The sequence below is a fragment of the Pogoniulus pusillus genome, chromosome 13 (assembly GCF_015220805.1).
Source record: "Pogoniulus pusillus isolate bPogPus1 chromosome 13, bPogPus1.pri, whole genome shotgun sequence".
NCBI classification, from domain to species: Eukaryota; Metazoa; Chordata; class Aves; order Piciformes; family Lybiidae; genus Pogoniulus; species Pogoniulus pusillus.
The window spans coordinates 10,561,823-10,850,180 of record NC_087276.1 but is presented as its reverse complement, the minus strand read 5'-3'; the positions used below and the strand labels follow the sequence as shown (position 1 = coordinate 10,850,180).

Below are 288,358 nucleotides of genomic sequence, written 5' to 3'. Positions count from 1 at the left end.
TCGAGGGAGCCCAAACCCATCAGCTCATTCTGCACTGGCCACTAACAACATACAAGGATTTAAGAGCTATTAGTCAGTAGCAAAGAACATCAGATTTGCACAAATACTGTAACTACGTGCATGGAAATTAGGTGACAGAATAAACTGATCAAATCAGTCAATTGCTGGAATTATTGTTACACTTAAGTGGTATTTTATAAGAGCAATATGGCATTTTTCATACCAGCTGGTCAACCTTCTTCAACAGCCTTTGCTGATTCTGGTAACTAAACAGAAATGGTGTTCATGATAGATACAGTTCTCTCAAAGACAGGGCATTTTAGAATGACTTGAGATGATAAAACTTTGTGTATTCATATCGCTAGGCATCCCTTTGGAGTCATGCAAGGACCTCACTGATCTTCAAAATAATCAGGTGTCTGAAGTGGTTATCTTGAGAAGGAAGGCTTTAATAATTTTCTGGGATTCTAGAGGAACCACAGATAAGCTTTTAAATGGATTAGTAATGCACTCAGTATGTTATCTTGTATCACAAAGTGAACATTGTTTGCATCGTTTGTAATCTTAGGAGCCGATACAGAACGCAGCTAACGCTAACATCGCTTTGTTGTCAGTAAACAAGTTTAGTATTTTTGTGTGAACTACATACCTTAAAAATTACAAGATAATCAGGAATGAAATCATTGTAAGAGCCAAATGTAGATACAAAAAAAAATCCTTCTAAGCAACTACAAAAAAAAAATTAAAATTTAGTCTGTGCTAAGTAAGATTTCTTACCATTTCCAACTTTCTGCTTAAGGAGTACTTTAACTTGTGAATTACTTCCAGAAAATGAATGCACCTTCACAGATACATCACAAAGATTTCCACACGGTGTTTCCTGTCCATTTACCTGGAATTCAGTGTTAATAGATGCAAGTCATATTTCTATCAACTAAGCCTCCATTTTCTGAAAAACTAACTTAGAACTTTTTCAAAGTGGGACCACCATTACAGCTACCTTTCAACAAACTAAGCTATCAGCAGCGTATCACAGTCTGCAGAAGCATGAACCAACAAGCCACTCACTTCCCTTTTTCTTAGAGAAACGTTCCACTGTAGTTCACACCACCAGTAAGACTGAATTCCATTCTGCTATTCAGTGCAATCTGCAAGCTACACATTGCAATGGTACGAATCCAGCTCTGGGACTCATACTCAGGAACAGGTCCACTGATACCAGTCTCTGTGGGTAACAAACCCCTCTCACTCCACAAGAGTCAATGAAAATGACTGGACCACCTACCTGACTAAACAATACATGATGGTCATAGGTTTGCAGAACAGAAGCTCCAGTTTGCTAGAACTTCAGAAAAGCACCATTGTGAAAAAAAAAATCTATTATTAATCATCAGCTTGTTTTTTTTCTGCAGGGTAATAGTAGATTTCAATATCAACTGACGTGAGAATTTAATATAATGAATGGATAATAAAATGACAAGATACATCAATTTAAGTAACATTATCCAAAAAAACTTCTGAGGAGAAAGATGTTCTCACACAAAGGAAAACCAGAATACAATTGATAGAAAATGTGAATGTGCACTGCTTCAACTTAATGAAGAGAAGAAGATAGCTAACATATAATTAACTGCCTACGGCAGTGCAGCTAATGGGTACTGAACTGGATTCCAGTTAATCCATGTCAGGACTTCCATCACTTGTAATAATTCTTGTCATTTTTTTTTAGTTGCTCTTACAGTAGTAGTGCAATTACAAACTACTTTTCAATAAGAGGTGATGGGTAACAGGCACTTTCATTACAGGCAATTTTTAAGTATCGCCATGTGAAGAGTTTCACAAAACCAGAGGAAGAATTCTACATTCCCTTTTAACAATGGACTGTTCTGTAATCTCAGCAACAAATTAATAACAAAATGTGACCCAAGACTTGAAAACACTATTTTGAACCATGCTAATTTTGTGTATCCTTCTGGTGGCTTGTAAAAATCAATACTACTGCACCCAACCTTAGAGCAAGGCTGAAATGTCACTAAAGAGTTATTACATTCTCTGATTTTTAATAACTACTTCCCACAGATGAAAGCTATTAAGAGTATCTAACTAGAAATGTACAAAAGATATTTTTCCACCTGTAATGTTTTTCCCTTGTCAGCTACTTTGTCAAGTTTTTAAAAAACCTTTATGAGTGTCAGAGATTGACAATTAAAAAAAAAAAACAACCCAGTCTTTCTATTTACAAAAGGTAATAAATTAGTGAGGTTCTTTTAACCACAGCCTTCTGACATATTGAGCAGTGATAATCATAACTATCCTTCTAAGGAAAATTCATAATTGTCTTGACATGATACCCACATCTCTCTGAAACAGAAAAATGTACATGTAGAAAGAAAATGCAGTACAAACATGGAATTCATAGTAACAGGAAAACTTCAGAATAACAAAGGAAAATATGTGCAATGCAGCTTTACAAAACAAAGAAAATGCCTCTCAGTTTGCCGAGCTCTCATGAAGAGCTCTCATATTCTTTTGAGAAAGTGATTACTGCCTTCCAAAGTAGTTAATCAGGATATGACCCTTAGTAATAAATGTTTCCTTTCAGGTTTTAAGTTGATGCAGCTGTAGTCTCTTCAGGAGCTTAAATTATAAATATAGGCTAGGAAGGAATCGTAGAACAACTTAAAGTACATGGTGCCTGTATTTACAGTTCTGAAAGAGGGTCAGAGATCACCACTCTGAGGTTCCAAGTTTCGTGGCTCCCTTTGATGGCTGCGAGATAGTCTGGGGAAGCGTGTGGCCACTCTTGAGCGGTTGCTTTTGCTTACTGCTTCTCCAGAAGGTGGAATATCACTAGGAAGACAAGAAATAAAGACAGAAGTAGCTACTTTATGTTACATGTAAATTACGCTGTAGTTATTCCAAACATGAAAAAAGCAGATGTTATGAGAGCCTGGCATATGACTGTGAAGTACAGCACACGTCTTCAACGACACAGAACTGCATTCTTTCCACTGGTGTCTCAAGTGTGAACTACAAAATGGGCTCTTGCAAAAATGAGAGCTAGTAGAACTTTTGATACTTTCTGGAAGACTGCAAATTACAGGATAAGAGCACATCTCTATGAGTTGCATTTCAGAAATGGTGGAAAATGCATTTTGAAGTGATAAAAATACAGGCAAAATACACAAGAGCATGGATGATGCTCTACTCAACAATCCTCTAATTATGGATGGATGTATCATTACATGATGAAGTACACTGGCAATACATCCCTGCTGGGAATTCTTCAATCTCTTCTGACCCACAACAGACTGTAGTCTTACGTGAACGAGCCTTTTGGAAAAGACTCCAAGAAGTACATTAAGTTCCAAAAGAAACAGTAACAAAAAAATCCAGCTTACCTAGGTGATATTCAGAGACTACAGACTCCTCGGAAAACTACAGTATAAAGGGATAGCATTGTACTTGTGCCATTCTTTTAGAGGACTCCACGTGGTTCTTAATTACACTGCTTACATACAGGTCAATAAATAAAACTAAGTTCTGCATTTTGCAACTCAGCTAAGCAATATAATTACACAGTGTACACAGCCAAACCTGTTCTTATAAGTTTTTTAAAACTTGTTTTACAGTATCTACCTTCAGAGTGTGTTAACAAGTCCATAAGGGAGGAAATGCTCACCTACAGTTCTTGTCAGAATAAATACACATATATTTTAAGACAACGGCACAACTTTATGTTGTTCCTGTTCTCATGCAGAATGACCTTCCTCACAGGTCAGCAACCCTGCAAAAACCATAGGCACATGCAGGTTCAACTCCAGCATTTTGAGCAACCACATGGGAGAGATTTTAGCAAAACAAAGGCCTTTAACAAGCTCTGGGATTGAGTGGAAAATGCACTTGCAGAAAGCAGAGTAGTTGTTATGGCAGCTGCATCACTGGTAGCCATCAGCTTTGTACCTATAAGGCACACATTGGCCATTAGTCACTAAAATAATTTTTACAATGCAGTATAGAGAAAAAAATCAGCTCAGATGCTAAACATTAATGAAATAATGGGGTTTAATGACAATGTACTGTCTAAATTTCTAAGCAGAATGGTCTAACATAGCCTTATTTAAAACAGTGAAGGATTCATCCACTCCTATTACAACATTTAGTTTTCCTAGGTAACTAGGAAGTCCTCTTCTTTAATAACAAGATTAACTAGTTACATCTTTCATTCCTTACTTTTCTTGTCAGTAGAATAAAACCTCCAAAAATTAATTTCACATACATAATTAATTCTTGGTAGCCAAGGGTAATTGGACTTCCAACTCTGGTCCTATAATTTCTAATTTTGAAACTCAGCAATGCTATCTAAGTTGCTGTAGAAAATTCTGATCGTGTGAATCCAATTTCAGCTGTGCTCATTAGCATGGATTTCTTTTAGCAACATGAATATTATTACTCATTATTTTTACACTATTTATACATTTGCAGCTAAGCAGTTGATATTCTTAATGCTTGTAAAATACAGCATGGAATACTGGCTTCAGAGGGTTCTGATTTTGTCGTAAAATACGTGTTTTTCCAAACATGTAAATATAAAAGCATCTAAATATCAAATATATAATTGAATAAATTTTCATTCTAGTGAGATTTTCTCAATCTAAAATAGGTTCATTTGCCAGCACAATGGCCTCCACTGATAGTACTTCAGCTTTATCTGACAGACAGAAAACTAATTCAGGGCTATGTGGTAGTTTACATTGCAGAAGAAAGCAGTGTTATGTGCAATTACTCTAATTTGGTGATTGCTTTAATGAAAGCACATTTTAATACACAAGCTCCTCCTGCTGGCTTGTCCACAAAATGACATTACTGTCACCCCAGTGGGAAGTCCCTTACTTCCCTCTCCTGAAGGAAAACTGTAATTCAAAGAAAAAAAGGGGAAAGGTGCAAAGTCTGCCCTCATAGGCAAGGCTGAGGTAACAAGATCCTGTTAGAATAATGACATGAACACCAATGTCTCTGAACGAAGGACAAAAATTGTAAGCAATTAATTTAAATGATGCTAACTCCAAAACAAAAATCTATCCAACAACCAGATTACAGATCACTTCTTAAATATCTTAGTTAATTTTTACAATTACAACCCAAATTCTAAGACAAATTATTATGTTATGTAGGTTTACAGAACCCAGTTTTTATCTGATGAATTAGCCTTTGTGCATCCAGCATGGAAAAGAAAACTAGAGCTTAAATTGAATTTATCAACTTCCATGCAAACAGATGTTGGATAGCAAAAAAAGCTTAGGGTATTTTTAAGTCATACATTTAATATCCTAAGCCCCTTTCTACCATCTCTCCTCCAAAACCTGGAGAAGCCATCTTCAGCTCTCACTTTTTAGTCTACAATTAAAATGCTGACTTTCATATAATGCCCAAAAAATTATCTACTAAATCTGGGACTGAGATTACCAACCACCTCCAAATGCATGGTAATCAAGTAGGAAGACTAATCTTCCATGTCTTCTGTTTCCTTTTACTAGATTTAATAGTTTAGTTCTGGCCTTGAGGTCAAAGCATACTTCAGAGCATGTGGCACTAAACAAGACACTTTTTTAAACTTATGGCCAGTTTGACAGGTCAGATATTCCATGAACTCTTGGACAGAGGCATGAAGACATTAAAACTATTCTGTCAGTATTTCTGGCAAACACACATGAAAATGAAATTGAGGCGCATGTTATGAACCTATTTTCTCAATCTGTGTTTGGGATAGAGGAGGAAGGAACAAGCATACCTACACACAATGCTTGCAAATCCTCACATTCATCTCATTCAGCAAAACCAGTCTCCAGGCTACGTTTCCAGGACTGAGTTAGGGTTCACCTTCAGCTGATGATTTAACTCAGATTAAAATACAAATTTAAAATACATAAATCTAGCCCAGGAAGTAGCTATTCTGGAGTAACTTTTACAGAACAACTACCCCAAGTCCCTGTGGACTTTAAAGTCCACATCTGTTTGAGTTACACTTGTTCAGCTTTAATAAAATATTCTTCTTTCATCCTATTACCTTCTTAGCCACTCAAGTCTTAACAGGGTTTAATTTTCTAGGCTGAGTCTGGCAGGCAGCCAGGTGCTTGCCAGGCATTACCCTGTTCAGCAGTGGAATGTCCAAGTATTAAAGGCTCAAGTCCTTTTCTACATTCTGGCCTTGTCCCATTCTGAAGAAAATAGCAACCTGCTGAGGCAATCAATTCCTTCTTCCCACCAGGTCACTGTTTAGCTTTTAAGCATTCCTGATTGATCTGCCCAGCATTTGTTTGGATACCAATTCAGTTTCATCGATTTTGTCTTGGTGTCAAGTTCTGCCTGAGGTGCATCTATAGGAAACAGCTTAAAATAACTGTCCTTTAAATCAGTATCTAGTTTAGTCATACCTTACATTTCTTGCTGTGTATCAAAATGTAAACTGCATTTTCTGTGTTTCACATACATGTAAACGGCAGTGTTCCATTAGCTGATGTTGTGAACATTTACATGAAGGTATTTATTGCCTATCTCACGGTCTACCCTTCAGGATAGAATTGGAAAGAGAAATTAGCCAGAAAAAAAAGTTGGTAATTAGAAATACTTTCATACCAGCCAGAGTTCAAAAAGCTGAAGTAATAAGCACATCTTGGGAGTGTAACAAGGCTCAGGATCAGATATTTCATTATATCTGTATCTCACATGTAGTTGTATCTCTGGAGATATTAATGATTCTAGTTTTCCTTGAGTAATATTAAACTTAATAAACTTAATTAAATATTAAACATAGTTCATGAAGAAAAGAACTAGCAGGCAGATAAATATGGGGACTTTTTTTTTGCGATTTTCTTCAATTTCTGTCATGATAATAATCTAATTTTTGGTTGTAACCTTAACATTAACATGGTAAACATGCTTCAGGAAGGCAGTTCCCTCAGAAAGTTAGGACACAATGCCTCTATTATACTGAGACCCTTATTAGACAAATGAGAACCAATTCTGGCTTGCCAACACAACATTATCTCAGCACCTTCTGCCAATTACAATCAACTAAACTACCTTTTCAGTGGCATTATTAAGAAAGACCCTGACTCCATCAAATCATTTTATATGCTCCAGCAACTCCTGCTTTGCAGTGGTCTGAGTCAAATCCTTGTTTCTAGTTGCTGAAGCGTTAATTGAAGCTACATTCCTGTCATTAATCCCAATTTTGAAGAAATGAAATATAATTATTAATGAGAAATGGTGACCATAATATAGTTATATAAAAAGGCTGAGTTGAGATGTTTAAATAATCAGCTATTAACAGAAGAAATAGAAAGATATGGTAAGATAATCTCTCTGTAGTGCCTTTTGATACTGAAAATCCTGAAAACACTATTAGAGCAAAGCTGTCAGGTTAAAACCTGAATCATTTCCTGTCAAGGTCAGAGCTGAACTGACCAAGAATTGGCAAGCATTAATTCTAATATTTTCTCTAACTGTTTGATTAATACACAGCTCCTAATTCCATATACATACTTCTACATCATAACTCACGAGTTTGTAATAACACATTCAATCTCTTCTTGCTGTGAAATAATTACACATAATCATGCTTCCATTTGTTAGAATTTGAATGATCCTGACTTGAATGTTCTCATGCTACAAATCAGTTTCCTGACCAGCATGAAAATTTTCTCCAAAAATTTCATCTGCATTGATACTTGATTTTTTCTGTAAACTGTGACACTGTACATAATTCTGATGATCTAATCTCTTTTTTCTTCCACTAACTTTACTTTGAAGTTGACAGAACAAGATGGTTACTGTACTATAGATGTTTATTAACCATTGAAAAATGTCCTATAGAATGAATAATAGCTGTGATTAATTTTGGATGAGATACATACACTCATCAGGGAATGCTCAGAACCCTGTAAAAAATACCTTTCATTAGTTTATATCTGAGCAACAATCATACTTGAGTTTAGTTCCTTGCAGAACCACTTGCAAGCCACTGGCACTTGGGCACAGTTACTTTCAATCTTCTGTGGTGCCCTAGCTAGGATAACATAATGCACAAATGCCCACACAGTGTACAACAAATACTCACATGGATGACCCTCTCATGACTAACTAGAAAACACACCCACACAAGAAAAGGTTCACCATAACACACAATTTCTTTATAATTGATATCATTGTATCTCAATTAGTTGAGAGGCAGTGACTGGCTATTTTATTCACTCCCATCTAGAAATCACCAACATTCTACTCTGCTGGAGGTCAGCTGAATTTGCTATGATCTACCACTTCTCAGTGATAGGTAATTTAATGAACAAATAGTTTAGAAGCAGAACATGTTCAAAGGTTGTTTATATAATAACAAAATGTAGGATTTGCTTTCAGAAGAACAATGTTGGGTAAATACCTGGATTTACTTTTTCCTGTTAGCACTGTAATTATCATCTTCAAGGAAAGCAAAGACAGATCTAGGATATGTTTTTACTGAAAATACTAAGGTAACTAAGCCCAGAAGACATGCATCAGAATTCACAATGCATCATATATGTGAAAATAAAAGGAGAAAAACTCTTGTTTGACAAGTAGCAATTTCAATGTGCTGAGACAGCAGTGCATTACAGTGACTAGCCAGGCACTTCCTCCTCCATAGTCACAAGCTGTTTGCATGCAACAATGACACGGAATGGAGACAACCTTAATTACCAAATTAGCTTTTAAACAACCCATAATCAATACGATTGGCAGTGGAAGTAACAACAGAAGGAGTTTACAGTAAGCTTGTTCTCAGACACCAGCATATGAGAAGCCAGTGAAAGGAGTTAAGTACTAACACCTGTGTGCTACCTATCTCAAAATTACACAGAACAAAACCTGTAAAAAGTCAATCACCTTTTCATACCAAGTGGCAGAAAAAAATTATCATCTCATCTAACTTGCCTAATTTTGCCAATATCACAGAGAAGGTAAATCTGAAGGCTTAAAGAATTTCTTCCTTCCTGTTCATCCCTATTACTTACCTGATACTGAGTTCATAAAGATACTTAGACTAATTTTTGTTGAAAAAAGAAATATTCCAGTCTTACTTCACCATGTCTGACTGTTAACCTTCAATACCACTTAATTCAGCTTCATGGGTAACAGCACACAGTTACCAGTCTCCTATTCTGGACACCTGCCACCCACATTTCTAGTTGCTTTAGGAGCAAACAGCTGCTAGTGCTTTAGTTCTGAGCTGTGGTGATGGCCCTGGTGTATATACTCAGCTGCTGTTTCCCTGTTGAGAAGCTTAGTCCCCTCCTCCATGCTCCTTGAATATTCTTTGCTCCAAATTCAGCTAGGGAAAAATATTTGCCCACAAGCACTAGCATTTAGTGTAGTTTAAATAGTCTCTGTGGGAGTAATGCAACTTAAATGTCTTGGCTTTCAGTTTTGCAAGTAAACTGCCCATCATAAAAAAACAACCTGTAAAAATAATTACCATTTTTAAAGAATAAAAGTCTTCTTTTAAAATTACCATAAATGTAAATGGAATGATAAAGAAAAAGTTGTGATCAAAACATGTTGTTTTGATCTTCCAAGCAAGTGCTTGAGTTTTAATTGCCCCATTGAGTTAAGAGGTATCAGCTGTTTCTCTCGAGTGTCTTCATTTCTCATGAAGATTACAACATTATATTAACATATGCAACAAGACAGGAGAGAGCAGCCATGACCGTTCTCAGGGACAGATCCAGATTTGAACGGATGTCATGTTAACAATAGCAGCTGTGAATGTGAAAATGAACAAATGTAAAAGCCACTCACAGAATCCTAGAGAATCATAACTCTTTTCTGGGAAATGTGTTGGCAATAATAGAAGTGAAGAACAGTGCTTTATAGCAATCACTCTGGGTTTGGGAGTAATTTTTAAATACTAAGAGCACTTTGCTGCACTCCAACCAATAGTGATCCACAAATGAAACCCTCAGAAATACAGGTCTTAATCTCAATTTGTGGAAGTCTATATCATACAATCAACCAGGTTGGAAGAGACCTCAAGATTATCCAGTCCAACCCACCACCCAGCCTTATGCAATCAACTAGAGCATGGCACTAAGTGCCTCATACAGTCTTTTCTTGAACACCTCCAGGGACAGTGACTCCACCACCTCCCAGGGCAGCCCATTCCAATATATTGTTAAGCTATTATTTTTAGTTTCCCTAAGCTAAAAACAAAAACAGCTCACAGAAAATAATGCACCTGGAAACATAATCAGAGAGAGACGTGGCATAGTGGGATTAAACCTATACTCTCCAAATAAACAAAAGTAATCATGATGGGAAAATATGTAAATAAAGTACAGAATTGAGTACCATCAACAGAATAACAAGGGAAATGTTGACTTTGTTCTTGGTAACGAAGATGAGGACTAAAGTTTACATTTAATCCACCACAGAAAGGGAAGCTAATCACAGAAGGTATGACACTGCCCAGTAAATGACTGTGGGAGCCAGCCTGGGCTGCAACATTCTTGATGGATTAAAAAGAAACTAAACAAGCATCAGGCTGTCCAGCAAAAAGAAGATTACAGTAATTGGCAAACAAAATCCCATTTTCTGTTTAGTCAGATTCGAATTGTTTTCTCTGTAAGAAAGAAAATAACAATGATAAATTCAGCCTCATCCTTTTTAAAATTAGAACTCCAAATTAGGCTAACAGGAAGCAAAATCTGCTACTGATGCCAGCAGGAGTTAAATATGCAGTAAACTGCTGGCCATGAGCTCCTGAAATTTGGGCTCAGGTCTCTGGGTACTATCAGATTCAGAATATTTACAATGTTTATTATCTTGGTCCCCCTCTAATGCAGATGCAACTGTGCCAATGAGTTCCAAATAAAACTAAATACAATTCACAACAAACTTGCCCCTTGACAGAATATTAAAGAAAAGCCAATCCAGGACAACAGTGATCACTTGTAACTCTCACACTGCTGCCAGTGATTTAAGTGCGACTCCAGCACTGGAATTGCATGCCTAGCAAATGGGCAGTAGCAACTTGTGAGTTTTCAGCTGCACAGAAAAGCTGGTAAATAAATGCTACTATCTGCTAAGTGTCTGCTTCAGCAGAGTTTTATCTCAGAAGGATCACAAAAGGCACTTAGATCTTTTTCTTGTTAATTCCCCATTAAGTTCTTCCTTTCATCATCATTGAAAGTTTCGTGACTTTCAGCCACATGAAGGTTTTAGTATGAGGAAGACTAGGCATCCTTGATTTAGGACATTTTATAGCTCTGAATAAATTTTGAACTAAATGATGACTGGAAAAGCTGCTGAACCACCCTCTCTGGTTCAGAGATAGATCAATGAAGCATCTGTAGTTAGAGGTCAATATTACACATGAATGTACACAGTACCAGAAGACAGTAAGATAATGAGGCATTTTATCCTTGTTAGGATGGTCTTGTTTGCAAGCAGCAGGAGAAAAGTCTTAGAAGACACTGTAAACTCTACAGCATGTACCTGCAGAGCAAAGGACTATGCTGATGTGATGTGAAGACTTTTTATGTCCTACACAGGTGAGCAGGTGATACCTGTCAATTTGACTGCACTAACAACAGCTCTACAGTTAGACATGAAACTTTTTTAATCTTACACAGATAGCTGCCCTCTGCTTAGAAAACACTGCCCACTGGGTTTTTGTTGGAATCTTTAGGATTTATATGCATTTGACAGTAAAAATATGACAAAATATCTAGTCTGCCTGACAAAGCAAACCAGCCCTGCTTTATTTCCCTTTGTAAACACCTAGCACATCTCAATAGCTAGAGCTTTAGGATTTATCTCTTTTAATATGTAGGAGTCTTCCACTGAAAGATTTTTAAAGGAGCCAGATATTCAGAAGTGTTCAGTATTATTTACCCAGAAACTGGTTTAAGACTAATAAACAAAATCTCTTATAAGAAATAATTTATGAGTTCTTAGAGGTTAGAATAAAATTTCAGGCACAGGATTTCAGAATAAAAGTGGACACATAATAGTAAGAAACAGACTCCTTGGCTCATTTTGCAGTTGCAAAATTAAGGAGGAGTTAACAAAGCACAGATTCCTAACTCCAGCAAACTGCAGTCCCTGCAGACCCTCATGTTACTGGTTCTCCTTCTTACTACATATCATGCATTTTACAAGACTCTTCAGTGTAATTCTGCTATAGTACAATGGTTGAAAACAAACCTTTGTACTGCTGTTGGTGTCATCACACTCTGGGACACTGTGTAGTTCATATGCAAAGATCTGAAGGAAAATTACTCAGGTGTGCCCTTGAAGACAGTTAATATCATCCTTCTCAGTGCAAATCTTTCCTGCAATTTGTTTAAATTGCATTGTTTTAGCAGAAGTAAGATGAAGAAGCCTCTTCCTATACAAAGCAGCTCTGCATTAGGAACTCTGCAGCTATTCTGACTACATACTCACAGAAAGGAGCAGCCCAAAGTGACATCTAGACCGATGTTGTAAATACACAAACTACTTCAGTCACCTTGTCCACGGTTTAGGGTCATTCTGAAACAGTAACTGAAACAAGTGTGGAGAGGGTATTAGTGCAGTTCCTGCATGTTGCAGGTGAACTAGAGCTGCGTGATGAAGCTACTTCTATTATTTCTGCATAGACCTCAACATTTCAGGTAATTTTGTATTTTTGAACCAGCATTTGGCCTAATTTGAACCTACAGGGAATGTATTTGGAGACCTCTGGAGCAGTTTAAAGCACACTCCTAAAAAACTAGAAGCAAACACTCTTCACTCATTTGTTAATGGTGTGAAGTGATATGACAGGGAACTATGCATACATATAATTATTTTTTGTTATTAACAGATGAATGCCCGTAATTACAACAAGTTATTCTAGAATCCTTCAGCTCACTGTTCATAGATTCTGCTACCATCACAGAAGTGCCAAACATATTAAAAATGCACCACAAAAATAGCAGCTGAATTACAACAGAATTGAATGGACTATGTTTATAGCTGGCAGACTAACAAAAGCAAGGAACAAAGCTTCTGTAGGATGTTTTGAATTTCAGTGATGGCGTGTAGCTAATTCATGCTGTTTTCACACGAGAAACCGAAGGCTGCTGAAATATTTTTCAATGCAAGTTCAAATGAGGAAAAGAAATAACCCACCTCCTTTTGAAAAAACTGTGCAGTTAGGCATAAACAAACTTGTTATGGTCTGGATTAAAGCCAAGAACATGAACAAGTACAAAGATACCTTCCTTACAAAGATTATTTGCTTCCTGTATTTGAATGGATGCATCCATTTATCCATTACTGACAGTGCTGCACAGAAAAAAAGTACAAATACGTACTAGAAGACTGCAATATAAGATGTATAAACAGAGTTTTCTAAACCACATTGTCATCAGTATTCCTTAGTGCTTCACATGCTAAAAGAAAGAAATAAAGCTTATAGATCCATCCCTCAGCAAAGCCTCTTTTACCTCTCAAAATCTTTTCCACTGTGGAAAAGTAATTAAACTTATTCTTTGGGTTTATTCCCAGTGAAATATGCATTACAGAATAGGCTTTTCTTGCAATACTCCATATCTAACGAATCCATTAGGAGAAAAATGTTGAAGTTATGTTGTTTCATTAGCAAATTATGTTTTCCTAAAACTTGCCATTTTTGCACTTATGGCAAACTTACATATGTGAGTCTATTTACACATGTGCTCTGATTTAAACAGTGTCTTTCAACACTTACTCTTTTTTTTTCTCCTCCTAACAGATTTCTCAAGGGCAACTGAACTGAGACATCGACATTTCAGAAGATCTGTAGCAAACATCATAAATTCATGTTTGAGAGCTTAGCTTGTGTATTTCTGATAATGGATTACATAAATACACTGTGCCAAAACTGTTTGCAAATGCCATCGCGTGCCAAAATTGTTTGCAAATGTCACAGAGAAGCACCGAATATGAAAGGGGTCCTTTCCTTAATCTGGAGTGATTACTTCTGAACAAAGGCCTGATCTAACAGAACACAAACACTGCCTGACTGATGCTTGCTGTGCCCCACTGTGACTCTCATCAGTAGGATATGAAAGCATGCAGTGACTTACAGGAATTGGTCCTTGTTTTTCTGCATCAGATATCTTGAAAAAAATACCATTTTCAATTTCACAGAGTGTCAGAAAGACAATTTGGTGATAAGACAATAGATGTTTGAGAACTGAAAAGAGAACATAAGTCTATTGCACTGACTAAAAGGAGATATAGCTAACCTGCTAGGTCATGTCACCCAGACCCTGGTCCTAACCAATAAATCCACTAAATGATGCTCTCACTGGAAAGTGCTGCCTTTGTATATCAAATACACACTTACTGCTAGGCTTTTTCTCCCACTCTTCCACGTTTTAGAAAGTCTTGGAATAAAACTGAGTTTTTAGATCACCTGAATGGTCAGGAAAGATCTTAACCAAACTGCGCTTTTAATAGACTTCAGACTGAAAATGGTGAGTCTTATAAGACTTTCTCTTGAACATACACTCTCAGTTTAGGTCCCTGTTGTTCGAATCTGTAGTCACCTGTTAAAAGCTGCATCTATTACTTTCATGACTTTTCCAAGTAGAAATTTGAACTTCTCATGGATGTCCAGACTGAGGCTTTTCTAGTTCTCTGGCATTAAAAAAAAAAAAAAAAAGGAGATCAAATTTTGCTGCATTTGAACAATTACTGTACACAGCGGAATGACAAATACATCAGAAAAAAGGGTCTCCTCTAAGACATTGTTTTGAAGATCCTGAATGGTAACTAAGGCTTATGGATCCCAGAGCTCTCATATCCATCTGCACTTGCACACAGACTGCTCTGACTGACCAGATGGCTTCTTACAAAACAACATGTTTATATTTTCCAAAACACTTTCTGCTGGTACACTTATTTTCTGTAAGAGACCTGCAGATGGTTCCCTTCCCCTATCTATAAATTCTCCAAAATATATCCTCCTGAACTAGTTGTTATGCAATCTTCAGCTACATATGCTGATATCTGACTGTGAATATCTGAAGCTGGCAATTTTCTTAAAATAATCTCCATAAAGAGAAACTTAACAAGCAATTATATATCAGCTAGTTTAAGTGCAGCTGTAGAATAAATATTGCAAATCATTTTTCAAATTTCAGTAGGCCAAAAATGAATCTTTGAAAGCCACAATTTCATAACAAGGAAGTCAGGTAGAGTTGGCCAAGTGTGGGCTTGTTTAACTTGAATTCTTTTACAGTATTACTGCTACAGGAAACAAGGGACTTCACTTTCTTTACATATCACAGAAACATCACAGAATCATGGAAACACTCATTCAGGTTGGAAAAGACCAAGTCCAACCATTATCCCTACTCTACAAGGTTCACCCTAAACCATATCCTCAAGCACCACACCCACACAACTTTTAAGCACATCCAGGGGTAGTGACTTAACCACTTTCCTGAGCAGTCCATTCCAATGCCTCACCACTCTCCCTATGAAAAAGTTTTTCCTAATGTCCAGTCTAATCCTATCCGGTCAACGCTTAGGGTCATTCCCTCTTATTCTATCACTAATTACCTCTCTCAGACACCAGCAATAGCCTCTCCACAACATCCTTTCAGATAGCTGTAGATAGTGATGAGATCTCCCTTCAGCCTATCAGGTATACTTGTTCATGAACACAGAAAGATCTGAAACTTTCATAATTACTGCTCTCTCAATCTAAGGAAGAAACAAAAGCCTGTAAGATCGCTTAACTATACAAGTAAAAATATGTTCTGCATGCTTACAAGAAAAGTTTTTATCAATCCTGTGGAGAGGTCAATCTCTTTTAAATGTAAAGATGTCTAGTATCATCTGTTACAACTGCTAGTAATCAAATGCAGACTAGGAGGTTAATGGAAAGCAGTCCTGTATACACTGATATGTATATTACTGTTTTCATGGTTACACTTTGCAACTCGTGAGTATCATTTTGTATGAGACCTTAATCATGCATTTGTTTTTATACCAGATTTAACACTGGCATTCCATCTGGAGATAAACACAATTCAAATGGCACATAAACCCACTCCAGAGCCTGTTGAACTGAGAAAACACCTATCTCAAGCTCTCAATGAGACTTAATTTAACAAGGAAAGACTGGCAAACCGAGTTGACAGGCAGACTTTGAGGCAAGCCTGGCTGAGCTATGCACCGTGCACAGACTGAGCAGCGCACACAATGAAATGACTAACAGAATGCCACAATGAATCAGATACACAAATATGGTCAGAATCAACCATAATATTGCATCTGGAAAAGCTGCTAGTTAGCTTACCTTGCCAAGTGTTTCCATTTCCTTTATTTTTCCATTGAGTTCATACCTTAGGCCTAGAGAATGAGCACAGTAGCCTTATACAGAAGGTATCACAGATGTCTGTATTTTAAACAATATTAAAAGTCACCTAGACTTCATTTTGTGAGGATGCACATATGCCCCACACATGCACATTTCATGCTTTAGGTATCATATCCACTTACAGTATATTGATAGCAATGAAGAGAGACAATGGAGTTATAGAACTAGGCAAAGAACATGTTTCTTACTGAGGAAACAGAAATACAGATTCTAACGTTTCAGGACGAGTACTGTACATATATATGTATTGTGGTGGGGGAGGAATCAACATAAAAATTCCCTTAAAATCTACTGAATGCTTTCCATGAACAAAAATTGATTTAACAGTATGCAGTATCCTACTGTTCTACCTTCCAAAATACATTTGGTGAAAACTACCAGTTTAAGGCATTTTCAGCACACTCCTCCAAGCCGAAAATCTCACGCAGAAGTTCACACTGCACAAGTCACTCCAGTTAAAAGAACGACTCCAGTGAACAACTGCCCAGTGTCACAATCTGGACTTTTCTTGGTTTAGGCAGTGTTGTTAAATTAATTTAAATTAGAATCAGACACTGCCCTCTGCCCCCTATCAACATATTCTGTTCCTATGTGCAATTAACAAAATATATTAACCGGTGCTGACAGACAGTAAAGAGAAGGTAGAGTGAGCACATTGGTATAAAATGACAATGCTTACAAGAAACATACATTAGTTCAGTACTTGAATGGCAAGTGAAGCTATCGTATGTCTAGCTTGGCATGAACAACTTTGTTCTTTTATTCACTTAGGAAATCACACCACATTACAAATAAAAAGTTTCAAGATGGTCAATGTTGCTGAAAGTTAAAAATAGGTAAACTGATTGCTTGACACCTTATTCCACCATAAAATGCTTCGATGCTATCAAGAATGAGGATGGTACTTTGAAGTACTGCACACTTAATTATATTAGCATTTCTTGTACTCCACTTTTCACAGCTAGGATGCAAAAATTTGTCACAGATTCAAAACTAGCATAAGAAGCTTTAAGGAATATTGGAGCTATTGTTTATGAATTAGGTATGGACAAAACTGAAGTAGGATGTGTGTGTGTTTATAATTAGGAACAATTTATGATTTAGTTAACCAAATACATCTTGACAAATACTTGCCTGTTAGGGGATTATGCAGTAAGTACCCTGAAAGGCATGAGGAGTTTTTGTTGATGAGCAATGGAAAATGAGTTGATTCACACTTAGACCTTAAACTACATAACTCTGCAAAGGGTATTACATATTCTCTTAGAGCAATGGCTGGATGTCTAAAACCTTATTAGCTGTGATCTCCACATTTATTTTAAATACCTGTCCTGCTCTACTTCACGCTGACTTCATATCTAAGGTACATGTGGGAATAGATGGTAGCTATATCTTTTATTTTGCAATTTATAGCCTTAAGTAGCAGCATTCTCAGTTACCAGGCTAATGTTTGCTGTAAAAATCCCAGCAAAGGACAGCTAATTCAGATTTTTATGACTGGACTTCAAATGAGTGGTGCTCATTTATCACTGCTGCCACTAGAAACGAGAGGAAAAAAAACCCAACCACACGACCTTCATGGAAGGACTAAACTTTCCAACCACATGAAGCAGAAAGAAACCGCTTACTCAATAATGACACAAACCACAGAAGTAAGAATTTTCAAAGACAGGGAAAGTGGTGGAGAGTCTTAATGAGTCACAGTCACTTGAAGGAGACACAAACAAATCATTTCCTACTCCACAACATTACTCCTAACTATGACTACTCAATTCTGGATATCAATAACTGGTGCTCAAGTGCATCAATCTTCCAACTAACTTGTTTTTATTCAAGATAATTTACAATCTCAGCTGGTTTGACTTCATTCCGAAACAGAATAAATATTTTACTTCATTGCTGTAAGTTAACCTGTACTTTTGAGTACTCAGCATTGCAATTTGTTGATATATTGCTACCTCATTGAGAGGAATGTAAAAAATTTAAGATAGCAAAACAGGGGTGGCATAGGTTAAGACTGTGTTTCTGCAAGTCTCTTTCTGAGTTTAATTTTATGAAAGTAAAGAACAGAATTACAAATACGTTCTCCCTATTTTACCCAGCCTTAAAATGGAAACTTTCTTTACTGGCTCTAGAACCCACTCTTTGCTACCAATTCCATAAACACCTGCTGCAGTACAGAATACGTATTAAGAATTCTCTTTGTAACAAGCAGTGCATACAACTTGCTTGTTACCAAGGAAACAAGGATCACTGCTGTAATGACATAAAACTTAACTGTGTGCTTTTATGAGAAAATCTTAACCTCTTCTTGTACTGCTACATAAAACAGCACAGTTTAGAAAAAAAAATCTCTTGCTAAAGACTTGATGAGTTTATCAGCAAGCAGTAAAAAAGCAGGACAAAAAAAGAAACAGTAAATGCCACTGAGAACGACAACTCTTCTCTCAGATCGGTCTTGTTAATTGGGAGGGATAATGACAAAAAGTGATAATACAATTCCTGGGGTGGGAGGAGAGGGGAAAATAAATATATCTATATCTCTGAAGATAACTTGATCTGACCAGTTCCTTCCCACCCAAGCTACCTGAAGTAAGAAAAGTGGTTATGACTTGTACAAAATGAGAACCAAGCATACCAAGAGCAAGAACAGGGATTCAAAGTGATGTTAAACTACTTCTGCATGTTATAAAGTTATGGAAAGAAAAAATACTAAGTAAATTGATGATTTTCTATTTACAGGGAGGGCTATCTAGCATTTTCACTAACTCTAATGGCAAATCTCCCTTAACATGACCAACTGCTGGGGAAAGAAATAGAACCTATAGAAATGCTGCTGAGAGGAATATCAGAACTAAGAAAATCCAACATTTTCTAGTCCTTTCTACTTTTACAACTGAGAAAAGTATTGACAACTACAATCGAACAATAAAAGTCAAAACATATATTCTGACTCCAGATTTTCACTTGGCTTAAATTTTGATCCAAAATACAAAGGACAGCATTTTCTTCATACTCCCTTGCCATATTCAAGCTATCTTCCTTTTAACATTAAACATTTTGTGTATCTCTCTCCCTACTTACTCTTACCCTCTTTATCACTGTTCCTCCTCCTTGTAACCTCTGATACTTTTTTCCTGCCTCACTTTCCTCTAACATCCATATACCCTCTCAACTACTCATAGCTGGGAGAAGAGAATATATTACATTTGTAGAATGCCATGTAATACAGATCTTCAATGTTGATATCTGCCAAAATCCAAAGACAGTGTAACATCATAATACAAGTCTTGCAGAAAGAAAAGAGATGAAAGTATGAATTCTCATATGCTTTGAGCAAACAATTTTTTGTCCTACTTCTTCACATTTCAGTCAGATCAAAACAGGCATGATACTTTTTTAAGTTTGATGTCAAGCCTCATAAGTTATGAGAGACTAAAAACAAAGCTGTCAGTGACAAAGCGAGGAATGCAGAAACCCAGAATAACAGTGAGACAACAATATGCTTGTTAAGAACAATCCACTCCAAGTAAGATATTTTCATTCTATCATGAGCAAAAATTCCACCGAATAGTACATTTCTGCATTGGAAGTTCCTGCATTATCTGAACATGCTAATCAAATTTAGATATGTAGGATATTTTTACTTCAACAATCATCAGTGCTTGGCAACACATTCTATTGAAAGCTAAATATTGTGAAACATCTCTATATAGTTTTGTAAGTAGATCAATCAATCAATATAGCAATAAATTAGTTTCATTAGCCTGTGTCAGGCATTAGGAGGTGCTTTGCTAATTAAAAGTCACACATTTAAGCAAATGCTATTCCCAGTTTGTTAATGTAAATTATATTTCTCTTTATCAGAGTGCTTGCTTACTGTTACAGAACACTACCCAGATCTGTTAAAGTGATACTGAAGTCACTCAGTGCCAAGTTTGTAACACAAGCTACAGCTTCAAGGGATGCAGTTTGGTAAAACTCTAGCCACCAGCCACAGAACTTAAGAATGCATTAGCTGGATACTGTCATTTATTCTATTATAAAGCACAGATACATACACTAATAACTTTAACAACTGTCATGCCATCACCAGCTCACGGTTTTAAAAATTAGCACATTAAAACTTCCTTATTTTGTACTGAAAATTTTAGGCAGTACTTCAGGGGTACCTTGCTTCTTTGCTTTTCATCTTACTATTTGATAATGCACTAAGAGTGGAATAGTGGCACCACACAGACTGCAAACTGAATGGACAGGAAAATATTGCTGTCTCATTTCCAACTGCCCCAAGAATTTCCAGGCTGCAACTGTAGACCCAGCATGTGTTCTAGAATGTGAAAAACGAAAATTCTGTGTAAAAATCATGGTGACAATATTTCTAAAACACCACATCAAAATGTTGGAATGATTAACAAACTGAATATATAACTATACCCTAACTACATCCCAGTGAGTATTCAGCACTCGTGTATAAAAATTATCATATTGATACCTGCAAGTATTCCAACCCAAATTTTCTGCAGAATAATATTGTAACAAAAACACTGACTGATGAGTTGATACAGATGCACTTGTGTGCAGGCCTTTGCTTACTTATGTTATATATAGATAGGATAAAATTCAAACATGAGGAGGATACAGAAATTCTGTATCATTTATGCTAGAGAAATACACTTCAGAATTATTTTGCCTTTTCATAGAGTCATATTTTGCAGCTTTTTATCCAGAATGACCAGTTGAGTTGTACTGCTACTATAAATACACTACTATCAGTCCAGCTAAGCAAGTTGTAAAGGAAGGAACTAATTAGAATATTTTATAAACTCCTCTGTGGCTATAAAAACTGATTTCTTGCAAATTATAAGTTGGTGCAGTGCACGTTACAACACAATGCAAGCAGATTAAGTTTGCAAAAAAACATTTTTCATCTTGAGATTGACACCGAAATTCCTGCAAATGGAGACATTATAAACCTAAATTCCTTTGATTTTTCTATAAATTCATGAAAATCTCATCTTAATACTGTCACTGGCCTCAGGAGAGGCATTGTTTTAAAAAGTCTTTCTCCTTTACCTTTATACATAAATATATCAATGTCTATGTATTCATAATACTTCACAAATGGTTCCGGGAAGAAATTTTAGTTCATGCCCTTATCTGCTCTACACTATCCTGTGTTGAGAGATAAACCTATTGAATGAAATACAATGGATAGAGTAGTTTGCAATTCATTTTAAGCTTGAGCAAATGCTTTTATCCCTCAAAAATATTTTGAATATAACTTTGAAACAGTCAATTTCCAATTTCTTTAAAAGGAACTCAGGGATACAACATCCATGGGAGCTTTGCAGTCATTTTCTTATAAGACTTATTTCATTTATGCTCAAGAACAACATTTTAATACTAGCAATGGTAACGTGCCAAAGTTAATGTTTTTATACCTCTCACACCTTCAATATACATATGTACATATGTACATGTTCTCAGTGACATACTGACAATTGCATCTGACAGTTGCATACTGACAACTGCATTCTTCAACCTTCTAAGAACAAGTATTTATTCTAGCACATTTAAATCGACTTTTTGGTCTCTAAGACCAAAAGCAGACACGTGGCTTTGCATGCTGTTCAGTGCTAAAGAAATCTTAGGGGAGTATTTTTTCCAAGGCGATATTTCTTTTTGAGTGGCTGATTGAGAGGCACTGAAATTTGTCTGTCAGTTGGCACCTGTATCTCCCTACTGCACTTCTCATAAATACCTTGCAGGGAGCAAGAAGCATTTAGAAGAAGGGAGGTAGAAACAGTGACATTTTTTTACCACCTTTTACCATGGCGACTCAAAGACAACTGACACAAAAAAACCAAGAACACAACTTTTGCTCTCAAATATGTTGCCAAGAATGCTATCTGGTGAAAGGAAGACAACATTTTTTTGGACATTACAACTCTCTAATCACCACAGAGAACTGATGACTTCTCTGGTGCTCAAACACATCCCACAGACAACAGTTTTTCAGAACCTGGTCTAGCCTTTTTTTCTGACAATTTACTGAGCAGATTCTCTGCTTTCTTCAAAACATATGTTGGAGCAGCTACCACAGGAGAACAAATGTCCAGCTCTGCAGCTCAGCAGAACATATAATTAATCATTATCTAGAAACACATAGCTGTGGCCTGGAAAATGAGATGAAAAAAGCCTCAGCACAGTGATCTGTGAAAATATTCACAGAACTGTTTATATTCTTCATGCATATATTTTAATCCAAACATTTGCAGTGCAAAAGCAAAAGAGTCAATACGTGGCAGCACTCCTATTTGAATAGTATTGCATTTTGTTCACACATAAGATGTGTCTGACCAGCTGTATAATTAGCAAACACTGCTTTGTGTGAGGTTTACGTAAAACACAATTTGAGCTAAAGTTGCAGGTTGTGATCTTGGGCAATCATAAATTTATAGACTATTTTAAGTTGGAAGGCATCTATGGAGAGTGTTTAGCCAATCCCACAGGCACAAGGTTGCCCAGGATTGTGTCCTGTCAAGTCTTTAACATCTACAAGGACAGAGTGCTGGCAACCTGCTAGAATGTTCCATCACTCTTACAAGAAAAAGGAGACCTTTTTTACTGCATTTCAATTTACACCCATTATGAGGATGATGGGAAAAAATATTTCTCTTCTAAAAAATAAAGACATTTTACAGATAGACAATAGAGATAGAAAAATGGAACATCCCAAATTTTTAGTGTTTCATTTCACAATTTTTCATAGGTTTTAGCTTTTAACGTACATGAAATCATATAACATGTTCAGATAATTTATGTTGAACTCCACAACTATATGAACTGTTATTTTTTTGTCAAGGATCCCTCATTCTTGAATATGTATTTACAAAGCGCTAATGTGTGTGATATTTTTCTGATAGATCAGTATCTGATTAAAATAAAAGTGTACATCTTTTATTTATCTGTAATGTGCCAATCATGGATGCAAATCAGTGCTAATTTAATAAGTATTAAGAAAGAGGCCTTCACCAGCTAGCAGATGTAGTAATCTAATTCAGCAGTGTCAATTCTTGACTTAGGTTTTGTACTGAGTGGACTGGAAAATTTAGCTTGCAATGGCAATTTCATTATTACAAAGAATTTGTTATTTGGCATGTACACAGGCAAATGAGCAGAGACACAATCACTTCAAGACAGTGAATTACAAAAGAAACTATTTGACCAAACCTGTGACTGAGCTAAGGCAACATGAAAATTTTATATATATACATACACACACACACAAACTGAGATTACAAATGATAAAGACTGATAACAGACAGAATACAGCACTAATCACATTTCACAGCATAAGGTATCAACATAAATAACATTTCCATGATTAACCACTAGCATTTGTTAAAAAATTGAAGAGAAATGTTAGCAAACTGGTTCACTTTATTTTACTGCAAGCTGTTAACTGTATCTGAGTTTCAAAAGAAAATTATCTCTTTCCAACAGTGGCAGGATGTTTCATACAGATCAATTACAGTGTTTTATCTTATCAGATCTGTGCCTGACTGCATGAAATCACTTTACTGGGCAGGAAGAAATCCACAAAGGAATGACCTCACAACAAACATTTTAGGCAACATTCCTTCTAGCATTTAATATGCTGTGGATTCAGTCTTGAAGAGGTTAATCTTATTTTCTGTTCACAGTAGTCATATTCTAGAATTTAAACCAGATCTTAAAAGTGATTAATTAAAACTGACCCAGTAATTTCTATCTATACAATGCCTAATCAGATAAAACCTTTATTGGATTTTAATTTTTCAGACTGAAGTGTGTCCATTTAAGTTTGCACTGAGAAGAAATTCTTTAAGTCCAGATAATTATTTTTTTAACTAGGAAGCAATTGCTTCCTAAATCTAATGCCCCAGAGATTTTTTATGCACATTAAGATTGCAATTTTTTCTCCTAGACTTAGGTATCACTCTCTGCAGCACAACCCTGTGACTAAACTCTTAATGCTTTTTAACTGCTCTTTCATTAACAAAGATGTAATCAGCAGCTATTAACACATTAGTGCTATAAAGCACAAATTAAACAGATCAGAATTATTATATACATATTTGCAGAAGTTTATATTAAAATATTATTAAACTATCAGAAGAACTGTAGGTACAGTACAAAGTTACAACTGAATAATGTAATAAAGTTGTTAAAGATATCTTCATGAAGCTCAAAACCCATTAAGGAAGAACAATACTGGAGAAGCTGCCAATAGGAAGTAGAATTGAAATGCATTTTATTTCAGGTGATTTTTCTTACTCACCAAGAGTGCCAAGTCATGACACTCAGAAAATAAAGGACATTGAATTCAAATGATGATACTTCCTAAAATGTGCTCCTTCCATCATTGTCTGAAGGATTTTTGTATTAATTTGATACTGCTGCTCTAGCTGCAGAGGAAGAGTCGGATAGCTCAATAGAAAAACACATCAAAAACCCTCTTTGCCTGCTGTAGATGAGGTATATATTTACTCTGCTCAACAGCCAACCTTTTCCAGAATCCCACTAAAATTCCCATGGAGAACTATCTTCTCCTGCTAAGAGAGACAGTTGATACATTTATTATGTGAGAAAAAGCTTCAAGGGAATAATTCAGAGATTCACACACGAACAAAAAATTTTTGCCAGTGTTCAGATATCAAAGCATTCCTGAGTCAACTATAGTCCACTGCTTCATGCAACATGTTCAGAACCATGAGACTGATAAATTCAAAAACCCCCTAAAAATAGTCCTTTTCAACTCATTGCAGAGCTACACCCAAAGGTGGTCATCATCAATGCAGTGCATCAGAGTGGTGTTCACAAATTGTTGACAAACGGTGTCGGCAAAAACAAAACCATTTTGGTTTAAGCATATAAACAGTGCACTACAGCTCAAGTAAGAAACTGCTACTATGAACGTTTTCCATCAATTAGTATTTCTAACTAGAGCATCGACAGTACTTCCTAATCTACTAGCTTGTGGTTGAAGCTGCTGCCCATTTTTGTCGCATCTTAATATTAATTGCACTGCTATCTTTATGACCACTTGTACTGCAGAGGTAATGATAATTACAAAGCAACTCAGTGGAAAAGCTGAAAACCATAACCATAATTTATTAAAATATCTTACACCCTACAAAGCTTGAAATTGAATTTCTTTCATAAGCAAACTACTTGAGGAGTAGGAACTCACTAGCCTTGACTTACAGATGTTATTCTGCATTACTGCTTGTTGGTGTGGAACTCTGGATAATCGTTTAAACAAGCCAATGAAAAGATGGGACCTTAAATAGCACACTGTTCAGAATTTATTTTCCTACTCTACATTTAAAGCAGCAAGTTATGAAATGAAATTGACAAGAAATTATCAGTTCACTACTTCACAGAGCTATACTTAACCATCTTAAAATAAAATATAATTGGATAGGAAGAGCAAAAATTATTTTAGTTGAAATTCATTTGCAAATGTATTTTGTATTTATTCCTATCTTCTTAAAAACAAAATGAAGCACAACGTGAAGGACAAGTTCTTTAAAATGACTTAACGAAAAGGCATGTATGGGCCCCACAATTGGAAGTACTTGAAACCATTTCAATCTTTAGAGCCCTTAATCAAATTCTACAAAAGAGGTCCTTAGGGAGAAAAAGGTTAAGTCGCAGAAGATGTTTCTCCCTGAAAACATTATTTTACTATTTATAACATCATCAAGATGAATTTTTACTTTTTCAATTGCAGAAGAAAGAAACATGAAAGCCACAAAATACATCTTGGCATTCTTCCATTGCTCTATTACATATTCTAATAAATATAGCTTTCTTGAAAGAAAGTTTCTACTTGAAAATCAGAAACTTTGCATAAGGCCATGCAAATAGTACAGCTAAGTATGAATACTTCTACTGAAGCTTTAAATTAGTCTTGATTCTGCAAATTAATCCATTCATAGGCATTCATAGGTTTGTGGACAGCAAATTTAATACAATCCCTTACTCTAAATGTGTATTAAATCTATACATAATTTGTACAGGGGCAGTACTGAAAAAGAGCTACACTGAAAAATTATTAGTGAAAAGAAGTTAACCTTAAACCCCAAAATTTCATTGTTTCTCAAATAGTCCTAAATCTCACTTATAATCTGTAAAGAATGATGTGAACATCAAAATGGGAAGATTGTAAGAGATTATATTCTTTGTATGACTGTATATCAAAGCGTTTATTTTGAGATTCTTAACAGACGACTGGTTTATACTGATTCTGGACAAAAATTCAACTCTAACATCACTGAAATCAGAACATGTGTCAGTAGATGACAAAATTCAGTTAGATGGACTTCCAGAGCTTGACTTTTTAATTTGATTAGCAAGTACTACAGTAGTGTTCTACCCTCAGCCTACAAATGAAAAAATACAAACTCCAAGCAAACAAAAGTAAAACTAAACTGAAGACAACCAAATTACATTAATCAAAACCACATAATGTTTGAAAAAAAATCTCTGGCTGCAGGTATTGAGGTCACTTAGATATTTTTAAATGCTTCACAAAGTGGGTTTTTTTCCCAAAGACATTGAAATTAACAAAAATTACTCCATATGTAATCTATTCATTTAAATATAACAAAAGCACTTGGACTTTGAAGAGGACCCTTCTATTTAAAAATAAAACAAAAAATCCCACAGGATTTTGGAGATGCTGGCATTGTGACTAAAAAATTTAGTATTTTGTTGACTGCTTGACAGATACTTACACAAAAAAGGGTATCAGCTGAATAAGAGTCTCTTTTTTGGGGTTGGCTGTGAATTCTGGCACAGTCTGAATAATTTTGTTCATTACATTCCTTAGGTAATTTTGTAGCTGCTTGCGTCGTTCTTCTACAAACTTTGCATCCTAAAAATACAAAAGAAAACATAAACACAAAGAGAATATGTTTTCCAATTCTATAACTTAATTAACTAAACATTCTTAACAACTATAAAGGATAATGTTTTGATGATCTGTGCTTACTAAGTCTACAGAAATATGTTGGCAGTATGTAAAAAAGTCTTGACTCTGTCCTTCTTAAAGATATAGGATAAACCACACAATCTAATAAAAAAGTTGTTGCACAAAAATATCCATGGACAGGATGCTGAACTCTCTTCTTGGCAGAATATCTAAGGACCAGAATTATTTTCCTACCAACAGATCTCCATAAAATACTACAGTCTTAGAAAGGCAGTGTATTACAGTGGCATAGAGGCAGTGACATAACAATTTCTGCAATTCTTTTTGAGATCAAGAACCACCAGTCTTCACAGGACAAAATACAGATTTATCCCCACAAGTTATTCACAACAGATAGCTTTTGGAATGTCAGACATACAACCTCCAGAAGAGATTAATGCTTCTCCAACTTTTTTATTATGTTAACAGTGTACTGTTTAGTGGTGGAGTTTTCATATAGCAATATCAAAGGAGATTACCTTTTTCAAAGTTCCTATAGTATTTTAGATCTCAGGATTTTATAGTGTACTAGCTTCAATAAATAAAAATAATTCTACACTCCATACTCAGACTTTTAATTTGCAAGTCTCTCAGCCACCAGGCATCCTGTAATCTATTAATCAACTTATTCCTGTGAGAGATCACAATTACAGTGACCTGTAATATAAAGTCTAAGCACTTCACATGAACATCAGACTCTTTACAGGTTCACAGTGAAATCAGGTGCTGGCTGGTTTGTGCTACAGCCAGTCTGCTGTATCTCAAAAATGCGGGCATCCTGATCACCTGCTTCAAATGTCAGAGTATGTTCGTAAGGTATGGAAGCCAAAAGTATTATTAGACAATTACAGCTCTCAAGGGAAGAATATCTATCCAACCTATATTATTTCTGTAAGAAAAGCTGTTGAAACAAGTTCTTGCCGAAAAATTGACTACTAAAAAACACCATAAACACATCTGACAACACTGAACAAAGTAATTGTATTAAAAGGGTTTAAGCCATGCTGCCATGCATGGGATGCAAATCCTTAAGGTGAAACTGACTAATTTGTCATCAAAGCAGGGCTGCTCCTTCAAATTCAAGACAGCTGCAGAATTTCTAAAACCTTTACTGATATTTTGTTCAATTATTATCTCTCACTAGGAAGAGCTCCCAGGAACAACAAAGTTTTAGAAGATACAAGAAAATGAGGAGACTTTGAAAGACATTTCTTAAAAGAGCAACTTCAATTCACAGTATTTTTTTTTTAATTAATTAAAATTATCCAAAATTAAGTAAGGAACATGTGCAAATATTGGCAACTAATCATGTATACTAAAAATAGCCTCATGTTTTATAACTTAAGGAAGTCTTCTCTGCTTGTCTTCTATTTCCATGTGGTGACTTAATGACAGTTGTCATTATCATAGCATTTGTAATTTCTGAAGTCATTCATACCCTGAGGCTTCAAATCTTAGGCAAAGTTTGTGTGGTTTAAGTTCTCAAAATCCCCAAACACATAGAGACACATTTTTTTGTTTTCTAGAGATGATCTTGTACAGAAGTCCAGTTTTGTTTCATATTGATAAATGTAATAGTCAAAATCCATGTGAGAATTTAAACTTTGTATTATATGGTTTGCTTATATGTTTTGTTTGCAGTTTTCATCAGCCACATTGTTTTTCAGCAACATAAACCAACTCCACACACAAATTGTGTAGCAAGTGAATCTAGTATTAATTGATATACCGATAAATGAAGTCTGAAAACTCTATGCAACTGATACTTTATTAAAACACAAAGCTGCATTGCTAACACTTCATGCAATCCACTCTGCAGTCACTCACCCAGTACTCCACAACTGAGTACAGTTACTACTCAAAACAGAGCAACAGCTTGCTCCGTGCCCCGCTGCACTGATGGAAGTCTGGACATATGTGTGGCACAGAAGTCTACACAGGCTGTTGGGAAATGTTAAAGTAAAATTTTTAATACGTGGCAACACATAATATTAGAATAAAATGGAATGCAACTAATAATAATAGTGTAGTGCAATACTAATTCATTGACTAACATACATGTTATTACTTTTCTTTTTCTCATGGAGTTATTTCCTGCTGTTTTTTTTGACTAGCTCAAGGGAGAGCTCAAAGGAGAGCTTTATCTTCCCATGATTTAAAGCATCACATCAACACACTGGTAGGAACACTGATTTGCTAACCATGAACTGTGTAAGGCAGAAGAAAAGAAAGTGTAACACATTGGAGATCTTGGAGAAGAAGTTTTGTGTGGAACAACATTGGTTCTGAAAGCTTTAACCACATGAGTAGTGCTGGTGTTTAGCATGTGAGATCATTTCAGTTATGGAGTAGTGATAGTGTTTAACATGTGTGACCATTTCAATTACGGAGTAATGCTCTCCCTCAGTTTTAATTGACTGCATACAACAAAGGAAGGAGGAGCATTGCTTTCCTTTATAAGTCTGCCCCTCAGTGCATCCATAGTCTCAGCTTAGATCCATTCCATAGGATTTGCCCTACCCCATTACACTGCTTGATTCTACTTTCATCACTGCTATCAATCATGTTTTCAAAACTCCTAGAAAATACATATTTAAAGTACCACAACCATTAACATTTTTTTCAGTTCTTAAGGTTTTTGATCACAAATCTTCCACAACAGCAATTTTCTGTGAAATCATTTGAATTATGTTCCAATTTACTGTAAGAAGAAGTTTAATTTTTTTTAGTATGACTTCTGTACTGCACATGTATTTAAATAAACACATCTTCTTTCAGTGGCAACAAAACGCTGACTGTAGGTACTTTCTATCCCTGATGTTACTGCAAAGAGTCTCATTAACTACAGATAACAATGGCACAAAGGAATTTTCTAATTAAGGATGTGAGAACATGCTTTTTGTTGTTCACAGCTGATCGAATTAGTGTTTGTAATTTAGCTATTTTTCTTCATTTACTCAAGCAACATAGAGAAAATCTGGAAAACTAACCTCAGCATGAAAGAAGTTAATAAAATGCTTTTATAGCCTGATATAAATTTCATTTCTAAAACAACTCTGAAGGATCTACCACGAAACTATCTAGTATGTACCAAGGCCCACTGTCCTTACAGAAGTCATGTAAGCAAAAGTCACGATGATTCAGCTTAAGGTCTATACTGTATCATAAAATGTGCATTTTTGTAGCAGCAGGATGACCACATGGTTGGTAATGCCAATTTGCTGCAGTAATAAAGAGATTTGCCACAAAATACTAAATAATTGTTAATAGAAAAGCATGACCATTTCAAAGCCAGGCCAACTTTTTCAGTCTGGAATTATTAAAAAGTAACTCTTAGCCTCTTTTGGACACAAATATCTACAATTGCAATCTTGTCCATAGTTTTTATTCCAGCTCCTAAATTATACTTTTATTTACAAGAAAAAAATAAAGGGAAATATTTTGATTAAGAGCCCACAAAATTACAGTTAACATACAAAACTGATTCAGACTGCAGAAGCATCAAAACACATCTAGGAAAATATTTTTCACCTGAAATTACTGCCTCTCAAAATATTTTGTCAAATTCTTTTTGTCTGAGGACACATCATAGGAATCTCAACAGGTATTAGGTGATGAGGATAAGCCATAAAACTAAAAGGCAGAGTTTATTGTATCATTCATCTATTTGCTGTTTTGCAGGTTTTCATTACAAGTCTAAGTTCATTCCAACTTGCAGTTTAAACTGTTTCACATAACTCCTGGTCTTTCCTACGCACTGTTGGTATATAACAGATGGCAAAACACCTGATATTCTTCATTATTAATAGGACAGCTCACTTAAGATGTTTCAAATATTTTCCATGAGCTGCTGGAAATGGTAAGATTGCAATAGTTAACTACCATGATTTAGGACTTTTATATTCAGGGTTTGGTGCTGATATACACAATATAAAATGCACTGCATCTGATGTTCTAACCATTATTTATCGTTTAACTGACTTCCTATTACCGGTCCAAGGAGAGAGGAAAAACAAACAAACAAAAAACCAAAGCAGCTCAGGGCTCACTGCAACTCAGTTCAAATAAATGGAAATAGGGCTTTAGGAGTTCAACGTGAGCTGTATTATCCTCTGCTAGTACACAATGCATCCTACCCTAATCAAATATAGTAACATTGCATTCATTCAAAGACAAATGTTCAAATGAAGAAATTAACTCGGGTGATTCCAGTGTAGCCTAATATTTTTCACCATCCTGGTCACACAGTCTTAGCAAAATTCTATCATTTTTTGTCTGTTTACAAGACACCAAATCATTAATCTCAAAATGAAGATGGGAAGGAGAGGTTGAAATGGAACTAACTAACCTTTCAAACACTGAGGCAAGTATTAATTTTTACAGGTTAATTGATACCTTTGGAAAGGCCACAATAAAATGAGACTTGAAAACATCTGTCATTCAGTAACTACTGCATCAGGGTACAGTTTTACAGAGGCAGAGGTTCCAACACTAAATATATCAAACACTATTGTATTATACAGAAACACTTTTGAAATCAATGAACCTACACAAGTTTAAATTTTCTATCCCACTTGTATTGCCAGTTTCTGTATGGCAGAATCAGCTTAGCATTATGCAAAAGAACAAGGGCATGTAAGACATGACATTGCCCACTGTTACTCTGTAAATTTCTACATTTATTGTTCAGTGGAACAAGCAGGAATTAAGAGGATGAATTATAGAGAAGGAATCAAGGCATTGTCATGCCTTGAAATTAAATCTTTCTTTAAACAGGAATCTAATATGTAATGGGAATTATTGCTCTGTGTTTCTCTACTAAAATGGGTGATGCATTTCCATCATTTCAGTGATACTACAAAGTAATACTCTTAGATAAAGTAATTTAAAACAGGCATTGCTGGAAGCCATCCAGCAGAAGACATGCTAAGGATAAGCTATAGGCTTGTCAATGCCCTCATCTAGCACAAAATTATGTGGATAATTGCAACATTTTCATTAGCACTTCTAATTTTTTGAGACTTCAGTCATTTAATCTCCTGCAGAACCATGCAGAGTTGCACTTGGAACAGCCTACCTGCTCAGCAAGGAAATGGCAGCTCAGCAGCTGTGGCACCTCTCAGGGCACCAAGAGAGCTGTGAGCTCAGTCTATGCCTCACAAATATGTGTTTTATTCAAATGTTAATTTCTGAAGAAAGCCTTGCCTTTTATTTTGATTAAGAGTGTAGTTCATATACTGCAGTATAATAGCTACCAAGGTTTATAGTAATAGTAAGGTTTTGTCAGTGCCTTCTTAGAGTACAATGTTGTTGTATAGCATCCTCTAAACAAGTCCAGTGTACAAGCATCCTAACAGATACATAAATGTGTATAGCCCCCAGGCCAAATCAGAACAGGTAATGGCATTTTGAGAAATTCTTTACTCATGTAACAAATTTCAAACTATGTCTTTTACTTCCCTAAATTGATTCAGGCACTTACAGAATCCTGGAAGCAAGTATATTGCCTAACATATCTGGCATTTTCAAGCTAGCAATATCATCCATCCAAGAGGCTAAACTTTCTTTAACTTCTCTTTGAGAAAAAGTGCTAAAAATTACTAAATATCATCTGATTAGAAGAAATCCTGAGAACAAAACTAAAATTGATCTCTTTTGAGCGTTGTGTTTAATGCCAGTGTTAGAAACCACTCAATTTTTAATGTTATGCTAAAAAAATAAGAGTGCCATCTCAATAGTTTGTTATTTAAAGACATAAATGCCAACCATGTGTCAATTTATCAACTGGTCAGGGATCAATTGCTCATCAAAAAAAGTTATCAGGAGAGGACTTCAGCCTATGGAGAGACCCACCAGAGCAGGAAATTAGGGATTTTTTTCCTCCTCAGACCAAGTATTATCCTGTGTGACCTGGCATAGGTGATTATGCTCTGGCAGAGGAGTAGGACTGGATTCTTTTTCGAGGTCCCTTCCAGTCCCTGACATTCTGTAATTCTATCAGTCTACTCTATGTTTTTATTCAGGAGATTATGGAAACCACAGCAACAATTCATGAAACTGAGAAGCAATGTTTCAGTAGCCTATATTACAGCAATAACCATCAAAAATATTAGTTAAAATGTGTCTCAGTTCAGTGCTTCCCCCAATGCTGCAGTTTTCTATCTTATCAGGTTTGCAAAATGCCCTAAGGATAAAATAAAACAAACTAAATCTAAACCAACAATAAATCCAAGCCTTTAGAAACGTGACACACACAGTGCATACAGTGTACAGGCTCATCTAATATATAAGCTTGCAGTGATGCCTTCCCTAAAAAATAATAAATTTTCAGAAAACACTGGACCCATAGCAAAGAGCCAAACTCACAAACAGGTTAACTAAAAACTATAATTTCTCTTCTACCCTCTCAGCAAGTGAAAGAAATTGCTTTCAAAATGCCCTGCAAAGTTCAGTAATGGCAGCTTCCCTACTACATTTCAGTAAATATTCTCCCTTCCCAGTAAAATCCTTCAAGAACTTAAGTCACTTCTCTCCTGTTGAATAGTTTTGGCAAGTCAGGAGAGGGAGTTCTAAGAGAATACAGATGGGTGCAGACAGCCACAGAAGTGCTGAGAGCAAGGTTACAGGAAGCCACAGAATAACCCAGATACCACTCTCCTGGCTAAGCTCTCTCTGGACAGATCTGACTAAGATTACAGCAGTCTTACTTAGTCTTCTGATAAGCAGTAACATCTAAGACATCTAAAGGAGATACAACAATTCTGTTTTCTAAAATAAAAACTGAATGAATGAGGAATAGCAGTATCAAGTGCCTGTTATTTATAGTGCTTTCATGTAAAAATACTTCACACAGGACAATGAGGAAAATCAGCTTTTTCATGCAGGAAGTGTCTCCAACATTTCACATGATCTCAAGTATTCAATATTTAGTTTTCTCCACATTTTACAAAATTAACACCGAGCATGTTGAGTAATAGCAATTGCCAAGAAATCCTGGAGAGCAAATAAGGTTAGAATTTGCCAGTATCACTGACACAGGCTGGGATCAAGGCACCCTCTGCCAAGTTTGCAGATGACACCCAGGTGTGTGGTGTGGTTGACATGCTGGAGAGAAAGCATGCCAAGCCAGAGGAACCCGGACAAGCTTGGGAAGTGCACCCTTATGAACCTCATTAGGTTCAACAAGGCCAAGAGCAAGGTCTGGCACATGGACTGGGGCAAAACCCAGTATCAAGCACAGGCTGAGGGATGACAGGATGGAGAACAGTCCTGCAGAGAAGGACTTGGTGATACTGGAAGATGAAAAGTTGGACATGAGCTAGCTATGTGCACTCACAGCTCAGAAGGCCAACCATATTCTGGGCTGTCTCAAAAGAAGCACTGCAGCAGGTGAAGTGAGGCAATTTTGACCCTCTGCTCTAGTAAGACCACACCTGCAGAGCAACCCTGCATACAACTCTGGAGTCCCTCAACACATCAAAGATGTGGACCTGTTGGAATGGATAGTGGTTGGAGCACCTCTGCTATGAAGTCTTTTTGTCAAGGCCTTTTATGACAGGCCAAAGGGTGATGGGTTTAAACTAAGAGGAAAGACTTAACCTAGATATATATAAGGAATAATTTGTTTACAGTGAGGGTGGTGAAATACTGGCACCAGTTGCCTAGAGAGGTGAGAGATGCTCCATCCATGGAAACACCTTGAACCTGGTATAGTTAAAGATATTTCTGCTCACTGCAGTGGAGCTGGACTAGGTGATCTTTATGCATCCCTTCCAACAAACACATTGGTGTGTGTGGGGAAATCAACCCTATTGACAGGTACAGGAAAGGCAGAAGAATCTGAGTACATTTTAAATTTCAGAGAAATTACATTTTAGTATTATTTCTGTAATGAGGTGTCCCTGCTAAGATCTTTCTCAAGCGACATTTATTTATCCAAGTAATTTGGCAATTTAGTATCATCATCACAATAAGACATAAATTTAGAAAATTATTTTTATATTTTCTTTTTATACTGTGAGGCTACTAGAATACCTAAATGACGCATGAGTTGTTATAAAACTGTAATATTTTTATCTAGCAGTTGTCCAAGCAGCATGTAAATTACATTACTTTCCTTTTTTTCCCCCCTTGAATGTCATGATGTAAAGCAACACCATCTGAGCTGTTTTTATGGGCTCTAACTTCAATATCTTTTATGATAAACTCCTTTTCTTAATTATAGGATTACAGAACAGCAAAAGTAAAAATACCTCAACAGGCAAAGTTTTGTTTTGTAGGCCCTAGTCTGGGTTGCTTCTCCCTAAACTTCAACAGCTATTAACAGTAATTTTTTGTAACTTGTAAAGAAAAATACTCAAATCACTATTTTCACCAAAAACTACACTTAAACACCAAATGAACACCTTCATTCAGTGAGACATTCTGAAAGATGGAGAAGTAGGAGCTGGCAAACAGTTACCTTTTAAATTAAACCACCAAAAATGTGATATACTGCTCTGCACTCGGCTGCTTTAACCTTCATGCTGAGTTTCAGGTAACTCACAACATTTCATACCACAGAACTTGAAGATAAAGTGTTTGCTATAAAGTATCTGTCATATAAAGACCAACCATTTCCTACTGGCTTATTTCTCTTCTCTTAGATAGCAATATGACAAAAAAATGGAAATGAAGAGCTGAATGCTTTTTCAAGTGCTGTATACATAAAACATCAACTGCAGTCTTTTCCAGTAGAAAACCCAGAAGATCAGGATTCAAAATCTCAAATACTCTGTAGCTGTCCTTAATATGTAGGTGATAGTGTGACAGTGTCAGAAAAGAGGTGTGCTGTGACTAAAAATCCTAATAATTATGCCAAGTGTGAAATTTTTACTATAATCTATTTGTATTTATTTTATTCATTATTTCCTGTCTGTATGGTACTTCAGTTATGTGACCTATTTGCAAAGTAGTCAATGAAAATAATTCAATACACTAGTTAAGTACACTAAAAGCTGAAAATTACAATCTACTCACTTTGAAAATCAAGAGTATAGAATTAAAACATCTATATTGCATCATCCAAAATTGTTTCAGTTGGAAAAGACCTCTAAAACTATTGAGTCCAGGCATCAACCTAAGGCTACCAGGCCATTAAACCATGTTTCAAAGTGTCATGTCTACCCACTTCTTATATAAAGCAATTACTTAACTTTAGGTTTTTAATATAGAACTTAAGGATTTATATTTCCAAAGCTTTTCTCCTTTAATAATGTATTCCAGTTCTGAAACATCAGAGAGTCATAATTTTCTACTAATTCTACTTGAAGACATTGGTTATCAAAGCTTTGTACTAAGAAGTGTTATTTAGCTCACTGCCCCACAGAGATTAGCCAGAAGTTTTGCTTTCTTCTCTGCTTTCTAAGTCATAGCTCCCTGTAACGGTATGACTTTGACAAACTGTTCAGATAAAAGGATAGTTTCTATGAGTTACTGAAGCCCATAAGATACAAACCCACATATATCTGTACTTCTGACTTCTAAGCCTCCTTGACCTAAGCATGATGAAAAGCCTTGCAGCCTTTTCTGCTGAACTCAGAAGAGGGTTTCCTTAAAAGAAACTTACTCCTCTCATGCTCCTTCTCCTTTTATTTCTTTCCAAGGGAGTTTAGTTACTCCATCATTTGGTCTAAAGAGAAGCCATAAAGGGTACTTGTCTCTGAATAGACAAGTCCTGCTGACACAAAATGTAAGAAATTACATAACATCGATGGCATAATATGAAACCCTTAAGAGCAAAAATATTACAGTTCTAAGCCAAATGGCTTCAAATTACTTCACGTATATACACACAGCTAGACAAGTCTTTACTTAAACTATTAAAAAACAAGTACTATAATCATAAGACATAATTCACAATGAAATCTTTACCTTTTATATCTTTTAATCCTAAAAAAGTTATCCTGCAGACTGCCTTAAACTCTTCACTATCTTCAGCAACTGGCAAACAGACCAGATACTGATAAAAAATGCAGCTAAGACAGCAGGAAAAAAAAAGAAAAGGAAGTCATCTTAATGCAAAGGCAGCATTTCTGCTGGCATGTATGGGTGAAAGATAAAGTCCACAGTGAATAGAATGTGCAGAATTATAAGATACATTCCAGAAGCCACCTTCACATACATGCTAAATGCTGTCTTTGACAGCATCATATGAATACACATATATACATATAAATATATCTTTCATACATGCAGAGGTATCTTTTAAGACACACATAAAATTTACAGACTTTCAGAATAATTACATACACAAACCAGTTTACAACTTAGATTGGTCACTGATAGGTGAGATGGACACATTCCCTCTACTGAACTAATATTTGGGCATGAAACAAACTATGGCTAGAGAAATGGCTTACAAAGTTCAGTTCCACAGGCTAAAAAATGATGAATGACATTTCTCTCAACATTTTCTCCTAAAAGAATACTTATTTTAGACTTCTGTATAGTTCCTCCTATGCAGTGAAAGAGTCACTGCAAAGTCATCCTCTTCTAATCTCAGAAAGTGCTGTGCATTCCTTCCATATAGGTATCCAATGTTGTAAAGGAAAGCAGTCAAGTCAGTACTCAGTGAAAAGCTACCTTATTCAATTTCTATACACTTAGACAATCACTGAATTCACATCTTCAGTGGAAGCAAAGAACCACTTCTATTTTGATATGTCCTCTACTGGAACAATACCCTTGCAAGAGGATACTTAATTAGATATTTACTCAGTTACTAAAAATCCATTCTTTAACTGTTATAATCCACCCCATGTGGAAGTAGCAACTGAGATTGTAAGGACACTGCAACAGTTTAGAAGTTAGAATAAGTCCAGTAAATACCACTGTGCTATTGCTTAACTATTAGTCTGAAAGTAACATGTAAGAAGTGAAATGCCAACACAGCACCAGCAAATAATCAGGAGCTAACAACAAGGGCTCATCTTAAATTTGAAAAATTAAGCTAGTATTTTTATGCTAAAGCATACAGGAATCTCTTTCCCATCAGGTATTAAGATCATATGACACTTCTCTTCACAAGCTTCACATTAACTCAGCACACTCTTTGTCACAGAAAGAAACCAATCCTTTGGACATTAGGAACCTCACGGGAAGGCATCAGTCACAAAGACTGTGTTAATGGAAGTACAAATTCAAAAGACCCAAAAGTACCTGAAGGACATTGAAAAGGCAGAAATATACTTCATGCAAGAAAACCATATATGCACCTAGATTTATATGCACCTAGATTTAATCTGATCTCCCTGACTTCTACTGCAGCAGGAAGATTACACATGAAAATTGATGGTTCTCCATATTTTTTTTTTACTTTAATCCCTTCCAGTCAAGTTCCTCCTCAGAGCTCAAATATTTTGCACAGTAAAGCAGTGGATAACGTTTTATGGTTGCAGCATTGGTTCTAGATCATTCAGTAGAACAGTGTGCTCTTGTGTTGGAGGTTCCCTCACTCTGAGGCATATAACCAAACACCAAATTTATTGCTGGTATCAAGGGAGGAATCAATTACAACAAAACACTCTTTCAATGCCACTACATTTAGAATGCCACCTTCATTAGCCTCGCAGTAGCAAACAGTGTACTGAAGATACGCAACTAATAACACGATTCAGGTCTGCACCAGAAGATCAAATAATCATTTTCCAAGAGCTGGAAAATAGTCATTTTCAGTCACATGACGGACTACATTTAACCAACATGTCATCTTATCATCTCTTAACACTGAAGAATTGCAAAGGATATGAAACCATCAACAGAACAAGGCGACACAGTCTCAAAGTTGTGCCAGGGGAAGTATAGGCTGGATGTTAGGAGGAAGTTCTTCACAGACAGAGTGACTGGCATTGGAATGGGCTGCCCAGGGAGATAGTGGAGTCACACTCTCTGGAGGTGCTCAAGAAAAGACTGGCTGAGGCATTTAAGGCCATGGTCTAGTTGATTGGATAGGGCTGGGTGCTAGGTTGGACTGGATGATCTTGGAGGTCTCTTCCAACCTGGTTGTTTCTATTATGCCTTTGATTCTATTATTATTATTAAAATTATACAGTAATGTTAACTGAACAGAATTTAGCTACTGAAACTGCTCTTTAGACACTAAACTCAGATGGTTCTGTAGGTTAATCTTGAAATAGGAAGGCAGCTGCAATTATATTAAAAACAGTATAAAACTAGTATCAGAGAGAAAAATATGTTGCAATTTAACAGCATATCTAGAAAAAAAAAATTGGTAGTCAGTGAAGGTAGAAAAGCAGCATTAAAAAAGTACTATTTACAATAACTCTCCTATTGTTTTTACCAAACATTTGCATGTGTAACATCTTGCACGACTTCCTCATCTCAGACTGAAAGTTCTACAGAATTCCAAGACAGGCAAACTCACATGAATTAATTATTTTTTAACTGAATCTTTAAACTTGTCATTTAGTTCAATTTGCTCTGTCATAGAACAGAGATCCACCTCAAGGCCAGGCACCATCCTGCTCAGCCACAGTGCAATTCTACAGGGCTGCTACCCCTGATGGCCTTAAACAGTAATTCTTCCTGAAGCATGTTCCAACATAATGCACAAAATCATGTAATATTCTTGAATCAAATACATACTACAACATGGTACAAAAAAAAAAAGCACCATGAAGAGGACAAAAATTTGCCTACACAATGACCTGGATGGGCCGGAGAGGAGCCTAGTGAAGTTCCACAAGTGTAAGAGTCCTACAAATGAGAAGGAATAACTCCTCACCAGAAGTTACGAATTCACCTTCTAGAAAGCAGCTCCACAGAGGACCTGACAGTCCTCCTTGTGAATAAAAAGCTCTCCATCAGCCAGCAATGTGCATTCACGTCAAAGAAGGCTGATGGTATCCCAGGGTGCATTAAGAAGGGTGTAGCCAGCAGGCTCTTTCCCTCTACTCTGCGCTAATGAGGCCACAGTTTGAGTATTGTATCCAGTTCTGGACTCCTCAATTCAAAAGTTAAGGAACTACTGGAGAGCCCAGGTGAGAGATAGATCTGTAGAGATATAACATGTGATGTGGAAATAAGCTTGTGTAATAACTGAGGTAAGCTCTTGTAAATCTGATGCACAAGCACTGATTTACAAGCTATTTTCAGCAGGTAGCCAGAACTATAATCACTGGTTATTTCCAACTACACAACTGGCCTATGTCTTACTCTGGGATTCCTTCAGGAGTGCAACAGATGGCACCCATTTATTACCTAAAGAACAGATACTTTTTCTGAGATCTGATGTGACAGAAAGTGATTGTAGGTTTATACATGATCAAGGTAGAATTTTAGCCCAAAGCTAAAGCAGTGAAAGAATAAGTGATGCAAATTTTTTAATGAGTTGCACAACTGATAATTTTCTATGCATTAATTGTGCAACTGAAACTGTAATTCAATTAGTATTTAAAGTAATTAAAGATGAAAGACTACTCAAAAAAAAAAAAGCTTAAGAGTTTTGTAATTTCTTGAAGTGGTTGATACTCCACCACTTCAAAAAAGAGTTAGTTATGTAACAAAGAAGAAAATACATTGTTTCTCTTACAAAATTTTCCACTGAAAATTAAATTTAAGATGCATGATCTTCTAATATATGAAAAACAAAACCAGAAAAGCTCTCAGAAATACTTTCATTTACTAGGGTAGCAGGCATGAACAACTACATTATGTCTGCACTTTATGCCAAGCAAACAGGCCTACAGATTTCACTGATCATTTTATATGTATTTTTATCACCACCTGTCTAGCAGGTGTAAAAAGTATTTATGATAGTCACCTCTCTTTTCATGTATGTGGATATTGACACTATGAGTTAAGTACCTTGTTTCCAATGGCCTTTTTTGGTGGAAAGTTAAAAGTCCTCACTTGTTGGTATTTATTCTGCAATTTATGATGCAAACTTCTGAACTCTGCATATCTTCGATAAACATTCCATTCATCATCCTTTATCCTAATATAAACCTGCAAAACACAAACGTGGAAGGAAATTATTTAAAGACAAATCATTGAACTAATATATCTCCTTTACTCTTTAAAGCTTTATGGATTAACACCTTCACATGCATGATGTAATGGTACCATAAGTTCCAGTATCACTCATCCATAGATATGTCTCTGACTGTGCACTGGCTGCTTCTGATGTACAGAGCATTAATCTTATTCTCTCTCTTCTTCCCTCTTCCTATTTTATATTAATCAAGACAAACACAGTTCGCTCATTTTAACATGGTTCTGGGGCAATATTGGTAGCACTTTTTGTTACCATTGATTCCAGCTTATTCTATTACCCAGTGATGAGAGGAAAATATAATTTAATACCACAATAAAATTGATTTCTATGTACTGAACATGGGTTTTTAACTTTGCAAATCAGCTTTGTAGCATCAGAAGTGCAAAACACTATTTTATGCAAAGTACAAAACTTAATTTACTTTCTAAAAAAAAAAATTACACTGAAAACTAAACTAGAAATGTTATTGTTTGCAAAATAAGCAGAGTTCATTCTTTCTGCCTGTACAGGACATTAAGTGTAATTTAACACAGCTGTAGTTATTTGTGATGCTGGTTTTGTTTGCCACTTAATTATTTCATTAGCATATTACCAATTACATGCTAAGTACTCGTATTCTCTAGGAAAACTTCATGCAGAAGTGAAATGTACTTACAGAAAGCTGAGATTTCACTCATTACTAAGGAATAACCCTCCCTCTGCAGAAATCAACCAAGTGTTTTAAAAGAACATTGAAACAGCACAAGTCAGAAATTAGAAACCAAGCATCAAAACTCAAAGACACAGAGTGACCTATTCTATACCTACTTCTGTAGAACTTGTGGCTTGCTCATTCTCATGTGTGCGTTAATCACCTCAGTAATTTTGCATCACAAATGAAGCTGGAAGAGTACTGATGCTGCTGCACTGCCTTGCTTTTCCAACAAAAAACAGTAATTTCGTAAGTTGTAAGGCAATTATCAGAAAAATGCTTATGCAAAAAAGCAACACCAGCAACCATTCCACAAGGAATGGGCAAAACTGTATTTTTGTGAGTACTAGGAAAAAATTAAATTTGGGAGTTGATGTGACCAGTTCCAACACTGAATTGTAGCTTTTCCTGATGACCAAAATATCAGCATGATCTTTCTTTTTGCCAAGTCCTCAGAAAAGAAACAAAAAGTTTACTAACGACTCATAGTATTTCAGAGATTCAGTCAGGTTAAGTTAAATAGCTCCCACAAAGCATTTTCTACAGTCTTCCTTTGGTTTGGTCTTTAAAAATACCTATTCTATCTACAGACCCCTATCTTCTCAAATTTATAGGAGGATTCTCTCTTGAAAAAAAATATCATGCAGATACCCTACAACTTCTGACAAACTACAGTATTTCACAGGAGAAGATAGTAATACACTAATAGCATCAGACTCTACTGCAAAACAAGCATATTTTTCATCGCTATTGTACTTCTTGTTTTATAATGATGACAAAAATGATTGCATCTAAGAATACAAGAGATTCAAGGTATTACATGAATTACAAATCACAGAATATCTCTGGCTGCAAGAGACCTCCGAGATCATTCAGTTCAACCTTCAATCCCACACTGCAGAGTCAAAACTAGATCAAGTCCCTAAGCATCAGGTCCACATTCTGCTTGAACTCCCCCAGGGATAGTGACTCCACCACCAACCTAGGCAGATCATTCCAATGTTTGATAACCTTTTCAGTGGAGAAATATTTCCTGATATCCATCCTGAACCTCCCTAGCACAGCTTGTAACCATTTCCTCTAGTCCTGTCACTTGTCATCAAGGAGAAGAGGCTGGTCCCATCTGTGCAAATATAAACAAAAATTCAAATAGCTATGGTATCAAGAATTCAGACAGGATAACTGTAACAGGCTGCAAGAAGTATTCACATTTCTTTTTCATTTTGAAAATAAAGGCAGGATAAAGGTAATAAACACCTACGGGACCATCTGTTTTAGCAATTCAGTATACCTCTGAAGGAGAATTAAGGGAAACATGTAATGTAAGTATTTTGCATAACTTCAATTAAATTGATTTAATGCAGTAAAACTTGTATTAAACAGTCCTTATTCACCCACCTCTAACCTCTCTCTCTGCCTATTCTCACTTCACCCAGCATATTGTTTAAAATTCTGTATACTGTCCCAAGATTCAGATTTCAGCCTCCCTATGAGGGACAGGAATGACAAAAATGCTTAAATTATTTTTAACCACATTAATTTAACATGGAAATCTTAATATAACTAAGCATTTATCTTTGCATATGTGCTTTAATGAATCATACAGTTCAGTATTACCTGTTAAGCTCTAACCCACAGTAAACTAATTAAGGAATCCAGTACACTGTAATTTAAAATTTTAAGGATTGAAAATATATAGATTAATTTCTTAGCTAAAACAGCCAAAGAATTGCTTTCTGTTTCTCTATCTATATAGACATTGATTTCGTTTAGACAGCAAGAAATTAAAATGCAACATTTGGAGTCCCGTGCATTAATGAGTTTATTGACTATCATATAATAGAGCATGAAAAGCATATTAGAGTTCATGATGCAGTACACATCTAAAGCTGTATTATCTTGACAGGGAACACTATTCACAAGCCAAGACACTTAATGCAAATTCAGTTGGGAAATCAAGCAAAATAAATCCTAAATATAAAACTGCTTGGATAAATATGTTCTACTCTAGACCTGTAAGACATATAGTTCTCCTCATCAATCAAATACAGATCATACAAGAGGAATACCAGGGAATTATGATGTTTAGTATTATCTCAACATTTTGTCTACAAACCAAGCAGCTTGAGATGCATGGTATGAAACTGTCTTAAAAGTCATTAGGATTATTTCCATCACTTTCAATTTATCCATAATTTCATTCATAGTCTTTTAAGAGGAAAGCAATGAAATCTGTAGGTGCTGAATACAGTTTTGTGCATGTTCATCCCCGATCACCATGCTGCACCCTAAGCAACACTACTTTCTACCTTATCAGATGACATATAATCACAGAACAGTATTTTAAGATCATGTTACAGAAAGTTGGAAGGACTACTCTTAGTTTCATTCCCTGATGAAATTAAAAATCACCACATTCCCTTTCAAATGTCCATATTTATTCCCAACCTAATTAAGTAATTTTCAAGGAAATTAAAATATACAGACCAAAGAAAAACAATTGCCAGAATGGTTGTTTGATTATGGATAAAAATTTGTTCTTCAATAAGTAACAACAGTCATGCCTGATTATCATGTTCATCTTATTTGGAATAATCTAAAATGTAAGCATTTTGCATAATTTCAATTAAATTGATTCAATGCAGTAAAACCTGTATTAAACAGTCCTTATTCACCACCTCTAACTTCTCTTTCTGCCTATTCTCACTTCACCCAGAATATTGTTTAAAATAAAACAAGGCATATTTGCAAGTAGCCATTTAAATATTTGTGTCACTTTAAGAATCAAGAAATCTTGGTTTCATTATCTTAAGTGTCAGCCGCTGGTAATTATAGCAACAAAAGGCATGACTAATGGCATTTGCTGTACACTTCACAGGAATCCATATGTGTGCAGAAAATAAAAGGACAATCTACAGTTAAGAAATGTGATAAAATAATATTATTGCAATAACCATCTTGCTTCACAGGCACTAAAGAAACTGCAACTAACCACCACCATCTAGAGGCAAAACACAAATGCAGGATTTTTTTATTCTGATCTGGATCCTCTTTGTATCCCTGCAAATACACTAAACAAGAAAATATTTTCTAAGGTAAGCTGACTGAGCTACCCTTGTCTCACAAAAAATGTTTCCCCAAAAAGACTGGCACCAAACTGCACAGATCACAAATAGCAATCATCACACAGTAAGCAGTAAACAAGAGAAGACAGGATGTTTGTAAGAAAAGAGCAGACTTTTGCCAGTATGATTCTCATTTCATAAAGCTGCCTAATATTTCAATTGTATGCTTAAAGGACAGGGCTTTCTTAACTGTTACTTTGTGTAAAATATTTCTGTTTCTTCCTATGTGCCTAGGTCCTTTAATGCTTGATAACTAAATAGTTCACCACTTACTAACATCACAAACTTGGTAAAAGAATAAAATCTCTTAAGCTTCAAAGTGGACAGCTGTAACTGTTCAAAGGTTCTTGCTATGTTATGACAATCTAGTCTGAGATCCTGTCACAGCCCAGGTAATTTCATTCAGTAACATCTGATTAATCTCTATGATTTGTAGACTCGTAAGAAGGACATCAACTGGTCATATACTCAATCTTTCCACTCAGGTGCAAGATTAATTATATTAGTAACCTGTCAGCACAAATGAATAGCAAGACATAAACCTGAAGCACAACAAAGCTGAGCAAGCATAAAGAAAGGAGATGAGCTTCTGAAAAGGATAGAATGTACTTGTTATGCATGAAAGAGAAATAACAGTGGAAGCAAAGAGATTTCCTCATCGGGCTTCTTATTTCCATTTTAGGACTAAAATAGTAAAACTCAGCATAACATTACATTATTAATTATGAAATGGTGAATTATGAAATTTATCACTACACTTAAATATGAACAAAAGCTATAGTGATACTTATCCACAAAGACTGTTTATCTGCTGAAATACTGCAATCCAGAGATTTCCTGAGAAAGGGAATCTTCGTATTTGGATTTAGTTTCCTCCAATTTAGTTGGCCCAATTATTTTCTACATTCAGGTAAACCACATAATTTAAGCGAATCTGCTTTAGAGAGGTTGGGTGAGATCATCTCCAGAGAACCCTTCCAACTCCATTCTGTAAAAGATTCAATATTCACAAGTGCTGTAGCAAGATGTCCCTTACCCCCATTAGGATGGAGAAAACCACCATCATACACTTGTTTTGAAACTGCATACTAGTAGCTTCAATAGATGTTCCAGTCTGCATTCTGAAACAGTTAAAAATCTCTCCATGTCTTTCATGATTTGAAAGATTGCTATCATGTTCGCCTCTCATCTGTCTTTGTTGCAGGCTGAGAATTTCTAATATGCTCTCCAAATGAAAAAAGCTTCATTTTTCACCCACACTCTTTTCCATTCTGATACACTTCATTGGAGAGGACTTGAACTGCACACAGATAAAACAGAGATTATACAGGGCGTAATAGAGTTTTCTGGTTTTCTAACCCTTTCCTTATGACTTCTAGCTATTTGAGGTTTAGATCTCCTTAAACCCTTTTAATATTGTCACACTATCTACTTTAAAATCTCCTGGTACCCAAGCCAGAACCTATTTATTAGGCAGTTTTCAGCCATTTTGCCTTGAATTCCTGGTAAACTGCATGTGGAGATTTATCAATAAGGTCTTCTACTGGTACTTTCTCAAAGCAGATAATCTAATGTTTCTCCACAAGAAATACTCCAGAATGGGAAATCCCTGTACCAACTCCATGGTGAACAGATTTTAAACCACACATTTCTCTGTTACTGTTTCATATTCTGAGACCTTCCTCTTCAGCTTATTTGTCTCACTTTAACAAGTGGCTTCTTCCTGGCACATACAAAAGACACCATTAGATTTCATGGCTTCTGGAAGTTGCGAGAGGCTTGTAACACTATTTTTACTTTTTCTCCTCCAGAATGTGTACAATCCTCTATTTTTCTTTAGAGAGGCCTTAAATTATTTTTTAAAATGCATTTATTTACTTCTAATAACTTTCCTTATTCTACTACTTAGCCTGCAAACCATCTTAGCTATCCCTTTCTGGTGTTTTGGTTGTGTTTTTTTTTACCAGCTTCCTCATTTTCTAAACTCATTTACTTTTTATAGTTAAATATTACGGTCATTAATTTTTGCTTTCATTGTTCCTTTTACAAAAGAATTTACACTAATTTTACTTTATATAAGCTCCTATTCCCATCCCAAGTATCTTCTCTTCTTTACATGTAAATCTTCTTCTACTTTTCAGTTCATAAATTCTATAATCTTCAAGTGCCAGTAACTTGAAGATGAGTTTTGCATTTAAAATCACCCTTCATGTGAAAAATCCTTTTATTCCAGAAACGTATCTAAATTCTAGTGAATTTAAATCCTTCATTTTTCCAACATTTTTTTCATTCATGCAGGAAAACACCAGATCTCCAAAGTCTCCATATTCTATTACCGAAAATAATATGGACTCAGTAGCTTTATTCTTTATCACACCAAGTCCCATATGATATTTTAGGGCATAACAGAACTGAACTCCCTCTTTCTCCGCAGAGGACTACTCACAGTGTAAGAGAAAACAAAGACCTAAATGGCTATTTAATTTTAAAACCCCTGCACCAAAGCATTTATTTTTTATCTTCAACGTAGTCACCACTTATTTATTGCAGTTATCTGAAAATCTGTCAGTTATTGTGAAATGGTGAGACAGCAGAAAAAAGTAATTTTTTTTCATCAACTTAACTACACTTAAATGCACATCCAATTCTAAACGGCATTTTCACTAAAATTTATACACTAATTACTGTAACATCCACAGCTAAATAATCTACATTTATGACTCTGTTAATTTTTAAGGCAATATTAGCTAGTGCTACACCATGAAAACTGATTAATCTGCTGCACACAACTGTCACCTTGAACTGATTCAAACTGATTATAAAATTTGGCTGTCTCTAGACCCTGCTTTTAAATTCTTAAGATTCATAACCAGTCATTTCTGCCAGTTAAACATTACTGCAAGAGTGCAAAGTAACTCTACAAATACAGAGGTCTGATTGAAATTTTCACATCTAATGAGATTCCACAACCTTACTTCTGAGCTTGTCCAGAATTCTTAATCCTTAAAGAAACTATTGGATGGTTGAAACTATGTGATAAGTATGCTGGAGCTGGGAACTTTTCCTTCTATATTCAATGAAGAATATAACATCTGAGGTTTTTTAAGGATGGAAAATGTACTGATTTTGCACATGACATCTGAAACATCTTGCAATTTTAAAATGACACAAAAAGAAATGCTTTGAAATGCCCTTCAAAACAGCATTACACATTAAATTTAAAAAAAAGTATTAAAAGTAAGCACTATAACACAACTCCTGCCTGAGTCTATTCCTGTTCTGTACAGGTCAGGTTCCTCTGATATGCAAATCAAGATGTCTTTCACTACTTTTCCTGGTTTAAGAAGCACAAATGAAAATTTGCATTGATTTTTAAGAGACATAGCTACTCAGATTTATGTCTCCTAATTCATGTATTCTTAAGAAGCATTTGTAAGTCTGCAAAAAGATGACAGATACTGTGGACTCGATAGATTCATATTCTTCCATATTATTTTGAATGTTCTGCTGCTCTTTCCAACCTCTTTTGGTCATTTCCAAGGAATGTGATATGTATGTAATAGTTTATTATCTGCTAGAAAAAAATATATTATGAGCAAAAAGGGACAGAAAAGGGACAAGAATTCTAACGTGCTTCAACAACCAATGTGATATAGCAAGTCTTCACTGTCAAACTGTCTTCCTCTCTCTATCAAGTGGAATGCTGCAGAGATAGTCAATTTCAAATCTGCAAAGGTTCACAAGTTGGGGCATAACATCAGGAGCAAGGAGGCCAATCTTTCTAGCTTTCTACTAGCAGAGAACGCATAGGAAATCAAGCCATGTCAGAAATACATCTACATGAATTGCATTTGGAAAAGCAATGGTCAAGATCCGTGCCCTTTTGTAACATCTTCATTTGACAGCAACATCTTACCTTCAAAGTACTACTCATATGACCCATTTTTCATGCAAGATAAAATAAGCATCTTAAGGCTAATTTCTTATTAGTTTTAAATACAGTCAAAGTAATTAGCATATCTAAAAATTATGCTTACCCATACCTTCAAATTTGCCTGTTCCAATGTGCACACTTCAGCTTTCTCTAAAGCATGTTTGACAAACTTTTTGCTCAGTATGGATAAGCACAACCAGGGGCCAGTTTTTACGTGTCAAGTTACAGTTACTTAAGTACTTGCAGAGAAATCTGAATTCCAAAAGATGTTGGTAATGATCTCACTAACAGCAGCAACATTCAGCAACATTGCTAATTTCCTTTACATTGATATACAAGCAGTTTCTCATGTAGCTGATACAAAGTTATACATGCCTTCTAATTTCCTGCAATTGGAGAAGTAAATGATAAAGCAGCAAAAATTATGTTTATTATGAATAAGAGGACTCTCAGAAATGAGCTCAGGCATTTATCCTAATTGTCACTCCCACTCCTTGTCTGTTCATTAAATACTGGTAGCCTGGTAAATATCTCTCTTCCACAATTTCAACACTGAATCAAATTCCCTGTAATCAAGAGCACATGTTTTGGCAGAGATTTAACAAGATAAATGCACAGGGCTGTTAATGAGGCTATTCTACCGTTTTTATAAATCCATGCTTTCCTGGTAGTTGTAAAATGCAGAATATATATTCAGCAATCATATGACCTCATATTTAATCAGAGGTGTCAGGACCTCATATTTGATCAAAGGTATGGCAATCATTTCAAGTGTTTCATCACAGTGCTATGCCACTATGAGTGCAGGTCTATTTAGGAAAATTACTTTTTTCTACATACACAATGACAGAAAACAAAGTTATTTGCTAGACATTTATTCTTGCCAGTCACACTCCGTTAGTGGGATCAAAAACTGCCAGGAATTCCATTGATATATTCTTCCATAAAGAAAGATCTCAGCAGGTACCAAGATCAAAGTTTAAAACGAATTCTAGAAGTTTCAGTTCCCTTGTAAAGGTAATGTTTACTTGCTTTTAAAAAATATTAAAATATAAAGTTGAATTAACACACAACTGTTCACTAGAGGAATTCTATTGACACTGTGCTGTCCTAGAATTAAAGAGAAACTAGTCTGACCATAGACTCTCTATGTCAACTCGAAACAGACACTTCTAACCTTCCCCAATACATACGTGTCCCATATAATCTTTCTTTTCATTCAACCAAAGAGAATGCAATTGAAAAGAATAATTGTGGTTTTGAAAACAAAATATCCTTCCCACAAAGTAACAATGTTACTGCTGGACTTAAGAACCTTTAATAGTAGCTTATACGCTTGAATGTGTCCCCCCCACACTTTTTTCCCCCCTCTTTTTAGCCGAAAAAGGGCTCAGTCTCAAAAATGCCTATATCTGGTTCCAGATGCAGCAAGGAAAGCGCTAGCCCTGAACTCCATGCATCATTCTGATTGTTTCCAGGAACAATTTTCCTCCCATTCCTTCATCTGTCACAACATCTCTTACTAAAGAGCTGCCTATAGGCCATCCATAAGCAGTTGCAACAATAGTTTTGTTTCTACTTCTCATCAATCACATGTAAGCGAAATTCTGTGAGCAATAGACCACTAGCAAACATAACTGAAAAGGCCATAGCATAAGTTTACTTTTTATTTACAATTTATATGGAAAATTTCGGCATGTTTTCCTTTGCAGGAGGTCTCCCACTGCAACAATTCATGCTATGATTTCATAGTCAGAAATAATATTAACTTTTCACAACAGGATCAGAGTAATAGAGATGTGTTGGAGTGGGACGCTGATGTTTCTGAGAAACATCAATGTTTCTGTATGCATTTGCAGACTAGTGTCTGGGTTTGAGAACCTGTAGCCAGTGACAGCAGAGCACAGAAACATGCAAGAGCCAGAAAGGCAAAAAAATCCTGTTCTTGTCAGCAAGTTATGTTTTCACAAACGCTTATGTTCCTGAATTTGATTGATTACTTGATGCCTCTGAACAAATCAGTACTTGTTTGGTATTGTTAGATTTTCCTTCCATTAGTTGAAGTCCTATTTTTCATTGTCTTTTACTGGCCCAAAGGTGGGTGTTTCCTGAATTTTTCAACTATCTGCCAACACTTCATAAATTATTCAAAATTCTACAAAAATCACTCAGACTGAGAGGAATGTTAAAAAGCTTCAGAAATCTTGTTCAGAGCTAAGTATGTACAGCTGAAACAAAACTGGAAAATTTTTACAGCTGCTGATAGTCCACACATAAATACAAACAGCCTAGGACAGTGTATTAAAGAGTGTGTAACAATTACTATGTCATTCTATCCATGGAGCATATCATGGTTCTGAAAGCAAAAATCCAGGGATGAAGGAACAGTGTAGGATTTCAACACTTCAACTACAAGGCAGACTAGAGGGCAAATCCCTAAATTCAGATGTGGCTGAAGCAGAACACACCATGAACACTTCCAATGACACAGTGAAGTCTTACTGCACCATTCAAAATGTCTTGAACTCAGCTAGTACAGTAAGCTGCATCAGTCTCTGTCAAGCAGATTTTCTGGTCATTGATATCCCCCAAACTGAAATAGTGTATGCACATGCATACTGAAGCAGGCATTAGTGATTAACACTAAACTGTACTCCCTGCCCAACACAGTCATCTTACCAGCACGCTTCTAAAGAATTAAACTATGGAAAGCCAACTCTCAAAATACACTATTTGAATAATCAACACAATCCTATGGATGAATATATACAAAGTTGCTGCTGCTGTTTATTAACTGATCTCTACTGAAATTATACTTCAATCTTTAAATTATTCAAACAAACCATTTTAGTCAGAAACCTTTGCAGAGAATCTGTTGTCACTTACCTGATAAACATGGAATGCATTAGCAGCTTTTCCACGCAGAAAGACTGAGGGAATCCAAACATTAATAAGAGCACGGTTTGATCTGAGGAGAAGAAAAAACTTAAAATAGTCAATCATATTTATTTATAAGAACTGCAAATCAACTACCTCCAGTGATCTAGCTAATGATCAAAGTGATCGACAAAACAACTTCACATTTCAAACAGAGCAGCAGAAACATCGTAGTTCTGACAAACTTTTATACTTGCTGTATCTAAAAGTGTTCCCTAGAATTAACATAACTGAAAAAGAACACTAAAGCAAATCCTTTTGCTGAGTTTTATCAAGCTTGGGGTTCTTCTAAAGAGTGCACTTGACAACATTTGTTTATATACATGAAACAAAAGCTATTAGTTTCAATAAACTCAACATCTTGGTCCAAAAAAATGAGTTCATTATATAACAGAAGCGCTGCACAGTTATGGAGAAGTCATTTCCATCCACTCTTTATAATTAATCTCCAAACTGCTATGATTCAAAGAAATCACCCTCTCAAACACTAGATGCTACATTCATTAGTCTTACAAATAAAGGCAAAACTCCAAATCACAAGTTTAGGGTCACCCTAACTTGGTTGTTCATGGTTTTTTTTAAAAGTACTATTTGTATTAATTGATTAGGATTTAATACGAAAAAAATAAGTACATCACAAGCAGCATCTGTCAAACTCAGAGCAACAGAAAAGAGTGCTTCGTTAAAATACCAACTCCAGCTCACTGAAAGAGCACTCCCAAGGCAATCTCCAGCAATCTTAATTTCTTGCATCCAACATTATTAAAACCCACACCACGGCATGGGCTGTGCAGATCTCTGTGTTTTTTAACAACAAAACACCACAGCTGAGTATTCAGTTATTGGAAATAATCTAGGAAAAGCAAAGCTTTGAACCTGTTTCATTACTACTCTTTCCAAGGAAGGCAGTAAGGAGAGAAAAATATGAGTGTTACAAAACTTACATTTCAAAATCTGACAAACTCTGATCTTCAGATGTTTGACTCAAATCTCCAGGGACCTATATGTACAAGGCAGGGATCTATGTCAGAGAATATACATTTTTCAGTCTTGCTTACAACCTTTTTCCTCTCTTTGCCTACATCTAAACTGTCAAATCCTACCATTAGATATACACAGTTATTTTAATTAACTTCAGCACAATTTTTGCATAAGAAAAAGGATGCCATGAGTAAGTTCCAGTGCTTGCACATCTATATTGGAAGAGGTTGGTTACTGATCTAGAGATGATAATTGAAGTGTAATACAAAACACAGCGATGGCCACATTACATCAGTGTACTTCCTCATCTGCTTGAAAACCCAGACTTTTTGTTTTAATATTCCTCCCTTGGTTGCAGAATTTTTGAAAATCAATAACCAGATATTTGGGAACATCATTGTGAACAATTAATTTATAAATTGCAGCCATTAAAATAGATTATCAGCATTAGAAGGAGAAGATAATGGGAAAACATGAAAGCTATTATTATAACATATTGTAAATTATATACACTATTTTAATATTAAAATGTTAAAAATTTGGCTGATATTTTTCAACAAGTCAAAGTGGGATTAAATATTCATATCCTACAATATCTGACAGTGGGATTAAATATTCACATCCCACAACACTGACAATTACAAACTTTATCAACTTTGAAAGTTCTAATTAAAATCTACTAAGTAACAGACTATCAGCACAGAGGTTACTTTTACTAATGTAGAACTAACATTAATCCATTTCTTATGACAACACAAAAATCTTTAGGTCTGTATTCAATACACTGTTCCATTCTGGGCAGTATCAACTAGTAACAACTAAAAATTACCTAGTCCTTGAAAACATAGTATCTTCTCTTCTTCTGAGAAGCTTTAGGAATTAATTTTCTCTTTGTATCCAATACTAGTATCAGAAACTGATAGTAACAATATCTAACTACTGGATTAGGAAATGGAGTATGTGGGTAAAAACAAAATCTCTGACCAGGAACATATAGCCCAAAATCTCCTAGTATAGAAAGTACAGCTATAATATGCACATGATTTATCATTTGTCATCTCTTAATACAACAATGTGACTATTTCCATCTAAAAGGCTGAAAATAAGAGGTGAAATCCTGCTACACAGAACTGCCTTCAGCCACAAATCTTACAATAGGCATGAATGCTTCCAGCACAAACAAAAAGTAAGAAGCAACATCACATTATCACATGAACAAAACCTATCAAAATATGTCTCCCTCAGAAGATGGACAATTATTAGAAACACTCTTGGTTCCTGTTTCCTCACTGTTCATTTTCCCATTTCAATTCAATCTTTTCTTTCAGCACAAAAAGCCGAAGTGAAGCAACAGTTGGTAGAAAAACATTTTATTGTCTGAAGATCTACTTTAAATTCAATTCTGCTAAACAGAATCAAACCAAGTAAAAATAGCTAGTAAAGTGTTCTTGACAGATGTATTATGAGCTGTTATTTCTTACAAGCTAATTCATTCCGAGTAATGGTTTAAAGCTTATTCCAGAGCTGCATGCTACATTCTAACAAACACACACTTACTGGCCCTCTCAGATCAATTAGTTCCTGCCTCATCTGGGACACAAGAGCTTCTTTAGCCATCAGCGCACGATGCAGTCTCTCATTGAATTCAATCAGTTCCCCGTGCATTTCAGCTACCTGAAAATCAAAGCCAAGACATGCATCCTAAACTGAGAGTAGAGAAAATTAAAAAGAAATAAAAGGAGAAAAAAGGCAGCAGTATTTTATTTCTTACATGTATAACAACTTCCATTTATACTTTTTCTTCTACTATACACAGGTAGTGTGGCCTAGAGCATGGCCTCTTTGGGAACACACTCTAGCAACGTCTGTGCTCTCCATTTCTGAGCCAAAATGTCAAGAAAACAGCAACTGACACAGGATGTTTATGAAAGTGAACAGGGATAAATGAACAAGGATGAAAACTATACCAAATTACAGAGCAAAACATGTTTAAATTGGTTCCCTGCCAAGAGAAGCAAGAAAAAATAGGTTTCAAATCATGGTTAAAGATGATATTGAGCTCTTGAATTTTTCTTACACAGATGTGAAGTGAAAGCATAAAGAGGAAGAATTCCAAAAGGCAAAAAAAGGTCCCAAATAGCAAAAGTCTAAATTGTAGCAGTATCATCAACAGAACATGATGGGAAAACCAGCAGAAATAGGGAGCAAGACTAAAAGGAATTTGAGATGTGTATTCAGCAAGGCTTTTACCTACTTCTACTATAAAAACTGTAGAAGTTTTATCTACTTCTACAATACAACGGAATAAAAGTTTTGATTATGATGGATGATCCACCAGTACATCATCTATCTCAGTCTGGAACTGGTAACAATCACTCGTAGCCAAAACATGTTTAGAGAAAATTTGAGAGAATTTAGAAAATGTAGAGAAATTTGAGCCAAAATGGGTTTAGAGAATTATTCACAAGGGAAAAAAAAATACTCTTCAGAAAACCCCACTGTCAGAAATCTCCAAGTAAATCCTCTCTGTATGGCTCCTGTATTAAAGAAAAAGAATCCTGATGAGGGCCAATATCAGAGGTGGAGCATCAGATCAACAGTCCCAGGGCAGGGCAAGGAAAGATACAATTTTAACACTAGTTAGACCAAAACAGGAGCAAACATTTGATTGGTCTCCTCCAGTGGACATCACAGGGCTACAGTACTGTTGAACACATCTTCAGGTTACAGCAGCTGTTGAAACATCTCTTCACACAGCCAGCCAAAGCTAGGAGAGCAGTAGAGGCAATGGGGTAGAACTATGAAAGCACAGTTGAATAAGATGAGCATTGACCTTCAAGCACAGCACAGGAACTTGGACTACTGCCAAATCTCTAAAGAGTTGATAAGTATTCCTTCTGGAGGCAGTTCACTACAATCAATTAATTTTATGTTTTAGTTTTCTTGAATTACCATTCTGCCTTCTCCTTTTAAAATGAAGTTCCTCAAGATAGAGCAGTTTAATTCAATTTATTTTAGTGTCTACTTTTAATTTAGTGCTTTGTTCCAGACAACTTGCATCCTTCACATGGCCAAAGCAAACTGAAAAAACAGCTTCAGTTTGACAATGCAGGAGCCGATGCCATTGATTAGAACTCAAAAAATCCCACCCAAATCCAATTATAATCGAATTGAACTTCAAGTATTCTTCTCCAATTTCTTTTACCTTCAGAGGGAATCCTTCAAAATGCAGTAGTTCAGTGTGGCATATGTGCAAAAAGACTTAAACTAAGTCCAGATATGATGTGTCTGAACTGACCTGTCTCAGTTTCTGAGATTCTGAATTTGCAGCAAATTACAAGCTAAAACCACATAACAGTAATGTAACTAACACCAAATTTTCCTTGTAATAGGATTTTAAGGAAGTACAAACCCCAAAGATTTCAGAGTGATTAAACCCAAAAAGCAAGTTTTTATTTTTGCCTGATTAGATAAGCACTCTTACATTAATATTGATGCCTTATCTCCAACACCACAATACAAAAAATCTTGCAACACATCTGTGGTGTTCAGAAGGCACTGTGCCCCTCTACTGGGCATTGTGGAGGCTGCACCTCAAGTACCCAGTTTGGTTTTGGGGCCCTGACTACAAGAATGAAATTAAGTTGCTGAAGCATGTCTGGAGAAGGGCACAAAGATGGTGAAGGGTCCAGAGTACAAGTCTTAAGAGAAGCAGCTGAGGAAACTGGGATTTAGTCTGAAGAAGAAAAGGTTCAGGAGAGAATCACAGAATCAACCAGGTTGGAAGAAACCACCAAAATCATCCAGTCCATCTTATCACCCAGCTCTATCCAATCAACTAGACCATGGCACTAAGTGCCTCATCCAAGCTTTTCCTGAACACCTCCAGGGACAGCAACACCGCCACCTCCATGGGCAGCCCATTCCAATGGCAAATCACTCTCTCTGGGAAGAACTTCCTCCTAACATCCAGCCTATACCTACCCTGGCACAACTTGAGACTGTGTCCCCTTGTTCTGTTGCTGATTGCCTGGGAGAAGAGACCAACCCTCACCTGGCTAAAACCTCCCTTCAGGTAGTTGCAGACAACTATGAGGTCACCCCTGAGTCTCATCTTCTCCAGGCTAAACAACCCCAGCTCCCTCAGCCTCTACTCATAGGGCCTGTGCTCCAGGCCCCTCATCAGCTTCATCGCCCTCTTCTGGATATATTCCAGCACCTCAACACCTCTCTTGAATTGAGGGGCCCAGAACTGGACCCAGTACTCAAGGTGTGGCCTCACTGGTTTCTACAATTACCTGAAATGAGATTGTAGCAAGTGGGGGGTCAGTCTCTTCTCCTAGTATCCGGTGATAAAACAAGAGGAAATGGTTCAAATTGTGCCAGGGGAGATTTAGGTTTGGATACTCGGAAAAAAATATTTACAGACAGAATGGTCAGGCATTGAAAAAGTCTGCCCAGGGAGGTGGTGGAATCATCCCTGGAGATGTTCAAGAAATGTGTGGAAATGGCACTTCAGGACATGGTTTAATGGCCATAGTGGTCTTAGGTTGATGATCAGACTCAATCTTAGAGGTCTTTAGCAGCTGAAGCAATTCTGTGATTCTATAACCAACATTACCTTTCATAGATACTGTTTCAAAATTTTGAAACACTTCAGCTTTTCAGAAGAGCTGCATAATTTGTCAGCAATTTTAAAAAAATTAAACTTAACCTTTTTGACAGATGTCAGATCTCTTAAATATTTAATATTCAGAAATCAACTCTCAGCTGTAATCTACTGGGTGTACTTCTTTGAACAAAGTGTGTTCATGTGATCAGCATATGCACCTTCCCAGCCTCACACACCAAATGCTCAGAGATCAATCTGTCAGGCATAAAAATACCATGCTACACCTACCACATAGGAAGTTAAGTCTGTGAGCTTTAGGAAGATGCACAAGAGTATTTTCAAGTTCATTGAAAGGCAAACTGCAGGTTTCTGCAGAACTTTAAAAACTGCACAATTCCTGGTTCATTTACATAGCAAAATTTCAACTCCTATAAAAACGTTTCTTCTACAGGCTTCTCCAAGGAAAGCCTTAGAGAGGTGTGGCTTTTCTTTCCTTTTTTTTTTTAACTGTTTTGTTTGACTCCAACATTTCAGTAGGAATGAGTGTTTCTGCAGAACAATAAAGAATTAATAGATTGTGATACAAGCTTCAGTACATCACAAGCCAGTTATTCCCACAGAGGAGCTAGTCTCCTCACTTTCTAGTCTGAAAGGAATTGTCTGTGCCAGGTGAAATGAAAATTCAGTGTCATGTATTGAGCCTTTAACAAATATCTCATACCACTTAGCACATGGTGAGAATTTAACTGGGACAGAATGCAGTTTAAATCCACCACTAAAATTACTTTTCATTAGAGTACAAAATTATCTAAGGCTGAAACTGCAAAAAAAGTTGAGGTATTGTTGTCTGTAATGAGACATGTTTACTTGTTCACCAGCAGTAAAAGTTCCTCTAAGTTTCTTTACTCCTTCAGAAGTGTTAGTTGCAATTTTTCATTATCCACATGGTTAAACCCACCCATTCATGGATCCTAACATAAGAACTGTAACAAATACAATTTTTGTTTCATAAAATTGACAAGAAATGGAACATTTCTTCAATACATTATTATGAGCAGAATCCTTTCAGTGGAAAAAAAGAGGGGAGGGGGGGAATCTCCAATTATTCAGCAGAGTAATTTTTACCTTCTTGACAGCTAAGCACTTCTCTGTGGGGAGACCTCAATATCCTGATCAGCTACCAAGGAATTCAAGGGAATCTTTGTCTTAGCTGAAACAGCCTATTAGGCATAAAATAAGAGTTACTGAAACTGCTTAATATTGAAAATTTTTCAGACCCAACTCTAGTTGAATGGAACTGTCAGAACAGCCCACAAGAGTGTTTTTTTATCCTAGTCCTCAACTTGGAACTCAACATAGGCTAACTTTTGAAAATAAGAGTTCACAACTTCCATTTGTGGAGAGAAAAAGGAACAGTATCTTGATTGTCACAGGGGTTGCATCCTATTTTGAGCATACAAAGATGCTGTTACAGATTAGTAAGTGAGAGTCAGATCCAGAATTCCTCTTCTGCATGTGACTTATAATAAGGTTCTACAGTGGTTACATCCATGCTGCGCCCTGAGTGCTACCACTAACACAAACTTAGATGTGTTAGAAACAAACTCCTGAACATGCAGCACAAACTTAGCAGAACTAAGGAGGCTGCTTTTAAAGCTGAAGAAAATTTTACCTGAAGTTTTAATTAAGATATTCTTTTGACGGGTACAGAACAGAGGAAAGTACTAAGAATCCAACCAAAAGGAATGCATTAGAGAAAGAATTAGTTTCACATGGTCCTATGAGAAAGGGATAACCAAGCATAAATGTTTTAGAGGAACCATATTAATCTCTTTGATGCATGACCTGCATTTTTAGTCATCTTCAAGTTAATCAGTTAATATGAGTATCCAATTTCAGAGTATTCTGGGCAAGAGAAAGACATAGAGAATTGTTTTACTTTTTATAAAAATGTTCATTTAATATTTAATAGGAAATATAGGGGTTGGATATTAAATTTCATTACTTCTGTCTGGAAAATAATTCTATTTAAATTTAGGGTGAAACTCTGATCTTTTTTTTTTTTTTGTTAATGAATTTTTACATTACTCTTAAAAGTGAATCTTACATTAAGAACATTTTCTAACATGGTCATAACACAAAACTGGTAGGTTCCATCATCATTCCATACTGCAGTGTTCAGTGAGCTACAGGGTGAAGCAATTCAAAAATTAAACACAATTTGGCAATCAGAAAACAATAAGAAAGCACAGAAACATCTACAGGTTTCAGATTTTCATTTTAAAGCTCAACTGACAAAACAGCCATGTCTCTAAATAGGTACTGTAACTTACACAATACCTTAAAGCTGCTGTCTGTGATGCTTTCAACTTCATCATCATCAGTTATAACCTTAAGGAACTTGTTTACTTATTAAAACCTTCATTTTCAACATCGAAGTGTAAATGTGTACCCTTGTTAAGAAAATTATTTTTAATTATCAAATTGGTTTAAATATGCTTTGAACAAAGACGTTTGTATTTTAACCACAGAAGTAAATCTTCCCATTTTTTGCTTTCTAAAGGATAAATGACACTTTTTCTTACACTAATGGGGAAGAAAAAAACAACTAAGTAAAGAATCTACTCACAGCTTCAAGGGTTCTTTTATAACTACAAGTCTGCAAAACTCACGCAGTACAAACTTTACCTCTATCAATTTTCTTTCATAAGAGCTGGCCAGTTCCTCAGTGTTTTCCACTTGCTTTTGCTCTGGGATAGGAATTTCTCCATCACTGCTCCAAATATTTGGCAGAACTGAAAAAAGACATCTCAAATTAAAACACTAACTTTACATACATAAACTTACATAAACATACACAGGACAACCTGGTCAGAAGTAACAGCTCTAAAAGAAACAGCTACTACAAGTGTCAAAATAGGATGCAATATCAAACATTACTAAAATACGAATGCTGCAGGGAGCTTTTTTGTAAGCACTGTTAGACAGGGACTCTCAAATTGAACAAAAAAGCAAACTGAAAGCATTTGCTATTCTGTGACTTCAGCTATCTACTATCTGTAGGAAGTAACTGCAATTCCTCACCAAAGTACTTGAAAATTAAGCCCATGCTTCTCTTTTAAGTCTTTTCTCTATTTCTCTTCTACTTATATAACACACAAACTAGAGACAATAGGACTGAGAATGGACATTCCATACTTCATCTAGTATTTCCTGGGCTTGTGTAAAGCAGAAATAGCTGTAGGTATTTCATTCCTGACAGTTAATTGTCTAATTTATTCCTAGAAACCTCCAATAATTGAGATTTTATGCTTCCCTGCACAATCTATTTAAATTTAAATATTCTTCTCAGAAAGGTTTTCTTGATAGCTAATCAAACTTCCTTCACCTGCCATTTAAGCCCATTACTTCTTTTCTTACACACAGTGAATTAAAACTGCAGTTTATTCTATTCCTGCTCCTAGCTATACTTTATGTATCTGATGATTGCTTTAAGGCCTATTCTAAGTCTTCTTTTCTCCAAGTTCTAATTCAACTGTTCCTCACAGATCCTGAATTTCTAAAAAAAACCCTTAGATAATACAAAGTAAGCAAGCCCTAATAAAAGAGAAGTATAAAAAATCATTTCACCATTTTTCAAAATCTAAATTATATATATATACAACCACTATATGGTAGATAGAAGACATCATAATTCACCTGACTAAATACTCGAGTCTGGAAACTGATTTTTGCTTTGAGAAAAAATATATACCTTCAGAAAATTATTATCAACTGAATTCTGAAAGCTATTTTAATAGGTGTTTCTCACAAATCTTGCTTGAATTCTCCAGCCAGAACAGTTAAGGTCAGCATTTTCGTATACATAATATTATTACATCTAAGCCTGTTTGAAGGACAGTACACATTCAACATTCAACTTCTGCTGATGGCTGAGAAATCAGGATACTCATTTATTAAATATTTAAATATCAATATCAAACTGCTCAGTCTACAGAGTGGCTACTCATTTGGAAAGTTGGTATGGTATTCTGAACTTGACACGGTTCTGATTCCTGGGCAAGTTATTTATAATCACCTATGCTGAGTAGGATTTTTGTTGGTTTTTTTTTAAGTCACTACAAGGCAAAGTATTATACTGAGTTTCATTTCTTAATTTAGGAAATGATTTAAAAGCCATACTCAATAGCATCTGATCTGATTACTGTAGCAGACATGTAGATTCTTCTCTATTGATAGTCACAAAAATAACAGCAGAAGCTCAATTTATTTTGACTCTTTCAAACTACTTTCACAGGAAGTTTAAACACATAGTGATCTGACATCTACAATACATTGCAGGCTTTTGATACCATTTGGAACAAGATTAATCATCACTGAAATTACTCATTATTATAACACAGAGCAGTACTGAAATTAGGTTTATGAAAGAGTTTATCATCCCTGAAGATGACAATTTCCTAACATTACAACAAAAGGAGTGCTTGGGGTTCTCCAGGTTTTAATAGATCAGAGTTCTGTGTCCCTGTCTACATGGTAAGGTTTGTTAGAAGCTTTAATCTAAGAGAGTGTAAACTAATATCTAAGAAACCAAGAAGAATTTTGACTTAGTGACAAAAGCAAAGAAAACAGCAGTTTCTTCATCCTGCTTTCTTCACAAAATAGTCACAAACCACAGTAATAAAACAAGTCTTGTAAATACACTTCATAATCTCTTCAAGCAAGTGATCTTATTAAGAACAAAATCACTTCAGACCAATTGATATGGTCATTTATTAACTTACATCAGAATTGGAATAATTTGCTTTAAATTACACAGTGAGATATATATTGAGAAGTACAAATAGCTCTTTCTAGTAGTGTAAATACTCTTCATTATGAAGACTCACATCTGGAAAATATGAATGTTTACAATGATATACTGCAAATTATATGCATAAACCATGAGGGATACTGTTTCTATAAGTCTGATGAAAGGAAAAAAAACATTTCACTCTCTTTTTCTGAAGTATATCTAAACATATTAATTCTCAGGGATTATTTACATGCTGAAGTATTTTGAGTCAGAGGTTCCAATACTACTACAAATTTCACATAAATCTCCAGTGGCAACTAAGGGAAAATAAACACTGCATTTATTAAAAAGACAATGCATGAAATTAGAATATAAGAAAGATTACTATAAATAATGCATGTAGCTGAAATATATTCTGGTCATTTCTGATAAATATTACACAAAATGACAGTGAATTGATTAAATATCCTCTGAGCATAAACTGTACATGTATTCATTTTTAGAATTGTTGGTACTGTGCCAATCCTCTTTTTCATGTATAAAATCTGACCATCCTACTCAGTTTCTATTCTTATTACTCACTAATTTGCATAATTTTAACATGGCAGAATATAGCTAGCCTAGAAATATTTTTTTTCTTTTCCTATAATTACACTCAGCATGGAAACTGTCAGTATCTAATGAAGGATAATTTCTGCTATTATAAGAAGCTTAAGCGATGGTTTTCATGAATAATTCTTAATATGAATCGGTACACTCCAGCGAAGTCGGAAGTAAAAACATGTGGTCTCACTAACAAAACCACAGTAAGGATGAATGAAGTTTTTGAACTACAGATAAGTACAGTAACTAGCCTTTAAGAGCAGAATTAATGTAGTAATCATTCATACAGCCACTTATATGGGCACAATATTGACAATGAAAGTGGAAAAAGAAATAGAAGATAAAGACAGATGATGCCAGTTTCTGACAAGCCTCCTTGTCTATCCAAACACCTTCTGCAGCCTGGACCCTCCAGAAGATGATACAGAATCAAGACTCAAATTTATCCTGTCATGGACACGTCTACCATCACTGACCACTGAAGAACAGTTAGCACTGGTGACAGCACAACTTATCTCTCACACACAACATCAGCTCTTCAGAGTCAGAGCAACTCAGAAAAGAAAGTGACATGTCTGGTCATCAGACAGGTACTATTCCAAACGGTCTGCAAATATGGATCTCCAAAACAACATTGACAGTACCAGAGATAAGACATTTTCTCTTCTCAAAATAATTATTCTTAATGTGCCAATATCACATTAATTCACACATTATCTAATATCTTTTTCTGAGAAGTTCCTTACTGGAAAAAAAAAAAAAGTCAGACCACTTTATCTTCCAGAAAACACTCTTTAAAACTAAGTACAGAAATCTACATCATTATGTTTTTCAAAAGGAAAATGTATCAATTTTGTTATTTTCACTATTAGGAGATAACATTCCATGGTTGGAAGAGGTGAATAATTGCAATTCTCTCCTGCTAACCCCCACTTTCATAAAAACAATTTCATTTATTTTGGTGATGACTCAGTAAAGAAAGCAAAGACTTCTTGATTGTTTCTGCTCAGCAGTAATCTGAAAGTATGTCATCACATAACATTCTTTTTGCTTGATATCAATCTGCACCAAAAAAACTGTTCATACAACAGCAAACATCCCAGTCAGAGGTGAATCGGGTACAGTTCTTACAGAAACAGAACTGCCACCTTTTCAGATGCTGGTATTTTTCAACAGAGGGAAGGCTGATGGCATCCTGGTTGTAGGAGCATGTGGAAGCATGAACCATGTCCCCAAGAACACAAGGGCTGCTGTGTGGCTGAAATGTCAGCTATGGATCATGGCTTGCACAGGATTCCTGTAAACCAGAGACATATCTGTTCACTGGTTATTGTTTCATTGTCAATTTTCATATGAATCCAGGAGTTACTTCCATCATGTGGTTATTTTATCCCTCCCAAAAACTCTGTCTCTATGGCAGCATACAGCAGCATGCATGGATTTCTTTTTTTTAACCCACTTCATTTTATCATTACCTTCCACTGTTTGACCTTCTCTTCTGAGCATCTGGACAGCTCCTACATACTTCTTAAGCTGCACTTTTAGCACCTCATTTTCTCTGTTGACAAAAAAAACAGAATCTCAAAATAGATGAAAGCCCTTTTCAATGGAAATACACTATCTGTAGTAATAAGCTTTATCTATATATATGTTTATCAAAATAAAAATCAATTGCACATTGAACAAACATCAACAGCAGAGTACTAAGAAAACCAGTTTTGCAGGACCATATAAAGACATCGGCGGAACAGATTATCTCATAATCAGGAGCTTTACATTAATTGTGCAATTTAGATTTTCTATACTATGCTACATTAATGGAAGGAAAATAATACAGTCTGTCTAAATAAACTGGTGATTAATAAAAACAAAGATTAAATACTAGACAAGGAAATTCAGAATAGCCAGCACAAAATTAAATAATCAGTTTACATTTGGGGAGGACTCTAATAAATTGAGTATTTAAAAGAGATGCATAAGAAAAATGAGGACAGAGTTTGTGGCAGTACAAGGGTTGATGGTTTTAAATTAAGAGGGAAGACTCAGACTAGACATAAGGAAAAATTTTTTTCAAGTGGGAATGGTGAAACACTAGGCCAGATTGCCCAGAGAGGTGGCAGATGGCTCTGTCCATAGAAACATTTGAGATCAAGTTGGATGGTGCTCTGAGCACTCTTATATAGCTAAATGTTTTCTTGCTGACAACAGGGGGCTGGACTAGCTGACCATTAAAGATCCCTTCCAACCCAAACCATTCTATGATATCACATCTGATAAGCCCTACCTTGCTCCTATATTCATATTTCTATGGATTTCAAATCAGTTCTCTGAACTGTTAAACTCTTTCCTTTTGTAGGAGGTTTCTAAATAACTGAGAAGAAACTATTGACTACCAATCAAATTTTAACAGTCCTTGATGATTTAATGCATTTTATGACATTTTTTATTTCCTGGACTACAAAGAACAGGTCATTTTTTTCCAGAAATGGATGCTGATATTCAGGAAAACAAGTAACCAGAGAACACATTTTAATTCTATTTAATACATTGAAACAAGATTAAATAATTCATTCATGAAAAAACTATTTATGACAGCTAGACAAAAAGATTTCTCACCTGAAGTCTAAATATGTCTGCATGGAGCACAGTATCATAACCATTATGAAAAATCTATTCAAATACTTTACAAGGAATAAAGAGATCACCACTACTTGAAACTAAAATGACCCAAGAATTTTTCAATTTTTCAAAGAGAACCTAGGAAGGTCAGGAAAATTTATATAAGTAAGCTAGAATTTTGTCCAGGAGGCTCTCTTTTGAGAGTCTAAAAAAACAGCTAAATAAATCCGCTTTGCAGATATCCAAAAGTAGTAATTCCAGCAATTGAAAAAAAAAAAATTACTACTGCTAGTTTTGTAGCAGCAGCATCTACAAAGTGCACAACAGTGTACAAAGTGAACCAAGAGAAGAATTCAGAAGAAAAATCTATACTCCAAAATAACTATATGTGAAGTCTATGTGCTAGAAAATGAGCTGCAATGAATCGTTAAAGAAATGCATCCAATGATCAAAGTAACATGTAAAACAAGAATTTTCCATACATAAGCAGTTTCTAACACTTTATTTTCATGTGTCAAGGTAAATGGACTTTCAGAAGAACAATCAATCAACACAACATAGACAACAGAAGAACAATCAACACAACACAGAAATAAGAGAAATTAAATAAACCTGTTTAAAATTAACAAACTAGACTGAGTGTCTCTAGATCTTGTAATTAAAGCTCCTTATCTATTCTTTAAAGAGGTATGTGCATGACAAATATCTGATTCACCCACATGTCACTGCAAATTCTAAAACTGTGGGGGAAGCGAGTCAAAGAAATATGAATACAATTCCTAAAACCTGAAACGTTAATATTAAATGATGAAGTATTTGCATTGTCTCAATTGCTCCACATTATCTGAATGCCAAAGTCATTTATGCCTCTCTCCCTCCCTCCAAATGAGTAGTTTAGTTTGTGTCATGAAAAGCAGAGTTAGTAACATTCTGAATACTTACTTTTGTTGTTAAGATAGCTTTATATTTATCATTTTCAGATACTAGCTCTGTTATGCAATAAAAAGCTTATAGGAAGCTTGGCTGTGGTAGTCTACGACTGGCACAGACAGAAAGCAAAACCTTCTCTGTGTGATAAGGCACAGATTACTAATGTCATTTAACATATGAGACAGGTTTATTGTTTGCTACATGTGTGAATAACCCCCAAGAACTTAGGCAGCATAGGTTACTCTAGAGCTCTAGAATTGTTAGAATGTGCTAGTTTGAAGCAAGCTAGAATGTTTTGGTAACAGAACTAGATAACAGGCAGTGAAATGAAAAACAATTGTGTCTACTTCTCTCACAGTCACGCTGAGAACTTTGGGAAGAAGAAAGACTTTTTCTCCATTTTTTTCTCTCTCTTGCTTTTGCCTTAGACCTGGTCGCATCTCATTAACCCTGCTCCTACTAACCTTGCTCCCTAACCTCTTGGCTGCACCTCTTTTCTTCCTGAGAACTGGGGTAAGGTTGAGAGGGCTGGGGGGAGGTGTTGGGGTGGTTTGAGAGCCCCTCCTGGGGACTCAGGTTTCTGGGAGGGGAGTTGTGCTTTTGTATTGTTTATCCTTTGTATATTTCTGTATATAATTGTATATAACTGTATATATTGTAAATAGCTGCTTGTAAATTTTGCTAGCTGTAAATAAATTGCTTCATCTATATTCCCAGGGTCCGTCTGAGTTAGCTGGGGCAAATACAAAAGTGGGGGGGGGCGGGGTAACCCCCAAACCATCACATAGAAGAAAACCACACTATTTCAGCAGCATTTGCTGTCAGACCTCTGTTAAGCTAAACCACATTTAGACAAGGAGGGTTAAAATTATTTTCTTTCAAAACAGCTGTAGCACAAAGTCAAGCCGGAAACAAATCACTACTAGGACCAATACTATTTAACACCTTCATTGCTGACCTAAATGATGGGACAGAGTGCACCCTCAGCAAGTTAAAGGACAATATAAAACTGTGGAGCAGCTATCATACCCGGTGGTTTTGCTGCCATTCAGGGGAACCTGGGCAGGCTGGAGAACTGGAACCCCCTGAAATTCAACAAGGGAAAATGCAACAATCTTGCACCTAGGAAGGATTAGTGGTAGGCATCATACATGCTAGGGGCTCAGAACAGCTCTGTAGAGAAGGATTTGTGAGTGCGGTGGAGAAGCAGCTAATCAAAAGCCAGCTATGCATCCTCTGCAGCAAAGAAAGCCAACAGCATCTTGCACCATGTTAGGAAGTGCACTGCCAATGGGTCGCTGCCAGTAACACTGCTCAGAGACACTGTGGAGCCTCCCTCTATGGAGATACTCAAAACCTGACTGGAAATGGTTCTGAGCAACCCATTCCATCTCATGTGCCTAGAGCTAAGGGAAAGGAGTTGCACCACTTCAGAAATTGCTATTGTTTGGCAACAACTGTTGTTTGCAATAAAGCAAGTGGTATAGTGGCCAGCCACGCAAATCTGACAACAGGACACATCCAAAAAAAAAAAAAAAGTTAAGTTCAAGGAAAACAGAGTCATGCTTAAATAAACAGATTGAAGATAGGTTGGATGGAAACATCACTGAAGAGGACAGATTCTTTATCTACATTCCACACTCCTTACTTATATGAGAGTACATATATAAGAGCATCTGTGTCAGCAGCAGCTGACACTGACATTCTATGTAACTGAAAGCAATAAAGACATAACTATTCCTACTCAATTTAACTGACACCAAGTCCACTCAGCACAATTTCTATTGAAGTAAGAAATAGTTGGGAGCAGAGAGGTCCTCATACTAATCTCAGTGTGTAACTGTATATGATAACTACAAGAGGAAATACTGTGGGGTAAAACACACAAACACCAACAAGTTTTACACGTGCACCAAAGCACCCACTTCCATCTGCTCCAAGAGAATGAGCATTTCATTATTCCAGGGTAACAACGCCAGTCTGTTCACAAGAAACACCGACACAGTACTTTTGTATCACAACCCACCTGTTACATCCAAAAGCTGTATCAGTTTTGAGGTTTAGAAAATACTGTTTTCAGACAGTGCTAGATACTTTAACAACATGAAGAATATCATACATCCAATAAAAGCAAAAGCAAAAAAACCACAAATAAACAAACCCCCCCCCACAAACCAGGACCTTGATACTGCAATTTGTTCCAGACTGGGCAGAGAGCTATAAAAAGAATAATACCTAGCAAAACAAAAACAACAAACCCACTAATTTTGTCAGAAAATCTTACACCTTCTTTTTCCATCTTAAATTCAACTGAACTCCATGGGATTTTTAGTCCTAAATCATGTTTTTCTAAAAACTAAACTACTTGAAAGTATTTTTCACTTGTATGCAGAATATTTAATCTCCTTGTCCCACTGCTGTCACTTTTTATGACACATTTAGCCCTTCTTACCGTGCCAAGGCTTGAACTTTCATGGCATGTCGCTCTTCCTGTTCTGCTACTTTCCTTCTCCAGTTGTCCACTTCCTGTCTCAGGGCTGCACAATGTTCCATCTCTCCATCAAGCAGATTTCTCAGAGATCTGGAAGAAAGCACCAGCCTCTGTTAGAACACTGCAAATGATACCTGGTAATTAGACAACACTGTACAAATCACAGACTAGGTTGCCTGAATTATACCATTAATGTTATACTAAAATTTCATTATTTAATGTAATAAATTCACCTGATGAAGAAAATTATGGAAAGCTCCAAGGAAAAACTATCAAACAGAAACAGTTCTAAGTGCTTAGTATTAGTTTCTAGTACAATATCATCAACATGCCCAAAAGACAACATATGGTACATATGGTACCACCAAGTAGAATGAACTGAGTGCTGCAGTGCAAGTCCATACATCTCAGGAACAACCTATTGCCAATATATTTACTACCAAGAGAAGGAAAAAGGGAGGAGTCTTGCCTCTACTGGGCACTACCATACACCTCTTCATAAAACCTTTGGTGAGATAGCAAAGGTCAGCATGATACCTAATGGTAAATCACAAAGCATCCTGGTTCTTCAGTCAAAAACTGAATAGTTGAATGGGGCAATAACTTGCAATGATGGGAGCTGGGAGGACAAGAGGCAGAAAAATGGAATCTGTTGGTGGCCTCAACATTCAAAAAATAAACTAAATACAATTATAAGAAAAACATAAATTCCCAAGATAGCGCTACTACAGCATAACAACAGCACATCTTGAATACATTTGCATTCTTATTCAACCAACAATGTGCTGCAGCAGACTAAATAAAAAGTAGCCTTGATAAGCATTTTACATGAGCGACAGCTTTTTTACATTGGCATTTTTCACCAAGTGGGCGTAAAGACCCTCATGGGCAACAACCACTTCAGAGAACATCGTTAACCATCCTACATCACTTCTGCACTGGAAGGGGAAAAAAGGAAATTTTCTGAACATTTGTAGAAGGACAAACTTTTACTCATCTTGAAAGCTGCCTTAGTAGACCTTAACCTTTTGGCTGTAAGCTCTGATTTTCAACAAACAACAACTAGCAAAAGCTCGCAGCACACTGAATCAGAATCACCTGTACCTCTAAGGAAAAAGTTGAACTGCAAACACTAGTCTTCAGGATCAACCACTGAATATTTAAGTATTAAGCTTACCTTTCACAGAAAAATAATATATAAACAAGTATAAAAAGATTATACAAAAATTACATATAGTTTTATACAAAGGCCAGTTTGTATTAGAGAACAGATATTTTTATAGTGTCCTCTTGAGTAGAAAAACAAAACTACCTATTCTGTTCTTCCAGCTCATCCTTCCTATTCATCATGGCCATAATAGCTTGACGAAGTTCATCTAAGGAGAAAGGACAAAAAAGATTAACTTCTGTGTGCGTTTTGCTCATTTCAGATCCAGAAGTCACATATATAGTAGCACTAATTCAGTAGACAATTCGAACTTCATCTGCTATTCAGCAAAACACTCAAAAAGCAGTCACTTTCTCATCACTAATTTGAGCTGTCTTTCAAAATGGTATTATTTAACACCGTATCATAAGTATTGATCAAATCAGATTAGCCTGCATCTGGCTTCAAGACAAAAGTTTACAAGTTTGCCTGTGGCTGCAGCTGGTTTGTGTTCATCGTACATGTACAGGACATGCAGCTTTTCATTATGTGCATGTTAATGAGATACATTGTCAGTTGTTTAACTTCTTAAGTTGGCTTCATTTCCTCGCTATAGACTCCAATGCAAGAATACAACTGTTACAGTGACACTAGAGCAGAGATAATGTCATTGCTTCTTCACAGTATTTCTTCTCAAGCTCAGCCTTAAACACTGTCTCAAAGACAATGGATTTTCTGAAACTCACCATTTCCTACAAAAATCTTTTCATTTCCTCAAATACTTTTAAAAAATTACTTTGGCTTTACATTAAGAACAGCATATTTTCCAAAAAAAAACCTTCTGGCAGAACTTTAGAATTTTAAAGGCTTCTTTAGGATTAGGTTTAACAGATACCTAAGTAGTCATATACCATATAGAAAAACGTTAGCTTAAAGCACTGCATCACCTGGAGTCCTTCTGCTACTATAAAGGTTTTACCATACACCTGCATAGCTGTACTATTTACTGTAATTTACAGGGAAAAAAAGGGTACCAAATCATATTATTAATATTAGGGCTTAATTATCTAGGCTAAACCAGATTTTGACTTCCAGATCTTGCAGGAATCAAACTTTGTAATAAAATAAAGAAGGTCTTTGAATATTTGAATGGTTTCTAGAAAACACCAGGATATATGTCCTAAAATAGATCTTTTAAAAACTAATGTATCCTAATAATTCAATGAGTGCTTCTGCAGGAACACAATAATAAGACATGTCTCCCAACAGTTAAATAAAAAGCACAACTATTCAAAGAAGATGTCAGCAACTATTTCATGCTTTTCCTGAAATCATACAAACAGAACTGGCATTACTTTTTTTTTTTTTTGAAGGAAGCAAAGACATTAGACAACTTTTTTTCTCTCTTACTGTCAGTTCAGTGATTTACCCATATCTTTCTCAGCATTTTCTAAGAGGTACAGAATTTCTTGCCAGTTCAAGAAAACTTAGCATTATCCTATGGATCAGGTCAAATCAGTCAAACTCCAGTTATGGCCAAAATATCAAAGGTTTTACTGTATCCATCAAATGTATCAGTGCAGACACCACAAACCCATCCTGGCATAAGTCATCTACTGGTAAATACCCCTGTCAGCAAGGCTCTCATATCACTTGAAATCAGCCAATCCAATTCCTTCAGTTTAGATCTGTTTTGTTTTTTTTTTTAATTATTCTTCTTTGGACACAGACAAAGCAGACAATTATTTTAATACCCATTCCACACTACTGCTTGTGAATTAATCATTATAGTGTCTCTATACGAGTTTTCTGTACAGCTATCAGGAAAAACAACAACAACAACAACAACAACAAAACAGCAAAGCCAAACCTTGTAGGAAAGCCAAAAAGGGAATTAGTGACTGTTAAATAAGAACACACTTTAAAAAAAAATGCAGATTGTGAAGACTTCTGCTTTCTCCCTTGATAATATTGCTCACAATTAAAACTAAAGCTTTGATTACATGGCTGCTTTAACCACTCTTCCTAAGGCTGTGCTTTCAGCAAACAGAACATTCCAGCTTGCCTTACCTATCATTGCTACCACCTCCCTTGTTCTGGAACTAGTGTTTACAGACACACTATACAAGCAGGAACTGATCCTGTTCAAAAATTAATTTGTTTGGGTTTTCCCCTTCTGCTGGGATAATTTTTAGACAAGCAATTACCAAACGATTTTACTGTTGAGCTTAATAATACTGCTGGCACAAGTCACATAGCATAAAGCTGTCAGAGCAGAACAGAACAATCAGTTGAGATGTATGAGGAATTAAAGGTGGAATACCCTTTTTGGCAAGAGTAAAGTTCACACTGCAGTGAAGTTACCAGGTAACTGATGTAGCAACTGTAGAAAAAGACTGGAAAGATTATATAGGACAAAATACGCTGTGCTCCATTATTTCCATGACCATTTTTCCAGAAATGGCCTTCCACTGAGTAATATTTATTTTGGGAAGGAAAAAAAAACACCAACCAAACAACCTAACACCAAACCCTAGAGATGGAGGTTTAAGTATTACATCTAGCTATAAAATATGAAACTTGGTTATCAGGGAACTCAACACGCAATTAGTATTCTTTTGGTCACGACGAGATAGTGTCCCTTTGAGGGCAGACTGGAAAGGTTGGGGGAATAGAGGGGCTTTTGTCCAGGTCATTTTGTTGTTGTTTTGGGTTTAACAATTGAAAATCATGGGATTATGACAGTCCTGAAATAAAATAATATGCAGTCTTGGGAAAATTGATCACAGTCCATCAGCTAAGGATGAGGAAAACAGAATAATCCAGTAAGTGTTCAAGCCTTGCACAAGTGAACAATACAATCAAAAAACATTCATAATAAGCTCTCAGTATAGTAATACTCTTAACAAAATAAAGATCTTTAACTGCAAAAGCTGAATTCAGAATCCTAAAGAAAGCATCAAGCCAATGGCATTTTAAATATTTCGAGAGTGTCATTAAAATGACAGTGTGCATTCTGAGTTAGTTGCTATTATTTCTCAGTCTCTCAAGATATTTAAGCCACTGCTACTCAAACAAGTTATTGTACTGCTGGCTCTGACCCTTATGCTAAGGTGACTGCTCTACAGTAACTGCCTGTATGTGTACTCAGGCTGTTTAAATGTCTACTGAAATATTAACATTTAAATAGCAAAGCTGTTACAAATAGTCTCATTTTTTTCCTTTTTTACCAGTCTATTCAAACTGTAACCTTAACTTGCCTAACAGCCTAATATTCTTTCCCTTATTCCACCCAGAGTCTTCTGTATGAGTGCTGAAATCTCCTCTCCTCTTGTTCCTTTCTCCAACACTAAGTACAAAGAGCATGAAATCAAGAACCTGTTGAAGACTATGGTTTGCATAAAAATGAGAAGAAAAAAAGTGTCTTGAAATAAAAGATGTTAAAAAGCTTTTTATTTCCATTTGTGTCTTTTTTTTTTCCTGAGAATTAAGCAGAAACTCTAAATTTCATTGTCACATACAGGACAAAAGTCAGTGCTTCATTTAGTATCACAAAAGCAAACACAGTTCATACTCAGTATTTCTTGGTAATTTAGGTCAACTACGGATGGCAGTGGAGATGTGGAAAAAAAATTATTAACACAATGAGTCTTGGCTAAGAGCCCAGGATTCCAAGAAGGCTTGCATGGCCTGTGCTTACTCTACCAGCAGTACTGCTTCTCTGTTATACCTATGCTATTTATTCTTGAAGTGATGAGTATTAAGGAAATATATTTTCTGTCAACTACTTAAACACTATGTGGTTTATCATCAACACTTATTTAACCTCTCCATCCACAGTAAATATAATGAAGATAAATGTTCATTAGTGTAATTAAATAAACAGCAAGTTACCCAGAACAATCAGAAAATTTAACTTTGTGATCTTTTGATGTAACTGAACAGAACTAAAAGGTCACCATCCTATTTAATTCAAGCATAACATTCAAAACTTTAAATATCCTGATTTCATACTCTCACTTATGCTTCTTGAAATATTTTAGCAGCATGTCAGAACAGTCAGGTGAAAGTAAACAAAGTAAATCCAGTATCATCAACTGCAGTAGGTTCACTTCAAATCTGCCAGAATTTCTGCAGTTCATAAGCTTTTGTTTCTGTGTCCTGGTTGTCTGTGAGACCAGTATATGATAGTAGTGTATGTTTTTCTGCCTACTTATGCCTCATTCATTTGGTGGGTTAGAAAAAGGAATACATTTCATTTTTATTTTTTTTTAAATCAGGGTGGCAGCAGTTACCATAAATTTGGCATTTTGATTTGGCATTTTGTGACTTCTGGACTTCACACTCTCAATCTTTCCCCATCTCTGTTTGGATTTTTTTTTGTTGTTGTTTGTTTGTTTTTTAAATAAAACAGTGGGAGGATGGCCAAGTATATCCACATGAGAAAACTCTTCAAGAATTTGTCCTACTTCTGAACTGCTTTGTGCATTCTTTTAAGTAACATTAACGGGAAAAGATATGCCGCTGTTATTAAAGATCAGCATTCAACAACAACATATCTAAAATTCAAGTGATAACTCAGTTTCATACAGATAAGTTAACTTTTGAAGTCTTCCAAATTATGTAACCTTACAAGATATTTCTGAAACTTCTTTAAAAAACAACTCCCATTGCTAACCAACAATTCCAAACCAAGTCTGTCTTTGTTATGTTATTTTTTATTGGTAGTCAAGAAAAGTACTAGTTTTTTTCATATTAAACCTCACTATTTAAAAGATCAAAAATTATCATTGATTGTTCAAAGTAATGTGTAGTGCCTAAGTCCTAATAAATATTTGTCCTAAAATCTTTCATTCATTTGCATACTACATGCAAAAATCTAGCTTCCATAAAGTTTTTGTAAGGTCATATTCAGAGCATGAAATATATAAAAAAGCACCATGCTTTAAGAAACACCTGTCAATTTTTCAGCAACCTCCAGAAAAGTCCTAAGTTTCACAACTCTTCTGCTGTTTAGCCAAAGATTGGGTAAGTATGATTTGCAGTCACCTGTTATGAAGTATGAGCTGTGAGTGAAACCATCTCTCAGTACACAAGGTCATGCAGCACTCCTCTGCAATCCTGCAGATAGAACACCAGGGTGGGCTGGGAGCAGTCTACAGGAATGGGTTTTCTATTTTCCCAAGTGCAAATTTACACAGATATTTTCAGAGACAAATAAAACTTCCAGCAGATTAGTTACATCTTAAATCAGAAGTCTGACCTTTAAAGACATGCTCCCTAAGCTGCCTGCATGAACATTGGCTATTACGGCTTTATTTAGTGCTCCACAGCTTGTAAATACTACCCAGTTATGTCACTGTTAATAGGGTAAATTTCAGTAGGGAACAAATTAGACAATACAGCATTCACCTTCTGCTGTATAGAAACGTGCTGACTAAAAAGATGTCCATAACACTAACTGCATCTTTTCTCTCTGTGATGAATTTTATACACCCTTTTTCCACAACTGTGCTTTCAGAGAAGTTACAAGAATGTAGTATGTGGCAGTGACCAGTGGCAACCAAGTTACAGAACAGGTCAGAAAGTAGAGGATAGACAAAGTACAAAAACACTTATACAGCTACCATGAAGTTCTTCAGTCATCATGAAAAACTGGAGACTATTGCAAGAATGTATGAAAAATATGGAATCGTGTACAATGCTACAACTCTTGCTAACCTTTGTGGTTAAGCCCAACTTTTAAAACTGAAGTAAATTACAGTGCAAAGACTAAGTTCCAAATTATTTACTAAAAATAGTACTATAATCAAAGAACATTCTTAAGAAGAACAACAGTAGAATCTCTCTAAAATGAAAGTTTTGAAGGTTCCTTTTTTTTTCCACAGCAAAAAGAAAAGGAGATTTGCGTTAGTAGAACAGATCTTTCTCCTGTAAAACAATGCTTAAAATATGATCTTTTTTTTCAAACTGGCAAATACCAAAATGGAGTAGGCACACAAATACAGAACTTTTGACCAACTTAGTTCTTTGGTTATAAAACAACAATCTATGAAGTACGGCAATTTCCCAAATGATGTCTAACACACAGAGTGAAATTAAGGATTAGGATTTCTCTTCCACAGTATTAGCAGTTTTTTGAGATGTACCTGCTGGGACATAAATTCAGGAAAATAATTCAAAAGGGCAAAAATACTATTTTATATCTTCCTATAAAAGCTTTCTAGCCCGCATATCAAAAGAACTTAGAAAATATTTGAACTATACTAATAAATTGGAAAGAAAGCAGGAAAATAAAAGACTTATCTCTTTTTAATTTTTAAAAACCATTCAGTTCAAGCTTTGTCTTTGGAAATAAGGAGCCCAAAAATCCAGTCACTGGAGACCTCACAGCTTTTCTCACTGCACCACTGTATTCCATTTTTCTTGTCTGATGTGTTAGAATTAGTTGCTATGCAACCAAGCTATAAGCCTCACCATTTAATAACTCTTCTAATTGCAATAGAGAAAAAGAGTTTCAGTGTCTGCCTTTGTCATAGCACTGAATTCTTCCTGTATGGAGAATCTACAGCCAGTAACAACAAACCTGAGAAAACCACTTTTATTTAATGTATTCAGGACCAGCTATTATAAAGGTATTAACTTATATGTATAGTCAGGTGAATTTTTATTACAATGACAACGAGATTATTTACTAAGCATTCCACTGGCTTTATAGATGTTTTGACATGCTTCTCTTTCTACTGAAACCTTCTCTGCAGCAGAAAACTAACGATAGCATGGATGCTTCCGTTGATCCTGTGGTTCATTTAATTTACAATTTGTTAGTATCAAGAATTGAAAACCACAAGATATTCTTTGTATTGTGTATCTGTCTTAACTACACATAGGAACGGCATGCGCAACTGGAAGAGATCAATTGCGCCCCCTGCTGGTACCTAAGTCACCTACAAACAACAAAATCAAGAGTGCAATAAAATCGGAGTGTTTCCCATTAAAACTCTGTTGCTGAAATACAAAATTAAATTGTAAGAACAAAAGGATACTGGAGTAATAACATGAACAGAGAATTCCAGAGACTGAAGTATTACAGTAACTACCAACACTGACTCTGTCTACACCTTCAATTATGTCACTTAAAAATTTCAGCTTTGTAAAGCTTAGTCAGCAGACTCCTGCCACAGCCTGAAACAGTACCCAAGTCTATCTCCTTTAGCCTATGTTGACACAGATACTGTTTGAACATGGCATTAGAGCATGAAATGAGAATATTTAAGGTTTCATTTATTTTGATCATTCTATAAATCAATCTCTGAAAAAGAATTTAAATTACACACACCCCAGACTTTAAGGAATCAGTTCAGTTACAGCCTTATCCACCAGTTCAGTTACAAAACTCTATGCACAGTGAGAAAAACAAAGCCATACGGGTTTATGTGTTTAGACAGCTAGTTTATTTAATAACTAAGTCTTTGTTTCATACATTTATGCGAGTTAAAAATATTAAAGGTGGGGTAAACAAACTGCCTGTGCTTCTATTAATCTCTTTCCACAGCAAAAGCTATTTTATCCTGTGCAGTTTAACTCAACACCACTGGAAATATGCCTGTCCTTCACTTTAATCTTAACTGAAGTTTTTGCTTATGAAAGCCCATATTTGTGTTTGGAGCAGATGTCCATATCAAAACCACACACTTAATGTATACAGAAAGAGCTCCAGGCTTATTTGTACTTTTTTCCAGGTAAGCATTATTGAAAGAAGGCAAAATAATTAAGATCACATCAGAACCAACAATTAGTGTTTTCAGAGATTGTAGAGATTTCAAGATGTTAATTAAATGAAGTCATTAGTGTCTATTTTACTACTCAATCCACATCTATTCTAAGACTGACAGTTTCTCTGTAAAAGAGAAGCTCATGTCATACCAGCTGCAACAAACCATAACCTGAGATGTGCCAATTTTTTAACCATTTTAGAGAACTCATTTCTAAAGTGGCCAGCATACCAGAAATGAAGGGCTATATGCCACTCTAAACAGATTTCACTGAAATAAAAATGAAAATTAAGAGTTTCAAGGTTTATTACATCAAGCTAGATACATCAAGGAAATACTTACTAATTGTCATGGATTCTGGCACCGTGGCTGAAGGCAACATACTGCTTAAAGTATTCACTTGAGCTGGAGGACTGACTTCCACTCTAGTCATAAAAATACAATGCCATCAGTAAATAAAAACAAAATCCTGAATTCAAAACTTAAGAAAAAAAAAAACATTACAGAACCACTACTGTCATCATATTCACCCATGTCAAATCAACTCACATTTAATTATTCTTTAGTGTTATCTGTTGTAAATCTCATTTAAGAATACACACAAAAAGATCCAAATCAACAGGCCATGGAAAATACAGAAAAAGGAACATAAAACCCAACATAAAGCAGAAAACTGAGTCTGTTATCTGACATGGCTACAGGACTCCACCAAGATAATTAGAAAATGTTCAATATAAGAAACTAAGTAAAGTGCAGGCTTTTACATTTTTTTCCAAATATCTGCAAAAGTACCCTGATGAATAATTTGCTCTCCAGCACTGAGTAGCTCTGTATTGGGTACTAAGTTGGCAGCTATAAGGTGAAGCTTCCAGACACATACCTGTAAGGAAGATCAGATCCTCTTGGAGCCAGTTCTACCGCATGAACATGTTCATTCACCTCTCCATTCTCCAAGTTATCTAAAGTAGAATGCACAAGCATTAGTTTTCTTCATATCACAATACTTAAAAAATAAAACAAACCCAAAACCATAGGAACTGAAACACTCATCTTTACTAAAGCTTTTAAACACTTTATTTCTCCAAGGTCAGCTTCTGCACATTCACCCTGAATGTAAGCAAGATCTGTCAAGCCCCTTAGGAACATAGGCATCACTTTATAAAACAAAATCTAGTACTGCACAATTCCTAAATTATAAATTAGTTGTACATTTTACATTGATAACAACGTTGCAAAGCTATGAAAGGAGTTCTTACTGAAGTTGTTTTTTCAAGCCCCAGGGCTGAACCACCACAAAGTCACTGCTACTTGTTACAAATCAATTTGTGAATTTCAGGACAAGAATTTGTGGTTGGTCCCCAGCACGTGAAACCTCGCAAAGACACCAGTCCTTTATACACTCCCAACACAGCACCACAGCTCTCCTCTGGCTCCTCAAGTCTATGTACTGAACATCAGGAATCAGACAGATGAGATTTGGTTTTTTTTTTAAAGGCATAGACAATATGGCATCTGCCCACAGACACACAGCTCTCAGATTCAGAACACAGACATCACTGGAGCCTGTTACTGAAAAGGAAAGAAACAAAAAATCCCCCTTTGTTGACGTTTTCTGCATCTCATGGTGTAATGGTTACAATAAAACAATCTTAAAATCATGACCTAAAATAGCACAGATTTAAAAAAAAACAGGAATTCTAGTGAAAAATAGTCAGTAAGAGCTAGAGTTATGTCAGAAGAACTATGGAAGAGAAAGCTTATTTTTGAAGTTGTAGATTATTAAAGTTCAGTTCCTAAAATGCATACTCTATTTTTTTGTTCCAAGCAACTGAATTTTGACTCAGGCTTTCTCATTTCTGAGTACACAGAGATATGATATGCCCTGACATGTCCCTGAAGTAACAGACTAAAACTGAAAACACAGATATTAACATACAACACTACAGATTATGCTGCAATCTGTTTCAAATATATGTCTTGTTAGTTATCTGTATTAAGACCTATAAACAAAAATATTTGGCTCAACTGCATATTTAAAAGAGCTCATTAAGCATGTTTTAACACAGATATTGTCATAATAATAATGAGCTTGCTAGTTACTGGATTGGGAAAAAAAGCTAACCCATGTTAACTCTGGTACCATGCATCTAGCAGAAGTGTGACTTCCAAAGTCGAGCAAACAACTGCCTAGGGCAGCTTTCAATCTCATGAAATTGCTATTCTGGCTGGCAAGAGACTGACTATACTCATGTGTATCACTCTCCCTGAGTGACGTTTGGGTTGCAATGATGGGCCTTTTAGTGAAGGCTGCCTGCACACTCTCAGTCTAGACTGCTCAGAAGGGGCCAGTGACAGCATGGAAAGCTGAAATTAGACAGCAAATCTGTATGGCTGTTTCCTATAACTGATGAAGATACTTTCATTAGCCCAGCGCCATCTCATTCTGGTTACATGCTGGACCACAGTGTTTACCAGAAAAGGGGCAGAGAACTGAAGATATCCAAATGCTGTGCCAGAACAGATCTGCACGAGCCTATTGTTGCTCATGTCTAATAGTCTGAGCATTGTCTTCAAAACAGCAGAGAGATGAAGCAGGATTAAACAAGGGTGTTTTTTATCTCCTTGATAATAGTAAGCCTTAGTTACAATTACCGTTGCTGTTTCCAGCTCTAAGTCTTGTCTTGGTCTCCTGATTTTTGAGTTCAGTTACAAACTCCCAGCTCAAGTCTCTGATACCTTATAACATCCACCTCCCATAAACAACATTTACTTGCACTCAAGTTTTCCATCTGTTGCAGTCAGCAAATACTTAAAAATCTTTGGACTTTTTCTAACAGTTGTTGTATAAAGTATTTATGAAGTCATTCCTTCATAAGCTGAAGAATGTGGGAACACAAGAGGAAAAATGTACCTTTTTTTTTCCTACTACTGGCATTTCTTAAGAGGTACAGGTCTTAAAATACAGCAGAGGGCAGTACAGCATTATCTTATGATTCACATTATTTTTACAGCCAAACTCGCAGAACTTAATTCCACTTTTTCACGATGGCCTTCAATTAAGTTGTTATTAAGAGATGACACTTAACTCTTGGCACATACAATGTATGTATGCAAATGTATGACATATCTTATAATTAAAACAGTATTTGAATGCCACTGAGAAGTTTTTAAGCGGTCACTTCACTGAAAATATCTAATATAAGTTTTATGAAAGCCATGTTTTGTAAACAGCTAACAAAATGTCAACTCAGGGAGGTTGGATGGAGCTTTGAGAAACCTGGCCATGGGAGGTGCACATGATCTTTGAAGATTCCTTCCCATCCAAATCATTCTATGATTTTGTGACTCTACGATTCCTTTATCCTTTTCTGATTAAATATTTCTTAGCCAATAATTTCTTAACCTGTGTATAAACAAATAACAGCTTCTATTCAACTGTATCAAATATTGTATACTTTTCTGGAGATTTCACTTGAATTCAAGTTCTCACACATACTTCCAACTAAGTCATATGTAGAAAACAAAAGAGGATACTTCTTATTCAACCACTAATGAAATACCATACAAGACCACAGCTTAATCCAAATAAATGTTTGGTTTATTCTGACATGGACAAATCCTCTTCAAGTAAGTATCTACTCAAATGGAGAATGGATACATTTTAACTGAACTTCCTATCTCGATTGCTAACTATCTTTTATATCCTTGCAATCCTACTATTTCTTAAAGTCATCCCATGTTATAAATTCAGTTCTCAAGTTTGCATTAATTCAGTAAATTAAAATACCTACCTGTTTGGGAGTAAGAGCCAATGGCACTGACAGGAAACAGAACATCTGAGTCATCATTCAGGACTTGTAGAGGACTCCAACTGCAGATCTGAGAACTGCATGTGCCTATTACATGAGGCCTAAATTTAAACCAAATAAACAACACAGCCTATTTATACAGTTAATATTCATGTTCACAATGCTTGTATTTCTTTCAGAGTTATCACTGCAAAAGAAAAATCTTCATTTTAATCTACCTGCCAACTTTTTTGGTTCAGAAATACATAAATTCATTCAAGATCAGACCATTCCAAAGCAGATGAGACTGGCAGTGCTTGCCTATTTTCCTCAAAAAGACTTCTGTGTCAGAAAATAAGAAGGCATACTGGTATCTAAGATGATTCTTTTTCTCTCAGTTTTGTCTTAACTGACTACTCTCAGGATAACAGGCTTACTCTATTAAAACATACAAGTTTACCATTAAGAGCTAAAGAAGACAAACAGACTAGAATTACAGTCTGGCAATATGTAGCAACAATTTCAACTGAGAACTTCAAGGAGAGTAAGTACCGAAATACTGAAACATTGACTTTCAGTGGAACTTAAAAACAAAATATCATCACCATAGTGACTCAAATGGTCTAAAGAAGTTTTTTTTTAAAGAGAAAAAAAAGAATTTAAAAAAATTATACTTCAGTTAGATAAATTTGATAGTACCCATAAAGGAACAGGAGTAGAAGCATGGAAAATTCACTACTGGCTTCTGCAAAATTACTCACTTCTCAGAAGCTTCAGTTTCACCTTCTGTGCCTTTCTTTCCTAATGTCTTTCCATATAGCTCATCCTCATCTGCATCTTCATCATCAATGCTCTTCACATCTAGTTTCTGGTACTCATACTCGCCATTCATGAACACTGAATTGCTCTTCCATGAATGGTTACTTTCACTCCCATTCAATTTTTTTCCAAGGGTGCTTTCAGATGAAGGTAATGCAAAACCTGAAGAACGGTCAACACTCTCCTCTGAGCTTTCTCCTGTAATCAGTGCCTTTGTGGCATCCCCCAAATTTTGCTCATCATCTTCTTCATCAAATGAGATAATATTTGTCACTCTCTTCTTTTTTTTTCGATCTTTTTTGTATTTCAAATCTAGTAGAGACATAAAAATTATACACAGTTTAGAGAAGAGAAACAATATACTAAGTATTTTTCTTAAAAGGACTCATACTAAATGAGACACTTAGATCTACAAGGCATTTCATTATCTTTTTTACATACATAAGCTATTAAATCTGTAACTACCATCTTCATTTTACATGTTTTACATAATCCAGATTTTGGAAGTTATTTTGGAGGTGCATTCATAAGAGCATTCAACTGGAACTGAAAAAAAAAGAGTTCAACAACCCTATGAAATATAATTTAAAATATAAGTTGCTTTCCCGTCACTTTCCTCCACGGAATATGTCTAGTGTACACTGCAGAGGACATTATGAAACAGAGAAAACATGAAACACTTCTGGGGATTAAAAATTTAAACAAAAATCCACAACTTGCAATCAAATAAGAGTTTGTTTTATCCATATTCTAGAAACTGAGCAATCAGTTTTCAGAAAGAGAAGTTAAAACTTGCTCTCTCACTCACCTAATTAGCTGTTGGTGTGGAAATACACTGAAATCCTCTCCAACTGCATCACATCTATGCTATAAGAGCACTTTTAAATTATTATCTATTCTTATTCACTCTTGATGTTCACAGGAGGCTAATTAATCTTGCAAAGTTGAAGCACACAAAGAAATAACAAAAATTTAGGCTACCACTACAACTCACACTGGGACTAAAATGCTCTGTCTTAATTCAAGTCCAGTGTTAGATATCCATATGAAACATTAACATATTTTGACAGAAAGAGAATGTCAAGACCCATTCTGGATGCAAACATAATTCCAGCAAAGAATATAGACTTTAATGAAAACATCTGACATGCTCTAACATTCAACTTATAACAGCATTTGAGCAAACCCATTTCTTTTAAAGTGACATTTTAATGCAAATTGTTCATTATATGTACTGTGTACACATGTACTGAACACATAATGTACATTATGCTGTACTCATGTACAGCACATGGTTAATTATCCAGTTATTTCATCTTGCAAGTCTATTCCATGCTAACCAAATCATCTTAAGTTCAGTATCACCTACTATTTTAATTTAATTTGACATGCTAAACAACAAAAGCTTTACAAGTTTGTTCTGTAAATTGTGTTTCAAGACAAAGACTATTTTAAATGCCAATAAAAAATAGACTTTATCTCAGCTTCTATTCCTACTTTGTAGCATTCGCATGTGGGATTTTTTCCTTTTTCTTATAACCAAACCAATATAAAGTCTAAACTCAAACCTTGCTTCTTATCTGAAAAATACATTAAACCCAGAATATTCCTGGAGTTTTTTACCTTAACAAAACAAAACTCTCAGCTCAACTTCTGGAAATGAAGAGGATAATATATCCTTTGCTATTTTCGGAACTGAAAATGTATAACGAACATCACACTTTGCTCAGTTAATTCCAAATTTTAAGAGATTTAAGACCTTTGGTCTTTGTCAGTAACTAACATCCTACAGACTGGTTGCAACACTAAAACATGTAAAGGTAAAACGAATATATGAGTAAATTTTCATTTGTGCCTATTACCTACTTCAGACTGTAAATGAGTGCTGCCTGAAGAAGACTACAGGCTAAGATTTTTATCTTACATATAATGACAGATATATGGCAGTGTATTTCTAATAAAATATCCAAAAAAAACACATTAAATACGAAAAATTACGACAAGGCATGACCTTACAAGAAATTGAAATTCAGGTTGTAAGCAAAGCACTTTACCAATAAGATATTTTATTTTCCCTCTCACAGTGATGCAAGAAAACTAATATACACATTTGTTAATCAGCATTAACACCAGTATTGCTAAAAAATTCACACTTTTTATTTTGCACTCAGTGGGTTTTGTTCCATAATCGTGCATTAAATTTAACTGGAAAAGTTATTTAAATACACCTGAATATTTTATACGTTTCTGAATGACACTAACAGCACAAGACTGCTTACCAGCATTTACATTCCTTGAAAGAACAGGAAGTGGGTCAGTGTCTTGATCAGGTTTTATTAGAATCGAGACAGGAGACGATGCAGTTATCTCTCTAAGAAGGCTGCTAACACCCTGGGTGGATTCTTTCAATAATGAAGTTACATTTTGTGTTGATTCCTTTAACAAATCAGACACAGTAGGTGTGCACTTGCTTTGCCCATTTAAATCCTTGTTATCAATGTTGATGGCAAAAAGAATGGAGTTCAGACCTTCAGATAAAAGAAAGCGGGGAAAAAAGATCAAGTTTCCACTACATGCTTCGTACAAATGTTACAAAGACAGAAGGATTTACAAAAATATGACATGTGGGATTTTAAAAAAAAAAAAATCCCACAGTCCTTTCTGCAGAAAGTCTTATTTCTTTCATGGACTATTCATTCTTTTTCAGATGCTATTCAAGATGATGCAAACCATTCTGAATTTATCTTGGTGGCTGTTGAGCTGTAAGCACTGCAAACTAATTCATTACCTTTTATTTAAAACTATTTCACTACAACTTAAATATTTGTTGGTTTCTATTTTCTCTTTTAAAAAAACCTCCCATAACTCTAACTTGTAGAAGGAGGCATTTAACTATGTATCTGAGAAAAGGTAAAGGTATGAACACAGAACTTTTTAGGCTATCAGGACCAGGGGGAACGGAGCGAAGCTGGAGATGGGGAGGTTCAGACTGGACATGAGGAGGAAGTGGACGTGAGGAGGAAGTTCTTCACCATGAGAGTAGTGAGAGCCTGGAATGGGAGGCGGTTGAGGCCCCTTCCATGGAGGTGTTTAAGGCCAGGCTGGATGAGGCTGTGGCCAGCCTGATCTAGGGTAGGGTGTCCCTGCCCATGGCAGGGGTTTGGAACTAGGTGATCCTTGTGGTCCCTTCCAACCCTGACTGATTCTATGATTCTAACTTCTGCATTCAAACTCTAGGAAAGCAAATTAGCTGTTATCATTCCTTGCTGTTACTCTCCTTCCATGTATTTACTTAAAATTTAGATCTTACTGTTTAAGTCTATCATTGCTCTTTTCTAGTAATGAATAATCCACTTTGTTTCCTCTAAATTCTGCTACATTTTAGAAAAAAAGTTTGCCTGGACTAATAGTTAGAAAATTTATGTGAATGACTTCTGATCTGCAGGAAGGCGAGATCAAATATTTTAACAGGTCATCAATTTATAGCATAAATTGGCATAATACCTTGACTACTGCACCCTCGATATGCATCTGACACACATTCTCCACATAAGCAAAGAGAGTGTTAGAGAAACTTTCCAGAAACAGATATGACATCCCAAAACATTATAGTGTTTGCCAAGAACAGCAGCATTTAAGAGAAAGTCTTACCAGCTGCCATCGTAGGGATCATACTAGAGCGTTCTTCATCCATCATAAAAGACCAGTCTTCATAGAAGACACTATAATTGAAAAGGAAAAAAAAATAGAGAATACTGATAATCCTGACACTGTGCAAGTATTGCAACGAGCATAAGCATTATTACTGATATACCAATCCAATGATTTTCAGATTATGTTTTCCCTTTGTTGTTTCATTCATCTTCATTTGATTTGATATCAAAATCTATCTTGCAAGGAAGCTACAGGACTGAAACAGACTAAAAAATGAAAAGGAAGTACTAATGAGCATAGTTCTGGCAAAAACTTTATCCAATACATCAACTAATTGAAGCAAATGAAAAAAAATAAACCAAAACTGGCTGAGGTAGGGCTCAAGTAGGAACTTAAGCACTTTTTTCATATCCAATGTTCCTTAGGATTTCACAATGCATAGCCAGTTATTCTCAGTAACTCTGTAACAAGAAGGTTGACAAAGTGTAACAAAATCAGTTTCAAGTGATTTGCAGTGGTAGATACCTGTTGCTTGACTGCTGGGAAGCTTTTCAAATACAGTATGGGTATCTCCAAAGGATAACAGGCAATTACCATGGATGAACTGATAAGATCAAGACTGCTATTCTGTATTATCTTAACGCAATGAGAGGGCCACCTCAAAGCATGGTGTCAGTGACTCCATGTGGAAACTTGAAAGAATAAGGAAGGGTGTTAGGAAAGAGGATGGAAATTAAGTTGAGTGTAGAAGCATATTTTCTCGTGTGCCACAGTGAAATTGGTTTCAAGGTCACATGCTGATACAGACACAAGCCACTATCCTGATAGCTACCAAATTTCAAAAGGGAACAACATGAAAGCATGAGGTTAAGTGGCTTCACTAGCACAGTAACTCGTACGGTGTCTTACTAGAATGTGTGTTTTTGTTAGGGGTTTTTTTATCTCAGTACTTTGTTTGTCAATGCATTGCAATGATATCAGCTACAGTACCTGAGACGAGCCTTATCTGCAAGCAGCATATGAACATATCTTTCCAGGGAATGCTCATTTAACGCACAGCGCAACCAAGCCCGGCCTCTACCAATATCTGTAGTAATTGTCTTCAGAGAGTAAAAGCGCTGCAGTTCATGTTTATTCAGGACTTCTTTCACATAATACCAAAACACAGGCTCTGGAATAATAATCATCATCATCATCATCACCATCCCACATAAAAAGGCTAGACTCATATTTTAATGCATTTATACGTTATTCTAGAAAAGAAGCAGGCAATTATACATAACTTTGAACAAAGGTGAATCATTTACCATCTTTGTATAATTCCCCAGTTAAATGAGTTATTTATTTCCACAGAACTCCAGCTGTTCAAGCACTGAGAACCTTTCAATTAATTGAAAAAGCCAAACACATGCCTTAAAGGATTCTATCTTACATTTTAAAATCAAACTCATATTTTTAAGCATGTTTGAGCTAGTATTTCATAGAATAGCTTCATACATTCAGCTGGGAATATATTATTAAAGAAAAAAAAATCTTTAGGACTCTGTCTTAGTGCTGATTCTGAAATGACAGAAGCTGGATCAAAAGGAATGAGTAGCTCCAGAGCTTTAAGACATGCAAATGACAAATTCATCTTACTTTACAAACCAAAAGTGTCACATTTAAAAGTCAACAAGATCCCTTTCCACTAAAATACTTTCCTTGCCCTGACCCAAAATATTGATAAAGGCTTTTTGGCAGTTGTCTCAAATTTCTCAATTGGGAGAAAAAAAAATCCATAAACTTCCTTATATTATGTCTATCCTGTTTAAGAAAACAGATACTATATGTCAAACTTGACAAAGCTGATGAAGATGAACAACTTCACAAGGGCACATCAAGGTGAAGAGAAAGCAACAAAAATAAAGCAATCTTTTCTTGAAATGTAGAGAAAGTAATCAAAAAAAACCCTACCAATGTGAATGATAGAAGGTTTCAGTTTAAAAATTCCATCAATTCTTTGAATTTAACTATATCTGGTGTAACAGAACATAGCAATTAAGTACGGAGTAAAATAAGGTTAAGGATGAAAATGCTGTAGTAAAAACTTAACAGCACAGTTACACAGTGTTGACCCCTAGCAGAATTTGAAAGAATTTTGCCAGTTATACTATCCTCAATGAAACTCTAAGGATTTCAGGTTTCTAAACAGAAGTTGTAGAGAAACTTCATATGAAAATTTAACTACATTAAGGAAGCAATAACCATTTTCCAAGTATTAAGTGTGCTACCAGCAGTCTGCAGTTCAGTGCATTGCTTAAAATTTCCATTAGAAACTCTCACTTGTACTGATCAACTATTTAAAATAGAGTAGTTATGATTAATGAATTACCTGTCTCAGTTTTACTGGAGAAACCTGCTGCCTGTTTGATCGCTGCCGCTGTTAATGCCAACCCCCTACTCCTTCTCAGACCATGCTGTAATACAGCTTCAAACTGAGCACACAAACAAGTGACTCTGCAACAGAATTTTTAAAGAAATCACATGAAAAGAACAATTAACTATGTTTCTATAAGGCAGGTTTATAACAGTTCTCTGAATAGAGAATGTAAAGGTGAACCATTACCTTATATATAGTAAAAGATTCCTTGTATACACTGATGTCATTACTTACAAACAGTATAACCAACAGAATTGGCATTAATTTGAGCAATCATCTTCATCTGCTACAGTGGTCGTTCATCGTGTTTCAGCTCCAGCTCACTTATTTCTCATATGTAATGCAATTACATTTTCATAAATACAGTTTGTACTACACAAGCAATGAATGTTTTTTTGAAAATATACTATAACTTCCTAAAAGAGAAAGAGCTATTAACATACAAAGTTCTCCAGTACATCTCTGTTAGGGAAAATATACTTTGTTTGGAAAACTTTACTAATAAAGCAGAATATAACTCAAACTATACCCAAGATGATTGTGAAGCTGCTGCTGTTAAAAACAGACATTACAGCAGACACATGATCTCCCAGACAAAAAAAAAGTATATACATATATTCATACTAGACTTCTCCAATTCAGAAAAGGCAGATCAGATGCACAAGAGCTGTGTTACAAGCTGCTCCTGAAAGGCGATGAGCTTCTGCACTTCCCCTCTCTTCCCTTGTTGTTTCTTCCTCTTCTGCACTTCCTGTGGCTTATAACTGCATGATTTCCTCCATCTCTCATCAAGTCTAGCACTCATCAGATAAGCTAAGCATGTTAGAAATTTCTTAGATTATTTTACCTGCTATCAGAGTCTGAAGCAATTTCTTTTCTTCCTCCAAACCGTATCTGGCACTGCAATAAACAGATTTTAGTATCAATATTTTGATATCAACATTTAAGCCATAACAAAAAGCGGCATAAAACAAACCTCTGGCAAATATAGCCTGCAATAAAAAAGTGCTTCACAGCATTATGTTTCACTAAAGGACTACTCCCACAGCTCAAATATATTCTTGCTAGCCAGAAGAGAACACCTCCAGGTCCTTCAAGAAATTTGAGTAAAAATTACTACTTTTGAGTTTTAAGCGTATATCCACAAGAACAAACACTGCTGCTATTCAGCTCAGTGCTACAATTACAAAAAAAATCATTCTTTACAAAATATATCATTGGCTCCCCAAGCTCTCCTGAATTGAATCCTGTCTTCAAAGGTCTACTCACCGAACCTCATGGTGATGCAAGATAAATAGATACAGTAACAAATCCCATAATTACATGTATTTAAACCATTCACTAAAATTCTAGTGAAAAAAAGAAGCTGCTACTGTGAAATGTTAATCAGTTTAGCCTTTGAAATACACCACAGTTTGGTTGTCATATATTACAAATACTAATACAATTAATCATATATATGTTCTATATTACTGTATAGATTAAGAAACACTACTAATATAATCTCTCATAAACAAGCATTTAAACAAATACTGCCTGATAGTTATTTCTCAGCAGAAACAAAAATTCAAGCAGTACTGTGCGAGAGGCAAAATTTCTTCTTCAGCTGGTAAAGAGAAAAAAGGGTAAGGACTGTACCTGCAATTACTGACAACTCAGAATAAATATATTATAGAAATAGGATTTCTCACCTGTTTAACTGCATCCAGTAGCCGTTCTAGAAGAAACTGCCTTTTAGTGTCATTGCTCTGTGAACCTGAAATTCAACAACATAATATTGCTTTAAAATAAATAGTTCTCTAAGAAAAACACATTCAGGCCAACACTAGGGCCCTGAAAACTTTCTTCTCATGGCAAATATTCCAGTAAATTTATTAATGTCTTTTCTCTAAGTAAGATGATGCAGATTGTGTTTTGAGGTTTCAAGTTACCTTTCTCTAATATGCAGGAATACTGTTTGAAGTATCTAGAATCTTATTTTAGTAAGGCTTTGGGTTCACGATATAAAGCATACTGCAATAATGCCAAATACCACAAAATCATAGAGTGGCAGGGGTTGCAAGGGAGATCGTTAAGTCCAACCCCCCTGACAAATTGCGCAGTCAGCAGTCTGCCCCTAGCTTCTTAGCACAACCGCCTGTGAGGCCAAACCTACAGATTTTTCTCTACTGTTTCAATACTTGTTACTTTCAGAGTCTTTACCTATCCACACACTTGTGAAAATAGGAATAATATAACATTTCTCTCTGTATTAACAGTTTGAGAGTATTTCAGAAGAAATTACTGTAATTGATTATTTTGCAACCCGAAAAACATCTATCAAATGAAAATACTAAGGACGTGGGTCATGTCCTGTCTTTCAAACACGTTAATTTTTTCAATTCACATCTCTTTGGCACCTCTGTTTCTATGTGGTAACATAGAAATGGTTTACAACTAGATACTAGTCTATGAATAATTTAAAAATTGCATAAAATACAGAAACCTACAGATGATCATTATGTTGATGTTCTAGAAGATTAAAGCATGTGATACCAAACAGCCTTATATTTACACAGACTGAGTACAGTGTAATGTGTATTTTGCTTTTATTTCACTTGTAAATTTGTGGCAATGGCAATTATGACTACGGTTGATTACAATCAATAATTTCCATAAGTAGTTCCGATCACCTTTGCTATCAACAGGGCTACGAGGCCACATAATGTCTACTCTGAGGGCTGGCCAAAGTTTCTCCTCAATGCATGCTATCAGAATTCTTCTATTGCTGTTTAACACAGAAATTTTGCAAGCAGAAGAAAAATAATATTCACAAGTCTAACATTCTTTACAAACTGAAAGATTAAGTTGTGTAGTTTTTCCAAGCAGAGATTGTATTTTCCCTTGAAAAAGCCTAGAAAACAAGGTAGATAGCCATGTTTTTGTTTCAGGTAGATGCAAGGTAAAAACAAATCACTACCAACTCTGCTTAAGATTTTGATCATTTATGCCCTCATTTTTCAAACTAAGTCTTTATAACAACAACACAGCAGCATATTTTCAGACAAGAGCATCAATTAATTGTGATCAGCTCTAGCTGATTTAGAGACTCATTGTGTATTACAAACTGACCAAAATACTCTTCTACTGATTCACAATAATAGGTAAAACTTCAGTCACACATACACAAATGCAAAACTTAGAATGCATAAAATCAACATTACTCAGGGGGGAAAAAAGGCTATACTTAGATTATTGCCACTAAAAAGGAAGTTTCAAATATAAGTCTAAAAATACTTGCAAAAATATAAGTACAAACTTGTAAAACCTAAGAAACTTAAGAGACTTCTCCCATCAACATCTACTCAGCTAAAAATTTAAAACAAGCTTGCACACTGCACCTGTCTCTGTGACCCCTGTCATTTTTCTTGTTCACAGTCACACTTCCCTATTTTTAAAACAAAATTCTCTCCATATACTGCCAGAAATATCTACACCTACAGCAGAAGAAAACTGACTGTGTAAGTAAAGCAAAACAGGATTTTCATCCAATTCTTTATAGGTACAGCTCTCCTCAGAACCACATGTAGAAAATGTAGGTTAAAAAAAATAAATCTCAGATTGCTCTTGCATACTTTTTCAAATCTTGTATGCAAAATTTCAGACTGCAGTTCCTTGTGCTTGCTCTAGCATAGAATCTGAGGGTTCAGGTTCAAGATAAAACAAACAGATAAACATTCCTTTGTACTATGCTGTTATGATTCCATTACCTCTTCCCCAATTAGCTGCATTTTTTTTTCATTTTCTTGAAACTGCCATTAAACAAGTGACAGGACCCCTAATTTTTGACAAGCACATAAATCTAGTAAACTTTAAGGTTTAGCCTATTCAACACTGTCCAATAAAATACGAGTATGTAATTAGTAGGCAGAATTATTAAAGCTCAGATCAACAGGATGTTACTTTCACATCCACTAGAATACACTGCAGCTACAAAAATATACATTATTATTATGTAATTAAGGCTGTTAGGAAAAAAGGTCCTTCTATCTACATTTTAGTAAAATGCTTTTACTTTTTAAGTTCTAAAAATGGGCAAAGAAATAAATACAGACAGTGCTGTTCCAGCTGCTAAAAAAGGACATGATTATATTTCATGATATTAACATTACCTATCTCCCTTATCTGAAACAAGCATGGTAATGATACACATTTGTCCTCACCTGTTCCACTTAAGTTATTCTGGAAAACTACTGTCCAATATTGTACTGCAGTCATGCTTGGCAACGTGCAAAACTAGTGTTATATTGATGTCAAATCAAGATGTTTGGAAAAGTCATGCAGTTCTAGGGAAGGGCTACAGATGGGTAAGTGAGGAGGCTGCCCATGCAACTGAGTACTAGCCTTAATACCACCACCTTAGGCATTATTTTCTTCTAAGTAGCTACAGGTTTACGAGGAGAGACATTTACCTCTTCATTAAAAAAAAAAAAAAAAGAAATTTAAAAATAAAGGTATTAAAAATACATGAGGCTTTATGCCACCTAGCCTTTCGAATCACAGAATGCGAAGAGCTTGCAAAGATGAGTCTCCCAGCACAAATTTGCACAAGGCTAGTCCCAGCTTGAAATTATCACTGAAAGGCTGATGTTTTCTGTATGAAAATTACTCTTAAAAATTTCAGGATTAAGATTTTAATCTATATTGTGTGAAGATCTGAATCATTTGAGAAACTTTCTTTTTCAATGGTCTAAAAGATTTGACTGTTACTTGCATTTTTCACAACGCTAATTAGCAAGGTTGCCCACAATAGTTTTTAACTCTTCTCTTCATCCATAAAAGTGTCTTGTTTTCTTCTTACCACAAAGGCAAGAACAAAACAGAGAAAAATACAAATGAAGTGTTTTCATTTCTGGTTTCACTCTCAGAAGTGACTGCTATCCATAAAGCAGGCAGCATTTTCTTACTCCAGTTTATTCTTCTACTATTTTTTTTTCCTCTTACTATCTCTGGCAACAGATCTCATCGTCTATTAAATTGGAGTGGGAGAAAAACGTATTATCTAATTCTCAGGAGCAGAGTGCTGTCTACAACTGCCATTACTGAAGTTATACAAGTAGACCCATGAAAGCATTCACTAAAGCACCTCTTAAAATAAACAAAGAAACACAAACAAATTAATCCATTTCCAGTGCATTTTAAGAAATAATACATACATTTACATTTAAAGGCACGATCTATAAAATTTCCCCCTCCATCCTATCCAACAGATCTCCATGCAAGCCCATTCAACTGGCTATGATTCCTCCAGCCCTAAGGTTTATGGGTCCCAATTCTCAAGCAAAGCTTTTAAATATTTCCCCTCACAAACTGCTCAAAACACTCAGGATTTTGCAGACCCATACACATGAAGGCCAGAAACGAACTCATCCACAACTGACACATGCTGGTCAAGACTGAGTTAGAGAAACACTCTAGGTACTACAACGAACCACTCTGTCCAACTGTCATGCTTCTCACCTCTCTAATCACCAACATGTTAGTAAGTCTGTTTGTTTTTTTATTGTCTTCCCTTGGTCATTAATTTTCTCGGGAATATTTCCTGTGATTTTGCACCGTTGAGGCAACGAAGACCCCCAGACCAGCATCGCTTGAGCTTTAAACCAGTGTCAAGCTCAAGGGAAGTCTTCAAGATTGTAAATAAGGAAAAAAAAACCCAAATAACCAACACTTAAGGGTGACTTTAGGAGCCACAATGAAGAGCAGGGGCCAGAGCTGAGCCCTCCCACACACCGCGGGGCAAGTGAGGCCAAAGTCTCCTGCGCCACGCCACGACCCAGCCAGGGAAGAGTAAGGGGGGAGAAAGGCGCCTCGGCCCGCCAGGGACGGAGCCACGTCTGACCGAGCAGGCAAGCTTTGCCCATGCCAGCCCTGACAGTGCCCGAGTCCCGGCGGCCCCACCGAGAGGAGAAGGCCCCGCTCGAGCCCTCCACTCACCACTCATGGTGGCCTCGGGGCTCACACCCTCAGTCCGCCGGACCCGATCCCTCCTCCCGCACAGCCCAAAGCCGAGCCGGCCGGCGCCCACTCTCCGCCCCGGAACTCCGCCCCGCCGCCCCGGAAGGTAAACAGCGCTCCGCGCCGCGGTGGCGGTGAAGAGCTCTTGTCTGTGGGTGTGAGGTGGGAGCGCGTCCGCGGCGCCGCGTCTCCTCACAGGCTCCTGGGGAAAGGGCGCGAAACCGCCTCCCGAGGGGCGCCCGGCCGCTGCCTCCTCCAGCCGCGGCGCGCCCCAGGCTGTGGGCCTGGCAAGGTGTCGGCTCCAGGCCCGGCTGGACGTCCTGTGGCGATTAACTCCGCTTCACAGAAACCCAAACGGTCTGACACGTGCGGTGGAAACTGGACGAATGAACGACGAGAAGAAATCGAGAGGTAATGGTCTGCACTACCCCAGCTGCCAAAAGCCCTGAAAGGTTCATGTTTCAAAGCGGTGAAACCTCACATAAGCTAACGAAGTCATTTCCTCAACTTTCGTAGACTCTTTTTGAGGCTTATATTGCACACTATCAGTACAGACCTATGTAACTGTCAGGCTGCTGCACGTTGTGTGGAGCAACGGAGCATAACTTTTTTTTTTTTACGAGTTCCTCGATAAATTAAATCATCATCGTAAAGTGGAGAGTTCTGTGTCAGGTTTTGGCTATGCGTGGCCAGACCTACACAGCTAATTCCTAAGGGGCCCAAACGCTGTGGTCGTTCTCCTTAAGCTGCTGCAGTAATGATTGTTCATAGATGTAGTGCAGTAATTTACTAGTCTTAACATTTTCGTTTAGAATTCATGGAAGAGCCTGAAATAAAATGTTATCTGCGAATAAATAAATGTTGTTGCTTCTGTTGTTGGTTCAGCTTTCCAGTAAGGCAAAAAATGGCCTTATATTAGGAAAACACCATTAATGCTTGGGAGAAAAGGTGACAAAAGTGTATGCCTAATTTGAGGCCAAGCAGTAGCCTAGCATGAGTATATCTAATCAGTAGTCCTTGTACACAGAACAAGGGTAAGAAAAAAAAAATCAGTAAAATCTAAGTAAATTTTAATATAATACATTCCCAAAAAGCACTTGGCACTTAAGAGAAAGTCTGTACCATCAGGAATACATTGGGATCAGAGGTGTGGTGCTCCACAGCATCACAACCTACCTGTCTGAGACACTATATTCTACTCCATGTTCTACAAAGGTATTCTTTATTAAAACATTCCCATTCCAAGCATCCTAGGGAATATCTGAAATTATTTTTCACAAGACTGAAAATGTGATCTGGGTCTTTATTTCTGTCTCTTGGAACATTTCATGTGTGCCTTCAGGCATGTTTTAAGCACAAGATTGGAGATTAACATAAAATATTTATTTGCAAATTTATTTATTGTTATTTATTGTATGTTCCTGGCAAAAGTAAATTCAGGCTCTAAAGGCAGAAAAAGTAGGGACTTTCAGAAGTTAAAAATTCCAAAAACTAATTTAGCACGTGAGAATAATGTATAAATACTTGACCAAAGAGGTAGTAGAAATAGCAAGACAATATTAATGAAAGCTCAATGGAAGACCTATAAGGACTATGTACTAGCCTTCTCCACTGAACTGCAAGTATTAAATTTAATAGCTATACTGCAATAACTATTCAGTAAAAATATACCTCTCTTATAGTCACTCAGCACCCAGAATATAGTTGAAACTGTCAAATGATTTTGTGGTGACTAGCACAGTAGCTCCTTCTTCTGTAGCTGGTAATGGAAATGAAGTTTCACAGTCAGTCTGAGGTTTTACCAAGCCACAGTCACTGCAAGTGCATTCTTCCACTGAATAGGTTAATGTTTTGCTTTGAAATGAGTGTCTAGTTCCTTCTGTATTCACACTGCTTTCAGTATGAACCTTGAGAATATTACTCAGCTCCACAGCAGAGTCTGTAAATAGACAGAAGTTAATTTAGTACATGCATCATACTGTACCAGACATAAAGTTATTGAAAATCCAAATTTCATTATGTTCAAACTATGTTTCTAAATTTAGTGAAAATCTTAATATATTGTGAAAGTTTTAAGATGTAGTAATATATGAGAATCTTTTGTCTATGATAATGTACCCCCTATTCTTCAGGATAAGTATTTAAGTTATCTGGCATATATCATTATTTATTGGCTGAACATTCCACAGATATGAATATTTGAAAAAATGTTTTTTTTTTCACCTTCCCAAAATATATCACACAGGCTTCTTGCAGGCTAGAATATTAAGTAACTTTATTTAATATTTTATAAGATGGAAATCTAATATTGAATGCATATTTGCTACCTGGGTAGAATCTCTTTTGCATTCAGTCAGAAGAGGGTGAAACTTTTTATAAAGATCTTTTGATGCTGAGGATTCATGAATGACTTCTCAAGCACTAGAAAGTAAGCCAACTATGAATGTGCAACAGAACAATCTTGACATGTTCCAGTACCAACAAAAAGTTATCTGCATATTTTATTCTGTAATAACTGCAGTAACTTTACCCAGACTATTGGAGGAATGCAAAACAATCCATTAAGTATCTAGAATATGTATGCAAAATACATACATTCTAAGAGTAGCTAAAATATACAATGATCTAAAATTATTTGATAAAGAATCTTACTTATTCACCTGTGTTTTTCAGTTTTTCTTTTAGATGCCTTAAGTGTTTCCATTTAAACAAGACCATTAAGGTGAGCAGAGTGAGCATTAAAATTCCTCCTAAGCCCAAGCAAATCCAAAGAACTCCAACTGAATCAGTACCTTATGAAATGAAAGAGATGCATTAAATACATTGTAAATAATAGCCAACGAAACAGTAAAGAGATCCAACACATAAAATGTCTATATAAAAGAAGCAAATTCTGTTTCTGTTGACAGCTCAAGTAAAACTTGAAAGCTTGAAAAATTTGCTCTTCTTAACACTCCTAGAGGATACACTACATATGTCTTTAATATTTCTTTTTGAGTCCGTACATTATTCTGATAAACTCTTTACAGGTTTTAGACTTCTTTAGGTTTGTATGTTTACAATTCTATGCAAAATAAACATGAAAATGCCCTGCATGGCCATGAAGTATTGCACAAATATTACTTACTCTTATCACAGTAGTTTTCACATGCCGGCGGTGGTGTACTAGAACATCGAAGATGACAAGGCTTGCAAGAGATCAGCAAATGATCAAAGTATTCATTTTTGGGGCAGTGTGCCATCAGGGTCAGTAATTACAGGATTGGAAAGCCACAGAAATTGTAAAAGAGTGAAGATCATCTACAAAGGGCTTTTCAGTTCTCAGTTTTAGCAGCTGTAAGAACAGCTAGCAATAATGCGTAGACTTCAGTCACAGCCCTGCTACATAGTAGTATGGTAAGTAAAAAGAATTTAGCTCTGACACACCCAAGGAGTTACTGTTCCTTTTTTGGCAATTCACAATTGTAGAAAAACTGAACAGCTGCACCAAGATAGTTTTCAATGTAAATTTTGCCTGAAACAGAAAATGGATATTTATAGAAGGCATTTCTTGAACAGGTGCTAAACATTACAAGGTGTAGAAAAGCAAGAATAGGTCCAAACAGGAGTTAATAATAATTGTTCTTTAGATTTTTTTTTTCATGGTGATGGGCCACAGTAATTATTTTTTTGCTACAATAAGTGAACTATGCAATATTTACATTTTGTTCTTCATGTCCAGTCCATGGAGCATAAGATGAAAGAAATAGGGGCAGGAGGCACAGTAATAAGACCAGTTTAGATTCTATGTTTGCCACTTAATCACTCCTCAATTTCAGACAGCTTCCTTCATGCCTATGTCCCAGGGTGGACAATAATAGAACGCCTAAAAGATGAAAGAATTACTGTTTCCAATGAATGTTTTTCTGGTTTTAAATGTGATATTGTTAAAGTACATCTTCAACAATTACATCATAATTGTGTTGTACAAAACACATTGAAGACCTTCAGTTATAAGGGAAAGATCAAATCTAGAGATTCAGTCACTGGGATATTACTCCTCGGTTCCAAATTATCCTTATTGAATCTTTTAGGTTTTGATTGGTTTTTTTTCTTGGTCTGTTTTTAAATTTTTTTGTTGGTTTGTTTTTGGTTGTTTTTTTTTTTAACAACCATAGCTGTAAAAGAAATTTAGGAAGATTAAGTTCCTATGGTGAAAGAAGGAGCTGTATGAATATTTTGCACTTTTGATCCAAAACATTATGTGCATTTTTCCCCTTATTCTTTCATAGTGCAGAACTGTCACTGTACCAAAACTGCAGTACTCAAAATGGAAGAATAGGTGGGCCATAGATTTCATTCTTGTGGTAGAATGTAAATGACACCTCAGCCAGGTGATGGGGCACACTGAGCAGACATAGATTTGTGTGTGTATATGATGCAGACCAAATGCCAGAGAAAAAAAAGCTCAAATAACAGACTAGCACAGTAAAAATAACTTACACATCTTAGTTTTATCATGCTGTTTTCACCTAATAGAGTACAAAATTAATCAGTAATGTCTAGCAAGCTGCGATAACTGCCTCTACCCAGTATCACTGTCAAAGATAGATTACAATTACAGGCTTATTGCAGTTAAATTTCTTCTTGACATAATTTATTATGCCTTTTTGCCTACATAAAAAGAAAATATTGTATAATGAATTGTAATTTCCTACCATGTTACTATGTATGAGACTCATTTTCCCATGAAATGCACCATGTGGTAATGCACAAACTGTTTTTAGAGGAGCAATCTGTGTTACAGCCTCTAGTAGATGGAACTACTTATCATGGCTTCTGCACTTGTTTCTATAGGACAGGTGCACAACTGTAGGTTTCTGTCAGTTCCTTTTGGGTACTGAACTGCTGACCAGGAATCAAATTCATTTTCACTGATGAAGGCAGTACAGGTAGGTAACCACACAGTACAGACCAGGAGGTGGTATTCTGAAGCTGTGTACACACTTTAGATTTACAAGCTTCCATCATGTGAGCAGAAGACCTACAGTTACCTACCACTTTAGCAGAGCACGGGAACTAAGCATCCTGTCAGAGCATTTCCTGCCCTGAACCCAGACCTTGACCGTTGGTTTCCTGAAACATCTGGAGAAGCCTAAGACTTCCACAAACCCTTTTTAGTGCCAATTGTAAACATATGTTAAATTGGCATTACTTATGTGACAGAAATCAATCAGATAAAAAAGATAAGGACTATTTTATCTTTCACAATTTAATTTTTTTAAAGCCATTGTGAGTTTCAGCATTGAAATAATAAAATGAAAACTGTGAACTGAATTAAGTAATACTGTTATGTCAGTTATTAAATATAAAGATTGAAATTCACCTCTCACAGAACAGTATTTCAAGTTCTATTTACCACACATAACTTCAACAACAAAGCTTTGTTCTGATGCTTTGGGGTTTCTCTGTCCAAGCCTGTGCCAGCTTTTTTGCCTGACTATACTTCAGAAATTCTGCTGGCATAATTGCATAGCACTTATCAAAAGAAAGAGAATTTTCTGCTAGGACTGTTACATTCCCTTCACAAACAATGTTAGCTAGGCAGACAAAGGAATTCTTATGACTGTACAGTGGCTTCCACATTAGTCGTTCTGTGCTGGCACAGCTCTTTTGGACAACATGTACAACTTTTTTCCACCTAGTAAAGTAACTGAACTACATTGTCAGGCCTTACAGTATAGGCTTAGTCTGAGTCCTCTCCAATTCTCTAAAGCTCTTTATAGAGCTTCATATATGTCAGGTCATCACAAAAATCCTAAAAACCTGAGAGATCAACATACATACAAAAAATCACCATTCTTTCTTGCCAAAAGTTACTGCACTTTGAGGAACAGCAATTGCCCAGACAGTTAAACTTTCTGAAACGGTTACTTTCAGAAATCCATATTTTGCTAAGTGTGTGCTTTAGCTGTATGGCTGAGAGGAGATAAGCTGTTTAGGAATGGGATACACACTGCTAAGAAACAGGAAGGGGTTGTTAAAGGATTTGTTGTCTTCATTAACTTTTACAAGCTGCACAGAACAATGCTCTTTTACACATAGTATCTTTTAATGCCATTTTGGCACAGTGCAGACTTAAGAACAATGTGGATTTTGCCCGTTTGGTTCAGCACATTTTAATTAAACCACTGCTTTGAAAAGAATGGTGCTGCTGTTGCTACATCTGGTATTTCCAGAAAAGATTAAAGAACAAAACAACCAAAGAGAAAAATGTTCCTTAAAAATAGTAATTAAAATAACAATAGTATAAACATTGTCAGCTAAATCTCAGTCAGTTTCTCTATTCTTTACTAAGTTCCAAGTTTACTTAGCTAGGAACCAAGTTATGGAAAAGATTAAGTGCATAACAGAAAAGCAGTGTTAATAGACTATAAACCCTTTGGGGAAAGAAGATACCTCTTCATCTGTCTGACATTCCACATATGCCAACATTACTAGTTATGTAACTACTAAGGACAATGCATAAAACCATCACTGTGCAAGCAAGTTTGGATTAAGCTAATACTGGCTTGAATGCCATTTTTATATTAGTGCAATAGTTTTTGCAGAACATAAACTTTTTTTTTCTTCATTTCTTAATGTAAGCACTTAACATTTTGTGTTTGCAAAATTCTCTCACACGTACCACTGTTTTAGTGACTACAGATGGTCAAAGTAAATCTGAACTAATCAGTGGTAATGCCAACAGGGGTAATGGAGTAACAGCAAAAATAAATGTGAACAACCAATGAATTATGAGAAAGGCTCAGCATACTCTAAAGCCCAACAAGAAATTTTCATCTGATAATTTTAACCAAACTTTGTAGCCATACAATGTTTGTGGACAAGTTTAAGCCACACACAATTATCTTAATTTCAAATTCCCATGTACAGCATCACAGTGCAGTTCACTCTCAAGGCAGAAGGGAAACTGTAATAGATTTAGCCATCCCTATTCCAGAATAATTCCCCATGGAAATTGCCTTCTTTGGAATAAAAATACTGACAATGAGTAATTCTGGAGTCATTAGTCATATTTAGAAACAAGCTCACTATTTCATTCTCACCATTTCATAATGAAGTAAGTCTTCTTTGCAACGTTCACTAGCTATAGAAGAGCAGCTTTACAAATCTCATGACACTGTTATTCCTCCTTCATAACAATAGTGCCATTTCGCTTTAGTCATTACTGAAACAAAAATCTTTAGGGATCTCTAACACAAAACACTCCCTTAACTGGAATTCTGTAGAACTAAGGGGAAAAGAAACCACATGAAAAACCCACATGAAAATAGTTTTCTATTTTCACCTCCCTGGAAATAGACAACCAGCATGTAAAACTTTCCATATGAAACATAAGTGTTCTGAAAGTCCTCCCCCATGTATAAGGCAGCAGATCTGGCCTAGAAATATGAGGGAATCCAATGGTCAACATAGCAGTTCTGAGCTTCTCCATGTCAGGAAGTCACTGCAAGAAAGAGTGTGAACAAACAGAAAGTTAGATATCATGCATTAGCACCCTGTATTGATATTTTCAGTGCCAAATTCAACATTTTCATTATCTCACAAAAAAACATTCTTTATTGACACAGTCCAGAAGAGTTATACAACATACAGCTGAATTCTGTTTGATAGTAAGGACTCACCTTGCAGGTCTATAAGCCTCACTTTAAATGCTAGCCACTTTTTCTGCATTTTTTAACCTCTATATCAAACTACAAGATGGATAATGTGAAGACATCCAGAATTGCAAATTCTCTGTTATTTCTCCTATCTTACAGCCAGTGAAAGAGTATCTCTTGATGTATAGGGTTAACACTCCTGGGGGAGTGACCCTGAACCTGACCCTAGGGGTCTTGGCCCCTCCTCAGGGGTGGGCCACACTCCAGGTGATGGTTAGCCCACTCCCCCCACTTCCTGCGGTATAAAAGAGGAGCACTTCCTGCTCCTCACCCTCTTGCTCTTTCTCTCTTCCTGCGTTCATGAACACACACACACTGATACTGCATACCAGCACAACACGTGGCAGCCACGAGGCAGAGACACCATCACACTACTCGGGTTGTATCCATCCCTGTTTGTATTTTGCTGGTTTTCCCTTCCTTATCCTTTGTAAACTCCCCTACCTCCAATCCCTTTTTCTAAGTTATTGTTAAACTTTTCCTTTTTTTACTTCCAAATCGAGTGAGATTGATTTATTTGGGTGTCCCTACCTTTATCTCTCTCCCTGTCTTTTGGGGAAAGGAGGGGGGAGAGGGGAGGGCACTCTATAAATTCTATAAATTGTCATTGGGTCTACCAAATTTATAAGAGTCTCTGGGAACTTGCATTTGAACCCAAGACACTTGAGAATCTGGCACCCACTGTTGCTCAGTTAACTCAGCTTCTCAGCCCCTGAGAATCTCAAATTTGTCACAGTGAGCAAAGATATACTCTGTTTTATACAATCATAGAATCAACCAAGTTGGAAGAGACTTCCAAGATCATCCAGTTCAACCAATCACCCAGCTCTAACCAATCAACTAGACCATGACATTAAGTGCTCGATCCAGTCTTTTCTTGAACACCTCCAGGGACGACGACTCCACCACCTTATCACTTCCAGAGAAACTGTGTTTCTTAGGTGTGTAGTATTTACTCTCCACATTCAACAGATTTACACATGGAACTAAATTTAACAAAGCAGAAGATGGGTTTTCTAATCAAATCCAAATGTTGCTAATCAAGATGAAAGCAGAAGAACAGAGGTCTGTTTCACTTGCTTCAGTATCTTAACCGACCCGATGCCTCCTCGCACTGCTACACCTGGCTTTCACATGTCTAAAAGCACACTGTCTCTGCCTTTCTTTAAAACAGATTCCCTCCTGTCTTTACCCTTTCCATTCCTAATTCAGTCACTGCATGCATCCTTAAAGTGATCCTATTTTTCGCTTCCTTGAATGCACGTTCTTTGCTCAGCACATTCCTTACACATTAAGCAATCCTGCTATTTAGAATATGTTTGACTGTCAGAAGGTTTATCAACTGTGTATAGATTCTTCACAATATGCACACCTAAACTCCCATATATGTTTATTTTGAATTTTGATAGCAAAAACCCCATACACACTGAACAATTTTGATAGCAAAACTACTTCCCTAAACTACCCTTCCTCTACTATTTATCAGTCTAGAGGCTCATGGTATTAATACCACAGTAGAAATTCTGTCTAAGGAGTAAGCTGCAATGACTGCATTAATACCACAGTAGAAATTCTGTCTAAGGAGTAAGCTGCAATGACTGCATTCAAAGAGAGGTACCTTGAACAAAGAACTAGCTAGCACCCAACTTACAGATCTTTTTTTTTTCAAATGTGAGCAGGCAAACTAAGTAATGGATCACACAGCTCAGAACTCAACCTCCAGTAAAAGTCATCTGAAAAAGAAGGGATGACACTTGCAAAAAAGAAAACCTTTCAGTCTTTGTTTTTAAATAAAGCAAGAGAAAGAAAGGTTGTGTATACATACAGAAATGAGAGACAAGTAACTACGTTGGAAGATAACGAGCTGAGCACATGAATTGTTTGAGAAGTAAGAAGGTGGACACAGGGAATTATAAGATGGCATTTTGGTGTATGGACCCATATAGTACTTTGCTATCTAAAGTGAAAACTAATACATTTTATGTCTTTTAGGCCTGCAGTCTATGTTTTTTATTCCAAAAGAAAGTCTTTAATTCTAGATTTGAGCTCTCAAAAGGAAGGATTCAGTTCAGAAGCATTCATCACCAACCCACAATGAAATGTATCAGAGTTATGTTGCTAAATACTCTTTTATGGAGGAGAGTTAATGCTATGATGTTACATTTGGTAAACCAAAGGCAACTTTTATTTGAAGCTCTTCAAATCAAATAACTCAGAATACATTAATGTAAAACACAAATAAAGCAATTAATGTGGGTGTCCAGCAGAGGGAGCGTAATAGGTCAAAACCAGCATTTGTTAAATAACATGGTTGAAACAAACAAATCAGTAAGATATTTTAGTTCAGATAATACATGGTCTTGTGCAAATAAAAAAGCCTCTTTATAGCTCCCTTAACCTTCCAGGAACACCAGTGAAGCTTAGGACAGACAGTGCTTGAAAAAACTCTTGTGCTGAAACTCTGGTTTTTAGTTCTCCATTACATCTCGACAGACTACCTGGAAAGAAAATTTACCAGTGTTTGAGAATACTAATTTCTAATCTCCTGACACTCAATCAAATTTAAACTAGTTCAGCATTTTCAATTCTGTGTCAGGCCTCATTAACATTATGAAAGGTATTTAGAAATGCTTACACAGCCTTCCTTCAAAAGAGGTGTATCACTTCTCCTTGGGTACAGCCTTAATCATATTTCCCACAAAAGGTTTCTGGACTCATTTAATTCCACCTGTTTCTTCTAAGTAATTCTAAACTTAAATTCTAGAATGTCATTTGAGATTGTTCCTTCATGTAGGCCTCAGATCAAAGCCTCATGCTTCTAGAACAGCTCCTTCATAGCCAAGCATAGTTTCCTGTGTTTTTCTTTTAATAATTTACCTTGTAACTCTCGTCTTTTCTTCCTCTTAAGTAAATAACTTGTTCTTTTGGCTTTGTTTTTAAAGGCTTGCTCTGACTTCAAAGCCATTGTAAATATCAGGCTACTCATTTAAGCGCATAACTAATGCACATATTTGAATACCTTTAAATTTCAGGGCATGGCTCACAGTGCGTCAGTTTAATTTCAGCTTGCTGCCACACCAGAAAGGGTACTCTTATTCCTTTCTCGCTCCTCCTAGTCTCAGCTAAATGCTTCCTTTGCCATTTTGCAGCAGATCAGAAGCTTATCTGATCTCAGGGTAAATTGAGTCAATTCATTCATAACCCAGCACTCTAAACCCACCTTCCTTCCCACTTAGACTGCTGCTGCTTCATAGAGTTAAATAAGTTTACCCACTGGTGGCGAGCTGCTGTTCGAAGCTGTTAACCTGTTTGAAGCCTTCTAGTGAAATATTCCTTTCTTTACTACTTCACAGAAACAAAACATTGATATTTCATATCTGCTAGGGTGCAAACTGGTTGTCAGAACCTTGGATAAAAGCTACTACTAAAGTACAGAATACTATTCCTAATACCACATGAATGAGGACCTCCATTTCACTGCTATAGGGCTGACTTATCACAGGCTGCAAACTAGTGATGAAGCTACTACCCTGAGATAGTTTCGTAAATGGATAACTTGCTTTCCCTAAAAAAGTCCTGTTCCATTCTTACTTGACATAAGCTCTGGCATTTGTCAAACACCTCTTAGGAGTTGATTCATCTCAGTAACCCAGGAGGGAAAAAAAAGTGGATTGTTCTGTAGCTAAATTTAATGAGATAGACTGACTCAGCAAAGGGTCTAACAAGAGCGAGAAGGCAGTGCAAGGACAGGTGGAACTCTGTCACAGCCTCCATGTGTTAACCCTGAGGTGCTCCAGCCTCTTCTTTTTTAAGCAGTGCTTTGATAATTCAAGTTGTTCATGAGGTGACAATGGATTTATATGGGTGGTTCTCATAAGAAAAGCTTTTTAGTATTTATTAAATGAAGAGCCAGTATATTTATTTTGAACATTTTGATGAAAAATAGATTTAAACGAGAAAAGCTCAAGAGAAATGACAATTTACATTTCAGGAGATAGTTTGACATTAAATTATCATGATTCCAATTAGGTTTGTTTTGAGTACCAGCTGTTCCTAAGTGGAAAAACAAACTACTGGCCCTGTTAAAAAAAATAGTGTTTGAGTTTACACAATTCTTATGCACGACACAGCCTGCAAAACAGGTTTGTACAGTCAAAAGGACATCTGGCATCTTCTGAAATTCTGTGGACTAATTGTTTATATTCTAGCAAGTACCTAGGGAGTAAGTGCCTGTCAAGGAAGGAAGGAATATTGCATAACACAAATAATTCTTTCCTCCTGAAATCAGTGGTAATATACACTTCCATACCTCTGACCAAACACATGGCTGGTCCCACTCCCTGCAAACACCATCCCCATCCTGACAAAAAAAAAAATCACAACTCAATACTTTAGGAGCTGGCAGAAGGAAGTTCCATTCCAAAGAAAACTTCAAGAAGTCTTTATAGGAATGTCAAAGTGTATGCAAAAACTGATGCCTATATGTTCTGTGTACTGGTAACCTTAGGTAAGTCTTAATTACCCTGAAAATATAGTACCTGCCTCCAGTTAAGCCCTTTCTGACTTGCAGGCTGTGTCAACGCTCAAACAAACAACAAGCTTGCCATACAGCATTGCAGACATTATAAACCTGAGCTATTAAATGCTCATAATGATGGTAAAAAATGTACAGTAACAAGCCACTGCATCAGCAAAATTTGTGAATGCTACAATTTGAAAACTGAAAATTAATTGTAAAGATAATTTTCTAGATAGACAAGTGCAAGAGGGGTGGAATGCTCAGAGTTCACATCATAATAAGATAAATTCATTTTACTCAATTGGACTGAAGAAAAAGTTTATGTATTCTGAAATAGTTTATATTCAGTGGAGCAAGCTGCTATCTCTCTCTTCTCTTACTGCTCTGCTGGGATTCAGGTTGTGCTTTCCTCCCTCTGACCTTGCAGCTTCTCTCTGGTTTGGATTCTGTAAGATACAGGGTGGTGAGAGGGAGCATGTGTGGTATTAGCCTTTGGGACCCTTTGTCCCCAAGAGGGAATAAGGAGCTGAACTGAGGGTACAGGGGAGTCCTGTACTGTTGTTAAACTGTACATATATTTGTAAATATACTTTGTACATTTGTTAATTGCCCTTTTATATTCTTATATTGTTTCTTTTGTAAAGATAATTCCATTTTTGCTTCCAATTATGAGTGTAGCAAAATTGTTCTTTGGGGAGTAGATTTCCAGAAAAGGTTATTGGGAGAGGGTCAAATCCAAACCATAACAGTAAATTTTTGTTTCCACTGGATTTTTATCATTCAACAGTAGTAGCCTATGATCTCCTTTTCCTAAAGGTGATGCCTTGTTTCCATATGAAATTAAACACATCAGATACCTACTGGTTCATAAATGTCAAGCAAAGGTTGACATTTAAATAAATAAATAGGTAAGTAGGTAGATAGATAAAAACAACACCCACAAAAAAAGAAAACCAAAACAAAAAAACCGCAAACAACCCAAAATCCAAAAAAAAAAACCCAACAAAACAAACCCAACACAAAAACCAAATAAACGTTTAGGAACTGGAGAGTGCTATACCGAGGTGTTCTTTATTGTCTTAGCTGCTTAAGAAACTTACTTCTTAGTTCCATAGCTTTACTTCTAAATGTGTGCTCTGTTCCCCTGTTGGGGATCATATCCTATTGCTGCTTCTACCCCAGCCCTCAGTGGGACTGCATATGTCCTTTTTTTTCCTAACAGAAACATGATTGCCACAGACAGCTGAGCAACTTGTAGTTTAATCAAATTCTAAATATTACAACAGTAACACACATAGGAATCTTCCTTAATTATACTCAACTTTGAAAAACAGAGGCCGTGGCAATGTGTGTTTGAAAGCTGACAAGGAGCCCTGAACTAGAGAACAACCAGAGAATGGCTTTTCACAACGTCTTTAAAACATCATTTAGGCTCTGGTGAAGGTAAGCTCTCTGGCTGAACAAAAGACTTCCACCTAGCAGAGGTACATAGTCTTTCATTGTGAATTACATTTTTTTTCCCAAAATCAATTATCAGTGGTGTTACTTTGGTAAGTGCTGCCCACTAGTGTTTTACCTGAATGTGATCACTTTTCCCCAGTAACACGTGTGCACTACCTGCCATTTAGATTTTTTTGCTTGTCAAGGACATATATACTGCTGCTGGTGTGCTGCCAGAAATTAGCTGCTTTTTGTGCCACGATTATGTTACATAAATGCCACTTCAGGAATTTGTGTAGTTCTCCAACCAAAAATGCACTAGATTTTGTACTGAATCAAGATCTTTACATTTTCAGCATTTTGCTTGAGAACCTTGTGGCCCATAGCATAGCCAGGTAGACTCTGCTGGATTAAAAACTGGCTGGACAGCTGGGCCCAAAAAGTTATGATAAAAAGAGTTAAATCCAGGGCTTGGTATTGGGTTCAGTTCTGTTTAATATCTTTATTAATCATCTGGAGGAGGGAATTGAGGGCACCATCAGCAACTTTGCAGACGACACTGCGTGTCAGTGTTGATCTGCTCAAGGGTAGGAAGTCTCTACAGAGAGCTGGACAAGTTAGATCTATAGGCTGAGGTCAGCAAAACAAGGTTTAACAAGACCAAGTGCCAGGTCCTGTACTTTCATCACAACAACCCCAAGCAATACTACAGGCTTGGGGAGGAACAGCTGGAAAGCAGCCCAGTGGAAGAGGATTTGGGAGCAGTGGTGGATAGATGGCTGAACATGAGCCAGCCAGCAGTTTCCTCTGGTGAACAAGGCAAACAGCATCCTGGCCTGTATCAAAAATAGCCTGTCCAGTAGGAGTAGGGAAGTGATCATGACCCTGTACTTGGCCTTGGTGAGGCCACGGCTTGAGGTCTATGCTCAGCTCTGGATGCCACAGTATAGGAAAGACGTTGAGGTCCTGGAGCATGTCCAGAAAAAAGCAACGAGGATGGTGAAGGGTTGGAAAGACAGATCATAAAGGACCAACTGAGGGAGATGTGGTTGTTTAGTCTGAAGAAGGCTAAGGGGAGATGTTATTGCTCCCTACAGCTACCTGAAAGGAGGTTGTAGTGAGGCTGGTGATTGTCTCTTCTCCCAAGTAACTACTGGCAGGACAAGAGGAAATAGGTTTAAATAGTGCCAAGAAAGGTTTAGATTGGACATTAAGAAAAACTTTACCGACAGAGTGGTGAGGCATTGGAACAGGCTGCCCAGGGAGGTGATGGAATCAGCATTCCTGGAGGTGCTCAAGAAGCATATAGATCTAGTTTGGTGGTCATGGTAGTTGCATTATGGTTGGACTTGATGATCTTAAAGGTCTTTTCCAACCTTATTGATTCTATGATGATTTTATTTTAGTTTGAAGCCCATCTGCTTTCAAAACAACTTCATAATCTGCCCTACAGTGCTCTAACATAAACAATGCTGCAGATGACTCAGTCCTCATATGTGAGCACTCACAGAAACTCCCATCTCTCAAGCACTTTTTTCTAGTTCCAAGTACTTAGGCTGAACATTCCAAAATTAGATGCTGCCACAGCCATGTAACCAAGACCTACTAATTTCCCCTGTTCCTCCCAGTCTCCTCCAAATATATTTAACTTCGAGCAATGATTTTGGAATTTGGGGCTGGGTTTTTTGGTGTTTCTTTCTGTTTGGTTAGGTTTTTTTTGTAAGCTCTATCAGCCTTACCAGTCACAGGTATGCACACCTAGGAAGTCCTGTTTAAGTTGCCATAACTGGAATTAAAAAAAAAAAAATCGACTAACCAAGGGAAAGTGTGCTGTAGAATTACCAAAATCGGGACTTTTAAAACATCTTGTCAACTTACGGGTGGACATTGTACAGAAATCATTGTGCTCACCTCAGGTAACAGCACTTTTGCTCACAGATCTTCACCGGGGAGGTTACTGACCCCACGCAGGCGCTGCCACTGTACTGTCACTCAGCACCTATGCTTACCAGGACTATGTAGGTGCAACTTTGCATCGATAAATGCCAAAACGAGCATGTCTTCACCCGCTCCTACATGCTGAGTCCTTGTTAGAGGCGGGAAATCCATGAGGCGCCACACCGCGCCGGGCCCGCTCTCCGCAGACCCCGCCGCTCACCCCCGCAGGGCAGGCTGGCGCCCCCGAGGCGAGGGGCACAGCCGAGCTCCTTGGAGCAGCCGGCATGAGCTCGTATCCCCCGACAAGGCTACGTCCTATACGCCTGCCCGCACCTCGAAACGATCCTCTTGTGGAACGAGGGAATAGCTTAGCAGCCACCCGGCGACTCCGCCTTTGCGAACTGCACTTCCCAGAGCGCTGCGGGGCAAGACACCAGTGTCGCCCGAGGGAGCACTGAGCCCTGGCCTGATGGGACGAGTAGTTCTTGCCCCGCCTGAGGTGTTCGCGCCAACTACATGTCCCGTCTCCTCCCGGAGTCGGAGGCGGAAGAAAGGGAAGGCAAACGCTAAGGCTGACAGGAATTGTAGTGCCTCGGCGCGCAGAGAGCTGAGGCAACTACACTGCCCAGCTCTCCCGGGGGGGCGGGCCGCGGGGTCGCGCAAGCCATGATGGGCATGGTAGTTCCGACGTGCAGACTGGCCGTGCTGTAGGCTGAGGCCCCGGGGACCTACAAACTACTAAAATGGCGGCAGGGAAAGCTGCGGGGAGGCCGCACGGGAGCTCCGGGAGGCCACAGTGCGCTCGCGTCGGGGCGGTGGAGTACACGCGGAATCGCCGAAGCGAGTGCTGAGTCGGTGCCGCCGCCGGCTTCCCCCTTACCCCGGACGCTGGGAGACGTTTCGGGACCGCAGAGGCTTGTGGGCCAGCCACAAAATGGAGGCGAACGGGAGCGGCAGCGGGAGCAGCAGCGACTCGGCTCCCGACTGCTGGGATCAGGCAGACATCGAGCCGGGCAGCGGCGCTGGCTCGGGGTCCGCCCCGCCGGCCGCGGAGGCCGAGGCCCAGCAGGAGCTGCTCGGGGCGGCTTTCAGCCGGCAGCTGAACGTCAACGCCAAGCCCTTCGTGCCCAACGTCCACGCCGCCGAGTTCGTGCCGTCCTTCCTGAGAGGGGGCCCGGCTCCCGGCCTGCCGCCACCTTCTCCCCCGCCAGGCCTGCCGCCGCCCCCCGGTAACTGCCGCGCCGGGACGGGGCTAGCCGGCGGGTGGGCGCTGAGGGCGGAGGGATGGGGGCCATGTTGGAAGGGCGCGGGGCCGTGCTGCGGAGGCACCCGGGGCGAGGGTTGCTGGGCCTCCGCGGAGGAGGAGGAGGAGGAGGAGGAGACGGGCCACGCGGGGCTGAAGCGCAGCACGGAGAGCCGCCGGCGGGCGAGCAGGGGAGTGGAGTGGGCTGGACCGGGACGCGGCCGGCAGCTCGGCGACCTAGTGGATCAGGCTTACGGGATGCGGGCGGCGTCTTGGGCGGCAGCTCCGGAACAGTGGCGAAGGGCAGCTGGGCTAGGGTGGTCCAAGAGACCACCTGCCGGCGGAGTGTGTGAGTGACTCGGCCCGGTACTTGGGGCCTTGAGCCCCAACGGCAGAAGGGTCTCGCCAGCGTGAGGTGAAGGTAGGAGTGCATGGGGGTGCCGCCGAGGGGAAGCCTTGCGCAGGAGAGGCAGGTGGGAGAAGGGGCGTAAGGCAACGGTCTGGCCGGAGTGGAGCCATGGGATGTTGTAGCGAAGCAGGTTGCGGCATCTGGTGCAGCCCAGAGAGTTCGTAGGAAGCTTGGGAGGTGGTCTGCAGGCCGCTGTAGTACGCCTGGGCTGGTGGGGGCTCTGCGGGGTGTGCTGTGGGAGGCCAAGCCGCGGTGCAGGTTTTGTTCCAGCAGCAGCAGCAGCGTATGGTGTGGTCTGGCTCTTTGTGGATCCGTTTTACGTTTCTCTGGTACCTTTACTCGCCAAGGGTCGCTCATGGCGAGAGGAAACCACGTAGCTCTTTCTCCTGAAGCACTAGAGAAGTTGTCGGAGATTTGGGTGGTAATAAATGCGGTGTCGCTGGGGAGAGCGGTGTTGCTTCAGTCACCAGTGGTTTGGATGGAGCTTAACTGTCTTTTTGAAGGTCATCAAGTCGTGTGTTTGGTTTTGTTTTTTTCTAATTCAGCGCTGATAAGTGATTAGTAGGGGAAGGAGGTTTGGCTCGTTGGCCTTGGTCAGTGGAATAACTTGAAATTTACCCTGCTTTTAATTTCAAAGGGTCTTTGTGTAAGCAACCGGTGTTTATACTAGATTTACTTTGCAAATGGGAAATTAAAGGGGAGCCACTTTAAAGGGGAGCTCCAAACCGAGGGTCCTTGCAAATGTCAAACATGCTAGCTAACGGCGGCAGTATTTTAATGGCAGTCCTTCAGCTAAGGAGTTTGAGGCCTGGTATATGTGTATGATAGTTTAACACCTTGTTTTGTTCTATAATGTTGTATATCCCTGTTACTACAGTATGAAACAAGTATTTCAGATATTGATTCCAGTAATTAAATTCCTCTGAAGTGACTGCTTGTAATTGTCACAATTTCCTGTTGATGGTGGTTTATTAGGTATTGCATTTTGATTTAATACATTAATTAATCCTTTTCTCCCTACTATCTAAAGTTACCAGGTGTCAACAGTTGCAATCTGTAACTTTCATATATGAAGTTTGACAATTTTAATCTCAGAATATTAGCTCTTTTTTTTTTTGTCTCTCTGTTAGAGCGAATATCAGGTATTGCTCTCTACAGCTGTTCTTTATTTTTTATATGGAAATGTTGCTTATGTGCTATGCAGAAAGTATATAAGTGTATAAAAAATATACTTCCAAGAAGCCAGGACCAAACTTGCATTCTCTTAAGGGTAAATCTATATCTTAAGGTTCACAGGTGTAAACATAGAGTAGATAGCTTGAGGCTGTGCTGAACATGCAGTGCACCTTTGAAAATTCAGTCTAGTGTGTTTTTTTGGGCCACTGCAATGTAACTCTCAAGTGTTGGGTTCTTTTAAACTATATAATCAACACTGAAACTGAAAACTTCCTTGGGGTTTTATATCTTCTTAGAGTAACTTTGATTTTTCTCCCTGGTTGGTTTTGTAAGATTTCTTTTAAGACTTCCTATATGGTTTTGTTTTGGTTTTTTTTAATGTTTAGGATTTCAACTGCATTTCTTCACCTGCTCATTACATTTATTTATTCATGCTCTTCTTTAGCTGCTTCTGAGGCCTGTAGATGAACTTTGCCTTTCCAGTGACCAGAGATGCCTGAAAACTTCCTGGTCATCTGGAATGAACAGGATACCTTTTCTTTCCATCTTAGCTGCTGTGTACGTTTCCTACATAGTGCTATAATCTGCCTGGCATGAATTTGCCTTCCTTTTATGTGATCTTTAAGGTTTAGAATTTCAAATTTCTGTAATTAACTTGGCTGTCTCTAAGATTAAGCAGTTCCTTTTTGAAGTGAAATACCATACTTGTTATGTACTTTTCCAGGTCTGATGTACTGGGTTACAGAAAGTAATTAACAGTCTTGTCCTTGCAGATGTTCAAATAAGGTGACAACTACTCTCCTGGCTAGAAGAACTAGGTGGAGCTTGCTCAGGAAATAAGTCAGAACATGTGATTAGGCAATGATGCTGAATAGGTTACTATTCAGCAACCCAGTTTGCTTTTGCTCCCGTAGGGAATTAAGTGTTCATGCCACTCATTTTTCATTACATAGGTAGGAAAAAAACCTTATTGTCTCTGACAGCTGTACAAATACTGTTTTTTATTGGGAAGTATCTAAATTATTCATGACTCTTAGGAAGAGTCTGAAAAACTGGGTGTCCATTGGAGGACATAAATGGCCTAAAGTTTTTAGTAATGCTTTTCTTCTTGGATCTTTCTCTTGGTGATGTTCAAGTCATAATTCCACAGTAATCCAAGGATGTTGTGGGTCAGGAACTGATCCCCCCTGTATGGCTGTAGTGTGTAATAATGTTCCCTTTTATGCACAACAATGTGAGTTTAATAATTTGTATAAAATTCCTTTCACTGATGTTTAGAGGACTTAAATAATGCTCACAGAAACCATTTAGGGAACAAGATGTTAACTTTATAAAATTGGGAAGTTTTTGAAGCTTCTGAGATCCACATTCCAAGCAGTTTACTCTAACTCTGATTTATGTGTGCTTTCTCTTGATTGCAAATTGTGTACTAGGGAGATGTGACCAATGCTTGCCACTAAAATAGTTTTTGCTTGCAGATAGTTTCAGAATTAGCTTGGAATTAAATTATCATTTGATTTATATGCAAAACGCATATGTTGTTTAAATTTTTGAACCTAAGGAACAGATTAAAACCAATATGTTCCAAATTTAGCTGCAAGAACTTGCTTTTATCAGACTGTCTGTCAAAGTTATTTGCATAAAATCTTGTTGAATTTTTTTGGAAGAAATGTGAAATAGGGATGAGTTGACTGTCTGCTACAGACATTGCTGTACCGCAGTTCCATCCAGTGAGCATGTCAAGTATGTAATGAACAAGTTGTGCTTCTAAGGAAATTTACTGTAGATTGAAGTTGCTGAACTAATGAAATTAAATAAGGGAAGGTGTGATGGTGAAATGGCAGTAGATTAGTGTTAGGGCCTCTGATCATTCTTAACCACAAGTGCAACTTCACTGCTCTGTAGCATCTGCAACTTACTTTTATAGTATGATTTATTAATTTCGGAAGCTTATATAAAATTGTAATTGCATTTGGAGGGCTTTTTATTTGTTTCCATGCCAAGATGTGGTATGGAGATGTTAGGGAATAGTTAAAACCTTCCCTCCTGTCATGGATTGATAAATAAGGTTTTTACTGTCTAGGTTTTGCTTGGATCTCAGGTATGAGAAATAAAAAAGTTCTGCAAATGCAGCACTAACTTGCATTTTTGTGGTTCAGGTTTTGCATAGTTCTCATATTCAAAGGAATCTTGGTAAAATTGATAAGCTTTCTGTGTGGTCCTTACTATATTTTATGTTAGTTTGCCTTCATTTTAGAAGTAATTTTTGAGTATTTGCTTTTGACTGTTTGGAGCAGGAGATAGAAGTAGATAACTTTCTGAGATCCCATTCGGCCTAACTTGTTCAGTGCTTTGAAGTATGCAGTGAGTGTGCTGGAAAAAAAACCAACAAAGCAAAACAGTGTCATTAGTACAAAGTAACAAGAACAAGAAGTGTGTTGTGACACATAGCACCTAATGTAAGGAAAGATAGTCTTTATGCTTTTGGTGGTGGTAGTGCTACTGCTTCACTTAATAACTGAGCAAATTCATTAACTACAGCATAGACAACCTGCACCTTACAGTCTTCAGCTGAGTGACATCTAGATTAATCAGTGCCCTTTGGATTTCTTCACTCTACTATAGTAGTCACTTGAATTAGTTACATTCAAGCAGCTGGACATCTTCAGCTTTCAAATGCTGTAAATAAAATGGTTATAGCCTCTGTGTTTGTGGGTTTCCCTGTCCTTATTTTTATTGGCTTTGTAACTGGTTGTGACACCCAAATATTTCACACATATACACCCTACCACCCCACTCAGAAACAGAAGGAGCTTCAATGTCTTCTTCAGTTCTGAAGCCTATAATTTCCAGAAATTGAGTTACCTGTATCGTTGTGTTCCTCTAAACCAGCCATCTGATTTTACACCATTCTCTATAGACTGTATTTTAAGACTCTTCAACAATTCAAATCTTGAGAGTTCACTTTGCATACAAACTTGCTAAGTGCAGTTTGTCTAAAATCAGTAATACACAGTTCAAGAAGCTGTTATATTAAAGGGTTTTATCATTTACTCATGTCAACATTTGAATATTCATTATGCTGATGATTTTCTCAGAAGTAGAGTGGTGGTAATGCTAATACTAATACTTGTCAGCTGGTAAAGTTAAGACAATACTTGGTTAATACTTTATAATGGTAAATATGCCATGGTTACATTGCAGCAAGTTAGGTGTCATTTTGTGAATGCCAATATATGGTATAAATTCTTGTCCAAAAAATCTTGATTTGAGTCATCACTTGGATGTCTAGAGCAGTGTTCTTCTCTATCATCTTCTTTAGACAGCTGAGCTGCACGACCTCTTTTAAAGCAGTCAGTGCAGAAAAAGGCTGTATGTCTTGGCACTGACTCGCCAGATGATCAGATATAATATATCTGTGTGATGCAGTCAAGGTGCCAATGTATTACACAGATGTCCTTTGTCTGCATCTGAACCGTCCCCAGGAAGGTAGCCGGGATTGTGTTGCGCCTGTTAGAATAATTCATCATGCTTGTGGCCTTTGCATGACTCCAGTAAAAGACAGACTGCTGGGAGCTGACTGGACTAGAAAACTGTCCTGGAGTCTACATGCAGTCTGCTGACCATGTGTTTAGCACCCTGGTTTCAGCTACTCATTTAATGTATTTGAAGGCATGATATTAGCCTAAAACTCAATCTCTGTCAGAATGAACACAAAAATTATTTGGGATAATTCTTGGTTTCTATTGGCAGACTGATTTTACAGCTCTCAGAATTTTGGATTTCTCTCCTGTTTTGTGAGGAGAGACACACAAGCAAGAGAAGCAGCTGGTTTTTGTGTTATGAAGGAATAAAGTGGTAGAAGTTGGATCAGTGTGTTTTCAAATGTCTGTATGAAAATAACACTGACTGAATTTCAGGAGAGACATTAGTTTAGGACAGGTAATGCTTTATTATTTGTCCTTTATAACAGTAGTGTAAATTTTGTTCTTTTGCCTGTAAATGTTACCATCCTGAGAGCATAACCTACCAAAGTATCCGTGGGGTGCTTAGGTTTGTTTTTGTGGGTTTGTTTTAATCTCTGTTCCTAGTGGGTCTATTCCTAGTGAGATCTTTCTTAGAATGTGGAATGCTTACCTGTTCTAATACAGAGCTTGTTTTCTCTTATCTCTCTCAAAAATCAAGTTATTAACCGAGTACAAATACTTGTCCTTAAAGAAAGGGGGTTTTGATTATATTCCCTGAAAGTCCCCATAAGCTTTCTTAGATTAGTTGTGAAGAGGCATATTAGTTTTAGATAAGATAAATTTAAGTTGTGTTCCTGCTGTGGAAGGAAAAATAGCAAGTAGTAAAATCTTATTCATACAAAGCAAGTGATAACTTTTTTTGTCAATTTTACAAAGTCATCCTAAAACTCTTGAAGCTGCTCTTACACTGGTGTGTTTCAAAACTGGGCATCCATCTCTGTGTATGCTGGTGAAGCTTGGGCATAGACTATGAAGTGGTGCAGAGACAGAAAGATAATTTTGGATTTAAGCTAACTTTGAAAATAACTGCCTTACAGTGATCTCCTGAAAACCTTTTATTTGGGTGTACTTTAAAATACTGAATATGAAATACTTCAGCTCTTGTGCTGAAAGTATTTTTTGTGGATTTTGGTTGATTAAGAATCTTTTTTGTTATTAGATTTTGATTCTCATGCTCTCTTTGACTCAGACATTTTTCTTTCTCTAATTCTCTTTATGCCTTTTTTTTTTAAAGGGTAGGGGCAAACAGCTATTATGTAATTCATAAAAACTGTTGAAACTATTTGATTATTGTGTATAAGTGTATACTGAACTCAGGTGTTTGGATCACACATGCAAAAAGGTGTCATGCATTTCTTCACTCCTCACCCTTCCTGGAGTTCATAGAATCATGGAATCAAACAGGTTGGAAGAGACCTCCGAGATCATCCAGTCCAACCTGTCAACTAGACCTTGGCACTAAGTGCCTCATCCAGTCTTTTCTTGAACACCTCCAGGGACGGCGACTCCACCACATCCCTGGGCAGCCCATTCCAGTGCCAATCACTCTCTCTGCGAAGAACTTCCTCCTAACATCCACCTGTACCTCCCCCCGGCACAACTTGAGACTGTGTCTCCTTGTTCTGTTGCTGCTTGCCTGGCAGAAGAGACCAACCCCCACCTAGATACGGCCTCCCTTCAGGTAGTTGCAGACAGCTATGAGATCACCCCTGAGTCTCCCCCAGGCTAAACAACCCCAGCTCTCTCAGCCTCTCTTCACAGGGCTGTATGCCAGGCCCCTCACCATCTTTGTCGCCCTTCTGTGGACACGTTCCAGTATCTCAACATCTCTCTTGAATTGAGGGGCCTAGAACTAGACACAGTACTCAAGGTGTGGCCTGACCAGTGCTGAGTACAGGAGGAGAATAACCTCCCTTGTCCTACTGAAGTTGCTGAGAAGTAACTTGATGTTTACATTGGAGGAGCAGCAACAAACTCGCTGCACAGACTGTTTTGTACTTAACACATTTTTCAAGCTGAGTGTACCTAATTTCATTTTTTTCCTTCTTTCCTTTTTCCGCCTAATCTCTGGCTTGTGTTGCGCAAACAGTTTTGCTAACCTCACAGTCTACCTCTGTGAGGTACCAGTACTGTCTCATCACTCCTGCAGGGAAGCAGGTTAGGAGCTCTGAGTGCTGCTGCTGATCAGTTCTGTGGAGGCACTCACAGTATGGCTCAGGTAACTGCTGCTGAGGAGTGAGCAGTCAACCACTGAAGTGGTGTCGTCTTGTGTGGAGACACTCCTCAGCTTCCTGCCATTTACGTAAAGACTGGAGGTGTCATTACTGTTTGGCACTTGAGTTTGTCTTTAGTACTGTATTTTAACTTCAACTCTTCTAACCCTGAATCCCAATTTAGCAGCCATACCTATTCTATAAATGAAAATCTTGTTTCATTCCACCACGAATGTCATTGTAAAGCAATTTGATATTGTTTCTGTAGAAGCATTCTAAACTGTTCAGGGCTTTGAGGTTCCTGGTTCTAAATAATCTGTCTTCTTAAACAATGTTCTTCACTGAGAGAGTCATTGGACACTGGAATGGGCTGCCCGGGGAGGTGGTGGAGTCGCCGTCCCTGGGGCAGTTCAAGGCAAGGTTGGACTTGGCACTTGGTGCCATGGTCTAGCCTTGATCTCTGTGGTAAAGGGTTGGACTTGATGATCTGTGAGGTCTCTTCCAACCCTGATGATACTGTGATATTTTCAGAGGTTCAGCAGTAACTTTTCAATTCATTCTGGCTGTGCAGCTTTGGTTATTGTACAACAAAAATGCAAGTACAAAATCTAATGTAACATGCAACAAGTTCAGCAGCTATAGTAGAAAGTCACGTGAGTAAGATGGGCAGAGTGGATGCTTTTGGCACTGCTTTCAGACATTAGCTGTGTTTTAGAGACCCACTACCATGTTTGAAAAGTTGTGCTATTTTGGATTTTGTATTGGGAGTGTGCAGTTTTGTTTGTTGGTTGTTTGGGTTTTTTTAATTACCTTATTTCAGACAAGTGTCTGAGTTACATAATGTCCTTGTCTGATAATCTACCAGTAGATAAATACAGCTTCTGTATCCATTTTTGCCTTTGGTGTTGGCAAGAGATATTCCAGAAAGATGTCCTGGGGCCCTGATGTTCAGAAGGACTAAAAGATAAGCTGCTCACCTTGTGCAGTGCAATGAATAAGGTTGCAACAAGAGTTCTTCACTTCTGGTGTGATGAGAGATATAGTGTGTAAAATCAAGTTGTTCATCACATGTGGATCTTAGAGATCTGGAATCATTTAAGACACACTCTGGCTTTAAAACCAAATTTCATAAGAACTAATTTTGAATCCCTCTTATGACAGGATTCTTCTCAGTGATTTTTACACACGAGGATCTAGAATTTTCAAGCTGAACAGATTTTTCTGATTTGTGTTGGATTTTCTGTTTGTGATGTTTTTACACTAAGCATTAAGCTGTGTAAATGTTAATCGCTTTCTTGACTTCCAGAAAACTCAAAATGAAAAACTGCTTATCTTCTCTCTTTTGCAGAGATCAGGTTAAGTTGCAAGGACTATTAGAACCTTTCTTAGTTCCCCTCATCTTTAAAGATATTTGGCTACAATTACTGTCTTCATCTCATGGCCAAAATTAAGGTTACTTTAGTTCACTGGATGTTTCCAAACATTTTTCCACAGGGACAGTGTGGAGTTTGGATTTCTTCTCATGTACTAATGCAATATTAAGCCCTAGGTGGTAAGCCTATGTTAGTGAGATTCAGAATTGTCATCTCATTTTTATGTGGTGCAGAGGTTCTCTAGATGTTTCAGAAGTGAAATGTAAAAGATGAAGAAGTGCTTTTCCCTGAACTGTTGAGAGTGCCTTCCTACCCTTTCTGCCCTGGCATTAGTACTGCTTTTCTACCTGGATGATGAGTTGCTTCAGATTGCTGATCTACCCAAAAGCTGTAGGATTCAGTTTTCAGTCAGATAATCTCTCTTCATGGAGCTTCAATAGTTACACATGCACTGAGGCTGAAAGGAGAGAAAACATGATGGAAAGCAAAATGCAGCAACCCAGTGGTCCAAGGAGCAGGAGTGTTGCATCCATGTTTTCAATTGGTTGTCTTAAAGGCATACTTCAGGCAAGCTGTTCACTTCAACACAGAGCAAAATACCTCCCCTCAAAGTGAAACTTTTCTATTGGATATTCGTTTGCAGTGTACCAGTACCTGAAATAACTTGACATAACCTGAAATTGTATATCAGAAGTAAACAATTACTTTATCACTTAAAGTCTATTCCTTTTGAAATTAGGATTCTTTGGGTTTTACTTTTTTCTTTACAGTGAAATTATTTAGAGAGCAGTTCTTTTGCAGCTTGTATTCTTCTTCTGCTTTGAAGAAACTGTGTATGTTTCTTACAATTCAATGTCCACCTCCAAATAGGTCTGCCCTTTATGTACCAAAGTGACCAGAATTTATTAAGGGGCTGTGGTCATGACTGGGTATCTGTTGCCCCTTGATTGGGTGGCATTAGTACTATTTCAGATCTGTACACAAACTCACTCTTCTGTGTGCTAGACTCATTCAAAATTTAACAGATGGACCTTTTTAGGTTAAGAGTTTCCTACCTTCCTCTCTTACTTGTGAAGATACTTCTCTTTTCTGTTTGTGTGCCTGCTGTATCACAGACCAGAAAGTAAAGCTAAGTTTATTATGAATGCTGTTGGTTGACTTAATTGCTCTTCAGCCACTTGCAGAGCTTCTGTTTTGAGGCAAGTCCGTTTAATAACATTTCATTATGGACAGATGTGAAATTGAAAGCTTGTTGAAATGATCTTGTAATTAATATATTTATGCATCCCAACCATACTATGTGTGAAATAGCCAGCAGTCTTCTGATACGTTTCAAAATGGAGGCTTTAGGTTCTGTGCCACTACTTACCATGCTCATGAACAGGATGATTTGAGTCTCTCCAGCTCTCAGATGGAATATATAATTCCTTACAAGGAATCTGAAGGTATTCTACCATTATGTGTTTACTTACTGCATTAAATCATTCTCTAAGAGTTTTGTTCCTGTGGTTTTGGGACAGTAGAGTGCAGGTCATGTAAGACATAACGCAGGAGCATAGAAAACCTGGCTCAGAATAGTTTCCTTTTCTCTGTTTCTGTGCCCCTCCACTGTTTGCTGCTGGTCATTGGGTGTTGTGCTGTGACCCACATTCACCCTGCCTGCAAGCTTTGTCCTCTGGCCCTCTTCCAGCTTTTGCAGCACTGCTCCACTTTATAGAAGTCTGCAGCAAATACGCAAACAGCATGAAAGCAAAGAGGCTTAGAATTGGGTCCTTCTCTGTAAGTTTTTGTTCTTTTGAGGGGATTTTGTTTCATCTTCAGGTCCCATTATGCATATAGAGCAAGTAATGCTGTAAGATCTGTGTTTTCATAATAGGATTGAAGGAGAGCTGGAGTACAGCTAAACAGAGGGTATGCATTTGGTGTATGGCTGAAAATAAATAAGGTGATGGCTTTGCTTCAAAGAATCGTGAAGTTGAATTTCTACTAAGAAAAAATTAGGTTAAGGTTTTAGGGATAATTATAGAAGGCCTCTTGGTCATGTGGAATAATGTTCTGAAACATCATGTGGTTTAACTGTTAATCAGAATGTATCACTCTTAGTAGGTTTAGTAATTCGTTGTAGCTCTGCATATAGGTTAGTGGCATGGTTTAATGCATGAGAAGCTTGAGTGATCTATCCAAAAAACATACTTCTGGCTTTGATTTGCACATGACTGCCAAGATTGGCCTCTTAGTCTGGAGAAGAGAAGACTTGAGAGGCAATCTAATAAATGTATATAAATACTTGAGGTTGAGTGTCACGAAGGAAGGGACAGCATCTTCTCACTTGTGCCCTGTGATAGGACAAGAGGAAATGGATTTAAACTACAGCACAGGAAGTTCCACCTCAACTTGAGGAAGAACTTCTTTACTTTAAGGATCACAGAGCACTGGAACAGGCTTCTCTGGAGCCTTTCAAGACCTGTCTGGATGCATTCCTGCGTGACCTACAATAGATTATAGAGTCCTGCTCTGACAGGAGGGTTGGACTCAAGGATCTCCAGAGGTTCCTGTGATGTCGATAGCAATGCAAATGTATCATCACGCTTAAGAACTTGCAAACTTACCAGACATATGAATGAGTTAATTATCTCTGAATACAAATAACTACAGAATTTGTTCTTAACAGCTTGTTTCTATTCAATGTTTATGTGAAATTGAGGTACAATAGCATTGTAGGTATGCTATAAGCTGATGCTGGCAGAATCTTTCTCTGCAGTTACGGCACCATACACACATTGTTACTTAGGCTACAGTGGAACAGAGTTTGACATTTTTAAATAGCAGTTAGAGGCCAACACATGAAATAACCACCATGGCCAAAGAAGGTAGGCAGGTAGAATACAGTGTATATAAAAATTACTTAATACTTAAAGTTTTAAAGGGTCTTTACCTGTGGGGAAAAATATTTGCGCTGTTTTTAGAACAGATGTATCCACAACTTTTAGGTACTGCTCCTTAGAAGTATTTGTGCTTGGAGGCTATACTTAGTGCAGTTTTGGGAGGAGGAGTTTGTGGTGGTTGGTTGTTTGTTTTGTTTGGTTTTTTTTTCCTTAAATATATTTATTGCAATGGGGGGAAGGGATATGCCTAACTGTGGATATTGGTTACCTCAGTGTATTTTAGAAGTTAAATTTTTTCCCCACAGGTGCACCTATAGAGACATCTCCAGAGGAGCAGACAGCCTCTTGTGAAGGTAATTGTGTTTATGTTCTGGCTGTGTGCAACACAGCTCTGTAAAATGCAATTTCAGAAATATTGCAAAGAAGCTCCTTTTAAAAAATCCCTGTGAACATTTTCCAACCTTGGTTCTCCTTATCCCCATAATTCTATTGTAAGGCAGTGTTGTTATCTGTGGTTATTTACAATTTTACAGCCAGTCAAGTACGGCACATAAAGACCAAGTGGTTTATTGAAGGTCATAAAGCTTACGTGAAGCAGAATCATTGAAATTGAATCTGTATATTAAGCAGCATTGGCAAGTGCCCAAACATCTGAACGATCCTTTTACTAATTCAGTTTTTCTTTGCTCTTGATATTGTCATGATAAATATGTCCTTAATAGTTCCTTTTATCTTTTCTTTTTTCCCCACCCCCAGGTTCAAATGCTGCTGTTAATATGGAAATTTCAGAATCAGTTGGTAAGATGAGAATTGTTCCATTTCACTGTGATAGTACTATAAAATACTGTTGCAATGCTTTTGCTGAATCATTGCAAAACAAAATAGAAGAATACCTTATTGAGCCTTTGCATTTTTGGTCCTTACTAGTTTTCATTGTGTCTTTACTTTGATTAGGAAAGAAATCATTGAAAGGTGCAGTTTGATTACTTGGACAGTGAAAAAACATCAGTGCCTTATGTGAAAATAATTTCATAGTACAAAATAGTCCCATTCATATACATGAAATCAATTGTTAATCACTTTCATGTATTTTAATATGAGCAATCAGAAAGTGGAAGTCTCCTTGTGTTTGTATGGTGTTGGAGAGAACTTTAAAGCACTATTCCTCTCCTTTCTAATCAAATGGTAGTGTGTATCTGTGGATTTAGGCTGGCATTATGGTTTGAGTGGATCTTCAGATTTTTTTCCTTTGTAGAGTTCTTGCCATGTTAAAACAAAAGTCTCTTAATCCTTGTGAATTGTAGTTTTCTGTCAGCACACAATTTGAAAGCTCTCAGTAGTAGTAATTTCAAAACCAAGCAGCAATTGCCCACTTCTGTGGAGGAAGACATTAACAGAATGGAAAGTTGTAGTCTTTTGATTGCATCTTTGGGGCCAGAGCTTTTCTCCATAGTCAGTGATTTTAATTTCATTATTGATTTGAATATATCTAACTGCTTATTTTTTAGTGGAAAATGGAGAGACAGAGATGTCCCCAGAAGAGTCATGGGACCACAAAGAAGAAACAAGTGAAGCAGAGCTAGGAGGTGGTCCCACAGGGGATGCAGGCCCTTCTGAAGAAAGCACTCAGGAAATGATGGAAGAGGAGGAAGAAATACCAAAACCGAAATCTGTTGTAGCACCACCAGGTGCTCCTAAAAAAGAGCATGTAAATGTAGTATTCATTGGGCATGTAGGTAAGTTGCAACTGAATGTGAAATAACTGGGTCTTTGTGTTGTGTGTTATCTAGAACTCAAAAGGATTCAGAATTAACCCCACTCTATGTAGGGATGTATATATTCACCATGTCTACAGGTTAGTAGAAGTATTTAATCAAGCTGCTCTGTAGAAATCAGAAGACTTAAAAGTCTTTCAGGGCTGGAGCGCCCAGGGTAGAGTACCCACGTTCTCTTGCATGCAGTAGTGTGTGTGTTCATGAGTTCTCAGGTACCTGCTCTGTTGAGTGCCTAGATGACACATCTATCTTTATGAACAAAATCTGAAAGCAGTGTTCTTCTGTTTGTTTTAAATATTTTTGGAGGGTTCTTATCGTTATGAAATTCGAAACACATTATTTAAAGTATTAAAAATTGTAGAGCTATAAACAACAGGTAAGTGTAATTTGATGGTTAAAAGAAGCCTTTACAGCAAAATTTCCCAGTTGAATAGTTTCAGCAGGCTTCAGAAAAATCTTAAATGATGTCAAAAGTACAGAAGAATTAGCGAATCGTAAGTTCTACAGTAAATTTATTTTGAATAGTCTCTCACCTGTTCTTGAGGCAGTAGGTAGAGGTACATCCCAATATTAAAGAGCAGCCCACAGATGTTAGGAACAAGGGAGAAAGAAAGCAGAGAGAGAGGACTTCCTACACTCTTAACCCACACTTGTTCTGGATCACTGCTTGTTGAGGTGGGTTTTTTTTGTGGATGATGCCAAGTTTACATGTATGAAAACAGACTTCAAAAGTTAGTGTAATCTACTTAACAGTGAATTATTATGGAAGCCAGGGGAGCTGATAGATGGTTGAAAAACAATTAAAATACACATTTTTGAAAGTAAATTAGATTAACTTTTCCATAACTTTTCTTCTTCCTGTCGGTGATTATTTGTTGATTTTGTTTTGGCTTGGTTTTTTTTTTAGATGCTGGCAAATCAACTATTGGAGGACAAATAATGTAAGGAAACTCTTAAACAGTTTTTAGATTTGATGGTTTTCTTGTGAATTAAAAATATTAAGTACAGCTAGTAGTATTTATGAATTTAATAAGCCTAGGTTAATATTTCTTAAATAGAATATTACTCTTCTTGTTAATTTAGTTACTTAACTGTCTTCAGAATTTCTTAATTCCAGCAGATCTGATGATACTGCTACAGAAGTTTCACTTCATGGAAACAACTCTGAAAGAGCTTACATTATTCAGTTAAAAACCCTGAATCCCTTTCTTAGAGCATGACTGACCTTTTAAAATGCTATATGAAACTGCTTATACCCTTTGTTAAACTTTGTGGGTTTGGTGAAGATTAAAAAAACCCAAAGATTGAATAACCTTATTTCCTGGTACTATCATTGTCAGGCATAATTTGGTTTCAAATTTTGAAATGATAATAATTAATCTTGTAAGTCTATTTTATAAACAGTATCTAGAGACTACAATATGTTAATGAGACAGAAGTAAATAAATGCAGCTAGATCTTACAGTTTGGGGAACCAAGGAATGGAAGGCAGCACATGAAGGAATAAATGCCATCCTGCTGATGCAAAGGATTTCTGTGATTTTAAAATAATATTCTCACCAAAAGTGGGAGGCCTTTGTCTTGGTATTTTGATCTTGTTTTGTTTTGACCAAACTGGAATGTTGGAATTGTCATGCTACATTTAACCTTGTAGTTGCTACTAGAGTGAGTTAGCATTTCATCATCTGATGTCTGAGTATTCTCCTTGTACATGGAGATAGCTATTCTTAACACTTTACCAATGTGTTATGTTCCTAAAGCTTTCTGTGGTCTTTCATTTTTGCAGAGTATCCCTTTGTTGTAAGGGAGGGAAATAGGGTGATTGTACCAACTTTGTCATTAACCCTTTTTTACTGTTGGCATTAATTTTCTATATAGATTAAATAAATTGCTATTGGATTGTTATTAGTAGATTGTTATTAGAAGACAAAGCAGAAATACAGAAGTTCTAATATAATAAAACTGTACACTACTTGATGCTTTTTATAACTAAAAGATCTCAAAGTATCAGTTTCTTTGTTGTAAATGAAAACATTTTTTTAGATATATTTCAGAAAAGGGGGTGGTGGTGGTGAAAATTTCACCCATCACAGTTTTTACTTAATTTTGAAATACTGGGTTAGTCTCAGACATTGACTTAACAGAGTGAAATTCCTTTTCCAAACCTTCTTCTGCAGAACATTTTATAATTAGGCTTAAAAAAATCCTGTTCCTCATACTTCTGCTGAAGTTGTACTGGTGTACTTTTACATATCAGATAATGCTGTGGCTTTCTGGGGAGATAAAAATTCCACTGCTGCTCAGATCAGGCTATTACAGCCTTTCAAAATAGTTTGTAGGGATTGTATAAGTATTTAAACATTTGGAGCTGTGTTTTTGCTTATGTAAAACTGCACTTTGTTTTCTCTCCTCTTCCTGTGTCCTCCACCTTCTTAGGTATTTGACAGGAATGGTTGACAAAAGAACACTTGAAAAATACGAAAGAGAAGCTAAAGAAAAAAACAGAGAAACATGGTAAGAACTTACTAAAGATAATAGTGTACTTTTTTTCTTTGTGCAATGATGAAAACGGGAAACTTTTTTAGCTCACATCTGTTGAGAGTTCTGAAACTTGAGCAGTTGTACTCTGCAATTCAAAATTCTGTACTGTAACGCACAGTAGACATTTCAGTCAGAAATGCTCCTTTCCCTAAAAAATACTCTGCAAAAAGAACTTCCCATCCAGCTACCACACACAAATTCCTGCTTGAATCTTGTTAGCTGAGTAAAACCTGACTCTCTGATTGACTAAAATCTTCCAGAAACACAGGCCAGAGGAGCATGCAAATAGTACAAGCCTAACGCCACCTAGCATGTAACCTAGTCCATGATTAGTGCCAAACAGCTACTGCTTGGGGAAATCCGTGATTATATATCCATAATTCCCAAGTTTAGTGCTTTCTTTGACTCAGGAGCCTTTTGAGCTGGAAAGGACGTTTTTGTGTTTAATAGTCCCTGATGATGACTCCTTGATCAGTAGCAGCTGAGTTAGCAGTGTCTCTTCAGACATTATCAGTTGATAGAAAAGACAAGCCAAAGATTTTTATTAACTGATGATAATAGTGGGAAAATATTGATGTCTTAAGCTAGTTAATTTACTACTGTTTTTCGTGATCAGTGTATTTTTTTGTTTCTCCTTTCACCAATTTTCACAAAACCTGAAGGAGCTAAAGAATTTTTAAAAAAACAGTTCTTTCTAACTTAGATCTAGGTTTGTCAGTGGCTAATAGGATAAAATATCTACTGTTGTCCCATCCTAATTATTTAATCCAAGTGTTAAAGACAGGGTGGATAAAGCCAACCTCTGTTCAATAAGCCAAGAATTAGTGGTAATAGTTTTCATAATACAAATATGTGCAAATCAGAACTTATTTTTAGTTAATTTTGTTGAGAAAGAGGAATTGTTTTATATTTGATCCAGAGGTGGTTTTCATACTGAAACAATGCTCAAAGTACTTGAGGTTACATCATACATAGAGAACACAGTAACTAAAAATCAGGTTTTAGTGAGGGAGAGTGAGCTCTGGGCACTGAAGCTCACAACACGTTCAGTAAAACATCACAATTGATCTTGGAAGTGCTTAAGTTCAGTAATAGTGAGCTGCTTAGAACAGCTGAGCAGAATAAAGGGCATTTTATAATGAACAAATTGTAATATATAAATTTAGTAGAAATCGATACAAAAATAAAACATTTGGTTTGGGTTTTTTTTAGGTACCTTTCATGGGCCTTAGACACAAACCAAGAAGAAAGAGACAAAGGTAAAACAGTAGAAGTGGGTCGTGCCTATTTTGAAACTGAGAAGAAACACTTCACTATCCTAGATGCTCCTGGACATAAGAGCTTTGTTCCAAATATGATTGGTGGGGCTTCTCAAGCTGATCTTGCTGTGCTGGTAAGACCAAATCAGATTCTTTTTAGATATACTGTGGAATTAAGCTTTTTTGGGCTTTGTTTGCTCATTTAGCCTTTTGATTAGCTACAGCAAGTGGGCAGAATTTTCAAATCTTAAGTGTACCAAGTTGAGTGGGTTTGGAGTAACTTAACAGCTTCTCAAAATTGTTCAGAAGTCTCATGCTATTTTTGTCAGTGCAGAAACTAATGGGTAAAATAGAGGTTATGCCAGTGGATTTTGAAAGCTTTTATTGGCTTTGGCTACCCAAAGTTGCTTGTGCATAAATGAGTATTACCCATTGATTGTTCTGTTGAGAGAATTATAGAACTTTTATTAAAATGTGTGTTTCTAATTAGGTTATTTCTGCAAGAAAAGGAGAGTTTGAAACTGGATTTGAGAAAGGTGGACAAACAAGGGAACATGCCATGTTAGCAAAAACAGCAGGTGTAAAGCATTTAATAGTTCTTATTAATAAAATGGATGATCCTACTGTAAACTGGAGTAATGAAAGGTGAGTTTAATATATTAAAAAAAAATCTTCATTAAAAGATACAGATAAAAAAAGAGTTGTTTTGAAGTAATTTTGAAGATAAAAATTGGTTTGCATCCCATTTTTGATGAAACAATGGCAGACAGATTTTGAAAACTACAGGATAAACGGGGCCTAGAATACAAACCCTGTCAGGAGAGGCTGAGGGAGCTGGGGTTGTTTAGCCTGGAGAAGAGGAGGCTCAGGGGTAACCTCATTGCTGTCTACAACTACCTGAAGGGATGCTGGAGCCAGGTTAGGGTTCTCTTCTCCCAGACAGCCAGTAACAGAACTAGGGGACACAGTCTCAAGTTGTGCTGGGGGAAGTATAGGCTGGATGTTAGGAGGAAGTTGTTGGCAGAGAGAGTGATTGGCATTGGAATGGGCTGCCCGGGGAGGTGGTGGAGTCACCATCCCTGGAGGTGTTCAAGAAAAGCCTGGGTGAGGCATTTAGTGCCATGGTCTAGTTGATTGGCTAGGGCTGGGTGCTAGGTTGGACTGGATGATCTTGGAGGTCTCTTCCAGCCTGGTTGATTCTATGATTAAGCACAGTGCCTAGGACAGCACCTACCAACTAAGACTGGAGTTCTACGCTACTTCAAAACATTCACTTTCAACTCTTTGGTCCTGTGCAGCCATACTGAACAGATCTGTGCATTCTAACATAGTTTAATTGCTAACTTGGAATCTTTATACTTAACCTAAAAAGAAGTTACTTTGTTTTCAGTAGTTCAGTTTGCCAGATTCTTGATTGCTTGGCCATGTTTCTGCAAAACTCCTAGCTTGGATTTGGTGAGAACAGTTTTTACTCTGTTCACTTCATGTCCACCTTGTATTATTTAGAGTTTTTCTTCTATCATGGCTGAACTGAATAAGCTGATAGCATATTAAAGGGATTTGTGAGACAAGGGGAGGTAATCTTACAGTGATACAGGGTGGATAAAAATAACTGGGAAGTCTGTGTAATATTTAAGTAACTAATAAAAAGATTAAGTTATCCTTTTCTGCCATAATGCTCATATGAGTTTTAATTTATGGATTCTGTCACAGCTTTCTTCTCACCTCTTCAAGCAGGATGATAAAAAGTAGAGTCCTGCCCTAGAGATACTTGTGTAGTGATGGGATAGTTTTCTCCCACACTATAATAAGAATTATCAGAGAACTTGCTGTGCCATCAAGGATCATGAAAGTTTTTGTGGGAAGCCCCAATGTTCTGACGGTATGGAATTCAGATGAATCAGAGGAAGAAGTGTGATAGAAGTAAATAGCATTAAGTCTTAAGAAATTACTTAGGAGATTGGAGGAGACCAAGATTGAATGAAGCAAAAGTCTGCAGCAGCTCGATCTCAGTAGCTGTCTGCTTGGTCTTAAAAGCAGATACAGATACATGCTGCTACTTACCCAGACCAATAATTGAGGTCTACAGAGGAAACATGATGCTTTGTGGAGCAGAGGAGTGGTGGGGAATAAACAATAGCAAGTTGTGCTGGAAGAGTGTGTTGAAGATGTGAATAGGCCACAGCTTTATTTGGTTTGCTTGCTGCTCACAGAATGACTTAATTGATGAAAATGAAATGCCTGTGGGTTTTGTTGATTTTTAAAGCACGGTATTATGTCATGCTGGAATAATTGAAACTTAACTTGATCTGCTTGTCATTTTAATAGATATGAGGAATGTAAAGAGAAACTGGTGCCATTTTTGAAGAAAGTTGGCTTCAATCCCAAAAAGGATATCCATTTCATGCCATGCTCAGGACTGACTGGTGCAAACCTTAAAGAACAGTCGGAATTCTGTCCTTGGTATATGTAGGTATCTTACATTGAACAATTTGAATGTTTTCTGTATTTCAATGAAAGTGAATTTTAGAGTGAAGCTAGGAAGAAGCAGAGCATGGTATGTGGTACCTGTGGTCTGCAAAGTGCTTGAAATTCAATCAGGACAACAAGAACACAGCCATGCAATAAGCCAAATGAATCTTCTGCAGTTAGCAAGTGCTTTTAAGTTAGCAGACCGTGTAATGGTATTAGAAGTGTTCTTAGGCTTTGAGTTTGAGTGCTGTACTAGCTCTTGATTTTTTCCAGCAATGCTGCAGTTGTTGCAAGACTGAGTAATTGTTTAACGTGAACAGTTTGCTTGAAATATGTATTCTAATTAGTGATCTCTCTCACTGCATGTCATGTTCATGGCAGTTAAAACATACTAATGCAAATCAGGTTTGGGCTTTGCTTACGGTTTTGTATTTCCAAAGCATGTTATGCATCTGGCAAGAGTCTTGTAGGAATAATTACTTTGTCTGAAATGTGCCTGTAATGTAAATTAAGCTACCTGTGCTTCCTGGGTTATTAACATGTCAGCTAGGATAGGGTGAACATTAATGATGGGATGTTATGATAGATTTAACTGTCTTAGAAGTCACTGATCTTAGTGATGACAGAATGAAAGTCGTGCCTTTTGTTGGACTGCATTTAGTCATTCTGCGTATTTTTTAAATAGAAAGGTGCTCTCAAAACTGAAATAAATTCCTTCTGTTCTTTTAGTGGATTACCATTTATTCCATACCTGGATAATTTGCCAAACTTCAACCGCTCAGTTGATGGACCAATCAGGCTGCCAATAGTGGATAAATATAAGGTACAAATTAAAATAATAGCTTTGAAAAGGTATAAATTGTCTGTTTTCTAAAAGCAGCAAATGGAGAATCTGCTGTATTTTTAGAAGCTCTTTTTCTTATCTTTGATATGTCTACGTTTCCAACTGTAGAACTGAGGTTGGAAGTAAGTCATTTTTGTATTATATGAGACCATTAATCTGTAATCTCTCATTAGAAGTTTCCAAAATATTAATCATAGCAGTGCTAAGTAACTAAGTAATTATACTTAGGGTTGTATTATAAATAGAACAGACCCTTTGGAGAAGTGTTGCTCACTGTTATGTAATAACTCCTTTTTGTGAAGGATATGGGCACTGTGGTCCTTGGGAAGCTGGAGTCAGGCTCTATTTGCAAAGGACAACAGCTTGTGATGATGCCAAACAAGGTATGGTAAAGTTTAGATACTTAATACTCTTCTCTTGTTTTTTTTTTTAGAGCTTGATTCTTAAAGATTCTCCTCACTTAAGGTCAGGGAAGTTTCTCAGCTGAACACAACTGAGCTTTCATGTTTTAGACAAGCGATGTTCCCAGGTGCATGTATAGTTTATATCCTTAGTGTTCAGAACTCGGGTTGTGTCTCCAGAGTAAACTCAATTGCAAGGTTATAAATCATTGAAGCTTATTTAAACTGTTTTACTTTGTGTTTTTATGGTTGGCCCACAAAATTTTATTCTTGCCATAGGTTAAAATTACTCAAAACTTCCCTTCTTTTTTCCCCTTTTTATTGTGGGTTTGTTGGTTAGGGCTTTTTACCCCTTCCCTAAACAAACAGGAAAGGAAAGATGTAAAGGATGAACACAATGCACAGTGTGATCCAGTTAAGACCTACAGTTTGCTTTCATTAAGAATAGGCTGGTTTTGCAGGTAGGTAGCTGTTCCATACTGGAAGATCAGTATTTGTAATTGTCATGCTCTCCTGAACAACGTGATAGTGCAAAAAAGAAGGATGTGAAAACACAACTGGGGAAAGGCAGTGGATGAGAATAGTGTACTTGGGTAACAGTAGAGTTTGCTTCCACTACTTTTTTACAGAACGGGCCTGAAAGTATTGTCCTCCTTACCTCTTCAAGTCACCTTGCTTGAAGCTGACACACTTTACAGTTCTGCAGGCTGAGGTAGTTTGCCAGACAGTGTTTGGATAGTTAGATGTACAATAAAGCTACAGATTTTTGAAAGCTGACATTTCCTAATCAAAATATCTTAATTAGATTTACTTCTGTGTCACCTTTTTACAAGAGCTGCTGAAACCGAAACCAAAACAGTTTTGGATCAGCTTTTCAGTTTTTAAAGACACTTAACAGACAGTGGCTTGTTACAGAACAGCTTAAGATGCATCTGTCACCCAGACATAATATCAGGGTTGACTAGGAGAAATTAATAATGTGCAACTGGTTTTACAGAATTTATCACCAGTATATAGATGCTGCTTTGGATGACACACTCTTTTATTATTACTACTTTGACAGTTAATGAGGATTGTACTGAAACTTCAGGCAGTCAGAAAGGTGGAGTTATTTCTCAATTTCTTTAACTTCTCAGTCCTCCCAATATTTTTTTTTTCTGTTGATGTCTAGAACTGTGTGAAGATGTGAAAATCAGAAGAGAGATTACATCTAGGAACATTAGGAAATGCATTTTGCTGCTAGTTTGGAGAGAGTTCATTAATATACTTTTGGTATTTTTATCATCTTCTCCAGGAGATCTTGTAGGACTTCAGGATTCTAGGTTTTCCTGGATTGTGTTAATATTCAGGATGTTACATTTTGAATGTAACATCTCAATACAACAACGTGGCTTTTTCTTTCTTTCAGATAATATGCATCCATTTTATCTCACCTCTGCTACTTTAAAACTCATTTCACTTTGAGAAATACATTGAGTAGATATTTCTTGAATTTGCTTTCCATTGAATACAGAGTGTGTAATTAATAACAAGTTTTAATATAAGTATGCTATTTTAGATATTAGTAACTACTCACTCAAGTATTTTAAATGCTTTTAAGCTTGCACAACTAAATGAATTTAAACTGTAATGGAATTACTTACTAAAATCCTGTTGCATTATAATTTTTTTGGTACTAAAATATTCACGGTAGAAAACTGCATTTTTGCTTTCTTTAAGCACAATGTGGAAGTTCTTGGAATCCTTTCTGATGATGTAGAAACTGATTCAGTAGCCCCAGGTGAAAATCTAAAGATCAGACTGAAGGGAATTGAAGAGGAAGAGATACTTCCAGGATTTATTCTCTGTGATCCCAACAACCTGTGTCATTCCGGACGCACTTTTGATGCCCAGGTAGAATAACTAACATTTGGTTGCTTTACAGGTGGGGGAAATGCATCACAATGTTTTGCTTGTGTTTCATGAAATCTAAACTTCAGTAATTTGACATTTCAGTTCAGATTTCTTACTCATTATCATATCTCTAAAGTGACAGTAACATACATGCCAAATACTCTGACATTAACTTGAGGTTTTGATTCTTCACTAAAAAGTTCCACTAAAATTTAGATGCCTGTAATCATGAAAACAAAGTCTCACCAGGCCAATTCTTACATTATTTTACTTTCATATCATAAACAACTTAATTGTTTGGGTTTTTTTCCTTCAGAAAATAATTCATTAAGGTTTATAAATATGTAAAGGGCAAGTGCCTAGAGTCAGACTCTGCTCAGTGATGCCCAATGACAAAACAAGGGGCAATGGGTGGGAGTTGAGGCATAGAAAGTTTCATGTAAACATGAGGAGGAATTTTTTCAGTGAGGGTGACAGAGCACTGGAACAGGCTGCCCATGGTGGTTGTGGAGTCTCCCCCTCTGGAGATATTCAAGACCTGTGTGATTTGGTATGGGTGATCCTGCTCTGGCAGGGGGAGTTGGACTGGATGCTCTTTGGAGCCCCTTAACATTCTGTGATTCTGTGGAATTTTTTTTGTTTGTTTATTGTTATCTATGTTTTAATACAGTTCTGCATTTGATTATTCTCTGTTCTTCTATAACGGAAATGAGGAAAAAACACTTATTTTTTAATTGTTTTGCAGATAGTGATAATTGAGCACAAATCCATTATCTGCCCAGGTTATAACGCTGTGCTGCACATCCATACCTGTATTGAAGAAGTTGAGATAACAGTAAGTAGTGATGCAGATGTAGACAGTCTTGTTGGGGTGAGGAGCTGTGTTGTGACATACATTGCAGAGCAAGTAATGCATCAGTGCTTCACTCTTGACTGGAATCTTCTGTCCGTACTGTAACACAACCAAAAATTACTTAAACCATTAGCATAAGCCTTCTGAAAAGTGTGGTAAGTCATGATTGACTCTAGTGCAATAAATCTTAGAAGGGTTGGATTGTTTATGTCTAAGACCACATCAGTTTTGTTCACCAAGAAAATTTCATCAACCTCAGCTGCCGTTTTGTTTTGTTTCTAATACAGGCCTTAATCTGCTTGGTAGACAAAAAAACAGGAGAAAAGAGCAAGACACGGCCCCGTTTTGTGAAACAAGATCAAGTATGCATTGCCCGTTTAAGGACAGCAGGAACTATCTGCCTTGAGACATTCAAAGATTTCCCTCAGATGGGTCGCTTTACCTTAAGAGATGAGGGTAAGACTGATTGACAGCAGCTAACTGCTAAAAAAATAGTTATCTGCAATAGGAGACCATGCATAGCAATGAGGCATCAGAGTGATCTATTGGACTTCACAGTCTGGGTAACAATATAAAAGTAAATCTAAGCAAGTAGTTAATGGAGTAGAGCTCTTGCTGGTAAAAGTGTGTTTTACCTCAGGGGAATAAGATGCATTGGGAAACAAAAGGTTGAATTTGAGAAACTACCAGCACTGTTTTCTTAGTGAGTCCTGCGATGTCCAGCTACAGTATGAATGCCATCCTTTCTCTCCAGAAAGAGAGGTTGTATGCTGGGCTTTAACTCCTGCTTGCCCTGGTAAAATCTGTGGATTTGTGGAACGTATTTCTAAAAATTCTCTTTGAAAAGCAGTAAACAGATCTGATAGAACGATTCTGCCTTGCTTTGTCCTTAGATGAATATAGAGCAGGGTCCCCATGATTCACAATGTATTCTTTACTGTGAGAATTTTGTTCAATTTTACTGTTTTAAAGATTTTTATTATGCTTTTAAAATACACTGGTACTTTCATTCTGCAATGCAACAATTAATTCCCTGGATTAATTCTAATGCTCTTCAAGAGCCTGTGTTTCAGGGGAAAAATTTTCACCTGCTTAGAGATTTACACATTTTTTTTCACAAGTGTAACTCTTCTGTTTTTCTCCTTGGTTTAGGTAAGACCATTGCAATTGGAAAAGTTCTGAAACTGGTTCCAGAGAAGGACTAAGCATTTTTCTCAATGACCCCCGCACAATACTGTGAGGAAAATCGACTCTGCAAAAGCCTACTTCACACCGCCTTCTTATTTTCTGCCCATTGATAAACTTCTCCCCATATTTTGCAAAGACAAAATTCACAGCAAAGGTCCACATTATGTCAGCTTTCTCATATTGAGAGCTCTGCTATGCCACTGTTGAATTTTCCCCCCAAAAAATTTTTTTTCCTCCCAAATTCTGCTTCCTTGGAAAGATTCGGCAATAGCTTTGTAAGTGATGTGGACATAATTGCCTATAATTATGAAAATCTAAGGGATTTTTAATGTTTAATTTCCCCCCAGCATATCTATTAAGACCTCATTTTTCCAGGCAGATCATTCAGAGTGTGCGAGTGTGTGTGCACATGTTACAAAGATGACTACCATGTTAATAAACTATTCAATTTGAAATCTTTTCGGTATTGGAATTGCTTTTGAATAACGTTTTTTATCCAGATGTAACGCAGTTGCATTCGCTTTTTAACTCCCAGTAACCGGGACATTTGGTTACTTGGACTTTTCTAAACTCCTAGGCCTCCCAGCACACACAGTTTTAATGAGGCAATTGGGCTCTCAACCAAGTTTGTAATAAAACAATTAGGTTTGCCCCTTCCCTTTTTTTATTGCATTCTTAAAATTAAAAAAAACAAACCCAGACCACCAACAAACCATTCATGCAAATGTGGCACCTTCATTAGCTTTACATTTGTTAATATCTTCAGCAGACTTAGGTTGATTTAACACCATTACTAGACAGTAAGTCAATCTGGAAGGCTAGGACTCTGCATATTGTGTCTTTATAAAAAGTCAGCATTATTAAATTCTTAACAGCAGAAGATGCTAACAACCAGGAAATCAGTGAAACTTGCAAAAATGAAAGAGAACTTGTGGCAATAGTGCCTGTTAGTATTTATATGAGCTGCGTTTTGTGGGAGAACTGGGCCAATTATAAAGTGCCAGTTACAGAAGTTACTCAGTTCACCCTGTCTTTAATTTAGAGGGCCAGATAATCCTTGCTGTTTTAAAGATCAGTCAGAACTGAGAGGGAGAGAGACTATTTAAATCCCTAAGAGTTTGCACATACTGAATGAAATGGGGGAGGGTCAGAATCAAGCACAGTCTGTCAATTTTTGCATATCAAAACCAATGTAGGCTTATGTGGACCAGTGAAGTTTCTCTTGAGAAATTAAAGCAAAACTGGTTCAAAATCAAGCTTACTCAGTACAACGTGAAGGAGCTGTGTAATAAAACCCTATTTAGCTGCACTTTGGAAGTGGACAGTCTACAACTGCTATCCTCATTCTAACAATTAGGGTGAAGGCTAATGGATTTTTCTTTTCCCCCATTTCCAGGAGTATTAGTACTAAGTATCAAAAGGGGTCTTCAGAGCTTCTTCAAAATGTCTCAGACTAAACATTTTCAGTTGTACAAATGTGGCAAGCCCATTTATTCCCCCAGAAGTTTACAGAACTCACCAATAACTCAAAACAAACAGATTTACCTCTTTGGGGTTTTTTTGTTTTGTTTTGTTTGTTTCTTTGTAACTGTGGAATTCCCATTCATTTCACTTACAGCTACATTGTATGGACAGAAGAAGTTATTGTCCTTCAGTTTCATATGACAACACTTGTAGCTACCTTAATGCATGGAATTTAAATAAATTTTATTATGTCTGCAAATCTCTGGGCTTTTATTTTTTTGGCAGAGCAAAAGTTTTTAAAAAGTTTTGTTTGTTTTGGTTTGTTTGTTTGTTTTTTTTCTACCAAGAGAAACCTGTAGGTCCTTGGATCTTAAACTAATGAAGAAATTAAAGGCCAAGGTATCATAGAATCAACCAGGTTGGAAGAGACCTCCAAGATCATCCAGTCCAACCTAGCACCCAGCCCTATCCAGTCAACTAGACCATGGCACTAAGTGCCTCAGCCAGGCTTTTCTTGAAGACCCCCAGGGACGGTGCCTCCACCACCTCCCTGGGCAGCCCATTCCAATGGGAAATCACTCTCTCTGTGAAGAACTTCCTCCTAACATCCAGCCTATACCTACCCTGGCACAACTTGAGACTGTGTCCCCTTGTTCTATTGCTGTAGCTTACTGCCTTCTTCATATTCTGGACTGACATAAGATTTCGCCATCTTACCAATTTCTTAGATTAAGCTCGGAATTAACATTTGCAGAGATCATGATTAGAGAAGGCTTACAGTTAGGTTCCTAAATTGTGAGAACTTCAAAAACATTTTTTTTTTTAAAAGCAATGAAATTCAGCTCCAGACTACATGATGTTCCAGTAGATGTTTTCCACTGTTGAGCAAAATGAATGAGAGTTCTAAAACTTCATTATTTTATCGCTGGAACAGAGTTATTAAACTGAAAAATTATCTGATGGGTCAAAATACCAGTGCATAGAAAGCCTGAGTATTTCCATTACTCATTGAGTGCATTTGATTACCATTTCCATAAATCCAGTTAACATCACCTTTTCTGGAAAGGGAAGCTGAATTATTTCAAGTTCATTACCAATTTGTTACACAATTAAAGATACTGCAAACTGTGGGAGGTTTTTAATCGAGTATAAAATACTTGCATTCTGTAACAAACATACTGACTAGAAAATGTAAGGCATATGTCTACACAAACAGGCTGCATTTTGGGTAGAAAAGCTGAAAGTGCACTGTTTGAATAGTCCTCCAAGTACATCTCAACTTCATTACATTTCTGTCCTATATTTTGTAGGCCCATTTTTACTATTGAGTGCAGCTAAAGCAAGGTGGAAGAAGAAACGGTAATGTGTTGTTTGAAATCTGTTTGCTAATTCAGTGATGTAACAAACTTCTTTAAATGACTATTCTGAATACTTCCTTTTGTGAAAACATAGTGTGCTCTTGTAAAGATAGAAAACAGTTGAAAGGAAGAAAACAAAGTGGGGTTGAAGCAACAGGAACCCTAGGAACACTGTTGGTGCATGCATGCTGGCGTATAACAGGCAGAGTGTTCCTGAGTCCTCGTGTGGGTGTAACTGCTACCAACAACCCTGTGAGCATCTTTCTGCTGAAAGGAGGGATTTGTGTTTTCCACCACTAGAATGGTACTTAAAGCAGTATGTATGTGTAGTGTGACACTGAGGATCACACCTGTTCTCCCTGACGGCTGGCCAAAATTTGTAGTGTGGGTATGGCTTGAGTGTAATCCACAATGTGTCTTATAAAATCAGCAGTATCTATTCTATCAATTAAGACCTTGTATGTTTTTGAACTGAAAGCCTTGATATATATAACAGTACATGTTAAAAAAGAAAATTGCCTGCATGTGCAGCAGGAGTTATTTTTCAACAGGAAAATAATTGCTTCTGCAAGCTACAACGAAGCACACTAAATCAAGGAATGGGTACACCAGTCAGATAACAAAAGCTGGGTAATATACTGTCAAGTCTGAAGTTCTTGTTCAAACTTGATAGTACAAAAATGTGTAATCAGTTTGATAAAGATTTCTATCAGAGATCTGGATTTCATCCTCACTAATTCTGAAGTTATGGTGGGCGCAAACTCAAATGACACTCTAAGGAGTAATGTGCTTAGCATTAACTAATCAGTATCAGATGTGTCAGTTACTGATTCTCAGAAAACAGTGAAAGAGGAAAATGTGTCTATTTAAATATTTTCCTTCTGAATAAAATTGAAAAGGAATGTGGAAGGACAAAAAGTGCCATTTGACAGGACCCCTGACATGCTCTTCAAATTGGTGGTTTTACACCAGAACTATTGAGAGGCAGATCAGCAAACGTTAGGTGACATACACTGAGATCTCATAGGCACTTAAAGTTGTTTTCTAGTTCTGTGGTCTTTATGACTAAAACTAAAAGCCTCCTTAACAGTTGAGTGTCTTAGTTCAGGATATCAGTCTGCAATCATACCAGTTTTTAAAGCATAATATGTTTGGCCATTGAAAGGCTCTCTAAATAAGTTAAATGTGAGAAACAGAGGCTCAGAATAGAGAAGTGTTTCTGCAGCAGACTTGCTGTAAGTATTTCCTTGTAATTCTACAGAAGTTAGCTCTACTTAAGTTGTAGCTGTGGGCAAGAGGAATATTGCCTGCTCCTCTGGCAGGAAAAAGGCGGCGTTGGTTGTGTATTACAATGAGAAGGTTGTTAAGAAGTTTATCTGCTGCTAAGATACTAGCTCAGGCTGCATCACTGGGGAGTAGAAGCACAGGGAGGGGATTCTGCCCGTCTGCTCTGCCCTGCTGAGGTTCCACCTGCAGCACTGCCTCCAGTTCTGCCCTCCCTCCCCCTCAGCACAGGAAGAACCTGAAGCTGTTGGAAAGGGCTCCGAGGAGGCCATGAAGATGATCAGAGGGCTGCAGAACCTCTGCTGTGGGGACAGGCTGGGAGAGTTGGGGCTGCTCAGCCTGGAAAAGAGAGGGCTCCAGGGAGATCTTAGAGCAGCCTTCTCTTGTCTGAAGGGGCTGCAGGAGAGCTGGGGAGGGACTCTTGACAAGGGCTAGGAATGACAGGACAGGAAAGAATGGATGGAAGCTGGAAGAGAGGAGATAGGGACTGGATGTTAGGAAGAAGTTGTTTCTGGTGAGCGTGGTGAGACAATGGCACAGGCGACCCAGGGAGGTTGTGGTTGCTCCCTCTCTGGAGGAGGTGTTCAAGGCCAGGCTGGTTGAGGCCTTAAGCAACCTGTGCTGGTGGGAGGTGTCCCTGCCCATGGTGGGGGGCTGGGACTGGATGATGTTGAAGGTCCCTTCCAACCCAAAGCAGTCTGGGATTCTATGAGTGCAGCAATTCCTGTTCTGAGTGTCCCCAGCAGAGGACCTGCTGCTTACTGTTTCAGAAGAAAATCTCAGCAACATCTCTGAGCAAGGTCTAAATTCTCTGCTAAGAACACAGACCATGCAGCCTGTGTCTCCTCTGACTGCATTAATTCCTCTAGCTGCAGTCCCTTTCCACCCAGGCTTCTCTCTGAGAAACAGAATCCACCTGGGAAGCTGAAATGCCAAGAGCAGATTATGCTGGCCTCTGTTACAGGTCATTGCTCTGTAGGACATCAGAGTTTGAGACCTCAAGGATGGTTTCTGAAGTGAGCTCTGGCAGGAGCTTCTCAGAGTAGATCCAGGAGATATTTTACCCCTGTGTTTTGGAGGTAATTACATTGATGAACTGTGAGTGAGGATCTGAGGCAGAGTTTTTCCTTTCCTTTTTATTCATTTCCTCTCAGAAAACAAATCTTCTGCACTGCCAAGATAATCAGGGATGCAGCTTCTTCAGTCATATTAATTTGACAGAGGTTCAGGCCTCTCCCTCTCTATTAATTCCTTTTTATTTAGATATTTCCTTGCATCTGCCCCAGTTTCCCTAGGACTATGGATAATACACTGGAATTTGTTCTCAGTGTGATTCCTAAAGCACCTAAAATTCATTCTGAAAGGTAATTAGAGCTGTACTAGAAATAGTGAGGAAAAGAAGAGGAGAATAAAGCAAACACCAACTCTGATAGCTGAGTGTTTACAGCAGTGCCAAAACAGAGGTGTAACTGCTCCCTCTGGAACTGGGCTGGGCACCAATTGAGCACCAGAGGCTCTCCTCTGCCTTCCCCAAGGGGAGAGAAAGGGAAGAAGGGAGAGAAACTGATGGGCTGGGAGAGAAAGGGAAGAAGGGAGAGAAACTGATGGGCTGGGAGAGAAAGGGAAGAAGGGAGAGAAACTGATGGGCTGGGAGAGAAAGGGAAGAAGGGAGAGAAACTGATGGGCTGGGAGAGAAAGGGAAGAAGGGAGAGAAACTGATGGGCTGAGAAAGAAAATAACCCAACTGAGATGGAAAGAAGAGCAATGCCATGGGACAGAGACACAGAGATACAAACCAACATGGAACCCAACCCCTGAGGGCAAGGGTGGCACCACTGGCACCACTGATGCTGGGGGCAAGCACTGGGCAGGCCCCAGACTGCACTCAGCAGCAGATGGGAACCACATTCAGGAGCGGGATTCGGGATCTGGATTGAGGAACAGAGGAATGGGGATGGAAAGCAGGAGGGACAGAGTCCTCCTGGGACAGCAGCCAAGGAAGAAGAGGCTTGAGCCTGGGGATGCCTCAGCTTGCTGCTGAAGATGCCATCCAGGGGCTGCAATCCCTTGCTGGGCAGTTGAGGCTCACCTGTGCTGCCTGCTCCTCCCCACAAGTGCCCCCTCTGCCTTCCTGTCCCCCAGGGTGTGGCACAGCTGTGGCAGTGCCCTTGGTGTGCAGAGGAGCATGTGTCAGGCAGAGCCTTTGTGCCCCGCAGCCCTTGGCAGGAGCTGTGCCCATCAGCTTCTCCCTGCTAGCGGCAGCCCCTGGCTGTGCAAAGCTGCCCTGAGCTTCAGCAAGTGTCTGAGTGAGCAGAGCCTGAGCTGGGCAGTGCCAGCCCTGAGCAGAACTGGTGCTGGTCCAGCTCAGAGCAGGGCATTCATATTTTTCTTTGTTTTTATGACCTCCCCTTATTAATCATCATTTGTCAGTGTAGCATTTTCAGATATAAAACTAGCTCCTTTTCTACACATCCATCTTTATGATTAATAACAGAATTGTAGTGACTGGCCCAAAAAATAAGAAAACAAAAGAGCCTGATTCCTTTCAAAGGCTTTCATCTCATCTTCTCATCTGATCTGTAAGGACATTTTCAGCCCATTCAGGAAGAATGAGGCATTGCCACTCCATAGAAATGAAACCCTGAGCCCACAACCTAATTTAATCAGAAAAGAGAAGAATTTTGCCTGGGATATAATCATCACATGAAAGATAACATCAGGGCAGTGAGAAGTCACAGCTCAGGAGGAAAACAAACTCCGCAGATACAAGATTGTATTTACTGTCAGCAGTGTAAATAGAAACCTTTCCCAGCAGGAATCGGTGCCCTGAGCGTACCTTCTGAATCCTCGTGGATTTATCAACCGTGAGCAATTAATTCTCTCCTCACAGACAGAAAGGTTATGACCTTCCCACCTAGCAAAGCACCATAAAAAGGGGACTCTGCCCCCTCACTGACAACCACTGTCTGCAGACTTCACAGACTTACTACTAAAGCCCATTTAATGTTTCATTAATTTTTATCTCCAGTATCCCTGCCTTGCTTTCCTGTCTCACCAACACTCTGGATTGGTTTGTAGAGAGAAATTCAATCTCTCCAGCCAGATTGTCCTTAGTAATGGTGGGACCCTAGAGAACCCCTGCAAAATAGCATTGTGGGAGGAAGAGAAAACAAAGCCCATTCTGAAACCAAAAGGGCAACCCTAGCCGAAGTTTGTCTTGGTGCTACTGATAAGGGGACATCTTCCACCACGGTGCCAATAGAAATGCAAAAGTTGTCGAGCACTGTTAAGGAACTGCTGGAGAGAGTCCAGAGGAGGCTGCAAAGCTGCTGAGGGGCCTGGAGCAGCTCTGTGAGGAGCAAAGGCTAAGAGCCCTGGGGCTGAGAGCCTGCAGAAGAGCAGCCCCAGAGGGCATCTGAGCAATGCTCAGCAAGAGATAAAGGAGCTGTGGGGGGCAAGAGGCTGGGGCCAGGCTCTTATCAGTGGTGGCCAGAGACAGGGCAAGGAGCAATGGGCACAGACTGAAAGCCAGGAGGTTCCACCTGAGCAGGAGGAGAAACTTGTTTGTTGTGAGTGTGCTGGAGGCCTGGAGCAGGCTGCCCAGAGGGGTTGTGGAGTGTCCTTGTCTGGAAAGATTCCTAAGCCTGGGATGTTCCAGGGAGTCCATAGAGTTCCAGGGAGCCCATGGAGTTCCAGGGAGTTGCAGGTGCAAAGGGAGGTGGTGGAGTCACCATCCCTGGAGGTGTTGAAGAAACATGGGACCATGGTTTAATGGCCATGGTGGTGCTGGGTTGTTGGTTGGACTGGATGATCTGATTTCAGAGGGCTTTTTCCAACCCAAACAATTCTATGATTCTAAAAACAGCCTCCTGCAGAGGCATCCCTCTGAATACATCCCATTCCATTCCATTGGCTTCCTCATCCATTGTTGACTTCCTTTTCATCAGGTGGAGGACTTGCCAGTCCCCTGCCCTCTCTAAAGAGCCACAGTGAGTGTGGTGAAGGCTATGAGCTGTGAGCATGCTGCAAGGAAGGGAGCTGGGGCGGAGGGGAAGAGATCTGAGCATTGTTGTGCCACCACCAGCTCCTTCCCTCTGCACATGCAGAAATGAATCCTTGATAGCTGAGAGCAGCAGCAGGGAATCCCACAGCTGTTTGCAACTCATTCTCCCATCTGGTGTCAACTTCACAGTCTGCTGCCTCAGGAGACCTGGGACTGATGTGGGAATTGGAGAAATAATAATAATAAGAAGAAGAACAACAACAAAAAAAAAAAAGGCAAGCAAATCTAAAAGGGAATTCAAACAAAAGCAGAACATTTTCTTGCAGTGAGTTGCTTCTCCCCATCCCAGCAGCTCCTCTGTAGCAGCTCTGCGGCGTGGTGGAGCAGATGGTGCTGTGCCGTGTGGACTTGACAAAGTGGGAAGGCAAGAGAGACAGTTCTGACAGCTGAAGGTATCAACCCTGGCAGCTATTTTAGTGCAACCCACGCTGGGTGGACCTCACCAGACACACTGGCCACGGGGAAGAGGAGAAAGCCAAAGAGATGTGTTTGTCACTGCGGGCAGACAGGGAGGATGGACAGCACCGAGAGCAGCCCTGAGGGGGAGCTAGGGGCACAAACTGGCACTGCCCTTGCTGCTCCCAGTTTTTAAGGACCTAAACACAAACTTTCTGCCGTGAATCATTAGAGCAGAGCATCCTGCTCTGAGCTGGGTCAGCACCAGTTCTACTCAGGGCTGGCACTGCCCAGCTCAGGCTCTGCTCACTCAGGCACTTGCTGAAGCTCAGGGTAGCTTTGCACAGCCAGGGGCTGCCGCTAGCAGGGAGAAGCTGATGGCACAGCTCCTGTCAAGGGCTGGGGAGCACAAAGGCTCTGCCTGACACTTGCTCCTCTGCACACCAAGGGCACTGCCACAGCTCTGCCACACCCTGGGGGACAGAGAGGCAGAGGGGGCACTTGTGGGGAGGAGCAGGCAGCACAGGTGAGCCTCAACTGCCCAGCAAGGGATTGCAGCCCCTGGATGGCATCTTCAGCAGCAAGCTGAGGCATCCCCAGGCTCAAGCCTCTTCTTCCTTGGCTGCTGTCCCAGGAGGACTCTGTCCCTCCTGCTTTCCATCCCCATTCCTCTGTTCCTCAATCCCGCTCCTGAACGTGGTTCCCATCTGCTGCTGAGTGCAGTCTGGGGCCTGCCCAGTGCTTGCCCCCAGCATCAGTGGTGCCAGTGGTGCCACCCTTGCCCTCAGGGGTTGGGTTCCATGTTGGTTTGTGTCTCTGTGTCTCTGTCCCATGGCATTGCTCTTCTTTCCATCTCAGTTGGGTTATTTTCTTTCTCAGCCCATCAGTTTCTCTCCCTTCTTCCCTTTCTCTCTCAGCTCTCCTCTCAGTGCTGGTACCAGCCTAGCTTGGCTGAGCCAAGGATCACTCCCTGTAACCTCAGCTCTCCTCTCAGTGCTGGTACCAGCCTAGCTTGGCTGAGCCAAGGATCACTACCTGTAACCTCAGCTCTCCTCTCAGTGCTGGTACCAGCCTAGCTTGGCTGAGCCAAGGATCACTACCTGTAACCTCAGCTCTCAGTGCTGGTACCAGCCTAGCTTGGCGGAGCCAAGGATCACTACCTGTAACCTCAGCTCTCCTCTCAGTGCTGGTACCAGCCTAGCTTGGCGGAGCCAAGGATCACTACCTGTAACCACAGCTCTCCTCTCAGTGCTGGTACCAGCCTAGCTTGGCAGAGCCAAGGATCTGTTCCAGAATGCAGCCCATGTTTTCCATACTAATGTATCTGAGAGGAGATGGCTCGTGTGGGTGGGCAGCTCAGGGCGGGAGAAACTGGATGGGCCCAAAGTGTGGTAGGGAATGGAGTTAGCTGCAGCTGGTGGCCACTCACAAGTGCTGTTCCCCAGGGCTCTGCACTGGGCCCTGTTCTCTTTAATGCCTTCATCAATGATTGGGATCAGGGCATGCAGGAACCCCCAGGGAGTTTGTATATCACACCAGGTTGAGCAGCTGTGCTGATCTGCTTGAGGGTAGGGAGGGTCTACAGAGGGACTTGGCCAGGCAAGATTGATGGGACAAGGCCAAGGGGATGAGGTTCAACAAGGCCAAGGGCCAGGTCCTGCGCTTGGGTCACATCAGCCTCATGAACATTCAAGGTCTGAGGCAGAGTGGCCAGAAACTGCCTGATGGAAAAGGACCTGGGGGTGTTAATCAAAAGCAGCTGGAGATGAGTCAGCCAAGTGGCCAAAAGGGCCACCAGCAGCCTGACCTGGAGCAGCAGTAGTGTGGCCAGCAGGACTGGGACCGGGATTGTGCCCCTGGGCTGGCACTGGAGAGGCTACACCTTGAATCCTGGGTTCAAGTTTGGGGTTCTCACTTCAAGAAGTACACTGAGTGGCTGGAGGGTGTCCAGGGAACTGCAACAAAGCTGGGCTGGGGAGGAGCAGCTGAGGGAGCTGGGGGTGTTCAGTCTGGAGAGATGGAAGCTGAGGGGAGCTCTCTACAGCTCACTGAAAGGAGGCTGAAGCCAGGTGGGGTCTCTTCCACACAGCAAGTGACAGGATGAGAGGAAATGGCCTTAAGTTGCCCCAAGGGAGATTTAGGTTGGACATCAGAAAAAACATCCTCACTGAATGGGTTCTCAAAGCCTGGCCCAGGCTGCCCAGGGAGGTGGTTGAATCCCCATCCCTGGAGGTGTTTCAAAGAGGCAGACATGTGGTGCCATGGCTAAGCAGCAGGAATGGCAGAGAATGGTTGGACTCAATGATCTTAAAGGTCTCTTCCAACCAAAATGCTTATGTGATTCTGTGATTCCTAATGGGAATGCAAGGAATTAAAATGCATAAATCAGATCTGTAGTGCCTTGCTTAATGCAAATTAAATCGTCTGCGCCAAGGACACGAAACATCTGCTAAAGCAAGGCAGAAATTAATGAAGAAGAAAATGAAGCCTTGCTTTGCTGTTGGTTTTTATCAATTGGTGTTTAAATCTGAGCAAGATTTAATAAGAATGCTGCCAGTTTGCAGTTAATTCAAAGTGCTTCTCAATTGCTCAGCTTCTATTTATAGCTTCCTCACATCTTTTGGAGGTCTTCCTAAAGCTGCTCAGTTTGTGATGCATTCATTCAGCACCAAACTCTTCACAAACACTTCCAGGTGTGCTCACTCACACTGCTGATGCAAAGGAAAGATCCTCTACACAGCAGGTTTTGCAGTCAGGAACATCTCCAGGGCATTGAGTCCAGCATCAGTAAGTTTGCAGATGACACCAAGCTAGGAGCAGGTGTGGATCTGTTGGAGGGTAAGAGAGCCCTGCAGAGGGACCTGGACAGGCTGGATGGGTGGGCAGAGGCCAATGGGATGAGATTTAACAAGGCCAAGTGCAGGGTTCTGCACTTCAGCCACAACAACCCCAAGCAGTGCTACAGGCTGGGGACTGAGTGGCTGGAGAGCAGCCAGGCAGAAAGGGACCTGGCAGTGCTGGTAGATAGTAACTGAGCATGAGCCAGCAGTGTGCCCAGGTGGGCAGCAGAGCCAATGGCATCCTGGCCTGGATCAGGAACAGTGTGGCCAGCAGGACAAGGGAGGTTGTTCTGTCCCTGTACTCAGCACTGGTCAGGCCACACCTTGAGTCCTGTGTCCAGTTCTGGGCTCCTCAATTCAAGAGAGATGTTGAGATACTGGAACATGTCCAGAGAAGGGTGACAAAGCTGGTGAGGGGCCTGGACCACAGCCCTGTGAGGAGAGGCTGAAGGAGCTGGGGGTGTGCAGCCCGGAGAAGAGGAGGCTCAGGGCAGAGCTCATTGCTGTCTACAACTACCTGAAGGGAGGCTGTAGCCAGGTGGGGTTGGTCTCTTCTCCCAGGCAAGCAGCAACAGAACAAGGGGACACAGTCTCAAGTTGTGCCAAGGGAGGTCTAGGCTGGATGTAAGGAGGAAGTTGTTGCCAGAGAGAGTGATTTGCATTGGAATAGGCTGCCCAGGGAGGTGGTGGAGTCACCATCCCTGAAGGTGTTGAAGCAAAGCCTGGCTGAGGCACTTAGTGCCATGGTCTGGTTGATTGGCTAGGGCTGGGTGATAGGTTGGACTGGATGATCTTGGAGGTCTCTTCCAACCTGATTGATTCTATGATTCTATCTGCTGGGTTCTTTGGTTAGATCTCAGGTCTGCTGCAGCTCTCAGCAAGTTCACCTCTGCACAGTGACAGGGAAAAATGTAGTTGAGTAATTCTGATACTGAGAGGCTAACCAGGGACACCTCAGCATGAATCAGCATTTCCAAGGGTGTGTCACATCCTTGAGGAGTGGTCTCAGAATCAAACTTCTGTGATCCTACTCCCACCAACTTTCACTGACTTCAGTGCAGACACAGCTTCAGCTTTGTGTTCCTGTTCACTGCCGTTGTTGGTATTGAAGTTCTTCATTAACCTTTTGGATCTTTGAATCAAGAGAGGTTCTCCTCCACTCTACTCTGCCCTGGGGAGACCACATCTGGAGTACCGTGTCCAGTTCTGGGCTCCCCAGTTCAAGAGGGACAGGGAACTGGTGGGGAGAGTCCAATAGAGGCTATGAGGATGATGAAGGGACTGGAACATCTCTGTGAGGAAGAAAGGCTGATAGACCTGAGGCTGTTTAAAAGACTAGGAGGAGATCTTATTAGTGTCTATAGATAACTTGAAGGGTAAGTGTCAGGAAAAAAGGGCCAGAGTCTTGTCAGTGGAGCAGCTTTCAGCCTGGAGCAGCTCTGTGAGGAACAAAGGCTGAGAGTCCTGGAGCTGAAAGCCTGAAGAAGAGCAGCCCCAGAAGGCATCTAAGCAATGCTCAGCAAGAGGTAAAGGAGCTGTGGGGGGCAAGAGGCTGAGGACAGGCTCTTGTCAGTGGTGCCCAGGGACAGGACAAAGGGCAATGAGAACAAATTGGCAGCCAAGAGGTTCCACCTGAGCAGGAGGAGAAACCTGTTTGTTGTGAGTGTGCTGGAGGCCTGGAGCAGGCTGCCCAGAGAGGTTGTGGAGTCTCCTTGCCTGGAGAGTTTCCAAACCCCTCTGGGCATTGTGCTGCTGGGCAGGCTACTATGGGTGCCCTGCTGTAGCAGATAACCATGGACTGGATGATGTCCAGAGGTCCCTTCCAGCCCCCACCATGCTGGGACTCTGTGAATCTCCCTGCATCCTGTGACTCTCCTTGGGGCTGACATTAAGGTCACTGTATACTGTCAGGAAATAAACAGCAACCAGACTCTACACTCAGAGATGAGCTATAATGAGGGGTGGGAATTGAGAGTCGTGGAAAATAGAGAAGAAAAACTTGCATGGAAAATTGCTATTTTCATCTCACATCCGCAAATTTTCCTCTTCAGCAAAGGGGCAAGAGAAGCCAAATCCCTCTAATAAGATTTCTCATGGCAGAAGTTACCTGCTGCAGTGCTTGGCATTTGCTGCAGCACCAACTTCTGGAAGCACAATCAGGAAGTGGTGTTTCTGTCAGGTGAGAGCAAACAGAAAGAATCCAAACCATTGGCAGACAAAATGAAGCTGTGTATCTGTTACCAACCCTCTGACAGCCAGCAGGTTTCGATGCTCTCCTTTGGAGAGCAGAGGATGGCAAGGCCAAAGAACAGCCTGAAAATGCTAAAGTTTCTTTCCTTAAAACACCTGAAAAACACAAATTGTTTCACTGCATTGCAGTTTCACTCCTAACATGCTCAAAGCCACTTTTAATGTCCTCAGAGGTACTCATTTTTCCATGATCCTTTTCTATATTGACCAGAGAAAAAGGAGATAGCTCTAGAAGGAATATTTTGGTAGAGGCTTCAGTGTCGTGACCTGCAGCAAATGTGTGACAACTTCCATCAGTGTGCACTTCTGCTTGATGACTCCTAATTTCTGCTGATAACACTGACCCCCTAAATCCTGAGGCAACAGGAAACAGAATCCAGTGAGCAAGAACAGAAACAGGCCCCAAAGTTTAGCATCCCATTGAAGAGCAGAGAATAGAAATGTTATGGATTTCACTAGCAGCTTTACAAGGAAATGTCCAGCAGAGAATCACAGAATGGCTCAGGTTGGAAGGGAGCTCCAAGCTCATCTGCTCAAACCTCCCCACCCTGCACAGGGACACCTCTCAGCTAGACTCCATTGCTCAAGGCCTCATCCAGCCTGGTCTGCAACACTCCCAGCAAGGAGGCAGCCACAGCCTCCCTGGGCAGCCTGTGCTGAGTTTTACCACCCTTTCACTGAAGAACTTCTTCCTCAGCTGCAGTCTAACTCTCCTCTGCCTCAGCTCCAAACCATTCCCTCTTGGCCTGTCTCTAGACACCCTCAGCAAAAGTCCCTCTGCAGCCTTCTTGCAGGTTCCCTTCAGGCACTGGCAGGCAGCTCCCAGCTGCCTCAGCCCCACACCCCCAGCTCCCTCGGCCTGTCCTCACAGCAGAGCTGTTCCAGCCCTTGGATCATCTCTGTGGCCTCCTCTGGCCTCTCTCCAGCTGCTCTGTGTCCTTCTGCTGGGGGCAGCAGAGCTGGAGGCAGGATTGGAGGTGAGGTCTGAGCAGAGCAGAGCCAAGGGGCAGAATCCCCTCTCATGCCCTACTGCCCATGCTTCGCTGACTGCAGCCCAGCACACAGCTGCCTGCTGGGCTGCATGAGGGCACTGCTGGCTCCTGCATAGAATCACTGAATCATAGAATCAGTCAGGGTTGGAAGGGACCACAAGGGTCATCTAGTTCCAACCCCCCCTGCCATGGGCAGGGACACCCTACCCCAGATCAGGCTGGCCAGAGCCTCATCCAGCCTGGCCTTAAACACCTCCTGCAACCAGCACCCCCAAGTCACTTTCTTCAGGGCTGCTCCCAACCCACTCTGCACCCAGCCTGGATTTGTGCCTGGGACTGGCCTGACCCAGCGGCAGGACCTTGCACTTGTGCTTGCTGATCCTCACTTGGCTGGCACTGTCCAACTAGATGACCTTTAAAGGTCCCTTCCCACCCAAGCATTCTCTGTTTCTTCGGTTCTCTGCCTCCACAGCTTGTTGCTGTGTGTAGGCAGCAGAAGGAGCTGTTGAGCAAGGAATGGTTTCCCACAGCTCAGCTGGTTACATCGTGTGTAATTAGCAGGCTAATTTGTGATGTTGACACAAGAATCACTCAGTCCTTTGACAAACGAAGAAAGGTCAGAGTTTTCTCCCTCAGCCAAGCCAAACGGAATCTTTGGATAACAGCTCAGCTCCCAAATACTTATGAGGTCCTCACGTCTGATTCCCAGTGTTGGAAGTAATGTGATTGAACCTTGGAGCAGTGTTTCTCCACTGGGGAGAGCTGCTGGGGTAAGTACTGCATGATCCAGCCATGGAGTGCAGAATGAAACCCATCCGTGAGGCTGTTGGTTCAGATCACTGGACTGGCTCAATGCTGCTTTGAATTTTGCACTTAATGGCACACTGGTGCAGAACTTGGCCATCATTCCTGTATTATGAGTATTAATTAGGGCCAGTTGCATTTCAAAGGCTGAGCATTTACATGGATTACTTTGACAAGAGCCTGTCGTGATGACAGCTGCTGCCCCATTGCCTGTGTTTAGCAGAGCAAGACTTTGCTTGTTCCCTACTGGCTCATCTGCTGGTTCTTGTTGGGGTGATCTGAACTCTTCCAGGTCCCATTTTCACAGCAGGGATGTGTTTGAAATATCTTCCTTATGAGAGGAGACTGAGGGAGCTGGGGCTTGTTAGCTTGGAGAGGAGGCTAAGGGGTGACCTCATTAATGTTTTTAAGTATGTCAGGGGTGAGTGCCAGGAGGACGGAGCCAGGCTCTGCTGGGTGATGCCCAGTGACAGGACAAGGGTCAATGGGTGGAAGTTGAGACATAGTGAACTTGAGGAGGATTTTTTCCCTGTGAGAGTGACAGAGCACTGGAACAGGCTGCCCAGGGAGGTTACGGAGTCTCCCTCTGGAGATATTCAAGAATCATCTAGATGTGTTCCAGTGTGATCTGCTCTAAGTGACCCTGCTCTGGCAGGGGCCTGGACCAGATGACCTTTCAATGTCCCTTTCAGCCCCTGACATTATATAATTCTATACCTTAGAATTCTATACCTTATATAGATTTCTATACCTTAGAATACCCCCTAGTCTCCTCCCCTCCAAGCTCCAAGCCCCAAGCCCCAGCTCCCTCAGGCTCTCTTCATAACAGAGATGTTCCATTCCCTTCAGCATCTTTGTTGCTCTGTCCTGGACTCTCTCAAGCAGTTCTATGTCCCTCTTGGGGAGCCCAGAACTGGACATGGTACTCCACATGTGGCCTCACTACAGCAGAGCAGAGGGGCAGGAGAACCTCCCTCAGCCTACTAACCACAGCCCTTCTAATACACCCCAGAATGGCTTTGGCCTTCCCGGCCACTCCAGAGCACACTGCTGGCTCACGGCCATCCTTCCATCCACCAGGACTCCCAAGTCCTTCTCCTCTTCACTGCTCTCCAGCAGGTCAGTCCCCAGCCTATAGTGACACATGGGATTGTTCTTTCCCAGGTGCACAACTCTACACTTGCCCTTGTTGAACTTCATTAAATACTCAATCAAATCAGTCCTAATGGACTGCTCCAAGCTACCATGGAACATCTTCTGCTCTTGAGAGTACTGAGCAGAGAGAGGAGCCTAGATCTGGATCACTTGTTGGACAGTGTGTGGCTACTAGTCCTTGGCAGCTGAAGTAATCACGAGGAGATGCACTGGTGGCTGGAAGAGTGATTTGTGCACTCTCTGGCTCAAAACCACTTTATTTAACTTGGCAACCCCATGGTCTGAATTCAACTTTCACACAAGTGACTGTTCCTTGTCTGTACTGAGCTCATTAAGTTGATAATTAAACAAATAGTGAATGAGTTGATGGTAGTGAGCAGGAGTCTGTCATCCCCCACCCCATTTTTATGTTTACTTTATCTTCCATTACACATAAACCTCAACAGAATTAAAAGATGCCATACCTCACATCCTGGGTTCAGTTTTGGGCTCCTCACTTCAAGAAGAATATGGCAGGGCTAGAGCAGGTCCAGAAAAGGGCAACAAAGCCAGAGAAGGGTCTGGAGAACAAAGCTAAGGGAGCTAGGGGTGTTCAGCCTGGAGAAGAGGAGGCTGAGGGGAGACCTTCTGGCTCTCTACAGCTCTCCAAAAGGAGGCTGAAGCCAGGTGGGGGTCAGTCTCTTCTGCCAAGGAACAAGTGATAGGACAAGAAAAAATGGCCTCAGGTTGCACCAGGAAAGGTTTATGTTGAACATGAGGAATGATTTCTTCCCCAGAAGAGTTGTCAATACCCGGAACAGGCTGCCCAGGGCAGTGGTGGAGTCCCCATCCCTGAAGGAGTTTCAAAGATGTGTGCTGAGGGCCATGGTTCAGTGGTGACCTGGCAGTGCTGGGTTAATGTTTGGTCTCTTGTAGCCCAAGTGACGACTTTGTGGTTCCAGAGTCATTTTCCCTTAGCAGCCACATACAGATTCCAGCAGGTAGAATGAACAGCACACCAGGGGCAGTCAGGCAGAGCAAAAAAACAGGGAGAAGAAATCAACCAAGGGCACATATACAGCCTGTGTTGTGTTGTGATGCAAGTGTCTCAGGCATGCCAAGGTACAGTCTGGAGAGACCAAAGCTGAAGCTGTGTTCAGACTGAGAAGTTCTGCTAGGAAGGCTCTGTGGACTGAGTCTGACCAGCAAGCTTCAGGCCAGATGAAGTTCGTGGTAGCAAAAACATGACTTCATCGATGTAACTGTTTGTCGCAGCCACAATTAGTCTTGTGTGTCCTGGAAGCACTCCTCAAGCTGGCTGTTCACTCAGCATCACGCTAATTAATGCATGCTAATGAAGTGCTACATACCTCAAAGATTTAAAGCAGTATCAGCCTTACACAACATCTGTCAGGAACTTGATTGCTTCTCAGAGCTGGATGTAAAAATCAAGACACAGAAAAGGCTTAACTCATTAACTTTGGGTTAGCTGGGTTTGGGTGTCTTTGGAGGGGAAAAATCAGTCAATTATGTTTCTGCATGACTTGGATGATACCAAAAGTCCAAAAGAGAATGGGAGCTGCTTGGATAGCACATAGCTGAACCATGGCTGAGAGGCAGCTTGCTGTAGTTTTCACTGAAGGCAGCTTATTGTAATTTTCACTCCAAATCTCAGGCTAGTTCTGTGCTTTGCCAATTTCTTTTGAACACCTTTCTTCCACGTTTGCCTGTTCTGTCAGCTGCCACAGGCCCAGAGGTGGGGCGATGGGTTTTGTCAGCTGCTAGACCCCCAATCTGCCAGCTGGCTGGAAATCACTCAGGCTCATCTGCAGCCCAGGCACCACACTGAAATGTTTACATTGCTTCTGCTCACGCAGTCACAGATTGTAATTTTCAGTGCTGATCAGTTAGCAGAAAGCTGCAACTTACAGAAATGGGGCAGAGAGAATACACGGTTGGAGTGTTACTGAAGCACAGAATCACAGCGTGGCAGGGGTTGGAGGAGACCTCTGGACATCATCCAGTCCATAACCATCTGTAACAGCAGAGGCACCCACAGCAGCTTGCCCAGGACCGCAGTGTCCAGGTGAGGTTTGGAATCTCTCCACACAAGGAGACTCCACAACCTCTCTGGGCAGCCTGCTCCCAGCTTGCAGCGCCCTCACACCAAACAAGTTTCTCTTCCCGCTCAGATGGAACCTCCTGGCATCCGGTTTGTGCCCTTTGTCCCTTGTCCTGTCCCTGGGCACCAGTGACAAGAGCCTGGCCTCAGCCTCTTATCCACCCCAGCCTCTTCTGACAAAGGAAAGATGCAGGAGTGCTGGTAGAGGGCCTTACAGACCAGATGTGCCCTTTGAGGACATCTGTAGCAAACCATAAAATACCAAACTTTGTCCAAACGCTTGTTTGTAGCAGTCAGTTGATAATATGCAAACCTAATTGTAGCCAGGTGGGGGGTGGCCTCTTCTCCCAGACAACCAGCAATAGAATAAGGGGACACAGTCTCAAGTTGTGCCAGGGTAGGTATAGGCTGGATATTAGGAAGAAGTTCTTCACAGAGAGAGTGATTTCCCATTGGAATGGGCTGCCCAGGGAGGTGGTGGAGGCATCGTCCCTGAAGGTGTTCAAGAAAAGCCTGGATGAGGCACTTAGTGCCATGGTCTAGTTGACTGGCTAGGGCTGGGTGCTAGGTTGGACTGGATGATCTTGGAGGTCTCTTCCAACCTGGTTGATTCTATGATTCTATGATTCTAAGTGTCTGCAGCTAACAATGGGAGATCTGTGATGTGCAGTCTTGTCAAGGCCCAGCCCTACAGTGCCTAAGGAGAGCAGGAAGGAGGTGAAGGAGAGGCAGAGCTGTCCTGACGTCGGCAATAGAGGGGCCTGCTGACCAGAGATGGAAAAGCCCTGTGAGGAAGACTCTGCTGGCGCTCATCTCAGATAACCAGGCCTCCCCTGGACTCTCTCCAGCAGTTCCCTGTCTCTCTGGGGAGACCAAAACTTGACAGAGAACTCCAGCTGTGGTCTCCCTACAGCAGAGTAGAGGGGAAGAGAACCTCCCTCGACCTGCTGGCCATGCTCTTCCTCATGCCCCGGAGGACACCACTGGCTTTCTTGGGCCCGAGGGCACATTGCCGGCTCACGGTGACCTTGTTGTGCCCCAGCACTGCCAGGTCCGTCCCTGTGGAGCCGCGCTCCAGCAGGCCTCCCCTCGCCTCCCGCGCTGCGCCAGGCGGCTCCCGCCCAGCAGCAAGACCTGCCCCTGCTGAAGCGCCGCGGCCGCCACACGGCGGCACCACAGCTCCCAGAACCCCCCGCGCCGCCGCCGCGCCTTCCCGCGCTGCCCGCCGGTGCCTGTAGTCGATCGGCGGGGGCCGGGCGAGGAGGCGGCGGCGGCTGCGCTCCGCCCCGGGGGAGGGACGGCGCAAGGCGCGGGGGACACGGGAGACAGGTACCCGGCGGTGGCCCTGCCAGGCACCTCCTCGCTGCGACCGGTCGCTGTGCTCCGCGACGCGGCGGAGCGAGCTGCGAGAGCGGCAAAACGCGGCGGCCTCCCGCGGGGCCCGCAGGCGGAGCAGGGGCCTAAGAGCGCCCGCGGCGGGGCTCCAGCTCTCCAGGGGGGGCCGCAGCCGTTGGAGGTGCGGCACCGGCGGAGCCTTCGCTTGCCTAGCCGAGCCCAGTCGACCTGAACCGAGCCGTGCCGCGCCGGCAGGGACGGAGCAGCGCGGGGCCGGGACGCAGCCCGGTGGCCGGCAGCGGCGGAGCGAGGAGCGGCCCCCCGCCCCGGAGGAGGGAGCGGCGGGGAGTGGGGCTCGGCGGTGCCCGCCCGCCGGCTGCGCCCCGCTGGAGCATGCACTGAGTGGCTGCCTCGGCTCGGAGCCTTCCCTGCCGCCGGCGAGCGCCTTGCATGGTGTGGGGCTCCACGGTCTCGATAATAAATGATAGAGGATACAATGACTTTGCTGTCTCTGCTGGGTCGGATCATGCGTTACTTCTTGCTCAGACCGGAGACCTTGTTCTTGCTGTGCATCAGCCTGGCCCTGTGGAGTTACTTCTTCCACACGGATGAGGTGAAAACCATTGTCAAGTCCAGCAGAGATGCGGTGAAGATGGTGAAGGGCAAAGTGGCCGAGATCATGCAGAATGACAGGCTCGGAGGGCTAGACGTGCTGGACGCAGAGTTTTCCAAGACCTGGGAGTTCAAGAGCCACAATGTGGCTGTCTACTCCATCCAAGGCCGGAGGGATCACATGGAGGACAGGTTCGAAGTGATCACTGACCTGGTGAACAAGACTCACCCTTCCATCTTCGGGATATTTGATGGGCACGGAGGAGAGGCAAGTGCTTACCCGGGGAAAAAAACTAAACCAAGGGGCCGGTGGTGGGGGAGGATTGTTACAGGGCGAGAAACGAGGGTGTTCTCACCCACCAGGTTTCTGTGGTTGTCTTGAGGTTTTGTTTGGGGGGATACTCTTGCTTCTTGCAGATGTAGGAAGGAGATTTCTAAATAAGGGTGAAGAAATAGTCCATTCATTTTGCCTCTCTCTTCCCCCCTTCCATCCCCTTGCCTCTCTCTTCCCCCCTTCCATCCCCTTGCCTCTCTCTTCCCCCCTTCCATCCCCTTGCCTCTCTCTTCCCCCCTTCCATCCCCTTTCCTCTCTCTTCCCCCCCCTCCATCCCCTTGCCTCTCTCTTCCCCCCTTCCATCCCCTTGCCTCTCTCTTCCCCCCTTCCATCCCCTTGCCTCTCTCTTCCCCCCTTCCATCCCCTTGCCTCTCTCTTCCCCCCTTCCATCCCCTTGCCTCTCTCTTCCCCCCTTCCATCCCCTTGCCTCTCTCTTCCCCCCTTCCATCCCCTTGCCTCTCTCTTCCCCCCTTCCATCCCCTTGCCTCCCCCCCCCGGTGCGTGGTCTGCCTGATATAAATGTGTTTATAACCCCACTGCCCTTTACAGTAGTAAAGGTTTAATTGAAATAGAAGCCGTTGGAGGTGGCTCTTACGTGCGTGGAATAACGACAACGAGCACAAACTCCCTGGAGTCATCTTTTGTTACAGCCAAGTGTGGTGTGATCTGATTTTGGCACAGGGCTGCTCCTGTCAGCAGTGGCTAGAGAGGAGCCCTGCGTGTGTGCAGCCCTGAAGCCGGTGTGTGCCGAACTTGTCCTCCCTGCACTTCGCTCCAGTGGGGACCATTGAGTTGCTGAGCGCTGTGTTTGTGAGTCGCAGGGAGTTCTGAAGTGACTACAACCGTGGTGTTGTTGTTGGGAAAGCCGGCAAAGCTCATCTTGAAACTTGCTGGTGTTCAACCTCTCAACTGTCTGTTTTTTAGGCAGGGCGATTTCCTTCTGTGCTGTGTAATTAGCATTGCAGCTTGGTGCGATGCTTGGCTTTACTTCAGCTGACAAAGGTGGAAGCTAGGGCTGCCTCCGCGCTGAGGGCTGTGGTGTATAGCACAAAGCACACGTTTCGTAACTGGGGAGAAGGACGAAGGATTTGTCCTTGTGTGACAGATCAGCTCGAGCAAGCACGATGCTGGCTAGGAGCTAACCGTAGGGCTTTGGCCGGCCAGATGGAAGCTGCAGAGACATGGGCAAGTTTTTCACGGGAGCGCTCTGCCAAGCAGGGGCAAGGCAGCGAGAGAGCTGGCGTCTTCTTCCAGCTGCTTTCACGGATCAGGGAGTCAAGAGTCCTTCCTAGAAAAGCATTGGCAGTGACCAGACGCTAATGGAGCACAAGGGTGGCAGCTGCTGTCCCTCTGAACCTTGCGAGTGCTGCCTGAAAATTCCAGGCCTCAGGCACAGAATCCAAAAGCTGCTCTCCTGCTGCCTGCACGCTCACGGAGGGAGGCAGCTGTCTGTCCTGCTGCTGTCTCAGGGTGTTTTGGCCCCTGAACATGCTTCAGATGCTTTGGCTATTGAAAGTCATCAGCTTCCTGAAGTCTTGCTTTCCTTTTCATGCCTGCTTTCAGCTGGGGCACAGCTATGCCAGCTCTTTCTGGCATGGTTGTGGCTGTTGACTGTCCCTTGGCCTTCGAGGAATGCAGGTAGAAATGTTTGTGTGTCCCCAGCTAGTACACATCTCCTGAAGAAATACTGCCTCCCAGCAGTGGGTTTGGTACATCTGGCTTTTGTCCTCAGAGCTTTCGGACAAGAAGGTGCCTTGAGCTCTGCCTTCTTCCCCTTTGCTGACTCTTGACAGTTTTCCTTCTCTGAGACTGTTCAGCCGAAAGCAAGTTTGCAGAAATATCTGTGTCATGTTCTCAAGGAGCATTCTGAGGTCATTATGGATAGAGGTGTGGTGAACACTCTTTGACTTGGGTGTTGGGAAATGCCCTCTGATTTCCTTCTTTCATTTTCTGTCTGGCTTGCTTTACACTTGGCTGCCAACTGAGTACATGAAATAATCCCAAACCAACACTGAGAAAAGAAAATTGATGAAGAGTGTACCCTGTCTGCATTTGGTTTGTTGTGAATCTTGGAATTTTTGCTGTAAAAGATGATATTGTGGATCTTGGGATTCCATCTAGGAGATAACACTAATGATAAGACTGGAACAGTGGGAAGCTCGTTTGGCTTTTGCATTCCAATTCCTCAGATAGAGGGATGTTCTCCTCCCTTTCTGCTCTGCCCTGGTGAGGCCTCATGGGAATATTGCATCTAGTTCTGGGCTCCCCACTTCATGAGGGACAAGAATCTACTGGAGGGAGTCAGTCCAATGGAGGGCTACAAGGATGCTGAGGGGACTGCAACACTGCCTGATGAGGAGAGGTTGAGAGCCGTGAAGCTGGTCAGTCCGGAGAGGAGAAGGCTGAGAAGGGATCTGATCAATGTCTATAAATATCTGAGGTCTGGAGGTCAGGAAGGAAGGGACAGGGACAGCCTCTGCTCACTTGTGCCCTGGGATAGGACAAGGGGCAGTGGATGGAAACTGCAGTACAGGAAGTTCCACATAACATGAGGAAGAACTTCTTGACTGTAAGGGTCCCAGAGCACTGGCACAGGCTGCCCAGAGAGGTTGTGGAGTCTCCTTCTCTGGAGCCTTTCCAGCCCTGTCTGGATGTGTTCCTGTGTGACCTGTGCTAGACTCTCTGGTCCTGCTCTGGCAGGGGAGTTGGACTGGAAGACCTCCAGAGGTCCCTTCCAACCCCTAACATCCTGTGGTCCTCAGAGAACTTGCTCTAATTGATTCAGCAGCAAAACAGGAGGCTTTTTCAGAATGAGAAGCTCTCATATATAAGGGTTAGCAGGGCTTTCTCCAAGCTATATGCATTTAGTATCTCTGCCTTATCTCTCTAATGAAATGCCCAAATGTACTTAGTGACCTTTACCCTTACAAAAACAGATGCCTAATCAGCAGGGACATAACTGGCCTTCAGTCTGAGATTTTTATGTTCAGCTGATCAGAAGAGCATCAGCTGTGTGCAAAAAATAAACTGTGAGGAAAAAAAACAACCCCCAAACCACCAGGTTTTAATCCCAGACGGTTTTGTAGTTCGGAGTAGAAAAGAGGGAAAGGAAAAGGCAGTGCAAAACTTAAGGCTCTTATTTAATCCATTGTAGGTAATGTTGAATTTCAGGTCTGTTTGAAGTGGTTTTCTGGATGTCTTGGGTTATTTCTTCGTGTTTTTAAGAGGAATGATTATGTGGAACACTTTTACCTACCTATACAACAAAGCCTTTCTGAAAGTTAAATTGTCCCTGTGGGCTGCCATTAGATTTCTGTATTTAAAGAACAAAGAACTGCTCATCTCTTGAGTTGTGTGTGAAACAAACTGTTCTAGATGGGGGGAAAAAACCCTGAACCCTGATTTTCCCAGCAGACACTACCACAAACGAGAAGCTGGATGAATTCTTTCCAGCTCTATTCAAGGGAGTGTGTCTCCATGAATTACTTCCTGCCATAGCGTGGTGAAGTGGAAGGCTAGAAGAGCATGAGTCAAGTAACATCAATTACTCTGCAGTGCTAATTTATGATGATTTCTGGGGTTTGCTTCAATATTGCCAACGCTGTGCATAAATTTTGCTTCTCTGTTGTGTCACTTCCTCTTCTGGCTTACAATTTTAGCCTGAATAGGTTGGCAGCCGTTTACTTCAATCCTGTGGCTGCCTTGAGGAGGAAGCAATAAGCAAAATTAATTATCACAAAATCACCAACTGTTAGGGGCTGGAAGTGACCTCCAAAGCTCATCCAGTCCACCCCCCCCCCGCCAGAGCAGGATCACCTAGACCAGATCACACAGGAACACATCCATACAGGTTTTGAATATCTCCATAGAAGGAGACTTCACAACCTCCCTGTGCAGCCTGTTCCAGGGCTCTGTCACCCTCACAGGGAAAAAATTCCTTCTCATGTTTCCATGGAACTTCCTATGCCTCAACTTCCACCTAGGGCCCCTTGTCCTGTCATTGGGCATCACCCAGCAGAGTCTGGCTCCATCCTCCTGGCACTCAGCCTGCACATATTGATAACCATGAATGAGGGCAGCCGTCAGGCTCCTCCTCTCCAAGCAGCACAGCCCCAGCTGCCTCAGGCTCTCCTTGTAAAAGAGATCTTCCATTGCCTTTGGCATCTTTGTGACTTTGTGCTGGACTCTCTCAAGCATTTCCCTGAGGTCCTTCTTGAACTGAGTGGCCTAGGACTGGACACAATATTTCAGATGTGGCCTCACCAGGGCAGAGCAGAGGGGCAGGAGAACCTCTCTCGACCTACTCACCGCAGCCCTTCTGATCCTCCCCAGGAGGCCATTTGCTTTCTTGGCTACCAGAGCACATTGCTGGCTCATGGTCACCCTCCCTTCCACAAGGTCCTTTTCCCCTCCAGCAGGTCAGTCCCCAGCTTCTACTGGTCCATGGGGTTGTTCTCTCCCCAAGTGCAAAACTCTAACCTTGTCCTTGTTGGTGTGCTCCTACTTTGTTTTTGGAAGGTGATGATCCTTCACAGATAAAACTCAGTACCATGGGGTGGAGTGCAGTCTTCCTTTGATAATAATAATGATGCTGATGATAATAATGAAATTATAATGATGATTATGATGATAATAACAACAATAATAATAATACAGAAGAGGTAGAGGGCAGAGAGGTAGACTTAGAACTTTCTGCCTCTTGTCTCAATTAATGATTTTGGCCAAAGAAGTCTTCAAGGTGGTCCAACCTTGTATCAAGAGTAGAGAAGAAGGTGTTGGTCTGTTCTCTCATCAGCTTCTTTATAAGGCTTAAAGATGGCTTGACTGGTTTTGTTGTGTTGGGGTTTGGTTTTCTTTTCTCCCCTTCCCTTCCCCTTTTCCTTTACTTAGAAGTTTACAAGCTCTCTAGACGGGGAAATTAAGAAGTGCCAAACTATCTAAACACTGAAATAACAAACAATGGGCTTGAAAGCTGAGCCAAAGAAAGGGTGGCTGCTTAATCAGCATCCCAGCATGTCGGGGGTTGGAAGGGACCTCTGCAGATCATCCAGTCCAAACCCCCTGCTAAAACAGGGCACCCACAGCAGTTTGCCCAGCAGCACAATGCCCAGGGGGGTTTGGGATCTCTCCAGACAAGGAGACACCACAACCTCTCTGGGCAGCCTGCTTTTTTTTCCTTAGGATGATTTAACTCTTTTAACCAGCAGTTACTATCAGATTCTTTCCTCAGATATGTAAGGTTTAAGCACTCAGTTTAATGAGATCTCAGTATTAGACAAGAACAAAGTAGCAGGGTTGCCATCTGCAGTTTTATGGTTATGGCTCTGTTGCATATCATTGGGTGGTTGTTTTTTTCCTGCCCCTGTGAAGTGCAGACTTTAAAAATAATACCAGTACTAGCTGGTACTTCCTATATAGTGCCTGTGCTTCTTTGCAGTCATAAAGTGATGTGGATAATGATGGTGGGAAATTAAAGCTCACTAACTGTCTCATAAAATATGCTTTGCTCCTTCTATTTGCCTTGGCCTCCTTTGATAGGAACGTGGCAGAGCTTGTCCCTCCCCGTCCGTGGCTGTGGAGAAGAGCCTTTGCCTTGACAGAATTAGCTTTTAGAGTCGTTGCTGCTGTGGCGTTTCAGGATGCAAAATGCACGTTTTGAGTTCTGTTCCTAGTGAAGGGAAAGATTGGGCAGCTTAAATGTGAAGGGAAGGGCTCGACACTAGAAACGGTGAATGCTTTTAAGCACAGAGCGCTTCCTGTGCCCCAGGACCTTGAAATCAGTGGCAGGGGCTCTTGGCAGAAGTCTCTGGTTGCTGATTAACTGACAAGAGAGAAAGGAAAAAAAAAAGGGAAAGGTCAGAAAGAAGATAATGGTGAGAGTCCTTCAGAACCTTGTCTGGCACTATGGAAACGTGGCTGCTGAGGTAGGCTTGGAGGAGAGGGCACCGTGCCAGCTGTGTTTAAATGAGCTGCTCTGCGATTGGAGAGCAAGTACTGGAAAGCAGGATGAAGTCCTTCTTGATTCACAGGAGTGAACTTGATGTCCTCCTCAGGCCTGTTGCAACAGAGTAGGCGAGGGTGGGAAGGAACATCTGGAATGCTGAGCACCACAATAGCTGCTGTGTGTCGTGTCCTCCTGCAGGGAATGGGAGAGACCCAGAGACGGGTCAGAGAAGGCCACCCAAGCTGCTGAAGGGTCTGGAGAGCAGAGCTACAGGGCTTGGGAGGAGCAGCTGAGGGAGCTGAGAGTGTTCAACCTGGAGAAAAGGAGGCTGAGGAGAGACCTCATTGCTCTCTGCAGCTCCCTGAAAGAAGGTTGGAGTCAGGTGGGGTTAGTCTTTTGCCTTTGGATCAGGTGATAAAAGGAGAGGAAAATAACTGAAATTGTGACAGGGGAAGGTTAGGTTGGAGATGAGGAACAATTTCTTCACTGCAGGAGTGGTCAGGGATTGGCACAGGCTGCCCTGGGAGGTGGTGGAGTCCCCATGCCTGCAGTGCTGAGCAAATGTGTGGGCATGGCGCTTAGGGACTCGGTTTAGTGGACATGATGGTTTTGGGTTGATGGTTGGACTGGATGATCTTAAAAGTATTTCCCAACCTTATTAGTTATATGATTCTGTGATTAAGTCCTCAGTGAATACAAACAGGTAAACTACCACCAAATTACCAAACATGAGGATATCAGCAAGAGAAAACAACTTCGGTTTTCCTAGAATGGCTTAGGGTTGAAAGGGACCTCCAGGTCTGCTCATTCGAATTCCAAACCTGTTCCTCTGACATTGAACTACTTAAGCAAACTTAGTGCTGCAAATCTATCTGTCATGCTTTTGAGTAAAAGCCCTTAAGGATTAATGGCTTGAGATTTTATCACACAGAAGAATAAATCAAACAACAGCTTTGAGTTTCTCTGGCTGCTGTAGCCTGCTTGTAAGGTGAACTCTTTGAGGCTTTGCAGTTTGTAAAAGGAAACTGCTGGCCTGGTTTGCCTTTTTAAGTCAGTTCCTTCAGTTGCTGATTTAGAAGCCTAAATGTTTGAGTAAATATTTACATAGGTGAGGTCATGTTGATATGCAAGTCTAAATCTGCTTCTAAATTCCACCACTGGCCTAAAATACAGTCCCAAGTGATCTAGAGGAATATTTCTGGCAGTTTGTTCCACGTTTTGATCCTTGGCTCTCGTGTTACAAGGTTGCAAAAACGATTTGAGCTTTAGATCACAGAATAGGTGCGCTTGGAAGGGATCTTTGAAGGTCATCCAGTCCAGCTCCCCTGCAGACAGCAGGTACAACTGGGGCAGGTTGCTCAGAGCCCCAAACAACCTGACCTGCAATGATGCGAGGGATGGGACTTCTACCACTACACTGGGAAACCTGGGACAGGCTTTCATCATCCTCAGTGTAAAAAGTTTTCTCCTTCTCTCCAGCCTCAATCTGCTTCTTTCAGTTCAAACCATCTCCACTTGTCCTGTCCCAACAGGCCCTGCTCAAAAGTCTGTCCCCAGCTTTCTGCTCAGCTCCTTTAAGCGCTGCAAGGCCACCAGAAGGTCTCCCTGGAGCCTTCTCTTCTCCAGGCTGACCAAGCCCAACTCTTTCAGCCTGGCCTCACAGCAGAGCCCTTCCAGCCCTGCCAGCATTGCTGTGGCCTCCTCTGGCCCTGCTCTAACAAGTGTGCTGTGGACTCCAGAGCTGCCCCAGCACTGCAGGGGGGGTCTCAACAGAGCACAGCAGAGGGGCAAAATCCCCTCCCTACCCCCTGCTGCCCACACTGATGAGGATCAGCCCAGGACACAGCTGGCTCTGGGATGAGAGATCTACACTTTATGCTCTTTTGATGCACAAAGCTGTGAGTTAAAATTGATTAAAATAGCATAAAAATATGTAACTGGGGATGGGAGCTGCTGTGGCTGCCCTTTTCAGCTGTATTGTTGGTGGAACATTGAGGCTTTTGCAATTCTTACAGAAACCAAGAAGTCAATTAGCATGAAGTGCACTCTGCCAGCTCAGCCTGGCTCGACACTTCGTGTTTGATTCTTCCATGCTTTTGGGTTATTAAAGCTGTTTTCAAGTTTCTCAGTCAACTTGAGCAACTCAGAGTGCTCTGTGGGATGTAGAGTGTAGGGAGGATCCTGGGCTGCAGCAAAAGCGTCAGGCCCAGCAGGTTAAGAGAGGAGATTCTGCCACTCTGCTCTGCTGAGACCTCACCTGCAGTGCTGCATCCAGCTGTCAGGTCCTCAGCACAAGAGAGATGTGGACCTGAGGGAGTGGGTCCAGAAGAGGCCACAAAGACAATCAGAGGGCTGGAGAACCTCTATGCTATGAAGACAGGCTGAAAGAATTGGGGTTGTTTAGCCTAACAAAAAGAAGGCTTCATGGAGACCTTAGAGCAGCCTTCCTGCAGAAGAAGAATACCTGAAGAAGGCTACTTCTTCAGGTACTACTTCAGAAGGAGAGCTGAAGAAGGGACTTTTGATAAAGGCTTGCAGTGACAAGGTGAGAGGCAATGGTTTGAAACTGGAGTAGGGGAGATTTAGGTTGGACATCAAGAAGAAGTTCTGCACAATGAGAGTGATGAGACACTGGAACAGGATGCCCAGGGACATGGTTGAGGACCTGTCTGTGGAGACATTCAAGATCTAGTTGGAGGTGTCCTTGCTGCCTGCAGGGAAGTTGGACAAGATGACCTTTGAGGGTCCCTTCCAACCTGATGCAAGCTGTGAATCTGTGCACAGAGGGTAGGAGGACAGATTTAGACTGGAGATGAGGAATACATTCTTTCCATTGGGGGTGGTGAGACACTGGCACAGGTTGCCCAGGGAGGCTGTGGATGCTCCCTCCCTGAAAATGTTCAAGGCCAGGTTGAATGAGGCCTTGAGCAAGCTGGGCTAGTGGGAGGTGTCCCTGCCCATGGCAAGGGGTTGGAACTGGGTGTTGAAGGTGCCTCCCAACCCAACCCGTTCTGCAGTTCTGAGTGTTTGTGTCCCTGCTCTTGCTTCATGGTCAGAGCCCTGCAGCTTGCCCATGGCTGGCACTGGAGAGGATGTGTCACAGGGATCTTTGGCCCGTGGGTGTTGGAGTGGCTGACGCTTTTTAACTCCACACCCTGCAGTGAGCAGCACATCCCTGGTTACAGAAGACATCTCTAAGGATGGATCCAGGCTCAGAAATAAGCAATGGCTTTAAAATGTGCTGATTTCTGCTGCTGAGCCTGTTAAGCACAATGGTGAAGACTTGTTGGTTAGTCCTGCTTCACCCTAGTGCCAAGAAGAAACATGAAATACAGCCTAAGGGCAGTAGGCTTTGATCAATCCCATTCTGCATGTCTAGAACTTGAACATTTCTGTGTTTCATAGCATGAAGAAAAGTGAATTTGGAGTTTTCTGCCACATGGGGTTAGTTAAAACAGCTCTAGATCTCTTAGTACCCTGCTTCCAGTAGCTCTTTTGGATCAGAACAGTATTTCTCCTTCCTCCTTGTTAAAGATCTCAATATTTGTGGTGTAAGTTGTTCCTCAGAACTGAAGTTTGACTTCTGGCAGTTTCACTTTCCAAACCACCTCCTGGCACACAGATGCTTTGTTTTACTGCTGTCTCCTTTTTGCTGCTGGCTGCAATTTGCTGTAGCAGTCCTGGCCGTGCAGTGGTTCCTGCCTTCCCGTGGCCTGGATCTGGCACCTCTGAATTTTCCTTTGCTCTCAGGACTCTTCAGCCCTATCCCTCTTCATCTTACCCATCTAATTCCACAGAAGTGAAACTGCCAGCAGTGCTGCACTGTCCACCAGCCCCAGCAGCCCTCGAATGTGCTGATCTCTTGGGAAGTGGTCACACATGAGACAGGTCAAGTTTTGTCACCAAGAAAGGTAATCCAGAGCTGCCTGACACTGATAGTTCTTGGCTTTCAAGGTTCAGGGCTTGCTCTTCACTTCAAACACAGCATGAATCATAGAATCAGTCAGGGTTGAAAAGGGCCACAAAGGTCATTTAGTCCCAACACCCCTGCCTCATCCTGCCTGGCCTTAAACACCTCCAGGAATGAGGCTTCCACCACCTCCCTGGGCAGTCTGTTCCAGGGCCTCGCCATCCTCATGCTGAAGTTCTTCCTAACATCCATTCTGAATCTGCCCACTTCTAGCTTTGGTCCATTCTCCCCAGTCTCCTGTCACTACCTGATAGTCTAAAAAGTCCCTCCCCAGCTTTCTTGTAGCCCCCTTAAGATATTGAAAGCCCACAATAAGGTCACCTTAGAGCCTTCTCCTCTCCAGACTGAACAGCCCCAACTTCCTCAGTCTCTCCTCACAGCAGAGCAGCTCCAGCTCTCTGATCATCCTCGTGGCCCTTCTCTGGACACCTTCCAGCACATCCATAGCCCTCTTGTACCAGGGGCTCCAGAACTGGATGCAGTACTCCAGGTGGGGTCTTGCCAGTGTGGAGCAGAGAGGGAGGATCAGTTCCCTGAGCCTGCTGCCCACACTTCTCTTGCTGCAGCCCAGGCTCTGGTTGCTCTCTGGGCTGCAGGTGCGCACTGACAGCTCATACTGAGCTTCTCGTCCACCAGCACCCCCAGATCCCTCACCTCAGGGCTGCTCTCAAGCCAGAGAATGCTACACTGTTTTGGTTTGATTTGGACTTTAAAGGTCATCTAGTTCCAACCCCTGTGCTATACACAGGGGCACCTCCTGCTAGACCTGCTTGCTCAAGGCACCATTTGATTTGGCTTTCAACGTTTACAGGCTTGGAACCTCCATAGATTCTCTGGGCAGCAGGTCCAGTGCCTTACCACCCTCAATGGGGAAGGATTTCTTCCTAATATCTCATCTAAACTGAGCTTCTTCAAGTTAGAGCCATCACCCCTTGTCCTAAATACTGTTAGACATGGAAAAGGGATCAAAATACTTCTGAGCTCCTTCTGTGCTGCCCTTGGCTTTGAATCCATGCCCTTGAAAGGAGAGTTCCCAAAACTAATTTGAGGTCAGCAGCTGCTCTAATTCTGCACAGAGACTCACATGCCTCTAGCTCCACTTCTTAACCATAATGTTTGTTAAAACCTTGCAGGCTTGGAATGTCTCCAGAGAAGGGGACTCCATAATATCCCTAGGCAGCTTGGTCCAATGCTCTGCCACCTTTATGTTTATCTGGAACCTCCTGTGTTCCAGTTTGTGTTCATTGCCTCTTGTCCTGTCACTGGACACCACTGAGAAGAGGCCAGGTTGGATGAGGCTTTGAGGAACCTGGGCTAGCAAGAGGTATCCAGTTCTGGGCCCCTCAGTTTAAGAAAGATGTTGAGGTGCTGGAACGTGTCCAGAGAAGGGCAGCAAGGGTGGTGAGGGGCCTGGAGCACAGTCCTGTGAGGAGAGGCTGAGGGAGCTGGGGGTGTGCAGCCTGGAGAAGAGGAGGCTCAGGGCAGACCTCATTGCTATCTACAACTACCTGAAGGGAGACTGTAGCCAGGTGGGGTTGGTCTCTTCTGCCAGGCACCCAGTGATAGAACAAGAGGACACAGCCTCAAGCTGTGCCAGCACAGGTTCAGGCTGGATGTTAAGAAGAAGTTCTTCCCAGCAAGAGTAATTGGCATTGGAATGGGCTGCCTGGGGAGGTGGTGGACTCACCATCCTTGGAGGTGTTTAAAAGGAGGCTGAATGAGGCAATTAGTGCCATGGTTTAGTTAATTAGAAGGTGTTAGGTGATAGGTTGGACTCTGATCTTTAAGGACCTCAAAGCTCATCCAGTTCCAACCCAGTGCCGTAGATAGGGACACCTCCCACTTGAACAGGTTGCTCAAGGCCTCATCCAGCCTGGTCTTGAACACCTCCAGGGAGGTTGTGGTTCACAGAATCACAGAATGTGATCCACATCCTCCCTGGGCAACCTGTGCCAGTGTCTCCCCACCCTCACTGTAAAGAATGTCTTCCTAACATCCAGTTTAAATCTCCACTCTGCCAGTTTAAACCCATTCCTTCTCATCCTGTCATTACAAGATGTATTGGTCTGATTTAGCTTCCTGGAGCTCAAATACCTAACAGAACAATACAATAATAGGATACCTTCCCCTCTCCCCTTTTTGGAAAGAAAGGAATTAGGTGTAGAGAGAAAAAAGTGATAAAACACCCAAAATAAAAACTTGCTTTGATCTGGAAGTTAAAAGAAAAAGCTTTAACAATAAATAAAAGGTATTTGAGGTAATGTGAGTTCCAAAAAGGTATAGGGAAGGGAAACAAGGTACAAAATATATGTGCAAACACATTGATAGCAATGGATGGAGGTAGATTCAAGAAGAGGTTGTCCCACCGTGTGGTAGGGTGGCCATGGGGCAAAAGAGGAGCAGCAGGATCAAGGGTGGTGCTACCCAGCAGGCAGGGGGGGCAAAGAGAGAGAAACAGGAAGTTCCTCTGTTTTTAGAGGGGGTCAAGACTGGCAGTGGGAGTGGGCTAAGCACTACGCCTGGGGTCAGGTTCAGACCACCCCCAGGAGGGTTAACCCCGTAGACAAGACCTTGTCAATAGCCCCTCCCCAGCCCTCCTTTCAGATACTGGAAGGCCACTCCAAGGCCTCCTCAAAGCCTTCTCCTCTCCGGGCTGCAGAGCCCCAACTGTCATAGCCTGTCCTCATAGCAGAGCTGCTGCAGCCCTCTGAGCATCTTTGTGGCCTCCTCTGGACTTGCTCCAACAGTTCCATGTCCTTCTTGTGTTGGGGGCTCCAGACTGCACACAGCACTCTGGTTGTCCATCTCAGCCATTGGGGAGGTCCTCGTGGGTGTCTTGGGCCCCAAGAAGACGCAGAAGGTCCTGTACAGTGGTGCTGGGTGCTCAGCCTACATCTCGGGCAGGATTCCAAGGATAAGCAGTGCCATGAGCTGCTGTCACCTCGTGGGGCACATCCCTGCTGATTAATGTCATCTGCATATTCACAGGGCTGTATGCCAGCCCCAGTTTGAAAACCTCTGGAGTAGGTCAGGAAAGTAGGTCCCGTGCCTCTCCTTTTGAAACAAGGAGTAGGTACCAGTGAGGCTTGCTCTTTTCTAAGGGGAGATCTCTTTCTCCTTTAGGCAGAAGACCTTCTGGCTCTCTACAATTTCCTAAAAACAGGTTTGAACCACGTAGAGGTTGGCCTTTTCCCCTTGGATCAGGTGGTAGAAGGAGAGGAAATTGACTGAAATTGTGCCAGGGGAGGGTTAGGTTGGAGATGGGGAAAAAATTCCTCGCTGTGGGAGTGGTCAGATATGGGAACAGGCTGCCCAGGCACGTGGTGGAGTCCCCATCCCTGGAGGTGTACAAGAAGGGTCTGGCCGTGGTGCCTGGTGCCATGGTTTGGTGGCCATGATGGTGTTGGGTCGGTGGATGGACTGGATGATCTAAGAGGGCTTTTCCAACCTTATTAGTTGTATGATTCTATGGTTAAGTCCTCAGTGAAGGCAAACAGGTAAACTACCACCAGATTACCAAATATGAGGATATCAGCAAGAGAAAAACAACTTAAGTGTTCCTAGAATGGCTTAGGTGGGCTACTCACCCAAGGAACAAGGGATAGGACAAAAAGGAATGGCCTCAAGCTGCACCAGAGATTTAGGCTAGGTACTGGGAAAATGTTCTTTCCCATAAGGATTGCCAAACACTGGGACAGACTGCCTAGGAAAGCAGTGAAGTCCTCATCCCTGCAGGTGTTCAGAAAGCCTGTGGATGTGGTGCTGACAGACGTGGCTTAGCACCAACCTCGGTAGAGTTAGAGAGCAGTTGGGCTTGAAGATCTTAAAGGACTTTTCCAAGCACAGTGATTGCAGGATTCTGTGATCTGAAGCAGCACTTTCAGCTTCTCTTACAAGATGGAAATACCAGTTCCATTCTAATGAACAAGGACCTGATTCTGTGCATAAATCCCAAGGATCAGCTCCTGCAACAGCTAACAAATACTTCTCTGCAGAAGTTAAATATTTCAACCCTGTTGCAGAGGAATTAAGGGTTCAGAAAACCTGTGGATGTGGTGCTGAGGAACGTGGCTTAGCACCAGGCTTGGTAGACTTAGAGAATGGTTGGACTGATGATCTTAAAGGACTTTTCCAACCAAAATGATTCTGTGAGTCTTTAAAAAAAAAAAAAAAAAGCTTTGGAGCTACAGGTTGCCTTCAGCTGCTGGTTCCCTACTCAGGTTCAGGTCAGCATCAGCTTTCACCTTGTTATGGAGGCTCACATTATCATCAGTGTTTGTGTTATCACCAGGGTTCACCATCAGTGACTGTTACTGGATACCAGTCCAGCTGGACCAACCAGTTTGTCTGGCCTGTGGCCAGCCCCAGAGATCTTCCATGTAAAAGAAGGTCCTGAAGATTTAATGACCCTTTTGTCTCTGTTAGCTCTGTAGAGTTTCAGTTCACCCTGGAGGTAATAATACAACAAAGATGGCAGATAAGGCAAATCTAAGAGGAGGTTCCATGCTGGCAGGGATGTCCATGATCTCTAGGCCACGGTTGCAACAAGTTGGAGTATTTGTTTCTTTGGGGCTGTTTGTGTGCTTTTATTGCTGATGTTTAGTTAAACACTTTAGCTACTGATTTTGTTAAAGCAGTTTACAGCTTCCTGCTGAATGCAGAGCTTGCATTGGAAAGCAGCAGAGCTTTAAAACCTGCACATTTTACAGCAAGTCACAAGGAAGGTTTGCAGATGCCACGATTCTGAGTGCTGGAGTCAGGAGGTTCTGGTGAGAGCAGCCCAGAGTCCCAGTCCTGCTGCTGCTGCTGATACAAATTGGCCACTGCTATGCTGCCCTAACTCCAAGAGTGACATCGAGGGGCTGCAGCAGGTCTAGAGAAGGGCAATGAAGCTGGAAGCAGTGGCAAGTTGCACAGGGGAGGTTTAGGTTGAACATTAGAAGAAATTAATTCCTTGAAGGGGTTTTGGAAGACTGGGTCAGGCTTCCTATGGAGGGGGTTGAATCCTGCCCATTGCTGGAGCTGTTTCAAAGAGGCAGAGGTGTGGTGGTGAGGGACATGGTTTAGCACCAGGCTTGGCAAAGTTAGAGAATGATTGGACTTGATCTCAAAGGTCTTTACCAACTAAAGCAGTTCTGTGATTCTATGATGCTGTGACATTGCAGCTCTCCTCCTCCCCGAGCTAGCTTGATGCCAGCTGTGTGAGCAGCTGCCACCTCCACCCTGCCCATCAGAGGCTATGTCCGAATTGCTTGACCACAACACCTGGCATGGTGCCAAACCTCCAAGCTCTCCTGGAGGAACCAGCACTTGCTTGCATTTCCTCTCAGCACTAAAATGTGAGCCCCTGCATGGCTTTTTTCTCACCATCCCAAGTGTTGGAGAGGTTTCTTTCTTTATTTTCTTTTCTCCAGCAGCCCCTTCAGGGGTAAACATTTGCTTTTATTAACTTGTGTTTAATAATAGCTGGAACTGTCGTGCAGTGCTGCTCTCAATCAGTTGGCATTTTAATGGCATCCAGCTCTTTGCTTTTTTATTCTTTACCAGATAGAAAACTGCTGCAGGGCACAAAACAGTTCTTCTGATAAGGGCAAGTGTGTGGCCCGTAATCCAGCTCTCTGGGGTGCCACGGCTCACTGGCACTCCTTTAAACCTACGTTTGAATCAGAACAGGATTTGCTGGCAGGTACTCTACACGTGGGCTGAATTCAGAGTCACAGATGACTTTGAGTTGAGAGAGACCTTAGAAACCAACTAATTCAATCCCCCTGCCCCGGGCAGGGACACTCCTTCCAGTCTGAAGCCCTCACCTCTCATCCTGTCACTACGTCCTTTTGTCAAAAGTCCCTCCCCAGATCTCCTGTAGCACTCTTCAAATCCTGTAAGGCCACCAGAAGGTCTCCCTGGACCTTCTCCAGGCTGACCGAGCCCAACTCTCTCAACCTGGCCTCACAGCAGAGCCCTCCAGCCCTGCCAGCATTGCTGTGGCCTCCTCTGGCCCTGCTCCAACAGGTCCCTGTCTGTGCTGAGGTCTCCAGAGCTGCCCCAGCACTGCAGGGGGGGATCAGAAGGACAGAATCCCTTCCATGCCCCTGCTGCCCAGGCTGCTGGGGATCAGCCTGGGACAGGCTGGTGCTGGGCTGGCAGCACTCAGTGCTGGCTCATGTTGCACTTCTCATCACCCAGCAGCCCCAAGTCCTTCTCTTCAGCACTGCTCTCCATCTACCCTCTACCCAGCCTGGATTTGTGCTTGGAACTTCCCCAACTCAGCTTCAGGACCTTGTATACCTTCCCTGAGGTGTTTGTGCCTCCAGACACCTCCTGAGGCTGAGGCATTGAGATACCTGAGCAGTATAAACTAAAATGTCTATCTAAGGCTTTGTGGTGCAGGAATGGAAGTGGAGTGTGCGAGTAGGAGTAAGGGGAGGATGAGACTTGCTTGTCTCCTTAGTTTTCTTAATGGTTGTACCCAGAAGCTTCCATTTACTTCCCTGCATTTGAATGTGAATGTGGAGGGGTTTCCCCCCTCTATTTTTCTAACCTTTTCTATTAATTTTTCACTTAGGCCTTTCCCAGACTGCAGGATGTGCTTCTGATGTGCACTTTTGTTTCATCTGACATACTCAGTGTGGTTACAGGGATTTAGTTGGTTGGTTTTTTTTCTGCTGAGAAGCTGGGAAGTTGAACCAGAGTCTGGCTGCTGCTGCTGGTGAGCAAAACTAATGTGCTCTTGAGATATTTACTGCTTATCATCCTAAGTTTGGCTGTTTGTTGCTGTGGAAGGAGAGGGAAATCACACATGGAGAAGCAAGAAAATAACTCACTGCTGCAGATGTGAGGATGAAGCCCACTTGTGTGTGGGCAGGGTGCTTCTGGGATTCCTGCTGGAGGCAGCTGAAGGTGTGCTTGGAGGTGCAGGCAACTCTCAACCATGACAAGGAAAGTAAATTCTTACTAAGTGCTTGTAAAAAAGCTGCTGTTAACTTCCCTGGCAGTGCATTTGAAAGTAGCCATGTTAAAAAAGGCCAAGAGCTGGATCCTGTGCTTGGGGCACAACAGCCCTGTCTGTGCTTCAGGCTTGGAGCAGAGTGGCTAGAAACTGCCTGGTGGAAAAGGACCTGAGAGTGTTGACCAACAGCAGCTCAAGATGAGTCAGCATCTGCTCAGGTGGCCAAGAAGGTCACCAGCATCCTTGTCTGGATCAGAATGTGGCCATCAGGTCAAGGGCAGGGATTGTACCCTTATACTGGGCAGTGGTGAGGCCACAGATGGAATCCTGGGTTCAGTTTTGAGCCCTTCTCTCCAAAGAGAACATTGAGGGGCTGGTCTGGGCCCAGAAAAGTGCAGCAAAGCTGGTAAAGGGTCTATAGAGCACAAGTCTTGTGAGGAGCAGCTGAGGGACCTGGCATTGCTCAGCCTGGAGAAAAGGAGGCTGAAGGGAGACCTTTTCTCTCAGAGAGGACACAGGCACAGAAACTAGGTTCTCAGTGCCAACTGGCATCAAGGTGGCAGGGCAGAGCTGCAAGCAGCCCCCATGTTTTGTGCAGAAATAGCAGTGTGAGGTGCTGCTTTGGTTTAGAGAGGTGGGCATGGCAGGCTCAGTGCAGTGTTTGGTGCTTCTGTCTGAAACACAGCAGAGAAGTTGGGACTGGTGCAGCTCAGAAGTCAGCTGTGTGCTGGGCCAGCAGGGCAAGAGAGGGGATTCTGTCCCTTGGCTCTGCTCTGCTCAGACCTCACCTCCAATCCTGCCTCCAGCTCTGCTGTCCCCAGCACAAGAAGGACACAGAGCTGCTGCAGAAAGGCCAGAGGAGGGCACAGAGATGATCCAAGGTCTGGAGCAGCTCTGCTGCGAGGACAAGCTGAGGGAGCTGGGGGTGTACAGCCTGGAGAAGAGAAGGCTCCAGGGGGACCTTAGAACTGCCTGCCAGTGCCTGAGGAATTTCTGCAGGAAGACTTTTGTTGAGGGTGTCTAGAGACAGGCCAAGGGGGAATGGTTTGGAGCTGAGGCAGAGCAGCTCTGAGCAGGAGCTGAGGAAGAAGTTCTTCAGTGTGAGGGTGCTGAGACTCTGGAACAGGCTGCCCAGAGAGGCTGTGGGTGCCTTTCCCCATCCCTGGGGTGTTGTTGAAGGCCAGACTGGATGAGGCCTTGGGCAGCAGAGTCTAGTTGAGAGTTGTTCCTGGGCACGGTGGGGAGGTTGGAGCAGATGAGCTCTGACGTCCCTTCCAACCTGAGCTGTTCTGTGACTTTGTCTCTCGATGACAGCAGTGGCTTTGGAAGGCAGAGCAGAGTGAGTGAATTCACTGAGGGCGAGTGCTGCATAAAAGATTTGCATTCTTTGGCAATTAGAAACTCGTGGCTGAGGTTAATGCTGATATTATTTTTAACTTTGAGGGCAGGAGCAATCTCCTGCCTCTGGGGTGGGATGGTTTTAATCAGTGCTTTAAATGAGCATTTTCTGTCGGGGTTGAAATTGACAAATGCTTTACACCTGTAACCTGAATTCTTGTGGTGCTTTCGCAGTTTTATGCATGCTGAAATCCCAGTTCACATTCTTTTTATTTCATATTGTTTCTGAAAAGCAGAGTAGTCTTTACTGGGTGTTTTTTTTTTCCTGGGTGAGATGATTTCTTTTTGCCCTATTTATATGTGGACGTTCACAGAATCAGAGAATTGTTTTGGTTCGAAGAGACCTCTAAGCTCATCGTGCCCAACCTTCAACCTCACACCACCATGGCCATTAAACCTCGTTGTAACTGTAAATAAAAGCAGAACAAAACTCTTAAGAGGCCAAATAATATATCTCTGTTTCTTAGAAGTTCTTGAATGGTTTCTGTCTAAAGCTGATTGTCCACAACTTCTTAAAGCCCTGGAGGGTGGATTATTTGAGGTGTACTTCTGGGACCTTTCACGTTGGTTTGGTGATGGGGGTCTTTTAGTTGAGCATCTTGTCCTGAGACCTTCAGTCTGTGGCCAGGTTGTCAGTGATGAGCTCAGCCTCCATCTCTTCAGACTCCATTAGAATTAGAGCAGGACAGAAGAGTTGGAGGTAATTTTACCTGCTGAAGCTAACCTATCACCTCTTGTATGAGAAGGGTCATAGAGTCATAGAATGTACTGGGTTGGAAGTGACCTCTGGAGGTGATCTTGTCCAGCCCCCTCCCCTGCATTAAGCAGGGACATCCTCTCATCCTCTGGTCAACTTGCTCAAAGCCTCATCAAATCTGTCCTTGAGTGCATTCAGGAGTGGGACTTCCACCACATCTCTGGGCTGCTTGTTCCAGCGTTCCACTATCCTCATAATGAAGAACCTTTTGTTGATGTCCAATGTAAATCTGGCCTGCTCTAGTTTAAAACCATTGTCTCTTGTCCTTGTAAGCAGTCCCTCCTCAGCATTCTTGTAGGCCTGCTTCAGGTACTGGAAGGTCTTCCTGTAAGATCTCCTGGAGACTTCTCCAGGCTGAGCAGCCCCACTAAGAAGATTTGTAGAATGGTTTGGGTTGGAAGGGATCTTCAGGATCATCCAGTTCCAGCCACCTCTGTCATGGGGGTTGGAACTGCATCAAGCTTTCCAAAGGTCCAGCTGTCCAAAAAAGTGAGTGAAGGTTGGGGTATCAAATGCTAGGATGGGGCTGTGCCTGTGTGACTTCTGCACCCTGGCTGGAGAATACAGTGCAACAGGGGGAGGAAAGGTAGGGAATGGAATAAAAACTGAAGCTGCAAACCTGAAGAGATTTCTGCTTTGCAAGATAAACATCTTAAACTCATCCAGCTCCAACCCCCTGCCATGGGCAGGGACACCTCCCACTAGCCCAGGTTGCTCAAGGCCTCCTCCAGCCTGGCCTTGAACACCTTCAGGGAGGGAGCATCCACAACCTCCCTGGGCAACCTGTGCCAGTGTCTCACCACTTTCACTGCAAACAATTTCTTCTAGTTTCAATCTGCCCTCCTCAATAAGTCAATAAGAAGTCAATAACTTCACCTCCCCCCCCCCCCCCATAATTCCTGCTGAGAAGAAGCTGCTCTCCCTGGGTCTTGCACTGCACACTGCTCAGCTGAGTTGTAGTTTGTATCTTCTGGAGTGCTCCTGTGCCCTTTCAGGACTGGCAGCTCCGACAGCTGCTTGTGACAAACGATAAACAAGATGATGATGCCATGGCAGAGCAGCCAAAGGAATGAGCATCCAGCTGCATACTGGAATGAGCTCTCTCGAAGAGAGGCTTTAAAAGCTTTTTTGGCATGCAGGTTGTGCCTCTCTTATTAAGCAGAAAACTGACTGTGAAGGAAGATGAAAATCACAGTGATGAATAATATGAAAGGCCATAACCTCAAACCTCTTATAGTGAAGAGAGAGACTTCTTACTGGAATGTTTTGTCCCCAAGCTTCCCAGCACTCTCGACTTACAGGAGAGCAAGCCACAACAGCAGTGGATCTCTTTAATTGATGTTTTTTGACACACAAATTGAGAGCTTTGAGTTTTATTTTCTGTGGCAGTAACTTTAAGCTGACCTTATGGTGATCCTGTTGGAAATGTGTCCTGCAAACACCTCACACCTCTGAGCAGCTGCTTCCAGATCATTTTACAGGCTTGCATTTCTGCTTCTGTCCCCTGGCTGCTGTGCTGCAGTCCGTAACACAACTCAAAATAGATGTTTACAGCCCACCTCTCCTCCTCTTCCAGGTGGAACTGCTCCTCTTTCCTCTCCATCACACCCTGACCTCATTCACTGTGCCTTCCCTCATTTAATGTGCTGCTGTCGCCTGCCTGCTGCCTTTTACAGCCTTCACTTTCTTCTCTTGGTGTGCTTATGTCACCCTTTAAAGAGTGGACAGAAATGAAATCATTTTACTCTCAAAGGCAGTAAAATACAAATGCTCTTGCTGAATTGCAGAGGAATACAAAACAGGGTGTTTCAAGATGTACAGGGGGAAAGTACAGAATACAGGAATCCTTAACACCTCATAGACTCAGGATAGATGAGAGTTACCCCAAAACATCTCCCCCCAACCAAGCTAAACTACCAAACCTCAGTGCTCATTTTCTCCCCCTGTGTTGTCTCCTGTTAGAATCATGGAATCGGTCAGGGTTGGGAGGGACCACAAGGATCATCTAGTCCCAACCCCCATGCCATGGACAGAGACGCCTCTCACTAGATCAGGCTGTCTAGAGCCTCATCCAGCCTGGCCTTAAACACCTCCAGGAATGAGGCTTCCACCACCTCCCTGGGCAGTCTGTTCCAGGGCCTCGCCACCCTCATGCTGAAGTTCTTCCTAACATCCATTCTGAGTCTGCCCACTTCTAGCTTTGGTCCATTCTCCCCAGTCTCCTGTCACTACCTGATAGTCTAAAAAGTCCCTCCCCAGCTTTCTTGTAGCCCCCTTAAGATACTGAAAGACCCATAATAAGGTCACCTTAGAGTCTTCTCCTCTCCAGCCTGAACAGCAAAGTCCTTCTGCCCCTGTACTCAGCACTGGTCAGGCCACACCTTGGGTCCTGTGTCCAGTTCTGGGCCCCTCAGTTTAAGAAAGATGTTGAGGTGCTGGAACATGTCCAGAGGGGCCTGGAGCACAGCCCTGTGAGGAGAGGCTGAGGGAGCTGAGGGTGTGCAGCCTGGAGAGGAGAAGGCTCAGGAGTGACTTTATTGATCTCTCCAACTACCTGAAAGGAGGCTGTAGCCAGGTGGGGTTGGTCTCTTCTGCCAGGCACCCAGGGACAGAACAAGAGGACATGGTTTAGTTAATTACAAAGTGTTAGGTGATAGGTTGGACTCGATGATCTTGGAGGTCTTTTCCAACCTGGTTAATTCTGTGGTTCTTCTGTATCTTTCTTCTCAAATAGAATTCTGTATTTCTTTCCAATTCATTTGAGAGCCTCTCATTCTGTCTGCTCTTAAAAAACAAACAAACATGACATTGAGCAGCAAGAACTTCACTGCAGCCTTGGAGGCCTTAGGCAGGTTACTCCCCCATAGATATTAGATAAGACTCCATCAAAGAGACAAAGGGAGGGAGAGAAAAGAGAGAGATTTGGCTTTGCTGCCCACTTTGAATTGATAGCAGGATAAGGGGAATGAGGAACAAAATTACAATTTCCAGGGTCCACCTCCTGGTCCTCTCTGGTCCTCCTGGAGCCCTCAACACAAGAAGGCCATGGAACTGTTGGAGTGAGTCCAGAGGAGGCCACAAAGATGCTCAGAGGGCTGCAGCAGCTCTGCTATGAGGACAGGCTATGAGAGTTTGGGCTCTGCAGCCTGGAGAAGAGAAGGCTTTGAGGAGACCTTGGAGTGGCCTTCCAGTATCTGAAGTGGGCTACAGAAGTACTGGGGAGGGACTATTGACAAGGTCTTGTAGTGAGAGGATGAGGAGTAATGAGTTTAAATGGGCAGAGGGGAGATTTAGACTGGATGTTAGGAAATTCTTTCCAGTGAGGGTGGGGAGACACTGGCACAGGTTGCCCAGGGAGGTTGTGGATCACAGAATCACAGAATGTGGTTGAAGTTCAAGGATCACATTCTGTGAATTCTGTCATCCACAACCTCCCTGGAGATGTTCAGGACCAGGTTGGATGAGGCCTTGAGTGACCTGTTCCAGTGGGAGGTGTCTGTGCCTATGGTGGGGGGGGTGGAACTGGATGAGCTTTGAGGTCCCTTCCAGCTTAAACCGTTCTATGATTCTATGAGGGGGAAGGACCTGGGCCAAACCACCAGAGCCTATCAAACAAGTAACAGCACCAAGACCCAGCAGCACCAGCACCTGTGGCACATCAGCACTGGGTGTCTTTGTGGGTAGCTTTCATGCCAAAATGTTCTCCCTAGTATCAGGTGATGAAACAGGAGGAAATGGCCTGGAATTGTGCCAGGGCAGGGTTTAGTTTGGATGGGTTTGGTTGATATCAGATACAAATCTGGAGATTTTTTATTTATATTGGATAGAAATGTGAATATTATTGCTTGATATTGGATATCAGTGTGGATTTGTGGTTTGTTTAGATTGGATATAATTTGGATATTATTTGGTTTATATTGGATATAAATGTGAATATTTTGGGTTATATTGGGTATAATTTGGATATTATTTGGTTATATTGGATATAAATGTGAATATTTTGGGTGATATTGGATATAATTTGGATATTTTTAGTTTATATTGGATATAAGTGTGGATTTTTTTCTTTAGATTGGCTATAATTTGGATATTATTGGGTTACATTGGGTATAAATATGGATATTTTTTCTTTATATTGAATATAATTTGAATATTTTTGGTTTATATTGGATATAATTTGAATATTTTTGGTTTATATTGGATGTAATTTGAATCTTTTTTGTTTATATCGGGTATAATTTGGATTTTTTTGTTTATATTGAATATACTTTGGATATTATTTGGTTAAATTGGATATAATCAGCACATTTTTTGTTTATATTGTATATAATTTAGATATTATTGGTTTATATTGCTATAATTTGGATGTTGTTGGCTTATATGGGATATAAATGTGGATATTATTGGTATATATTCGGTCTAATTTGGTGTTGTTGGCTTATATTGGATATAATTTGGATATTTTTGCTTTATAATGAATAGAATTTGAATATGTTTTCTTTATATCCAATATAATTTGGATTTGTTGGTTTATATTGAATATGAGTATTATTTGGTTAAATTGGATATTATTAACATATTTTGGGTTATATTGAATATAATTTAGATATTATTGGTTTATATTGGTACAATTTGGATGTTGTTGACTTATATTGGATATAAATGTGGATATTATTGGTTTATATTGGGTGTAATTTGGGTATTTTTTATGGTGGATATAGTTTGGATGTTGTTGGTTTATTTTGGATATTTTTGGTTTATACTGGACACAAATTTGGCTATTGTTGGTTTAGATTTGATATAAATGTGGATATTGTTGGTTTAGATTTGGTATAATATGGATATTATTGGTTTGTATTGGGTATTTGCTGCCAGAGTGGTCAGGAACTGGAACAGGCTGCCCAGGGAGGTGGTGAAGTCCCCAACCCTGGAGGTGTTGAAGCAATGTGTGGCCATGGCACTTGGGGCCATGGTTTAATGACCATGGTGGTGTTGGGTTGCTCTTTGGACTGGATGATCTTAGAGGGCATTTCCAACCCAAACAGTTCTCTGGCTCTATGATGTGCCCCTGTTGCTCTGCTGTGAACCTGGGCCACACTTCATTTTAAATGAATTCTTTCTACATTTTGATATGAAACAGAATTTGGGGTTAAAAAGTGATCTGAATGGCAAGTGAGAAGCTGTTAGAGGCAGGTGGTCACTGCCCAGCTCCATGGGGCATTCTAAGGCTGAAGAGCACAACTGGTTTCTCCTTAAGTGACTTCCAAGTTGTTGTGGCTGATTTGATAGCTGGCCAATGTGATTCCCATCCACAAGAAGGGTCGTAAGGAGGAGCCAGAAAACTACAGACCTGTGAGCCTGACCTCAGTGCCAGGCAAGGTCATGGAACAGGTCATCTTGGGTGCCATCACAAAGCACCTACAGGATAGCCAAGGGATCAGGCCCAGCCAGCATGGGTTTAGGAAGGGCAGGTCCTGCCTCACCAACCTGATCTCCTTTTATGATCAGGTTACCCGCCTGGTGAATGTGGGGAAGGCTGTGGATGTAGTCTACTTGGACTTCAGCAAAGCCTTTGACACTGTCTGCCACAAGAAGCTCCTAGCCAAGCTGGCAGATCATGGTTTGGACAGACTCACTCTGTGCTGGATCAAGAACTGGCTGGATGGCAGAGCCCAGAGAGTGGTGGTGAATGGTGCCACATCCAGTTGGCAGCCAGTCACAAGTGGTGTTCCCCAAGGATCAGTGCTGGGCCCAGTCCTGTTCAGTATCTTTATTGATGATCTGGATGAGGGCATTGAGTCCAGCATCAGTAAGTTTGCAGATGACACCAAGCTAGGAGCAGGTGTTGATCTGTTGGAAGGTAGGAGAGCCCTGCAGAGGGACCTGGACAGGCTGGATGGGTGGGCAGAGGCCAATGGGATGAGATTTAACAAGGCCAAGTGCAGGGTTCTGCACTTCGGCCACAATAACCCCAAGCAGTGCTATAGGCTGGGGACTGAGTGGCTGGAGAGCAGCCAGGAGGAAAGGGACCTGGGGGTACTGATAGATAGTAAGCTGAAGATGAGGCAGCAGTGTGCCCAGGTGGCCAAGAGAGCCAATGGCATCCTGGCCTGCATCAGGAACAGTGTGGCCAGTAGGACAAGGGAGGTTATTCTTCCCCTGTACTCAGCACTGGTCAGGCCACACCTTGAGTACTGTGTCCAGTTCTGGGCCCCTCAATTCAAGAAAGATGTTGAGGTGCTGGAGCATGTCCAGAGAAGGGCAACGAAGCTGGTGAGGGGCCTGGAGCACAAATCCTATGAGGAGAGGTTGAGGGAACTGGGCCTGTTTAGCCTGGAGAAGAGGAGGCTCAGGGGTGATCTTATTACTGTCTACAACTACCTGAAGGGGCATTGTAGCCAGGTGGGGGGTGGCCTCTTCTCCCAGGTAACCAGCAATAGAACAAGGGGACACAGTCTCAAGTTGTGCCAGGGTAGGTATAGGCTGGATGTTAGGAAGAAGTTCTTCACAGAGAGAGTGATTGGCATTGGAATGGGCTGCCCAGGGAGGTGGTGGAGGCACCGTCCCTGGGGGTCTTCAAGAAAAGCCTGGATGAGGCACTCAGTGCCATGGTGTAGTTGACTGGCTAGGGCTGGGTGCTAGGTTGGACTCGATGATCTTGGAGGTCTCTTCCAACCTGGTTGATTCTATGATTCTATGATTCTAACTCACTGGTGATGTCCTGAACTCATCACACTTGTGAGCCTATTGCTTTATTGGTCTTTTCTGGAGCTGGAGAGAGTCTGCTTAGCACTTTCAGGAGCCTCAAGCATGTAATCAATTAAGTGAATTAAATCCCAGAGCTTCCAGCCCTTTTCTGTGCCCATTGTGCATGGGGAGAAGCTAAGCATCATCACCTGCTTCTCTATAAGGAGGACCTGGTGTTGGAGTCTTTCTGTGCAGGGACCTAATGACAAGACTTAAAGTAATTGTCTTTTGAGGAACATAAAGGAGGGTTCCCACAAGCACTCTTTTGCAGTTTAACTGCTGCAGGTATCATATCCTGGGTTCCTGAGGCACTGATCTTTTCTTCCTGCTCATTTTCTGGTGATGAAAGTTAAATAAATCTCCTGGAAGGCTTAAAATCTTCTGGAAGCTTTTGATCCCAGAGCCCAACTTCTTAAGAGGCTGAATGGAGCAGCAGTGAGGAGGCTGGAAGTGAGTATGGGAAGTGTTTTGTTTTGTTTTCTCTATTTAAACCAAGGAAGAAAAGTTAAATTGGGAATCAGAGAGGTTTTTATTCTATTCGTGGAAACACCCCAGAAGAGCTAGGAAAGTGGTTTTGGGGTTGGCTTTCAAGGGCAGGTTAATAAAACATTTAAGATGGCCTGATCTTTCTGGAACTCAAGTGCTGCATCACAAGAAAGCTGCCCTTAGCACTGAGGAGCGTTTCAAGCTGAAGAGGAATAGGCTGGGGAAAAACTAGAAGGAAATTAAAGGTATTAAAATGGAAATAGGGTGGCTGTGTTGTACTGTGCCTCTGTGTAGCCACATGAGGAGAGGAAATCAAGACAACCAAGAGAGGAAAGTGTGTGTCTATCCCAGCTGAACGTAGCTCTGAAGTTGAGAGCTTAACTAACAGCACTCATAAAATCCTAAAACAGCTCTGCTTGGAAGGGAGATCAGAGCTCATCTACTCCAACCTCCCCACCATGCCCAGGGACACCTCTCAGCTAGACTCAGCTGCTCAAGGCCTCATCTAGCCTGGCCTTCAACACCCCCAGCAAGGAGGCAGCCACAGCCTCCCTGGGCAGCCTGTCCCAGTCTCACCACCCTCATACCAAAGAACTTTTTCCTCAGCTCCAGTCTAACTCTGCTCTGCCTCAGCTTCAAACCATTCTCCCTTAGTGTGCAGCAAGAGCTACTCAGAACAAAAGAGCCACCGCAAGTGCTCAAAAGGAGCAAATATAGGGAGAAGTGGTTAACAGTAGGAATGAGCTGCCAGACCATCTAGATTCATAGATTCATAGAATGGCTTGGGTTGGAAGGGACCTCCAAAGCTCATCCAGTCCACCCCTCCTGCACTCAGCAGGGACATTCTCCACTAGGTCAGGTTGCCTAGAGCTCTGTTGAGCCTCACCTTGAATATCTCCAGGGATGGGGCCCCAACCACCTCCCTGGACAGCCTGTTCCAATGTTCCATCAGCCTCATGGTGCAGAACTTGTTCCTAACCTCCAATCTAAATCTGCTCTGCTCTAGTTTCACAGGCTCATAGGATGTTAGGGTTTGAAAGGGACCCAAGGAGATTATTGAGTCCAACCCCCCTGCCAGAGCAGGACAATGCTATCTAAGACAGATCACAGAGGAATACATCCAGATGGGCCTTGAAAGTCTCCAGAGAGGGAGATCCCACAACCTCTCTGGGAAGCCTATTCCAGTACTCTGTGACCCTTACAGTAAAGAAGTTCCCCCTTGTTTTGAGGCAGAACCTCTTTGAAGCCATTTCCCTCACTCTGTCCTTGCAGGCCTTTGCGGTCTCTCTCCAGCCTTGTAGCCCTCTTCAGGTACTGGAGTAGGTCCCTAGTAGACACTTTTGCAATGCATCCCCTGCTTCAGTCATTAGAGTGATAGTGCTCAAGAACTGATTCAGTTGTCAGGGTTCAAGAGTCCATCATGAAACTGGTCTTCACGGGAAGCAAATGAGTGCTTCTGCAGCAAAAGCAGCGGGGCCCTCAACACAGGACCAGCGTGGTCCTGATGGAGAGGGTCCAGAGAAGGCCACAAAGATGATCAGAGAGCTGGAGAAACTCTGCTGTGGGGGCAGGCTGGGAGAGTTGGGGCAGTTCAGCCTGGAGAAGAGAAGGCTGCAGGGAGATCTTAGAGCTTCCTTCCAGGATTTGAAGGGGACCTAAAAGAGAGCCAGGTAGGACCTGGTGATCTGGAAAGCCCTTTCCAGCCTAATTCTGTGATTTCATAGTGTACTGGAGGATTTGCAGAGAGCCAACTCACAGGGCCACCGAATGGTTAGAGGTGGAAGAGACTTTCAAGATCATCTACTTCCAAGCCCCGTGGACACCTTCTCCTGCCTTGCTGAGTGCTGATGCAGGAAGAGCAGCTTGTGCAGCAGCCTGAGGCTGTGCTGGATTTAACACTCAATTTGTTTTTGCAGAAGAGGAGAACTGCTGGAGCAGAGTGCACAACTGTATCCCTTCTCTGCAGACTGAGGCATGCCTGCAGCACCATCACTGCTGCGCTGGCGCATGTGCAAGCTCGTCTGGGCAGCCCTGGCTTGTGTGGCTGAACAGAGATGTGTGAAGGCAGCTTCTGGGGGCCCTCATCTGACAAGAGCCATGCACTAGCAAAGGAATCACAGAATTTCAGGGGCTGGAAGTTACCTCCAAAGCTCATTCAGTCCAACTCCCCTGCTAGAGCAGGTCACACAGGAACACATCCAGGTGGGTTTTGAATACCTTCAGAAAAGGAGACTCCACAGCCCCCTTGGGCAGCCTGTTCCGGTATTCTGTCACTCTCAAAGGGAAAAAAATTCCTCCTTATGTTTAAACAAAACTTCCTGTGCTTAGTTTTCCACCCATTGCCCCTTGTCTTGTCACTGGGCATCACCCAGCAGAGCCTGGCTCCAGCCTCCTGGCACTCACCTTTACATCTTTGTAAACATTGACGAGGTCACCTCTCAGTCTCCTCTTCTCCCAGCAGCACAGCCCCAGCTCCCTCAGGTTCTCTTCCTAACAGAGATGTTCCATTCCCTTCAGCATCTTTGTTACTCTGTGCTGGACTCTCAAGCAGTTCTATGTCCCTCTTGAACTGGGGGGCCCAGAACTGGACACAGTACTCCAGATGTGGCCTCACTAGGGCAGAGTAGAGGAGCAGGAGAACCTCCCTTGACCTACAAACCACAGCCCTTTTTAGTACACCCCAGAACAGCATTGCCCTCCTGTCCACCAGAGCACATTGCTGGCTTATGGTCAACCTCCCATCAAGTAAGGAGCTGTTCAACATGAACACAGCAGTATGGATTATCCTCACTGTAAATGTATCTTCTGCTGTCTTCACCAGACCTACTTCATTCCTCTGCAACAGGGTTGAAATCTGTAGCTGCTGAGAAGAAATATTTGTTAGCTGTTGCAGAAGCTGATCCTTGGGATTTATGCATGGAACCAGGTCCTTGTTCCTTAGGATGGAACAGGCTTGTCCTTAGGCATTTCCTTAGGCATTTCCAGCTAGTAAGAGGAAGTGAATGTGCTGCTTCAGATCACAGAATCCTGCAACCATTGTGGTTGGAAGAGACCTTTGATATCATTGAGTCCACCCATTCCCTAGCTCTGTAGGTAGGGACTCATTAGGGACTCTCATTAGGCTGGTGCTAAACCTTGTCCCTCAGCACCACATCTACATGGCTTTTAAACCCCTCCAGGGATAGGGATGCAGCTGCCTCCCTGAAGAGCCAGTTCCAGTGCTTAAGAGCCCTTTCAGTGAAGAAGTTTTCTCTAATGTCCAGTCTAAATTTCCCTGGTGCAGCTTGAGGCCATTTCCTCTTGTCCTGTCACTTGTTACCCAGGAGAAGAGCCCAACCCCCACCTGACTTCATCCTCCTTTTGGGGAACTGTAGAGAGCAATGAGATCTCTCCTCAGCCTCCTCTTCTTCAGGCTGCACACCCCCAGCTCCCTCAGCTGCTCCTCCCCAGCCTTGTTCTCTAGACCCTTCCCCAGCTTTGATGCTCTTCTCTGGGTCTGCTCTAGCCCTTTGATGTTCCTCTTGGAGTGAAGAGCCCAGACCTGAACCCAGTCCTCAATCTGTGTCCTCACCATTGGTGGGTAGAAGGGGACAGCTGCTGTGTGACAGGGAGATTCTGCTGTAAGAGAGAATTCAGTACTAATTACTCCTTGGATGGATATAAGGAATTGATGTTTTCTATACAGCTTTTTAGGTACAGACTTGAAACCCTGCCTTGAAAACTGAATTCCAGTGTGCATTTGGCAATCTCATGAGAGACTTTGTGGGAGTAACTTTTTTCTCCACAGAAGTTGCACCAAACTGCCCTAGAAATGAGATTGATCAATTTTTCACCCTGCCCATGCAGTAAAAAGGTAAACTTATAGAATCATAGAACAGTTTAGGATGGAAGGGACCTCAAAGCTCATCCAGTTCCAACCCCCCAGCGTAGATAGGGACACCTGCCACTAAAATAGGTTGCTCAAGGCCTCATCCAGCCTGGCTTTGAACACCTCCAGGCAGGTTGTGGATCACAGAATCACCAAATGTGATCTTTGAACTTCAATTGCATTCTGTGGTTCTGTGATCCACAACCTCCCTGGGCAACCTGTGCCAGTGTCTCACCATCCTCACCGGAAAGAACTTCTTCCTAACATCCAGTCTAACTCTCCCCTCTGACAGTTTAAACCCATTACTCCTCATCTTCTCATTACAAGACCTTGTCAATAGTCCCTCCCCAGCCTTCTTGTAGGTCCCCTTCAGATACTGGAAGGCCACTCCAAGGTCTCCTTGAAGCCTTCTCTTCTCCAGCCTGCAGAGCCCCAACTCTCATAGCCTGTCCTTATAGCAGAGCTGCTGCAGCCCTCTGAGCATCTTTGTGGCCTCAATCCAACCGTTCTTATTGTGTCCTTATTGTGTTGGGGGCTCCAGAACTGTACACAGTACTCCAGGTGGGGTCTGATGAGAGCAGAGTAAAGGTAGATCTATGTTGGCTGAATAATTCATCGCTCTTTGCTTGTAATCCTGATGCCACCACTGCAGACTGAAGCTCTCCAGACTTGTTTTGTGGCAAGGCATTCATCTAGATGAAACAGAAGCAGAACTTTGAGGATGAAAAAGGCAAAGCTTTAGCATGTGCAAGTCGGCAGGGAGAGAGATGAAAAAGAGCAAAGAGGGGATAAAAAATGAGGCATTGTGCAGCTGCCTCCAATTCTGCTTCTTGTTGGGATGGCCAGGACTAGTGCTGTGTCCTCTTGTGATTGTCCCAGATGGTGCTTTCAGCCCATGTTTGGAGATGAGAGCAGATGCCTGGAATGATAGCTATTTGCTACGTCAGGGGAACGTCTTGGCTGGACGTGGGGCTGGCTCTGCAGGAACTTGCTCAGATGTGTGTTGGGGAGGCCGGCATGGGCCATGGGACATGTACACGGTGAGACAGAACCCAAACAGCACAGTTTTATGCCAGGTTGAAGAGGAGGTAGAGATTTGTTTAGCCAAAGGTAGGAATACTTGAAGGAAATGTTATGGTGATTCACCAACTTGCGCTTACTTTGCTGTTTGAAGCAAAGAGGAGTGTGGGCAGCAAAGCAACAGCAAATTCTGCCCCTTGGCTCTGGTCTGCTGAGACTTCACCTCCAATCCCGCCTCCAGCTCTGGTGTTCCCAGCACAAGAAAGACACAGAGCTGCTGCAGAAAGGCCAGAGGAGGCCACTAAAATGGTCCAAGGGCTGGAGCAGCTCTGCTGTGAGCATAGGCTGAGGGAGATGGGGGTGTTCAGCCTGGAGAAGAGAAGGCTCCAGGGGGACCTCAGATCTGCCTGCCAGTGCCTGAAGGGGTCCTGCAGGAAGGCTGCAGAGGGAATTTTGCTAAGAGTGTCTAGAGACAGGCCAAGGGGGAATGGTTTGGAGCTGAGGCAGGAGCTGAGGAAGGAAGAAGTTCTTCAGTGTGAGGGTGCTGAGAGTCTGGCACAGGCTGCCCAGGGGGGCTGTGTCTGCCTCCTTGCTGAGAATGTTGAAGGCCAGGCTGGATGAGGACTTGGGCAGCTGAATCTAGCTGAGAGGTGTCCCTGGGCATGGTGGGGAGATTGGAGCAGATGAGCTTTGAGCCGTTCTAGGATTCTGTGATTCTGTAGCTGCACATGGGCAAAATTTATCAGAGCCAAATGCTGGGGACAGAAACGTTAGGATAGAGAATCTGAGAGCACTACTGGTGCTTAGGTCTTTATTAGGTAAAAGAGTCCTAAAATTGTGTATTTTTTAAATAGTCCTAAGTGAAAATCTATGGAGCCTTTTTTAGTAGCTTTACTAAGCTGTTAGTAGCCCAGAGGCTGAGTATTTGCTGCCTGTGTTGCTGCTGCCACTGAAATAGAATGGAGATACATAAAACCCCTCTTCACTTTTCCTTCAGTGGGGAAACCATATTGTGCCTTCAAGATGTCTTTGGTATCTGTTGTAAAAATGAGAATTCCAAATAATTTCTTTGTTTATTACTGGATTTAGTAGTCCCATTTGAAATTAATCCCACCTTCATATGTGACTTCTCTTCAGAGTAATAATGCACTGTTAAAATCTGGGCATGGTGGGGACAGGAAGGGACTTCTGCAGATCATCCAGTCCAACCCACTGCTAAAGCAGGGCACCCACAGCAGCCTGCCCAGCAGCACAATGCCATGGGGGGCTGGAAGCTCTCCAGACAAGGAGACTCTGCAACCTCTCTGGGCAGCTTGCTCCAGGCCTCCAGCACCCTCACAACAAACAAGTTTCTCCTCCTCAGGTGGAACCTCCTGGCTGCCAGTTTGTTCCCATTGCCCCTTGTGCTGTCCCTGGGCACCACTGACAAGAGCCTGGTCCCAGCCTCTTTCCCCCCACAGCTCCTTTAGCTCTTGCTGAGCATTGCTCAGATGCCCTCTGGGGCTGCTCTTCTGCAGGCTCTCAGCCCCAGGGCTCTCAGCCTTTGCTCCTCACAGAGCTGCTCCAGGCCCATGTAGTCACACTTAATGCTCTGTGACTATCCTAAATCCCAATCAGTTGTTGTTTGTCCCTGAAGTGTTTTAGTCTGGCTTGGAATTAATGTTCATCCCATGGTGAATATTGATTGCAGTGGTGTCACAGAATTGTCAGGGCTGGAAGGGACCTCAAGGATCATCCAGTCCCAACTTCCCTGCCTTGGACAGGGACACCTCACACTAGAGCAGGTTGCTCAGAGCCACATCCAGGCTGGCCTTAAAGACTTCCAGGGGTGACTCTTCCACCGTTTCCCAGGGCAACCTGTGCCAGTGTCTCAGCACTCTTGTGGTGAAGAACTTCTTTCTAATGTCTAATCCGAATCTACCCACTGATAGTTTTGTTTCATTCCCCCCAGTCCTAAAAAGTCCCTTCCCAGCTTTCTTGTAGCCCACTTCAGATACTGGAAGGCCACAAGAAGGTCACCTGGGAGCCTCCTCTTCTCCAGACTGCACAGTCCCAACTCTTTCAGTCTGTCCTCACAGCAGAGCTGCTGCAGCCCTCTGATCAACCTCGTAGCCCCTTTCTGGACATTTTCCAGCACATCCAGATCTTTCTTATAATCCTGGCTCCAGAACTGGACACATTACTCCAGGTAGGGTCTCACCACAGCAAAGTAGAGGGGGAGAATCACCTCCTCTAGAATTCAGAGCACCTCTTCTCTTTGAGCAGTGAAGTCTACAGAACTGGCTTGCAGTTCTTTACATGTGGAGTGAAGATGGGGGAAAAAAGAGGGCAAATTGCCATATTATAAAGGTTGTTTGCAGAAATTCTGCAGCAGTGTGGCTGTGCTTGAAAGGTTCTTCTGTGCAACTATTTCTTTATCACCTGAGCAGCTGAGCTGTGACAAAATCCTCTTGAAAGACAAAAGAGATCCACTTTTGGGCCATGGCCATTACAGCTGTGATACAAAGTGAAGTATCCTTGCTAGCAGAACAGGTCTGTCTGTTGAAAGAAATTGAACTGGTTTGAATTAATCTTTTCTTTTGGGGGATAGAAATGATAACAGAAGTTGTCTGAGAAGCCATCAGCAATTTGGCAGTGTTTTTTTCCTGGACATCAGCAGTTCTCTTCAGGGGTCAACACTTCAATTAAGGAAAAAAAATGAAAAATAAGGCCTGTTATTCCAGTAGACCTCAAAATATTACCCAGAGCTACAGCAAGGGGAAAAAAGAAGCTGAAAATTGTTGCAGAATTATTTTAAATGGTCCAGATTCAGACTAGATACAAGGAAGGATTTTTTATGTTCAGGGTGGTGAGACCCTGGCCCAGGGTCTTGCCCATCCCTGGAAGCATTCCAGGTCAGGTTGCTTGGGGCTCTCAGCAGCCTGCTCTACCTGCAGCTGTCCCTGCTGACTGCAGAGGGATTGGACTGGATGAGCTTGAAAAGTCTTTTCCAACCCAAAGCATTCAGCAGTGATTCTATGATTTACAGACAGAATAATCTTAACTGTACTATTATTATAATCATCATCATCATTATTGTTGTTGTTGCTGTTTTTTAAACTGGAAATATTTCCCTTTTGTTTCACTCTGCCTGTTTTTAATCCCAGCTCTGAAGCAATCAGGAATCTTCAGTCTCAGTTACTAAATTCTCCTTGCTCATCCACAGAACTCAGACCGACCCCAATGAAGAGAGAAACTATCTTCACCACACTTCAGCAGACAAAAATGCACCTTACAAGGACCTAGACAATTACTCTAGTTGCAGCTGTCTCTGCTGACAGCAGGGGGTTTGGACTGGATGACTTTGAAAGGTCCCTTCCAACCCAAAGCATTCTGAGAGTCTATGAGGAAAACAAGCAGATGTAGCAATCAGCATGACAGAGCAGTGCCAGCATCATGAGGAGAATCTGAGAGGCCTTTCATGTGGTCCTGGTGTTCTCTGAGGATGAGAAACACCTGCAGCAGGAATGCTTTGAGGCTGGTACCAGATAGAGATATTAGAAAGGAATTACAGTGAGGGTGGGGAAACACTGGAACAGGTTGCTCAAGGGAGGTTGTGGATGTCGAGCTGGATGCTCATTCCTTTGGCTCCTCTGCCATGGCATCATCATCTTGTTTATCATTTGTCACAAGCAGCTGTTGGAGCTGCCAGTCCTGAAAAGTTACAGGAGCACTCCAGAACATACAAACTCCTACTCAGCTAAGCAGTGTGCAGTGCCAAGACCCAGGGAGAGCAGCTTCTTCTCAGCAGGAATGATGTAGGGGGGTTTGAAATTATTGACTTCTTATTGATTTACTGAGGAGGGCAGATTGAGACTGGAGATGAGGAAGAAATTCTTTACAGTGAAGGTGGGGAGACACTGGAACAGGTTTCTCAGTCAGGTTGTGGATGTCCCCTCCCTGGAGGTGTTCAGGGCCAGGCTGGATGAGACTTTGAGCAAACTGGGCTAGTAGGAGGTGTCCCTGCCCATGGCAGGGGGTTGGAGCTGGATGAGCTATAAGATGTTTATCTTGCAAAGCAGAAATCTCTTCAGGTTTGCAGCTGCAGTTTGTATTCCCCTCCCTGCGTTTCCTCCCCCTGTTGCACTGCATTCTCCAGCCAGGGTGCAGAAGTCACACAGGCACAGCCCCACAGAGGTCCTAGCATTTGATACCCCAACCTCACACTCACTTTTTTGGACAGCTGAACCTTTGGGAAGCTTGATATTTTTAACCCCCTCCCTGGATCTGTTCAAGGCCAGGTTGGATGAGGCCTTGATCAACCTGCTCTAGTGGGAGGTATCCCTGCCCATAGCAGGGTGGTTGGAACTGGATCATCTTGAAGGTCCCCACCGACCCGAAACCATTCCATGAGTCTCTGAACCTATGTTAGAAAGAAAAATGCCTCAATATTTGTGCATTTTTGTGTCAAAACATTTATTATTGAATATGGTGAATAGGCATCTTTGGATGGCTCTGGATGCAGTGTGGAGTTAGAGAGTCAGAATGGTTTGGGTTGGAAGGGATCACCTCCTACCTTCTTTAGAAAGAAGAGAACCCAAATCAGGGTAGAACATTACAGTCACCAGGCAGAGTGTAAAGCTCTAACCTGCTCTAATTCCATCTAAAGTTAGTCCAGGTACCATCAGGACGTTTCCCTTATCTGTAGTTTCCTGCTTGGGATGTAGAGTCACCAAATAGGTTTCCTTCCAGGCTGCTCCAGAATATCTCCCACCAGTCTTCCACAGACTTCAACGTGCATATTCCTGCTGCTCATTATAAGAAGTTCTGTCAGATTGGCATTTCACTTGTGTGCACCAAATTACTTTGCTCCAGCATCCAGGTCTTGATAGAGTCCCCTTGGTTTACCTGTCTTGTTGGACCCTTTGAACTGATATCACTGTCTTTTGCTTCCCCTCCTGGTTTGCTTCTTTCTCCGGATGCTCAGAGCACTGCAGTTAAAAGTTGTCTGTTTCTGTTAGATTCACTCTCTGTGGGCTTTGCTTCCTCCATGATTCCCATGTGCTAATAAAAAGGGGGGCATTCCTAATTCCACAGCCCCCCTGGGTCCTGGCCTTATAAAAACTCAGCCCCTTGCCAGCCAATCAAACTGAAATGAGGTTGGGTGATGCAGCTGAAGCGATGGTGCTGCTCTTAAACCAAAAGGCAGGGAGGTTGTGGGGTTTGCTTTTGCTGTTCCTAGCCTGCTGGGGCAGAGCAAAGAAGCAAGCAAAATAAAACCTCCTGCGGCTCCTCACAGCAGCCCAGGATGCTTTGAGTGGAGGCACCTTAAAGTACCAGCCCCTGCCGCTTCAGGGACAGGATAGGAACCTGCTCAAGGATGAGATAGAAAACAGTTCAGGGGTGGGATGGAAACCATTTCAAGGATGAGATAGAAAACAGTTCAGGGGTGGGATGGAAACCATTTCAAGGATGAGATGGAAAACAGTTCAGGGATGGGATAGAAACCGGGTCAGGGGTGGGTTGGAGAGCAATTCAAGGACAAGAGTGAAGCCAGTTCAGGGATGGGATAGAAACCACAGCATCACAGAATTAACCAGGTTGGAAAAGACCTCTAGGATCATCGAGTCCAGCCTATCACCCAACACCTTCTAATTAACTAAACCATGGCACTAAGTGCCTCATCCAGTCTCCTGCTAAACACCTCCAGGGATGGTGACTCCACCACCTCCCTGGGCAGCCCATTCCAATCACTCTTGCTGGGAAGAATTTCTTCTTAATTTCAGGAATGGGATAGAAACCAGTTCAGGGGTGGGATGGAAACCAATTCAAGGATGAAATAGAAACCAGTTCAGGGGTGGGATAAAAACTAGCTCCGGGATGGGATAGAAAGCAATTCAAGGATGGGATAGAAACCAGTTCAGGGATGGGAAGGAAACCAATTCAGGGATGGGATAGAAGCCATTTCAAGGATGGGATAGGAGCCAGTTCAGGGATGAGATAGAAACCAGTGTAGGAATTGGATTTAGGAACAGGAACCTGTTTGGGTATTGGATAGTAACCAATTCAGGGATAGGATGCCAAGCACTGCACTTCAGGGATGGGACAGAGGCAGTTCAAAGTTGAACAGAGAACAGCTTTTAAGCAGAGCAGTGGTTTCAGAGCAGAAGACTTGCACAGAGGAAGACATTTCTTAGCAAAGCCGTTTTGCAAGCTGGTTTTTGAGAGCCCCCAGAAGTACCAGGCTGTGGCACACCACTTGAATTCCTGTGGGCTCCATGAGAGGCTCTCTGGAGCTGCTGCCAGCAGCCCTGTGTATCTTTTCCAGCTGATTTTATGGAACTCCAAGCACAAAGGCTTTGCAATGCTGTATTTTACTTGCCTTTTAATGGCAGGAGAAAAGTGCTTTTACTCCTGCTGCCAAGATTCTTCAGTTGCCAAAGTGTGGCAGCTACTTTTAGATCTGAGAGTCCTCAGATTCAACCCCCACCAAAGTTTCTCCTCTCTATATTATGTCTGTTGTGGAGCATCATATGGCTGTTATCTCTGTAATGAAAATTAATGGAGCCTTTGGGGAGATTTGTTCTGTCTCTACTATGCCTTGCATATTCTCAAGCACTTACAAACCTGCAGTAACAGTTTATCATCTCAGAGACAAGTAATTCATTGTGCCTCAGCACAATGGATGCACACACAAACCCCTGCACTCAAACACCACCTCAATTACCTCTCCTGCCTCCTTCCCACGAAGTGGAGTCTTTCACAAGACGCGAACTGTGGCTGCCTTCTGCTGCTCTACTTTTACAACCAACATGCAGGAAAGCAGCCCTGAAGGCTCCCACACTTCTCTACCACTTGTAAAAGAATCAATAACTTTTCCCAAAGCTTTCCAGGCTGACTGCAATCCATAAGCAGTTTAATGTCCAAAACAAAACATCCCATGTTTAAGGGTCGTTTACATGTAGTGCTTAGGGCTATGGTTTAAGGTGAATCTTGTAGAGTAGGGTTCTAGGTTGGACTTGGTGACCCTGAGGGGCTTTGCCAACCTGGATGTGTCTGTGGTTCTGTCATCACGAGAAGGACATGGAGCTTGAAGGTCTTTTCCAGCCTAAACAATTCTATTCCCTGTGTAAGCTCTCTTATGAATGACCTAAATCATTTCTCTTGAGTGATGCTGCCCCTTGACTCTGCTCTGCTGAGACCTCACCTCCAATCCTGCCTCCAGTTCTGGTGTAGACAGTGGAAGGACACAGAGCTGCTGGAGAGAGGCCAGAGGAAGTCACAAAGACGATCCAAGGGCTCCAGCAGCTCTGCTGTGAGCACAGGCTGAGGGAGCCGGGGGCATGCAGCCTGGAGGAGGCTCCAGGGGGACCTCAGAGCTGCCTGCCAGTGCCTGAAGGGATCCTGCAGGAAGGTTGCAGAGGGACTTTTGCTGAGGGTGTCTAGAGACAGGCCCAGGGGGAATGGTTTGGAGCTGAGGCAGAACAGGGTCACACTGGAGCTGAGGAAAAAGTTCTTTGGTATGAGGGTGGTGAGACTCTGGGACAGGCTGCCCAGGGAGGCTGTGGCTACCTCCTTGCTGGGGGTGCTGAAGGCCAGGCTAGATGAGGTCTTGAGCAGCTGAGTCTAGCTGAGAGGCATCCCTGGGCATGGTGGGGAGGTTGAAGCAGATGATTTCCAAGGTCTCTTCCAGCCTGAACCACTCTGTGATGATTCTCTTGATCTCATTGACTGCCTTTCACAGAGTCTCAATCTCATGCTTTATTTTCATTTTGTATTGAAAATCATTGATTCTAAAAGGCTTTTCAATGCAGCTTGACCTGCTTGGCATCACCTCAGCCTTATTTATTAATGTTTAATTCCTTTTCATGTAAAACCAGGCATTCTCTTTAATGTTTTCCTTGTGCTGCTTCTTCAGCAGAGCAAAAATTAGGAGGGAAAAGTCAGAGATTATCTAATAATAGCTGTAGGTTTTATTAATAAGGCCTTGAGTACTGTGTTTTCTTGTAGTAATAAAGATGAGTTAATTAGTTTTAGTCCTCTGCAGCAAACGGAACTCAGTGGTAGGTGGCAATCAGCACGGATCTGATGAGTTTCAGACCCAAGGGACTGAAGCTGCTCAATGATTCGTTTGGGGTTTATTTGTTTTTTAAGTAATTGCCTAGGCTGGGTCCTTGTAGGGTGTATTTTTGTCTGCTGAAGTGTGGTGAAGATAGTTTCTCTCTTCAGTGGGGCTGGTCTGAGTTCTGTGGATGAGCGAGGAGAGTTTAGTAACTGAGACTGAAGATTCCTGATTGCTTCAGAGCTGGAATTAAAAACAGGCAGAGTCAAACAAAAGGGAAATATTTCCAGTTTTAAAAACAACAACAACAACAATAACAACATTAAAAACACAACAACAATAATAGCACAGTTAATATTAATCATTCTGTGAATCATAGAATCACCATCGAATGATTCAGGTTCTAAGGGACCCTTCAAGCTCATCCAGTCCAACCCCCTGCAGACAGTAGGGACAGCTGCACCTAGAACAGGTTGCTCAGAGCCCCAAACAACTTGACCTGAAGTGGTTCCAGGGATGGGGCTTTTGCCACCACACTGGACAACCTGGGACAGGCTCTCACCACTTTTGTCATAAAAAATTCTCCCTTGTCTCCAGTCTGAGTTTGTCTCTTTAGTTCAAACTATCCCCACTTGCCCTGTCCCAATAGGCCCTGCTCAAAAGTCTGTGCCCAGCTTTCTGCTCAGCTCCATTAAGCACTACAAGGCCACCAGAAGGTCTTCCTGGAGCCTTCTCTTCTCCAGGTTGACCAAAACAAACACTCTCAGCCTGGTTTCATAGCAGAGCCCTTCCAGCCCTGCCAGCATTGCTGTGGCCTCCTCTGGCCCTGCTCCAACAGGTCCCTGTCTGCTGTGCTGTGGACTCCAGAGCTGCCCCAGCACTGCAGTGGGGGTTTCAGCAGAGCACAGCAGAGGGGCAGAATCCTCTCCTTGTCCCTGCTGCCCATGCTGCTGGAGATCATCCCAGGACACGCTGGTGCTGGGCTGGTAGTGCTCAGTGCTGGCTCATCTCCAGCTCCAGCACTCCCAAGTCCTTCTCCATGGGACTGCTCTCCAGCCTGTGTTGGTACCAGGGATTACTCTGCCCCAGATGCAGAACTTTGCACTTGGCCATGTTGAGTGCCCAGAGGTAGCAGATGACATGTTACGTGCAGGGAGGGAATGCAGGTTGTTCTTAATGATGTATTTCAATGGAAGCTTAAAATAGAGGTCACAAACTGGCTGGAAAAGGAACCCTGCTAGCAAATTACTTTTAAATACAATTTGCTGTAGTGTAAGCTGAGCATTGATCTTCCTGTGGTGAGGTGAGTTCACATCACAGAGGGCAGTGCCATAGGAGAAGTTTCCCTCTTTGGTTGGGTATCTTCCAGTGCTGCTAGTGAGAGCTGAGGCATTCCGGAGCAACAATGGTTGGGTTGAGATGTAAATTTGTGACTCTGTCAAGAGTTTGGCAGCAGCAGTCCAAAAATTCAGCCAGGAAAAGGGAATGCTTCACACCAAGGAAATTCACTTGAGAACCCTCAGGAATTCCAGAAATCCTAGTGCCATGAATTCTTCCTCCTCCTATCTGAAGAGCAGTGTGGAGAAGAGCATCCTGCCAGACGTGGCAAAAGTGTGTGGTGGGAACCTTAGAACAGTTCATCAGATGGATTTCTTAACGTGCTACTTTATTATTCCCACTTCAGAGCACAATATTTGCTGGGTTTGTCTACCTCATCTGCACTCCCAAAAGTCACTTCAGGCCAGCGCTGACAGTTTCAAGTGGTGCTGACATCAATGCATCAAGCTTTGGAGGCTAAATGTTTGGGTTTTTTCCCTCTGGAATAGATCTCACTGCTCATCTGCACTGTAAACATTCCATGCAACCATGGAGTCACAGAATGGGTTGAGTTAGAAGGGACCATAAAGCTCATCCAGTTCCAACTCCTTGCCATGGGCAGGGACACCTCCCGCCAGCCCAGGTTGTTCAAGACCTCATCCAGCCTGGCCTTGAACACCTCCAGGGAGGTTATATCCACAGCCTCCCTGGGCAACCTGTGCCAGTGTCTCACCACCCTGACTGGAAAGAACTTCCTCATCTCCAGCTGTGACGGTTTGGGTCAGTAGCACACCAGCCTATATCCTCCTCTGCAAGGACAGGCTGAGGGAGCTGGGGGTGTGCTCCTGGAGAAGAGAAGGCTCCAGAGAGACCTCAGAGCAGCCTGCCAGTGCCTGAAGGGCAGAGAGACAATTCTCAAAGTCCTGCAAGGACAGGAGGAGGGCAATGGCTTCAAACTAGAGCAGAGAAGATTCAGATTGGATGTGAGGAATAAGTTCTGCACCATGAGGGTGCTGGAACACTGCATCAGGTTGCCCAGGGAGGTGGTTGAGGCCTCAGCACTAGAGATATTCGAGGTGAGGCTGGACAGGCCTGTGGGCAACCTGATCTAGTAGAGGATGTCCCTGCTGGATACAGGGTGGGTAGGACTGGATGAGCTTTGGAGATCTCTTCCAACCCAAACCATTTTATGATTCTATAACTATATCACAGAATCGTTGAGGCTGGCATAGACCTCTGGCACCATCCAGTCCAGCCTATGACCTAACACCACCACAGATCCCTGTCCCTCCTGAACTGGGGAGCCCAGAACTGGATGCAATATTCCAGGTGAGGTCTCACCAGAGGGGAGAAGAGGGACAGGAGAACCTCCCTCGACCTGCTGACCACACTCCTCTTAATGCCCCCCAGGCTCCCATTGGCCTCCTTGCTCACCAGAGCACATTGCTGTTCCATGCAGAACTTGCTGTCCAGCAGCACTCCAGCTTCTCCAAAGGGCTGCTCTCCAGCAGATCACCTCCCAACCTGTACTGGTGCAGTTTATTCTTCCTTCCCAGATGCAGGACTCTGCACTTATCCTTGCTGAACCTCATGAAGTTTCTCTCTGCCCGTTTGTTTCTAGAGGAGCTTGTGGGAAGAGCAGTGAACAGCAACAGAATGACTCTGTACAAGCACCAAAGGTGCCTCTGTCAGATCCCTGATGCAAGACTGTAAGGCAGTCAAGCTGCTGAGGAGGGGAGTAACAGACAAACAATTTGCTGAGAGTCCCTGAAGATGCTGAAGAGGGCTGATAGTGGCAACTTGGAGGGGTGAAGGTTTGAAATCCTTCACAGTTGCAAAGACTCCAAAAGAGATTTTGAGTTGAAGCTGCTGCTTTCTTTGAATTCATTAAGTCTGATAGAAAGGAATATTTTTGGAGAGGTTAAGGTAAATGATGAGCTTCTCATTTTCCAATGGCTTTGCTGCACAATCAACCTGACTTCCAAGTCTCTCCACCAGCCTGGAAGTAATAAAGGGGGTTTATTGTCAGCGATTTAAGAGTTTGCTTTCCAGAGCCTAAAGAAACTCATTTATTATTTCCATACAAACCTCCTGGGAGTAGAATCTTACTTTTAATAGGTGGCTTGTCAATAAGGATTAAGAACATGTTGTAAGGAGATGATTTTATGAAGTGTTTGGAGAGAGAGAGAGGGATTAAAGCATGTTGCCAACAGCACCAGTGATGAAACAGAGACTGTAGGCATAGGAACTGAATTGCATCTGTGAAGACTCTTTTTAGTAGCTGGAAGAGAAAAAAAACAACAAACCAAACCCAAGCCTGAGTGCTATAAATGTGTATGAAAATTTCAGGAGAGAAGAATCTGTTTCTGGTGCTGTAGCTGTGATGCATTTGTCACTGATTTGCTGCTCTACAATGTACAATGGGTGGAGGACATTATCCTCTGGAAGAGGTAAAGGTCCTAACCTTTAGGATTTAAATAGCCATTTAAAGAGTGTGGCCAGCTGGTTGAGGAGGGTGCTCCTGCCCCTCTGCTCTGCACTGCTGAGGTCACAGCTGCAGTATAAGATCCAGTTCTGTGCTCTGCAGTGCAGGAGAGACAGGGAACCACTGGAGAGAGTCCAGGGGAAGCTTTTAATGCATTCCTTTGGACATAGTGGTGGAGGGTGGTGGAATGTTGAGTGCAGGCAGGTGAGCAAACATTTTGTGTGAGCCTGGGGTGCATGGCTGCAGCAGCTCTTGGCTTATGCTCTTGGTTAGGGCACTGCTCCTGCTGTTGTTTGCCTTCATCCCAAAATATTTACTGTGAGAATGGAAGAGCAGTGTCTGAATTTGTTCGTGGATGTGTTAGGCATTTGTTAGGCTTAAGGGAGAGACTCCAGCAGGTGGAAGGAGCTTCTGCTGCCGCTCTGCTCTGCCCTAATGAGGCCACAGCTGGAGGACTGGGTCCAGCTCTGGGCTCCCCTATTCAAGAGAGACAGGGAAGTGCTGGAGAGAGTCCAGGGGAGGCTGCAAAGCTGCTGAGGGGCCTGGAGCAGCTCTGTGAGGAGCAAAGCCTGAGAGCCCTGCAGCTGAGAGCCTGCAGAAGAGCAGCCCCAGAGGACATCTGAACAATGCTCAGCAAGAGATAAAGGAGCTGTGGGGGGCAAGAATCTGGGCTCAGGTTCGTGTTAGTGGTGCCCAGGGACAGGATAAGAGGCAAGGGACACAAACTGGCAGCCAGGAGATTCCACCTGAGCAGGAGGAGAAAGTTGTTTGTTGTGAGGGTGCTGGAGGCCTGGAGTAGGCTGCCCAGAGAGGTTGTGGAGTCTGCTTCTGTGGAGAACTTCCAACCCTCCCTGGGCATTGTGCTGCTGGGCAAGCTGCTGTGAGTGCCCTGCTCTAGCAGATAACCATGGCCTGGATGATCTACAGAGATCCCTTCCAACCTCCACTGTGCTGAGATTCTAGAACTCAGTAACCTGTCCTTTGGAGATAAAAACCTCCCTCTGGGGGGTGGTTTTGCAAGGTGAGCTGCATCTCTGTGCGTTCAGCCTTCACTGATTGCCTTCATCTTCAACATGAGAGGAAAACAAAATCAGTTTTCATTTAGCTTTTCTTCAACATTATCCTTTCTGGGACAGGATTTTGGGATGGTGGTTTTATAGAAAAACTCATGTTTTCATGCAAGATCTGCAAATTACTACATCTTTGACAGCATTTTTCTTCCTACAATTTGAGGCTCTCTGATCTTCTTTGTAGCTATGTCTGATCTCATGGTCTGAATTGACTTCAAGTTGAGCACCGGCTGTTGATTTTCCATCTGATTGTTTCCTCAGCCCTAGGTTATCTCCCTTCCCTCTTTCATACTTCTTTTACTTCTTTTTCAATACTGTTTTTTGTTTGGGTTTTTTTTTGCTTGATCTTTCTTTCCCCATGCTCTGGGAGAGTCCCTGGGAAGTGTCTTCTCAGCCCTTCTTTCTCTTCTTCTCCAGCTACCAGTAAATTGTGCAGATTCCACCCTCTGTTCCCTCTGAGCTAGGATGTCAAGCTCAAGGCCAAGTTCTGATCATCTGTCACTGTCACCACTATAATTTCCCTGACTGACAGCCTATATATATGAGGGCTAAATTTTGCAACACCTTGACACAGACTCATCAATTTACTCAGCCTAGCTGTGATTTGCCTTCTTCTCTGTGTGTGTATGTGGTGGTGTTCCTCAACTAGCTAAGAAGTACAACTGCTTTAAATAGTGAGGCAGCTTCTCTGCTCCATCCCCAGTCATCTGAAGGGGGCCTGCAAGAAAGCTGGGGAGGGACTTTTTACAAGGGAGTTTAGTGACAGGGTGAGAGAGAACAGATTGAAGCTTGAGGAGGGCAGATTGAGACTAGAGAGGAGGAAGAAATTCTTTGCAGTGAGGGTCGAGAGATGCTGGAACAGGCTGCCCAGGTTGTGGATGTCCCCTCCCTGGAGGTGTTCAGGGCCAGGCTGGATGAGACTTTGAGCAAACTGGGCTAGTAGGAGGTGTCCCTGCCCATGGCAGGGGGTTGGAGCTGGATGAGCTATAAGATGTTTATCTTGCAAAGCAGAAATCTCTTCAGGTTTGTAGCTGCAGTTTGTATTCCCCTCCCTGCATTTCCTCCCCCTGTTGCACTGCATTCTCCAGCCAGGGTGCAGAAGTCACACAGGCACAGCCCCACATTGGTCCTAGCATTTGATACCCCAACCTCACACTCACTTTTTTGGACAGCTGAACCTTTGGGAAGCTTGATATTTTTAACCCCCTCCCTGGATCTGTTCAAGGCCAGGTTGGATGAGGCCTTGATCAACCTGCTCTAGTGGGAGGTATCCCTGCCCATAGCAGGGTAGTTGGAACTAGATCAAACCATTCCATGAATCTATGAATTAGAACAATCTTGGGTCCACTGCTTTTCCAGAGATGTTGTTAATACTGAGTTCCACTCTCTGCTTGAGCTCTTGAGACTGTCAGCCTTGGATATCTCTACTTAGATCCAGCTTCTGTCTTGTCTGTGATAGTGACCTGCTTTGCTTTTCCTGCTGGAGAAGAATCCTGCATCCCCATTGCCTCCTCCTTATCTCTGCCTAGTATTTCTAGACAAGTTGTGTGGTTTTGGGAGGAGATTTTTGAGGTAAATTGTGGTTTAATTTAATAGGATGAGTGTGAAGCCTTGCAGAGGAGTTCAGCTGTTCAGGGAGCACAGTCTGCTACAGCAGGAGGTACTAACAGTGATGCAGTGATGCAGTTTTCAAAAGCCACTGCCAAACAAGTGCAAATATTTTGCTCTTTTGGTCAGCTTTGCACATTAGCTGCTCACTGTTGTAGCAGCTTATTGACTGTGCTTGTTGAGCCCTGATTTATTGCGCTGCTGGAAGGGACATTGTTCATTGCCTAGATGGATTTACTGCACTAGTTCCTCACTTAGCAACACAGATGTGAAGCACAAAGAGAGGAGGGGAGTAAAAAGTGTAGTTGAGTTTGTTGTATGTGATACCAAATGTATAAATTCCTCATTTGTGGCACTTTGTAAAGTTCTTTTTGGAGCTGTTTGTGAAGTTTTCTGCTTGGAGGTGATCTGCTTGTAGCCTGTGTCCAAGCGTTTCATGTTCAGTGGTTCTCACATGGGGACAGAGTGAAGAAAAATTGGATGTTAAGATATTAGATTGGTTATTAAGAAGAATTTCTTTGCTGCAAGAATGGTCAGGTGTTGGGATAAGCTGCCTGGGGAAGGTGGTGGAGTCACTATCACCAGAGGTGCTCAAAAAAGTAGATGTGGCACTTGAAGACATCTTATGAGGAGCAACTGAGGGAGCTGGGGATGGTTAGTGTGAAAAAGAGGAGTCTGAAGGGAGACCTTATTGCTGTCTACAGCTACCTGGAGGGACATTGTGGAAAGGCTTCTGCTGGTCTCTGCTCACAGGTACTCAGAGACAGAACAAGGGGGAATGGCCTCAAGCTGCCACTGCGTAGGTTTAGATTGCACATTAGGAAAACACTTTTCACAGAGAGAGTGGTCAGGGACTGGAATGAGCTGCCCAGGGAGGTGGTGGAGTCACCCACCCTAGATGTGTTTAAGGGTGGTTTGGATGTGGTGCTTAGGGGTGTGGTTTAAGGTGAATCTTGTAGAGTAGGGTTCTAGGTTGGGCTTGGTGATCCTGAGGGGCTTTGCCAACTTGGATGTTTCTGGGATTCTGTGATGGAAGTGATGAGTACAAGATTTGACTTGATGATCTTAAGAGGTCTTTTCCAGCTTTAATGATGCTATGACTTGTCCTGCAGTGCTTTGACGCTCTGTGGATTTACTGCTGGCTCCTGGGCTGTAGGCAGTGCTTGGCTTGTTTGATGAAGCCCTGTCCCCCAGCTGTCTGAAAAGCACTTCCCAGAAAGGCCCTTCTGCAGCAGGCAGCAGTCATGCTTTGGTGTGGTGAGGAAGAGGAAGGAAAGCAAAGAGGAACAATGTGGTATGTGTGTGTGTGAAATGAAACACAGCAAACCATAGCAACCCCCCTTGAGCTCTGCCTTGCCTGCTGCCTGCACAGACAGCAATTGTTCCTGCACAGCTCCAGCTCTCCTCACCTCCTTGTTCTGCGGCTGCAGTGGCAGCCCACTCACGGGCAGGCCTGGCTGCATGGACAAAAGAGCTTTAGATTCAATCAGTGCTGTTCACAGAGTGCCAGCCTGGTGAAGATCACCCGGTCCAACCCCCTTGCTGAAGCACAGGCACCCACAGCAGCTTGCTGAGGGGTGGATGTCAAGTGGACAGAGCCAATCTCTTTTAGTAGTGTGAAGTAATAAGCCAAGGAGCAATGGATACAAACTGGAACAGAGAAGGTTTCATCTCAACATGAGGAGAAACTTCTTTAGAGTGAGGGTGACAGAGCCCTGGAGCAGGCTGCCCAGAGTGGTTGTGGAGTCTCCTTCTCTGGAGGCTTTCCAAATCCACCTGGATGCATTCCTGAGTGAACTACCTTGAGTGACCCTGCTTTGGCAGGAGGCTTGGACTGGAAGATCTCAGAAGGTCCCTTCCAACCTCTAACATTCTATGATTCTGTGATTCTCTGGTCACAAAGCCCAGGTGCCTTTGGAAGCTTACCACAGAAGCAGACTCCACAACCTCTCTGGGCAGCCTGCTCCAGGCCTCCAGCACCCTCACACCTAACGAGTTTCTCCTCCTGTTCAGATGGAACCTCCTGGATTCCAGTCTGTGCCCATTGCCCCTTGTGCTGTCCCTGGGCACCACTGATAAGAGCCTGGCTCCAGACTCTTGCCCCCCACAGCTCCTTTATCTCTTGCTGAGCATTGCTCAGATGCCCTCTGGGGCTGCGCTTCTGCAGGCTCTCAGCCCCAGGGCTCTCAGCCTTTGCTCCTCACAGAGCTGCTGAGACCCCTCAGCACCTTTGCAGCCTCCCCTGGACTCTCTCCAGCAATTCCCTGTCTCTCTTGAATTGGGGAGGCCAGAAGTGGATCCAGTCCTCCAGATGTGACCTCGTTAGGGCAGAGTAGAGTGGCAGGAGAACCTCCCTTGATCTACTGGCCACTCTCTTCTTCATGCACCCCAGGACACCACTGGCTTTCTTGGCTGTGGGGGCACATTGCTGGCTGGTGGTGAATTGACTGTCCCTCAGCACCTCCAGGTCCTTCTCCATGGGGTAAAGAGGCTTTGTTTAGGAGCTTGTTTGCTGGTGTGCTCAGAGAAGACAGAAGTGCATTTATCTTGCTGTCACTTGCTGTTTTCAGATCAGCTCTCTCCAGTGCTGTGTTTTATTTACATCACCCTCTGGTGAGTTCTGGGGGGAGGTCAGCATACAGAGACACCTTTGGAGAAAAAGATCAATACTGAAATATTCATGCAGTACCAGGTAGCTGTGGTGAACTTCCCACAGCAGAACCAGCCCAGCTACTCCTTTTGTCAGAGCTGCCTGGCTGCCTCCTGCCCCTCTGCACGCTGGGGATCAGCATCTCTCCCACTAACATCGCCCATCTTCCAGCGCTCTTGCTGATGTTTGATCATCATCATTCACAGCCAGCCTGGTACAAGCCAAATGAATTCACTAGATTAGGCCCTAATCATTTCCAGACAGATGGGCACAAATTAGACATCACAGGGCTGCGGCCCACGTAAGCGTTGAGCTAAATGTTTAATGATAGCAAACATTAAAACCTGCTCTCCCATGGGCATCGGAAGCCGAGGAGCAGAAAGCTACCAAGTGGCATTTCGCTGGCACTCGAACGGCTTAGGGAAGTGGAGAGCAAACGCTTTGGGGCTTCCCTGGTGAAATAAAGCTTCACAAGGACTTCAATTCCCAATCTGGGAATGAATCCTTTCATAGCTTTGCACTTGGATGTGGGTCCTTTTTTCTGTGGAGGGTGTGGAATCCTCTGCCCGTGCTGCAGGCAGCTCCCTAGGAGCCACTGGCAATGTGCAGTGAGTGATCACAGGACCAGGACATCCTCCACAGCTTTGTCACTTTCAGCTTTTCTCTCTTAACAAGCTCTATGCTGTGAGCACCGAACGCTTGGTGCTTAACTCTTGCTTCTCCAAGCTGAAAGCCAAGTTGTAGCTGGGTGGCTTCTGAGGGGTTCTGTCTTGGCTGTCTCCTGCTGCTAATGAAGATGGACATTTTTCTCCTGCCATGCTGTTTCCTGCTGCCCTGCTGCCTTGTTTGCACATTCAATAGGTCCCTTGCCTGCTGCCAAACTGGAGGAATGAGCTCCCTGGAAAAGAACATGAACGTTGAATAAATACAATTCAGTATGTTGTTAATTTACTGGCACAGGTTGTGGATGCCTCCTACCTGGAGGTGTTCAAGGCAAGGCTGAATGAGACCTTGAGCAACCTGTTCTAGTTGGAGGTGTCCCTGCCCATCACAGGGGATTGGAACTGGATGACCTTGAAGGTCCCTTGCAACCCAAACCATTCCATGAATCTATGAGTCTTACAAATTAACAGCATAACTCCCAGTGCTTCCCCCATTTCTTACCTGGTCTGTTTAGCTTTCTCTGGCTATTGGCACTGTGGCAATACCTGGCAAAAAAAAGGGCAAGGTGGAGAAAACCTTCTCAGAAAAAGCCATCCCTTGGCTCTGCAGGCATTGGGAGTACAGCTGCCATCGGGAGCAAGTGCAGAAAGCAAGCAGAATCAAAGCTCCTTCACAGAATCCCAGCACAGTGGGGGTTGGAAGGGGCCTCTGTAGATCATCCAGACCATGGTTATCTGCTAAAGCAGGGCACTCACAGCAGCTTGCCCAGCAGCACAATGCCCAGGGAGGGTTGGAAACTCTCCACAGAAGCAGACTCCACAACCTCTCTGGGCAGCCTGCTCCAGGCCTCCAGCACCCTCACAATAAATAGGTTTCTCCTGCTCAGGTGGAACCTCCTGGCTTCCAGTTTGTGTCCCTTGCCTCTTATCCTGTCCCTGGGTGCCACTAACAAGAGCCTGGCCCCAGCCTCTTGCCCCCCACAGCTCCTTTATCTCTTGCTGAGCATTGCTCAGATGCCCTCTGGGGCTGCTCTTCTGCAGGCTCTCAGCTGCAGGGCTCTCAGGCTTTGTTCCTCACAGAGCTGCTCCAGGCCCCTCAGCAGCTTTGCAGCCTCCCCTGGACTCTCTCCAGCACTTCCCTGTCTCTCTTGAATAGGGGAGCCCATAACTGGACTCAGTACTCTGGATATGGCCTCACCAGGGCAAAGCAGAGGTGGAGAAGAACGTCCCTTGGCCCTGCTGGCCACACTCTTCTTCAAACACCCTAGGACACCATTGTCCTTCTTACCTGCAATAGCACACTGAAACACAGGATCAGGCCAAACATTTGCTAAGGTGATATGCATCTAAGATCAGGCTGCAAAGGGCCTTTCCTGAGGATATTCCTCCTGGGATTCAGTTTATTCCCACTCATTATTGGAGTTTTAGGATTTCAAACGTCTCCAATGCATTTAAAGTTTTAAAATGTTCCTGTGGAGTGCCAGGAGGAATCTGAAACCATCTCAAGGGTTCTCTGTCCTGCCCTGTGATGACAAGAAAGCTTTTAATGCATTCCTTTGGAGCTAAGACATAGTGGTGGAGGGTGGTGGAATGTTGAGTGCAGGCAGGTGAGCAAACATTTTGTGTGAGCCTGGGGTGCATGGCTGCAGCAGCTCTTGGCTTATGCTCTTGGTTAGGGCACTGCTCCTGCTGTTGTTTGCCTTCATCCCAAAATATTTACTGTGAGAATGAAAGAGCAGTGTCTGAATTTGTTCGTGGTTGTGTTAGGCTTAAGAGTGATACTCCAGCAGGTGGAAGGAGCTTCTGCTGCCGCTCTGCTCTGCCCTAATGAGGCCACAGCTGGAGGACTGCGCCCAGCTCTGGGCTCCCCTATTCAAGAGAGACAGGGAAGTGCTGGAGAGAGTCCAGGGGAGGCTGCAAAGCTGCTGAGGGGTCTGGAGCAGCTCTGTGAGGAGCAAAGCCTGAGAGCCCTGCAGCTGAGAGCCTGCAGAAGAGCAGCCCCAGAGGGCATCTGAACAATGCTCAGCAAGAGATAAAGGAGCTGTGGGCGGGCAAAAGTCTGGGCTCAGGCTCTTGTTAGTGGTGCCCAGGGACAGGATAAGAGGCAAGGGACACAAACTGGAAGCCAGGAGATTCCACCTGAGCAGGAGGAGAAAGTTGTTTGTTGTGAGGGTGCTGGAGGCCTGGAGCAGGCTGCCCAGAGAGGTTGTGGAGTCTGCTTCTGTGGAGAGTTTCCAACCCTCCCTGGGCATTGTGCTGCTGGGCAAGCTGCTGTGAGTGCCCTGCTCTAGCAGATAACCATGGCCTGGATGATCTACAGAGGTCCCTTCCAACCTCCACTGTGCTGAGATTCTAGAACTCAGTAACCTGTCCTTTGGAGATAAAAAACCTCCCTCTGAGGGATGGTTTTGCAAGGTGAGCTGCATCTCTGCATGTTCAGCCTTTGCTGATGGTTCAGAGGTGATATCTTTTTTTTCCTACAATAAGTAGAACATTAATTAAGTAGACTAAGGCAGTCCTCCTGTAGTGTCCAGGGTAGCTGCATGATTGGAAACCAGCAAGAGCCAGGATTTTCTGCTTTCCTCCTGCTCTGAGCAGTGAAGACATTTGAAGCAAGAGCTGGCTGTGTGGCACAGGGTATAAAATAGAGTTTAAATCCCCAACTCAATGTAAAATGAATAGTCTCTAGTCTGCACCTTCTAAATATAGTTTGCCTGTACATTATGCTATGAATAATTCCTCAGTTTGGGAATATTGAAGTGCCTTTTTAAACGTAGGCAGCACACTCTGCAGTTTGGACAAACGATCTTGCTAGGGGCACTTGTGTTCGGGGGGGGGGAAGCCTCTCTCGTCTCCTCTCAGCAGCACTCTTGCCTCTGCTCCCTTTTGCAGGCTTGTTTGCTGTCACCACTGCAATGCTTTACACATCCACATTCATGAGCAATGCCAAGGCAGTGTTTGCCATTCACAACTCACAGACATCTTTACACCTGCCACTTACTGTTCCCTCAGTCCACAGAGAGCAGGATCACCTCCTGTCTTCACCCTGTCAATGAGGGCTGAGGGCACTGAGCTGCCAAGGCCAGCTGAGACCAGCATAATGGATGAGGAGGAGCTAGGAGAGGAGAAGGCAGTGGCAGCTGCTTCCATCAGCCTGGGCCACTCCATGTTGTCATAGAATCATAGAATGGTTTAGGTTGGAAGGGACCTCAAAGTTCATCCAGTTCCACCCCCCCACCATAGGCAGGGACACTTCCCACTAGAACAGGTTGCTCAAGGCCTCACCCAACCTGGCTTTGAACCTGGCCAAGGAGGGAGCAGCCACAACCTCCCTGGGCAACCTGTGCCAGTGTCTCTCCATCCTCACTGGAAAGAACTCCTAACATCCAGCTTAACTCTCCCCTCTGCCAGTTTAAACTCATTGCTCTTCATCCTGTCATTACAAGACCTTGTCAATAGTCCCTCCCCAGCCTTCTTGTAGCCCCTTTCAGATACTGGAAGGCCACTCCAAGGTCTTCTCGAAGCCTTCTCTTCTTCAGGCTGCAGAGTCCCAACTCTCTCAACCTGTCCTCATAGCAGAGCTGCTGCAGCCCTCTGAGCATCTTTGTGGCCTCCTCTGGACTCACTCCAACAGTTCCGTGTCCTTCTTGTGCTGGGATCTCCAGAACTGCACACAGTAGTCTGTGTGGGGTTTCAGGAGAGCAGAGCAAAAGGGGAGAATCCCCTCCCTTGCCCTGCTGGCCACTCTGCGCTTGATGCAACCCAAGACACTGGGTTGCTGTCTGGGCTGCATTCACACTGCTGGCTCATGTTGAGCTTTTCATCACCCCCCAGCACATCCAGCCCCAGCCACCATTCTGGGCTGGTAGGTGAGCTCTCTGCAGCCCCAGGCTCCACCACTGGCCAGCAGAGCTCTCACCATCACTAGCCCATGGCTTCCTCCACACAGCTGGGACTCCATGCAGCTGGACTTCCTCTGCACCCCAACCTGCACTTTCCAGCCCCCCAGGGCCAGCAGATGCACTCAGACTAGCCTTTCCTAAGCCAAGAGGCACAACCCTGCTGTCCCTGAGGGGTGACCTCATCAATGTTTATTGATATATGTGCAGGGTGAGTGCCAGGAGGCTGGAGCCAGGCTCTGCTGGGTGATGCCCAATGCCAGCACAAGGGGCAATGGTGGAAGCTGAGGCATAGGAAGTTTCATTTAAACATGAGGAGGAATTTTCTCCCTGTGAGAGTGCCAGACCCCTGGAACAGGCTGCCCAGGGGGGTTGTGGAGTCTCTCTCTCTAGAGATATTCAAAACCTGTCTGGATGTGTCCCTGTGTGACCTGCTCTGGGTGATGCTGCTCTGGCAGGGGGGTTGGACTGGATGAGCTTTGGAGGTCCCTCCCAGCCCCTGACATTCTGTGATACTGTGATTCTGTTCCATCCCCAGTGATGTGTTGGAAGTGTGACCTGAGCCTGAATGTTTGGAAGTGGAGTTTGCCAAGCTAGTGCTGTCTGTGTGCTGTACATCCTCAGCTCCCTTTGAAAGAAAAACAAACCAAGAGTCTTTTGCCAGCTGTGGCTGCTGCCTTCTTGACCTTTGGATGTCTCACACAGGGCATCCAAAACGGGTTTGTGTTTGAGGCTGCCCAAGCAACCTCAGCAAACAAATGGTTTTAAGAGACTTCAGTTTAAAAAAATGAAAGAGGTAGATAAATACACATTGCACATGTTGCCTTTTGGCATTCTGGAGATGTATAAACACAAACCCACTGCTCTGGGACCAGACACTGAAAAGCTGATTTAGAGAAGACACCTGTTTTATTCACCAAGTTAAGTTCTGGGCTCCCCAGTTTAAGAGGGACAGGGATCTGCTGGAGGAGGTCCAGTGGAGGACTATGAAGATATTAGGGGACTGGCGCACTGCCTGATGAGGAGAGGCTGAGGGACCTGGGGCTTTTTAGTCTGGAGAAGACTGAGAGGGGATCTAGTAAATGTTTGTAAATATCTGAGGGCAGGGGTCAGGAGGGGGGAACAGGCTCTGCTCACTTGCTCCCTGGGATAGGACAAGGAGCAATGGATGGAAGGTGCAGCAAAAGAGGTTCTGCCTCAGTGCAAGGGAGAACTTCTTCACTGTGAGGGTCACAGAGCACTGGAACAGGCTTCCCAGAGAGGTTGTGGAGTCTCCTTCTCTGCAGACTTTCAGGGCCTGTCTGGATGTGTTCCTGTGTGACCTGAGCCAGATTGTATGGTCCTGCTCTGGCAGGGGGTTTGGACTCGATGATCTCTTTGTGTCCCTTCCAACCCCTGACATCCTGTGACCAAGTTAATTAGGAACTTCTTTTACTCTCAGTAATGACCTATTATTGATGGTAGCAATTAGTGCTGACCAAGCTGGAGAGCTGGTTTAAGCACATTAACTCTGATCTCATCTCCCAGAGGCTGCCCACTGTGGAAACCACCTCCTTTTTAAGGTGAAACTCTGCTGAATTTCTCACCTTGCCAGACTTAACTCCCACTTCCTCAGAATCCCTTTAAGAGGAGTGATGATTTAATTGACAGCTAAGTGGCTGAAGCCTGAATTGATTCCTTGCACGTGAAGCTGGCCAAGGAAAAAGAAGTTGTTAGGAGGGTGTCATTCAAAAGCAGAACTTTGTGACTCAATGAACGCTGGGGCTAGAAATAGCACAAAGAAATGTCAGGCAGGGCTGTGTCACACAACCAAGCTGGAGGCAGAGGCACCAGGCTTGGGGGGATCAAGGGCACAGCCACATGCTAGAGGGAGGCTGCTGGGGACTGCATGGTTGTGCCCAGGGCAGAGGAAAACCTAACCTCATGGAGCATGTGGGTTTAGAAAAGCAAACTGCCAGCCATGAGTGGTGACACTGGGTACAAGCTGGAACTGAGGGAGTTCCACCTAATGGGAGCACAAACTTCTTTGCTCCCCCTCTACTCTGCCCTAGTAAGGCCACAGCTGGAGGACTGGGTCCAGTTCCAGGCTCCCCAGTTCAAGAGAGACAGGGAACTGCTGGAGAGAGTCCAGGGGTGGCTGCAAAGCTGAGCTCTGTAAGGAGCAAAGGCTGAGAACCCTGGGGCTGTTGAGCCTCGAGAGGAGCAGCCCCAGAGGGCATCTGAGCAATGCTCAGCAAGAGCTAAAGGAGCTGTTGGGGGCAAAAGGCTGGGGCTAGGTTCTTGTCAGTGGTGCCCAGGGACAGGATAAGAGGCAAGGGGCACAAATTGGCAGTCAGGAGGTTCCACCTGAGCAGGAGGAGAAACTTGTTTGTTGTGAGGTGCTGGAGGCCTTGAGTAGGCTGCCCAGAGAGGTTGTGGAGTCTGCTTCTTTGGAGAGCTTCCAACCCGGCATGGCATTGTGCTGCTGGGCAAGCTGCTGTGGGTGTCCTGCTCTAGCAGGGGGGTTGGACTGGATGACCTCCAGAGATCCCTTCCAAGCCCCACCATGCTGTGCCATCTCTCCAGGCTGATGTACAACTGAGCGTTGGAGCTGTCGGGAAGCATTAACAAGTCAGATTATTCCACTCACAACAAATTAAAGAATAGGGAGCATTTATATAATAGAAGCACCAAAAAGGCCTCTAACAGCAATGTTGCTTCCCACAGGCTTTGCACAAAAACAGTCTTAAAAAGCCATTCTCTTTTCATTTATTCTTTTCTTCTGAAAGCCACAATTATTCCAACAACTCAACACGCTAAGCCTTGGCAATTTGTAGATGAAAAACTGCAATGCTGTTCATCAAGCCAGGCCAATTAAACCAGGCTATATTTATCCTGCTGTTTGTACCAAGCCAAGGCAAACTGCCTGTTCACTTCCCTCAGCAGAACCCCAGCAGGTCCAAAGCTGGAACTTCAGCTGCTGATGGAATCACAGAATTAACCAGGTCAGAAAAGACCTTCGAAATCATCGAGTCCAGCCTATCACCTAACCCTTCTAGTTAACTGAACTATGGCACTAAGTGCCTCATCCAGCCTCCTTCTAAATGCCTCCAGGGATGCTGACTCCACCATCTCCCCAGGCAGCCTGTGCCAATGTTTGACCTTGTTCACAGAATCACAGAATCATTCCACTCTTTCTTTTAGGCTCTCAGGTAGTGACAGGACTAGGGGGAATGGAGTAAAGCTGGAGGTGGGGAGATTCAGACTGGACGTGAGGAGGAAGTTGTTCAGCGTGAGAGTGGTGAGAGCCTGGAATGGGTTGCCCAAGAAGGTGGTTGAGGCCCCACTACTGAAGGTGTTTAAGGCCAGGCTGGATGAGGCTCTGGCCAACCTGGTCTAGGGTAGGGTGTCCCTGCCCATGGCAGGGGGGTTGGAACTAGATGATCCTTGTGGTCCCTTCCAACCCTGATTGATTCTGTGATTCTTTCTGTGGAGAACTTCTTCCTAACATCCTGCAAGTTATTCAGAGCAGCTCCTGTTAAAAATGTTAAACTCCTCCTTGGAGGTTTTCAGGGCCAGGTTGGAGAGGCTTTGGGCACCTTGTGCTAGTAGGAGGTGTCCCTGCCCATGGCAAAGCGGTTGAGACTGGGTGATCTTGAAGGTCTCTTCCAACTCGAACCATTCTGTGATGCAGAAAAACCCAACCCATAACTGAAAATTGCCATTTCCATCTCAAGATGTTGCACCTAAATTGCTGAACTTACATGGAGTGGGACCCAAAATAAATCAGTCTAGCCATCACCCTTTAGTTCAGGCCACACAATAATCCCTTCAGCTGTGTACAGGCTGGGAGATTGGAGCAGATGATCTCTAAGGTCCATTCCATTGTAAGCCATTCTGTGATCACAGAATCACAGAATTAACCAGGCTGGAAAAGACCTCTGAGATCATGGAGTCCAATCTATCACCCAGCACCTTCTAATTAACTAACCCATGGCACTAAGTGCCTCATCCAGCCTTCTTTTAAACACCTCCAGGCACGGTGACTCCACCACCTCCCTGGGCAGCCCATTCCAGTGCCAATCACTCTTGCTGTGAAGAACTTCTTCCTAACATCCATCCCGAACCTGCCCTGGCACAGCTTGAGGCTGTGTCCTCTTGTTCTGTCCCTGGGTGCCTGGCAGAAGAGACCAACCCCACCTGGCTACAGCCTTCCTTAAGATAGTTGTAGAGATTCATGAGGTCTGCCCTCAGCCCCCTCTTCTGCAGGCTGCACACCCCCAGCTCCCTCAACCTCTCCTTGTAGGATTGTGCTCCCTGCTCACTGCAGATGTCCCTGTCTACTGACCTTAGAGGGTCCCTTTCAACCCACTGCATTCTCTGTGTGACTCTTGTGATGTCTCCTGGTGCTCTTCTTTCCTCTTCCTTCCATCTGCTTCCTCTCGTCCCCTGCCTGCCTCAGCATTTTGCCTGGCTCCTGAAAATGGGAGAGCACCCCTTTGTTGATCCTGTGTGTGGCAGTTTGGAGTCTGAAATTCAGTGGAGAAACTGGCAGTTTATATTGAGCACAGATCCCTCATGGGGGGTTATTAATAGTCTCCGTTTTACACTCACGTTCAGCAGGCTGACAGCTTCCTGCTGGAAGGACAGCATCCCACTGGAATGGGAGCTGCTAAGCAGCATGCTTCAGATAGAAAAGGAGGAGTAAATGAGGGAGGCTTGGAAGTTTAGAGAGAGTAGCTTGAGGAAGTGACACGTGTGGGGTTTTTGGCTCTTGGCAAGCCTTCAGCTCTCTGCTGACAGCAATTAGGGTGCTGCTTGTCACGGCGGATGCAGCCTGCTTGTCTGCACCCTGGTGACTAAGTGATACTAGTTTGAAACAGGCTCCTCTGCTCTGAAATGCTTTTGATGAGGCAAAAGAGGCTGGAAGCCTACAAACTGCAAGATGAAGGAAGAAGCAGGATCCTGCCTGGAGCCTGGAATTCAACATGAGCCAGCACTGAGCATTGCCAGCCCAGCACCAGCCTGTCCTGGGATGAGCCTCAGCAATATGGGCAGCAGGGGCAGGGAGGAGGATTCTGCCCCTCTGCAATGCTCTGCTGAGACCCTTCCCCTGCAGTGCTGGGGCAGCTCTGGAGTCCTCAGCACAGCACAGACAGGGTCCTGTTAGAGCAGGACAAGAGGATGCCACAGCAATGCTGGCAGGGCTGGAAGGGCTCTGCTGTGAGGCCAGGCTGAGAAAGTTGGGCTTGGTCAGCCTGGAGAAGAGGAGGTACCTGAGAGACCTTTTGGTGCTGTTTCAGGATTTGAAGGGAAACACAGGAGAGCTGGGAAGGGGCTTTGACAAAGGGATGTAGTGACAGGATGAGGTGATGGCTTCAGACTGGAAGAGGCTGGATTGAGCTGAGACATGAGAAGGAAATTCTTCCCCTTGAGGGTGAAGAGGCACTGGAACAGGTAGCACAGAGAAGTTGTGGAGGCTCCAAGGCTGGAAGTGTTGAAAGCCAGGCTGAATGGGGCCCTGGACAAGGCAGGTTGGTAGGAGGTGACCCTGCCCGTGGCAGAGTGGTTGCACTGGATGATGTTTAAGGTCTCTCCCAGCCCAAGCTGTGTGATTCTAAGATTCTGCAGGTAGCTCTCTGTGTTTTTTTGGAGCAAGCATCACTCCAGCAGCATTTCTCCAGAACCTGTAGCCTTCTTGGCACTGATTGTTGGCATCCAGACTATTCAGAGAGTGGTTTTTCAGTTGTTCAGTCTGTGCACACATACTTCATGCCTTACAAGTTCCTGTTCTCTCGTCCTAGCTGGAGGCCAGCAGGACTGGGTTACAGTCCACAACATCTCTCCTTTCTCTTTTTATCGTTTCTGCAGGTGGGGACTTGTTTGTGCAGTGAAGTGTTTGCTGTGCTAGGCCTTCCTGGTGAAATGGAGGCTTCAGAAGTGTTGCTTTGTCTCATGTAAGAGGGCATAAATGAAAGCAGCACACCCTGGGTGCTGAGCTTTTATGATACTCTTCAGTGTTTTGAGGGGGGGGTTGGTTGGAAAAGCTGATCAGTGATGATAGAAATCATATCATTGGACACTTTAGCTATGTCCATCTGGAGAGTGGTGTCTGCTGCTCAGTGAATTCATTCTGAGGCTTGAGGTGGTAAGACAACATCAATAACAGGGTGTAAAGCTGAGGAGCATGATTATTAAGCTGACTCAGTTTGTATGGCTGTGTAGAATAGGGAGATAGTAAACCCCAATGTCACGCCTGCAGAACAGCAAAATCCCAGAATCCCAGCATGGTGGAGACTGGAAGGCACCTCTGGAGATCATCCAGTCCGTGGTTATCTGCTATAGCAGGGCACCCACAGCAGCTTGCCCAGCAGCACAGTGGCCAGGGGGAGCTGGGATCTCTCCAGACAAGGAGACTCCACAGCCTCTCTGAGCAGCCTGCTCCAGGCCTCCAGCACCCTCACAACAAAAAAGTTTCTCCTCCTGCTCAGGTGGAACCTCCTGGCTTCCAGTTTGTGCCCATTGCCCCTTGTCCTGGCCCTGGGCACCACTGACAAGAGCCTGGTCCCAGCCTCTTGCCCCCCACAGCTCCTTTAGCTCTTGATGAGCATTGCTCAGATGTCCTCTGGAGCTGCTCTTCTGCAGGTTTTCAGCCCCAGGGCTCTCAACCTTTGCTCCTCACAGAGCTGCTGAGACCCCTCAGCAGCTTTGCAGCCCTGTCTCTCTTGAACTGGGGAGCCCAGAACTGGACCCAGTCCTCCAGCTGTAGCCTCTCTAGGGCAGAGTGACAGGAGAACCTGCCTTGACCTGCTGGCCACACTCCTCTCAATGCCCCCCAGGAGCCCATTGGCCTTCTTGGCTCCAATAGCACATTGCTGACTTGTGGTGACCTTGTCTCCAGCACTCTCAGGTCCTTCTTTGTGGAGCTGCTCATCCTACAGCAGGTGCCCCCTCCCCTGTACTGCTGCAGGAGGTTGTTCCTCCCCAGCTGCAGGACCCCACACTTGCCCTGGGTGAACTTGCAGTGATGCAGAAGCCATTAGATGACTTCCATGTTCACAAGGTGGAATGCCTGTGGCTGTGATGTTGTGTACACAAGGTCTGTGCTGCTGATACCCAGCAGCTGTTTGGAAGTCCATTAGTTTGTTTTTGCAGAGCCCCTCTCATCGTGCTTGTGGAGATGACAGCCTGGCAGCAGGTGATGTTTGCCTTGGCCTCACGACAGGCATGTACAGTGCAGGCATCAATATTGATAGCAGACAGGTCAGCACAACAAGAGACAAAGCAAACTGTCCTTCTCCAAGTGATTCAGGCAGCAGTTAAGAAAGCATGTTATCTTGGGACAACAAATCATCTTCTCTGGGCCCTTGCCAGCCTTCAGATTTGTGTCATCCTGCAAGAAGGGAACATCAAGTCTCCAAAACACACAGCAACCCCCAGCTTACCCAAACAAATCATCTCCTCCTTGCTACTCCTCTTGGGTCAAGCAGAACAAAGCAAGCTGGCTCCCAAAAACAACAGAGCAGGCAGAGTGTCCTCCTGGCCCTCCTTCTCCAGTCCTTCTGGAGCTGGCTGAGCATCACCTGCCATTGCCAGTCCTGACTGAGCTTCTGGGCTGGTCTTGTTAGGCTTCGTCGATGTCAGAGATCCTGAGGACATCCTGCCTGTGCTGGCACCCAGGGGTCACACTGTCCTATCAGAATCATCTGTAGCAAGGCACAGCAACTCAGAATCACAGAACTGCTTGTGTTGGAAGAGACCTTTCAGATCACTGAGTCCAACTGTCACCCTGGCACTGCCAGAGCACCACCAAATCCTGGACCTCAGCACCACAGCTACACAGCTTTGAAACCCATCCAGGCATGGGCACTCCACCACCTCCCTGGGCAGCCTGGGCCAGGCCTTAACAACCCTTTCAGTAAAGAGCTGGGTTGCACTATGGCCTGAAAGTAGCCAGGGCTGGGTGCTGCCAGCAGCTCTCTCAAGGGACCCCATTGCTTGACAGGCTTGCAAATTTGCACAGAGTGGTGCAGAAGTGGGGAGAACCCTCTAAAAGCAGGGACGGTCCAAAACAGGAGCCCTGTCAGTGCTGGAGCCTGTCCTGTTGGGAGCTCTGTCAGTGCTGGAACCTGTCCTGTCGGGAGCTCTGTCAGTGCCGGAGCCTGTCCTGTTGGGAGCTCTGTCAGTGCCGGAACCTGTCCTGTCGGGAGCTCTGTCAGTGCTGGAGCCTGTCCTGTCGGGAGCTCTGTCAGTGCCGGAGCCTGTCCTGTTGGGAGCTCTGTCAGTGCCGGAACCTGTCCTGTCGGGAGCTCTGTCAGTGCTGGAGCCTGTCCTGTTGGGAGCTCTGTCAGTGCTGGAACCTGTCCTGTCGGGAGCTCTGTCAGTGCCGGAGCCTGTCCTGTTGGGAGCTCTGTCAGTGCTGGAACCTGTCCTGTCGGGAGCTCTGTCAGTGCTGGAACCTGTCCTGTCGGGAGCTCTGTCAGTGCCGGAGCCTGTCCTGTCGGGAGCTCTGTCAGTGCCGGAGCCTGTCCTGTTGGGAGCTCTGTCAGTGCTGGAGCCTGTCCTGTCGGGAGCTCTGTCAGTGCTGGAGCCTGTCCTGTCGGGAGCTCTGTCAGTGCTGGAGCCTGTCCTGTTGGGAGCTCTGTCAGTGCCGGAGCCTGTCCTGTCGGGAGCTCTGTCAGTGCCGGAGCCTGTCCTGTCGGGAGCTCTGTCAGTGCCGGAGCCTGTCCTGTTGGGAGCTCTGTCAGTGCTGGAGCCTGTCCTGTTGGGAGCTCTGTCAGTGCCAGAACCTGTCCTGTCGGGAGCTCTGTCAGGGCTGGAGCCTGTCCTGTTGGGAGCTCTGTCAGTGCTGGAGCCTGTCCTGTTGGGAGCTCTGTCAGGGTGGGAGCTCTGTCAGGGCTGGAACCTGTCCTGTTGGGAGCTCTGTCAGAGTGGGAGCTCTGTCAGGGCTGGAACCTGTCCTGTTGGGAGCTCTGTCCTGTTGGGAGCTCTGTCAAGGCGAGAACCTGTCCTGTTGGGAGCTCTGTCAAGGCGAGAACCTGTCCTGTTGGGAGCTCTGTCAGGGCTGGAACCTGTCCTGTTGGGAGCTCTGTCAGGGCTGAAACCTGCCCTGTTGGGAGCTCTGTCCTGTTGGGAGCTCTGTCAAGGCGAGAACCTGTCCTGTTGGGAGCTCTGTCAAGGCGAGAACCTGTCCTGTTGGGAGCTCTGTCAGGGCTGGAACCTGCCCTGTTGGGAGCTCTGTCAGGGCTGGAACCTGCCCTGTTGGGAGCTCTGTCAGGGCTGGAACCTGCCCTGTTGGGAGCTCTGTCCTGTTGGGAGCTCTGTCAAGGCGAGAACCTGTCCTGTTGGGAGCTCTGTCAGGGTGGGAGCCTGCCCTGTTGAGAGCTCTATTAAGGCAGGGACCTGTCCTATCAGGAGCCCTGTCAAGGCAGGAACCTGGCACCTTCTCCCTTGCTCTATTTATGCTTTCCTAGACAAAATGTCAATTTTCCATTTTATCCTGGGCACAAAGAACCGAACCAACCACCAGCCCAATTCCAGCATGGGCTTCTACATGGGTCAGTGTTTGTGTAGAAAAGGAGCCTTCTGCTGTTTCCCCTTCATACCCTCAGAGGAGAGGGGAAAGCAGTTTTTGTGCTGCCTTCTCCTCCTCATTCAAACCTCCAGAGGTGGAGTGTGGGGGGAAGGAAGGAATTTGGAGTGCTCTACAACAGGAAGGGACCTCAAGGACTGGATGATCTTCAAGATGCCTTCCAAATCAAACCATTCTATGAACCTAGATGCTCCACTCCAAATGCAGGGAGGGAGTCCTGTGGCATTAGCTGGGGTGGGTTTGGTGGGCAGCTGACCTACAGCAGCCTCCTCATGTCAACTAGTGCAGATGTTTGGTCTGGTGGAGAAACTATCAGGAGAGGCAGAATCCAACCCTAGAGGTTGTGCTACACGAAGTCCATGTGCTGGCAGGAGGGAATTTCTTATTTCAGATGAATTCCAAGTTTCACTTTCATCCAAGTGCTACTCATGGTTATACTCCTAGAAGTACAGGACAGACTGGATACAAGGAAGAAATGGTTTACTCTGAGACCCTGTCCCAGGTTGCTCAAGGAGATGGTAGATGCCCCATCCCTAGAACCATTCCAGGTCAGGTTTTCTGGGGCTCTGAGCAGCGTGCTATAGGTCAGATGTCTGGTCAGGCATTGGAACAGGCTGCCCAGGGAGGTAATTGAGTCACCGTCCTCAGAGGTGTTCAAGACACAACAATGTGGGACATGATTTGACAGCCATTAGGGTGTTAGGTTGATGGTTCTAGTAGGAGGTGCCCCTGCCTATGGAGGGGAACTAGATCTTTGAGGTCCTTTCCAACCTAAACCATTCTATGATTCCATGATTCTATGATCATCCACTTCCATCCCCTCTGCCATGGGCAGGGACACCTCACACTAGATCAGGTTGCTCAGAGCCACATCCAGCCTGGTCTTAAAGATGTCCAGGCTTCTCCAGGATCTTTCAAGGTCATCTAGTCCAACCCCCACAGCAATGAGGAGGGACATCTGCAGCTAGAGCCCCAAACAACCTGACCCGCACTGGCTCCAGGATGGGGCATCCTGGGCCAGGGTCTCACCACTCTCATGGTGATAAAATTTTTCCTTGTATCCAGTCTGAATCCACCTAAACTCTGTTTCAAGGAGCACTCTTAGACACTGCTTTTTAACTGAAAGCTCAGCTTTTATCACAGTTTGAGAGAGAAAAAAATAAAAAACACTGATCTTGGGGAGGCCAGCAGCCAATTTTCCCCACTGTTCTGCTGTGCAAATCCATTTCTTCGAGGCCAGCAAAGGGTGAAAGCGTGGCTGGAAGGCATGAGGAGCTCTTCAGCAGGGAGGATTTCTGAAGTGGAAGCAAATCTTGCAGGTGAAATAAGAGTTGTGCGGTGGCTCCTTCATCCTGCACGGGCAGCACTCTGCAGGAGCCTCCCCAGCACAGCCCCTGCTCTTCCTTTGAGGCTCATTCACATTTAGAAACTCCTCCGTTCTGCACTGGGAGGTGGGGTTTGCATTCACAGCTGAAGCAGCAATTGCATCTGAAATTCAAATCTTCGCTCCCTGACAGCACCTTCAGCTCCGCTCTGAGGTTTTCATCCTGCTTCAGGAATATATTTATTAAATATTTATGCTGGTGAAAATTTAGGGAGGAAAAAAAACCTTGACAGGCCAGCCAGATGTCAGCAGCAATTCGGCCACTTTAGCTTTTTGTCAGCAAAAAAAATCCCCTCCAGGATTAACAATTCTGATGCCTTGCAGAATGTCTGCTTCATAAACTGCAGCGGCCAGGTGTCTGCACCAACAGCTGCAGGAGGGGAGGAAAACAATTCATAGGCTCATGGAATGCTTTGGCTTGGAAGGGACCTTCAGGATCATCCAATCTCAACCCTCTGCCATGGGCAGGGACACCTCCCACTATCCCAAGTTGCTTATTGTCTCATCCAGCCTGGCCTTGAACACCTCCAGGGAGGGAGCAGCCACAACCTCCCTGGGCAATCTATTCCAATGTCTCACCACCTTCACTGGAAAGAATTTATTCCTCATCTCCACCCTCAGTCTTCCCTCTTCCAGCCCAAAGCCATTGTCCCTCACCCTGTCACTCCCAGTCCTTCTGTAAAGTCCCTCCCCAGCTCTTCTGGAGCTGCTTTCAAATCCTGGCAGGCTACTCTAAGGTCTCTCTGGAGTCTTCCCCAGGCTGAACAGCCCTCAACTCTCCCAGCCTGTCCCCACAGTGGAGGTTCTCCAGCCTTCTGATCACCCTCACAGCCTCCTCTGGACCCTCTCCAGCAGCTCCATGTCCCTCTTGTGCTGGGTTCCCCAGAGCTGGAGACAGTGCTGCAGGTGTGATCTGAACAGAGCAGAGCAGGGGACAGAATCCCCTCTCTGTGCTGCTGCTCTCCCTGCTCCAGATGCAGCCAGCACACAGCTGGTTCTGGGCTGCCAGCGACCAGTGCTGGCTCCTGGGCACTTTGGCACCAACCGACACCCCCAAGGTCTTCTCTTTAGGGCTGCTCTCCAGCCACTCCTTGCCCAGCCTGGATTTGTGCTTGGGGTTGCCCTGACCCAGCTGCAGGACCTTGCACTTGACCTTGTTGATCTTCATGAAGTTGGCTTGGGCTCACCTCTGCAGCCTGTCCAGGCTTCAGAAAGCAAGCAGCAACCCTAACCTTTACCTCCCTCGTGCCAAGCACTTTCTGTTTTAATTCTGATGCTTAACTGCTGCTTCCTGTGCTCTGTGCATCTGGTTGTGGGGCAGGTGTAAGCAGAGGTTACGCTTCTGTTGTCTCCCTCACAGTAACCCACATTTAATGAAGTGGAGAACAAGTGATAAGCACCAACTCTTTGCAGAGCTGCCTGCTGGAGGCAGGAGAAAGTCTAATTAGTTTTAGCACATTAGTGCCATCAGTTGTGTGATTAGCCAGGAGCTGGCTGGAGATGTTTATAATGAGACCAGAATTGATATCTGCATCATCATCACCAAACATTCAACTCTGCTGCTCTGAGGAGCCTCCTTAGGTCCAAACTCGACTTCATCTCTTCTGCGAGGTTTTAATATTCTAACTCAGAATTTGGTATCCAATAGCTCAGAAGTAAAAGGTTATTTGATTTGAGCAAGTCTGCACTTCTGAGGAGAAATTCCACATCCTTTTTGTGCAGTCACAGAATTGTGGAGTCATAGAAGTTTTTGTAACTGCAGTTCAGAACACTGACTCCAGCTGCAGTGTTGAAAAGGGTTATAAAAAAGCACAGTTAATACCAGCATGGGGTTGCTGTGGTTGGAGAAGACCTTTAAGATCACCGAGACCAACCATTCTCTAATTCTGCCAAGGCTGGGGCTAAACCATGGTCCTCAGCACCACATCTCTGCCTCTTTGAATGCCTTCAGACATGTAGATTCAACCACCTCTGCAGGCAGCCTGGTCCAAAGTTTTGAGAACCCTTTCAGTGAAGAGATTTCTTCTGATGTCCAACCTAAACCTCCCCTGGCACTGTCTCTGTGTCTTGTCCTATCAGTTGCTGCTTGGGAGAAGAAACCAACCCCAGCTTGGCTCCAGCCTTCTTTCAGGGAGCTGCAGAGAGACAGAAGGTCTCCCCCTCATCCTACTTTTCTCTAGGCTGAACACCCCCAGCTCCCTCAGCTGCTTCTCCTCAGCCCTGTTCTCCAGACCCTTCCCCAGCTTGGTTGCCCTTCTCTGGACACACTCCAGCCTCTCAATGTCCTTCTTGGACTGAGTCAGTTCCTTTCATTTTAACTCCTGCAGTCTTTCTCTGAAAGGGCTTTGAGCAGGCTTTGCCCCTTGCCAGGCTCTGTAGCCACTGTTGGGTTGGGGCAGAGCTCAGAATGCTGCATCCACCAACCCTGATAATGCATTAAACTGACTGGAGTAACCTCTGAACTTCCTGCTCTTAAAAATACCTTAGAACATCAGACAGGGAGCAAACAGCTTTTTTTCCCCTTGGTTTACAGCCACAGTTCTGGTATAATTTACTTCATTTGTCATCTTCCATAATTATTTTTCCAATGCTACATCTACCCCAGAGACAACACAGGAATTTCAATGAGCTCAAGAAGGCTCTTCATGAGGAGAATAACAATGTGGACATGTGGAGGTGGTTACTTGTCTTCATTGGGCTGCATCAAGAGGAGTGTGACCAGCAAGGCAAGAGAGGACTTTGTGATCTTAAAGGTCTTTTCCAGACTAAATGGTTCTACGACCTAAATAATTTCTCTTGTGAGCAATGCTGCCCCTTTACTCTGCTCTGCTGAGACCTCACTTCCAATCCTACCTCCAGCTCTGGTGTGCCCAGCACAAGAAGGACACAGAGATGCTGGAGAGAGGCCAGAGGAGGCCACAAAGATGATCCATGGGCTAGAGCAGCTCTGCTGTGAGCACAGGCTGAGGGAGCTGGGGGGGTGCAACATGGGGAGGAGAAGGCTCAGGGGGACCTTAGAGCTGCCTGACAATAGCTGAAGGGATCCTGCAGGAAGGCTGCAGATGGACTTCTGTTGAGGATGTCTAGAGACAGGCCCAGGGGGAATGGTTTGAAGCTGAGGCACAGCAGAGTTAGACTGGAACTGAGGAAGAAGTTCTTCAGTGTGAGGGTGCTGAGAGTCTGGCACAGGCTGCCCAGGGAGACTGTGGCTGCCTCCTTGCTGGGGGTGTTCAGGAGCGGGCTGGGTGAGGCCTTGGGCATCTGAGTCTAGTTGAGAGGTGTCCCTGGGCACGGTGGGGAGGTTGGAGCAGATAAACTCTGAGGTCTCTTCCAACCTGAGCCATTCTGTGATGATTCTCTTGATCTCATTGACTGCCTTTCACAGTCTTATGCCAGGGACAAACATTTGGGCAGGGCCTGTTGTGCCAGGACAAGGGGTGATGGCCTGAGCTGAAAGAGGGAGATTGAGACTGGAGCGAAGGAAGAATTTTTTGTGTTGCGCATGGTGAGACACTGACCAAGGTTACCCAGAGAGGTGGTAGATATCCCACCCCTGGAACCACCCCAGATCAGATTGTTTGGGGCTCTGAGCAACCTGCTCTGGTTGGGGATGTCTCTGCTGAGTGCAGGGTCATTGGGATGGATAGTCTTGAGATGTCCCTTCCAGCCCAAACTATTCTGTGGTTCTGTGGCTACCCAGGTAATGGTTTTACACTCTTGAATTCCCCAAAGCTCTTTGCTGTAAGCCTATGAAGAAGCCTCTGTCTGAGACCTTCTCCTAACTGCTTTTCACTTCCTTTATTCTGTCCTTCTGGTGCCTTTCACACAGCCATAAAGTCAGTAATGAGGACATTTACATCGGGTGTCTTGCTCCAGCACCTCCCCTCTGAAAATCTGTGAGGAGGGCCAGAAGGCTGGTGAGAAGGCTGCAGCACAGCCCTGTGAGGAGAGGCTGAGGGAGCTGGGGGTGTGCAGCCTGCAGAAGAGGAGGCTCAGGGCAGACCTCATTGCTCTCTACAACTCCCTGAAGGGAGGTTGTAGCCAGGTGGTTGTTCTCTTCTCCCAGGCATCCAGTGACAGAACAAGAGGACACAGCCTCAAGCTGTGCCAAGGCAGGTTTAGGCTGGATGTTAGGAAGAAGTTCTTCCCAGCAAGAGTAATTGGCATAGGAACAGGCTGCCCGGGAAGGTGGTGGAGTTGCTCTATCTGGAGGTGTTTAGAAGGAGGCTGGATGAGGCATTTAGTGCCATGGTTTAGTTAATTAGAAGGTGTTGGGTGATAAGTTGGACTCCATGATCTTAGAGGTCTTTTCCAACCTGGTTAATTATGTGATTCTGTGAAAAGCTCCACATCAGCCTTCAGTCACAGCTGGTGGATGTCTTCATATCCTTCACCCCATCTCCAGACCTGCACACCCCCAACAGCAGCTGCATCAGCCCAAGCTTTGTACAAACCAGTGAGATATTTTCTGTCTGGTTCCAGCCTCGTTTAGTCTGCTGCTGGTTTTGAAGGCCTGGCCATGCAGAGTTCTGGCTGGGAGGTGAGCTACCAAAAAAACAGCCAAGCACAGAAGCCACAACACAGCTGAGGTTCCAAGTTGGCTGGAACAGGTTTCCCAGGGAGGTTGTGGATGCCCTCTCCCTGGAGTCACTCAAGGCCAGGTTGGATGAGGTCTTGGGCAATGTGGGCTAGTGAGAGGTGTCCCTGGTTTGGAAGCAGATGATCTTTAAGGTCCGTTCCAGCCCAATCCATCCTATGATGCTATGCCTGCAGCCTAGCTCAGTGCTGCTCTTGTTGCTGAACATAATGCTCCTTGAGAGCTCCCAATCCAGCTGCTGAGCCAGGTTGTCCTTACATCTCTGTCTTTCATTTTCCTTTGTTGGTTGTTCAAGTGCAGTGAAGTTAAGCAGCTGAACCTTCATCTGTTCCTCTAGGTAGTGACCTTCCCAACTGCACTTACCTATTGAGCATTTCCTTTTATCAGGTGAGGGTTTTTTTTCCCTCTTCTGCTTTTTGTCCTAGCACAGAGCTTCATTTTACAGCTGTCAGCAGGGATTTGAAGTATTCCAATGTCACTACCCCTGAAGTCCTTCCAGACAGTCAGAAAACTGCTTCTCAACACCTGCTAGGCTCTTGATGTAGAGATCTATATATAGAGATCTACTTCACTGAAGATCTCAGGTTCCTTCTCTAGGAGAAACACAACAGTTCTTCTGTTAGCATTGAACATTTGGGTCATAGTTGGACTTCCCTTGTCCTTCATGAAGGAGAGGCAGCAGTTGGTAGACACCAGCATTGTGGATGTATTGCACTGGTAGAAATGGACAACAATGATTCAGACATTCATGGAATGCTTTAGGTTGGAAGGGACCTTAAAGCTCATCCAGTTCCAGGTCAAGGTCTCATCCAACCCAGCCTTGGACACCTCCAGGGAAGAAGCAGCCACAACCTCCCTGGGCAACCTGTTCCAATGTCTCACCACCCTCACTGGAAAGAATTGTTACCTTATCTGCAGTCTCTGTCTGCCCTCCTTGAGCCTCCGTCCATTCCCTCTCATCCTCGCACTGCCAGCTGTGCACAGTGATCTAAACAGACCTGAGCAGTCCCATCGATGGTTGTGAAGAAACAGTTCATTTCTGGTTGTTCTTGCAGCTGAGATCTACTGGGGGTTGTGCTCTTCTCCCTTGCAATAAGTGACAGGACAAGAGGAAGTGGCCTCAAGTTGCACTGGAGGGGGGAGGTTAGGTTGGACATTGGAAGAAATTTGTTCTTTGAAAGGGTTCTAAAACACTGGCACAGGCTGCCCCGGGGTGGGGTGTGATTGAATCCCCATCCCCTGAGGTGTTTCACAGGGGCAGGGCTGTGGTGCTGAGAGCCAAGGCTTAGCAGCAGCCTTGGTAGAGTTAAAGGATAGTTGGACTGGATGATCTGAAAGGTCTTCTCCAAACAGAATGATTTAGGATTCTAAGATTGTATGAGAAATGTTTATCCACAGCAATGCTGCTGTGAGGCCAGAATGGGAGAGTTGAGCTTGTTGAGCCTGGAGAGAAGGCTCCAGGGAGACCTTAAAGCAGCCTGCCAGGTTTGGAAGGGGGCTACAGGAGAGCTGGGGAGGGACTTTTGAGAAAGGCATGGAGTGACAGGATGAAAATTGATGGCTTCAAACTGGAAGGAGCTGGATATAGATGAGACATGAGCAGGAGATTACTCCTCAGGAGGGTGCTGAGGCACTGGAACAGGTTGCCTGGAGAAGCCGTGGAGGCTCCAAGCCTGGAAATGTTCAAGGCCAGGTTGGATTGAGCCTCGAGGAACTTGGTCTAGTAGGAGGTGTCCTTGCTCATGGTGGGGGTTGGAACTGGATGATCTTTAAGGTCTCTTCCAAGCCAAACCAATCTGTGATTCTAAGTAGTGGACATTGTGGATGTGTCACTTACAATGCAGTGAAGAAATGCGGCAGTTTCTTAAAACCCCCCAAAACTCCTTGTCCTGGGTGTTCCCCAGGACTTAGCATCTTAAAAAGCACCAAAGAGCAACCCAAGTTTTCACTCCAGCTCACCTAGAGCCTTTCTGGGACAAACCCTCTTTGAGCAATGCTGATGAAATGATTGAAATGTGATAAATTTGATGGTGGTTTGATACAGAATGATGAGGAAGACTCCTAAAAGCTGGCAGCTCCCTTCCTGGTAAACACCATAAGGGAGATCTGTTCATTATGGGGTATTTGTATTCAGCAGGAAGGCAGAGAAAGATGGAAAGAGCCTTCCTGAGTGCTCACAGAGATGCTGTAGCATGAGGAGTGCTGGAGATAAGGTAGGATTTATTGCTACAGACCTTTCGGCAGCACTGTTGTAAGAAGAGGCAATGAAGAGCCTATTAATGCAGAATGAAATTAGCACCCAATTGATTCTTGCTGCTGCTGCCTTAGAGAAATGCCTCCAAACTTCTTCCAAGAGAGAAATAAATGAGAGGGGAGATTTAAAACAAACAACCAAACAAACTTGCTTATTACCCATCTTGGCAAGCCTGAGCTGCTCTTCATCAGAAAAAAGCTTCAACTGTCAGGGAAGGGCAAAGTGAGTAGGAGAAGGGCAGGAGGGAAGGAGATGAAGTTTGTGAAGCTAATTAATGTGTGGCATGCAAAGTTCTTTTCCTTAAGCTCTGCAGCTTTGGAGCTTCCTCTATGCACAACTTTTCCCCAAGGGGCTGGCTGAATTCCCATCCCTAGAGGTGTTTAAAAGCTGCAGAGATGTGGTGCTGAGGGCCATGGGTTAAGACCAGCCTTGGTAGAGTTAGAGAATGGTTGGACTGGATGATCCTAAAGACCTTTTCCACACAGAATATCTCTGTATATTTATTTTTTTGCCAGACTATTTTACTGTAAGGGTCCCAGAGCTGCCCAGGCTGCCCAGAGAGGTTGTGGAGTCTTCCTCTCTGGAGACTTTTCAACCCTGTCTGGATGTGTTTCTGTGTGATCTGTGCTAGATTCTCTGGTCTTGCTCTGGCAGAGAGGTTGGGCTGGAAGACTTCGAGAGCTTGCTTCCAACCCCCTCACATCCTGTGATACTATGAACTCCACTGAGAATCACAGAATCAGTCAGGCTTGGAAGGGACCACAGGGATCATCTAGTTCCAAGCCCCCTGCCATGGGCAGGGACACCTCACTCTAGATCAGGCTGGAGAAAGCCTCATCCAGCCTGGCCTTAAACACCTCCAGGGATGGAGCCTCAACCACCCCCCTGGGCAACCCATTCCAGTGATTTGAGGGATGGGACTTCTTCCATCCCTCTGAGCAACCTGGGACAGGCTCTCATCATCTTCAGCTAAAAACATTTCCCCCTTCTCTGCAGTGTGCATGTCTTTCCATTCAAACCATCCCCCCTTGTCCTGTCCCAACAGCCCCAGCTCAAAAGTCTGTCTCCAGCTTTCTGCTCAGCTCCTTTAAGCACTGCAAGGCCACCAGAAGGTCTCCCTGGAGCCCTCTCTTCTCCAAGCTGACCAAGCCAAACTCTCTCAGCCTGGCCTCATAGCAGAGCCCTTACAGCCCTGCCAACATTGCTGTGACCTCCTCTAGCCATGGTGGTCTTAGGTTGACAGAGGGACTCAGTGATTTTAGAGATCTTTTCCAACTGAAACAATTCTCTGACTTTATGATTCTTTGGGGGTTTTATGACTCTATGATTTTAGGATTCAGCATTCTGTGATACAAGGATTTTAGGATTCAGTGATTTAAGGATGCTGTGGTTTTAGGATTCAGTGATTTTAGGATGCTATGGTTTCAAGAGTCTGTGATTTTAGGATGCTATAGTTTTAGGATTCGGTGATTTTAGGATGGTATGGTTTTAAGATTCTGTGATTTTAGGTTGCTTTGGTTTTAGGATTCAGTGATATGGGGATTTTAGGATGCTATGGTTTTAGGTTTCAGCAATTTGAGGATCCTGTGGTTTTAAGAGGTTCTGGGATTTGCAATCATTTGTAGCTCCTTTTCTTCCAACCCCTATATCAAAGATGTTTTTTCCAGTCTGTGCCACTCATGCTTCCCAAGGTCCCAGCTGTGCCTGTGCATTCTTCTGGCCCTTTGATGTCAGTGGCACTCTGAAAACCTACCAGAGGCTGGATTTTGGAGCAGGAATGTTGCCCTCCCCCCAGGTCATCATGAGCTGGCTGCCATTCCAACTTATCTTCTGGCAGCTAGCGTGAAAGGCCTGCGTGCTGAACATCACATACTGCTGCTTGTTCCAGGACACAAATAATTCCATTTCCAAACACAAAGTGGTACAAACATCCTGCCCACCTCAGTAGTGAGGAACACTGCATTCAACAACACAAACATCCTGCCCACCTCAGTGAGGAACACTGCATCTGAAAGCACAAATAACTCCCTCTGAAGATAATGCTGAAAGGGAGACATCAAAGAGGAACCTTGCAAACTATTTTCCACCCTGTCTAAAATAAGCCTGCAAACAAAGCCTCTGGATAGGGTGCTGGTATCAGGCCTGGGTTGTGGTTGCTTCCTCATGTGGTTGACCTGGAACCTGTCAGCTTTGGGCTTGCTCTATTTATAAACCATTTTCTGTTCCCATAGTTTGAACATGGTAGAGCTGAGTCTGATTTATGAATCTCCAGGTAGACTGGCAAGCTGCTTTCTCTGCCTTCAGCTTTGCAGCCAACCTGCAGACATGCAGCTGAGCAAGGAGTCATTAAATCACGATGCTTTTGTGGACAAGAGGGCCAGTGGTGTCCTGGGCTGCATCCAAAAAATTTGGCCAGCATAGAGCCATAGAGCTATAGGAATGTTGAGGTTGGAAGAGACCTCTGAGATTATCAAGTCCAACCACTGACCAAGAGTTCACAATCCCAGCACCGCTGTTGAGCCACTGCCACTAAACTACATCCCTCAGCACCACATCCACACATCTTTCATAGACCTCCAGGGGTGGTGACTTCACCACCTCCTTGAGCAGCTTGATCTAGTTCACAATGACCCTTCTGAAGTAGTTTCTCCTAATATCCAACTTAAACCTCCTCTGGTGCAACTTGAGGCCATTTCCTCTGGTCCTATCACTTCAATCACCTATAGACACTACTAAACATCCTGAATCACAGAATCATAGCAGGTCTAAGGGAGGGCAGTCTAAGGGAGATTCTCCTGCCCCTCTGCTCTGCTCTGGTGAGGCCACACCTGGGATACTGTGTCTAGTGTTGGGCTCCCCAGTTCAAGAGTGAGAGATATGCTGGAGAGTCCAGTGGAGAGCCACGAGGATGATTGGGAGACTTGAACATCTCTGCTGTAAAGAGACTGAGAGCCCTGGGGCTGTTTAGTCTGGAGAGGAGAAGGCTGAGAGGAGATCTGGTCAGTGCCTATCAATATCTAGGGTGTGGTTGTTGGGATGAAGGTGCCAGGCTCTGTGTGTTGGTGCCCAGTGCTTGGGCAAGGAACAGTGAGTGCAAGCTGGACCGCAGGAGGTGCCACCTCAACATGAGGGGATACTTCCATATGGTGAGGGTGCCAGAGCCCTGGAGCAGGCTGCCCAGAGAGGTTGTGGAGTCTCCTTCTCTGGAGACATTCCAAACCCACCTGGATGTGTTCCTGTGTGCCCTACCCTGGGTGATCCTGCTCTGGCAGTGGGATTCGACTGGATGATCTCCAGAGGTCACTTCCAACTCCTATCATTCTGTGGTTCCTCTGTCCCCTAGATTGGGAAAGCTCCAGGAATGGGATGCTCCAAACACCTTCTGTAGAAGCTGTATGTAAATCACCCCCAAAATCTTGGGTTCCTTTGTTTCTGGTGCCCTGTGCAGTACAAAGATGTCATTTCCTGCTTCTCCTGAGGTGTAAATCACCTCCCAGATTGTATTTTCATTTATTTATCGTGTCTTTAGCAGCACAAAGAGTTTGCTTCCTGCTTCTGCTAAGGTATAAATTACCCCCAAATTGTATTTTTATTTGTTTATCATGTTCTCTGCAGTACAAAGAGGCTCTTCCCTGCTTCTACTAAGGTGTAAATTACTCCCCAAGTTGTAATTATATTTGTTTATCATGTCCTGTGCAATCCAAAGAGGTCATTTTCTCCTTTTCCTGGGGTTTAGGAATTTATCAGGCATTTTTTTCCTGCTCCCTAGCTGCCCATAATCAATATTCCTTCAACTACAGGAAATGTCCCTTGCAATCCCAAGTGCAAACACAGGCTGGGGAATGACTGGCTGGAGAGCAGCCCTGAGGAGAGGGGCTTAAGGGTGCTGATGGACGAGAAGCTTAACATGAGCCAGCAGTGTGCACTTGCAGCCTGGAGGCCAACCAGATCCTGGGCTGCATCAGGAGAAGCGTGGCCAGAAGGGTGAGGGAGGTGATTCTCCCCCTCTACTCCACTCTGCTGAGACTCCACCTGGAGTACTGCATCCGGTTCTGGAGCCCCTATTGCAAGAAGGATGTGGAGATGCTGGAGCGTGTCCAGAGGATCATCCATGAGGTTGATCAGAGGGCTGGAGCGAATCTGCTATGAGGACAGGCTGAAAGAGTTGGGGATGTTCAGTCTGGAGAAGAGGAGGCTCTCAGGTGACCTTTTGTGGCCTTCCAGTATCTGAAGGGGGCCTACAAAAAAGCTGGGGAGGGACTTTTTAGGCTATCAGGGAGTGACAGGAACTAGTGGGAATGGAGCAAAGCTGGCGGTGGGGAGATTCAAACTGGATGTGAGGAAGAAGTTCTTCACCATCAGAGTGGTGAGAGCCTGGAATGGGTTGCCCAAGAAGGTGGTTGAGGCCCCACTACTGAAGGTGTTTAAGGCCAGGCTGGATGAGGCTCTGGCCAGGCTGCTCTAGGGTAGGGTGTCCCTGCCCATGGCAGGGGAGTAGGAACTGGATGATCCTTGTGGTCCCTTCCAACCCTGACTGATTCTGTGAGTCTGTGATTGCATTGATGGCCCCCATATAATTTTTTTTGCAAGGGAACTGGTGTGCAAACAGTGACAAGGATTTAATTACAAACCCTTGGGTTTGTCTTTCTGTCTCCTGGTCAAGCTCTTTAATTCCACAGAACGAGGCAAACCGGCAATAAAGCTCAGAGCAGGGTTTTGATGCCACACAGCCCTTGGGCAGGCCAAAATGCTCTGCTTTAAAATCCAGGAGTAGCCTCTGAAACATTTATTCCAACCAGAAAAGGCAGCAGGATCAGCATAAAATGCATTTGATTTATGCCAAAGACACAGAGCTGAGGCTTAGGTCTTCAAGCAAAGACTGGATGAGGCACTTAGTGCCATGGTCTAGTTGACTGGATAGGGCTGGGGGATAGGTTGGACTGGATGATCTTGGAGGTCTCTTCCAACCTGGTTGATTCTATGATTCTATGATTCTTTCTTTTGGAGGTGTGCAGCTACAGTGAGAGTTAGGCCTGGGTTGTTTTGAAATGTTAGATTGTTTTCTTCCAGTTACCCATTCCTTGGGAAAAACAAAACAAACAAAAACCCCCCCACACACACACACAAAAAAAGCTACTTTTAAAATTCTTTTTTGGCTTCTTTGCTGCACAGGAACAGTGCTGCAGAGCAGCCACTGCCTATGGAACTGAAATGATTTTATGTGTTAACACAAAATGCAACTCCATAGGGTTCCAAGTGACATCCCCTGTAGCATCACAAAGCTGTCAGGGCTGGGAGGGACCTCAACGATCATCCAGTCCCAACCCCCCTGCCATGGTCTGGGACACCTCACACTAGATCAGGTTTCTCAGAATCACATCCAGCCTGGCCTCAAACACCTTCAAGGGTGAGGCTTCCACCCCCTCCCTGGGCAACTTGTGCCAGTGTCTCACTACCCCCATTGTAAAGAACTTCTTCCTAACATCCAGTCTGAATCTACCCAATGAGAGTGTTGTTCCATTGCCCCCAGTCCTGTCACTACCTGACACTGAAAAGTCTCTCCCCAGCTTTTTTGTAGCCCACTTCAGATACTGGAAGGCCACAATAAGGTCTCCTCGAAGCCTTTTCTTCTCTAGACTAAACAGCCCCAGGGCTCTCAGTCTCTATATAGAGGAGATGCTCAAGTCCCCCAGTCATCCTCGTGGCTCTCTGATGGACTTTCTCCAGCAAGTCCCTGTCTTTCTTGAACTGGAGGGCCCAAAACTGGACACAGTATCCCAGTTGTGGCCTCACCAGAGCAGAGCAGAGCAGAGCAGAGCAGAGAGAGAGGAGTCTCCCTAGTCCTGTGGACCACACTTTTCTTGCTATCCTCCAGGGTGCCATTGGCTCTCTTGGCCACAAGGGCACATTGCTGCCCATGCAGAACTTGCTCCAAGGGCTTTCTCCATGGAGCTGCTTTCCAGCAGGACAATCCTTAGCCTGTGCTGGTGCCTGTTATTGTCTCCCCCCTCAGATGCAGGTAATGAAGTGTCTCCTGGTGAAACAGCCTTTGACCCAAGACAATAAAATGCAGCCAGATTGGATTGAGATTCTTTATTCCTTTAATTGCTGGGATTAAAGATTTCAGGCTCAAGTAGCTCAATCTGCAGGTCCCTACAGATCCAATCTCTCCTAATCATATCTAATGAACACATTCATGACACCATAGTGCTGCTGAATTGATTCCTTCCCTTCAACTTCCTCCTTATCCCCAAGCAGCAGAGTTTCTTGCAAAGCTTTAGAGCCCCCAGGTTTTGTTAAAGCAGAATCAATTCCTTTTCCTCTCACTGTCAGGCAATGTCAAGCATTTTATCATGATTTCCTACGGCCTTTGCTCTTGCAGATTGGATTTACCAGGTCGCTAAAGTGCTCTGTTGGAAAAGATTCCATCCACACGCAAGTTAAAAGGAGTTTATGGGCTGAGAAATTGAGATAAGAAGCTCAGAAGTAGCCCAGATGAATTTTATTTTTGCTCCTCTGTTTCATAAGGAAGTTTCCTTAGAGCAGCACTTTTGCCTACCAAAACAACCCATGGCTCTGGCTCAGCTCCTCAGCTTGATGTGCTCTCAGATCCATATATTTTCACTCTGGGATGTTTTGGGGCTTCTAGGGGAGGTATCCATAGAGCTCGTTCTCAGTATTTCTGTTGCAGGGGATTTTCTCCTTTCTATAACAGGATGGATTAAAAATAGCCAAGATTCAATCAAAAGGCAAAGCAAGGCAAACTAATCTGGTTTTGAAGTCCTGAGCTGGCAAAGACACCAGCAGAGGGATTGGCACCAGGCTTTTTACGTTGCTTTGCAGCTGGCAAAGCTACCTTGAACTGCAAGTTTCCTTTTGAGTCAAGTCCAGCTTAGTGCTCTTATCAGTGCTTATCCCAACCAAATAAGCTTTTCTCAGAAAACAGGGAATCGATAGACTCGGAGTTTGTGCAGTCACTTAATACCTGTCAGGGCACTGAGTCATGCCAGAGCCTGGGGATTTGCCTGCACAGAACCTCCCAGAACTTGGTGATGCTCTTAGCAGCAGCATTCACTATCTCTTGAGGTCCCTTCCAGCCCCTGACATTCTGTGATTCTGTGATTCATGTCTCATCTGCTCTGCCCCAGCGAGGCTGCAGCTGGAGGGCTGAGTCCAGTTCTGGGCTCCCCAGTTCGAGGAGACAGGGAACTGATAGTGAGAATGCAGGAGAGGCTGCAAAACTGCTGAGAGGCCTGGAGCAGCTCTGTGAGAAGCAAAGGCTGAGAGCCCTGGGGCTGAGAGCCTGGAAAAGAGCAACCCCAGAGGGCATCTCAACGATGCTCAGCAAAAGATAAAGGAGCTGTAGGGGACAAGAGGCTGGGGCCAGGCTCTTGTCAGTGGTTCCCAGGGACAGGACAAGGGGCAAGGTACACAAACTGGAAGCCAGGAGGTTCCAAGGAGGAGAAATTTGTTTGTTGTGAGGGTGCTGGAGGCCTGGAGCAGGCTGCCCAGAGAGGTTGTGGAGTCTCCTTGTCTGGAGAGCTTCCAGCCTTTCATGGTATTGTGCTGCAGGGCAAGTTTCTGTGGGTGCCCTGCTTTAGCAGGGTGGTTGGACTGAATGATCCCCACTGGTGCCTTCCAAGCCCTACCACACTGGGGTTCTGTATAATTTCTATTGCTTGTGTGGTGCTTTAGCAGGGCAGTTGGACTGGATGCTCTCCAGAGGTCCCTTCCAGCCTCCACCATGATGAGATTTTGGGATTTTCTTTCTCTTGAGGGAAATGTGGTGATGCTTTGTATGTAGCTGTAGCTTGGTGCATCCATCTGTGGATACTGTTCTCACTGCAAGGAATGAGTGTGAGGAGTCAGATCCATTCGTGCTGATGCAGCTGATGGTGTTCTCTGATGTTCAAAGTGCCTCCAGTATCTCACCTTCCTCTACCTTCTTCACAGCTGCCTTTGAGAGTGCCTTTTAGAATGTGTCATTTCTGTAGCCAGCTTTATGGTGCTTGCCCTTCCCGTTGCCTCCTGCATCTACCTTCTCCCAAAGCCATCTCATTATCCTTCGGCTGCAGCTCTCCACCAGCCTGTTGGCTCCAAAAGTGGTTTCTCAGCCTTGTGTAGGGCCTGTGTCTGCCAGGTTTCCCCCCTGACATTTCCTGTTGGTATTTGACTGTTGCTGTATTTAGATTTGTTTCTGTCACTCCCACACCATTCCCAAATCCTCTTTTATCCTTTTTTTGCTCGGTGTTGGCACCATTTCATTCAGCCATACTCAGGCTGCTGGGATTCTTTCAGATGGTTTCCTTTCTATTTTTTCCCCCTCATTCTCTGTTTGTGTCCCAACTTCAGTCTCCCAGAAACAGCCTCCCATTTTTTTGGTGCAGAAAACCTCGACTCCAACAGTTTCCTGCTTCACGTTTTCATCCTGATCTCTCCAGGCACTTTAAGCAGCAGATTTTTTCCACTCTGCTCTTATTTCTTGGTTTCACCACAGTTCATAAAATTCCTAGAATCTCAGACTGCCAGGTTGGAAGGGACCCCAAGGACCAGCTGCTCCAACCTTTGTAGGTGCTGGTGTAGCTGAAATGAGCTGCCCCAGCCCCCTGGCAAGCTGAGTCCAGTGGAGAGGAATCCACCACTTCCCTTGGGAGATGATTGCAATGTCTGACTGTGCTCACAGGGACCAGCAGTAACTTGTCCCCATCACCCCTTGTCTTCTCCATGTGAGTTCACCCCTTTAGTTCATTTCCTTTACTGTTTCACTTCATAGAATCATAGAGTCATAGAATGGTTTGGGTTGGAAGAAACCTCCAAAGGTCATCCATTCCCACCCCCTCTGCAGTCAGCAGGGACATCCTCAAATGACCTCAGTGATCTGACAGGGTCTTTTTCAACCAAAACAATTCTATGCTTCTGAATGTCCTGCCAGGTGTATGGGACTGAGCAGCCTACACAGCACAGAATCATGGAATCATTGAATCACAGAATCACCAAATCACAGCATCACAGAATGATAGAATCACAGAATTGCAGAATCACAGAATCATAGAATCATACAGTTATAGAATCATAGAATCATAATGATAGAATCACAGAATCATAGAGTTATAGAGTCACTCTGAGAAGTTAGTTTGCATGTTGGGAAGCACTTCCTCAGGTTTGGGTTGGATGTTAGGAAGCACTTCCTCAGGGTTAGGTTGAATGTTGGAAGTGCTTCCTCAGGCTTAAGTTGGATGTTGGAAAGCACTTCCTAATGGAAAGGGTCATTAGACACTGAAGTGTGGTATGTGTGCAGGGAGGTGGTGGAGTCACCACCCCTTGAGGTGCTTAAGGAAAGCTCAGATGTGGCACTCAGTGCCATGGTCTGGCGATGCGGTGGTGTTAGGACATAGGCTGGACTGGATGGTCTCAGAGGCCTATGCCAGCCTGAATGATTCTGTGAGTCTGGTTCCTGGGGCACTGCCAGCAGTGTGCTGGTGCAAGAGCAGCAGAGCCAAGGCTGTCTCTGAACTGCAGCTCTGCTTTTCTTTGCAAATGTTGGCTCAGCTTTGCTTACATTTCTGTTGCAGCTCCTGGAAGTGAAAGGTTGATTTTTACGGTGTTTTTTTGAGGGGGAAGCCTTCCAAAATCCTCAGTTCTGTTGCCTAAGCTCCTTCAGTACCCACTCCTGCTAAAGGAGGACCTGCTTTCTGTCATCCCCAGGCTGGAAACTCGAGGCTGTGTCACTTTAATACACAAACACCCTGAGCAGCACAAAAGGCTTCAAATCAAAGCTCTGCCGTTATCTCTTCAGACCAGGAGCTTTTTCAAGGAGGCTCTAATGCAAGAAGCAGAATAACTTCCAGTTGTGGCTTTGAAGGTTGGGGATTTTTTTTAAAGTGTGATATCATGGACATTTAATCCATGCTGGGGCTGCTCTTAAAAATAGTAAGAAATTGCCAAGTGAAGCAGCAGGGAAAAGAGGCTGCTTGAACATTTCATCAGCCTCACTTGGGAGTTTTGGAACTGGGGCTGTTCAGCCTGGAATTGCTCTGTACAACTCCCTGAAAAGGAGATTGGAGCCTCGGGCTGGGGTCGGGCTCTTCTCTCTAGTGATAAGGACAAGAGGAGATGGCCTCAAGCTGCACCAGGGGAAGGTTCGATTGGATGTGAGAAGCTTCTTCATTCTAAGGGTTCCCAAAAAGGCTGCCCAGGGAGGTGGTTGAATTCCCATCCCTGGGGTTGTTACAGAGAGGAAGAGATGTGGTGCCTAGAGACATGGGTTAGCACCAGCCTTGATAGAGTTAGAGAATGGTTCGGCTGGGGGCACCTGGGCAAGAACAACCCCAGGGGTCAGGATAGGTTGGGGACTGACCTGATGAAGAGCAGTGAGGAGGAAGAGGACCTGGGCATCCTGGTGATTGGGAGGGTGACCATGAGCCAGCAATGTGCTCTGGCGGCCAGGAGGGGCAGTGCCATTCTGGGGTGGATTAGAAGAGCTGTGGTTAGCAGCTTGAGAGAGGTTCTCCTGCCCCTCTACTCTGCTCTGGTGAGGCCACATCTGGAATATTCTGTCCAGTTCTGGGAACCTCAGTTCAAGAGGGACCTCAAGGAACTGCTTGAGAGTCCAGCACACAGCCACAAAGATGCAGGAGGCAGTGGAAAATCATCCTTAGGAGGAGAGCCTGAGGGAGCTGGGGCTGTGCTGCTTGGAGAGGAGGAGCCTGAGGGCTGCCTTCATTCATGGTGATCAGTGTGTGCAGGGTGAGTGCCAGGAGGCTGGAGCCAGGCTCTGCTGGGTGATGCCCAATGCCAGCACAAGGGGCAATGGTGGAAGCTGAGGCATAGGAAGTTTCATTTAAACATGAGGAAGATGTTTTTCCTGTGAGGGTGACAAAACCCTGGCACAGACTGCCCGGGGGGGTTGAATATCTCCCTCTCTGGAGATATTCAAAACCTGCCTGGATGTGTTCCTGTGTGACCTGGTCTAGGTGATCCTGCTCTGGATCTGGATGAGCTTTGGAGGTCCCTTCCAGCCTCTGACATTCTGTTATTCTATGATTCTATGATTTGGCTGCACAATCTCCCACTTCAGTCCCCTCACCCCCAACAGCCTGCAATCCACTTGACCTTCTGCCTTGGCAGTAAGTGTGGTTAACAACCCTTGTCGTAATGAGCCAGAGAAACAAAATTGCTGTGTACTGTCATATTTAATTAAGCTGTGTCCCAGGAAGTTATCCTTTAACTGGTTAATTTCTTTGCCTGGCATGGGTTTATCCTTCCTTTTCCAACATCATTCCTTTTTCTCTGGGGGAAGATCACATTCAGTGATTCTGTGATCCACAACTTCCCTGGAGGTGTTCAAGACCAGGTTGGATGAGGCCTTGAGCAACCTGGGCTGGGGGATTGGAACTGGATGATCTTGAAGGTCTTTTCCAGCCCAAACCATTCTGTGAAGCTATGAATAATTTCCTGAGGGAAAGGCAGCAATGGGAGTGAGTTCCTAGAGGAAATGCCCCCAGAGCATCAGAGTGGCAGCCAGGCTGATCCTGATCCTCAGTTTCCCCTGTCCCAAGTCACAGAATCACAGCATCACCAATTCCTTTTGTTCCAGCCAGCTCAGATCTTTCCAGTCCCTGTGATGCTTTCAGCTTGGCAGAAAGTGATGTCTCTAAATCAGGAGAGAGCATTTAGACTAAAATATTCCTCTGCACTCACTCTGTCTTTGCTCAGAAGGGGAGAACAATGGCAAGGGAAGAAGAAGAATGCTTCTTGCTGTCTGATTGAGTCCAACAGGCTATAAATACATTTTCCCCTCAACCCAAGGATCAGAATGAAAGGCTTCTGCTAACACTGATTCTTCATAAATCTTCTTGTGTCCCAATGCATCTACACAGAGCCACCTCTAGAAATCCCCTGGAGTGGTTGAAGTGGTCAGCTCAGGGCAAGGTTCCAGTCACGGTGTCATGTTAGAGTCACAGAATTGCTTTGGTTGCAAAAGACCTTAAAGATCATCCAGTCTGACCATCCCTATCTCTGCCAAGGCTGAGGCTAAACCATGGCCTTCAGCGCCACATCTCTGCCTCTTTAAATGTCTCTAGGGATGGAGAATCCACCACCTCCCTGGGCAGCCTGAGACAGTGTCTGAGAACCCTTTGAATGAAGAAATTTCTTCTAATGTCCAATCTAAACCTCCCCTGGGGCAGCTTGAGGCCATTTCCTCTTGTCCTTATCACTAGGGAGAGGAAACAACCCCCCACTTGGCCTCAGCCTTCTTTCAGGGACTTGTAGAGAGCAATAAAGTCTCTCCTCATCCTCCTCTCCAGGCTAAACATCCCCAGCATCCTCATTTGCTCCTCTCCAGTCCTATTCTCCAGACCCTTTTCCCAGCTTTGTTATAGAATCATAGAATCACAGAATGGTTTAGGTTGGAAGGGACCTCAAAGCTCATCCAGTTCCAACCCCCTGCCATAGGCAGGGACACTTCACACTAGAACAGGTAGCTCAAGGCCTCATCCAGCCTAACCTTGAACACCTCCAGGGAGGGAGCAGCCACAACCTCCCTAGGCAACCTGTGCCAGTGTCTCACCACATTCACTGTAAAGAACTTCTTCCTAACATCCAGTTTCAATCTCCCCTCTGCCAGTTCAAACCCATTACTCCTCGTCCTGTCATTACAAGACCTTGTCAGTAGTCCCTCCCCAGACTTCCTGTACTCCCCTTCAGATACTGGAAGGCCACTACAAGGTCTCCTTGAAGCCTTCTCTTCTCCAGGCTGCAGAGTGTCAACTCTCTCAGCCTGTCCTCATAGCAGAGCTGCTGCAGCCCTCTGAGCATCTCCATGGCCCTCTGGACTCATTCCAACATTTCCATGTCCTTCTTGTGCTGGGGGCTCCAGAACTGCACACAGTACTGCAGGAAGGGTGTGATGAGAGCAGAATAAAGGAGCAGAATCCCCTCCCTTGCCCTGCTGGCTATGCTGCTCTTGCTGCAGCCCAGCACACAGTTGCTGTCTGGGCTGCACTCGCACTGCAGGCTCATTTGAGCTTTTCACCAACCCAGACCTCCAGGTCCTTTTCTTTAGGGCTGCTCTCAGCCATTCCCCACCCAGCCTGGATCTGTGCTTGAGATTGCGCTAACCCAGGTGCGGGACCTTATACTTGGCCTTGCTGAATGTCATGAGGTTGGTCTGGGTCCACCTCTCCAGCCTGTCCAGGTCCCTCTGGATGGATCCGTGCCCTCTAGCAAGTTGACTGTGCCACACAGCTTGGTGCCATCTGCAAACTTGCTGAGAGTGTACTTGATTGCTCTGTCCATGTCATCGACAAAGATGTTAAACAGCACTGGTGCCAGTACTGACCCCTGAGGGACGCCACTTGGCACCGCTCTCCAGGTGGATATTGTTCCGTTGATCACCACTCTCTGCCTGCCACCATCCAGCCAATTCCTTATCCTGTTTTTCCAGTTTGGTGACCAAGATGTCATGTGGGACAGAGTCAAATGCCTTACTCAGGTCCAAGTAGATGATGACAGTTGCCCTTCCCTTGTCCACTGTTGCTGTGACTTTCCATATGGCCACAAGGATATGGAAATCCTAATTACTGCCTGGATTCTGTGGTGGAGGTTTTGTGTCTCCCAGGATTTCCTGGACTACTTCACCTTTGCAGTAAGCTCCAGCATCCTACCTGCTAAACCTAACAGGAGAGTTATAAACCAATTGCTGTGTCTGGGGCTAATTTTCAATGTAATTGCCCCACTAATATTAATTATTCTCCTAAAAAGGGCAGGAGTAGTAATTGGCTTCCCAGCACAATTAAGATTCAGGGTCTGTGCCTGTGCATATACAACTGAAGAGCTTGTTCATTCCCTGTAAGCAAGGTAATAACTCCTTCTAGCCTCGTTACTCTCAGTGTATTTACCAATGTTTTTTTGGGGGTGCAGACAAGCAGAATCAATGTTCCAGGTGGAGAAACCATCCCAATGAACCCTCTGGAAAGCTCCAAAAATCACAGACTCACAGCATGGCAGGGGCTGGAAGGGACCTCCAAAGCTCATCCAGTCCAACCCCCCTGCCAGAGCAGCATCACCCAGAGCAGGTCACACAGGAACACATCCAGGCAGGTTTTGAATATCTCTAGAGAGGGAGACTCCACAACCCCCCTGGGCAGCCTGTGCCAGGGTTTTGTCACCCTCACAGGGAAAAATTCCTCCTCATGTTTCCGTGAAACTTCCTATGCCTCAGCTTCCACCATTGCCCCTTGTGCTGGCACTGGGCATCACCCAGCAGAGCCTGGCTCCAGCCTCCTGGCACTCACCCTGAACAGCTTTATAATCCTTGATGAGGTCACCTCTCAGACTCCTCTTCTCCGAGCAGCACAGCCCCCAGCTCCCTCGTAAGCATCTCTCCTTGTAACAGAGATGTTCCATTCCCTTCTGCATCTTTGTGGCTGTGTGCTGGACTCTCTCAAGCAGTTCCCTGAGGTCCTTCTTGAACTGAGGGACCCAGAACTGGACAGAATATTCCAGATGTGGCCTCACCAGGGTAGAGTAGAGGGGCAGGAGAATCTCTCTTGGCGTACTCACCACAGCCCCTCTAATTCACCCCAGAATGGCACCAAGGATCTGAGTTTGGAGGAGCCTCTGGAGATAACCCAGTCCAGCCTCTGCTGGAGGTGGAGAAACTGCAGCATATTGCTCAGGAACGTGGAATCACAGAATTGTTTGGGTTGCAGAAGACCTCTAAGATCACCCAGTTCAACCATCCCACCCCATCCATCCACCCCACACCACCATGGTCATTAAACCTTGTCCCTAAGCACTGTTGCATCTCACCAGTGCCTAGCAGAGGGGATCTCATTGCTGAGCAGTAATTAAAGGGTGGGGGACAACAGGAGGGTGCAAAGCTGCTGAGGGGCCTGGATCAGCTCTGTGAGGAGCAAAGGCTGAGAGCCCTGGGGCTGAGAGCCTGCAGAAGAGCAACCCTGGAGAGCATCTGAGCTATGCTCAGCAAGAGCTAAAGGAGCTGTAGCCGGGCAAGAGGCAGGGGCCAGGCTCTTGTCAGTGGTGCCCAGGGTCAGCACAAGGAGCAATGAGCACAAACTGGAACTGGAGGGGAGAAACTTGTTTGTTGTGAGGGTGCTGGAGGCCTGGAGCAGTCTGCCCAGAGACGTTGTGGAGTCTCCTTGTGTGAAGTGATTCCAGCGGCATTGTGCTGCTGGGCAAGCTGCTGTGGGTGCCCTGCTTTAGCAGGGGGGTTGGACTGGATGACCTCTAGACCTACCTTCCAGCCACCTCCATGCCAGCAGATAATCATGGACTGGATGACCTGCAGATGTCCTTCCAAGGCCGCCGTGCAGGGCTCCTGTGCTGCTGTGTTGCCTTGCTGTGGTGCTAGCCCCAGAGGTGCAGAGCTGAACACAGGGGTGTTGGCAGGAGCCCCCCCACAGAGGCGGAGCAGATGAGGAGGGGTGCAGGGTGCTGTTCCAGGCAGTAACGCCGCCGCTCAGTGAGCTGCAGCTCTGGAGTTCATCAACGAGACAATAATGGAGTGATTTGAGCTATTTGCATGGATTTACATGAGAAAGGGGAATGTAGGTGAGCAGACTTCACTTGATTCAGTGGCTGAATGGCTCTGATAAGAGCAGATCAGGCTGGAAATGATGTGAATATTTTCTGTGGCACCTGGATTTATCCCCTGACAGGGAAGATAATGAACTTCCCGGGGATAGGGAAGAGGCTCTGTGCCTGAGACAGAGCCCAGTTTTTTTCCAAATGGACTTAACTCATTCCAACAGAGAGACAGAGAGGTCCTGTGCTCCTGGTTCGAGATGCCAGACAAGATAATCATAACCCTCTCCCTTGCCTGCAGATAATTAATCTTGTAATTAGTCACCCAAGAGTCCAGAGCTCTGCCTGTAGCTCTGCCAGCTGCAGCAAAGTCCCTGACAGATCCATCTCAGTGCTTTGTTCCTTGCCTTGTCTGTGGAAGAATTGGCTGCTTGGCTGTCACTGGGGCCTGCTTGTGTGAACTTCAATCAATTAACTCAAATTAGCTATTAAAAATAGGATTTCTGGATGCTCCTCACTAACCGCTCCCTCACTGGAAGGTACTGCCTCCGGCTCTGGTGGCCTCAGCATGAGAGGGCCACCCATCTGTTGGAACAAGTCCAGAGGGGGCCACAAGGATGATCCAAGGGCTGCAGCAGCTCTGCTGTGAGCACAGGCTGAGGGAGCTGGGGGGGTGCAGCCTGGAGAGGAGAAGACTCCAAGGGGACCTTAGAGCTGCCTGCCAATAGCTGAAGGCATCCTGCAGGAAGGCTGCAGAAGGACTTTTGATGAGGGTGTCTAGAGACAGGCCAAGGGAGGAGAATGGTTTGAAGCTGAGGCAGAGCAGGGTTAGACTGGAGCTGAGGAAGAAGTTCTTCAGTGTGAGGGTGCTGAGAGTCTGGCACAGGCTGCCCAGGGAGGCTGTGGCTGCCTCCTGCCTGGGGGTGTTTAAGGCCAGGCTGGATGAGGCCTTGGGCAGCTGAGTGTAGCTGAGAGGTGTCCCTGGGCATGGTGGGGAGGTTGGAGCAGATGACTGCTGAGGTCCCTTCCAGCCTGAGCCATTCTAGGATCGTATGATTCAGTCCAGTTTGGGCCCCAGCACTGCCAAGTCCACCTCCACACCACATCCCTAACACCACATCTGCCAATGCTCAGCTTCCTCTGAGGGTTACATCAACCCCAAGTGCACCTCTTCATTGAGCCGTTCTGTGATTCTCATCTCTGCTGCTCCATGCTCTAGGTCAAGGAGGGTAATGTAGTGAATGTGGCTGTTCACCAGCATGTCACAGCTCCCTAGATGACTAATATTGGGGGGGTGAAGGTGGGAGGGAGAAGAGCAGGTGTCATTTTTCCATCTCACATCTTGCTGATTTTCTTGCTCCTCGTTCTGGGACATTTAAATGAGTCTGTTTGAGCAGTGAGTGACAGCTGCTGTCTCAGGGAGGGAACTCGAGTGCCTAACTCATCATGGCTTTTTATTTTTACCCTTTTCCATTTGCTGCTGGGGTTAGTTGGGTTTGCCTAAACACGAGGAGAAACTTGTTTGGTGTGAGGGTGCTGGAGGCCTGGAGCAAGCTGCCCGGAGAGGCTGTGGAGTCTCCTTGTGTGGAGTGATTACAGCACTCCCTGGGCATTGTGCTGCAGGGCAAGCTGCTGTGGGTGCCCTGCTTTAGCAGGGGCTTGGACTGGATGGTTCACAGCTTGCACTGGGTTGGGTGGGGACCCTCAAAGTTCATCTTGTGCAACCCCCCTGGAGACAGCAGGGACACCACCAACTACAGCAGGCTACCCAGGGCCACAACAAGTCTGATCCTGAATGTCTCCAGAGATGAGTCTCAATCACTTCTTTGGGCAGCCTGTGCCAGCATCTCCCCACCCTCACTGTGCAGAACTTCCTCCTGCTGTCCAATTTAAATCTCCCTTGCTCCAGTTTCAGACATTTGCCTCTCTCTGCAGCCATAACTCCTTCTCTAGAGCCTTTCCAGCCCAGTCTGGATGTGTTCCTGTGCAACCTGAGCTAGATTCTGTGGTCCTGCTATGGCATGCAGGTTGGACTCAAACTCTTCTCACTTGCACCCTGTGATAGGACAAGGAGAGGAGAAGGCTGAGAGAGGAGCTGATCATTGTCTATCAATAGCTGAGAGGTGGGGGTCAGGAAGGAAGGGACAGGACCAGCCTCTGTTCACTTGTGCCCTGGGACAGGACAAGGGCAATGGATGGAAACAGCAACAGAGGAAGTTCCACCTCAACATGAGGAAGAACTTCTTGACTGTAAGGGTCCCAGAGCCTTGGCACAGGCTGCCCAGAGAGGTTGTGGAGTCTCCTGCTCTGGAGCCTTTCCAGCCATGTCTGGATGTGTTCCTGTGTGACCTGTGCTAGATTTTCTGGTCCTGCTCTGGCAGGGGGGATGGACTGGAAGATCTGTGGAGGTCCTTTCCAACCCCTAACATCCTGTGGTCCTGTGCTAACTCCCCACAAGAGTGTGTCAAAGGAGCTCAGGCTCTCCGTTCCCAAAGCATGAAGTGAGAGCAGTGCTCCACAGCAGATGGCTTCTCCTTCCCATCTCATGGACACCAGCTCTCAGTGGGCCACTCATTATTTTGTGCAGCTGAAGCAGCTGTGGATTGCTGTAATTATGGATTTGATAGATCTGCCACATTCCACTCTGAATACTGATGTGAACTTTCTCCAGCTCCTTGGAATCAGGTTAATTTCCTCCTGATTAGATAGCTTCTGATTAACTAAAGATGTTTGTCAGGCTAATATTTTTCCTGCTACAGAAATAAATTGTGCATGGTTTGCAGAATCAGAGTGGTGCTGTCTGCATTCAGCTGTGTTGGAAGTCCTGGTTCCCCAATTGTTCCTGCCAATGACCTTGTCAGAGATGGTGTGAGACTGGCTTTCCTCACTGACACCAGTGAATGATTGGCTGGAATGGGTGTACTGGGGGAAGAGATACTCCATAGAAGTTATGGACATCTCCTTCTCTGAGCTGGGTCAGCACCAGTTCTGCTCAGAGCTGGCACTGCCCAGCTCAGGCTCTGCTCACTCAGGCACTCGCTGAAGCTCAGGGCAGCTTTGCACAGCCAGGAGCTGCTGCTAGCAGGGAGAAGCTGATGGGCACAGCTCCTGTCAAGGGCTGTGGGGCACAAAGGCTCTGCCTGACACTTGCTCCAAGTGCACTGCCACACCAAGGGCACTGCCACAGCTCTGCCACACCCTGGGGGACAGAGAGGCAGAGGGGGCACCTGTGGGGAGGAGCAGGCAGCACAGGTGAGCCTCAACTGCCCAGCAAGGGATTGCAGCCCCTGGATAGCATCTTCAGCAGCAAGCTGAGGCATCCCCAGGCTCAAGCCTCTTCTTCCCTGGCTGCTGTCCCAGGAGGACTCTGTCCCTTCTGCCTTCCATCCCCATCCCTCTGGTCCTCAATCCAGCTCCTGAATGTGGTTCCCATCTGCTGCTGAGTGCAGTCTGGGACCTGTGCAGTACCTGCCCCCAGCATCAGTGGTGTCAGTGATGCCATCCCTGCCCTCAGGGGTTGGGTTCTGTGTTGGTTTGTGTCTCTGTCTCTATCCCGTGGCATTGCTCTTCTTTCCATCCCGGCTGCGTTAGTTTCTTTCCCAGCCTGTCAGTCTCTCTCCCCTCCTCCTTTTCTCTTAGGGAAGGCAGAGGGTTTCCTGGGGAGCCTGTGGCACTCAGCTAGTGGCCAGCCCAGCCCTGAGCTCTGCCAAGTGTCAATGTGCCTGAAGTTTGCAGTGCAGGAAAACTCCACTACCAGGTTTCTATTGGTGTTTTCCTTCTTTAAGCAGTTCCTTGCTTTAGAGGGCAGAATGTTTGTCTTGGTGCCACTTGTAGACCTTGCCTTATCCTCTGGAGAGCAGATTATGTTTTGCTCTTCTGTGTTTTCCTTCTGAGGAGCTATTCATAGCTTCCTGTCCTTCCTCCAAGAGCTTTGCCTCAGCAAAATCCCAGTGACTTCAGAGGAGTTATTCATGGTTCATGCTGCTGAAGGTGAGGCCTCTAATCCTCAGCACCGAGCGTGAGGCAGGGCTGCTGGACCCATCTTCCTCTGGAATCACTTCAAGTGGCTCCTGGGGTGCTGGAGGCACAGTTTGGGTACTTCAATCAGCAGCAGCCCTTCCTGCACTGCAGCGTGGAGAGGTCAGAAGGTGGCTTGACTGTAGAGCTGTTCTGGAGGCAGGAACCCAAAGAATAGTCTTTAACCCTTTCTTTCCTGTAAAAGCACCCAACAGAACTTCAGCATGCCCAGAAATGACTCTTGAGATGCCAGGGAAATGGGACGCTCCCTGTAACAGGGCAAAAGGAAGTGGCTTCAAGTTGATCCAGGGTGGGTTTAGGCAGGTTTAGATTGGCCATAAAGAACAATTTCTTTCCCCAAAATGGTTACCAAAACCTGGAAGAAGCTGCCCAGGGCAGTGGTGGAGTCCCCATCCCTAGAGGGATTGGAAAGCTGCAGGGATGTGGTGCTGAGGGCTGCAGTCCAGCAGTGATCTGGCTGTGTTTGGTGAGCAGCTAGAACTGGTGATCTTAAAGGCCTCTTCAAGCCAAAACTTTTCCATGGTGTTGTGCTGCACCAGGTTTGGAAGCAGCGTGGCTGGGCAGAGGCAAGGTGCTGATGAAGTTGTGCTGGTTCACCTTGGAAGAAAGGACCTCTGTAGCAGGGTGAAGTGGATCGGGGCTAGGTTGACTCCCACATTATTTCCCCTTGGACTCTGTTCTGGTGAGGCCACACCTTGAGTGTTGTGTTCAGTTTTGGGTGCCTCATTACAAGAGGGATGTGGAGGTGCTGGAGCCAGTGCAGAGGAGGGCAAGGAAGCTGTGAAGAGCCTGGAGAGTAAATTTACTGTCTACGGCTACCTGAAGGGACATTGTGGAGAGGCTTCTACTGGTCTCTGCTCACAGGTAATTGGAGACAGAGCAAGGGGGAATGGCCTCAAGCTGAAGCTGGGGAGGTTTAGATTGGACATTTGGAATTTTGTTCCACAGAGAGAGTGGTCAGGGACTGGAATGAGCTGCCCAGGGAGGTGGTGGAGTCACCCACCCTGGATGTGTTTAAGGGTGGTTTGGATGTGGCTCTTGGGAATATGGTTTAAGGTGAATCTTGTAGAGTAGGGTTCTAGGTTGGACTTGGTGATCCTGAGGGGCTTTGCCAGCCTGGATGTTCTTGTGATTCTGTGATGTTTGCTGTCATCTCAGGTGTGACTTTTTCCAACCAGCAAGATGATATTTTTGTGTATAACTATATTTGCACTGGACTTGTTGGAAAGACAGAAAGACAAAAAGACAGAAAGAAAGAAAGACAGAAAGAAAGAGAGAAAGAAAGAAAGAAAGAAAGAAAGAAAGAAAGAAAGAAAGAAAGAAAGAAAGAAAGAAATAAAGAAAGAAAGAAAGAAAGAAAGAAAGAAAGAAAGAAAGAGAGAAAGATAGAGAGAAAGAGAGATAGAAAGAAAGAAAGAAAGAAAGAAAGAAAGAAAGAAAGAAAGAAAGAAAGAAAGAAAGAAAGAAAGAGAGAAAGAAAGAGAGAAAGAAAGAGAGAAAGAAAGAGAGAAAGAAAGAGAGAGAGAGAGAAAGAGAGAGAGAAAGAGAGAGAGAAAGAGAGAAAGAAAGAAAGAAAGAAAGAAAGAAAGAAAGAAAGAAAGAAAGAAAGAAAGAAAGAGAGAGAGAAAGAGAGAGAGAAAGAGAGAGAGAAAGAGAGAGAGAAAGAGAGAGAGAAAGAGAGAGAGAAAGAAAGAAAGAAAGAAAGAAAGAAAGAAAGAAAGAAAGAAAGAAAGAAAGAGAGAAAGAAAGAAAGACAGAAAGAAAGAAAGAAAGAAAGAAAGAAAGAAAGAAAGAAAGAAAGAAAGAGACAGAAAGGGAGAGAGGAAGGAAGAGAGAGACAGAGAGAGAGAAGGAGAGAGAAAGAGAGAGAGACAGAGAGAGAGAAAGAGAGAGAGAAAGAGAGAGAGAAAGAGAGAGAGAAAGAGAGAGAGAAAGAGAGAGAGAAAGAGAGAGAGAAAGAGAGAGAGAAAGAGAGAGAGAAAGAGAGAAAGAAAGAAAGAAAGAAAGAAAGAAAGAAAGAAAGAAAGAAAGAAAGAAAGAAAGAAAGAAAGAAAGAAAGAAAGAAAGAAAGAAAGAAAGAAAGAAAGAAAGAAAGAAAGAAAGAAAGAAAGAAAGAAAGAAAGAAAGAAAGAAAGAAAGAAAGAAAGAAAGAAAGAAAGAAAGAAAGAAAGAAAGAAAGAAAGAAAGAAAGCCTCATAGCTTTGCTACAAAAAAATTAGTTGAGGGCCTCCCTGGAGGACATTTGTTGCCCACAACCTTATTGTGCTGTGGTTTCTACCATCCTGCTGGGAGATAGTTACTAAGTTAAGTGCACTGCTCCTAGATTAATGACTTGTGGGGGTGTTTGGGCATTGAGGGTTGTTTTTTTGAAGGTGTGAGTCCAGAAAGCTCTGCTTTTGCTGAGGAGTGCTGGTCTGGAATGAGCAATGGGAGGTCCCAGGTGAAGGCATTCTGTATTTCAAATGAGCTGAAATGGTTGAGTTCTGAAGAAAGGTCAGGTGGTGGCACTGAGAGGCTTCAGCTCCACTCTGCTGAGCCCTCACCTGGAGTACTGCATCCAGTTCTGCAGTCCTCAGCACAGCACAGACAGGGACCTGTCAGACCAGGGCCAGAAGAGGCCACAGCAATGCTAGAAGGGCTGGAAGGGCTCTGCTGTGGGGCCAGGCTGAGAGTTGGGCTTGGTTAGCCTGGGAAAGAGAAGGCTCCAGGGAGCTCTTCTGGTGGCCTTGCAGTGCTTAAAGTTGCTGAGCAGAAAGCTGGGGACAGACTTTTGAGCAAGGCCTGTTGGGACAGGACAAGGGAGGATGGTTTGAATGGAAAGAAGAGGTGCACCCTGGAGAGAAGGGGAAAATGTTTTAATCTGAAGGTGGTGAGAGCCTGTTCCATGTTGCCCAGAAAGGTTGGAGATGTCCCATGACTGGAACCATCCCAGGTCTGGTTGTCTGGAGTTGTCAGCAGCCTGCCCCAATTGGAGGTGTCCCTGCTGAGTGCGGGGTGGGGGTTGGGATAGATGAGCCTGAAAGGTTCCTTCCAACCAAATCCATTCTGTGATTCTGTGATCCCACTCAACAACCCACCCCTGCTCCCCAAGAGCACCAAACACCAGCTGGCTCCAAGAGGGCTCTGGTGATGCATCAGAAAAGTCTCCAAAAGGCTTCATCTGATGGATCTTTATCCTAGGAGGCTTCTTCAAAAGGCTTAATCTGCATGGGATTCAGCATCCTAATTTCCATGGAAGGATATTTTCTCTGGATCCCCTAAGGTTTAGGAAAACAGTATGGAAGCTTTGCTGTGCTGCTGATGTTTAAGTAAGGGCTGGATTGCTGGAATGAGCTGGGAGCACTTCTTCCCTCACCTGCAGTTACAGGATCACAGAATCACAGGAACGTTTAGGCTGGAAAAGACTTCTAAGGTCATCAAGTCCAACCATTAACTCAACACCACCAGGTCCATTCCCATGTTACTCAGAGCCAAATCCACAAGCCTTGAAACCCCTCCAGGCATGGGGACTCCACCACTGCCCTGGCAGCCTGTTCCAGGGCTTGGCAACCCTTTGGCTGCAGGCACCAAGGTGCAAAGGCTGAGGCACCTGAGTGCAGCTCTGCTTGGGGATGGCAAATTCTAGCTGAATTCTACCTGCTTTGGGAGACATCACAGAATCACTGAAGGCTTGGGTTGGGAGGGACCTCAAAGCTCATCCAGTCCCAACCCCCTGCCATGGGCAGGGACACCTCCCACCAGCCCACGGTGCTCAGGGCCTCATCCAGCCGGGCCTGGAACACCTCCAGGGAGGGGACACCCACAACCCCTGGGCAACCTGTGCCAGTGTCTCTCCACCCTCACTCTAAAAGGATTTCCTCCCAATCTCCAGTCTGAATCTGCCCTCCTCAGATCACTGAGCACCTTCTGACTGAGCCAGGTTTGTTCCTGGGTTTTTTTCTGCACTGGGATAGTTTTCCCTCCCAGCATTGGACTTCCATGAATCTTACAGGCACTGGAGCCCTTGCCCCAAGGAGGACACTGAGGTGCTGGAGCATGTGCAGAGAGGAACAGCTAAGCTGGTGAAGGGTCTAGAGCACAGGTCCTAGGAGAAATGGCTGAGGGAACTGGGGTGGTTTAGTCTTCAGAAGAGGAGGCTGAGGAGAGCCCTCATCACCCTCTGCAACTGCCTTAAAGGAGGTTGCAGTGAGGTGGGGATTGGTCTCTTCTCTTGAGAGGCAGGACAAGAGGAAATGGCCTCAAGTTGTGCCAAGAGAAGTTCAGGGTGGATATTAAGAACAATTTATTCACAGAAAATGTTCTTAGGCTGTGGAGCAGGCTGGCGATGGAGGTGGTGGAGTCTCTGGGGAGCTTCCAACCTGCCCTGGGCATTGTGCTGTTGGGCAAGCTGCTGTGGGTGCCCTGCTTTAACATGGAGTGGATGATCTCCAGAGGTTCTTTCCAACCCCCATCATTCTGAGATTCTGGGATATTCTTTTTCTTTGGGGAAATGTGAATATGCTTTGTATGTAGCTGTAGCTTGGTGCACTGAAAGGCATTGCAAGGAATGAGTGTGAGGAGTCAGATCCATCCTTGCTGAGGCAGCTGATGGTGTTCTCTGACGTGCAAAGTGCCTCCAGCATTTCACCTTCCTCTACCTTTATCATCACCTTTGAAAGTGCCTTTCATTGTATCAAGTTGTGCAGGGCAGGCTCAGGTTTGGTGTAGGAATAATTTATTCACAGACTTTGTGAGCTTTGGAGCAGGCTGCCCATGGAGGTTGTGGAGTCTCCTTGTCTGGAGAGCTTCCAACACCCCCTGGGCATTGTGTTGCTGGGCAAACTGCCGTGGGTGCCCTGCTTTGGCAGGGGGTGGGGGGGATTGGACTGGATGATCTGCAGAGGTCCCTTCCAACCTCACCATGCTGGCACTCTGTGAAAGCAGAGGCAGTGAGATGTGGCAGAGGAGTCTGGGAGGTTGATAGCTCCTTTTCTGGCGTGGGTGTGCCACCAGCAACACCACACTCAGCCATGGCTCCTGCACCTTCCCGTGGTCTCTGAATGCTTGCAGCAGTTGAGCAGGCAGTGAATGGTCTCAGAAGCTTTAGGATCATAAATCTGTGGGTTCCTTTCTTTCATTGTAAATCACAGGGGTCAGGGAGTGCAGCTCTGAGGCAATCAAGTCTCCATCTTCCAGGTCTCAAGCTGGAGATCAGCACTTATCAATAATGTCCTTCATAGCTAATTAGATCCTGCAGCTGCTTGCTGTGCCCTGCACTGATCCTGTCTGCTCTGCTCCCTTTTCATGAGGTGGTGGAGCTGCCTAACGCTTACTGTCTTAATTAGCACCTTTGGCCACTTAGGGCACTTGGTGCTTGTTTCCACCGCTGCCCATGAGGTCTGCCACCTCACACCAGATCAGGTTGCCCAGAGCCACATCCAGCCTGGCCTTAAAAACCTCCAGGGGTGAGGCTTCCACCACCTCCCTGGGCAAGCTGTGCCAGTTTCTCACCACCCTCATGCTGAAGAACTTCTTCCTAAGATCCAATCTGAATCTACCCACTGAGAGTTTTGCTCCATCCCCCCAGTCCTATCACCACCGGATGCCCTAACAAGTCCTTCCTCAGCTTTCCTCTCATCTTTTCGCCCAGAGCCGTTTGCTCCCCCGCAGTCAGCCTCCAGCTTGCATTAATGCAGATATGCCCTCACACCTCCCAGTTCCTTGTTTTAATGTCCCAGGTAGTGGAAGTGTCTCTTTAAAATCGAAGCCAGCTAAAAAGCTAAAACTGTAAAGCTGCAATGAGTTCTGTGCTGGGATGCAGTGCAGCCGGGGATGTCATTACTGTGCTCTGCCCCATCACCTCTCCTCCTGCAGCAGCACTTTGGATCACTTTCATCCTTGCTTGGTCTTTTCAGTCTTTCATGACCTCCAGACATGTTGTGAAAGGCAGTGGACTGAGTAGCAGTTTTGTCTTCTGCTGCTCACCGAGGAGAGGACAGAAAAAAAACCACTCGGGGTTGATGTAACCCCCAGAGGAAGCTGAGCATTGGCAGATGTGGTGTTAGGGATGTGGTGTGGAGGTGGACTTGGCAGTGCTGGGGCCCAAACTGGACTGAATCATACGATCCTAGAATGGCTCAGGCTGGAAGGGACCTCAGCAGTCATCTGCTCCAACCTCCCCACCATGCCCAGGGACACCTCTCAGCTACACTCAGCTGCCCAAGGCCTCATCCAGCCTGGCCTTAAACACCCCCAGGCAGGAGGCAGCCACAGCCTCCCTGGGCAGCCTGTGCCAGACTCTCAGCACCCTCACACTGAAGAACTTCTTCCTCAGCTCCAGTCTAACCCTGCTCTGCCTCAGCTTCAAACCATTCTCCTCCCTTGGCTTGTCGCTAGACACCCTCATCAAAAGTCCTTCTGCAGCCTTCCTGCAGGATGCCTTCAGCTATTGGCAGGCAGCTCTAAGGTCCCCTTGGAGTCTCCTCCTCTCCAGGCTGCACCCCCCCAGCTCCCTCAGCCTGTGCTCACAGCAGAGCTGCTTCTGCCCTTGGATTATGTCTGTGGCCTCCTCTGGCCTCTCTCCATCAGCTCCATGTCCTTCCTGTGCTGAGCACACCAGAGCTGGCTGTGCCCGGGCTCTGCCCTCCCGGAGACAGATGCTGTGTGGTCACTAGGGCTGAGCAGGAGGCTCCTTTGGTCGGCACAACCATGCCACCTGCTGTCCAGTCCTGCTTCCTCGGGGCCTTGTGCAGTCAGGGAAGTGAAGGGGGAAGAGTTTGGTGTGTGGAAAAGACATGTGGACACCAGAGCTGGAGGCAGGACTGGAGGTGAGGTCTGAGCAGAGCAGAGTTAAGGGGCAGAATCTACTCTCTTGCCCTGCTGCCCACACCCCTCTGGCCACAGCCCAGCACACAGCTGCCTGCTGGGCCACATGAGGAGGTACATGGGAGAGGGCTTTAAATGCAAATGTAATCAAAGTGCTGTGTGTGTGCGTGGAGCTCCTGGCAGTGAGCTGTGTTGATCAGAGCTTTGCCTCTCTCCCTCAGTCGGCAGCAGAGTACGTGAAGTCCCGCCTGCCTGAAGTGCTGAAGCAGCACCTGCAGGACTATGAGAAGGACAAGGAGAACAGTGTGCTGTCCTACCAGACCATCCTGGAGCAGCAGATCCTCTCCATCGATCGGGAGATGCTGGAGAAACTGACTGTGTCCTACGATGAAGCAGGTATGTGTGTGTGGGCTTCCTTCCAACTTACCTGTGGCTGAATCCAAACTGCTCCTCCCAGCCCTGCTCCTTAGCATCACAGCTTACAGTCAGAGACTCAATGAGAGGCTCAGGCTAGGAGGGACCCCAGAGATCATAGAATCATAGAATCAATCAAGTTGGAAGAGACCTTCAAGATCATCCAGTCCAACCTATCACCCAGCCCTGTCCAATCAACTAGACCATGGCACTAAGTGCCTCATCCAGTCCAGGCCGGAAGCGACCTCTAGAGGCCATCTCCTCTGGCTCCTGCAGTCAGCAGGGACATCCCCACTAGCACAGGTCACCCAGGGCCCCATCAAGCCTTCTCTTGAATGTCTCTAGGGAAGGGGCCCCAACCACCTCCTTGGGCAACCTGTTCCAGTGCTCCACCACCCTCATAGTAAAGAACTTGTTCCTAACATCCAGTCTAGATCTGCTCTTCTCAAGCTTGAGCCCACTGCTCCTCCTGTCACTGCAGGCCTCTGTAAACGGCTTCTCTCCATCCTTCCTGTAGCCCCCTTCAGGCCCTGGCAGGCTGCTATTAGGTCCCTCTGGAGCCTCTTCCTCTCCAGACTGCACACCCCCAGCTCCCTCAGCCTGTCCTCATAGCAGAGCTGCTCCAATCCTCTGATCATTTTGTGGCCTCCTCTGGACTCACTCCATCGGGTGCATGTCCTTCCTGTAATGAGGGCTCCAGCACTGGCTGCAGCACTCCAGGTGAGGTCTGAGCAGAGCAAAGTGGCAGAATCCCATCTCTGGCTCTGCTGGCTTCTCTGGATGCAGCCTGGGCTGTGATTTGCCTTCTGTGCCGCAAGCTCACACTGCCTGCTCATGTTCAGCTTCTCCTCCACCAGCATCCCCAAGTCCTTTTCTCAGGGCTGCTCTCTAACACCTCCCCCAGCCTGTACTGACAGTGAGGATTGTTCCATCCCAGGTGCAGGACCCTTCACTTGCTCCTGTTGAACTTCAGGAGGTTCACCTGGGCCCATCTCTCCAGCCTGTCCAGCTCCCTCTGGATGATCTCCTGTCCCTCTGGTGTGTTGACACCACCACAGTTTGGTGTCATCCGCACGCTTGGTGGTGGTGCCCTCGATCATCTCCAACCTCCCCACCCTGGGCATGGACACCTGTCAGCTAGTCTCAGCTGCTCGAGTCCCTTGGGGGCCATGCTGAGCTCAGCTCAGAGTTTCCCTTTCAGCTCCTTTAGGCAGAAGGCTCAGACTCATACCTGGGCTTTTCAGCCTATTTAGATGCTGTTTGTCAGACAGCAGCTTCCCTTTGGTTGGGTGACACCATGATCATCACCTGAGTTTCTCTGGAACGCCCAGCACTGCCACGCTGCTCTTGTTTTGTTACAGTTGAGTACAGTTACTCTGTACTCAAGCTGCAGTGCCCTGAAGCTCTTCAGATACTCAAACTCCTTAGCAGCTTTGTTCAGACTCCCACTCACAAGCAGAACGATTCTCTTTGGTTACTTTGATCTCCAAGGTGCTCAACCAACTCAAACTGCCATTTGCAGAGTGTGTGCTGGGTGCAGCTGAGGTAATGACAAGGAGTTACAGTGCTCTGGTGTCAAGTCTGGAAGTGTGTCCACCATAGAGTCACAGTGTGGTGGAGCTGGAAGGGACTTCTGCAGATCATCCAGTCTTGCCGAGCAGCTTGCCCAGCATCACACTGCCCAGAGGAGTTGGAAGCTCTCCAGACAAGGAGACTCCACAACCTCTCTGGGCAGCCTGCTCCAGGCCTCCAGCACCCTCACAACAAACAAATTTCTCCTGCTCAGATGGAACCTCCTGGCTGCCAGTTTGTGCCTGTTGCCTCTTGTCCTGTCCCTGGGCATCACTGACAAGAACCTGGCCCCAGCCTCTTGTCCCACACAGCTCCTTTAGCTCTTGCTGAGCATTGCTCAGATGCCCTCTGGGGCTGCTCTTCTGCAGGCTCTCAGCCTTTGCTCCTCACAGAGCTGCTCCAGGCCGCTCAGCAGCTTTGCAGCTTCTCCTGGACTCTCTCCAGCAGTTCCCTGTCTCTCTTGAATTGGGGAGCCCAAAACTGGACCTAGTCCTCTAGCTGTAGCCTCTCTAAGGCAGAGCAGAGAGGCAGGAGAACCTCCCTCAGCCAGTTGGCCACATTCTTCTTCCTGCACCTCAATACATCATCGACCTCCTCTACAGAAGAGCACACTGCTAGCTCCTGCTGACCTTGCCCACAATAAATGAAGGCTGATTCTCTTCAACTGCTTTGATCTCAAAGGCTCCCCAGCCCTGTTCAGAGCTGTATGCAGACCACATGTCACCTGCTTAAGGAGCTCAGAGGCTGGCAGTGCAGCAGACCTAAAATGAGGGCAGAGGATATTTGTTTAATCACAAATGGCCTGTTTTGTAATGATGCAGAAAAAAGCCCATGCTGTGAAAGTTGTTGCTTCCCTGTTGATGTTTGGGTTTTATCTAACCCAGAATTGAGCAGTCCAGTGGATGCTGTAAATCTCTTTGCCTGGGCTAGTCACTTCATCTCTCCAGGCATTTGGATCAATAGAAGTTTGTTAGGGAGGAGGAAAATGCAGTGGGGAAATCAGTGGCTGCTGTCAGAGGGAAAAGCAAGAATTATCCTTCATTGACAAGTGCCTGTTTGGAGAGAGAAAATCAACATCCCAGCTGCTCAGAGCACCCTTTGGGGCATTTCTGTCACATGGTAAAACAAGCCTGTGGGAATGAAGAGCTCCATCAGGAGCCTGTGCAGGAGAACCTCAGCACTTGCACACGTTCAGGACTGGCTGGAAATAAAAAGCCAGAATTTCAGCTCCCCACCAGGAGGTGGAACCACCTCTAGAGCCTGAAACGCAGAGGTGGAGCCCACTCATCAGCCTCCTCGTGGCACTCGGTTGCTACAAGAGCAGAAAGGCTGCTGCTTGCTCCACCTCAAATCCTGGGTTCAGGTCTGGATTCCTTACTTCAAGAAGGACATTGAGGGGCTGGAGCAGGTCCAGAGGAGGGCAACAAAGCTGGGAAAGGGTCTGGAGAACAGCAGCTGAGGGAACTAAGGGTGTTCAGTCTGGAGAGAAAGAGGCTGAGGAGAGACCTCATTGCTCTCTACAGCTCCCTGAAAGGAGGCTGGAGCCAAGTGGGGATTGGTTTCTTCTTCCTAGTGATAAGGACAAGAGGAAATGACCTCAAGCTGTGCCAGGGGAGGTTTAGGTTGGACATTAGAAGAAACTTCTTCACTGAAAGGGTTCTCAGACACTTGAAAGGAAGTTGGAACCAGATGAGGATTGGTCTCTTCTCCCTAGTCTCAGGTCATAGAAGGAGAGGAAATGGCCTGGAATTGTGGAGATGAGGAAAAATGTCTTTGCTGCAAGAGTGATCAGGGATTGGCACAGGCTGCCCAGGGAGGTGGTGGAGTCCCCATTCCTGGAGGTGTTCAAGAAAGGTGCGGGCATGGCACCTGGGGCCATGGTTTAGTGGCCATGGTGGTGTGGGGTTGAAGGTGGAACTGGATGATCTCAGAGGGCTTCTCCAACCCAAACAGTTCCCTGATTCTGTGAGTGAACAGATCGAGCTGCTGGTGGCACAGACAGAGCAAATGGAGCAGCCTGTGAAAATCAAAATAGTGAAAACTAAACTGATTGTGGTGTGAGAGGGCAGAAGGGGAAATGTCTGGCAAGGAACTGCTCAAGACATCAACAGGGCCCACCCTGGAGAGCACTCTCAAGGGTTTAATTTCATAGACTCGCAGCATGGAAGGGATCATTAACACCTCCCTGTAGCCCTGGTTGCTCAAGGCCTCATTGAGCCTAAACCTCTCTTGGCACAACTTGAGGCCATTTCCTTTTGTCCTGCCTCTCATGAGAAGAGACCAACCCCTACCTCACTGCAACCTCCTTTAAGGCAGTTGCAGAGGGTGATGAGGGCTCTCCTCAGCCTCCTCTTCTGAAGACTAAACCACCCCAGTTCCCTCAGCCATTTCTCCTAGGACCTGTGCTCTAGACCCTTCACCAGCTTAGCTGTTCCTCTCTGCACATGCTCCAGCACCTCAGTGTCCTCCTTGGGGCAAGGGCTCCAGTGCCTGTAAGATTCATGGAAGTCCAATGCTGGGAGGGAAAACTATCCCAGTGCAGAAAAAAACCCAGGAACGAACCTATCTCAGTCAGAAGGTGCTCAGTGACCTGAGGAGGGCAGATTCAGACTGGAGATTGGGAGGAAATCCTTTTAGAGTGAGGGTGGAGAGACACTGGCACAGGTTGCCCAGGGGTTGTGGGTGTCTCCTCTCTGGAGGTGTTCCAGGCCCGGCTGGATGAGGCCCTGAGCACCGTGGGCTGGTGGGAGGTGTCCCTGCCCATGGCAGGGGGTTGGGACTGGATGAGCTTTGAGGTCCCTCCCAACCCAAGCCTTCAGTGATTCTGTGATGTTCCAAAGCAGGTAGAATTCAGCTAGAATTTGCCATCCCCAAGCAGAGCTGCACTCAGGTGCCTCAGCCTTTGCACCTTGGTGCCTGCATTTGGCCTTCCTAGGCAGCACAGAACAATTACAACCTGCAGCTTCATACAACAGAGTAGTTTGGCTGGCAAAGGACCTTAAAGATCATCTAAAGGTGATCTGATTCCAACCCCACCACCACTATGGACTCAATATCCTAGTGCCTCACCTTGTAACTCTTTCCTTTTAGGAAATCAGAGCTCCCAAATTGAATGAGGTCACCTAAAAATAGTCAAATGTTGCCAAGATTTATCCTGAAGTTTGACTAAGGAGGCTTTGGAAAATGAAAGGAGGCCACAAGTGACAGATGGGTACAAATCCTCTCAGAACCTCCAAATCCCTTCCTTTAAAAAGTGGCATTCCTGACTAGTTGGGGTACTTTGGTCCTCACAGAAACTTTGTTGGTGTTAATCCTACTTTTGGTTTGGAGCAGCTGTAACCATCTGGGTTGGGCAGTGACAGCTCAGCACAACGGAAACTGAGGGTACTTAAAAATACTTTGGTGTTTAGCTCTGGAGTTCCAGGTAGCTAAAGCCTGCTAGGAGATGCCAGTGGTGTTTCAGGAGGTTTCTCTTTAATGGATGACCCCTGCAGAAACTGAGTTTCACTGGTGGATGACAGGAAAAAATAATTTCATTTCTCCCTCCTGTGGAGGGCACAACCTGGAAGCCAGGAGGTTCCACCTGAGCAGGAGGAGAAGCTTGTTTGTTGTGAGGGTGCTGGGGGCCTGGAGCAGGCTGCCCAGAGAGGTTGTGGAGTCTCCTCTGTAGTGACTAATGCTGGGCAAGCTGCTGTGAGTGCCCTGCTTTAGCAGGGGAGTTGGACTGGATGACTTGCAGAGGTGCTTTCCAGCCCCTCACACACCAGCAGACAGTCATAGGGTGGATGACCTGCAGAGGTCCCTTCCAGCCCACCCCCATACCTGCAGATAATCATGGAGTGGATGACCTGCAGAGGTCCCTTCCAGCCTTCCCCATGCCAGGATTGTGGGGGAAGCAGCATTTGCCTACAGGAAAACCTAGGCAGGCAGCTCTGGTTAGGAGCTCAACACAAAAAACTCTTCAGTTACATTCCAGAGAGTAGCTTCAGTGCTAAGTGTGCCCCTCTCCCACACTGTGGTCTTCCAGCTCTCTGGAATATTGGCAGTGTTTGTAAACAGCAGCCTGGTATTAAAGCCAGCCCAAGCATGCTGCATCCTACAGCTCTGCTCAGATCCGTTTTTTATTATCCATGTAATTACAACCTTTCAACAGGAGCTGAGAGCAGAAGGAACACTTTGACAGGTGCCTGCTTCCCCGGGGAACATTCTTCACCTCCTCGTCAATTTCTGAAGTGGGTATTTGGCTGTTTCACTTTGTCAGCCAGCAGCTGGTTCATCAGGAGCAACATAAAACCCTGCAGGACTTGGGTTGCAGTAGCTGATAAATGTGGGTTTGTATTTAGCAAGAGCCAAACCAACCAAAATGTGGTTTTCTATGTTTGGTGGAACTTCTGTGCTGAAATCAGTCATAATGCAGCTCTGACCTATACCTGGTGGAAGGCTGCTTGAATGTGTCCTGCATCTGGGAGCTGTTGCTTCTCCAGCCTTGTAAAGCATCATCAGGTACAAAACATCACCACATTTCCCCAAAGAGAAACAAAAGAGAGCTCTGCAGATCATCCAGTCCATGATTATCTGCTAGAGCAGGGCACCCACAGCAGCTTGCCCAGCAATGCCCACAGGGGCTGGGATCTCTCCAGACAAGGCGACTCCACAACCTCTCTGGGCAGCCTGCTTCAGGCCTCCAGCACCCTCACAACAAACAGATGGAACCTCCTAGCTTTCAGATTGTGCCTATTTCCTCTTGTGCTGGCCCTAGCCACCATTGACAAGAGTCTGGCCCCAGCCTCTTGTCCCCCACAGCTCCTTTAGCTCTTGCTGAGCATTGCTCTGATGCCCTCTGGGGCTGCTCTTCTTCAGGCTCTCAGCCCCAGGGCTCTCAGTCATTGCTCCTCCCAGAGCTGCTCCAGGCCCCTCAGCATCTTCACAGTCTTGTAGCACTGAGCAGATTCTCTTTTCTTCTCCCCTTTCCTTTCTTGTAATTTATTTTAATAGAGGCAGTATCACAGAATCAAGGAATGGTTCTTTTAAATGGAGGGGAAATGCTGTTGAGAAGCTGAAGGGATGACATCTACAGAAAGGAGGTTTTTTTAGGTTGATTCCTTACAGAATTGACTTTGAGAGAAGAAATCTCTTCACTGGAGGAAGGGGCACGTGCAGCTGAGCTGCAGGAACCACCAGCCCTGAGGTTGTTCAGGGACAGATGCCTGGATGGCTGGAACAGGCCTCACTGTCAATACAGGTTGGGGGAGTAGGGGATAAAAAGCTGCCCTGAGGAAAAGGACTTGGGGCTGCTGGTGGAGGAGAAGCTGGACACAAGCAGGCAGTGTGAGCTTGCAGCACAGAAGGCCAATGGCAGCCTGAGCTGCATCCAAAGCAGTGTGGCTGGAGGTGCAGAGAGAGAGAATCCTGCCGCTTTCCTCTGCTCTGGTTAGACCTCACCTGAAGCCCTCAACACAGGAAGGACATAGACCTGATGGAGCAGGTCCAGAGGAGGCCACAAAAGTGATCAGGGGCTTGGAGCAGCTCTGCTCCGAGGACAGGCTGAGGGAGCTGGGAGTGTGGTTTGAGCTTCCTTTTCTGTGTAGGCACTGTGGCTTGGGGATCCTCAGAGCAAGAACCCCTGCAGGTCTCACAGTTCCTCTTCCTGCCACAGCAGGAATGAAAGATGAAGGTCTGCAGCTTGGTTTCACCATCACTTCTCTCACAGATAAGCAGTGGGCAGTTGGATCTGGTTTATGGCTTTGGGTTAGAATTGGTGGGTGGGTTGGAGAGCACCTGGAGGCACCGTTCCATCATCTCGACCAGCACACACCACCTCCCCTCATTCTTGGCTGTTGGTCTCTCTGCACATAATGATGATGGTCTCTGTTTCTGAGGGCATGCCATCCGAGATGGGCTGCAGGAGATGGTTGGGAAAGCATTGGGAGGGTGCCAGGAAGGTGAGCTGGAGTGAGAAGAGGGCTGAAGGGGACACAGAGAAGCAAAGGGAAGTGTCTCTCTCTAGAAGCAGAACTGACTATGCTGGAGGCAGAGGAGGGAAGATGCTGTTAGGTCCTGGCAGAAGCTGCTTTGATGACAAGCCTGGGGCAGAAGCTGCGTTGGAGGAGGTGTTTTGTGGAGCTGGAGGGAAGCAGAACCTCCAGCAGTGACTGCAAAAGGCATCTTCAGGAAGCGTAGAGGTGAGACAGGAGAGCGTTGGAACATCAGCAAGGGCAGTGGTGGGGTTCAGATGGGCATTAAGAAGATGTGCTGCAAAAAAAAAAAAGACCTAAAGGAGCACTGGAATGAGGGACAAGGAACAAAACAACATCAAAATCAAGTCACTGGAGCAGGAATAGGGATCCAGGGGAGGCAGCACCTGAGCAGCCTCAACGTGGTGCTGTGCTGGGAAGTGATGTTCAAATGGAGAAGGAGGAAGTGTGAGAAAGAGAGCGAAGATCAAGAGGGGAAGGACTGGGAAAAGGAGTGGGAATGCACATGTGGAAAGGACAGAGGATCAGAGGGAGAGCCTTGGCGTGGCCATGGTGGCCTAAGGGTGGGCTCCATGATCTTAGAGGCCTTTTCCAATCAAAGTGGTTCTGTGATTCTCCACTGAAGAGCCTGAGGTAAGGGCAGGGTGGAGCTGTGATTTCTCACCAAGGAATGGGCAAAAGCTCAGCGTCAAAGGCAGTAAGGAAGGGAAAGAGGAAGGGAAGAGGTTGCATGTGCTGATGGCCTGAGAGGCTTGGAAAACACAGAGTGAACTCAACAGTGAGGAAGAAAAGAGAGGATGTGGTGAGCCCAATGTGAGATGAACTGGACTGCTGCTAACAGAGGAGGGTGAAGTGAGGGTGGTGAGGGAATTTCCACCAGTTGCAGCCATCCAGTTCCCACCCCCAGCTGGAGCCAGGTGTCTGCAGGATTTCTTCACACCTGAAGCATAGGATCTGCAGCAGTTGCAGGGTGAGCTGGCTCCTGCCTGGCCTCTGTAAAGGCTTTTAATGTACTGATGAGGTCTCATGGCACTCTGGTGGCTTTCCCTCCTCTCACCAGAGCAGTTCTTGAAGTGCTAGTAGAGCCACCACAGCCTGGACTTGCACAGGGTGCCTGTCCCCCAGGGATCAGTGCTGGGCCCAGTCCTGTTCAATATCTTTATTGATGATGTGGATGAAGGGACTGAGTCTGCAGATGACACCAAGCTAGGAGCAGGTTTTGATCCATTGGAGGGTAGGAGAGCCCTGCAGAGGGACCTTGGCAGGCTGGATGGGTGGGCAGAGGCCAATGGGATGAGATTTAACAAAGCCAAGTGCTTTTTTCTACTTTTGGCCACAACAACCCCAAGCAGTGCTACAGGCTGGGGACAGAGTGGCTGGAGAGCAGCCAGGCAGAAAGGGACCTGGCAGTGCTGGTAGATAGTAGCTGAGCATGAGCCAGCAGTGTTCCTGTATCAGGAACAGCATGGCCAGTAGGACAAGGGAGGTTATTCTTCCCCTGTCCTCAGCACTGGTCAGGCCACACCTTGAGTGCTGTGTCCAGTTCTGGGCCCCTCAATTCAAGAGAGATGTTGGGATACTGGAACGCGTCCAGAGGAGGGTAACGAGGCTGGTGAGGGGCCTGGAGCACAGCCCTGTGAGGAGAGGCTGAGGGAGCTGGGGGTGTGCAGCCTGGAGGAGGCTCAGGGCAGACCTCATTGCTGTCTACAACTCCTTGAAGGGAGGCTGTAGCCAGGTGGGGTTGGTCTCTTCTGCCAGGCAACCAGCAACAGAACAAGGGGACACAGCCTCAAGCTGTGCCAGGGGAGGCATAGGCTGGATGTTAGGAGGAAATTCTTCAGAGGGAGTGATTGGCATTGGAATGGGCTGCCCAGAGAGGTCTGGCAGTGTGTCAGGCAACTGCAAAAAAAATTACATATTTATATAAACTTTATTGTGGTAGGGAGGAATAAATAATAAAAACATATTAAAATATGGAAATACCAAATAAATATACAAATACATAAATATCTCTGCCTGTCTTGTGCAAAAATAGCTGGAGTTTATAGGCCTGCAAGCTAAATCAGTCTGCAGAACACAGTGCATCTAAACACAAATTGTTTGTTCCTGGTTCTTTTATTTATACCACTCCTGGGAGACTCAGCTCATGGCACAAGAACAGCACAGCACAGTTTTTAACTCCAAGGTTGGACAGCAAGCTGCAGCTTGGAGAATGTAGCTCTAAGCACAGAGCATGGAGTTCAAGCCCAATATAGCTCCTCAAGAGCAAAAGCAAGGGTCAAGGGGAATGAAGCTGTGACATCTGGAGAAAAGGAGGCTCAGGAGAGACCTCATTGCTCTCTACAGCTACCTGAAGGGAGGTTGTAGCCAGGTGAGGTTGTTCTCTTCTGCCAGGCACCCAGGGACAGAACAAGAGGACACATCCTCAAGCTGTGCCAGGGCAGGTTTAGGTTGGATGTTAGGAAGAAATTCTCCACAGCAAGAGTGATTGGCACTGGAATGGGCTGCCCAGGGAGGTGGTGGAGTCACCGTGCCTGGAGGTGTTTAGCAGGAGACTGGGTGAGGCACTTAGTGCTATGGGTTAGTTAATTAGAAGGTGCTGGGTGATAGGTTGGACTCCATGATCTCAGAGGTCTCTTCCAGCCTGGTTAATTCTGTGATCTGGTCCCAAGTCTGCACAAGGAATGTTGGTAGGAGCTGGAGGTTCTCTGAGTGCAGAGTGCAGTGGGTCTTAATGGGCTGTGCTTTGCTCAGCGTTCAGAGGATGCTGGAAGAGACCTCTGAAGACCATTTCCCTCAGCATCAGTCAAGTAAGGAAAATAAAGCTATCATGTCAAGTGTTTGCACTTAAAACCCAGCCAATGACTGCAGTGTTCTCCTGCCCCTGTTGGCTGGTCAGTGACTAATTACACTTTCTGTGCATTTAGAGCTTAAAGCAATTTAAAATGTCAAACCTTTTCCTCTTTTCAGTAAAGAATTGAAACTTCTGCCCTCAGTTCTTGAGGGGCTGAAGGGAGAGAGCTCTGGTCTGAATGATTAGGTAGGGAGGTGGAAGGGAACTGGTTGAAGGAAAGAAGCTAGAGAGTTGTGGTCAATGGGATGGAGTTCAGTTGGAGGCCTTTGACTAGTGGAGTCCCACAGGGGCAGTACTGGGACCAATTCTGTTCAATATATTCATCAATGACCTGGATGAGGGCACAGAGGGCACTGCCAGCAAGTTTGCTGATGACACCAAACTGGGTGGAGTGGCTGCCACACCAGAAGGCTGTGCTGCCATTCAGCCAGACTTGGACAGGGCAGGGAGACATTGAATGAAATTCAGCAAGGGCAAGGGAAAAGTCTGGCACCTGGGAAAGAGCAACCCCAGGGATCAGGATAGGTTGGGGACTGAGCTGTTGGGAGACAGTGAAGTGCAATAGGATTTGGGGGTCCTAGTGGATGGGAGGGTGACCATGAGCCAGCAATGTGCTCTGGTGGCCAGGAGGGGCAATGCCATTCTGCAGTGGATTAGAAGGGCTGTGGTGAGTAGGTCAAGAGAGGTTCTCCTGCCTCTCTGCTCTGCCCTGTTGAGGCCACATCTGGAGTACTGTGTCCAGTTCTGGGCCTCCCAGTTCAAGAGGGGCATAGAACTGCTTGAGAGAGTCCAGCACAGAGCCACAGAGATGCTGAAGGCAATGGAAGATCTCTGTTATGAGGAGAGCCTGGGAGAGAAGACTCAGAGGTGACCTCATCAATGTTTATACAGCTGTGCAGGGTGAGTGCCAGGAGGCTGGAGCCAGGCTCTGCTGGGTGATGCCCAATGCCAGCACAAGGGGCAATGGTGGAAGCTGAGGCATAGGAAGTTCCATGGAAACATGAGGATGAATTTTCTCCCTGTGAGAGTGCCAGACCCCTGGAACAGGCTGCCCAGGGAGGTTGTGGAGTCTCTCTCTCTGGAGATATTCAAACCTTGCCTGGATGTGTTCCTGTGTGACCTGCTCTGGGTGATCCTGCTGTGGCAGGGGGCTTGGACTGGATGAGCTTTGGAGGTCCCTTCCAGCCCCTGACATTCTGTGGTTCTGTGGTTCTAGCCCCCTGCAGCAGTTTGGGTTCACAGAGCTGCCGGCAGGGCTAAGGTTGCTTTCCCTCCCATGGCTGTCCTTGGCCATCGGGAGCAGCTGTCTCTCATGCAGAGGCTGGGCCATGTTCCTCCTGCTCCAGCCCCCCCTCTGCCAGGGCAGGTTTAGGTTGGATGTTAGGAGGAAGTTCTTCACAGAGAGAGTGATTTCCCATTGGAATGGGCTGCCCAGGGAGGTGGTGGAGGCACCGTCCCTGGAAGTCTTCAAGAAAAGCCTGGCTGAGGCACTTAGTGCCATGGTCTAGTTGATTGGATAGGGCTGGGTGCTAGGTTGGACTGGATGATCTTGGAGGTCTCTTCCAATCTGGTTGATTCTATGATTCTATGATCATGAGCAGGAAGAACACTTTCCTGCTGCTCCTTTTCCTTCATGTCCCCCCCACATGTTTACCTTTCTCTTCTGTGCAGGCACCACCTGTCTGATCGCACTGCTGTCGGACAAAGAGCTGACAGTGGCCAACGTGGGAGATTCCCGAGGAGTCCTGTGTGACAAGGATGGGAATGCCATCCCCCTGTCACACGACCACAAGCCCTACCAGCTAAAAGAGAGGAAGAGGATTAAAAGAGCTGGTGAGTCCCCACCTGTTTGCTTTGGCCTGAAGGTTCATCTTTCTGTCTTCTCAGCTCCATCAGCAGCAGCTGCCCTGAGGCTGGCAAATGCCAGGCTGAGGCAACCAAAGGGCAAATCCTCTGGTATTATACAGCACTTCTTAGAGGAATTGGAAGCCTAAACCTGTGCCTTAATGAGCCAGTGTAGGAGTAAGACCAGCCCTGCAGAGAAGGACTTGGGGGTGCTTGTCAAGGAGAAGCTGGACAGGAGGCAGCAATGGCCACTGGCAGCCCAGAAGGCCAGTGGCAGCATCCAGAGCAGTGTGGCCAGAGATGGATAGAGGGGATCCTGCCCCTCTACTCGGCTCTGGGGAGACCTCACCTGCAGTGCTGTGGCCAGTTCTGGGGTAGCCCAACACAAGAGAGATATGAACCTGCTGGAGAGGGTCCAGAGGAGGCCATAAAGATGATCAGAGGCTGGAGAACCTCTGCTGTGGGGACAGGCTGGGAGAGTTGGGGCTGTTCAGTCTGGAGAAAAGAAGGCTCAGAGAGACCTTAGAACTGCATTTCAGTATCTGAAGAGGACCTGCAGGAAAGCTGAGGGGGAACTGTTCAGAAGAGCCTGTGGGGATAGGATGACAGGCAATGGTTTGAAACTGGAGCAGGAGGAAGTTCTGCACAGTGAGGGTGGTGGGACACTGGAACAGTCTGCCCAGGGCTGAGGTTGAGGTCCCATCTCTTTGGACATTTAAGATCAGACTTGCTGTGGCGCTGGGCAGTCTGCTCTAGCTGAAGGTGTCCCTGCTCCCTGCAGGACAAGATGATCTTTGAGGGTCCCTTCCAAACCTTAAACCACAGACAAGCTGTGATCTGTGAATCTTCATCAGCTACTTGGCTGCCCTGCCCAATTGCCTTGTGACCTCTGCTGGGAACAAATGAATAGAGGCAGCATCAGTGCAAACCCTACCAGCAGCAGTTGTGTGAGAGGCTGGGTGAGCACAGCCTAAAGCTAAAACACAGTGAGGTTCAGTTAGTAGAAGAAGCAGCAGAGCATGAACCTAATTCATCAGAGCTGAGTTTTGTTCCTGTCCAGTGGCTGCTAACAAGCACCAACATGTAAATTGTAGTAGGAGCATAGGGAAGGAATAAGAAGCAGCAATCTTTCTGCAATAAATCCTTCTAGCTTTCATCACTTGTCAGCTTAGCGACCTCCTGGGCTAGAAGTTTCATCTGCATCATCAAATTTAATAGCCAATTCTCCAGGAATATGTCAAAAGCCTCTTTTGAACCTGTTTCTGCTTTGGCTCCCACAACAGCAAATGATTTGATGAAGAACAAGAGTTGCTCTTGTGCATGTTACAGCCAGCAAAGAGCACTGCCTCTGGAGATGCAGTGGCTCTGCCTCCAGGGCTGTGTCTGAGGAGTCCAAGGAATGATTTTTATCCCTCGGTCTAAAACATTTTTCCCCGAGTATAAAACTTTTCTAAACCCCCCGGGGGCAGCAGCAGACCGACGGCAGCACAGACCCTGCGCACCCTGCACTGCCCTCCCGGCTTGCCTGCAGCACCCAGCAGCAGTGAGAGCAGTTGGAGATGCTTCCTGCTGCTGCCTGCCCCTGAGGGCATGGAAGACTGAGCAGGTCCTCAGAAGGAACAGCATTGCCAGCCCTAAGCAGAACTGGTGCTGGCCCAGCTCAGAGCAGGGCAGTTGGATGCTTTCAGAGTGTGAAACTTCCCTTCTTTCCACACAGTAACCCTGAAGCAAAGTGCCCAAACTGAATAACCCATCCTGTGCTGCAGCTGTGCCAGGAGGGCCTGACTCTCACCACCCAGATCATTCCTTGTGACAGCAAGGAACAACCACAGCACTGTGTTGGGATTCTGCACTGCCCAGGCCCCTGCAGCAGCTCTGCAGTGGTTGCACATCTCTGTTAGCAGGAGGAGGCTTCATTTCAAAGTGAAATCCGCGTGGTCATGGTTGAGAAGCTCTGCTTCAAACCTCCACCTGATGGAAATCAGCATGAGGCAGGCCAGAGCAAAGCCTGAGGTGTCCTCTGCATTTCAGCAGGGTGTGAACCACAGGATGACCATTCCAAGCTGACCCTCATTTTTCACTGCCATGCTGGATCTTCAGGTTCACTGCTTGCTGCTGTCAGTGGGTGTAGAATGAATTCAGTCCCTCTCTCGTCCTCCTTCCCAGAAGCTTTTTCCAAAGTCTTGGTCAAACCACAGCCTGGCAAATGTTTCCATCTGCCAGTGCAACATGGCTCGAGCAGCTCTTGCTGCCCTAGAAGCTGCCACTCAGCTTTCTGGTGGGAGGTGCCAGCAGGGGCCACCAGGTCTGGATCACCACTGACTGAACTGTCAGCAGGGACTGGCTGCTGCATCCACGACTGCTGGGCTGCCCTGCTCTTGTTTATCTTGAGACTGAGCTCCTACCACTCTCCTCCACCCTTGTGGGACAGGGAAAGGCACATCCCGTGATAAAAGGATGGGAAGGGATCTTCCAAGCTCATCCATCCCAACCCACCTGCAGTCAGCAGGGACTGCTGCAACTGGAGCAGGTTGCTCACAGCCGCAGACAATCTCACCTGCAGTGGTTCTAGGGATGGGGGTTCTGCCACTTCTCTGGCCAACCTGGGATAGGCTCTCACCACCTTCAGCTTAAAATATTTCTTCCTTTTCTCTAGCCTGAATCTGCTTCTCTAAGTTCAAACCATCAGGCCTTGTCCTGTCCCAACAGGCCCTGCTCAAAAATCTGTCCCAAGCTTTCTGGTTGGCCCAATTAAGCACTCCAAGGGCACCAGGTCTCCCTGGAGCTTTCTCTTCTCCAGGCTGCCCAACCCCAGCTCTCTCAACCTGCCCTGCTTTTCCCCAGCAAACATAGAGCATTTCTTGCTGACCAGGAGCCTGAGCTGCCTTTGTAGCACCAGCGTAAGGCAGCGGCCTTGAAACAGCCCTGGTTTGGCTGCCGAGGGAGCCCTGGGTGGTAGAGCCAGCAGGTGAGTGACATGGACAGGAACTCAAGTCACTCACCTTGAAGGTAATCCTCTGAGCTCAGCTCTGGCTGGCACAGCAAACGTTTGTGCAGCTGCCAGAAGGCTTCTCTCCCTTGAAAGTCTTTCTCCTGCGGTGGCAGCCGGTGCTGCAGGACAGCTGCCTTGCAGGAGCATTGCTGTGCGCTGTAGGAGTGGCCCTGTCAGAGAACACATCAGAGGTGCCAGTAGACACTTCGGCAAACCATAGGAATGCAGCTCGTGTCGTCAGCAGCTCTGAGACTGGCACCAAGACACCACTTCGTGCACGTAAGCAGGACCTGCAGGCTGGAGCCAGCAGCAGCAGTAGCTGTGTCCTCTGCGAGAGCAGCAGCAAGCTCAGGCACTGCTGAGCTCTCACCCTGGAGAAAGCTTCTCTTAGAAATGGCTCTTATCAAGAGCATTTTGCTTCCCTGGCATCCCAACTCATATGTATGGAGCTATTTTGGTTGGAAGAGTCTCTAAGATTGTCCAGTCCAACCATCAACCCAGCGCCACTGCAGCCACTAAGCCATGTCCCACAATGCCATGGCCACACCTTTCTTGAACACCTCCAGGGATGGGGACTCCACCACCTCCCTGGGCAGCCTGTGCCAATCCTGGCCACTCCTGCAGCAAAGAAATTGCTCCTAATGTCCAACCTAACCCTCCTTCAGCACAGTTTCAGGCTAGTTCCTCTTGTCCTGCCACCTGATACTCAGGAGAAGAGACCAACCCCCACCTGGCTCCAGCCTCCTCTCAGGGAGTTGTCCCCCCAGCCTCCTTTTATCCAGGCTGAACTCCTGTTCCCTCAGCTGCTCCTCAGCCCTGTTCTCCACACCCTTTAGCTTTGTTGCCCTTCTCTGGACCTGCTCCAGGCCCTCAATGTCTTCTTGCAGTGGGGAATCCAGAACTGAACCCAGTCCATGTCTTGCAAGCTCCACATCAGAGTGAGTGACATGAGAGTGAAGGCTGAGTGACACCCAGGACTGTACTCACGGTTTTAGAGTCCTCATCACATATGCAGCTCCCCCTGGGATGGTCAGTAGGTGGCTGTGACTCCTTCAGCACCCTCAAAAGCTGCATTCTTCCCCTAGCCACCATCCTGGTTGGATGCAGTGGGCTCAGCAGTGGCTACAGAAGGAAACATCTTCATAACAGAGGCTCCATGGAGGAATCCATGAAAACACCCAGCTAAAAAGTGTTTCTTTCTGCTGGGCTGAACACAAATCAAGTTTCAAGCTTTAAAGGAGAGTGACATGAAATGCAGCCTCACCTGAAAGCAGAAAGACTTTACAGATTAGATCAAGCAGCCAGGACTGGAAGGGCTATCAGAAGATTGAGGTGACAGACAAATAACGTGGGGGCTGAAGTGCTGAGCTGCAAGCTTGTGATAAGAGCAAAGACATTTGTAAGAGCAGGGAAGCAGGCAGCCTGTAGATAACAGGAACCAACAGTTCTCCTCTTGTGCTTCTACATTTCTATGTCCCACCCTTGCAAGCTGTTTGTCCTCAGGTGACTTTGAAGATGACAGGAACAACATAGAATCATAAAATGGGGTGGGTTGGAAGAGACCTCCAAAGGTGGTGAGGCATGGAACAGGTTGCCCGGGGAGGTGGTGGATGCTCCCTTCCTGAAGGTGTTCCAGGCCAGGAGCACATCTCCTGTGGAGACAGGCTGAGAGAGTTGGGGTTGTTCAGCCTGGAGAGGAGAAGGCTCTCAGGAGACTTTATTGTGGCCTTCCAGAAGGGAGCTACAAGAAAGCTGGGGAGGGACTTTTTAGGGTAGTGATAGGACTGGGGGGAATGAAACAAAACTCCCAGTGGGTAGATTCAGATTGGACATTAGGAAGTTCTTCAGCATGAAGGTGCTGAGACACTGGCACAGGTTGCCCAGGGAGGTGGTGGAAGCCTCACCCTGGAGGTTTTTAAGGCCAGGCTGAATGCGTCTCTGAACAATCAGATCTAGTGTGAGGTGTCCCTGCCCATGGCAGGGGGCTTGGAGCTGGATAATTCTTGAGGTCCCTTCCAGCCTAAACATTTCATGAATCCATGCACATCAGGCAAATCTCACCTCTTGTTTTTCCAACTTTACATATCCTGAGGGGTTTGCTTCCAGCACTGCTTTGGTGCTTTCTGACCCAGCTTACTCCAAGCTGTTTGCTAGAAGAGCTTAGAAATGTTTGGGTTTTGTTCAGCTGCTGCTTTGCTTTCTGCCTTGGGCTGAGATGTGAATCCTGCTACAGGGTGTTTGCTTCACACATCCTCTGAAGTGGGGAACTGCACAGAACAAAGGAATTGGCTCACACCAGGACATAAAGATTTGCTTGCAGGACTTTTCATCCTAACATTGAGCTTGAAGTTGTGTGGGACTGGAACAGCTGTGTTCAGGGCCTGGTCAGGACCTCTTGGGGAGCAGAAAAGCATGAGGCTGCTTCCTTTGAAAGCAGAGCCTGTCCATTGAGGAACAGCAGCAAAACATTCCCTGTTTCAGCTCTTCCAGCAGAATCAGTGGCCACAATCCAGCTCTTCCCTGGAGATCTCCTGCCCCTCTGCTCTGCCCTGGTGAGACCTCACCCCCAGCTTGTACCTGTTGTGTAGCATACCGTGTCCACTGTTGGGCTCCCCAGTTTAAGAGACACAGGGACCTGCTAGAGAGAGTCCAGTGGAGAGCTACAAGAATGACTGGGGCACTTGGACGTCTCTGCTGTGAAGTGCTGAGAGCCCTGGGGCTGTTTAGTCTGGAGAGAAGGCTGAGAGGGGATGTGATCAGTGTCTATAAATATCTGAAGGATGGGGGTCAGGATGAAGGTGCCAGGCTCTCCTTGCTGGTGCCCAGTGACAGGACAAGGCACAACAGGTACAAGCTGGAACCCAGGAGGTGCCACCTCAACATGAGGAGATGTTTCTGTGTGGTGAGTGTGCCAGAACCCTGGATGCATCCCTGTGTGACCTGCCCTGGGTGACCCTGTTCTAGCAGGGGGGTTGGACTGGATGACTTCTGGAGGTCCCTTCCAACCCACAACATTCTGTGATTTACATAAGGCATAGAATCACAGAATGGTTTGGGTTGGAAGTGACCTTCAAGCTCATCCAGTTCCAACCCTCTGCCATAGGCAGGGACACCTCCCACCAACCCAAGTTGCTCAAGGCCTCATCCAGCCTGGCCTTGAAGGCCTCCAGGGAGGGGCCATCCACAAACCTCCCTGGGGCAACCTGTTCAGTGTCTCCCCACCCTGACTGTAAAGATGTGTGACACTGGGGACCCGAGGATGCAGCAAGATGAATGTTTGGGTGAGTCTGGCAGAAAGCCAGAGTAATGCTTTGACTTTTCCAAGCCCTGCTCTCAGTGTTGGTGTTTCTCTGCAGGTGGCTTTATCAGCTTTAATGGCTCGTGGCGCGTCCAGGGCATCCTGGCCATGTCCCGCTCCCTAGGAGATTACCCTCTGAAGAACCTGAACGTTGTCATCCCTGACCCTGACATTCTTACCTTTGACCTGGACAAACTGCAGCCAGAGTTCATGATCCTGGCCTCGGATGGCCTGTGGGATGCTTTCAGCAATGAAGAAGCTGTCCGGTTCATCAAGGAACGCTTGGATGAGCCCCACTTTGGTGCCAAGAGCATAGTCCTACAGTCCTTCTACAGAGGGTGTCCTGACAACATCACAGTGATGGTGGTGAAGTTCAGGAATAGCAGCAAAACAGAAGAACAGTGATGACTGACCAGTGGCTGAACTGCAAACAGACTCTCTGACGGTTTGAACCCAGTAGAAAGCTCTTGTCGTGCCCTTAAGATCCTACCCGAGAGGAGGAGATCCCCTGGGCTTTGTCCTTGGCTTAACAAAGGAGCAATACAACTCATTCCCTCTCAGTGATGACAAAGGGTTGGTTCATGCCTCCCTGTCTCCTGTGCCCTCCCTGCTCCTCGCAAACTAACTGTAAGCTTCCATTCTCTCCCCGACCTCCCCCCCGTAGACTTCTCATCTGATCCCTCCCCTCTCATTTCCGATGGTCAAGAGGTTCCTTCAGGTGCAGAGCAGGGGCAGAGCAGTGACACTGCTTTCAGTCCTGGGTGTGACTCTCCAGAAAGATGCTTTCCTCTTTCCTTTCCTCTTTCCTTTCCCCTTTCCTTTCCTCTTTCCTTTCCTCTTTCCTTTCCTCTTTCCTTTCCCCTTTCCTCTTTCCTTTCCTTTTTTTCTTTTATCTTCTTTTCCTTTCTTTTCCTTATCTGTATAGCAAAAGGTTTGTGGATGTGAAGGAGGAAGAGGAGCCAACTCCTAGCCTGCTACCACAGAAGTGGCTCCCTCGCTTTGCTGACCCTCTCCTCACATCAATCTCTGCCAAGCATGTGATGAGGTCTAGCTGCTGGATGAGCTGCAGCCACCTTCATTCACTCTGTGCATTCCCTCTATGCCATGCTGTGTCCAGCCCAGTGCAGCACAACGCTGTGAGCTCTGACACCTGCTCCACCAGCAGCTGGGTCTGTTGTGACAGGAGAGTGTCTGTGGTTCACCAAGGCTCACCCACAAATTAGTTTTTTGACACAGACTCTCTGCAGGCCTATAAAGAAAGTGGTGGAAGGTGAAATTAATTTAATTAGCAACCATTTGGAAGGCTAATTAAATCAAGGTGCTGCTTAGAGCTGCCTTGATAGGAGTCAAGCCTATTAAAGGCTTTTCATTTGTGGTGTTAATCCAGGGGAAGGCCACTCTAGAACCATTTCTGGTCCCAAGTATGAATGCCACAGCACTGCAGAGATGAGAGCTTGTGCTCAGTCTAGATTAAAACATGCTTAGGTCCAGCTTCCAGGATTTCAGTGTATTTTGGAATCTGTGGCTCCAAAGTTTAAAGAATGGCAGTCTGATCTCTATCTGGTAACTTGATGATGGAGAGGCAGCAGCAGCAGAAGGATGTGGCAATGTATGCTGGAGGAGCAGAGCCAAGGCCTGAGCTTCCTGGGATGGTTTTCTTACCCATATCCTCTTTTTCCACAATCCACTCCCTGGAGAATATAGTTCTGAATGATCTGCTGGCGTCTTCAGGGTGCTGGAGGTTGTCAGTATCTGAGTGCTGAGGTGAATCAGGGATGTAATGCATCAGTTTACATTGTTCATAGATTCACAGAATGGGCTGGGTTGCAAGGGCTCTTGAGGATCATCTAGTTCCAGTGCCCCTGGCATTGGCTGTGTCGTGTCCACTAGACCAGGCTGCTCAAAGCTCCCTGTTCGTGGCAGGGATGTCATGGCACTTGGTTAAAAAGCTGCCTGTCCCTCATCACCCACTTTCAGCATCCCTGGGCAGGTGGCCTGCTGGTGCCTAAAGCACTGTGATGTGTGGTAGATGTGTGTCTCTGAAGTCACCAAGGAAGAGACCAAATCCTGCTTCACAGCCTTTCCATTTCTGTTCCTAAGTTCTCTCTTCCCTGACAAGCTTCTCTGCTCTAGCTCGTTTGGAGATAATCACAGCTCCTAATTGGATCTGTTGCTATTCCCAGGGTGATTCCAATTAAATAGAGATTATTTAGCTGCCTCTTCTGATCACAGAAGGTTAGAGGTTGGAAGGGACCTCCAGAGATCATCCAGTCCAACCCTCCTGCCAAGGCAGGATCACCCAGGGGAGTTCACACAGGAATGTATCCAGGCAGGTTTGAAAGTCTCCAGAGAAGTAAACTCCACAACCTCTCTGGGTAGCCTGCTCCAGTGCTCTGGCACCCTCACTCTAAAGAAGTTTTTCCTCATGATGAGGTGAAACCTTCTCTGTTCCAGTTTGCATCCATTGCTCCTTGGCTTACCGCTGTGCACCACTCAAAAGAGATTACCCCCCTCCATGACACCCACTCAGATATTTATAGATCCCAGGGTAGAGCCCCTCAACTCTGAGGGAAGAAGAGAGGTGTGGAAGTGTCCAGCACCCTTTGAAAGCAGCAGAATCCCAGCCTGCACTGGTCCTTCCCTGGAGGATGGGATGTGGAGGACTTTGTGAGTGTCTGGAGCAGCAGCACATGCAGTGAGTTTGAAACATGCCTCTGCAGTTCAGCTGAACAGCAGGCAGGGGATGCTGATAACTGCTTCAGTTCTTTCCCTGTGAGAAGTGTTTGGGGTCAGTCTGCAGTGAAATGGAAACTTCCTGGGCATGCTTCAGTATCTCCTCAGCACTGCTGCAGCAGGCAGAGCTCGTGGGCCATAAGCTGTTTACTTTACCTTTGTCCTTCACAGGTGGAGTTTCCACTGTGCTGGTTTCTCTGTCTGGATGGTTGTCAAAAGAGCTGCCCAGGGCAATGCAGAATTAGACCCAGCAGCCTGCAGAACCCTAGAGAAAGACATCACTGCTGATCCTTCAGGGGCCATGGAGAGGCTGGGATTGGAACAACGCAGCTGAAGGTGCTCCACGGTATGGTGTGGTAGTGGCCCTGGCAGCGTCCAGTAATGGTTGGAATTCACAGAATCATAAAAGCACCTTGCTTGGCAAAGACCTCCGAGATCATCAAATCCAAGCATTGACTAACTCTGACAGGACTACTACTGCACCATATCTAGATGGCTTTTAAATACATCCAGGGGTGGGGATTCAACCACTCTCTGAGCAGCCTCGTCCAGTCTTTGAGGCCTCTTTTGGGGTTGAAGTTTTCCCATCCCAACTCCATGATCTTAGAGGTCTTTCCCAACCATGGTGATTCTGTGACTGGAATAAAAAACCCCAAACCATTATAGGCTAACACCACTTGAGAGCAAAGCCCATGGCTGCTACTGAGCCTCCAGATCAGTCCAGCTTCAACCTTCAAGTGCTTGCAGTTACAACAGTGGTTGGTTCAGCACTTCCCACCTCCTCTGCAGCTTTCTCACCTTTCCATAGCCCTTCCCTGGCCAAAGACACCCATCCCAACAACTCTGCTGGGGTTATTGATTTTTGGTTTGATCACTTTTAAAACCTGGTTACAGCTGCTTTAGGTTTGAAGATGAAGTAATGGAGATGAGATGCTTTGGGCACTCTTTCACATCCATGGCCAGCACCTGTCAGTCCCCCATCTTGAACCTGACTCCAGCCGTGCTGATCTGTGCCAAATTCTGTCAGGGGACGCTCATTGGAGGACAAAGATGAGGCAATGCACACCTTGATTGTGCAGCCTACACCACCTAGTGTCTGCTCCTCCACTGCCTTCATTATACATCCTGCATTCATAGATCACAGGATGAGTTGGGGTGGAAGCGACCTTCAAGATCATCCAGTTCCAACTCCCTGCCATGGGACACCTTTCACTGACCCAGGTTGTTACAGACTTCGTCCAACCTGGCCTTCAGCTCCTTTCTGCCCAGAGAGGGGGCATCCACAACCTCCCTGGGCAACCTGTTCCAATGTATCCCTACCCTCACTGGAAAGAATCATCTGGAAAGAGTTGCCAGAAGTGTCCCCAGTACACTGGTGCAGCACTGGAGAGGCAAACCTACCAGCATCCCATCCTCAGGGGTGCTTCCTGCCTGGGCACCCCTCCAAAGACAGGGAGAGGGTGGGTAAGGTGACTTGCAGACACCTGAGAGGGCCCAAATTCCTGTAGGCTGTGTTTGTGGAGGTTTTGTGTTGTTTAAGCCTGAGCAGCTCTGTCAGTGATGTGTTCATCAGGTAATTCATAGAGTCAGAGAATGGTTTGGGTTGGAAGCAACCTGGTTAATGACAGTTTGTAAGGGCAGGAAACTGAAAGGCTAAGTTGCTGCCAAAGAGCATTTTTGGTGTGGTCTAGGGTAAAAAAAAAATGTAGCTTGTCACTGGCTAGCTGGGGCAGCACTTAGAGAATCTGGAGTCTGGGCTCTTCCCAGGGGTTTTACAAGCCAAGAGGTCACCTCACGCAGCACATTCTGAAGGTGCTACCAGTGAGCTTTGTCATTCTGATGATAGACACTAATTAGTGTAGCAGTCTGATTGCTAGACTTGGAACTAGCTTTTAAGGAAGGCTTTATTACTGGCCAGTGGAGCACCTGGGTACAATGACTCTTTGTTCACCAGTATGGTTAGATGGTCACAGTCTGCTTTATTTCTGTGGTGCAGAGACTTACATGCATTCTAGCTAGAGGCATGCTCCACCAAGACTGGTTACATACAGAGGGTACAGGGTTACTTGTAAGGCATGGGTAGGTCAGTATACCATAACAATCTGAGCATCAGCCTCTGGGGCTGGCTAAACTCTGCCCACCTGCAGCTGGCACTCCAACCCCTGCAGCTGCATGTGGGGGGAACTACCCAGCGCCTGGTATCTTAACTCCCCAGATGGATTCAAGGACGCTCCCAGCACGGGTTGCTCATGTTTATCATTTGGTGTCCTCTGCTAGCAAGAAATTCTCCAACAAGGCTTGATACAAAAGCTCCACCCTCTGGAGCTCTTGGAGCAGTTAAAGGCTCCCAGTGGAGGTGACAGCCTAATTAGGTGGCATGGCAGCTGTGTCCAGTGGCCTAAGCATGGAAACCAAATGACAGCCCTCGAAACTGATAGCTCAGGAAGGCAGTGGAGGCCTTTGCAGTTCCACTTGTCCCCTGTGAGGTGCAGACAGACCCTTCTCTCCAGCTGCATCTCACAGCACCCCTTAGCTGTAGAAACCAAACATCTAGGGGTGGGTGGGTTTGGGTTTAGTTAACACTTTGAAGTTTCTCTGTGGTTTTAGGTTGTGGTCTCAACTGCACATACAAAAAACCAACCCAGCACCAGAGCAAACCGTCCTGATGGATAACAGGGTGACCAGCAATGTGCCCTTGTGGCCAAGAAGGAAAATGGCATCCTGGGGTGCAGCAAGAGGACTGTGGCCAGCAGGCTGAGAAAGATTCTTCTCTCTCTCAACTCTGCCCTGCTGAGGCCACAGCTGGTGTCCTGAGTCCAGTTCTGAGCTCCCCAGCCCAAGAAGTGCAGGGACTTACTGGAGAAGGTACAACAAAGTGCTATAAAGATTCTGAGGGGACTAGAACAGCTCTGATGGGGCAAGGCTGAGATAATCTGGGCTGTTTAGTCTGGAGAGCAGCCTGGCAGGGGGGGCCTCATCAATGCTGATCAATACTTAAAGAGCAAGTGGCAGGAGGGTGGGCCCAGGCTTTGTTCAGTGGTGCCCAGAGACAGGCCAAGGGGTAAGAGGCACAAAGTGGAACATCAGAAGTTCCATCTGAACATGAGGTGGAACTTCTTTAAGGGTGTCAGAGCACTGGAGCAGGCTGCCCAGAGAGGTGGTGGAGTCTCCATCTCTGGAGACATTCCAAGCCCACTTGAACTTGTTCCTGTGTGACCTGCCCTAGGTGACCCTGCCTTGGCTGGGAGGTTGGACTGGATGATCTCCAGCGTTCCAACCCCTGCCACTCTGTGATTCTGCAACCTGGCAGGCTTTATTGTAACTGCTTTCTGTCCCTCCTCCATGGAGCACCTGCACTTGAGCATGGTTTTCAGCTCAGTAACAACATCCAAACCTGGGACCTTAATATATAATGCAGACTGCAGGAGCCTTCACATCCCTGGGCCCTACCAGCTCCGGCTCAGCAAACTGCAAGGTGCTTAAGAAATTACCCAGCTGGTGCATGCTGCTGGGGCAAGAGAAGGAGCTGAATGGTTACAGAAGGAGCTAAATGAACACTTGAGCAAAACTCTGCCCCAAAATTTCTTCAGCAGGACCAACAGACACCTATCAAGAGTTTAAGTTTGAAGGGAATGTGACAAAGTCATATTATTGCACTCAAATTCCTCACTGTCAGCTCCTTCTGCAATCCACCCAGCAGGGCTTCCAAAACACCTTGGACCAGTGCTTTGGTCCAAGGCTTTCCCAGTCCAAAAGTCCCATCATTTTCCCATCAAAATCACAACTGCTTGGAATTCTGCTTGAAGCTGCCTTTTTGCATCTCAGGATGTGGGAAAAGCTCAGCCTGTGGTTTAGGCTTTGGTTTCAGTAGGATGTTCAGGGCAGATGCAATAAAATCTGCTCCCTCCTCTGAATCCAATGCTGATGTCAGCTTGAAGCTTTTTTCACCTCTTCCCATCAGAATCTTCCCTGCTATTTGCTTTTAGCAGAAACATTAGCTCAGGCATGAGTTTTGATGGTCTTTTAAGCAATAATAAGGTCAGACTCAGACACAAAGCAGACTGGAAATGAGAAATGAGTTGTTTTTTTAAAACTCAGGAGCAGGAATGTTTTACACTGTACTTGTAAACCGATGCCACTGGAGGTGGCAATTTCATCTGGCAGGAACAGATCACTGTGTACAGATTTATGATCAGCCTTAGCATTGTGGGGCACAAACCTAAGAGGTACCCTGCCTGGTGGTAGTCCTGCACACTTCTCCCTGATTCACATCTCTGGTTCTCTCCTTGTGAGCACTGGCTGCTTGATCTATCCACTTCCTGAAGGCTGCAGAGTCTTTCAGAAGCTATGATTTTGGGCAAAGGCAACACAAATCATGCTGCAGTATCAGTGTTCTTGTGAAAGATCATTCATTTCCAAGCATTTAATGTGGCAGGCTGATAAAAGAGGGAGCTAGGAGTGCTTGAAGCTAGATAATCAAAGAACAAGTGAAACCTCTCACACAGCTCTCAGGATCTCAACACAGAACAGCCACCAGATGACAGATCCACAGGACAGCTGTAGTATCACCTCTCTTCACAGAAAAATAGCAGCTGTGGGTGCACCCTCCACCGGAACAGGAGGAGAAATCTCTCTGATGTGAGGGTGTTGTGGGTTTAAGACTGGAGGTTCCACCTGAACAGGAGGAGAAACCTCTCTGGTGTGAAGGTGCTGGAGTTCTGGAGCAGGCTGCCCAGAGAGACTGTGGAGTCTCCTTGTCTGGAGAGCTTTCAAACCCCACCCTGGACGTAGTGATGCTGGGCAAGCTGTTGTGGGTGCCCTGATTTAGTTTGACTGAATAATTTCCAGAGGCCCCTTCCAAGCCCCTCCCCACACTGGCATTCTCTGTAACAATGCACCTTTAGTGATTCAGTTTAACAAAATAATCTATTTTTGCAAATCTTTGACCTTCTTCCTACACCCTTAGGGCACCACCACCTGAAACACCTCAAGAACATCCTCCCCCAGACCTTACTTTTATATGTAAGCACCCTCAAAGTCCATCACAAAGCCCCTGTGCAGTTGCTGAAAACACAGCAGAAAAACCCAACCTCCAACAGTGACCCTAACCACAAGGTAAAACAAAGAAACCTGGTGAAACCTCAACCCTGCTACTTAAGAGGTTTCTGCACCTCTCTAATTTGTCTCTAAGAGACTATCTGCAAGACAGCCAAATGTAAATATGCCACCACATCTTAGCTGTAGCACAGGTAAGGTGGCAGTGCTCTGCCATGCTCCATGTACAGGATATAACCATTCTATCTTCACTGTGTAGTGAGTGTGTCAAGAATAACTCTGTTAATGCAGTTGCAAACCCTGTGTTGTTGTCTGTTAGAAGTGTAAACTACTGAAAACTTGGCCTTGCTGACATGAATAAAGTGATTCAAATCCCTCTCTTTACAGATAGAGCAGAGTTTGCTGTCTTCAAGGAATGCAAAAGCTCAGAAGTTCTTTCCAGTTTTCATTTTAAAGTTTGAAGGAGGAAAGCTGTTTCAGGAATAAAGTCATGAGATAAATGGATCTTGCTGAATCATCTCAGTTCAAGAGAGACAGAGAACTGCTGGAGAGAGTACAGGAGAGGTAATGAGGATGATGAGGGGCCTGGAGCAGCTCTATGAGGAGCAAAGGCTGAGAGCCCTGGGGCTGACAGCATGCAGAAGAGCAGCCCCAGAGGGCATCTCAGCAATGCTCAGCAAGAGCTAAAGGAGCTGTGGGGGGGCAAAAGGATGGGGCCCAGACTCTTGTCAGTGGTGCCCAAGGACAGCACAAGCCAGAAGGTTCCACCTGAGCAGGAGGAGAAATTTGTTTGTTGCAAGGGTGCTGGAGACCTGGAGCAGGCTGCCCAGAGAGGATGTGGAGTCTCCTTGTCTGGAGAGCTTCCAGCCCCCCATGGCATTGTGCTGCTGGGCAAGCTGCTGTGGGTGCCCTGTTTTAGCAGAAGGTTGGACTGGATGATCTCCAGAGATCCCTTCCAGCCCTCCCATGCTGGCATCCTGTGATTCTCTGCTTGGTCTGAGAACTTTCAGGACACATCAGTACGCACAGGTATGTGTCCACATGGCTGGGTTTTGATTATCCTGATGTATGAGAGATGTGTCATAACTGAACCGCACATAAGACCACTGGTGGAGCCCTCTGGCAGTCTGTGAACATGAGCAAAGCCACCAGAGCAATTCTGGTTTGTATTATATAAATATATACACCCACACAGGGAAATTGCATCTTGCATTCAGAACTTCCCACAGTTTCTGCAGTCCCTCCAACATCCACAGGTCTCTAGCACTCAAGAGTGCTGATGGAGGTGACAGGTTTACATAAGAAGGTGACATATGGATAGAAGATCATTGGAATTGTCATTCCAGGTACAGAACAAATACTTGAGAGTGGCCAAGGATGATGCAGGTGCTAAGAAAAACCCCAACTAATAACAAAGAAACAAATCCAGGTAGGAATGTGGGAAGCATCTTTCTTGGTATCAACATAATTCCTCACTGACACGCAGAAAATCCAGGTAGAAATCCCATGGCTCCAGCAGTCCACATGGACAAGTGTCAGAGAAGCCAGGACAGTGTCTTCCCAAGATTCTGTGCATAGGATATAGACATGGAAAAATGCTTTGTGAATCCCTGATGTTTTTATCTAAGGACACCAGAAGGTCTCATGGCAGCTCTGCCCCAGCAGCATAGCTCTCCTTCAGCTGAAGCCATCTCCACAGCTCTGTTTTTTTGTGTTGCCCTGGACTTGAAACGTTTTCACCCCAAACAGGCTGAAGTTTGTACATAAATACAGACTCAAAGGCAGTTAACTGAAGCATGTGAGGACAAATCCTGCCAGAACCTGATTATTTCACTTGCTGTCACGCCGTGTACTGCGATCAGCTCCCTGTACCTACAGATGTCAAACCTGATTTTGTAAAGAAAGAACTGGTTCTCTTCTGGAAGGCTGATGTTCACCTTGAGTATATTTAAGCAAATTCCAACATAAACATCCTCAAATTTAATGGGCCTGACGTGACTCATCAGCTCATAAACCCTGACAGCCAGTCTGCCATCCAGGACATACCCCATGCCGCTGCAGTAGGGAGGATATAGCCTGAAGGGATACTCACGGTAGGAGATGTATCTCCTCCTGTAAAAGCCTCTGTAGGCGAAGTTGTTGATGAGAGGATAGCCACTGAACACATTTTCTGAGGAGTTCAGCCGCAGGAGGAATTTCACCAGGTTGGGGGTGTTGATGAAGACATCGTCATCGGTCTTCATGAGGAACCTGGCATTGGAGCAGAACTGGGAGACCCACTGGAAGGCCATGATGGTTTTCAAGGTGAGGTTGTCATAAGTGTCCAGAAAGTCCTGGCGGATGATGTCGCCATACAGGATGCTTTCGTCTTCCACCGACAGCGCTGCGGTGCTGCCCACCCTTTCGGTGTCCTCACCTAGTAAGAAGAGAGTTAGGATTCGCTGTCCCCACCAGAAGCCCTGAGACCCCCACGTTATCCTGATGGCCTGCCTCGACTTCACATCCCAAGGACTAGAGGAGACTAGGATGACTAGGAAGGGATCAGTGTCTTTGCACCTGGGGCGCTCCCGCAGCGTGAAGAGGTAGCGCTGCTTGTGCAGCGGTTCATAGTCGTAGAAATACATCAGGTTTGTCTGCTCAGGCCCAGCATCGGAAGGAAACATGACATACCAGAGAGTCAGGACAGAAAAGGTGAGGAGGAACAAAAAACCCCACTGCAGCCTTCTCATATGCATGACATTTAGCAGCATGGGGCAAGGACTCCTCTGCAGAAGTGCCTCGGTGACCTTCAAAACCCACACCCCTGAAACAGGTTTCTTGCTGGAAGAAAAGTGGAAGTCGTTGCCAGAATGCTATTGTTCAAATGTTGTCTCTCTCCTGTTGCCTTGAAAGCTGCAGCAGAACAAAGGCAAACCCAGAGTCATTGCTCCAGCTGGGATATGCACAGGGAATCAGCACATCCCAGAGACAAGCACTGAGGAACTCGAACAGCTTTCAGCTTGGAGATTCCCCTTCCACAAACCTCACCTCTGCAAAAAGAAAAAGGAAAAAAAATAGATCTCAGAGATCTTCAGCAAAACATCTTTGACTCAATTCACTCTTGAGGGATCATCTAATGACTATCATAGAATCATAGAATCAAAGAGTGTCAGGGGTGGAAAGGACTTCCAAAGCTCATCCAGTCCAACTCCCCTGCCAGAGCAGAATCACCCAGAGCAGATCACACAGGAACACATCCAGGTGAGTTTTGAATATGCCCAGAGAAGGAGACTCCACAGTCCCCCTGGGCAGCCTGTTCCAGTGTTCTGTCACCCTCACAGGGAGAAAAGTTCCTCTTCGTGTTTACATGAAACTTGCTAAGCCTCAGCTTCCACCATTGCCCCTTGTGCTGGCATTGGGCATCACCCAGCAGAGCCTGGCTCCAGCCTCCTGGCACTCACCCTGCACAGCTTTATAACCATTGACTACTCACACTCTGCTACAGGTAGGGACTTCCTGAGTGCAGGCAGCATAAAAGGTGGCAAATGCTCCCACTGATTAAAGTATGATTGTAACTACAATGGCCAATGGATAGCCCAATTCAAAATGAAAACACATTTACGACTTTAGGCACAATGATAAAGAAAAGGAATGTCCTTTTTCTTAACCTGCCAGTAGAATTAATTGGGACATCATTCCATTACTGTTCCTGGACTCTCCTTTTCTTCATACAGAATCACAGAGCTCTGGAAACGTTTAGGGTGGAAAAGATCTTTCAGACCATAAGCTTTAAACCTCGAGGCCACGGTAGGGTTGAGTTGCTTGCTGATGATCTTAGAGAGCTTTTCCAACCCAAACAATTCAGTGGAAGACCTCGAGCCCTGTGCCTTGCAACCAGGAGGAACAGCAGGAGTTTTTGCAAGGTTCTGAGCTGGGATGATGGCATGGAACAACGCCTTGAAATGCATTAACAATAACCTTTAACGACGGCTTGCTCTCACTTCAGATTGCCCAGGCAACCTTAGTGCTCCCGCGTAGGCAGCGCTTCACAGCGCCGCGGTGCACTGCGCGGTGGCGGCGCGGAGGGAAGAGCTGACGGAGAAGAAAGTTTTCCGGCCCCGGGAAGCACGGAGAGGTGTCGGCTCGGAGGCAGCAGTCCGTTAGGAGTCCACCTACCGCCCTCTGCCGAAACCAGCCGCAAATTGTAAGCCGTTTCCCCGCTCTCCGTGAGAACGGAGGCTCTGCGCCCGGCTCTCCCCTCAGGCGGCCTCCCCCGCTCCCCCGTATCCCCTCCCCGGCTCAGCACAGCTCCCGGGTGGGGGCCACGGCCTTCAACGGCAGCCCCCTCCACCAGCCGCTCCGTTCCGTTACCGTTGCGGTGCCGTCCGGTGACCGGCGGGGCAGGGCAGGGCGTCCCGTCCCGTCCCGTTCCGTCCCGTCCCGTCCCGTCCCGTCCCGTCCCGTCCCGTCCCGTCGCGCTTCCCAGGCGTGGCGGCCGGGGCCCCGGAGGGCTCGGGAAGGGAAGCGGTGCCGCTGCCGGCGGCGGGCACAGGGAAATGCCCGCTTCTGCCCCCGCCTGCTGCCAGGGCAGCTGGCCGGCGGCAGGGCAGGGCAGGCCCTCAGAGAGGCGAGTGGCGGCCGCGGGCCTTGCCTGCGGCACGGCTCTGTGCCTGCCTGCCCTCTGACGGCTCCGGCTCGTCCCTGCTTTACAAAGCCCCGGTGTGGTGTGAGGTTCAAGTGCACGGAGGCGCTTTCAGACTCTGCTGGCTGCCTTTTCTGGTGCTGGGGACTCGCCTCCAAGCTTCCCTAAAGTACTGCGTTCGTTTTGCAGCGTTACAGAAGCCTGGGGTGGAACATCCTGCTTGGCAGTAGCTGAAGGGGGGCTACGAAAAGGCTGGGGAGGGACTTCTTAAGATATCAGGGAGGGACAGGACTAGAGGGAATGGAGCAAAGCTGGAGGTGGGGAGACTCAGACAGGACGTGAGGAGGAAGTTGTTGAGCATGAGAGTGGTGAGAGCCTGGAATGGGTTGCCCAGGGAGGTGGTTGAGGCCAGGCTGGATGAGGCTGTGGCCAGCCTGACCTAGGGTAGAGTGTCCCTGCCCATGGCAGGGAGCTTGGAACCAGATGACCCTTGTGGTCCCTTCCAACCCTGACTGGTTCTATGACAACTGAGGAACCTGCATCATTTCAGTAAACCTACATAGCTTCCGTAAACCTACACAGGTTTGTTGTGCAAAGTTTGAGTTGGGGTTAACTGATGGTAAATCAGCTGCCAGGGATGGGGCTTATTTAGTCCAAGGTTTTTAAACTGAACATATAGGTGAACCCTGCACAAGCAAGATAGCCTCACCCCAGCAAAGCAAATACACCTTTGGACAACACAAAGGTAGACTTCTCAGTCTGAAATGCTCACATCTAGGGGCAAATGGAACCTACAAGCATCGTGATGTGTGCTGTGTAGCAGACTCCAGCTCGGTTTTGGTCTCATGTTGGTACATAAATTCCAAAGTAATGTGAGAAATCATCACTGGAAGTGGCCCTGCTGAACAAATTCTTACATTGAACCAAACTCACATTCGATTTGGGTGTAATTAAACACTGCAAAGCCGTGGAGACTTCAGAAGCTGGCTGGAAATAAATGTAATTAGCTTGTAAGAAGCAAGACATTGCTTAATCTCTTCCTCAAACTGATAAGTCTGATGTAATAAAACAACAGTGGAGACCATAAATATCAAATACAGTTGGAGCAAGCACACAGAGCAGAGAACTGTGAGTAATCTTGACATCACAGCACTGCTCAGGACCCTCAGCATCCATCCATCCATCCTGCCACAGCCTGCATGGAGAGGAGGTTTTGCCCTTGGATCTAGATAACCATATTTCAAAGAATGGCAGGCTGTGGTGCAGGGAATTATGATTCATTGCACTGTGTTTTGCAGTTTCCTGCCTCCCCATCTTCCCATTCATTTCCCTACACTAGTTAGAAAGAAATGCAAGCATATCCTTCCCTGATTTTACACATCATGACCTGCTGCTGAGAAGAAACAAACCCTGCACTTAATCCATGTGTGTTATTAAGTGTGAAAACCCTACAGCAGTCAGTATGTCACTGCCATCTTTTGTTGCCCCCAATTAGTTCTCCTACAACCCTCTTAGCTCTGAGAGAAACTAGATTAGAACCTGTCTGTCAAGGCTGAGGTTTGTTTTATGCCATGTGTGTAATATCTGAGCAACCAGTGCCATAATTATCAGAATGATCACCCTATCAGTCAGCAGCTCACTGCCCAGGGAGACCTTCATGTGGTTTTGCTGATGAGGGACTTTCTGAAGCAAAAAACAAGTGGTGATAACTAATCCTTGTGTGTAGGGGTGCAAGGGCGAGTGAGTGTTGTGATATTGGGTATGTGCTGAGTCTGCTGACTCAGCCAGACTAAATCTGCTGTCTGACCAAAGAATTAGCCTTAATGTGAATTAAATTACATTAGACTAAGTTTTCTATCTGCCCCTCCCAAATGATATTTTGATCAAGATTCTATTTCTTTGCCGCTTTTCATTCCTTTCCTGAAGGAAATCAGTGGGCACCAGGACTAGGGAGCGAGCCTGGGGTAGAGACCTTAGAGCTGCATTTCACGATCTGAAGGGGACCTACAGGAAGGCTGTTTAGAGGAGCTTGTGGTGACAGGACAAGGGACAACGTTTTGAAACTGGAGCAGGGCAGATTTAGGTTGGTCATCAGGAGGAACTTCTGCACAATGAGAGTAGTAAAATACTGGAACAGGTTGTCCAGAGGTGTGGTTGAGACCCACCCTTGGAGACATTCAAGATCAAACTTGCTGTGTCCCTGGGCAGCCTGATCTAGTTGGGGGTGTCCCTGCTGACAGCAGGGGTTGGACAAGATGACCTTGGAGAGTCCCTTCCAAGCCAGTGCAAGCTGTGAATAATGAAGCTACCAGGAATTGTTAATGTCATGTGTCTAAATCTCAGTAATACCCAAATTGTAAGATCCTTATTTAGTCTCCACCAGACAGAGTGCATTAAACTTGTTCATAAACTCACCAAGTTTACAACCTAAAGCAGCCAACTCCACGTGTGAGCAGACAGGAGGAG

The 288,358-nt window shown here is 43.7% G+C and overlaps 5 protein-coding genes across 14 annotated transcripts in view; 2 read left to right on the top strand and 3 right to left on the bottom strand.

Moving 5' to 3' along the window:
- Positions 1-94,885, bottom strand: part of SNX29 (sorting nexin 29) — a 97,365-nt gene extending 2,480 nt beyond the window's left edge. Inside the window, exons 1-22 of one of the 4 annotated variants that reach the window (XM_064152959.1) lie at positions 94,805-94,885; positions 90,520-90,584; positions 89,676-89,728; positions 88,781-88,905; positions 87,400-87,580; positions 86,407-86,477; positions 85,035-85,283; positions 82,698-83,067; positions 81,940-82,058; positions 79,029-79,107; positions 78,491-78,573; positions 70,539-70,602; positions 69,188-69,316; positions 64,662-64,744; positions 60,477-60,583; positions 54,734-54,850; positions 53,140-53,195; positions 52,145-52,226; positions 41,319-41,459; positions 27,217-27,356; positions 16,349-16,401; positions 2,790-2,850 (exon numbers count right to left, since the gene is read on the bottom strand). In XM_064152959.1, coding sequence (XP_064009029.1) covers positions 16,389-16,401; positions 27,217-27,356; positions 41,319-41,459; positions 52,145-52,226; positions 53,140-53,195; positions 54,734-54,850; positions 60,477-60,583; positions 64,662-64,744; positions 69,188-69,316; positions 70,539-70,602; positions 78,491-78,573; positions 79,029-79,107; positions 81,940-82,058; positions 82,698-83,067; positions 85,035-85,283; positions 86,407-86,477; positions 87,400-87,580; positions 88,781-88,905; positions 89,676-89,728; positions 90,520-90,584; positions 94,805-94,811 — 2,334 coding nt within the window. In that variant the 5' untranslated portion in view covers positions 94,812-94,885 and the 3' untranslated portion in view covers positions 2,790-2,850; positions 16,349-16,388. Of the gene's footprint in view, positions 2,851-3,898; positions 3,964-16,348; positions 16,402-27,216; positions 27,357-29,338; positions 29,394-41,318; positions 41,460-52,144; positions 52,227-53,139; positions 53,196-54,733; positions 54,851-60,476; positions 60,584-64,661; positions 64,745-69,187; positions 69,317-70,538; positions 70,603-78,490; positions 78,574-79,028; positions 79,108-81,939; positions 82,059-82,697; positions 83,068-85,034; positions 85,284-86,406; positions 86,478-87,399; positions 87,581-88,780; positions 88,906-89,675; positions 89,729-90,519; positions 90,585-94,804 lie in introns of those variants that run through there. The other 3 variants (XM_064152956.1, XM_064152957.1, XM_064152960.1) reach the window with 3 other exon arrangements.
- A 1,146-nt stretch (positions 94,886-96,031) lies between these two features.
- On the bottom strand, positions 96,032-101,936 carry TNFRSF17 (TNF receptor superfamily member 17). The gene is made up of 4 exons (XM_064152963.1): positions 101,914-101,936; positions 97,953-98,339; positions 97,486-97,617; positions 96,032-96,764 (listed from the first exon to the last, which is right to left on the bottom strand). The coding sequence occupies exons 2-4, from the start codon at positions 98,065-98,067 to the stop codon at positions 96,508-96,510; spliced, it is 504 nt and encodes a 167-aa protein (XP_064009033.1). The 5' UTR covers positions 98,068-98,339; positions 101,914-101,936; the 3' UTR covers positions 96,032-96,507.
- A 9,257-nt stretch (positions 101,937-111,193) lies between these two features.
- On the top strand, positions 111,194-138,200 carry GSPT1 (G1 to S phase transition 1). Of its 2 annotated transcripts, none has more exons than XM_064152961.1 (15): positions 111,194-111,654; positions 123,557-123,604; positions 124,008-124,049; positions 124,760-124,987; positions 125,934-125,967; positions 127,463-127,540; positions 128,780-128,960; positions 129,317-129,471; positions 131,155-131,295; positions 132,028-132,121; positions 132,445-132,525; positions 134,263-134,436; positions 135,182-135,271; positions 135,577-135,745; positions 136,442-138,200. In XM_064152961.1, exons 1-15 carry the CDS (start codon positions 111,360-111,362, stop codon positions 136,492-136,494), a joined length of 1,863 nt encoding a protein of 620 aa, XP_064009031.1. In that variant the 5' UTR covers positions 111,194-111,359; the 3' UTR covers positions 136,495-138,200. The 2 variants fall into 2 exon arrangements, with proteins under 2 accessions (XP_064009031.1, XP_064009032.1); XM_064152962.1 differs by lacking the exon at positions 111,194-111,654 and adding an exon at positions 111,943-112,089.
- Positions 138,201-156,466: 18,266 nt separating this feature from the next.
- Positions 156,467-281,775, top strand: PPM1L (protein phosphatase, Mg2+/Mn2+ dependent 1L). Of its 4 annotated transcripts, none has more exons than XR_010304450.1 (5): positions 156,467-157,399; positions 254,755-254,929; positions 267,020-267,181; positions 273,542-274,110; positions 281,659-281,775. XR_010304450.1 is itself a non-coding variant. In XM_064152955.1 (4 exons), exons 1-4 carry the CDS (start codon positions 157,001-157,003, stop codon positions 273,886-273,888), a joined length of 1,083 nt encoding a protein of 360 aa, XP_064009025.1. In that variant the 5' UTR covers positions 156,467-157,000; the 3' UTR covers positions 273,889-281,775. The 4 variants fall into 4 exon arrangements, 1 of the variants encoding a protein (XP_064009025.1); XR_010304449.1 differs by having other exon boundaries at positions 273,542-275,224; positions 276,388-281,775; XR_010304448.1 differs by having other exon boundaries at positions 273,542-276,178; positions 276,388-281,775.
- A 362-nt stretch (positions 281,776-282,137) lies between these two features.
- B3GALNT1 (beta-1,3-N-acetylgalactosaminyltransferase 1 (Globoside blood group)) lies at positions 282,138-285,671 on the bottom strand. Of its 3 annotated transcripts, XM_064152953.1 has the most exons (3): positions 285,229-285,380; positions 283,364-284,300; positions 282,138-282,839 (listed from the first exon to the last, which is right to left on the bottom strand). In XM_064152953.1, the coding sequence occupies exons 2-3, from the start codon at positions 284,019-284,021 to the stop codon at positions 282,661-282,663; spliced, it is 837 nt and encodes a 278-aa protein (XP_064009023.1). In that variant the 5' UTR covers positions 284,022-284,300; positions 285,229-285,380; the 3' UTR covers positions 282,138-282,660. The 3 variants fall into 3 exon arrangements, with proteins under 3 accessions (XP_064009023.1, XP_064009022.1, XP_064009021.1); XM_064152952.1 differs by lacking the exon at positions 285,229-285,380 and adding an exon at positions 285,622-285,671 and having other exon boundaries at positions 282,138-284,300; XM_064152951.1 differs by having other exon boundaries at positions 282,138-284,300.
- Between the last annotated feature and the right edge of the window lie 2,687 nt (positions 285,672-288,358).

Coding starts and splice junctions, on each gene's coding strand:
- TNFRSF17 (XM_064152963.1), bottom strand. CDS start 98,067: ATGGCACACTGCCCCAAAAATGAATACTTTGATCATTTGCTGATCTCT. Junction 97,618..97,952: donor TGAAAACTACTGTGATAAGA/GTAAGTAATATT, acceptor TCATTTCATAAG/GTACTGATTCAGTTGGAGTT. Junction 96,765..97,485: donor AGAAAAACTGAAAAACACAG/GTGAATAAGTAA, acceptor GTCTATTTACAG/ACTCTGCTGTGGAGCTGAGT.
- GSPT1 (XM_064152961.1), top strand. CDS start 111,360: ATGGAGGCGAACGGGAGCGGCAGCGGGAGCAGCAGCGACTCGGCTCCC. Junction 111,655..123,556: donor AGGCCTGCCGCCGCCCCCCG/GTAACTGCCGCG, acceptor TTTTCCCCACAG/GTGCACCTATAGAGACATCT. Junction 128,961..129,316: donor AAGCTGATCTTGCTGTGCTG/GTAAGACCAAAT, acceptor GTTTCTAATTAG/GTTATTTCTGCAAGAAAAGG.
- PPM1L (XM_064152955.1), top strand. CDS start 157,001: ATGATAGAGGATACAATGACTTTGCTGTCTCTGCTGGGTCGGATCATG. Junction 254,930..267,019: donor TGTGTCCTACGATGAAGCAG/GTATGTGTGTGT, acceptor TCTTCTGTGCAG/GCACCACCTGTCTGATCGCA. Junction 267,182..273,541: donor GAAGAGGATTAAAAGAGCTG/GTGAGTCCCCAC, acceptor GTTTCTCTGCAG/GTGGCTTTATCAGCTTTAAT.
- B3GALNT1 (XM_064152952.1), bottom strand. CDS start 284,021: ATGCTGCTAAATGTCATGCATATGAGAAGGCTGCAGTGGGGTTTTTTG.